The following is a 262,296-nucleotide window of genomic DNA, read 5'->3' as shown; positions in this document are numbered from 1 at the left end:
TGGATGTAGCATCTCTGCACCAGCAACAAAACATCAAACCAAGGTAACAAGTGACATAAACAGCTGGACAAATTCAGCAGCAGGGCAAACCAGACTGCATCTCCCATCAGTGACCTAACAACTCTCAGGTAAACTGACATAATGGGTGTGCAAGTAGAAAACCAGCAAGGCTGGGATTGCATAGAAAGCCACATGTACGGCTATCTGCCTGCTTGGCAGAAGTCATGGGTGCAGTAAGTTTCCGGCCCACAGTAAACGAATGCATTTCCTTGAGGCCAAGGCAGGTGATCTGGAGAGAGGCAGAGAGCTTGTGGAATCTGTCAAAGTTGGCTCAGGGGCAGCAATGGAGATAAAGATCAGGCCAGGAAGGTCCATCACCTTGCCATAGGGCACTGAGGGTGAAAAGCCAGTGTAATATGGGGAATCCATGATTAGATCACCTTAATAAAGAAGAGCATCTGCCTTGAATGCGAAGGTTTTAGGTTCAATTACTGATGTCTCCAGGAAGGGCTAGGAAAAGCTTGTCTAAAACCCGGGAGAATTTCTGCCAGTCAAAGTAGACAATACAAAGCCAGATTGTCCAATGGTCTGACTCGGTATAAGGCAAGTTCCTATTTTCCGGTTATAGCTAACATTTTCTTCCTCCATCGGGGCAGGCTGTTGATCAGAGACACTCTGCGAGGGTTAAACACCCTCCATCACTAGTTCCACTGTTGCAGTAAAAATGGGGCACCATCTTCCTTCTCCGAGTTGTTTGCTTTAAAAAAAACAACCAACCAGTGAATCCACTCTTGGAACATCCACATCACTGAGAAGGAAGGGTGAGAGTTACACTGGAGATCTGAAATAGAGGGAAAGAGGTGTTCGAATTAAGGAAATATGTCCAATTAGAGAACGGCTGTGAGGAGAAGCAACAGTAAAGGCAGGCCTGTAGACGCGGCACAGTTGTAGAGCACATGCTTTTCATGTAGAAGGGTGCCAGGTTTAATCCCCGGCATTTTCACATTGGGCTGGGACAGATCCCTGCTTGAAACCATGGAGAGCCAGTGACAATCGGTGTGGGCCTTACTGAGCTTGAGGGACCAATGGTCTGAATCAAGGAATGGCAGCTTTCTGTGAACCAGAGTGTGGACTATAAGATACTGCCCAGTCTACAAATCCCCGGCATCATTGCCCAGGGATGATGTGAGTTGTGGTCCAGCAATAAGTGGAGGGCCACAGATTCCCCATTCCTGCTACAACGCACCATCCATGGCCTATTCTTTCTTGCTCATCCTTCCTATAACCTGTTTGCACCTTACCAAGAATCCTGACACTGCAATCGGGGCATTCAATTTTGTTTTATCAGGAAGGGTTCAATTTCCATGGAGGAGCAATGCATTTGTTACTTCAATAGATACCTTAATGTTGTTGGCCAAGTGCCTCAGCCTTTTTTTTTTTAAAGGCCCCATCCTATAAAATCTTTTATAGGGAACAATCGGTCCATGGGGCTCACTTTCCAATTTGGAGCATGGGTTATTTTCTTCTTGTCCAATTCACAAGCTATCCAATTCTCAACTAAACACAGCTTTGCACTAGTGTACTTTCCTGAAGGGAGTTTGCTTTGATGGATGTTCAAGTTAAATATAATTAATTTTTTTAAAGAAACACTCACTGTCCGGTAAAAGCAGTTGTGTAGGTTTTGTTCCCGTGGAAGTAAATTTTCATGACAATTTTGCTCAGCTATTTTCACAGGTATTGGCATAAACCACAAATCCGTCATTCCCCAAGGTCTCTCTCTCTTCGAAGCCTGTTTAAAAATGTGTAATAATAAAAGGTTGTAAGGGATTTCTTTCCTTGTAGAAATGCTTCCAAACCTTTTCAGTGATTGAATGACTCACAAGTTGCTTAGGGGATTTCCAGGCAGATAGATACTGGATATGCTTGAAGGCCTGGGACTGTGGCTCAAATTACTCACAACAAAAATGATATATTATGATTACCAAGGAGGTTAGGTAGGCTGCAAGATGACAGCCATCTCATTTTGCTGTAAGGGTGGTCTAAAATCTTGACATCCTTCCAGGGAATGGATTAAAAATTTAAGTGCCATTTTTAGCACTAACAAAATACTGAACATGTGTAAAAATATTGAACTTTTAACTCAAGAAAGGAAAATAATGATTCAGTGGCTGGGCTTGTATATTCCATGCAAACAGAATATGATTTTCCCCTACAGCATATCAGGTGCTGTAGGAAAACTACATAAAGGAATTATCTAATCCTAGTATTCAACCCATCCAGTTGTATTCAAGCCAAGAACCTCCATTCAGGATTGCAGATGGCAATGCACAACCTAGGTCTGCTACATATTACATCCAAATACATGAAACTCTTGTATTAGGGCCCAGCTACATGTTGCACTGATTGCATGGATTGCGGCCACATCAGGGGATCTATCTATCAATCATCTATCATTCTCCCAGGTCTTGCAGTCCCCAATTTCCATTGAGTCCACAGCACACAGGGAGGTAAGGTTTAACCCAGGCACCCCCAAACTGCGGCCCTCCAGATGTTTTGGCCTACAACTCCCATGATCCCTAGCTAACAGGACCAGTGGTCGTGGAAGATGGGAATTGTAGTCTAAAACATCTGGAGGGCTGAAGTTTGGGGAATGCCTGGTTTAACCCTTCCCTTTCCAGCCCTGCTGCAATTAATGATTGGGGAAAATGGAGATATAGGCTAATTGTGGCATGGGGGCACTTTCCATTGTGATTACCATTGGGGAGGGAATGATTAAACTTCACTTCACCATCAGCTGTGGTTTGAAATGCTTCTCTGTTGCTAGAGAACAGCAGCAAGGGAGTATGGTATTGTGTTCATTCATGTTCTGCTCTTGAGCTTCCTAGAAACATCTCTTTGACCACTGTGGGGAAAACAACATTTTGGGCTCTATAAGCCTTTGGTTTGATCCAGTAAGGGCTCTTCTTATCTTCCTATGGCTTCAAGGAGACTATCTGGTATTGAGTAAAGGGAATTAAAAATCACACAGAAGCTGAATAATAAAGAGAGGCAAATAAGTGTTGAAATAGTGCTGTAAAAACGGCTGTGTGTATTTTTGCTCTGTTCAAGAGGAGCAAATGGGAAAAGAACACAGTTTCATTCTAGTGGGATTCAAATGGTTCAGTGCCTAGCCTAGGGCTGTTTCCAAAGCAGAATCTTTGTGACAATGGTGTGTGACAGTTTCTTTGCATATGATAAAAACAGAAGATGAGCCTGTTGGATCGGGCTAATGGCATCTTGCTCTCACAGTGGCCAGCCAGATGCCTGTGGGAAGCCTGCAAGCTGGGCATGAGGGCAATAACACTCTGCCCACCTGTGATTCCCAGCAACTGGTTTTCTGGCAGCAGAGGTAGAACACATCCATCATGGCTAGTAGCCGTGGATAGCTTTGTTCTCCATGAATTTGTCTAATCCTCTTTTAAAGATAGCCAAGTTGATGGCTGTCTCCAGTGGGAGCAAGTTCCATACTTTAACTGTCCACTGCATTCAGGTAGGTAGCTGTGTTGGTCTGACACAGTCGAAATAAATAATAAAAAATAAAAAAATTGTCCAGTAGCACATTAAAGGTAAAGGGACCCCTGACCTTTAGGTCCAGTCGTGACCGACTCAGGGGTTTCAGCGCTCATCTCGCATTATTGGCCGAGGGAGCCGGCGTACAGCTTCCAGGTCATGTGGCCAGCATGACAAAGCCGCTTCTGGCGAACCAGAGCAGCACACAGAAACGCCGTTTACCTTCCCGCTGTAGCGGTACCTATTTATCTACTTGCACTTTGACGTGCTTTCAAACTGCTAGGTTGGCACCTTAGGGACCAATTAAGTTTGTTCTGGGTATAAGCTTTTGTGTGCATGCATACTTCTTGAAGAAGTACTTTTTTAAAAAATCCACCCTGAATCTTCCAAAATCCAGCTTCATTGCAATGAACCATACTGGTTGCTGTCGGTGCTTCTTTCATTGGAAAGCACCGAAAGCACTTCTTTACAAAATTGTAAAGAACTTTCAGGAATAAATGTTTGCCAAGACCCACTTTTGCAGCCATACCATATACCTTTGTCCAAACAAGTACAACCAACGTTAACCACTTTCATATCATGAGGCTATTATATAGTTTCAAACCTAAATGGTGTCATTGAAACTTAGGTGGAAGCAGCTGTGAGCAAGGTTTGTGCTCTGGCCCAGTCAAAGGTCTGAAGACATCTGATATAGCTTTGCTACAGAAGCCATGTGGGCTTCTTTCTTAAAAGCTGCTTAGCTAGAAGACCTCCTAAGAGCCATACATAATCTGCTTGATGCTTGCTGGAGAAAGGATATGTTGTTGATCTGGCTGTTACTGGTTTTTCCCTCAAATCTGTCTCCCATAAAGTAGCAGCAACATGAACAGAATTTAAGAGCAATTTAAAGTCCTCAATACATGGAGGGGGACAATCCCATGCAAAATGTTTAACATGATCATATAAAGCTGCCTTAGAGTAAGTCTGATCAATTGTAAAGATAAGGAGTTGACAGGGCCGGCTCAAGACACTATTATACACTTGGGCAAAAAAAATGAAAGGCACAAATACAGGATCGGAGACACCTGGCTTGAGAGCAGTACATGTGAAAAGGGTCTAGGAGTCCTGGTAGACCACAAACTTGACATGAGTCAACAGTGTGATGCAGCAGCTAAAAAGCCAATGCAATTCTGGGCTGCATCAATAGGAGTATAGCGTCTAGATCAAGGGAAGTAATAGTACCACTGTATTCTGCTCTGGTCAGACCTCACCTGGAGTACTGTGTCCAGTTCTGGGCACCACAGTTCAAGAAGGATACTGACAAGCTGGAACGTGTCCAGAGGAGGGCAACCAAAATGGTCAAAGGCCTGGAAACAATGCCTTATGAGGAACGGCTTAGGGAGCTGGGTATGTTTAGCCTGGAGAAGAGAAGGTTAAGGGGTGATATGATAGCCATGTTCAAATATATAAAAGGATGTCATATAGAGGAGGGAGAAAGGTTGTTTTCTGCTGCTCCAGAGAAGCGGACACAGAGCAATGGATTCAAACTACAAGAAAGAAGATTCCACCTAAACATTAGGAAGAACTTCCTGACAGTAAGAGCTGTTCGACAGTGAAATTTGCTGCCAAGAAGTGTGGTGGAGTCTCCTCCTTTGGAGGTCTTTAAGCAGAGGGTTGACAGCCATATGTCAAGAATGCTTTGATGGTGTTTCCTGCTTGGCAGGGGATTGGACTGGATGGCCCTTGTGGTCTCTCCCAACTCTATGATTCTATGCCAGAGGATTAGCAAATGACTTGCCTGTCAGGGTAGATACTGCTAGTACCCAAGGCCAGTTGAGTTATTCTGGTACCCGAGTCAGAAAATCCCATTGAAAGCTTTCTCCCACACTGGCAATAAAACACAACAATAATTAATAGCAACTTGCTGCCCTACTAGGACACCCCAAGTCAGTTGCCTGAGGCAGCCACCACCTCACTCTGCCTAATGATATCCAGCACTGAGAAACAGACTTGCCTGAAGCCTCCCAGAAATGTCCTGGCTGCCAACCGCTGTGTATGGCAGGTGTAGTTTTCAGTCAATCTACACTGCTTCCAGCTATCCTGTCACAGGTAAATGCCAGGTATGCTGTCACAGGTAAATGCCAGTCATATTCAGGCAAATGGCACATGCTGAAGTAAGTCCAGAATATATATTATTGTGATAAGCTTTTTAAGGTCTCAGTGAAGCATGCCAAGAGCCAATCCAGGTCGATTTCAGTGCATTTCATTGGATGTGTGCCATCTATTTCCAATCAGTGGCCTCCAGAACATTTTGGCTCTGTAGTAAGGAATTACACAAACTACAGTATTTTGCTGCAATCCCTGCTCCATTAAATCAATGGGAGCTTTGCCATTGATTTCAAGGGGGCTACACTGCCTGTTAATTTACGTGCTATCCAAAAAGATTCACATTTTTCTGCTTCAATAAATTGCCTTGCAGTTGACTTACTTCAGAATTAACTTGTCATATACTAATGTAAGTTATGCCACTGAAATGGATCGATCACCTGATCTCTTTTGCATTTTGATGTCGTGATGGAAACAAATGGTCTGCTCATCGTTGCTAAAAATGAAGAAATAAAAGTAAGTGAGTATATTTTTGCACAACTGAGAATGGCTAGAGAAAGTGAAATATCCCCCCCCCAATATTCCTTGGCCACAATTACTCTTCGCTGTGCCCACTGAAAATATAGCATACTTAGGAGAAAGATAAGTGAAGAAAGGAATGTGCATTTTTAAAGTTATTTTGTTGTTGTAGTAGTTGTTGTTGTTTTCAAAAATCAGTGCATATTTTCTTTCTTTTTCCTGCTCCCTGCTACCTTAGCTCATCGTGGAGTGAATGATGCAAATTCTACCTCTGGCGAAATTGTGACATGGTTGAAGCACAAAAATAATCCTCTCATTGGGAAAGTGCATCTATTCTATATAAAAAGAAACAGACTTTTATGTAATACCATTAAAAATGGTTTCTACCCTGATGCTTAACATTTCTCAGCAGAATAAGTGTGGGGAAGAGGCCAAAAGGCCACATTTCATGGCTCTTTACATAGCTACATTTTCTTCTGTGCTTCCTCATGGATGTGTCAGGTCGTTCAGTCGGTAGTAGAATAACTGAAGTAAAAATGCCAGCTTAGCTAAGTCTAAAATAAAATGTACCAACCATTCATTGAAGTTATTTCTCATCTTTTGTGAAAGATGTTTTTCAAGTCAGGTGAACTGGAACAAAGGGGTCATCCAGTGAAATGCAGACAGTGTAAGACACAGGTACAAGCCTCAAGCTTCAGTCCCATACACCCTTTCCTAGGGATGAGTCCCAATGTGCAAAATGGCGTAGACAGACATAGGAGGAGTGTCCACAGAGTTGTGAGTGATTTGGGAGTTTTGTTTTGGATTGTGCGGGATCTCAGACTGCACTGGTACCTCGGTTTAAGTACACAATTGGATCCGGCAGTCTGTACTTAACCCGAAGCGTAGTTAACCTGAAGTGAACTTTCCCACTGAAAGGAATGGAAAGTGGATTAAACCGTTCCAGACGGGTCTGCGGAGTACTTAAACTGAAGCGTACTTAACCTGAAGCGAACTTTTCCATTGAAAGTAATGGAAAGTGGATTAAACCGTTCCAGACGGGTTTGCGGAGTACTTAAACTGAAAGTACTGTACTCAAACTGAAGTGTACTTAAACTGAGGTATGACTGTACTTGCAAGGAGGCACAGTTATGGCAATAGCACCCTGTGACTTCTGGATATAGGCAGTATATAGATGATGATGATGGTGATGATAATACTGTAATAATAATAATAATAATAATAATAATAATAATAATAATAATAATAATGGCAGTTGTCCACAATATGTTTGTGACAGTAGTAGGCTGATGAAAGTTAGTTCAGACCTGGAGTCCAGATCTGCCATGCTTTTAATTTTAATTTTAATTTTAGAGGACTTCAGTGCTAATGCCGTGAACAGGATAACTATTTCCCAGATACTCCTCAGTGGATTTTTAAAAATTGGCTCTCTTCTAATCCAAAATAGATGTCTACAGTATGTGTTGATGTACAGATATCTCCCCACTTACGCAGGGGCTACGTTCCAGGGTACGTGAAATCACCTATAGTGGGGGACATCATCTAAAAAGCCTGTAAACTCCCTCTAAACGTCTGGAAATCCTTGAAAAACCCTTGAAAAACCCAGCAGCACTGGCATGAATGATGGCAATTGTGGCTCTCAGTCTTTCTCACCACTGGAAGACAATGTGGAAACAATGACAAGCGGGGTGTGTGTGTGTTCTACCGGTAGTTATTTCCCCATTTTTTGCACTCTTTTTGCAGTTTTCTCACTCTTTTCTGGCTGTTTGTGATCTTTTTGAGCCCTTTTGCAGTTTAATTCGATTTATTTAATTATTTACCAATGCCAGGCATATACAGTACATAGTTGCATGTGAATTGAACACATGTAGGTGGGGAAGGCGCCTTGACAGCAATTCCAAGGTAGCATTTTAAAACACCACAAATGCCTCACCAAACCTGTTTCAGGAAGCGAAGCAGAAGTCATTTGGACTCTATTTTGTTTTCTCAGTTGAGCTTATTTATTTATTTTGCTTTTGAGTTGATAGGAGAAGACTCTTCATAAATGTATAACAAAAATTATGGCTGAATTATGTGCCATTCAGAATTTGCATAGTAATAATGATGGCATCTCTTTGGGTGTTGCTTGCAGAATTGCAATGAATTATTTGAAAACAATCTGAATAATCAGCCAACTATTTTATCTGATAGTTATCAAATAGCACAGATGGCTAAGCTGTTGTGCACCCATAGCAATTAACTCAGATTGTCTCTGCTGTACATCTCATCAAATTTTCTGGCTGCTTTGAATGGCATGCAGACTTCTTCAAAAGCTTCGCTTAAAAAGGGGGGGAGGGGGTTATTTGGTTTTGTGTTTGTTAAACAGGGACCACAATGCAATTAAACTCTAAACATATTATCCACTTTCAGTTTGAGCAGATTCCAGTCGCGATTCTCACTTCCGAGAATACCTGGCTCGGCAACATCCCCCTGTCTATATGATGCAAAAGCACATATACTTATACATATACACACGCTATTGTTAAGTATTGTTGACTCGTTTCCTCTTCATGTGAGATCACAGTAGAAATACAATTATGTATTTGAGGTGGCCAGGCAGGAAGTCCAGTCCAATGCTGGGGTAGAACAGCCATTTGTCCTTAGTAAATTGATGCATTAAAACAAATCCAAGGAGAAGCCTTGTGGAGAATCAGTAAGGTTTCAGCAAAGCAAAGTCTTTTCTCGGAAACCTTGAAGGAGTCTTTGAAAGTGTTAGGGAACAGGCTTCCGGGTTCAGCGCCAGCGCCGATCGGCGGGGTTTCGTCTCGTCTCCGAGACGGCCCGTCCCTGCTAGGAGTGGGGAGGGCAGCGAGAGCGACGCTGCGCCCCTTAGAACCTCGGGAAGGGCGTCCCGGGGGCAAATTTGCTCGGCACAGCCCCAATCCGGACTCCCCAACCCTTCGGCTAGCTCTAATAAGAGCTCCGGAGCGAGGAGGGTAGAAGTCGCGGGGGCCATTTTGAGCGGCAACGTTATTCTAGCAGGGAGAAGCTTCAAGCCGAAGGCGGAGAGCGCTGGATTCTTCCGAAAATAAAACGATTGGAAACAAGACTGTAAGTAACCTCACGATTTGGATTATAAAACAATTTGGATCTGGGAGAGAGGGGAGAAAAGAGGAAGCCACCCCCCCCCCACGGCAACAAAAGAGACAGTAAATAGAAACCCGAAGCCGTAAACAGAAGATTTGCAATTCAAAAGGATCCCTCAAAGGCATCAAAGAGAATCTCCCCTTTGATGCAGGGTGAAAGGGGAGAGAGACTGTGGTTGTGAGTGCCCTGCAGCAAGAGGTAAAGACTAAGAAAAACCTTTCTTTTCCTCGGGAGCCGGCAGCCCAGACAACCCAGTGAGTTGATCAGGATTTATAAGTCAATTTTTATTTCACTTTGTATTTCTGGACTTTGTGGAATTTCTTTTTTGGTTTAAATGTTTGTGAAATGTGAGTTCGAACTTTATTGTTAATAAGACTTGAAGAATGCAGCCAGTTTGTTAAAATGGAGTCGAGAAAATAAACTGTGATCATATTCCACCCCACGTGACAAGTTTTGACCTTGGCAGGATTGAACTATGTCAACAAAAAAGTGTTCCACTGAGTTCCAGCGGTCTGTTTTGACCTTAATGTGGGAAACAAGAATAGAACTATGTCAAGAGGAGACACGACGGCAAGAGTTACAGCAACAATTTCAGATGGTGATGGCAGAATATGATTTTTTAGAAGATGAAGCTTTTGACACTGAAAAAGATGAATGTGAGAATGACAATGATGGTGACTGTGATTTGGAAGGAAAAGATGAAGATGAGGACTGTGATGATTCAACACAAAATGAAGCACACCACGAAAAAAATGATGATTTTACTCTACAAAAAGTTGGATGGAGTGCCCTGCCTTTGAGGGGGGCACGATTGGTATTACTGGAACTCCAGAACGCCCACAGGGAAGAAGGAAAAAATATGCAGAGAAGAGAAGAAATTCAGGGGTCCTGTATGGTGGCCTGGATGGCAAAAGACTGTAAACAGGGGGTGGGGTGAAGGGAAAGTGATGTTGTGATTATAAGGATGGATTAACAGGTTTATAACTGGTCTGCTGATTATGGAATTTGCTGGATTGGGGGGGTGGAGCCGGTAATCGGGGATGTAAGGTTAAATTGAGAATAGTTATAGTTTTAAAAGTGAATGGATTTTGGAAAAATGTGAAAATATGGAGGCTTATAGAGGGAGTAAAAATTAGGCACGGGAAGATAAAATGGGAGTTTGATTTTTCAGTGATTTGAATATTAGATGAAAATGTTAACAATTGATTTATAAGTTGTATAAGATACAAAGGTGTATTTTTATAAAGTAAGAAACTGTTGCAGATGATAAAAAAGGGATGAAAACCGGGGAAGGGGGGGGGAGGGGAAGCCCACAAAATATGGTTTTACAATTATGAATGTAAGAAAAAATTTTCTGTTTTGTATTGTTTTTTTCTCTTTTTTGCCCTTTCTTTTTTCTCTTTTTTCCTATTTCTATTTTTCTCTTTTTTTGGTATGACAATAGATGGTTGGATGGATGGCCTCCTGCGTACTGCCCTGGTTTGCTGGAGCTCCCTGGTGGCAGGGGGGGGGGGGGCTTTGGGGTCAGGGGAGGGGGAGGAGGACAGAAATCCAAGCATAAAATGGACCATCTCTGACTGTTCACATACATGGGATACTTCTGTGGCAGGGGAGGACCCATGTGGGTGGGTAGGAAGGAGGTGGAAAAGGTGTTTATGTATGTACCGTTGTTGTTTTTTTTGTATTTTGTAAAATTAATAAAAAGTATGTTTAAAAACGAAAGTGTTAGGGAACATGTGCATTTGTGGAATCCACTAGCCGCCATGTACTGCCAAGAATCTAGACCCTCACTAAGGGCTACTGAGCAAACATAGCCGTTATGGAATGATAGCCTTCTTATGAGTTGGTCACTGCCTTAAGAATGGGAAGCAGAGGGTAGGGCTGAATGTTGTCACAATGGATAGAGCACACTTGTAGTGGTTAGTGTATTGGACTTGGCCACGAAGCACATTTCATATCCTTGGGCCAACCACCACCTCTCAGCATAACCTACTTCATAGGATTGGTTCCTTGAGGAGGAAATGAAGATGGGAAGAACTATGTACTTCACCTTGGGGGAAAGATAGGATATTTAAGCATGCAAGTAAATAAAGAAGCAAGCTATTGATGAGTTTTCCTTTTACAAGTCATAGCCTTTTATTATGTAACACAAATTCTCTGCAGCTAAAAAAAACATAGATCTTAGTTTTCATACCTCTCTGTGCAATATGATGCTGTGCTCTAATGTGGTCATAAGTTTAACCTTCAAGTCCACTAAGGAATTTAATAGTTCAATTAACTTGTACAAATGTGAGAGTTGTGATTGGTAGTCTGCTGTCTCTGAAGACCAGCACCCAACACTGTGTATATATAACAAATGTCCGGCCAGTGGGTCATCATATGCTGTAGTTAGAAATTAGTTTACACTTTTCAGAAATATGTCTTTCAAAGTTCAAGGAAGGCATAGATGTGTGTGGGTCCCACTCAGATGACATTCCGATGCTAAGAGGTATCTCATGAAAGCCACTTCAGGACATCCCTGGGGCCATACGATGCTTTGGGTCTCCCTCCATGCAGGTGGAGAAAGATTGAAATATTCTCTAGGATAGGGGAATCCAACTTTGTGAGGTCTTTTGTCCACCACTGCTCCAACTTCTGAAGCTTCTGAGCACCAACATTATAGAGGCAACGTGAGGATGATCTAGTGAAAGGCATGGATCTGAAGGATCCATAGCTATTCTAATCTTCAGACATGTCCCTCAAATGGAGAAAACATATGTCAGCCCTTGACTGCTGATAGATAGTAGAGAGACAGACACTTATCACCACCACCACCACCATCACAACCCACCCTAAGGTCCCCAGGTGGGTTGTGGTGTAGTGGTCAGAGTGTCAGACTAGGACTTGGGCAACCAGGGTTCTACTCCCACTTGGCCTTTAAGTTCATTGCATGTCCTTGTGCCAGTTACAGTCTCTCAGCCTAACCTACCTCACTGGGGTGCTGCAAGGATCAAATGGGGGGGGGGAGAGAATTATGTGAGCTCTTCGGAGGAAAGCTGGAATAGAAATGTAATAAACATACCAACAAAACACAGCATTAATATTAAAATGCAATATTACAAAATATTAGAAACTGTTTATGATATGATATGATCTGGTGACTGGGAGCGGCCGCCGAGACCACGTATCACCGGTCTTGAAAGATCTACATTGGCTCCCAGTACGTTTCCAAGCACAGTTCAAAGTGTTGGTGCTGACTTTTAAAGTCCTAAACGGCCTCGGTCCATGAAGGAGCGTCTCCACCCCCACCGTTCTGCCCGGACACTGAAGTCCAGTACCGAGGGCCTTCAAGCGGTTCCCTCGTTGCGAGAAGCCAAGTTGCAGGGAACCAGGCAGAGGGCCTTCTTGGTAGTGGCGCCCGCCCTGTGGAACGCCCTCCCATCAGATGTCAAAGAGAAAAACAGCTACCAGATTTTTAGAAGACATCTGAAGGCAGCCCTGTTTAGGGAGGCTTTTAATGTTTAATAGATTATTTTATTTCATTTTTTCTGTTGGAAGCCACCCACAGTGGCTGGGGAAACCCAGCCAGGTGGGTGGGGTATAAATAATAAATTATATTATTATTATTATTATTATTATATGATATGATATGATATATAGACCAGAAAGTATGACTCAGTAGGGGCACTGAGAAAGGCAGTTCATCTGTTCACCTTCCTACCCCTTTCCTTTTGGGTTTCTCTGCCCATTTATTAAAGTAGTTATATATTACCGGTATTTGACCTTTATGGAAGGAAAGTCACGCTTTTGACTGCAAGCTTCTCTGGCCCCATTATTTGCTGCTGTGAATTGTATCACCAACAACCACAAAAACCTTTTAAAAGCACTATTGGCTTTTGTAGACATTGGGATGAAGATATATTGACTCCGGACTTGATACTGATGGAAAAGCACCATTTTGTAGGGGGGAAAATAAGTCATCTTCAACTAGAGATTCTGGCAAGCTGATGGGTTTCTGCCAAAAGTTTGTTTGCTTTTTGAGAAGATTCATATTGTTTGCTGTTATTTGAAACAATTTAGACATCAAATGGATATAAATTTATAGTGTGAGCCAATGAGATATCTATAAAAGCTACCATTTGGCTATCCTTTCTGTTTGCAGTAGAGATTTCAATCTATTTTTATCCAACGTAGTCAGACTTGTGCCTGTTCCACAACTCATGAGCCTCTTTCAAATTGGAAAATAGGAGGCAGCCATTTGTCAAATTATATTTTAAAGTCTCAGATGTGCTCTTTTGTTCTCAAACACTTATGTAAGATATGAAGAAAGCTTTGAGGAAACAGACACCAAAGATACAAACCCTTAATCAAATCCCCCCTTGATGCTTGCCTTGTTCATGTCTCTGATGAGTTCTTTGGAGTCTTTTCTTGTTACTTGGATAGCTCAGTTGGTTAGAGTGGGCTGCTGATAATGCCAAGGTTGCACCTTAGATACCCGTATGATAAGATGGCGCCCCAGATTTTTGCTTCAAAATGTTGGAGGGTGTGCATTTAATACCGTGTCAACTATCCAGTCTAGCACCCTGTTCCTCACAGTGCCCAACTAATTACATACAGAAAGACTTCAAACATGACATGAGTACAATAGCCCATTCCTACTTCCCAGCTACTGGCAGTTTGAACCCAAACATAGTATACATTTAGCATGTCTAGTAGCCACTAATAGCTTTCTCCTCCATGAATCTGTCTAGTCTCCTATTAGAACCAGTTTCAAGTCATCACTTTGCCTTGTGTGAAGATGCGCTTCCTCTTGTCCGTGTGAGTGTCTGGAGGTGGTTGGAGGATGGATGGCAGCTGACGGATTGAGGTTGAATCCTGACAAAACAGAAGTACTGTTTCTCAGGGACAGGGGGAGGGCAGGTGCGGAAGACTCCCTGGTCCTGAATGGAATAGCTGTGCCCCAGGTGTGCATCTCCTCCCTTCTTTGTCTCAGTTTTGTCCTTGAAGAATGCAGGAGGATGGAGACAAAATCTGCCTACCCTTGAGTCTGACTCCACCATTTCCAACACATAATAATTTGGGGTCATCAGTAAAGATTACACCTCGTCACCCTTAAGTCCAAAGTCTTTATGAACATGTTTAAAAGCACTTGTCCAATGCAAATCTGGTGGACACAGGAGGGTGTCATGGTTTCTTGGGTGGTTGTCAGCAGGAGGTGAAGAGATTGTGTGTTGGAAGTGTCCCTATGTCAAAATACACTCAGTTTCACATCAAAATGCATCTCATTACAGTTATCTACCATATGACTCACTTGAAGCTGCCATTATTTTAACATCCAGATCAGTTGAGCTCTCACACACTAGCAACATAGGAAACTGCCTTATACTGAATCAGACCTATCTGTGTGAGAAACCTCCTCTAGCATGTGGGACAGGGGGGAAACCAGTAGCAATGTGGAAGTATCAGCCAGCAATAAAACATTAAGTGGCTTTAATAATTATTTTGCTTATTTCTCTAGCTGAAATCGTTAAGGATTATCCTCCAATGGGACAAATCATTTACTGTTGGGCATAGCGGTTATTTTATAAAATAAAATAAGTTTATGGAGAATTTTCCTTGATTACCAAAGTTCAGTTTCATTATTCTTCTGGGGTGGGAAAACCCTGTGAAATCTAAAGCGATTCATTTACATTTTAAAGTATCTCATTATTGTCTGCTCTTATTTCTTTAGACATGTTTTACGAGCCAATTTTCATATTCTTATTATCGCTGAGATTCCAATTGAGCACATGGCTTTAAAAGTACTTGAATGCACCACTGACTTCAATCCAACCTTCTAGTAATAGCCACCTCATTTTCTAACTTAGAGTGTCAGCAGAAAACATTCTCAGTCTAGACGTAAGGGAGAAATGTTCGCCACATACTTTGGCAAACAGGAACTGTTGTTGTTTTACTGCCATTGGCACCCTGCCTGTAGCCATTCGGTTGGTACAAAACTAGATATTCTCTTGGGATCTCACATATTTGATCATGCGGTCCCAGCCATCATAAACTGTGTGCACAATCTCATTTGCCTCCAGTGCGATCCCACCATTGGTTTGGGAAGCGGTTCACACAAGACATTGGCCACAATTCAGATCTAGTCTGTCATTTCTTATGAAATGCTGCATTTTGATGGAAAAAGAATAGCCTAGTTGTAAGCCAGTAATTTGTACACAGACCGTGTGTGGTGACCTAATGTCACACTGTAGGCACAAGTTGTCATGGGTTTCTCAAAAATAGGTCATGTCAGACTAATCTGATCTCATTTTTTGACAGAATTACAAGCCTGGTAGATGAAGGGAATGCTGTGGATATAGCCTATCTTGATTTCAGCAAGGCTTTTGACAAGGTGCCCCATGATATTCTTGTAAAGAAGCTGGTAAAATGCGGGCTAGACAATGCTACCATTCAGTGGATTTGTAACTGGCTGACTGACCAAACCCAAAGGGTGCTCTTCAATGGCTCCTCTTCATCCTGGAGAGAAGTGACTAGTGGGGTGCCACAGGGTTCTGTCTTGGGCCCAGTCTTATTCAACATCTTTATCAATGACTTGGATGATGGGCTTGAGGGCATCCTGAGCATGTTTGCAGATGACACCAAATTGGGAGGGGTGGCTAATACCCCAGAGGACAGGATCAGACTTCAAAATTACCTTAACAAAAGCAAACAAGATGAATTTTAACAGGTAGAAATGTAAAGTACTACACTTGGGCAAAAAAATTGAAAGGCACAAATACAGGATGGGTGACACCTGGCTTGAGAGCAGTACATGTGAAAAGGATCTAGGAGTCTTGGTAGACCACAAACTTGGCATGAGTCAACAGTGTAATGCAGCAGTTTAAAAAGCCAATGCAATTCTGGGCTGCATCAATAGGAGCATAGCATCTAGAGCAAGGGGAGTAATAGTACCACTGTATTCTGCTCTGGTCAGACCTTAGCTGGGCTGGAATACTGTGTCCAGTTCTGGGCACCACAGTTCTTGAAGGATACTGACAAGCTGGAATGTGTCCAGAGGAGGGCAACCAAAATGGTCAAAGGCCTGGGAAAAATGCCTTATGAGGAATGGCTTAGGGAGCTGGGTATGTTTAGCCTGGAGAAGAGAAGGTTAAGGGGTGATATGATAGCCATGTTCAACTATATAAAAGGATGTCATATAGAAGAGGGTGAAAGGTTGTTTTCTGCTGCTCCAGAGAAGCGGACACGGAGCAATGGATTCAAGCTACAAGAAAGAAGATTCCACCTAAACATTAGGAAGAACTTCCTGACAGTAAGAGCTGTTCAACAGTGGAACTTGCTGCCAAGGAGTGTGGTGGAGGTCTTTAAGCGGAGGCTTGACAGCCATCTGTCAGGAATGCTTTGATAGTGTTTCCTGCTTGGCAGGGGGTTGGACTGGATGGCCCTTGTGGTCTCTTCCAACTCTATGATTCTATGCCATTGTTGGCTGTGTGGGTCACTGTTTGTGGTTGCCAAGGTAGTTAGGGCCACAACTCCCATCAATCCCAGGCCAAAACAGCTAATGGTCAGAGACTATGAAAGTTGTAGTCCAAAACATCTAGAGGGAATCGTGTTGGCTACTCCGGTCCTAGCCATTTAAAAGGCCAGGAACTGAGACTGCCATCAGCCAAGCTTCCTCAACAAAGGAAGGTGCTTGGCAACCTAGCTATACCAAGGCGCTGTCCAACTCCATCAACTCTCTCTCCTGTCCAACCCACTCTACAATATGTGAAGAAATGGATGGTTATGGGACATAGCAGGGATTGGATTTACTTATGTAGCGTTTCTAAAGAGATTTGAGCCGTGATGGAGCTCGCCTCCTCCTTCCTCAATGGTATAATAGTTATGAGATGAAGAGCAGGAGATTGAGGGGGAGAACTATTATAGGCTAGTGAGACATCTCCATCATGGGAAACTTTGACCCAATTAAAGCATTTGGTGGGGAGGGGGGGGGATGAAGAGAAGGGAAATTATGCCCAGAAATTGACTGCAAATACTTCCATGATTCATTCCCATGATTATTATAACAGCAGCAAATGCAGATGATATCAGAGCCACCCAGCCAGCTGCAGGAGTCTGAATCCTACAATACAATGCTATGTAAGCCTGCCATGTCTGCCCACCCTTTCTTCCTAATTCCCTTCACCTGCTCAGTCGGGGATATGCATTATTATCAGAGGAAGGCGAGCTCGATAGCCTGGAATTGATAAGCCTGCGACTCTCCTCACCGAGACATAAAATGATATCAACTACTCGTGTAGGCAGGCTTCAGTGCCACCACACGCATTTCCATATATATATTTCTGACATTGGCTGGGACTAATTCTATTGAAATGTCAGTTTCCACTCTGCATTCCTGCAGTTCCTTGAATGTCATGTGGCTTTCTTTGGGCAGCATGAGCTCATCATAGGAAGCTCTTTAAAGTGGCTGCTAGCAGGCTAGTCCTCAAGACTGGCTCCTCTACCCTCATTGTCTGTTGTGTGTCCTAGATCTGCTCGCCTGTCCTGGATTTGACTGAGGTTTTCAGTTAATATGCAAGTGTTTAGGGGTTGTTGTATGAAAAGAAAATAACATCTGTTGGGTCGGGGTGATAATAATCAGGATTACAAGCTGGGAGTCAGTATGTGTCCGGGAGCCAGCCAGCAATAAATCACACAGCGTGTGAAACAAGGCCTGCTCAGCAGCTCTTCTCGGTAGGTCCTACCCCTATAAGTCAACTGTGGAGGCTAAAGGTCCCAGCCTTCCCACAGCTACCTAAATCTTCTCTTCTCCTAGGTCCTTCCCAAGCAATCTGAGGATATGCCAATGTGCCTATCTTTGCTTCTCCCTCTTCATACCTGTTCAGGTCCTGGGAGACCAGGGGCAGAGGAGCTTGTCACACCAGGAGGGGGAGACACCCTGGCTTCTTCACTAGCCTGACTCATCCTTGCCTTTTAGCCTCCCTCTTCTCTTGCTTCAGATTCTGGACTTCTCTCTGCTACAGACTCTCTCTGCTCACTAAACCCTGCTACCTCTTCAGCTTCAGACAGCTCTTCCTACCAATCTTCTCCCCCTAACCACTCATCATCATCCCACTACCAATCCCTGACCTCTGATCCTTTACCCTTTGGGGGTTCTCCAGCTGACACCTCCCACTATTCCTCTGCATCCAGCCAGTCCATAACACCATGCCACTTAGCAGAGGGTTTCCTGGAAGCATATGATATGAAAACAGAATGTTAGACTTGATGGAACCTTGGTCCTATCCAACAGGGCCTGAGCACATGGAAGAAAAAAGTTAGATACTGTACGTCATTTTTCTCAAATTACATTCTAGGCTTGTTTATTTCAGTCTTAAAACCATCCTATTTAGCTTATTGCCAAGCCTATTTATACTTCCTAATAACCTCCTGAATAATAAAAGCTGATTGAAACTATAATAAGCACAGTAAAAATGAAAACCTATAAAAGCTTCCCCCAACCAAACGTGTTAGATCTTTTGTGCCCTTTGGAGCAGCGCTCCTTCATCTGATTTATGTTTACAATTACTCTTACCCAATTTTTTAAAAAATAATCTAGCGTTTTGATCATGTTTATTGAAAAATTCTAGGTAACAGGAGAGCAACACAACCAATTATTTAGTAGGCAGGGACAGCTTCTCGGTTACATAGATTTCCGAGTGAGTGCTATGATTTGTTTTACTATATCGTGCTTTCATTAACTAAGCTCCCCCTGAGATTTAAATAAAATGTTTGGCTTCTCTTTACTGTCCTTTTCGTGCTATAAAGTACGTTATGAGATATTTGCCCACTACTGTGTAGGTAGCATCCATAATACAAAGAGAGAAAAGGAAGGTGCTTCGCAATAACTATTCCCTTAATCCGTAGCAACAATTTATACACTTTAGTCTTTTGTGCCAGTTTATTAACACATTTTGTTCCTTATTAAGCACATTGCATCTTTGAGAAGCAAATAAAAATAAAATCTGTTTATAGTTACTGTAGTTGTGTACAGTTACCACTGCTTGGGTTATCCGCTATCACAATCCTGAAGCCATGCATATAAAAACACCACAAAATGCAATTTAGATGCATACTTATCTAGAAGTAAGCTCTATTTGAAACACTTTGAGGAGGGGTGAGGGATGCCCTAGCCTTATACATGTATCATGGGTGGTTAACATTTAAGGGGGGGGCATAATCATATGGCAAGATCTGCTAAACAGAACAGCTCAGGATGCAGCAGATCTTGGGCTCAGCCCCCAACCCTGGCTTAACTGAAAATATGTTGGGATAACTTGGCTCATCCTGGCTCAGTCAGTTAAGTCAAAGCTGACTAAGCCAAGGCTGGTGCAAGTCCTCCCCAAAGGGTGTTCCTGGGGTGTGGCAGAGGTGTGACCAGAAAGGGGAGATTTAGGCTAGAACCTAAACTCATTCAGGTTGCCATGTAATCTGGCAATTCAGCATAGAACACTATATTAAAGACTCATTTCCCCTCTGACAGGGTTAGGTTGAGCAGCAGCTGCAGTCCTGTGGCTGAATAAGATTTGGAACTTAACTTACATCAGCAAGCTTTTTGCCAGCTTCTTGTGCATAGGATTGCTCCCTAGATCTATGTATGAGCTGAAGCCTCATGAGGCCATCACCTTGTTGAGTTAAGCAGGTATGGGACTGATCTGTGCTTTGAGAATGACATGTATGCCACCTTGTGTTCCATGTGTTGTAGAAAAGCAAATGTATTTCGTTTGCTTGAGTTCATAGTTAATTCATGTGTTAGTTTAAACCACTAGGGGGAACAGTTAGTCTAGCAATCCAGCCAGCACTTGGTTGTAAGCCTCTTTGTCTAAGTTAACTTCACCCTTAAAACTGAACCATTTTGTTTATTCTTCTCTCTATATGACAAGATGTCTGTGACTTTCTCTGTCTCATCTCTACTTAGTCTGTAAATTTATTCCTGCATGAATAAAGCCCTTTAACTCCAGAAACTGTAAGTGGTTATTCCACTCAATTCACTCAAGCTGCATAGTCTGCCAACACCACGAGGGGAGAAAGGCAGGAGATAACTATAAATAAGTAAATAACCTCATGGCAGTATTATACTTCCAGCAAATATGAGGCTCAAGACAACATTTTATTCCAGAACAATGGAGTACTTGTTTTTTTCTACATAGTCCACAAACAATCTAGATTCATTACATATTTTTAGTCCCCCAAAAGGGTTTCTTCACAAACTGGTTTCATTCTAAAAATAAAAGCTCCTTGCAGATTGATTTTAAATGGACGCTGAGTCCATTTAAAAACAGGTGTAGGTGGCTCCAGCAATGGGGCGCGTATTCACCCTTGCCCAGTGACATTATGTGTGGGCATGTACCTAGATCACAATCACCACTTCCTCCTTCATTCTCCTGGGTATGTGCAGGGGAGGAAAGGTGTGGATAATGGAACCAAGGGAAGGGTTTTCAAATGTGTTTCAAGTAACCACAACCACTCTTGTGTATGGCAGGATCCAGAGTGAAAGCAGCATGTTCAGGACAAACACAAATGATTTCGGAGTGAGAAGAAAGACACTTTTGTGCTGCAAACGGATTAGCTTGTACACAGCTATCATCTATTGATTTATACCAGGGGTGGCCAACTCCCAATTGACTGCGATCTACTTACAGAATTAAAAACTGGCAGTGATCTATCCCCTTTTGTGGGGGTTCAGGTCAAAGTTGTTGAGCTTTTTTTTAGGGAGGAGGAAAGTCTGGTTTTTATGGGTTTTGGAAGAGAAAGAGGAACAGCCACTCACCAACAGGTGGCTGGGGAAACAGACAGCCTCACCGAGTAAACTCTGTCTTCCGTTCTGCAGATTGTGCAACAATGGAGGCCGGGGCTAGGGGGCGGGGCCAGATTCTAATTTACCAACGCTAAGGGAAGGGAGCCAGTGATTGACCGCGATCCACCAAAACCTCCTCGGTATCTACCAGTAGATCGCGATAGACTTGTTGGACACCCCTGATTTATACTATTGATTTATACTATTGTTTGGAAGGAAGTATATTCATTGCTTGGCAGCCTTAAGCTGGCCCTGGGTCATTACATCCTATGCCAGAGCAAAATAGACAAAATACCATGTCAGATTCGTAAAAATACAATTTATCCTAAGACCAAATGTCAATTTGCTTGACTTCTGCTTTTAAAAAAGACATGGTTGAACGGAAATAGGCAGATTGAAGATAAAACTACATATGGCAGTTCAAAGGGCCCCTGATAGCTGGTGTTGATTTTAGATGTTATACAACTCTCTTTTTTTAGCCATTTCTTTGGACTGCTGATTTGCCACAACCCCTTCATGCAAACACATAACAAATTGATTTGATTTGTTTTGACAATCTGAAGCTCGATGACTTACATTCAAGAGAACACAGTTATGCTATTTTTATTAGTGCTATTAAAAAGAAATATAGCCTAAAATAGATGTGAGCCAAGTTTAGAGCTGTAAGATAATTTTAGTGGTCGAATCAAGAGCAAGAAAATGTAGGGCTCTAATAATGGCTGATGGAGGACTTCCTTCTCCATGCAATGGGAAACATACGCTTTGGATTCCCAAAACTACTCTACAGTATTGTCTTAAAAGTCACACTTAATGAAGAACCATTTGACACCAGATTCTATTGGATCTGTGATTCTAGCTGTGGACATCACTATCATCCCAGAAGTGCATGCTGGAGAAAGATTCATGGGTGATATCCAATGTCATGTGAATGGACCCAATTGTCAGCAGCTCCCTGTGTGACATCAAAATTTGGCGCTCCCCACCTCTCAGCCTTCCATTCTATCTCATAGTTGTGGCACCTCCAGCCTCTGAGGCTCCATGTCCAGTGCAACCGAACCAGTTGAACTCTCCTAAATCCAGCTCTGCTTCAATAGAATACCAGCTCAATTCAGGTCTTATTAGAACCAGAATTAAATAACTCACATGGGGGCTATTTGCCACCCGTAACATCGTCATCAGTTCCAGTTTTGACTGCTATGCATTCAGTGTGAAGATCTGAGTGGGACCAACTCTGTTGAGCTGAATAGGCCTATTGGGAGTGCTGACCAATCACCAGAGAAGCTTCTAAGTACACTCAAATGGACACTGTTGGAAGCCCCCTTGGGACCTTCATGCTGAACATATGAAGGTCAGAAGTGGAGCCAGCTGGGGAACGATCACTGGGAACGGTCCAATCTGAACAGGGCTGGTGTTAGCTTGAAAAATATTAGCACCTTTTTCTGTGAACACCATGAACAGATGTGTTATCAAAGGGGCAATGGTTCTTTTTTAATTTGGAACACAATGAACAAGCAAATGGGTGATTAAATAGTCCAAAGAAATCTACAAAGCATTGCCATCACCTTACCGCCCTGGCACTGTCAGAGAACCCCTCAAATGACAAAGGGTATGACTTCCACATCTGGAGCTTGCCGGTATGCAGAGCTTTCAGGATAGCCTGACACAGAGGTTCCAGCTCACAACGGTGTACTTAGGGCTTACATACCCTTGGGATCTGTTCCCACCAAAGTGATGGTGGGTTTACATAAGTCACAGCTTGCATTTGAGTTTCCCAACAGAGTGAAAGACTGGTAGGACGTCAACATAGATAACTTCCAAAGCTATCCTGTACTCCTTATTCCAGGTGCCGGCTGAAGCCTTATCCTAAATAGATGCATTCTCACACAGTGCCATCTCAACATAACTAAGCTTGATAAACTAATTTAGATACCAAATAGGATTTTTTTTAAAAATTCACTTAGGAGGCTTGTTGAAAGAGAATTGTCTTCAACAATAGAGGACAATAGAGATGGTGCCTGGCTGCTGCAGTATATAACAAGAGGGAGTTCCAAGGCCCAATTCTGACATCAAGACTTCTCCTGGATAAAGCAGTAACCAGTTGGGTGTGTCGGAGATGAGATGATCTTCTGATATCCTGGCTCCAAGATGCATAAGACTTTGTACGCCAAGAACAACCCCTTGAACACAGACCAGTAGCTAACTGGCAGCAATTATTTCAGTAGTGGTGCAATATGACGGCAAAATTCCACCCCAATGAGCTTACCAGCACATTGGCAACAGTGGTCAAGATATTGTCAGGAGTATGGGCAGGAGTCAGGCTCTGGGGCCTGTAGTGCTTTGCAGGACTGGGGCCTGCCTCAGCTTGCGCTGGTGAGGCAAGGAGTGGTCACTCAGGTGAGGCCACTTGATACCTCACTGCACCTGGTGGCAGGAGCTGGGAGGGATAAAAGCTCAGCATTTCCCTTCAGCTCTTTGCCACAGCAATGCTATCCCTGCCTGGTTGCCTCTGGCCTCTCGTTCCTTGGACCCTTGCCTTGCTGACGCCTTGATCCTCGACCCTTGGACCCTTGCCTTGCCGACGCCTTGATCCTCGACCCTTGGACCCTTGCCTTGCCGACGCCTTGATCCTTAACCCTTGGACCTTTGCCTTGCTGACGCCTTGCTCCTTGACTCCCAGACCTTCGCCTCTGCCTTGCTCCTTGACCCTGCAACTGCCTGCTGCTGGACCCTCAGCCCTGCACCTGTTCCTGCTTCTACATCACCATCTTGCCTCTGGTCCTGACGTCCTCAGTCAGGGCTTCAACCGCCCGCCAACCGGACCGTGACAGATATCCCAGTCCAGAAATGGCCATAGCTGTCTTACCAAACAGAGCTGGTAAAAGACACTTGTAGCCACTGAGAATAACATTGAAAACAACTCAGTAGTGAAATTTCTGTGCAATGTGAATATATTAAAGGGACAGAAACCCTACACACTCCACCCTACATCACCCAAAAAAGGACAAAAGACAAAGGTGGAATTATTTAACACAATTTCCACTGAAAAACAAGGTGGGTTTCAGATAAGAACAGAGGATGCTACATGCACACCCATCCTGTATTCCAGAGAGCGTGCACTTTGTTCTCCTTATTGTGAAACTGACAGGTGATCCCCTACAACATGATAAGCACACTTGTCTCCTTATCTGAGAAGCTGCAGATTGCGGTCATGCTGTTACTCTTCCGTCAACAGCGCTGAGCGTATCAGCATTTCTATGTGATAAGCCCTTCCAGATAGTGACAGGTGACAGCATTGAATCAGCCACAAGATCAGGCAAATTATGATGTATCATCCAGAGTGAGGTTTTGCTTCCTGCAGAGCTCTCTGGCATTATTTTCATGTAGCCTGAAAGCTGTTAAAATTCAGTTTGCCTCAAACCACTTAGTCTTGGTCTAGTTTGGGGCAGAATACATCAAGGTCGGGATGGGGGGGAAATTCAATTCAGTCACATTTAAATCTTTAAAATTCTCACTTTCCAAAACAATATGAGAACCATAACACAGCTGTCTGTCAAAATGTACACTTGTCTAAATTTTGTCATGCAGTTCACTAAGCATTGTTTTTTAAAAATGCATATATTAGGTAAAAGTGTGTCTAAAAATGATAATATTAATGAAAATAGCACATCAAATCGCTATTACAAAAATCGCTTGGAAATATGAGTGTATTAGTCAAAATCGCATAGAAATGTGTTTATTATAAGAAATTTGCACTAAAAGGCTGATAAATTTTCAATAGGATCTTCCTTTCAAAATCGAAAACTGCTGCAGAAATGTGGATAACTGAATTTAAGATTGGAAAAAGGAGAAACAGAGAGACCCAAAATGGACAGAATCTTCCATCTCTACTCCAGAGTAAGCATTTTACGATGCCTTTGCTTTTCCATTTGCACCAGAGGAGTTCAGACACATTACCCATGATCAAAATTCAGTATTTATGTTTCAGTTATAAGGAATTTGAAAGTGTAAGTTGGATGTGCTATGGATAGACACAAATAGAAACTTAGGTGGTAATATTATACATAAGTAAGCATGAGGGGTTTTACATCTGCCAAAACATTAAATCAAGTGGGTTTTTTCCTGAGATGTTGTTTTTCTGGTTTTCTTTCTACCCTGAGCTCTTCAAAAAGTAACCATAGCAAAGTATTGGTTGGTACCCTCAACTAATGGAACACATCCACCAGTGAAAAATCAGACCACAGGGCCACCCAGTCATAACAACAATAGCAACAATGCCCCAGCAGGAAACATCTCTCTTTCCTAGTCAGATTCATCATCCATTTGTGGGAAATTGCCACTTTGCACACTCCCCTGTTAGCTGTTCCATACAAGGTTCATGTGAATTGAAATCAGCATCTCACCATGAATATGCAAACAACCAATGTGATGCTGCCAATGTGTCTATCATGGTTATTGTTCTGTCTCGGAACAGATTATTCTGTGCACACTTTGCATCCAGTACATACTCATTGACATTTCAGCAATATGATTAGAATAAATATGTGGATTTTATATGATCAGAAGTGGAGTCTGTAATCTGGCTCCATATCCCCAGGTTGCAATTTCAGGACAACTGCGTCCTAAATATATCGCTTTGTATTCAAGATCCTTCTAGGTTAGGCACTCAGTAGCAGGTAAGCATCTCAGCATATGGTTTTACAGATATACAAATACTGCTGTGTCTGTAAAATGAAAGGCTGTCATTTAAAGAGAGCAAGTTGCTAACTTCTCAGGGAGTATCTGTGAATATTTATGACGTGTGCCCCAGAATAAGACCCATTTTCTCCGGCCATAGCGTGAACGCATTCTCATTCCCATGATCTAAGCTTCGGTTAGTTTAACCACCCGCTAATCCAAAATTCTCTGAGTGTTCCAATGTCACCCTGTGACCCTGGTTTAATTGCATTTCAGCATATTCAGAAATTTTGGCTATGTCAAGATACCTGGAAGTTATGCTGTAGACTAGCGAGACTATCTTCAGAGATATCGCAGAAACTTCAGATCACCAAGATAATGAATCTTGTGTCTGCTATATGAGAAAATATATTCTGCATCTCACTGAACTTGCACTATGCCAGGTGGCTCCATGCATAATTCAGAATGCCTGGACAGCAGCTGTCTATACTGTACATTCAATATGGACAAATGTTCTGTAGTTAGAGAAGTATAAACAGGGTGTTTTCTCTTAAAGGGAGCTGAGCTAGATAGATTTTAACCCTTCTAAATTAGAAAGCACATAGCCTCATGAATCCCTATGAGATATAGATGATATAGATTAGATATAGATATAGATATAGATGATATAGATATAGATATAGATATAGATATTATAGATCCTATCCATGCTGGCTGGATGTAGGCCATATTGAACCCACTGAAGCGAAGTATGCAGTCTTAGGATTGCACCCTAAAGTGTTGATGTGTCTTTAAGACATCAAAATGCAGTAGCATAGCGATGTGTCTTGGGCTGATGGAAATGGAGATTGACAGAAAGCAAAACCCTGTGATACGTAGTTTGAAAGCCAATTTCTGCTTGAGTCTCCACAATTGCATGCCATGTCTGCATTCCGTCCCAGAAGTGTCAGAGACATGTGGTATTGACGTGCAGATAAGCTACATGCAAATTGATTGGGGAAATCAGATTTTAAGCATGTTTACTATACCAAGTGCAGCTCGCGGGGAAGTGGTTTTCTGCTATCTCCATACAGAGTCATCATGCTTAACAGTTCTAGCCATGCCGACGCAGTAGAGATGCTGAGCTCACAGAGCTACAATTCCCAGCACCCCATAGCTGCCAAGTTTTCCCTTTTCTCGCGAGGAAGCCTATTCAGCATAAGGGAAAATCCCTTTAAAAAAGGGATAACTTGGCAGCTATGCAGCACCCTTAACAAACTTCAGTTCCCGGGATTCTCCTTGACTGTTAAAGTGACGTAATAATGCTTTAAATGTATGGTGCAGATGTCACTGTAGTGAGGGCTCCTTGCAATTTGGTGATACAGTGGCATCTCAGTTCTTGAACGAAATCCGTTCCAGAAGCCCATTCAGCTTCAAAAACTGAGGCGCAGTTTCCCATTGGCTGCAAGAGCTTCTTGCAATCAGTGGAAGCCGCATCGCACGTTCGGGTTCCAAAAAATGTTCAAAAATGGAAGCATTTACTTCCAGGTTTTTAGCATTCGAGAACCGATATGTCCGGAAATGGAGGCGTTCGGGAACATGTTTATTCTGACAGGCCTTCCCAATTGGATAAATGGGTCTTTACCACAAGTGTCTACTTTTAGTATTTTAAATGTAGCTGTAGTTTTTGTGTTTTTAGCTTTTGTGTTTTTAGCTGCTTTTGGTTATCTTATTGTGTACCGTATATTGCCTTGAGACGGGGGTTTAGGAGGGCAATTAATAAGTCAGTGGTGATGAAGCAAAGAAGGAAGGGGACGCTGTGCCACTTTAGTGACTGGATGTATGTATGCATGTTTTCGGACAAAAACTCTGAAGAGAAACAGGCGTTTCTGAGGATGCTGGGAAGCTCTACTTTAATGCTCAGCTGTGATTGTTCTTAAAAGGGATGGGGATAGCTCTTGGCACATTATGCTGCCACAAGCACGTGTACGATTGCTCCGGGAGAAGCTTCATTTCCCAGGTGATTGCATGTTCCCCTATGATTATTTCCCTATCACTCAGAGTTCTTCTTGCCCACTAGCCTGTTGACAGTTTCTCTGCCACAGGGTAATCAAAATGGAATTATAATAAAGTTCCCTGCATAGCAATTTAATGCTGCGTAACTTTTTCCAAAGTCACCTTGAAGAATTGCTTCTTTCATTCATGCCTTTTTTTTTTAAAAAAAAATTAGCAATCTGTTTCAGATTAGCTGAATTGGGATTTACAACTTTCACTTTTACAAAACACTGGTTTTATAAATAAGTCTTTTGGAGCAGGTCACATTTCAGCTGCATTTCAGGGCCAAATTAGGCGAGACATTAAATATCTTTGAATTAAAAGGAAAAAAAGTAAGAAAAATAACAACTGAGGGACTGATAAATATCGGGATCATAGTAGGCAAGTGGGGGGGACGACGACTCATTCTTTCCTTGGTCCTGATGAAAACTGCATTTCTGAAACTACTAGGCTGCAAGCACACCATACATTGAAAACACATCCCCCGAAGAATATTGGGAATTGTAGTTTGCTAATGGTGCTGTGAGTTGCCAGCATTCAAATGTATAGTGTGTACACATCATTGGGGAAAACATTCCCATTGGTTATTTGCATATAATTCCACCTTTGACCCTCAGTCTCCTAGGAAGTAGCTGTGGGGGCTTCATCAAACAAGAACATGAGCCATTAAGAGTTAGAGGTGCTCCATTTATTGTAAGAGAGCAAATACAACTATAAAAGCACAAGAAGAGCCTGCTGAATCAGCCTAATGGCCCACCTAGCACAACATCCTGTTCTCACAGTGCATGTCGTTTCTAGTAACTGGTATTCAGAAGCCTAACTGCTTCCATCTGTGGTAGTAGCCATTGGTATTCCTCTCCACCATGAATTTGTCTTTTTAAAGCCATCAAGGTTGATAGCCAACACCAGGGGTCAGCAAACGTTTTCAGACCTTGTGGTGGGCCGGACTATTTTTTTTCAGGGGGGGGGGAATAAACGAATTCCTAGGCCCCACAAATAACCTAGAGATGCATTTTAAATAAAAGGACACATTCTACTCATGTAAAAACACGCTGATTGCTGGACCGTCCATGGGCCGGATTTAGAAGGTGATTGGGCTGGATCAGGCATCCCCAAACTTCGGCCCTCCAGATGTTTTGGACTACAATTCCCATCATCCCTGACCACTGGTCCTGTTACCCAGGGATCATGGGAGTTGTAGGCCAAAACATCTGGAGGGCCGCAGTTTGAGGATGCCTGGGCTGGATCCAGCCCCCGGACCTTAGTTTGCCTACCCATGGCCAACACTGCCTCCTGTGCACTATGTGAGGAAATATTTTATTTTATCTGTCCTGAATCTTCAAGAATTCAACTTCAGTGGATATCTATGAGTTCTAGTGTTATGGGATGATGCACGGTTTTATACATTTCTGTGATGTAACATCATACCATTTTCTCTAAACGAGAAAGCCCCAAATGCTACAACATTTCCTCAGTGTGGTGTAGTGGTTAAGAGCGGTAGGCTCGTAATCTGGTGAACCGGGTTCGCTTCCCCACTCCTCCACATGCAGCTGCTGGGTAACCTTGGGCTAGTCACACTTCTTTGAAGTCTCTCAGCCTCACTCACCTCACAGAGTATTCAGGGCCGGCTATAGGTAGACCCCTGGTGGCGCGGTGTGCCAGGGCGCCAGGCCGGTAGGCAGGGCGCCGCGTGGCAAAGCCACACAGAAACTATGCTGCACCCTGCGAGGGCGGGGGCGCCGGAGCGATCTCCGCCCCTCAGCACCAGGGCGCGCAACCTGCTCGAGACCGCCCTGAGAGTATTTGTTGTGGGGGAGGAAGGGAAAGGAGATTGTTAGCCGCTTTGAGACTCCTTCGGGGAGTGATAAAGCAGGATATCAAATCCCAACTCCTCCTCCTCCTCCTCCTCCTCCTCCTCCTCCTCCTCCTCCTCCTCCTCCTCCTCCTCCTCCTCCTCTTCTTCTTCCTTGTTGGGGTGACATGACCAGAACTGTACACTGTATTCCAAATGATGTTGCGCCGTAGAATTGTATAGTGGCATTATGATATTGGCAGTTTCGCTTTCAATTCCTTTCCTAATGATCCCTTACACGGAACTGTCATTTTTTTAAAGAATCAATGCTCTTTTGGACTGTAGCCATTCTCATAAAACAAAAACTATGTGACATCTTTTAAGAATGGGGATTTGTCATATCAGCTTGCATGTATAAATTTCTCATTGCTATTCTCTCAGCCTGTCCGTTGATGGATGCCTCTGTTTACCCTTGCAGCTAAGCTGCATTTCAGTGGCGTTCAATGAATAGAGTTTTGAATCACTGTCTCGTGAATGCAATCTTTATGATAGAAGGTGCTTGTATAATCATAAAAATGTTGTGATAGAAGGCAGCTCAGTTATTCTTCCACATTAGCAAAAAGGCAAACTCTATGTATAAGATTTTGCAGTTAATCCTCTATCCACCTCTTAAATCTACCAGAAATGTTGTTTCTGGCCTGGTCTGTCTAAAATGCCACAGTATGATTTCTTCACCAAGGTTTTCCTGATAATGTTATATAGAGAATTAAGTTAATGAAGGCTCCAGGGAAGAGCTTCTACTGCATTTAAAGGTAACGGAGATAAGCTTTGCATGGAGTTGATCACCGGCTTGTTGAGAGCTGGACATGCAAAGAAAGCAAAACAAAATATTTTGGGTGGTAGTCAACTAAAGTTTACTCAGGGTAGAACCATTGAAATTAATGCACACAGCTAAGTTAGAGCCATTAATTTCAGTGGGTCTACTCTCAGTAAAACTTAGTTGAATACCACCCATTAAGTCTAGTTTAGTGTGTAAAACGGTAGTAAGAAATGAGTTACAATCCCAAGAACTACTTTAGACACACCTCTAAAGACACACTTTCGATCTCCCCTGATTATTTTTTGGAAACAGCAGCTTTCCAAAATGCTTTGAAATTCCTTATTTCAAAAGTGATTTTTCGAACAGTGGCAGAGGTTGGGCAGTAGAACTTGTTCTGTGGTTCAGCAGACTTAGTAGTTCCCCCCTTTTTTCTTGTTATTTTGTTTTAGCAAGCTTCTTGAAATGTGATGCAGATGGACTGAAATGTTAGAACACTTGATTTACCAACCGATAATGGCATTAGACTAAAAGTGCAGGGAGAAAGCAATGACTTCCACTACTATCACTGAAGTGGTGTTGGAAAAGGAGGGCAGATGGTGGTCGTCTTATTGCTGCTGTAACAGGGAATTCAAAGCAATATTATCTATCTATCTATCATCTATCTATCTATCTATCTATCTATCTATCTATCTATCTATCTATCTATCTATCTATCTATCCACAGAGCCAGAGACAATAATTCCCTTTACATTTTTACAATGCTTATACCAAAGTGTTTAACATTTAATTACTTACTGTAATATGTTTGATTGGATTTACTGACATCTCAGCAAGCACATTTCTTAACACTTTCCAAAGTGCAATCCACTTTTCAAATGAACTCTGGTAGATAATTTATAAAGGTTGTATAAATCAGTAATTAGCCATGCCATATAGCTAACAGTTACATTTAGCTCATACTTCTAAAAAACATTTCTGTCACTCAATCACACATTTATAACAAACAATATATACCCTTTTCACAGGAGGAAATACATTTTTTTTTGCATTTAAGAAATATTGCAACAAGCTCATTAATAGCACACATTAGCTGTTAATGTATAGGACCTTATGGAAAATGCAGTGAAGGCAGTGAGAAATGTTTGTGGGCTTTAAACCAGGCCTCCCATGAATTAACGATTGTATTAACAGTTATATTTTGGCCAACAATAACCCCTTTTCATCATATAGCTCATATAGCGGCTTGCTAGCAAGTATTAATCCTTTAACGGCGGGTTGCCCAGTTGTGGAGTTCATGGGGGAGTTCAATAAAGGGGGAAGGGATGTAGCTCCACGGTGGATCAGCTGCTTTGCATGCAGAAGTTCCCAGGATCAATCATGGTATCTCCAGGTAGGGCTGGGAAAAACTCCCCATCTGAAACTTTGGAGAGCCACAGTCAGTGTAGGCGATTTTTTTTTGTGTGGAAATTATTTATTTATTTACTTTACTTTACTAGGCTTACATAACAAAAGCATAAATTCATTCCACGTATCTTTACAATTTGCCTTTCCCCCCTTTCCCCCCAGTCCTCCCCCCTCCCTTCCCATCCTCCCCCCTGATCGGGACTTCCTTCTTCATATTTTTAACCATGTACACAGTCTGTTCATTCGTCCTTGTATATTCGGGTTGGCTTCTCCCCTTTCTACCCAATTCCTATAAAATGCCCACTTGTTTGTGATTTTTTGGCATTTATTTTCCCATCTATCCTCTGCCGCTACCTGTACAAATATTTCTGATTGTTCATATTCAAAAACGTAATCGTTCCATTTTTCCATATTCCATTTAGCTTTTTCTTTCCCTCCTAGAGCAATAACTGCCATTCCAGCTAAAATCATGATCTTATACAACTCTTGATTACTTTTTACTTTATTATTTCCCAATATTCCCGAAAATTAGCAAGTCTCTATTAATTTCTATGTTTATTTGGAATAGTCCAGAAATTACCCTTATGATCCTCTGCCAGTGTAGGCGATCCTGACCAAGATGGACCATTGTTCAATCCTCTTTTCAAACTGCCTAGGTTAGTGGCCATCACTGCCTCCTGTGGGAGTGAATTCCATGGATTAACCATGCACTATATGAAGAAGTACTTTCTTTTATCTTATCCTGAATCTTCCAAAATTCAGCTTCATTGGATGTCCATGAGTTCTAGAGTTCTGAGAAAAGCTTTTCTCCATCCACCATAAAGCTGCATCACTCAGCCTGACATAATTAAATGTAGGTTGTTGTTGGGGCTTCTCTTCCAGCAAGCCTACTTGGCATCTGCGGGGGTGGGGGGTGGGGTGGGAGTTTGGCATGTACCTGCGCATGCACACACATGAAAGAGATAGGCAGAATGTGTGTTGCTACTGTGAGCTGAAGTCGTTTTGCTTTGTTGACATTACTCAAGCCAATTTGCTTTTAAAGTTCAAGCAAACTCCTCTCACACACTGTTATGTTCATGTAAGAATTTATTGGGTTTAGGTCATTTCCTTCAATAGCTTATTGCTGGTGCACACCATAAAGTTAACGCTGGCTATTTACATTGGGAGAAAGGACTAAAATAAATACATTTGATCTGGCAGCTTTGCACTACGTCATTTAATGCCACAAGTCTCAGATTGTGAGTGAGAAACCACGGAAAGTACATTTCCCCACTCTATGGGGTCTGTAGAATGATGGCTGTGATGGTCACTAACATTTAGAGGTTTATTTAAATTATGAGATGTTGTCCTGGAGGGGCTGCAGAAGGAATAGATAATAATCCCACACTGCCCTCTGTGGATTTTATCTACCATGAACTCCAGCAACCAAATAACCTCTGGACCTCACAGATCTTACCATAAGAGGGAATCACAAGTCCTCATATCTTTTGTTTGAGTTTCTCCAGTTTATGGGTAATGTCTGACCTGGCCATGAACAATCTTTTAACAATTGTCTGATATGCACCAACATGATAGGCCTAATTTTCCCCTCCCCCTTTCTTCATCACCACCACAGGAAAATGTACCAGTTGAATTTTTGCCTGTGTGGTGGCACCAGCTGTAGCCTGCCCTGTGAGAGGAGACTATTCTGGAGAGAAGGACCCAAACCAATGGATTCCAGTGACAAGAAAGGTGACTCCAACTAAACACCAGCAAGAACTTTCTGACAGTAAGAGCTGATCAACAGTGGAACGGTCTCCTTCAGAAGGTGGTGGACTCTCCTTCACTGGAGGTTTTTGAGCAGAGATTGGATGATCATCTGTCGTGTATGTTTTATTTGCGATTCCTGTATTGCAGGGTGTTGGTCTAGGGTGATCCTTGGGGTCCCTTCCAACTCTACAATTCTATGATTCTAGGAAGGAGAGGCATAAAGTTGGATATCTGATTGTGTGAGGCATTCTGCTTGTGTTTAAATGAACATAGGTAGAAGCCCCTTGCAGACCTTCCTCACTCTAACTGAAGATAGTTGGAGTCTGAGGGATGTGTGTGTCCCTCCTCCAATCCACAGTTTGTGGGTTCAGGCAAATGTGTTTACAGCTCGGCATCCTTTTTCTAGTTGAGAGGGAGGCTTTGCTTTTCAGCCCCTTACTTAATAATGCTTGCTCCATCCCTAAAGATAAAGGTACCCCTGACTATTAGGTCGAGTCGCGGACAACTCTGGGGTTGTGGCATTCATCTTGCTTTACTGGCCGAGGGAGCCGGCGTACAGCTTCTGGGTCATGTGGCCAGCATGACTAAGCCGTTTCTGGCGAACCAGAGCAGCCGTTTACCTTCCCACCGGAGCAGTACCTATTTATCTACTTGCACTTCATGCTTTCGAACTGCTAGGTTGGCAGGAGCTGGGACCGGACAACAGGAGCTCACCCTGTCACAGGGATTTGAACCGCTGACCTTCTGATCAGCAAGTCCTAGGCTCTGTGGTTTAACCCACAGTGCCACCCGCGTCCATCCCTACTTGTTTCCAAATGCTCAAGCCAAATGGTATGTTGGGGCAGGCAAGTTGAGTAGAAGTCAAGCTAAGAGCTGATAGACTAGTGATAGACTGACTGGGAGCCAGAAGTCTGAAGGCACAGGAAGAGATCCGTAGGCTCACCAGCGGCTTTTGACCAAGTCTGTGCATCTTTGTATCCTCTGTAGACCAGACTGACCCACTGGCTGCTACATCAAGCTGCTGTCTATTTTCTCCTCCAACCAGCAGCCATGGTGGTTCAGGGGGAGTCAATGGCTGGTCTGCAGGGTTCCTGCTTTGAACCTGGTGGCACCTGACAAATGTCATTCCCTATCTGACTTGGCTTTACAGGAATGGCTTTGCAGGAATGTTGCTGTCACAGGAGTGCCAAATGTGGTTGAGATTATTATCAGACTAAGTTCCTTCCCATGGAGATGATTCATGGGAGACACACAGGTTGTCTCCTCATATTCCTATTAGCACAAATGCAAATGCTACAGAAGAGGAAAGAAAAGCAATCAGCCCTTAATAGAAAAGCTGCATTTACTGACAATCACCGAGCTGATGACGTTCTTATTCCGCGGAGAAACTCATTCTGCATAATCCGTAGCATTAGGTTTGGCGCCTTCCGTGAGCCTTGCTTTCAGTTCCGTTTAATTTAGTAATTTGAAAAAATTAAAACCTTTCAAATAAAATAGCCATTAAGACAAATTATATCTTTTCTCTTGTCCGGGAAAAAAAAAATGCACTCACAATCTAGCATTTGTTCAATTTCATATTGAAACCGACGGGGACACATGAATAATGACAGTTTAATTTTTCATTCATAATAATTATAGGTTGCCCTTTTGTCGCTTTCTACTGTGGTGTTTGAAAATCTTCATAAACATAAATTGAAGGAGGTGGAAAACATAAGGCTACGGGAGCAGCAGTAATTCATTTTGCGAAAAGAAAACTGCTGGGATTCAAGCGCAGCTCAAACCATAGTCTTTCTTCCCAAAAGGCTTGTTTCATGAGGCTTGTTCACACATGGCACTGAGTGTGTGTGTTCCTTTGTGAGGGCATGGCCCTGAAATGCAGCTTATACATACTTTGAATATATGAAGAAAAATAATTAATAAGAAAAGTTACTTGGAAAAGTTATAATCTACCCTTCCATTACAGTTCCAGGCTATGGATCTCAAGTGGGATTGTCTATATTGCTGTGTAGCTTTATTGACCCACATGGGAGCCTCTCATTGAAGGAGTGGTGGCTAGGTAGACTTCAGGAACTGTAAAGAGATATTCATCCAACCATAGATCACCTTGATTTTTCATAGTTTCATCCTGTTAGTTCCTTTCTATGTTCCTAATGCACCTCTCACAGTGAATATATGGTTCTGAGCTAGACACACAGCCTCATTTTTCTCAATTATCTTTATTGCCATATAAAACCAGGACGGCCATCTTCAGCTTTCTCACAAGTGTGCTTAGGAGATTAAATTAGAATGCTGAAAAGAAATAGGTGTTTAGGGGGCAAATAAAGGAACTGTTGTTTTAGGTATCTAAAATGCATTATTGGCGCTCCAGCACCAAGTACAAAATGAGTTTCTTTAAAATCAGAGGGCAAAGAAATGTGGGGAACAGGAACAATTTTTAAACGTATAACAATAAAAACAACAACTTATCTGATGAAAGATGAGGATTCTCACCAAATGTTTAGGAACTGTTATGGTGCAAGGAGTTAAATTAGCATCTGGACACGAACATTTTTTTAAAAAAAAATTAATGCAATTTTTATCCTATTTTCTTCAAAATTACTAGCAAGGGAGATCTAAAATTACATGATCTCACAGAGCAAGGTAGTATGAAAGCAACTGTGCTCCCTTCTAATTAACCAATCTCTCTCCAAGGAGTCATTGTTAAATTGCACTCCTTAGCCTGTCAGGATAATGTGTGTGTTCTAATTTAGCATTTTAGAAACCAAAGCAGAGAGTTTCCTACACAATTTTATCATTTATTTTAAGGAACAGAAAAGGAAAGGTTGGGGGGGGGATACTCGGAATCTAATTTTGAAATTAATAGCAGGTTTGGGCAGTGAATCTTCTCAGACCAAAGCTCCATTGTCTAGTATTATCATCTGTTACGGTCAGATGCCCAAGATCTCTCAAGTATAGTTCCTATATTCACATGCAACACCTCATTGGGAACATGTGTGCATCTGAAGGGCAAAGTACTCTCTGGGAACATCTCTCATGTCACTCTCACAGGCTTACCTGGCAGTAGTAACAGATGCCCATGAGCTGCCATTTTATATTCTGCACAATAGCTCTACGGACATAACATAATACATTCCCACAATGCATTGTGGGAAACTTTAAGGGCAATTCGTAACACCCACCAACACCCACTGTGGAAGTCGAAGGTCAATGATGGTGGGTCCTGCTAGGTACTAGAGCCCCAGCAGGTTCCCTGACACACAAGACCATGCAATTAATTAATTCTCGGTATGCACAATTAGTATTTGATAGTCTCGATTATCAGCGATGGAGCTATCGCTATACTTTTTGCCTGACTCACCCACCAATGGGTAGCTGGGATTGAACAACACAGGTTGTATTTCCTTGATGGCTAGAAATGTCTCTACTTGCCTTAAGAGTGTGGTGGGTATCCGCATTTGGAGAAAAGACACAAAGACAACTAGAACCTGGCCTTTTTTTCATGGGCACACAACAACGTGGAGTTTTTAATGGAAGGTGGCTAAAACACCCATGGAAAGGAAACTCAACTTTGTACTGGTGTCTCTGGACTTTCCATCATTTGGGGAAATGGAGACAGCATAACAATTTCAATGCTTCAGAGTTTTATTGTTTTGTTTTTAAAAAATATTAATGGACACTTGGATTCGAAATACATTTTCTTGCCGAAGATTAACACTGACACTTGAAGCAAATTGTGTGTGTTTTTGTGTGTGTGAAGAGGAATGAATGCAAGTTGAGCGATTAATGTGCATAATGATTGTGCACATTCACTAGGCCTTATGGGGAATGTGTACATAATCCTTCCATGGAGGGGACTGTGCAGGTTTCCCAGTCAATATACATATCCCCAGTAAGCCTTGGGGATGTGCATTCATTCCTCTGTTGACTTTTGTCTAATCTCCAGCCATTAAGTACAGTCTCCTATAGGCCTTGGGGAATATGTATACCTCAACTTCATTTTGCACATTATCTGGTCAATATGCATAGTCTACAAGAAACATGCCATTTTATTCTGTCAACCGTCCTGAGATCTTGTGGTGAATGGTGGTATATAAAATAAATAAATAAATTAAATTAATGAATATTTTTTTTAAAAAAAAAATCTGTTTCTTGTTCAGAAGTGTGCAATCCACTCTCCATGCGCTGTTTCTGGCCCACTGCCCTCACACTGGTCAGCAAAGGAAAAGGAAGATGTGGGGCTCTAGATAAAGATGATGATGATTTGAATTTATCCTGTTCTTCATCCAGAGGAGCCCCTTTTTCTGCAGTCAGCGCTCAGCTGTTTCCTAGTCAGCTGAGCAGCACAAGGGGAATTGCAGGAAGGGGAAAATGTTGCAGTTTCCCACCCTTTCCTTCAGTTTTGATTGAAAAAGTTTCATAGCAGTGTTGGGGCAGTCCTCATGGGAATCGCAGGAGGGGGAAGATTTAAGCTGCTGAGGGGGAGTTGCCCAGCAGGGAAAAGAAGGCTGGGAGGGAAGAAGAAGAGTTTGGATTTGATATCCCACTTTATCACTATCCGAAGGAGTCTCAAAGTGACTAACTCCTTTCCCTTCCTCCCCCACAACAAACACTCTGTGAGGTGAGTGAGGCTCAGAGACTTCAGAGAAGTGTAACTAGCCCAAGGTCACCCAGCAGCTGCAGGTGGAGGAGCGGGGAAGTGAACCCGGTTCACCAGATTACGAGTCCACCACTCTTAACCACTACACCACACTGGCGCTCTCTCTCTCTCTCTCTCTCTCTCTCTCTCTCTCTCTCTCTCTCTCTCTCTCTCTCTCTCTCTCTCACACACACACACACACACACACAAACCAACTCAAAAAGTCCATTTAATATATAACATAACAGAATATTAAACTGATAAGAACAGATAATGCACTTGATCTTAGCCAAAAGGCCGAGAAAGAGTATCAAGCCCCCCCTCTTGCCTTAGTATTTCAAAAAGTCCATGGAAAATTGCACAGTATGACATAGCATCTAATTACTGCCAATCTATTATTAATGTACGTGCTTACGACAGCTTTATTAAGGCCCCCTTTATGAGAAAAAATAATTTAAAAATGCAAAAGCACATAAGGCAGAATTCTAAGATCTTTGAATCCTTCTAATATAATATAATATAATTTCCAATGTGCCAGGGAACATGCTGAGGCACTGAGGAGGAATGGTGGGAGTGTCCCCCATCCCCCTGCTCCTGATCAGGTTCCTGAATCTTCCCAGGAGCAGGAGGACAGTATAGATTTGGAACAGTGGTTTGTAGAGGGACATAGTTCAAAAGGCAGAAGCTGGGAAATGCTGGATGGGGAACAGCTAGGAGAAGAAACACTAGATTAACAGATTCACAGTCTCTGGAAAGCATCCATCTGCTCAGCCCAAGGTCAAGAAGAGCTGATAAGGTGTCAGGACAGAAAGCGCGGTGATTAAGAGATCAGGTTACAAGATGTGGTAGTGACATGGGTGACTAGGGAAGAAGTAGGTGGAACCCTTAATTGGGAGCACTTCCATTCCTAGGAAGGGATTCTTTGTTTTCTTGCTGTGATCATAACAGTTTCTGTAATGGTAGGAAGACTCCTTTTCCTTTGCTCTGCTTATCTACTTGCCAAAGAGGGGAGGAAGCTGATCCCCTGAAGCCTGACACAATGTGAATCTAGTTTCTATTGTGATATTCCAGGTCAGAATTCATTGCAAAGCTTGATTTGTTGTTTTAAGAAATCATAAAGATTAAATATTGATAGAATTGTTACATGCAGAAGGAGGTGGCCTAGGTGGTGAATTGTGCCTCTTATTGGGCACATATCACACCAGTGCTGAGAACAACCAGCATTGCCTACCTATTAGCCACTGAGCCAGTGTTAAAGCCTTAAACACCTCTGGATTAGGTTATCTGAAAGACTGACTTCCCATTCAATGCCTAGTAAAGGCATTAGGAGCAATCAACAAAGGGAGCCTGGTTAGCCTTGTCGTGGCCAGTTTATTTTGGCATAAAGTGGTGTGGGAATGAATGAATGAATGAATGAATGAATGAATAGCAACAGCTTCCCTATTAATAGTCTTGAGTTGCTTTACAGTGCTTTATTTAAGATACACTATTTCTCCTACCTGCTTCATTCCTCACTGCTACCCTTTAAAACACCCACATGTGTGCCCAAAAACCTCCCAAATAAAATGTTCTAATTCCCTTCCGAGAAAACAGACCTGAGGTGCTCCCATCAGAATAAAGTTTATTGTGTTAAATTGCAGATTGCATCGTTGTCATCTGCGAAGGCGGTGTTCTCCAGAGCAACAATCGCAGCATCTTAGGAATATGACATAGCAGACAGAATCCCATCTGTTCTTCCTTTCAGATTTCCATTATATTCCCAAGAAATTGCTTCAGTAAAGGTGAGAACAGAGGCAACCGTCTGGGTTTGGTGAAAGTGGTATAGACATTTGATGCATTCTGAACTGCTTATTTTTAGGGCACATTCAAATGAAACGTGTCCATGCAGACTTATATTCTAAACCAGGATGAGAGACCAAATGTGCTCCTCCAAGCCCTCTCTGCCCGGCCCTCTGAACTCTGCTCAGGCTACAGCCCCTCCTCAAGCCACCCCCTTCACTGGCCCTTCTCTGCACCCTCCTTGCATGCTTTTCCCTGACTGGAAAGTGTTATTGAACTGTGAGAATCAATGTTGCTTCCTTGCCTGGGTGGAGACTGGAGGGATGTGTGTGGGGAGGGGTGTGTAGAATCCGCCTCTGGTTTTGGTGTGGCTGGAATGTAGCCTATTGCACAGAAGTAAAGCCACATTCACACCACACCATACCCCACAACTGTGCTGGAAAATCTGAGGCATCTTATTTTTTCTTCTGAGAGAACACTGGCCAGTTTGGGCACCAAGATCATAGCTGCCAAGTTATCCCTTTTTTTAAGGGATTTCCCCTTATGCTGAATAGGCTTCCTCGTGAGAAAAGGGAAAACTTGGCAGCTATGCAAGATATACAATTTCACACCACAATTCCCCCAAAAGAACACTTTTTTGGGGGGGGGTCTGCCATCTTGCATGGCATTCCAAAACACATGTTTTGGGGTACTATGTCCCCAAAAGTGTTTGTTTGTTTTTCATGAGAAACACTGCAAGATCATGGCACCCAAAAGGGCCACCATTCTCTTACAAGAAAAAAATGGGAAGGTGGTTATCTGGGAAGATCCCAGTTTTTGCCTTCAAGGGGTTGGAGGGTAGGGCATACATTTAAAGCACCATGGCGCCCATTTAAACAGCCATGAGTTCTCCCAAAGTATTCTGGGAGCTATAGTTTGTTAAGGGTTCCGAAAGCTGTTAGGAGCTCCCTATTCCTCTCAGAGAGCTATAATTCGAGAATTCCTGGTAAAGACAAATGGGTGGTTAAACCACTCTGGAAACTGTAGCCCTGGGAGTGATTTGATCCACAAATTATCCAAGCATCATACAATGATGTAGAAGCTAATCATGAAAGTCCCCATATCTATGCCTGCTTTTAATGTATAGTGCATATGGGCCCTAAAATGATTGCTTCATCTGCTTATAGTTCTGCCTCCAGATTTTATTTTGGCTTTTAAATTGGCTTCATCTTGGGAATGAGGTCAAAATGTTACTAAAAAATCTCTGCAGGAGTTTTCTCCTACAGAGATTTCTCTTCAATATTAAGAAAGATGTTAAGAAGTTGGGAATGATTTAGATGACAGCTATAGTTATTATAAGGTGTCTAGAAAGTAAATCCTAGTGGGGAAAGCATTAGCAGATGGGTATTTTAAACAGGAGAATGTCCTTGTGTGGTGTAGTGGTTCAGACTAGAACCTGGGAGATCAGGGTTCAATTCCCCACTCAGCCATGGAGCTCACTGGGTGACCTTTGGCCAGTCCCTACCTCTCAGCCGAACCTACATCCCAGGGCTATTGTGGGGATTAAATGAGCTGTGAGAGAATTATGCTACCTTGAGCTCTATGAAGAAAGAGGTGGGATATAATTGCAACAAATAATAAATAAATATTTAAAGGTCCGCAGGAAAGATGGGTGCACAATCCACTGATAATAGAAGACAGAATGGTGTTTAAACCACAAAATGGGAGATTAAAATAAAAAGCTCTGCAATAGAACAAGCAGTTTAGGAATATGAGGAATCTTTGCTAGATATAATGTGCACTTTTTTGGCCAAATTGTGTCGCTAAAATTAGGGTGTGCATTAGATTTGATGGCACATTAGATTCAATTGCAAACTTGAAAAACACATTCATCAGCAAATACTTTTTTGGTTTCAAGGTTTTGAAAATTGAGGTGCACATTAGATTCGAAGGTGCATTAGATTCACATACATACAGTATTTTTGAAGGGTAGATTGCAGGGATAGTGAACATGTGGCTTTCCACATATTGTTGAATTCTTAGCTCCCCTCAGCCCTAGAGAGCGTGATCAGCGATGGAATATGTAGTCCAACAATTGATTGATGGCCAAGGGTCATCCCTGATGAACTGGCTTTTAAGGATAGATGCCTACTCTGTACCAGGGCACATGATGACCTCTTGCTCCTGAGGAAATGGTGTTATTGGCTCAAGCAGTATATACTGGCCTCACTTGCACCCAGCACTAAAAGTTTATAAAAACAACAACAACAAACCATGGCTTATGAGTTTCTTTGTGGTTACTCAACCTTGGTTAATAAGCTGGGCTGGGTTCAAATGATCAAATTAAACCTTGGTTATAAACCATGGGTTAGAATTTTGTGGAAACCAGGACATGGTCAGCATGGACAACTGCCTGGTTTGCATGACATGGTTAGCCAAACTCTTCTTTCTTTCTTTCTTTCTTTCTTTCTTTCTTTCTTTCTTTCTTTCTTTCTTTCTTTCTTTCTTTCTTTCGCGATCACTCGTAGTCGAGTAAGATTGTCTTTCATAAACACAGTTTTAACAATGAGTCCGTAAGTGACTGTGGAGGTCAATTCTGGATCCACACGTCCTTCCACAGTGGAGACATTGGTTTCTGGGCGGGAGTTGATCACGGTGTGGATTTGCCAAGCATGCCTTCCTCTTAGCACGTTTCTCCCTTGCGTCCTGAGATCGAGTTTCTTCAAAGCCTATGACACCTTTGGTAAAGGCTGTTCTCCAACTGGAGCGTTCGCAGGCCAGTGTTTCCCAGTTATCAGTGTTTATACTGCATTTTTAAAAGATTTGCCTTGAGATAGTCTTTAAACCTCTTTTGTTGACCACCAGCAACAAAAGAGGTTTAAAGCCAAACTATGACTTGTGGGACTGTGCGAATGTGAGAACTTGCAACCGCTTGGCTCCTTCCTGTTCACTCCTTTGCCACCCTGAGCTAAGCCAAGGTTTGGCTTAGCATGTCATCTGAGCCTGAACTTGTAGTTAAGTATCCTCCTCACTAACCACAAGCTGCAGCCTAGTTTGACTTACTGTGTCAAACTACAGGCCAGTGTGGAACTGGACTCTGACAAGAGATCAAGAGAATTCCTTTTCTTTCTATATGGATTTATAGATGACTGACTTCACCTCCTCTGTTCAATAATTTATTTTTTCGCATTACACTGTGAGTATAGAAACATGATTTAATCTTCATGACTGATCATAGAATCATAGAATCATAGAATCATAGAGTTGGAAGAGACCACAAGGGCCATCCAGTCCAACCCCCTGCCAAGCAGGAAACACCATCAAAGCATTCCTGACAGATGGCTGTCAAGCCTCTGCTTAAAGACCTCCAAAGAAGGAGACTCCACCACACTCCTTGGCAGCAAATTCCACTGCCGAACAGCTCTTACTGTCAGGAAGTTCTTCCTAATGTTTAGGTGGAATCTTCTTTCTTGAAGTTTGAATCCATTGCTCCGTGTCCGCTTCTCTGGAGCAGCAGAAAACAACCTTTCTCCCTCCTCTATATGACATCCTTTTATATATTTGAACATGGTTATCATATCACCCCTTAACCTTCTCTTCTCCAGGCTAAACATACCCAGCTCCCTAAGCCGTTCCTCATAAGGCATCATTTCCAGGCCTTTGACCATTTTGGTTGCCCTCTTCTGGACACGTTCCAGCTTATCAGTATCCTTCTTGAACTGTGGTGCCCAGAACTGGACACAGTACTCCAGGTGAGGTCTGACCAGAGCAGAATACAGTGGTACTATTACTTCCCTTGATCTAGATGCTATACTCCTATTGATGCAGCCCAGAATTGCATTGGCTTTTTTAGCTGCTGCATCACACTGCTGACTCATGTCAAGTTTGTGGTCTACCAAGACTCCTAGATCCTTTTCACATGTACTGCTCTCAAGCCAGGTGTCTCCCATCCTGTATTTGTGCCTTTCATTTTTTTTGCCCAAGTGTAGTACTTTACATTTCTCCTTGTTAAAATTCATCTTGTTTGCTTTGGCCCAGTTGTCTAATCTGTTAAGGTCATTCTGAAGTGTGATCCTGTCCTCTGGGGTGTTAGCCACCCCTCCCAATTTGGTGTCATCTGCAAACTTGCTCAGGATGCCCTCAAGCCCATCATCCAAGTCATTGATAAAGATGTTGAACAAGACTGGGCCCAAGACAGAACCCTGTGGCACCCCACTAGTCACTACTCTCCAGGATGAGGAGGAGCCATTGATGAGCACCCTTTGGGTTCGGTCAGTAAGCCAGTTACAAATCCACTGAATGGTAGCATTGTCTAGCCCACATTTTACCAGCTTCTTTACAAGAATATCATGGGGCACCTTGTCAAAGGCCTTGCTGAAATCAAGATAGGCTACATCCACAGCGTTCCCTTCATCTACCAGGCTTGTAATTCTGTCAAAAAATGAGATCAGATTAGTCTGACATGACTTATTTTTCAGGAACCCATGCTGACTTTTAGTGATCACAGAGTTTCTTTCTAGGTGCTCACAGACTGTTTGCTTAATGATCTGCTCTAGAATCTTTCCTGGTATTGATGTCAGGCTGACTGGGCGGTAATTGTTTGGGTCCTCTGTTTTCCCCTTTTTGAAAATAGGGACAACATTTGCCCTCCTCCAGTCTGCTGGAACTTCGCCTGTTCTCCAGGAATTTTCAAAGATTATTGCCAGTGGTTCTGAAATCACCTCTGCCAGTTCTTTTAATACTCTTGGATGTAGTTCATCTGGCCCTGGAGACTTGAATACATCTAAACTAGCCAAGTATTCTTGTACTACCTCCTTACTTATTCTGGGCTGTGTTTCCCCTGCTGAATCATCTGCTCCATATTCTTCAGGTTGGGCGTTGTTTTCTTTCTTGGAGAAGACTGAGGCAAAGAAGGCATTGAGGAGTTCTGCCCTTTCTCTGTCCCCTGTTTGCATTTCACCATCTTCTCCTCTGAGTGACCCCACTGTTTCCTTGTTTTTCCTTTTGCTACGGACATACCCATAAAAGCCCTTTTTGTTGCTTTTAACCTCTCTAGCGAGCCTGAGTTCATTCTGTGCTTTAGCTTTTCTGACTTTGTCTCTACACGTGCTGGCTATATGTTTGAATTCCTCTCTGGAGATTTCCCCCCTTTTCCATTTTTTGTACATATCCCTTTTAAATCTTAACTCAGTCAAAAGTTCTTTAGATAGCCAGCCTGGCTTCTTTAGGCACCTTCCATGTTTCCGTCTCATTGGTATTGCCTGAAGTTGTGCTTTTAATATCTCCCTTTTAACAAACTCCCAACCATCATGAACTCCCTTCCCTTTTAGTATTACTGTCCATGGGATTTCACCCAGCGTTTCCCTAAGTTTTCTGAAGTTGGCTTTCTTAAAGTCTAGAATTTGGACCTTAGTATGCTTGGTTGCTCCTTTCCGCTGGATAATAAACTCCAGAAGAGCATGGTCACTCCCACCTAATGATCCTGCCACTTCTACCCCACTAACCAAGTCATCACTATTGGTTAGGACCAGATCTAAAATGGCTGATCCTCTTGTTGCTTCTCCCACTTTCTGGACAATGAAGTTGTCTGCAAGGCCAGTGAGGAATCTGTTCGACCTTATGCTCTTGGCTGAGTTTGACATCCAACAAATATCAGGATAGTTGAAATCCCCCATTACTACTATCTCACTTCCTTTGGAATGCTTGGCCATCTGTTCCAGGAAGGCATCATCTGTGTCCTCAGTTTGGCTTGGGGATCTATAGTAAACTCCCACAATGAGATCACTGTTGTTTTTCTCTCCCTTAATTTTGACCCAGATACTCTCAATTTGGCTTTGAAGTTTTAAATCCTGGATCTCTTCACAGGTATACATATCCCTAACATATAAAGCTACTCCTCCTCCTTTCCTGTTTGGTCTATTTCTCTTAAATAGATTGTATCCCTCTATTACTACATTCCAGTCATGAGACTCATCCCACCAGGTTTCAGTGATGCCTATTATGTCATATTTAGTTTGCTGTACCAAGAGCTCAAGTTCATCTTGTTTATTTCCCATGCTCTGTGCATTAGTATACAGACATTGAAGACCGTTGATCATTCCCCCATGTCTCTTATTTAAGGATATTTTCGTCCCACCACTAGGTCTGCATGCTGCTTGCTCCATTTGGTCCTTGACATTTGGATGATCATCTTCAGCATTTGATAGACTCCTACCTTCAGGACCACTGTCTCCCTCCCCCACATAAGTCAGTTTAAAGCCCTCCTGATGAGGTTTTTGAGTTTTGTGGCAAAAACATTCCTCCCAACTTTTGTGAGGTGCAGTCCATCACTTGCCAGAAGTCCATCTTCAAGAAACTGCAGACCGTGATCTAGGAATCCAAACCGTTCCTGTTTGCACCATTTGCGAAGCCAGTTGTTCACTTCCCCTATTTTCCCCTCTCTCCCTGGGCCATGTCGTTCAACTGGGAGGACAGAAGAGATGACAATTTGTGCATCTAATTGCTTCAACTTCCTGCCCAGAGCCTCATAATCATTTTTGATCTTCTGTAAGCTATGGCTTGCAGTGTCATTGGTTCCCACATGCACCAAAAGGAAGGGGTATTTGTCGGTGGGTTTTATGATTCCTTGCAGCCGTTCTGTTACATCTTTGATCTTGGCCCCAGGTAGACAGCACACCTCTCGAGACATCTTGTCAGGCCCACAGATCACTGCTTCTGTACCCCTCAGTAGGGAATCCCCTATCACCACTACACGCCTCTTCATAGGCTTGGTTGGGATTCTTCCATGTGCTGTCCCTTCCAAGGTTACCTGCATATTCCCGGAGGACTGACTTTGCTGCTCGTCTTCATATTCCTCATCAACTGTGATGAGGGAGAGATCCTCAGGTGGAGTCTGTTCCTCGTCTTCCATGAGCACTTCAAAACGGTTGTGTAATTCTAAGCACTCAGAGCGATCCCTGGGCCTTCTACTTCTATGAGTCACGTTCCTCCATACATCTGGCTGCTGTGTTGGGGAACTGACCTCCTCCTCAGGGAGATCCCCTGTCTCCTCCTTGGTGCAGACAGTGTGCTCTGCTGCATCCAAGAAAAGCTCCAGCTCCTTAATTCTCTGGAGCGTAGATACACGCCCCTGAAGCTGCTGCACCTTCTCTTCCAGAAGGGCAACCTTGTTTTCTAGTAGGGCAACCAACTTGCAATTGTTGCACGTGTAGCTACCCACATCCTTTGGCAAGAAAACAAACATTGCACAGGAATTGCAGGTGACAACGGTTGTTCCCTCCACCTCCATCTTGAAAACCTTGAAGTCAAGGGGGAAGAGGAAGAGGCCTAGGTCCCCCCTAACAAATATATGATATTTGCATATTCATTGAACAATTCATTAAAGACATCAGGAAATAATTTAATGATCTCTCTCTGACAATTCTAGTTGAAACTATCATGTTGCAATCTAAATTGACAGGGCAGTGAACAGTGGAAGGCTTCAAAAAGCATAATCCCTCATATCTAGTATAGAAGACATATAACTGAGCAGCTGCAAAGATGGGAAACCAAGGTCTTGATTCATGTTTTAATACTTCGAATTTTCTTGCAGGCCTTTCAAAATGGTTTAAATGTTTGCATCTTAACAAGCGCAAAACTGACCCCATGTAGAGCAGGCAGTAAGAAATGTACAAGTCTTGACATTTGCTATTAATGGGTCTAATATTAGGATTACGTTTATATTTATATTCAAAAGCTGTTGAATAAGGAAGGGTATATTCTAGTCCTTTGAAGCCATTGCATGTGGAAGACTTGTCTTCTTAGCACCGGATTATAATAAGCAATCTTTGAATTGGTTGGTTCTTTTAGTCAGCTATGACAGCTAAAGCACTAATCTGTCGACATAAAAATTCATAATTTTCATTGAATGTGGAGCAAAAGCATAGTAGATTTACCAAATTTAGAGGCAGGTGGGGTTCTTTTAGTTGTTAAAATGTTATAATAGAGAATTACTATGTAGCCAAACAAATGGTGCTTATACCCACATTCCCCCTTTTACAGAGAAATTATACAAATGTCTACCAATAAGTAAGTCCTATTGAGCTCAATGACATTTTCTTCTAGGTGTGTATAATATTGCAGCCTTAATTTCATATTTTCCTTGTTATTAATTGCTTATTATTATGAATATAATTCATTTAATTTATGAATCACTTCCTAACCACCTATTACAATCCATCTCAAGGTGGTGTAGAAGTGAAAAACAATAAGACAAAGATGATAAAAGAGTAAAAGCACAATAATATAAATAAAATGCAAAGGGCACGTTTAATTAATTCCTGGCATTAAATCCCAGAAATGGCTTGAATTACCAGCTATGGTTTTAACAAGCACCAAATAATTTTTTGGTGGAGTTTTTCTTAAATCTTTTAAAAATCTTATGTTAGAGTATGGTGTTTCTCTGCATGTTATAAAAAAACTTGAAGACTTGAAGTTTACTGCATGTTATACCTTGAAAGAGAACTTCATGGAAATGCTTTGCCGTTGGTATCTAACACCATCAAAATTGGCAAAAATGTATAGACCTGGGTCAAGCATTTGTTGGAGATGTAGAGAGGCAGAGGGTACAATGATTCACATGTGGTGGAATTGTAGAAAAATAGGGGGATTTGGGGATATAATATACAATGAGCTCAAAAAGATGTTTAAAATCTCTTTTGCAACCCCCCCAAGCCTTTCTACTGGGTATAATAGGTATAGACATTCCAAAAAATGTGAGGAAGATCTTCTTATACACAAAAATGGCAGCAAATAGCCAAAAAATGGAAAGGTGATTCCATCCCGACCCAAGTGGATTGGCAGACGAAATTAGTAGAATACACAGAATTAGCAAGGATGACAGGAAGAATGAGAGATAATACAGAACAAACATTTATTAGAGGGTGGGACATTTACAGAAAATATCTTACAGGGCATTGTAAAAATGTGAATCCTCTGGCAGGTTTAGAATGATCCCTGTATGAAAATAGAAAACCTTATTAAAATAAAAAATTGGGAGAAGTTTGGAGTGATAATGAAAAGTGTGCTACTCAAAAGAAACCTGGGATTCTCAATGGGGTGACTGGAAGTCATAATAGAAGTTGTGTTGCCAGAAATGATTTTTTGGGGTGTGTGATTTATATTATCCTTTGATGTTTTCCTTTGTTGGCTGTTTTTTTTTCTTTTTACAATCAATAAAGCCATAATAAGAAAAAAGAGAAAAACTTAGGATAATCATTAACTCAATGTACTGTCACTAGATGCACAGCCTACCCGTCATGACTTGAAGCTGGGGATTCCTATACTTCCTAGAATCATAGAATCATAGAGATGGAAGAGACCACAAGGGCCATCCAGTCCAACCCCCTGCCAAGCAGGAAACACCATCAAAGCATTCTTGACATATGCCTGTCAAGCCTCTGCTTAAAGACCTCCAAAGAAGGAGACTCCACCACACTCCTTGGCAGCAAATTCCACTGCCGAACAGCTCTTACTGTCAGGAAGTTCTTCCTAATGTTTAGGTGGAATCTTCTTTCTTGAAGTTTGAATCCATTGCTCCGTGTCCGCTTCTCTGGAGCAGCAGAAAACAATCTTTCTCCCTCCTCCATATGACATCCTTTCATATATTTGAACATGGCTATCATATCACCCCTTAACCTTCTCTTCTCCAGGCTAAACATACCCAACTCCCTAAGCCGTTCCTCATAAGGCATCGTTTCCAGGCCTTTGACCATTTTGGTTGCCCTCTTCTGGATCTGCCCTCTTCCTAAATCTGCTGAGTCCCACTGACACATCACTTTGTTGCATGCCACCAATCTCAGAGTGGTGTGAGATTGGGCTGGGCTTCCAGGCTTGTGCTTCCTTTGGATTGAGGGTCATTGGAGACTGTGGTGCCTTTAAGATATATGGTTTATTTACAACCTGAGCATAGGATGGAGGGGTTCATTGCATTAACACCCCTCGGGGGGAATGAAGCTGAAGGGGAAAAATATGGAATCAGATTTTGTTTTCATGATATCACGCAGATGCCCTATAAAAGGTTGGGAGGACAAAACATTGCTATTCCATGGGAAATGCCCACTGCGGAAGCATTGAGTTTGCTGTAATAAAAGCATTCTTCAACATTAATTGCATAACCAATCTGCAAAGTTTTAAAGAAGATCGTTTTAGAAGTGTAAAGTGAAATCATCCTTAAATGTTTCATACCTTGCCAGAAAAATACATCTGAAGCATATGAAATAGCAAATTTAATCGTCCATGATACATGAAAGACTGGAGCTTTCTTAATGAGTCTTTAGCATTAGCTAGATGTGTTGGATATCAAGTGTGAATCATATCTGCAGAGTAGACTTCAGGGAACTCACTGCTGGCTTAGATAACTGGCATTATTCTCAGTTTTAACCCTGAGGTGTATTTAAAAGGTGTGGACATGCTGCCTACTACTCTGTACTGAGGGAGTGGGTGGTGCTGTGGTCTACACCACTGAGCCTCTTGGGCTTGCTAATCAGAAGGTCAGCAGTTCGAATCCCCATGACGGGGTGAGCTCCCGTTGCTTTGTCCCAGCTCCTGCCAATCTAACAGTTCGAAAGCATATCAGTGCAAGTAGAAAAATAGGTACTACTGTGGCAGGAAGGTAAATGACATTTCCGTGCTCTCTGGTTTCTGGCATGGTATCCCATTGCACCAGAAGTGGTTAAGTAATGCTGGCCACATGACCCGGAAAGCTGTCTGTGGACAAACGCCGGCTCCCTTGGCCTGAAACGAGATGAGTGCCACATATCCCATAGTCGCCTTTGACTGGACTAGACCATCCAGGGGTCCTTTAACTTTACCTTTTACCTTAATCTGTACTGAAGAAAGAACCAAGCATCTATCATGCTAATGTAGTGCCCATATAATCTAGCAAAGTGTATATAGTAGACCATCTGTGTCGTGTGTGTGCTTGTGTAGGTACAGACATATATTTCTGGACTATTTCATGGTCAGATCCCTGATCTACAACAAAAATATAATGGGCAGTACCATATGAGACTGTGTTTTACTATAGGAAATGTAATTTCCTGGTTTCAGATCTATTACTAGACAGTGCATGAGTGTGTCATATTAGATTTATTGCCCATAATAACTTAGGCTCATGAAGAAAATGAGTGCCTGTTTTTAGACCAGGTTTATTAACATTCTAAAACTAGGTCATATCAGGGATAAATCAGAACTTCAGGTCACAAAAATATTCTACCCAGAAAAAAGTATTTAAGAATTGGCTTTTTAAAAATCCCATTTAGCTCAATAGGATATTAACATACATCCATGCTCATGTTTAGTCCTTTAATGAACCAGGACCACATTTTCAGTCTTCAGATGCAGCATACCTCTTAAAGGGAGCCTACAGCTTTGATTAGACATTTACTGTGTATTTTTCTGTTCCATTTTCTAGGACTTTGAGCAATTCTTCTGTGGCTTAACAATAGCACAGTAAATGCATTTTCATTAACGCTGTGTGAGAATCAAATGAGAAACAGATTCATTTAAAAACCAGCTCTAAACATTGTCTGTACCATAGCATATTTCTTGCTGTTTCCTGAGACTTTAGGGTAGGTAGTTCAAGGTCTTATTCCTAAATTATATGTGATGTCCTGCAAGCTATGGGTTAACAAAAGACTAAATGGATGAAATCCTTTGACTAGGACACAACAATCATTCCTTCCCCCTCAACCTAGAAAAGAAACAGGGCTGGCTCTGCTACTCAGCGGAGTGGAGTGGTTGTCTTGGGTCACTCACAGGTAGGGTGGAGATGGAGATATTAGGGAACAGTTGAGTTTATCCTGTAGCATCCCCTAAGCTTGTCTGCTGCCTTCAGGTGTGTTTGTTTAAGATAGTTATACAGCACCTTCCTGGAAAATTGCCTTACAACAAAGACAGAAGAAAATAAAAAACACAGCGAAAAACAACCCACAATAAATGCAACAAAATGACAAAAACTCAAATGGTAGGAAAACAAGCAGCATAAAAACCAAACGCTGGAAATAAAACTCAAGATTGCCTGGCAGAATAAAAAGGTCTATTCCTGATGCTGCAATGACATCAAAGTGGTTGCCATGTAAGCTGCCCTGATGTGAGTATTCCCTAATTGGGGTGCCACCAGTTAAGGACAAACAAGAGGAGCCCTGCATCTGTACTAACTGGCATATCATATTGCAATGCACTCAGGCAGAGCTATTGCCAAGGCTTTGCAGAGTGGTGGATCTATGGCCAAATCCTCAGTCTGGCCATTCGTGGTGGTAGTAGCAGAGAGTGGAGGGCAGGTAGATGCTGGCTGGTACCCGATGCTGGTTGTAAAAGCAACACAGGATCCCATAGATCCTGAGTCGGCTCAGCCCCACCCCCACCTTTGGAACATCCTATTTCGGGGCTTTCTGCTGAGCTCTGCTGGTGGGCATCAGAGGTGGCTTTAGGGCAGTGCGACTGGTTCCACCGCACTGGGCACTAAGTCTAGGGGGCACCGCAGGGCATCACAGCTAGGATGCAGCAAATTGAGCAGAATGGAAGGTGAGAGGCAGGGGGCACCAAAGAGGCAGGGGGCAGCCTGAGGAAGTATTATCCACCTTGGGCCTGTCCATAAAAAGCAAGTCTAGAGTGGTAGACCAGAGGGATACCTGCTGTTGTGAGACTTTTGTGGGTGAGCTGGGAGTTTGTTTGGACCCTGGGCAAGAACCCGGAGCCTGAGAGAGAAGGTGTGTCAGAAGGAAAATAACCTGATATGGATTTCTAGATAGTTGTAACTTCGTATTAATGTAACACTTCAAATACAGTATACATAGCTGTGTATTTTTGAAATATTTTATTTAAGTTGTCTGTTGTTGCTTCAGTTTTCTGTACACTGATTAGAATTTTTTAAAAAACATATCAAGTAGTATAGAAATTAAGTAATAAATTAATCACTAGAAACCCACCCTTTCTGATTATGCATGCATACACATAATGTGGTATCAGAGGGGTGTGCCCACTGCTATAAATCTTGTCCTTGTATTTTCCAGGCATTCAGTGGACAGTGGTTTTCTCTTATGATAAAGTGCACTCCTATTTGACATAGCAGTAATCACATCCTGCCATCTCATACATGTCCCCTAGAATACCATATGACACATCATAAGCTGTAGAAAGTTTCCAACAAGAGCCATTACATTGTAATTGCAAAGAAATAAAATTGCCTTCCCTTTTTCCATCTGTGATTTTTCCTCCTAAGGGGTGAGGTTCAGGACAGGAAATACTATGGCTTTGATCAGTGACACATGTAAAGTCTGCTCCATCATGATTCACCCGGACTAGAAATAGCAGGTTTGCACCATCAGGAAAGCACGATCCTCCTACATTCCAAATGTGAAAGGCTTTTTATTTCTAATGCTGTTGTTGCGGATCAAAGGATGTTAGATATTAAAAGGACATATTGTTGCACGCCACACCAATCTCTGATTGCAGGGGTTCCACGCACACTTATCCAGGGTCTGTCTGTCCTTTTGGGAATGGGGCTGTTGTGTCTTTATGATATATGGTTTATTTACACATACTACATTAGCCCAAATATAAGCCGCACCCGAATATAAGCCGCACCTTCAAAATTGGAGGGGGTAAAAGAAAAAAAATCCCCAAATATAAACCGCTCCATTCCTTGCTCCTCCTGGCTACATACTGGGGGAGGGGGGGCAAGCTGCATTGCTGATGGCCTTTCCCCTTCCTCGCTTTCTCCCTTCTTGGCCTTGGGGGAGAGGACAGGGGACTACGCGCAGGGCGGGCGCCTTTTTGCTGCGCTCCTGGCACTGTTTGCCCCACGCTCCTGGCTGCATACTGTAAGGTCACAAATATAAGCCACACGTTACCTTTTCATGGTCAGAATTTGGGAAGAAAGTGAGGCTTGTATTCAGGTCAATACAGTATATACAACCTGAGCCTACAATGGAGGGGCTCACAGCATAATCCCCCCCAAAAGGTTTGTTACTCCCATAGATGCAGCTCTGGATTCAAAACAGACATTAGCTATCATGTTCTGACCCTCTTTCCAGCTTGTTGGCTTTAAGTGCCGGCCACCTTTTTCTCCAGGTCACATCACAAATTTGACTCTAAAAAACTCTACTTCAAACTCTGACTTTGTCTCCTAACTCTGAGTTGAGGGAGGGGCCTCTCCCATTTGCCATCTGGCAAATGCCCCCTCCCCCAGTTGCCTTTCCTAATGACTCATTGTTGTTTAGTCATTTAGTCATGTCCGACTCTTCGTGACCCCATGGACCATAGCACGCCAGGCACTCCTGTCTTGCACTGCCTCCCACAGTTTGGTCAAACTCATGTTGGTAGCTTCGAGAACACTGTCCAACCATCTTGTCCTCTGTCGCCCCCTTCTCCTTGTGCCCTCAGTCTTTCCCAACATCAGGGTCTTTTCCAGGGAGTCTTCTCTTCTCATGAGGTGGCCAAAGTATTGGAGCCTCAGTTTCAGGATCTGTCCTTCCAGTGAGCACTCAGGGCTGATTTCCTTCAGAATAGAAAGGTTTGATCTTATTGCAGTCCATGGGACTCTCAAGAGTCTCCTCCAGCACCATAATTCAAAAGCACCAATCCTTTGGCGATCAGCCTTCTTTATGGTCCAGCTCTCACTTCCATACGTCACTACTGGGAAAACCATAGCTTTAACTATACAGACCTTTGTCAGTAGGGTGATGTCTCTGCTTTTTAAGATGCTGTCTAGGTTTGTCATTGCTTTTCTCCCAAGACTCATTACCTTCCCCTTGTTCTCTAAATGGCTCATCTCCTGATCAGGAAACTGACCTGGCTTATATTTTAACATTTACCTTGATTAAAATCTAAGCCCTACTGGACCTAGGAATTTAGGGGTGTCTGGTACCCACTATCTATTAAACAATGGAACTTTCATTAGCACTCAATTGCAAAACTATTCTTACCAATTACAGGTCACTAGTTACCACTCTTGTGAATACTCACTACATTTATTCTGGATAAATTTTAACTTTAACTTTGTGCTACAAGTGACGTTAACTTAGTGCTACAGTAAATTCAACCATTTCTTGTTTATCCTGGCTTGTAACTAATAGTTTTGTGAAGCTTTTACACTGATGATTTTAACTGCTGTCTTGCTATAAGTTCAAGTGCTGTTTTAAACTGCTTTTATGTAATTTTATTATGGTGCATTGCCCTGGGCTCCCTTTGGGGAAGAAGGGTGGTTATAAATGTGAAATAATAAAAATAAAAACTATACAAAATCCTGATAGGCTATTGTGGACTGGAGTTTAGCTAGTAGTCAACAGCTTTTTGGAGCTTTTATTTTCAGTTGGGTTTGAATAAGATCATTAAAATATACTCATAATAAAATATCCCCCTCAACACCAAAGCTTGTACACATATATGACAGCACAGGTGTAGCCACCCTATGTATCTACAATCTGCCCTCTACAAAAATTAAGGCTAAGGTCCACATGGCTTGTACTTACATGCATTGGCGCTATGTCTGTAGGCCTCTCCAGCCCTTTCATCATGTGTCCCAGAAACATTTGTGTTCACGCGCAAGTTTGGGCATATTTGTGACAATAGGCTCTGCCCCTTGTCTTTGAATAGGGTTTCTGTGGACAGAGTTCAGGCATGTGTGAAGGTTGGACTCAGTGAGTGGGGTAGAACAGCTGCAGCTGGATCCTGACTCCCTTTGCACCTGCGCTGTCCATTTTGCATGTCCATACAGCTCATTTATCCAGCACATATTTTATCATGTTTTCAGGTGTCAAGTTGCTCAGGATGGTGCACAACAACCCTGGGAGGCCCGGCGGGATGGAAGGATACGACTGGCTCAAAGCCACCAGTGTGGCATAGCAGTTAGAGAGACCTGGGTTCAAATACCCACTCAGCCATGAAGCTCTCACTGGGTGACCTTGGGCCAGCTTAACCAACCTCGCAGGTTTGTTGTGGGGACAAAACTGGGATGAAACAAACCATGTAGGCCACCTTAAGCTCCATGGAAGAAAAGTGAGACATAAATGTGATAAACAACAAGCAAACAACAACAAACCTAGAAAGCTTCCTGTTCAGATAGGTTCTGTTCTATTGTGGCAAAGCCTCGGCTTCTGATATGGCATTGTCTTCAAATAAATACAATGTAAATACAGATAAATACAATGGACGCAGGTGGCACTGTGGTGTAAACCACTGAGCCTTCGGCTTGCCAGTTGGAAGGTCAGCGGTTCAAATCCCCGCGACGGGGTGAGCTCCTGTTGTTTGGTCCCAGCTCCTGCCAACCTAGCAGTTTGGAAGCATGTCAAAGTGCAAGTAGATAAATAGGCACCGCTCTGGCGGGAAGGTAAATGGCGTTTCCATGCGCTGCTCTGGTTTCGCCAGAAGCACCTTAGTCATGCTGGCCACATGATCCGGAAAAACCTTATGCGGACAAACGTTGGCTCCCTCGGCCAGTAAAGCGAGATGAGCGCCACAACCCCAGAGTCGTTTGCGACTGGACTTAACTGTCAGGTCCTTTACCTTTTTAAAACTTGGTTCTCGAACTTAATCCATTCCTCGAGTCTGTTTGACTCCTGAAACCATTCAAAAACCAAGGCGTGGCTTCCAATTGGCTGCAGGAGCTTCCTGCACTCAATGGGAAGCTGCAGAAGACGCATTGGACATTCAGCTTCCGAAAATTGTCTGCAAACCAGAACACTCACTTCTCGGTTTGGCGCATTCAGGAGCCAATTAGTTTGGGAGCTAAGCTGTTTGACAACCAAGGTACCCCTGTACACAGCAGGTATGAAACCCCAAAAGTGCTCACTAACGGTTCCTTCAACATCCTTATACATGACTTGGATGAAGGTATCAAGAGAATACTCATCAAATTTGCAGTTGACACCAAACAGGGACGGGTAGTCAACACTGCTGAAGAAAAAATTGGGGTGCAATATTACCTTAACAGATTGGCGAACTGGGAACAAACTAAGAAAATGAATTTCAATAAGGACTAGTGTGAGGTTCTGTCTGCACTTAGGTAGGAAGAACTACCCACACTAATGTAAGATGGGGGACAGCTGGCTTGCCAGCAGTACATGTGAGAAGGATCTAGGGCAGGGGTCAGCAAACTTTTTCAGCAGGGGGCCGGTCCACTGTCCCTCAGACCTGGTGGGGGGCCGGGCTATTATTATTATTTTGGGGGGGGAAACACATTTTAAATAAAAGGACCCCATGTAAAAACACACTGGTTCCCAGACCGTCCGCAGGCCAGATTTAGAAGGTGATTGGGCTGGATCCGGCCCCCGGGCCTTAGTTTGCCTACCCATGATTTAGAGGTCTTAACATGAGTAAACAGTGTGATGCAGCAGTAAAAAAAGGTTAATCTTAGTTTAGGCTGCATCAACAAAAACACAGTGTGCCAATCAAGGGAAGTAATAATCCTGCTTTATTCTGCCTTGGTCATACCATACCTGTGTCCAGTTCTGTGCAGGGGCATAGCCAAGGGGGGGCAGGGGGCTCAGCCATTTTGGCTGCCCCCCCCAACAAAACTCCTGGCTACACCCATGGTTCTGTGTACCACAATTAAAGAAGGATATTGACAAGCTGGAATGTGTGCAGAGAAGGATGCCCAGGATGATCAAGGGTCTGGAAACCAAGCTTTATGAGGGAGTTGGTTATGTTTAGCCAACAGGTGACTGAGAGGAGATATGATAGCAACCTTCAATTATCTAAAGGGCTATCACATGGAGGGTGCAGCAAACTGGTTTTCTCCTGCTCTGGAGGCTAGGATCTGAACCAATGACTTCAAGTTACAAGAAAGGATATTACCAGCAAACATCAGGAAGAACTTTCTGACAGTAAGAACCCACCCCCCCCCACAGTGGAACAGACCCCCTGGGGAGGTGTTGCACTCTCCTTCCTTGGAGGTTTTAAACATCTGTCATGTATGATTTGTTGAGATTGCTGCACTGCCGGGGGTTGGACTAGATGACGCTCGGGCTCACTCTCCAGTTCTATGATTCTCTGACAATGTATGTGCGTGCGACCTTTTCCCTCCACCCCCCACCCACGCACCCATTCGGAGATGTGCCATCCTAGCGCTAGGACCCTGTGGGCGCCCCTGGTGCAGCCGCGCAGCGCCTCCTGCGCCCACCGTGGCTGCTGGGTGACGGTCCCAGCTCAGCTGCCGAGCAGGGTGGAGCAGAGGAGCAGCGGCGGCGGCGGCGGCATCGCCCTGGTACTGCGTGCGTCCTCCTCCCGGGCGGAGGCTGCTGCTGCTGCTGTTTATGACTGGCGGAGCCTACGAGCCAGCGCGGAGAGCGGCGCGCCAAAGGGGAACCGGCGGCGCCGGCAGCAAAAGACTCCCCGGCTCCGGGGAAGGGCAGCTGATGAAGTTCCCCGCCGAGCTCCAGAGGGCTCTCTCGGCTACTCCAAAGGGCGCTGCTCCCGCCGGGTTCAGGGCAAGCGGGCGCGAGGTGAGTGAGTCCCATTCCCAGGCACGGCGTCTCTTCGCTCCCCACCTAGCTTTGCCATCCTCTCTCTCTCTGTGCTAAGATCTTCTTTTCCCCGGGAACCGGGCAGGGAGGCTCGGGATGGGCAGGCAACCACTTCCTCCTTCCTCCTCGACCCCTGGCGTGGCATGGGGGGTGCAGCGAAATCAAGGGGCGCCCGGATGGAAAGGTCGGACCCCCTGGGAAGTGGAGACGGAGGGGAGGCCGGATCCCCACTGCCCGGGAAAGTTTGGAGGGAGGAGGCAAGGACCAGAAGGCTGTTTCCCTCTGCGCTGCTTGGAGGTTTCGCTTTCCCCTTGCGCACCTGCCTATCAAGGGGATGGCGCGGTTGTCTGCTGCTCGACCGCGTCTTGGGTTGAAAATGGCATTTTGCCTGCGTCTATTCTGTCCCCGCTTTACAAAACACTCACAACCTACCTATATAGCTGTGGATTTAGGAAGTTCATTTTTAGGGGGGTGTCCTAATGGTCTCGTGGTTGTCAAAAGAAAGCCAAATCTCAGTCGAAAAGCACATTGCGACTGAAATGCAGCTTTGTTTCCAGTGGGGGTTCCCCCCCCTCGTGTCATAGTATGAACCTGTTGATCTCCAAGGCTTTTTTGGGGGGGGGGTTACCGCGAACTGCTGCTCTTTGAATTTTCTTTCCTTACATCCCTTACTTTGGATTTCCTTGTTTACTTTGGCTCTTGGCTTAGACGCAGGGGGAGGCCATTGTGCTGGGCACATTTAAGACACAGAAAGGAAAAGTTTTGCTGTAGCCAATAGATTTATAGTCAACCGATCAATTTATGATGGCATCAGGTTCCCAAGACCATTCACTGATTTTGCTGCTGCCGACTAACACAGATTGTTGGCTAACCCTCTATCTAGAAATAGTATAATATGAAAGGAATAACTGCTGGCATCTCAGGCTTTTATAGGATAGATGAATGATTGGGTCCTGCTTATTAGCAAAGGGTCTGAATGAATGGAAAGCATGAATGATTTTCCCTTTGAGGTTGAAAATGGAAACTTTGGCACATATTCTTTCATTAGGTTTCAGCTGTTAGTGGAGCTGCTTTGTTGTAAATCAGGGGTGGGGTCCGGGGAACCTGTTTTTGGCACTGCATGCAAATCCTTTTTAGAGCATAGCCCCGTGGGTGAGGCTGCCCACCTGTCCATCACCTGATGTCACAATAATGTCAGGTGACAGGGTGCTTTAAAGTTCTGAAGTTGGGACTTCAAAGCACCGTGCAGGGCTTGCAAATGAGAGCTAATAATTGAAATGCAGCATTAATACCTTTGTTTTGTATTTATAAATACTTGTGACTAGCTGGGAAAGAGTAGCTCTGCATTGACTGCATATGAGGAATTTAGAGTTATTACTGTAAGATACCATGATTTTATTGTTGGCTGCAGGAAGGAAATCTACTTGCTGAACATCATAGGTCAAACCTGTGCCATTCAGGCTGAGTAGGCTAGCCACTCAAGAGATGAGCATTTTCTGATAATCTGTTCATCCTAATTTTACTACATACTTCCATGGACCATTAAGTTCTTCACCATTTGACCACAAATGTCCAAAGTATCTCATACTAGTTGTTTAAATCAATGCAATATTTTTTCTGTAGTATCTGTTGTAATCTCCGTTTATCATCCCTTTCTCCATATTTCTTCCCCCATCTAACTGGAGGCAAAATCTTGGGAGTCAGCAACATTCTAGAGTAAGGTAGCTTGCAGGAATTTGGCCAAAGGTATACCCAGTTGAGGTGCAAGAACTGTGATCATGATGAATGCACCAGGCAATTCAGAATTATACCATGAAATAGTAATATGTTCTCTTTCACAATAATAAAAGCTCAGCTCGAATGTATGCTGCAGATCAGGAAGGATAGTTAATTTAATGTGTCAAAGATGCTATTAGAGGCAAGAAGGCCTCCTTCAGAAAATGGAAGTATTGTCCAAATGGGGAGAACAAAAAAAGAGAACATAAGAAATGCAGGTAGGTAGCCGTGTTGGTTTGACATAGTCGAAACAAAATACTGTAAAAAAATTCCTTCCAGTAGCACCTTAGAGTCCAACTAAGTTTGTCATTGGTATGAGATTTCATGTGCGTGCACACTTCTTCAAGAAATGCTGTGCAAGGAGAAATTCAGGCAGGAATCAGCAGCCTCTTTTGGCCTGTGGGCATATAGGACAGAAACTATAAGGGCCACCACACCCACTGCAACCAAGCACACATTGCAACCTATTCAATTGGCTATAATGGAATATTCCTTTGAAGAGCAATTTTGATGGAGGGAGGGGACTTTGTGAGCATCAAGGAAGACCTCATGTGTGCTCACAGGTGCAAAAACAAACAAACAAACAAACAAAAAGATTCAAGGAACACATTGCTGAAAGCATAAAGACCATTAGCAAAAAAAATCTTTAAATATATTAGAAATAGGAGAATAATCAAGGAGGTTGATGGATGTTGAAAGTGAAAGGTGTGCTAAAGGAAGAAAAGAAGATTGCGGAGAAGCTGAGCTAAATCTTTGCAACTGTCTTCAGATTCAAAGATGAAGGGCAGATTCCAGTGTCTGAAATAACTTTCTCAGGAAGGTAGTCTGAGGCACTTAGGCAGATTGTGGTGAGAAGATGGAGTTCTAGGTCTTATTGACAAATCACAGATCCCAGATGGCATCAACTTGAGGGCTCTCAAATAACTCAAAGGTGAAATTGCTGTTTTTCTAAGAAAAATATGTATCCTGTCCCTAAGATCAGCCACTAAGACTAGCTACTGGTTCAGAAAAGGACAACCCAGATGATCAGGGGGCTAAGTCAACTTTGAGGGAAGGTTATAAGAATGGGTAGAGGTGTCAAGATTGTATGTAGTTTGACAACAGTGTGGAAACTATCCATCCCCACATAGCATCAGAATTTGGGTCATCCAATGAAGCCAAACATTAGATGATTCAGAACAGACAAAAGGAAACACTTCTTCACTCATTGCATAGCTAAACTATGGAGTTAAATCCCTCAATGTGAAGAGATGGGCACCAACTTGGATGGCTTTAAAAGAGGATTAGACAATATTACCTAAGGTTGGTAATAATAATAATAATAATAATAATAATAATAATAATAATAATAATAGCAATAACTACGTGCCACAATGACTATGTACCACCTCTGAATACCGATTGCTGAGATTTGAGTGCTGTTGCACTTAACTACACTTTTAATTAATTTCTATTTATAATTCATTTGGTTTTTGGTGTTGTTTTTTAAAAGATATGATTTATAGTTATTACAACAAAAAATCCTTTCCTATCAAAACAAGTGAGCTTCACTGAAGAGATAGATAGTGCTTTCTGCATGTGAAGGACACAGCTTATCTTTATTACTCCTAGGACATTCAGAGACGGAGACTGCTTTTGAGAAACTATAAAAAGTTGTTCATTTGAAAGGTAATTTCTGCAAGGATAATTTATTCTTTTCTAAAATGAAATGTTGGAGTTCTGGAAAATGTGATAAATACCAGCTTCATCAGTGAGATAAGATGTGTGATTTGCAAGAACAAGGAGAACAAATAGGTAAATGTCTTTTTATATGCCTTTTATAGAGATTGCTATATAAAAGAACTAGAGAAATTCATGTAGTAATGAAAGTTATGGTTGATGTACCAAAATACATCTTTGTATTCTGTTTTCTTACCCTGCTCTGTGGAATGCTTTCCTGGTTGAAATTCACCAAACGTTGACACTTAATATGTTTTAGGTGTTTGACCATAATGTGGTTACAGGTAGGTAGCCGTGTTGGTCTGAGTCGAAGCAAAATAAAAAAATTCCTTCAGTAGCACCTTAAAGACCAACTAAGTTTATATTTTGGTATGAGCTTTCGTGTGCATGCACACTTCTTCAGATACACAGATACACCATAATGTGACGTTTTAGGAAGGCCTTTAGCTGAAGACCTTTTGAGTAGACCCATTGAAATTAATGGACCTAATTTAACAACAGTTTTATTATTTATAACCCCCCCCCCCCAAAAAAAAATCTGGCTGGGTTTTCCCAGTTACTCTGAGCAGCTTCCAGTACATATGAAAACATAATAAAATACCATACATTAAAAACTGCCCAATATAGGGCTGCTTTTACATTTAGTTGTGTTCTAATTTCAATAGGTCTACCACCCATGGATTACCACCCATTATGAATATGTTTAGGCCATTTTCCTTTTACTGTATGCTCACTTGGTTTTTGTAGTTGCTGTTTTTATTGATTTTGGATTTTATTATTTTTTTATTTTTGCTTTTATGGTGTTGGTTGTTTCTTTTGATGGTGCTTTAATGTGTTTTGAGGATTTGGTTTCATTTCAGTGTATACTTTATTGTTGTAAGCAACTTTGGGATATAAGTTAAAACAAAAACAAAAAACCCACCCCAGTTTGGCTGCAATCTTTAACAACTTACAAGGGGGGAAGCCCCATTGAACATAGAGGGGCTTACTTCTGAGTAAAGATGCATAGGACTGCACAGTGTAATTCCTAGAAGACCAGAAGATGAATAGAAATCTGGGTAGAGCTTTGCACAGTTCCTGTGTGGCGTTTACGAATGCCCATCACCAAAGACAAGATAATTGGGTTGACCTGCTGAGGCTACAATCATTTTCGCACCTATTGCTGAATTCCATTGAAGTTGTTCACCTCCATGAGTAAATTGCAATTAAGTTGTAAGGCTCTTCTTACATGGGATAGGTTCTGATGACTGCTATCTTTCCAGCCATCATAATAGTAGTAATCTATTAAAGCATAGGAGGACATGGGTGGCGCTGTGGTCTAAACTACAGAGCCTAGGGCTTGCCGATCAGAAGGTCGGTGGTTCAAATCCCCGCGATGGGGTGAGCTCCCATTGTTCGGTCCCAGCTCCTGCCCACCTAGCAGTTCAAAAGCACGTCAAGAAGGTAAGAAGGTACCGCTCCGGCAGGAAGGTAAACGACGTTTCCGTGCGCTGCTCTGGTTCGCCAGAAGCAGCTTAGTCATGCTGGCCACATGACCCGGAAGCTGTCTGCGGACAAACGCCGGCTCCCTTGGCCTATAGAGCGAGATGAACACACAACCCCAGAGTCGTTCGTGACTGGACCTAATGGTCAGGGGTACCTTTATATCTCATAGGAGCCAATTAAGTGTTGTAAAGGTTTGCCCCAGGCATAGGCAATCTTGGCCCTCCAGATGTTTTGGGCATACAACTCCCATCATCCCTAGCTAACAGGACCAGTGGTCAGGGATGATGGGAGTTGTAGTCCCAAAACATCTGGAGGGCCGAGTTTCCTCAGCCTGGTTTACCCTCACATTAACTGACCCTGCTACAAGATCTTTTGGGATAAGCGGAATTAGGACCTGGATCCAGTGGAGCTGCAACTGGGTCAGCAGGGTCCTGTTAACTCCCTATATTTGCATAGCTGCCAAGTTCCGGCCTGAGAAATAAGGGACTGGACCGGAAGTAGCAGACCGGAAGTAGCGCTGCAACCATTTTGGAACTGGGCGGAGCATGCTGAGAAGCTACTTTTGATGATGCTCTGCCCTGTTCCAAAATGGCCGCCACACCAGAAGTCGCGCTGCGGCCATTTTGAAACTGGGCAAAGCAGCATCAAAAGTCACTTCTCAGCATGCTCCGCCCAGTTCCAAAATGGCCGCCACGCCAGAATAAACTGGGGAAAAACAAAAAAATTCCGTTTTTTCGGCTTGGGGACAGCTGGAAAAACCGGTGTTTCCCGGGGAATCGGGAGACTTGGCAGCTATGTATTTGGCTCAGTTAGAGATACCTGGGTGTGTTTTCCCCATCCCAGCTGCTGAGGTCAGCCTTGTGGATCTTACCCAGTGTAAACCTGAAAAAGAGGCGTGGCAGGGGTGGAGCCATAGAGGGGATCCAAAACCGAGTCAAAACTCAGTCATGTTACCTGGCAAACAGGCAGAAACTAAGCCAGCAAAACAGGTGGTGCTACTCAAACACTCTTTCAAAGGCTTTTTTTTTTAGGTTTAGGCTGCCTCAGCCTTCAACAACCCTGCTCCTGAGTGGAGTTTAGATCTGGTATACTTTATGCTGGCTTAATTTACTCTGGCCTTGCTTTAGTCCACCTTCTTGTAACATTGCTCCCTTACTGTTTTTTAATGTGTTTAGGATTGAAGCTTTAGTTCAGTTTAAGAATTTATTTCCACAATGACTTTTTGGGGCGTTTGGGGTAGTAAACTAATGCTCCAACACACACATTGATCTGTTTCAGATGAATGGAAAAGCATAGACTCATAATACTAAACCATAGTTTAGTGTTATGAGGACAATTTGGTGCATTCTTATAACTTTCACTCGTTATCTCTGCCTTTGCAGCAGAGGAAAGGAAGTTAAGTTTCTGGTATGAACACACTGCAATATCTCATAACCTTTGAATGTTGGAAAATTGGCTTGTTCTGTCCAGCGTTAGTTCAAACCACCAGTATCAAACTGTAGTTTCAGATCCTAGTTTGTTAGTTAACTGTAGGTAGAGCTTACCATGGTGGATTCTCATCATAGAAAGCTATGTTTTGAACTGAGCTATCGAGTTTGTGGCTCACTATGTTCTGAATCAGCCTGCTTTTGGGAGGCTTTCTAAGTTTCAACCTGTTGTACAAACTGGCTTCCATTTAATTATCAAGAATTACTGTGTATTCCATTTCAAGCCCACCTTCCTTCAAGGAGGTCAAAGCAGCATATGTATGCCTCCATTTTATCCATTATCTGGGAGAGACTTGGGAGGTACAAATAAACTGCGAGGGATCTGACTTGTGGGATAGGTTAGTCTGAAAGAGAGAAATTGACTCACAGTCATCATTCAGTAAGTTTCATGGTGATGGACCTTACACTAGCCTGCGAGCGCTCCATTTGGAGAACAGCCTTTACCAAAGGTGTCATGGGCTTTGAAGAAACTCGATCTCAGGACGCAAGAGAGAAACGTACTAAGAGGAAGTCATGCTTGGCAAATCCACACCGTGATAAACTCCTGCCTAGAAACCAATGTCTCCACTGTGGAAGGATGTGTGGATCCAGAATTGGCCTCCACAGTCACTTACGGACCCATTGTTAAAATCGTGTTTATGGAAGACAATCTTACTCGGCTACGAGTGATCACAGAGGAAGAAGAAGAAGAAGAAGAAGAAGAAGAAGAAGAAGAAGAAGAAGAAGAAGAAGAAGAAGAAGAAGAGGTGGAAGAAGAAGAAGAAGGTGGTTGATGGATATATAGCTCAGCTCTTTAAGTCCTTTTCTGCCCACTGTATTACACTGTCTTCATTTGCTTTACTTTTTGTGTCCTCAGAAAAGAAAACATAATGTATCTTATGTTAATATGAGCTTCTAAGGCACTGTTGAACTGAATATATATTCAGCTTCAGAATCTAAGCACCCTTGAAACCATCACAAGCAAATCACACCAATACTATACAAGTACTAGCAATTTCTGAGCAGGAAAAAAAAATCTCATTAACGCAATGTACTCTAATTAATTACTCTGGAGTAACTCCATTGAGTTTTGTGGGATTCTGCTGAAGCAAGAAGAAATGATTTAATGCAAGGTTATTTTTAAGAACATGCCTTGATATGTTGTGATTTTTTATCTATTTTAATATTGGCATAATCCATATCCATATTTTTGTTTTTTAATTTTGTATTTATTGTGTACTTATTTTTATTTTTGGCTCTGTATAGTGCATTCACTAATTATTTCCTGCCTTTTCTTGTTCTCTTTATATACGGTAGTTTTGAATGAATCATTTTTAGCATTTAGAAATGCTTTATAGCTTCTGTAAAATTAGAGTATGGGGTTCATAGATTTTGAGAACATTCCCTTTCAGCATTCTCACTCCCGACTGTTGGTTCCCCCTGGCATTTATTTTTATTTCTAACATTAATTACACTACATGTTGTATAATGATTTGTTCCTTATGAAATGAATGTTACTAATGTTGTGTCACTAATGTTATGCTGTGATGCTAATCGAGTCTGAAAATAGTTGGACCAAAGTGCTATGTAAACTGCCTGCAGTAGGCTCATAATTGCCTAAGGGAATACTTGCTGCTGGAAGTTAGTTATTTAGATGATGTTAATGCCAATGCTGTGTTCTGTTCTTCCATGCCATCATAGGTGAGCTGCTGTGTATTTTGGACGTGATTCAAAGCCTTCCAAACCCTGATTTGCAACCTTCTTCCAGAGCTGGTTTCCAGTGATGGTTTGCAGGCAATTCTTAGCTTAAATCACAGATAGCCTGATCCCGATACATAAACTCACAAAACGTGCAGAGGTGGAAGGTAATTATACATAACAGGGAAGATGACGGAGAAGGAGGGATTGTAAAAACTTCCAGGCTGTTCCTGATTTCCAAATCAAGGGGGAGATTTTGATATCTTTTGCTATCTGAATTGAACTTTTGCTTCAGAGGTAATTTTCAGTGTGTGTGTGTGTATTAGGATCTCACAGAAGAATCAATATTAGTCCACATATTGGCACAGAACCTTGGTTTCACATCCAAGGATTTAATTGCTCCATTTTGGACATTCAGTTCTGCCACTGGACAAGGGGGAGCAGGGATGAGCTTGCTTCCTCGCCCCTTTCTGTTGTATCCCTCTGCCTAGCCCAAGCACCCTTCATGTGCTGGAGGACAAATGTCTGCAGTTATGAGCCAGCTGTAGCTGGGGACGCTCCCTGTACAATTCAAAACCCTGATTGTGCAGTGTTTGGAATTGTGTGGGGAGCCCCCACGAGTACAGCAGCCTCCCCACAAGAGATCTTCTTTGCCTCCAACATATGGAAACTAGCGTGACTAGACACAGGGGAGACACAACAGAGGAAATACTCCCAGCAATCTGGTTACAGGTAGGTAGCCGTGTTGGTCTGGGTCGAAGTAAAATAAAAAAATTCCTTCAGTAGCACCTTAAAGACCAACTAAGTTTTTATTTTGGTATGAGATTTCGTGTGCATGCACACTTCTTCAGATACCTGAAGAATATCTGAAGAAGTATCTGAAGAAGTGTGCATGCACACGAAATCTCATACCAAAATAAAAACTTAGTTGGTCTTTAAGGTGCTACTGAAGGAATTTTTTTATTTTACTCCCAGCAATCTCACACAGTTCTGATCATATGGGAGTATTGGATGCCCAAATACGTAGGCCTAATGCCTGCTGGGAATAAAGTGAAAGTACCCCATGCTGCCATCCAGTGAAATTTATTCTTCTTTAGGGAAACTCATGATGATGGAAATGATATGATCAAGAAGACGCTGGGAGTCTGGCGCAACTTGGAGAAATAAAGACACGAGAGAGAGAGAGAAAAAACACATGGGAAAGTGCTGTGATTATTACTACTACAGTGGAGGAAGTGGGGGGGGGAGTTCTTGGCAGTGCCCCATCTTCTGTGGTGGCCTCCTTTTCACTTATCAATGTCAATGTTGTACATTGTTGTATTAATGGAGCCTGGACTCCATGCCTCTTAGTCCCAAAGCGTCATGATCCCAGGCAAGTCCTAACTGTTATGTATTCAGTGGTCTGTGTTTGCCTGAGCTTGAGTCTGGACTAAGGATTCTTGAGCCCCTGTGTTCTGATTTGATACATGATATCCAATCATAGAACATTTCAGGATTTGGGCCTCTGCCATTGACCCTTAAACTCTGAGTCATGATTGGAAGTTTAGACAGCCAATCACGTTGGGAGTGGGAGTGGCCCAGGCCTTCAGAAATGTATATACAGGTAAGCAGTTGCTTTGCCCCTATTGTACAGTTCTGTTAGTTCAATAAAGGTTCTTGCTGTTATCACTGTGTCTTGCCTCGTGGTAACCTACCTACACTTCACTATGAACTTCACTGCTGACCAAACTTCTTCGTGACAGTTTACAACCATTTTTATACTACTACTACTACTACTACTACTACTACTACTAATTGTTAGGATCTCTTACTCACAAGTAGGACCCTGGCAGAGACACATGCCCAACTGGCATGTTCCCTCCCTCCTGGTCGATTATTCAGGAGCTTCAGAAGCTTTCTTCAGCCTGAACATCACAGCGACTGATGCCAACTGACATCAGCACACTTACGCATCTGCAGAGTTTGCGCAGTTGCGTAACAGAACTCAGTAGCTCAGCATTTGGCTAATCTATGATTATTTACATATAAACAAACACACACAGAACACATGGCTCCCTCCCTCTGTAGCATCAGACAGCAAAGAGAGTGAACAAAGGACAATAGTCCCACTTCAGGAAACACAGTAACACAAACATCCTGTTTCCGTCACGTCCGACTCTGTGGAATGAAAAACATATAGCATCATGTGACAGAGAACAATCCCATGAATGCAAACATGAGGAATGAATCTCTAACACTACTACTACTACTACTACTAATAATAATAATAATAATAATACCCCTCTTCACTTTAGGTGGCTTCCAGTACATATAAAAACATGATGCAGAAATTAAAAACTACCTGATACAGGACTGGCTTCAGATGTCTTCTAAAATTTGTGTAGTTTTTTTATCTCCTTGACATCTGATGGGAGGCCATTCCACACAGGGTTCAAAATTAGCAGGGCGCCAGGTGCATTTTGCACCTAAAGATTCTCCATTTGCGAACACTTCAAAAAGTCTTTTTTTGCGCCTGGCTGACACTCAAGGATTACTGAAATGTATATGCTTTGAGGCTTCAAAGTATATATTAAGGATAGACAATATGTGTAGGAGTTTAACAATAAAGAGTAGAGTGTTTTGAAAATTCTGTGCTTCTTACTTGGTCCCAGTCAGGTGAGTGAAGCTGTTTGAAAGGAGCTTAATTTGCTCCATTGTTTTTGCATTAAATCACCTGATAAAAAAAATCAATACATCACAGGACCACATGGACATAAACAAAGATGCTTTACAAGAACATTCTGGCAAAAGAAAGTGTGTTTTGTCATTTACTCTTAGAACACAAAAAGTCAATGGGGGCCAAAGCTTACAAAGTTAATGAGACTATGTTAGATTAAAACTAAATGCTGCTTTGCCTGAATTGTAGATTTATCCTTGACATGATTGATCCTCAAGAAGTAGACGTGGAGTAGGTATTGATTTGGTCCATTTGATTTAACAAATGCATTTCTCTCTTCCCTTTCTTTTCCTGCCACAATATTTATGCACATTGGATCTAACCCAGTTTCTGATTGCAGCCCAAAGATGTTTGTTTCTCTTTCTCAATTGTTAAATAGAGTTGTTCTGCAGTTCAAGTTATTGTGCAAGAAACACATTTGAATAGAAGCTTATTTTCAAATTCTTCACCACACGTGTAAAGCATGAGAAATGTGAGTGGGCTTTCTTTAGCAGAACATCACAATGGAAAATAATGAAGATTAGTGATTAATGTGATTAAAGATTCAATAGGGCAGGTCCAAAAATGTCTGGTTTCCCCCCTAGCTGTTTTGCTTTAGGGAAACTTCCCCTGGAAAAAAGACATATAATAATTTATTATAATAATTTATTATTTATACCCCGCCCATTTGGCTGAGTTTCACCAGCCACTCTGGACACACACATAGGACAAACAAATAATATATGGCAGTTTTGGATAGCAGAAGAATCTGAGTCAACCAACCTTATTGTACCAAAATACAATGGTACTTCAGTTTACGAACTGTTCCGGAAGTACGTTCTTAAAGCAAAACCGTTCTTAAACCCAGGCGCGCTTTCCCCAATGAGGCCTCCCGCCGCCGGTGCCTTTCCACCGTTTGGATTCTTTTCTCAGACCGAGGTAAAGTTCTCAAACCAAGACACTATTTCTGTTTTATGGAGTTTGTAAACCGAATCGTTCTTAAACCGGACTGTTCTTAAACCGAGGTACCACTGTGGTAATACCATTTCCCCCAAGCTCATTTAGGTATACTTTAGTTGGACTGTGTTCTACAACAGCAGGTTCAGAATGGTTGAATTTCAGCTTCCCTGTGTATAAGAACACACAGCCATACCTGTGAAGAAAAAATAATGTGAACTAATGGATAAAGCTCAGTAGTGTGAATCAGCCATAGGGTAACCCCATAAACAATGTTTCATTGTGTAAGCATATTCCATATTCTATATCTCCAACAGTGCAGATGCCTCTGAATATCACCTGGTGGGAAATGCAGGTGAGCAGAGTGCCGGGAACAGGATGCTCTCAGTGTTCAAAATTAGCCAGGCACATTTTGTACCTGGCTATTGGCCACTTGCAACCAAGTGAAGATACCTGGGTGGCACGATGGTGCCTGACATCTCCACCATCTAGAGATGCATGCCTGGGGAAGACTAATACCACATTCCCCTTTCATGGATCACTGCCTTGTCATGGCGAAGGGGCTTGGACAACTCAGAGAAGCTATGAGCTATGCCGTGCAGGGACACCCAAGATGGAGAGGTCATAGTGAAGAGTTTTGACTAAATGTGATCCACCTGGAGAAAGAACTGGCAAGCCACTCCAGTATCCCTGCCAAGAAAACTCCATGGTCAAAGACAACAGGCATATAAAAGTTATGACGCTGGACGATGAGCCCCTCAGGTCAGAAGGCGTCCAACATGCTACTGAGGAAGAGCGGAGGACAAGTACAAGTAGAATCTGAGCTGATGAAGCAGCTGGGCCAAAGCCAAAAGATCGCTCAGTTGCGGATATGCCTGGAAGTGAAAGGAAAGTCCAATGCTGTAAAGAAAAATATTGCTTGGGAACCTGGAATGTAAGAACCATGAACCTTGGTAAGCTGGATGTGGTCAAAAATGAGATGGCAATAATAAATATTGACATCCTGGGCATTAGTGAACTAAAATGGACGGGGATGGGCGAATTCAGTTCGGGTGACCATCATATCTACAACTGTGGGCAAGAATTCTGTAGAAGAAATGGAGTGGCCCTCTGTACTGGGATGCAATCTCAAAAATGATAGAATGACCTCGATATGAATCCAAGGCAGACCTTTTAACATCACAGTAATCCAGGTTTATGCACCAACTACCGGTGCTGAAGAAAGTGAAATTGACCAGTTCTATGAAGACTTACAACAACTTCTAGAAATGACACCAAAGAAGGATACTAAAGTAGGGAATCAAGAGATAAAATGAACAACTAGCAAGTTTAGCCTTGGAGTTCAAAACGAAGCAGGGCAAAGGCTAATAGAGTTCTGTCAAGAGAACAAGCTGGTCATCACAAACACTCTTTTCCAACAACACAAGAGATGACTCTACACATGGACATCACCAGATGGGCAACATCGAAATCAGATTGATTATATTCTCTGCAGCCAAAGATGGAGAAGCTCTATACAGTCAGCAAAAACAAGACCTGGAGCTGACTGTGGCTCAGATCATCAGCTTCTTATAGCCAGATCATCAGATGCTTATAGCCAAATTCCAGCTTAAACTGAAGAAAGTAGGAAAAACCACTGGGCCAGTAAGACAAAACAACAACAACAACAACAACAACAACAACAACAACAACAACAACAACAACAACAACAATTTATTATTTATACCCCGCCCATCTGGCCAGGTTCCCCCATCCACTCTGGGCGGCTTCCAACAAAATATTAAAATACAGAAATCCATCAAACATTAAAAGCTTCCCTAAACAGGGCTGCCTTAAGATGCCTTCTAAAGGTCTGGTAATTGTTGTTCTCTTTGACCTCTGGTGGGAGGGTATTCCACAGGGTGGGTGCCAATCTAAATCAGATCCCTTATGAATACACAGTGGAAGTGAGGAACAGGTTAAGGATTTAGATTTGGTGGACGGAGTGCCTGAAGAACTATGGATGGAGGTTCGTAAAGTTATACAGGAGGCAGCAACGAAAACCATCCCAATGAAAAGGAAATGCAAGAAAGCAAAGTGGCTGTCCAATGAGGCCTTACAATATAGCGGGGGAGAGAAGGCAAGCAAAATGCAAGGGAGATAGTGAAAGATATAGGAAATTGAATGCAGACTTCCAAAAAATAGCAAGGAGAGACAAGAGCAATGCAAAGAAATAGAGGAAAAGAACAGAATGGGGAAAAACAGAGATCTGTTCAAGAAAATTAGAGATATGAAAGGAACATTTCGTACAAAGATTACCATAATAAAGGACAAAAGTGGAAAGGACCTAACAGAAGCAGAAGACATCAAGAAGAGGTGGCAAGAATACAGAGAGGAATTATACCAGAAAGATATGGAGGTCTCGTACACCCCAGGTAGTGTGGTTGCTGACCTTGAGCCAGACATCCTGGAGAGTGAAGTCAAATGGGCCTTAGAAACCACTGTTAATAACAAGGCCAGTGGAAGTTATGGTATTCCAGCTGAACTATTTAAAATTTTAAAAGATGATGCTGTTAAGGTGCTACACTCAATATGCCAGCAAGTTTAGAAAACTCAGCAGTGGCCAGAGGATTGGACAAGATCAGTCTACATCCCAATCCCAAAGAAGGGCAGTGCCAAAGAATGCTCCAACTACCGCACAATTGCGCTTATTTCACATGCTAGCAAGGTTATGCTTAAAATTCTACAAGGTAGGCTTAAGCAGTATGTGGACTCCCAGAAGTGCAAGCTGGATTTCAAAGGGGCAGAGGAACCAGAGACCAAATTGCAAACATGCGCTGGATTATGGAGAAAGCTAGAGAGTTCCAGAAAAACATCTACTTCTGCTTCATTGACTACGCAGAAGCATTTGACTGTGTCGACCATAGCAAACTATGGCAAGTTCTTAAAGAAATGGGAGTGCCTAATCACCTCATCTGTCTCCTGAGAAATCTCTATGTGGGACAAGAAGCTACAGTTAGAACTGGATATGGAACAACTGATTAGTTAAAAATTGGGAAAGGAGTACAACAAGGCTGTATATTGTCTCCCTGCTTATTTGACTTATATGCATAATTCATCATGCGAAAGGCTGGACTGGATGAATCCCAATCCGGAATTAAGATTGTCAGAAGAAATATCAACAACCTCAGATATGCTGATGACACAACCTTGATGGCAGAAAGTGAGGAGGAATTAAAGAACCTTTTAATGAGGGTGAAAGAGGAGAGCGCAAAACATCAAAAAAGCTCAACATCAAAAAAACTAAGATCATGGCCACTGGTCTGGCAAATAGAAGGGGAAGAAATGAAGACAGTGAGAGATTTTACTTTCTTGGGTTCCATGATCACTGCAGATGGTGACAGCAGTCACGAAATTAAAATACACCTGCTTCTTAGGAGAAAAGCAATGGCAAACCTAGACAGCATCTTAAAAAGCAGAGACATCACCTTGCCAACAAAAGTCTGTATAGTTAAAGCTATGGTTTTCCCAGTAGTGATGTATGGAAGTGAGAGCTGGACCATAAAGAAGGCTGATCGCCGAAGAATTGATGCTTTTGAATTATGGTGCTGGAGGAGACTCTTGAGCAGGCATCTCCAAAATGTGGCCCTCCAGATGTTTTGGCCTACAACTCCCATGATCCCTAGCTAACAGGACCAGTGGTAAGGGAAGATGGGAATTGTAGTCCAAAACATCTGGAGGGCCAAAGTTTGGGGATGCCTGCTCTTGAGAGTCCCATGGACTGCAATAAGATAAAACCTATCCATTCTTAAGGAAATCATCCCTGAGTGCTCACTGGAAGGACAGATCCTGAAGCTGAGGCTACAATACTTTAGCCACCTCATGAGAAAAGAAGACTCCCTGGAAAAGACCCTGGTGTTGGGAAAGATGGAGGGCACAAGGAGAAGGGGACGACAGAGGACGAGATGGTTGGACAGTGTTCTCGAAGCTACGAACATGAGTCTGACCAAACTGCGGGAGGCAGTGGAAGACAGGAGTGCCTGGCGAGCTATGGTCCATGGGGTCACGAAGAGTCGGACACGACTAAACGACAAAAACAACACCACATCCTGTAGTGTTCTATCAGTTTTATTTTATCTGCACAATCAGAATGAATTTCAGGAGCCAAAATGCTTTTTCTGTGCAGCCTGAGCAGGAGCAGTCACCATTAAGAAAAAGAGGTGGTAACAGGCCAATATCCAGGGACTGTCCCTGGATCAAATGACTTTTCTTCTTTAAGTTCTTAAAGTTCTTAACCTAGCTCAAGGTTGTCATTTGAACTAGCCAGATGTTTAAGTGAAAATCAATCACAGTCTGTCCATCATTTGAAAAAATAAGACTTTCCAGCTGTCTTACCCCAAAATGGTAACGACATTCTATTTTGGCATCTGTAATCTTGGTTTAAAGAGCCTAGCTTATATATCTGGTGCCTAGTTTATATATCTGAGTTTCTAACAATGGATGGTATACTAGATTTTCTGATCTAGCATACAGTACTCATTTTATGTTCTTACATTCTTCTGTAATGAATGGTAGCCAGGAAAGAGCATTGCGCCCCCCCACCTTTCTACTCATCCTGGATGCAACTTTAGTAGCCAATATCTCATTAACTGCATGAGAGAGAAATTAATATTGCAAACCAATAAAAATTGCAGGCTATCTGCTTTCAGTTGTTATGCTAATGCTTTTGTGCTTTAGAACTTCGTGAGTTATCCAACCTTAAAATGTCACTGATCCATCTGTCTCTCAGCCCTTTGGCATAACGAGTTCAAAACCTTGGACGTTGGCATTGCTTAAATTCCTGTGAGAAAGTTTCAGGCGTGATTTTTTTGGTGCCTGTCCCAGCTATTGAAGCAGAAGAGACACTTTCATTGCCTCTATCCTCATGTAATCCAGATGTCAAATATACTCTTCAACACAGAACGCTTTCACGCTTGTGTGTCATCTAGCCGCAAAGGAGAATTTAGCTCCAGTAGCTGAATTTTTATAGTCAGTGTTACAGATATACCTTCTGCCGACTTATTTTGCCAGTAACAGGTATAGGGAGCTGTGAAGACTCTTATATTCCACCCCTCCTCCCCAACAACACGGTGTTAGCTTTTCAGCTTTCTGAGATGGAAAAAAAAATCTATATTTAATTACTTCATTTTGACTCCTTTTTTTTATGCCTCAGGTAAACAAGGGACTTCTGAAAGGAGTTCACATTAGAAGATACTGCTGCATTGGGGATTTTCTGAGAAATCAAACGAACCATCCAATTCCTCTCAATATACTTGTTAATTTTGAATTTACCCAAGCTGCCTATGTACCATGAATGGACCCAGTTGGGAAAATTATATACTGCTCATTCCCCCAAAGACACAGGCTACCACAGCACCAAATTCTGCATTATTCTTGCTTGTTTCTTTGGAAATGTTGAGGGTGAGATTTATTTTGAGCACTTATAACACCAAAGCAGAAGCAAAAAACGAAAACAATAGAAACCCCTTCTATGTATGCATGCATTCTGTGTTGGTAGGTCATTCCCTGTGGAGAAGGGGGCTCAGGAAAGCCTCTTACATCCCTTCCTTGTTTTCCTACTATTCAGTAGTTGCTACCACCATGACTCCTTGGTAACACAGGCCCCAGAAAAGGGAAGAAACTGGGCACTGTCAACCAACTCACTTATGCAGAGACTTGGGCAAGGCACCATGCCCTTCTCAGCCAACATCTTGCCATTTTCTGGGGAAGAAAGGGCGGGCTTCTAGCTGTTTATCCCGCCCCGGAGGTCAAAGCAGCTTGCTCATTTCCACGTCAGATCCCTTGCCTCCCATGTCTATCCCAGAGAATGGATAAATGTGCTGGTTTTTATAACCCTAATCATAGACCTACAATAGCACGAAACCCAAGTGGTCTGTTCGGCTTCCCCAAAGCTAGAAAGATAATGAGGCTGGGCAGTACTTTCATTTTTATTCCTTGTCCTCAAGCCATTATTGGCTGGTTTGGCTACTAGCCTTAGAACAGAAGCTCTTGAGTAGGCGTTTCTCTCTAGTAATCTAAGCACCTGTTCTGGTCTATTCTGTTTGCCTCTTTTTCGTATTACTGGTAATTGCAAGTTTCTGATGTGTATTTTTAACCCAAAGGCACAATTTCCTGCTCCCAGTCTTTTGGTTTATGTTATAAAGCGGACTTTTAATTCCTAACTATGGAATCTCTGGTCATAGATTACTTGGGGTAAAGTCAGCTTTGTTGTTGTATATATGGCGGGTGTCAAAAGAATATTTAGCATATGCCAAAGGCAGTTCTTTATTAAATCCAGCGGGGCTTTGCTAGTTGTAGCAGTGTACTTTCATGCTTGAGACAAAGGGGTCTCATGATGTTTTATTGCCTTGAAGTTTTGATTTCTATCCAATAACTTTAGTTTTCTGAAAGGCCAGTAGTCCTTGAAATAACTCAGCAGTGCTTAATGCTTCCTTACTATGTGATGTATCTGTCTGTCTGTCTGTCAGTCAATCTATCTATGAAGGGAGCTGGTCTGTTTCAGTGGTGTCTGATTACAACTCACATCATCTCTGACTCTTGGCCATTCTGGATGGGACTGATGAGAATTATAGTTCAACAACACCTGGATGGAACTGTCTTGGCCACCCCTCATCTAATCACAACATGTTTGCTTGATGAAGCTCAACAGGACTGTGGAGGACAAGGAAAGAATTGCCTCTTTCCCAACTCTGTCACTTGAAGCTGGAATTGTCCTTGGAATTGTCCTTGAGATAGGGTGGGCTGCTCTCTCCCTCCCACTTGTTTCTATCACAGCAGCTCTCTGTACTTTTGCCACATGTCCCCAGTTGTTTGACGAGAATAAAAGGAATAAAATATTGGGAATGGAGAAAGGTGACTCAAAAGGTGACTGTTTGCTCTAGAGTGGTACCATCATGCTGTTCAAGTGGGAAGAAAGCCCCCACAGTTCTCTCTTTCCCTGGCACTGAAAGGAAGATGCAATACAGGAAAGGGAAGTGTCAGAGGTAGAGAAGAGGGTGGAGGCAGGCGGTGGAAGTCTCTTTTTACTTCTCTGAAAAAGAACTGCCTCTACTAAGAAATTATCTCTGTGGTTTCAGGTTGACATGACTGAATGCCAGCAAATGGAGTTTGGGCTAATACCATGATTGCAAGAAAAGGCGGCGGAAGAAAAATGCGACAGCACACCCAACTTGTGGGGTGCATTTATTTATAGAAATCTATTACTAGTTCATAGCTGGGTTGGTGGGTTGGAGGAATCAGTTGTAGAACTATGTCTCTGGTTTTAATCTAGTCGATGTAGCTTCTCAATAAGTTAGTTTCATAATCCCCAGTACTTACTTGAGTCTTCTGAGTTTTATTCATGTCTCTTTATATTTGGTTTGTGTCAGGAAGAGAGAAACTGGTTGACAGTGCTTCTTAAAGCTTCAACAAAAGGAAGTTTAAATGCAGTACAAATTGCAGTTGTAAGGCAACCTCCCTGCTGATTAGAGTATGGTACTGAAATTGAATTAATGAGGATTTTTTTCATCAGTGCTTTGACCTGACTATTTAACAACTTTCTTTCTTGTCATCCCTGATCTAGCAGTGTTGTCCAAATTCTAGCTCTAACATGACAATGGGGCAATTCCTTTGCACCCCAAATCAAATAAAGCTCTCTTTATATGTCGAAAGTGAGGTCTGAGCAAAAAAATACGGGTCTGCTTGCATTGCTCACCAACCCTATTTCCTGGCTGCCAATAAATAGATTGTGATTTACATTTGGCCCTGGAAAGAAAGGGTTAATGGAGTAATATTTTGAGAATACTCGGGGCAGGGCATGTTGTGCAACATTACTCCAGACAGATGTGAGCGGTGGGCACCTGGGTGTAAGGCCATGGTTTGTGGGAGGGTTTGTTTTACAACTCTCGTTGATGGGGTGATTTTTGATGGTGTTTTTTTGTGCGTAATTAGATTTTAGTACAGTGGTACCTCGGGTTACGAACTTAATTCATTCCGGAGGTCTGTTCTTAACCTGAAACCATTATTAACCTGAGGTACCACTTTAGCTAATGGGGCCTCCCGCTGCCGCCGGTGTGTGATTTCTGTTCTCATCCTGAGGTAAAGTTCTTAACCCAAGGTACTACTTCTGGATTAGCGGAGTCTGTAACCCCAAGTACTGTATTTGTAACCCGAGGTACCACTATATATATCTATGCAGAGATTCTGGTTTTGTTTAAAACACACACACACACACAAATTGAAATGTATTGAAATGTATATATTATGTCTGAAATGTATTGATACTGAAATGTACCCACACCAATCAATTATTATTGCTGTTTTGTTTGCTGGCCCGCCTTGAACCCAAGTCCCTTTGTGGAAGTATGGCATAAATTAATGTCTATTCTACTCTTTCCTCTGAAATGCTTAGCCATCCAAAGCTCAGGATGTGATTTTGCCACATTCTGAGCTTCCCTCTTCACCCATACCATATTTCATTGGATGCTGCTAGTGGAGGCATGGAATGTGATGTCATATCTTTTTGATTACTTGGCATTATCAGGGGAGAGAGTGAGTTTTCAAGGCAGCTGATTTTGGCAGCATCTTTGTAATTTGTAGCATCTAGTATTTGATTTGCACATTGAAAGGGAAAGTCCCATCACGTGAAAGGACACATCCAGGAAGACTGCTTCCTGCAGAAGTTTATATATGCAATAAATATATTTATACTAGTATTAGTCAAGCTTCTGATTACCTCAGATGAAATTCACAGCCCTTTTTAAGAGACAGGTGTCAAATCAAGAGCTTAATGAAAATAAGCTCTTCAGATTTTGAAGCTATGCTACATGAAATATTCATTAGGTTTCCATTGCAGATGATAATATTTGACTGCACTGTGTGGCATGAAAGTAGTTTTATTGCTGACTTTGCAGCCTTGTTGCTGCTGTTGATTAATATTCAGTTCTTTTATGATCTGACATGATTGGATAGTGTTGCACTTGAAGGAAAGATATAGGGGCTCCTTCTTCCTGAAAGGACCTGTGGTTAAAAATAAAAATTATAGGGAGAGTCACTGCGGCGTGTTTTGCAAACACACTCATTGTTGGCGTCAATATGCATGAGCCATCTACAAGCATGGAGTTCAGGATAAAATAATACCTTGATGGACAGAGCGAAAGAGGAGAGCGCAAAATATGGTCTGAAGCTCAACATCAAAAAAACCAAGATCATGGCCACTGGTCCCATCACCTCCTGGCAAATAGAAGGGGAAGAAATGGAGGCAGTGAGAGATTTTACTTTCTTGGGCTCCTTGATCACTGCAGATGGTGACAGCAGTCCCGAAATTAAAAGACGTCTGCTTCTTGGGAGAAAAGCAATGACAAACCTATACAGCATCTTAAAAAGCAGAGACATTACCTTGCCGACAAAGGTCCGTATAGTTAAAGCTATGGTTTTCCCAGTAGTGATGTATGGAAGTGAGAGCTGGACCATCAAGAAGGCTGATCGCCGAAGAATTGATGCTTTTGAATTATGGTGCTGGAGGAGACTCTTGAGAGTCCCATGGACTGCAAGAAGATCAAACCTATCCATTCTGACCCTGATGTTTGGAAAGATTGAGGGCACAAGGAGAAGGGGACAACAGAGGACGAGATGTTCTTGAAGCTACCAACATGAGTCTGACCAAACTGCGGGAGGCAGTGGAAGACAGGAGTGCCTGGTGTGCTATGGTCCATGGGGTCACGAAGAGTCAGACACGACTAAACGACTGAAGAACAACGGACAGAGCAATCCAGAGGCCAAGGTAAGGGCTGTTGGACGTGACCATCATAGAGGGAGTTGCGCTGGCAGGATGGCTCTCATGCTGCTGTACACCACGTGGTATCTTTTGGAAAGCTGAATGGTGGTCCAGAAAATGTATGATTTGGGGGACATGTTGTTGATCCTAGGTGTAAGGAACTGAAGGCTTCTTGTTCTTCAGGTACATCCCACCCATGAGGAGCCTTCACCAATCACTGGAACTAGTATAGTTAAAAGCTTCTGAAGAGAAAAAAAGGCAAAACTTCCCCCACCTCCCACTCTGGCTTCAGTGAGCTGACAGAGCTTTGCATAGGACACTTGTTCCATCTTGGAATCTTTCCCCTCTACCAGGGGACGAGTGGCTTTATTTTGGATCATGAAAAGAGCTCAGATGATAATCCAAGGAAAGTTGGGTGGTTTTTCAGTGTCTTGTACATGTGTTCAGTCTCCTTTAAATTACACCTATTAATTTTGATTTGTCATAAACCGGCTTCTTGTTTGTGAAATTACCCGTATGATTTTCCTACTGCCAATGAAATAACTATCAGTGAGGGCAATGAAACATGAAGGGTTGGAGGAAATCTGAAGCAAACACAAATGATGGAATTTTTCATTTGCTTCTTTTGTTTTCTTCATTGTAATAATAATAATAATAATAATAATAATAATAATAATAATAATAATAATAATTAATTTCTATCCCACCCATCTGGGTGGTTCCCAACAGAATAATAATAATAATAATAATAATAATAATAATAATAATAATAATGCAACCAAACATTTAAAACTTCCCTAAATAGGGAATAATGGATAATGATCTAATTCCTCATTTTCATTTGGAATATAGCCTATTATAATAATTATATAGGTTCTCTCAAACTCCACCAAAGCAGGCTCAAGCTTCTAAAGTTTAGAGACATTTTATTCAGGTGGGCTTCCAACTTGTATTCCCTGTTCCCAAACACATCTGAAGCATAGCTGTCAAGTTTTCCCTTTTCTCGTGAGGAAGCCTATTCAGCATAAGGGAATTTCCCTTTAAAAAAGGGAGAACTTGACAGCTGTGATCTGAAGTGTCAGATCAGGTGACGGTGGGTGGGAGAGAGTCCTGTGCCAATTTTATCTGGAGAAGGTTAAGTGCACTAGAGTTCCATTGAAATCAGCTTTTTGCTTAGAGCTGATTCTAAGTGGGAATCCAGGGTACTTAAATCTGTCAAGACTGTACCTATAATTTTTATTTCTCTGAGGCGCTGCTACTTGCTATTATATTCTTTTTTAAATGGCAGTAAAATCAGGCTAAATGAATGGTTTTCAGGGGGACGGGGAGATGTCCTGTAGGCTTGCAACTATCATAGTACTAGAAGCCAGAAGGGAGCATTTCAGCCCCAGGTTTACATCCCCAGCTACTGGCCTTGCTGGCTGGAGCTGATAGGAGTTGTAGTGCAACAATACTTGGTTCCCCATCTCTGGTCTACACTTTGTGAAGACATGTTGTCTGTACCATTTGAGCCATTGGGACCCTGGAGAATAGGCAATAGTTTGTAGCATGTACAGTAGGGACTGATAGTCAGAGTCTGTATTCACCTGAAGGTCCAGAATAAGAAAGCAGGAACAGTCGGACTCATGAATGAGTTTCAGGTGGGAACTGAGTCCTTCTATTGTCTCTCAACAGAATTGTTCAGATTTCTCAGTGGAGGAAGTTAGACTGCTAGAATCTTGGCTCCATACCAGTTCTCCGAATCTGTCATTTTAATCAGTGTTAGTATAAAAGCTGAATTACTCCTTTCCTGTTGAGTTGTGATATAATTATTTTTAAATGTAGTAAAATAAGGAAGAATTGTGTTTTTGATAACAAGCTCCTTCCTTTCTTGTTACAAAGTAACTACTTATTTTTTTAGCTACTATAAAAATTAAAGTTTTATTACTTCTTTTCTTGATTTTTACAATGACCTATTTATTATTCCTTATTCACCTGGCATATGCATTTCATCTCTATGAAATTGCTGTGCACTCCTGGCTAGTCGCAGCTTTCTTCATCTCAGCAATATAATTTTATGTGCGGAAGCACACTGTTGGAGGGTCAGAAGTCCAGGTTAATCTACATCAGATCACCCAAATATCTAGCAGTAGGTAGTAAACACCTTTCGCCCTGCTCTAGAGTATCTCTAGATGGTGGGATCTGTGGTAATTATTAATTACATCGGTGTCCATTGCCATTCATACTGTATTTACTGTGGTACAGTATATGTATATGCATGAAGTTAGTCCTCCAGGCTAAAGAGTTACAGGGGTAGAGTGCCTTGCTGATACTCCTTGCTGCTGCTGGATTGCCACTTGTTGGTATTCATTACAGCTGTGAACTGGCTAATGTCCATATTCCTGCTTAACTTAAATGTGTACAAAGACAGCAAAGAGCAGTGGTGATAGTAAGAGAGCTCCCCCCCCTTCCCCTGTTGTCAGTCTTAACTCCATTCACTATGAAAGTTACTGAAACCTTCACCCTCTAGATCAGGCATCCCCAAACTGCGGCCCTCCAGATGTTTTGGCCTACAACTCCCATGATCCCTAGCTAACAGGACCAGTGGTCGGGGAAGATGGGAATTGTAGTCCAAAACATCTGGAGGGCCGAAGTTTGGGGATGCCTGCTCTAGATTGAAGAGGCTTCCACTGCAGAGTGGTGAGAGGCAAGTCCTCAATCTTAGCACTGGTTTTTGTTGGCTTTGTGATAATGCACAACATCTTGCTTAAATTCCAAGAGGTGTACAAAAGACTGCAAGAGCAAGGCTTTCCCTTCACCTCTTTGAGTCAGTCTGAAGCCACTTCACCGAAGAAGTGAAATTGCTAAGAGATGGGGCTCTCCAGATTGAGTTGCGGAGATAATTTCAGTTTCATCCTCTCGCTTGCGGTCTTTGTGCCCAGTTCTCAAAAGATTTAGCAAGATGGTGTTGTGCATACAAGTATTGCTATTGTCTCTCTCAGCCTCGCACACCAGTTTCCACAACCATCCACTAATTTCCTTTTTGGAGAATGGGGACGTGCTGTCAGTCCCTGGTGAAATAGGTCAAATGAAGGTTTTTAAATGGGGGAGGAAATGAATACTAATTTATGTGTTGAATAGCATTAACTTTCAAGTAAGGTTTCTGTGAAAACTCAACACATAGCACTGCCACAATTGTACCTGCAAAAACATTATAGACACAGGCTGGCAGAAAGAAAATAGGAGCCAGCAGGAGTGATGATTAACAAGAAAATAGTGGGGGGGGGGGGGGAAATGACACACAATCCACGGGGAAATCTGATCAGAGTGAAACTGTATAAATGTTCAAGTATGTCAAATGGATACATGCAGAATTTATGTATGTGTAGAGACCCAGTGTGGTGTAGTGGTTAAGAGCGGTAGACTCATAATCTGGGGAACCGGGTTCTCGTCTCCACTCCTCCACATGCAGCTGCTGGGTGACCTTGGGCTAGTCACACTTCTTTGAAGTCTCTCAGCCTCACTCACCTCACAGAGTGTTTGTTGTGGGGGAGGAAGGGAAAGGAGATTGTTAGCCGCTTTGAGACACCTTAGGGTAGTGATAAAGCGTGATATCAAATACAAACTCTTCTATGTGAACCTGTAACTGCGAAGAAGGTGAACACATGTTAGACCTCACAGAAAAATGAGGTCTCAGACATGTTGAGGAGTTATGAAATCAGTGGATTCATGTTTTTTTGAATTCCTAAACTAAACCAAATTCCCCCAAAGGGAATTAACTTACTGCTCATTTGCAAGTGTTAAGATTATTCCTGTGGTTCTGTCATTTATTATTGCACATTTTACAAACATATGCACAAAAATCAAATTATCTCAAACATTAAGACCTCTGAAGATATTCAGAATGTTGTACATTTTCAAAATAGCAGGCACAAAGACACCCACACAGAGAAATATGTTTCTCAGAATGCATGATTAGAGGGAGATTTGTACTTTGTCTATTTTGAAGATGGAAAATGACAACCTGACGAAGCTGAGAGGTATTTCAAATCTAGCATAGAGTCCTCTGTGGTGTATGAACAGTGGCAAGCACCAAATTATGTTCTGTATCAAAAATGGTGTTGCCACATACAGTATGCAATGGGAAGCACCTCAGTTGTATGTCAACAGCCGTGTTTTCTTTTCTGGACTGCGAAAATTGCATGAAATTGCTGAAATGGTCCTCTCTTCTCCTGGTATTCAGGTTTAAGTTCTGAGGAAAACAAAAAATGTACTATGAATCAGTAAACTATTTCACACGCTAAACAATACTTAAAATGTGTTTTAAGTTGTGGATGGGTGATGTGTGAGAGAAGGAGTGGGATTGGAGAAATGAAGAGTGTTGTGCTTTGGGGGGGAAATCATTTCTGATTAATTCCTTCATTTTTTGTGAACCCATTTACTCAACTGTGAATATTTTAAAACTTTCATAACAAAGGGAAGGTGACAAGATGCTGGCAAAGCTGAGAAATTCGCTGATTTAGGAGGCTTATATTTTTCAGACTAAGAATCTTTCTCTCCTGAAACTGGACCTGAGCAAAGCTTGGATAGACTGCCATGTGTATACCTGACACCTACCATAGCTGCAGTCATGTCATGTATATTCCCTGCATAGCTGCCAAGTTTCCCCTTTTCTCGCGAGGAAGCCTATTCAGCATAAGGGAAAATCCCTTAAAAAAGAGATAACTTGGCAGCTATGATTCCCTGGACAGCACATGTTAAAGACTGCAATCCTATGCAGATTTACCCTAGTAGTGAGCCCCCTTCAATATAGTGAAACTTTCTTCTGAGTAATAGGCACAGCATGATGAGTGCCCACAGAATGTGTGTGTGGATGTTTTGGTAGGGTCAGGGAATAAAACATTGCAAGCAGGAGCAGGGTAGTTTATCACAAAAAACGAGAATAGTGTCTTCACATTTTTCTTCACTTCTTAGGTTCTGCAAATGCCTGAAACTCACTCTTTGTTTTAAAATGAAATCTGGAAAACTTGGGTTTGTGGTTTATCTGGGGAGGGGGCAACTGCTGCCCTTGCAGCCCCCTCCTCTAGATGCCCGTGCATAGCATTGTGCTGCATATCTTCAATTCTCTATCTTAATTTAGTAATTCAAGACTTTGCGTACTTTGAACAATAATGGCTGCAGTCCCCCCACATTTTGGAACTACTGTACACATTTTTTTAACTACACCCATCGCTGTGATCAAGGAAAAATGTTATCAAGGACACCCTATAAAAGTACTAGCTCTTCACCATGGCAGTAGCTGATCTACAAAATCTTGGAAGGATTCCCCCCCCCCCCCCGAACATATGGTTAGCACCTTTGAGGCCTTACTGTATCCTATCAGGGAGACTTGCGTTTCACACAAACAATTTCAATTCTCATCCATCTTCAGTTGCATTTTTACATTTCCCATTTTGGCATGTTTATTTTATCCTTGTGAGACTTGGCTCCGATGCGCACCCCCCCCCCAAATTCCTTCAAATATTATTATGTTAGTAAGCACGCCATTGCAAAAGTTGTACAGCAATTAAACAAAATGGATTTTATTGATGAGTCTCATTGTAAGAAAGAAAAGAAAGCAAAGGAAAGAAAAAGAAAGAAAGAAAGAAAGAAAGAAAGGTTTACTTTCTATATATGCAGCCATTTTTTCATAAGATTCCCCTTTAGTAAGACATTTAGTAAGACATTCCACAAGCAGCTACTTAGAAGAAGGGAGATCCATTGGGGGAAAATATGATCTGGGAATGCCATCTATTAACAAAGCTAGATTGTTCTGGTTGCTCACAGAAAAGCTAAGCAATTCTTGCACATGCTGAGGCCTATTGCCTAGCTGCCTTTATAGCACACATTGAAGCAATCTGGAAAATGAACATGAGAGCATCCATTCCCACCTCTCCAATCTTTGGAGTGAAAATTGCTAGTTTTCACACATGTACTGAGTTCCTCTGTGGGCGTCCCATCAGGCAGTTGTTTCTCATTTCTGTTACATATTTTAGAAATCATTTACTCAATACAATGCAAGTATTTCACCATTGTTTATTATACAGAAGGTGCCCAGTGATGCCTGGGAATTATAAGAAACCAAAACAATTGTGGATAATGGATAATGCAATTTGTGAGTTTTAGGGCTCATCGTGCGAAATTGGCTTCCAAAGCCATGTTTTTGTCCACCATCTTGATTTAAATAGCACCTGATGGCCAAACATAGAGGAGGACCATGACCTCAGCCTTGGGAATCCTCATGCTGAGTTGAGCAACACCATCTCAAAAGGTATCCAAATTGAACCAGGTGACAGTATCTTCAGATCCATCCAAATTGGTGTGGATTTGATCCATTGCATCATAAATTGGGTGAACTCACATTTTGGTCTGGCACCTTGATTCAAAATGGTGCCCAGCACTCACATGTTGACAAAGACCATCACCTTTCCCTCATGCTGGGTTTGGTGACAATATTTCAAGAGGCATCCAAATCCATAAACATACAGAAATACATAGTAGATGGCTTTATTTGGACAACATGATAAGTCACTTTGCTGCTCCCCAGGCTTTTTTAATGCTACAATGTGCTGAGGTAAGTTAGAGTGGTGTACCAGAAATCAAGGCATGGGTGTGGTGAAAGAGGGAAGGGCAAAAAGAGGGAGACACACACAGATGAATTAACTGAAGTGGGCTGAAAATTGTGTGCTTTAATAAAGTATGGGACGCAGGTGGTGCTGTGGGTTAAACCACAGAGCCTAGGGCTTGCCAATCAGAAGGTCGGCGGTTCGAATCCCTGCAATGGGGTGAGCTCCCGTTGCTCGGTCCCAGCTCCTGCCCACCTAGCAGTTCGAAAGCACCTCAAAGTGCAAGTAGATAAATAGGTATCGCTACAGCGGGAAGGTAAACAGCGTTTCCGTGTGCTGCTCTGGTTCGCCAGAAGCGGTTTTGTCATGCTGACCACATTACCTGGAAGCTGTACGCCAGCTCATTCGGCCAATAACGCGAGATGAGCGCTGCAATCCCAGAGTCAGTCACGACTGGACCTAATGGTCAGGGGTCCCTTTACCTCTACCCAGGGCCGGCTCTAGGTAGACCCCCGGTGGTGTGGTGTGCTAGGGCGCCGGGCCGGTAGGCAGGGCACCGCGCGGCAAAGCCGCGTGGAAACCATGCTGCGCCTTGCGAGGGCGGGGGCACTGGAGCGATCTCCGCCCCTCAGCGCCAGGGCGGCCGACCTGCTCAAGACTGCCCTGCCTCCACCTAATAAAGTATGATAACTGCTTACAAAACTGTTCAAAAGCTCTTGATACAAATACATGCTTTCTTCAGTGTTTTAGTTTACCTGCTTTGAAGTTAGGTGCTACAACTGTGGGATATTATTGAAAGTCGTATATTGTGCACAATTCCACAAGTAGCTACATTTCCTTAATTAAACTGCTTTTAGTAACATCTGCTACCGTAGAAACTCAGTGAATCACAAAATGTTTCCAAACCAACTGTAGTCTCAAGGTACTTATTGAGGGAAGACTTTCACTCTCTTCCTTTTCCCCGTCTGGAACAGAAACACCCCATAAGAATGATCTGCTATATATATTGTTTATGTTGCCATCTGTGGACAGCCAGAATTGTTATGGACAACCAAGAAACAGGGAGAATTGGAGAGCACTTGAGCATGAAATTTCTTTCCAAGGAAGGAAGTGGGTGAAGTGTGCTGTGAGCGCTGAAAAGAATTGGAACTGGTTTTGTCCAGTTTCTGCAAATAATAACACTCACGTCTACATTAGTGAATTTTTAGAGGAAACCAATAAAACTAGTGTAGGGAATCCAATAAAAGCAGCTGAGTATATTGACCAGCAATAAGATGGTGAACAAATGGTCACATAGCTTGTGTTAAGTTCTTTTTAATTATGCTGGTTGGTTAACAGTTGTCAGTAACTAGTTAAGTAGATTATTCAGCAACAGAGTGGATGAGATCAAAATAACAGAGAAGATGAAGAATTGTTTATTTAGGACAGGGCTGGAACCTCAGGGCAGGGGGCCAAATGTGGCCCTCCAGGCATCTCTATCTGGCCCACAGAACTTTACCCAAGACACACCACTCACTAGATGCAACATCAAGCTAATGCACATTTTTGTAATGTAAATAGTAATGGGTTGAAGGATCAGGACCTCAGAGGGTGTGGAGGGGAAGTTTAACCCCCGGTCCCCAGTACTGCCCTGATAAAAAGGATGTTTGCATTAAGAGGAAAGGAAAGGTGAGCTCCCGTTGCTCTGTCCCAGCTCCTGCCAACCTAGCAGTTTGAAAGCATGCCAGTGCAAGTAGATAAATAGGTACTGCTGTGGCAGGACGGGAAACGGCGTTTCCATGCAGTCTGGTTTCTGTCACGGTGTTTCATTGCTCCAGAAGCGGTTTAGTCATGCTGGCCACATGACCCGGAAAACTGTCTACGGACAAACGCTGGCTCCCTCGGCCTGAAGCGAGATGAGCGCTGCTCTCCATAGTCACCTTTGACTGGACCTGACCGTCCAGGGTCCTTTACCTTTACCTTTAACCTCTCCACTGTAGGAGGTGATATGGCTCTGAATATCAGTTACTGAAAACCTCAGGAGGAGAGAGTGCTGTTGTGATCAGGTCCGACTTACGGTCTTCCCATAGGCATCTGGTCAGCCACTGTGACAATAGAAAGCGGGACCAGATGGGCCACTGGTTTGATCTGGGCAGAAGGGAGGCCAGTTGGTGGTATGGGGTCTTTTTGCTGTTCTGTGGTATTGTGAGGGGAATACTGTTTGTATGGGGTACATTTTTTCTTCACATTGCAATGAAGTCGAAGCAAAATTCCAAGTATGGTTGATACTTGGCCAATAAATTATTCTATTCTATTATTCTATTCTATTCTATTCATGTCTGCAGAGCTGAAATATATGCATTGGTTTCTAGAGGAGCTAGAAGAGTCTCTTTCCCCCACTGCCCCATGCATGTCCTGTCTTATTTGCATATAGCTGGGAGCTGAATAGAAAGTTAACTCCATGCTAGTGCAGATGGAGCCATTGATTCTTAAGGATACACTTTATGTTGGATGTGTTGTGGTTCTGCTGTTCAGTTTATTGAAATATTACGTCAAAGCATCTGACTGGCTAAAAAACCTCAGGGAACTCTTATCATTTCCTGCCCTGATTTAAAGGTCATTTCGCCCTCTATGACTTCTGGCCTCAAAAGTCAAGATGTTTTCTTAACAATATTGATTTGCTGCCTCTAGCATTTGCTGGAGGTTCTTAAAAATGTGGCCATTAAGGCAAAGAGGTGACAGTTGCAAACTGAATTTTGGAGAGCGTAAAACTACTTCTCCTGTTGATGAATCCATTCTGCTTGCAGAATTCCATGAAGATAAAGGGCCAGTTCTCACTTTGCTTGTGTGTGTGTGTGTGTATTCTTAATACCCTTCTGTTTTTATATATGCATTGTTTTTATTGATGTTATATATGTAACAATTTGTATGTTCTTTATTGCAATGTACGTCACTATGGAAAGTGATTAATAAATTAAATAAATAACTATTAACTGTGCAGATAGTTGAAAATGATGATCATCCCAAGTTTCCTTTAGCATCTTGAATATATGTATGTTAATGTGTCTCTTTGTAAACCAAGGACTGCTTTACAAATTAAGCAACAAGTTCTCTCCATGACATTTGGAAGTATGATAAAGTACTGTAGGAGCTCCACCTCTTCAGTTCTTGCCTTTAGTCCTTCAGTTACCCTTCCAGAACTTACCTGCCAGGTGTTTCCTAGTATTAACTACTCCATCTAGAACACATTACCTTAGTGTATATCTGTCTCCTTTGTTCCCTGCAGTTTCTGATAACTCTTGCTTGATATCATTGGTGATTCCTCCACCCCACACAGGTCAAAGCAGGCAATTTTTCCGATGTGCATCATAAAATAATATTTTATACCAGGCAATAGAAAACATGCTCATTCTAGGTCAACAGTTTCAGAATCATTGTAAGGGTGAATTGCTTTTATCATTGTGACCTAGATAAAGAGTAATGTGTTCATTAATTTTTTAAATTGTACATTGGTTGATTGAGCAGGAGACGCTGGTGTTATAACAGGATTGATTCAGGCTCTGAAAGGAAGGTATGCAGAAGTGAAGAAGACTTTTGAGTAAACTGAATTTTTAGTTTATCTTAGACCCTGTTACAAATGGAGATGGTATTTGAACTGGGTGCTTTGTCAATACTTAAAAATAAACACCCACAAACTAAAGTTATAGGTTGATTCTTTTCTTTCACCTTGAAGCCTTATTGAACTTCCTTGCAGTGCTCCTAAATTAGCTTTGCTCAGTCCTGTGTGTAGTCCAGCTCCCCAGGAATCATCGTTCATACTCTATGGATCTTACTGGATTGGGTGCTGAGGTGCCTGTCCTGAATGGAATGATTACTTTAATTTACACAAGCGACTACAATACAATGGAGGCTTCCACCCTAGCAAGGTGAGAGGCAGCAGGTTTGCAGATAGGTAAAGGTTGAAGGAGCAATCTGCAGCAATTGCCTGCTCACCCTTCCTTCAGTGAAAGTGTCCCACAAAAGGAGTTCTGCTCAAGCCTCTGTGTTTTGCCTCTCATCTTGATAACTCTGCCTCTGCTGCAGTATATGTTAATTTGTTTCCCTAGTAGTGCTTTAATTTAATAATCTGTTGGCCTGGAACCCAGACAGACATTTCAGAAGTTGTGGAACAGGGTCATTCAACCAACATTTGCCATTAATTTGGTTCTCCTATAAATGTTTGATCTGAAAATTGCAGTTGGTAATAGCTGCATGTAATCAAATGTATTCTATGCTTTTTGCAACACTGACCAGTTGTTAAAAACAAGCCTTTGTAAAAGAACGGGTGTTTGGGATTTTAAATGCTGCACTCGCAATAGTTCTGGGACTTCAGGGAGATTTAGCAGAAGATTTGTCAGTGCAGACTGCTGTGTAAAGGTTGTCTTTGGTTACATCTTCACTAGACTTAGTTTTATAAATAGCTATAAAACTGTCCTTGACGGTAAATACTAGAAGGTTGTTTGTAGAATCTCATTCGCGCATATGTTCTGCCACAGATGGATTCTACATTAAAACTGTGCTGTGACTTATCTGCAATCAAGTTTGTCATAACTTTGAATTAGAAAGAGTTCCTGGGGAAACAGGTGCTTTCCTTGTTGAAATAATCTCATCTAATACATTGCTGTAAAATTGCCGCAGTTTAAACAGTTGACAGGTTGGAGTGAACTGTAGATTATATTAGAACAAGCTCTTGAAGCTGGTGCATTAAGATTGCTCAGTGCGCACAACTGCCTTCAGCCAAGTATATCATCGGTGGGGTTTGTTTGTTTTTTAGATGTATTTTGGGACGACACAGAACTTAGAATATGATTTAAATAAATGCACGTCACTTTGCATAATGGGGATGCATTGGGAGTTAGGGTGAGGGATATGGGCTATGCTGAAAAGGCCTTGCAGAAGTTCTGACATTAAAGAGTTGAAAGTTAGCAAAGGCCATTTGATTGGGTGAAATAAATCCTGGCCCTTCCGGTCATACCTAGTCAAGAAAGAAGTACCTTTAGCCATATATATTTGGAGATGATAGACACACACACAGACACACACATCCTGTGCTCTTGATTGCAAACTGTTTCAACCACTTTTAATTTTGTATTTTCAAATGGTTGTAACCTGCCCTGGGAGCCCATAGTGAAGGCTGGGAAATACATCTTACAGCTGGCCCCTCCCCACCCCATTTCAGGGTAAATGTTGGCTTCACTGGTGAGGATACCACCAGAAGGAACTTCCATCTGCCTGGAGTTTTCAGCAAGTAGAGTGAGGAGCTGCACAGAAGCCAAGCCCCTCACAGCCTCTGGACCCAGCACACGAGGCCCCCTTGACAAGCCCCACAACACCAGAATGAGGATGTTGCCCCTGTAAACATGCATTGGCATGTGCTGAGAATTGCAGGTGGTTTTAAGCTCTGCTCATGCATCCACCTCCAGGCCTTGTGTGATCAGAGACATATATCTTCACTGATTCCTGTGGTCACTGTGTGAACGCATTAAAACCTCACCGTCTGTGGAAAGTGCGAGCAGGCATTGCTAGCAGATGCAGGGACACAAATTCTGGTCACTGATCGCTTTATCCGACTGAAAAGCCTAAAAAGAAAAATCCAATTTGGAATTTGGAATTGGTTCAAGGAAAGCCTTACAACCAACAATTACATTTTTTTTATGATGGGTACCACAGGATGGCTTCCTGATGCAGAACTAATCCAATAACTAATGAGCTGAGCAGATGTTTCAGCCTTTTAGGACAGGTGTAATCTTATGAACCATTTTGCCCTCCTCTTTCCCCAGGAGAATAGGATGGCTGGGCTGATGGCCAGAAATCTATATTGCTTCCTCCAGATGCGCGTCGTCCTGCCACTTTACATCGTGGATTCTCCCTTTATTGTTAGCAGTGGAGAGGGAGCTCATTTTCAGAAGGAAGCAACCCCCATTCCAAATTCCAGTTTATTTAGGATCGCTCATAGGGAACAGAGATTAATATGCCCAGTTCAGCCTCTCTATAATGGGTTCTTTCACAGCCACAATTTTCAGCTGAACAGACATTTTGTAAACGGACAGGATTTATGGAACGTCAATGTGGTGGGGAGAGATTAGCCCTTGATCTTATTTAGGTATGTAGAAAGGGCATACTCGACTAACTTACTCATTTGACAAACATCTAACCCCACCAAAAGCATTGACTTGACCTTATAAACATAATACTTTTGTCTTTATAAAGTTGAGTATTTACTGGATGTGATAATGGATGCTCACTTATATACCGGTAGCTTTAGGAGGGGATTAGGGAAGAATAATGGAGAACAGGTCTGTCACTGGCTATTAGGCGCAATGAACTGTTTTTACAGAAGTGGTTTGTCACTGAATAGAGTAGCTGGGCAGCAATAGCAGGAAATGGATAGTGCCCGCCATCCTTACTTGTGGGCTTCCTTGGGACATTTGTTCAGTCAGTAAAAGTTACACTAAGGTTGTTGTTGTTTTAAATCAGATCCACGTGGTAGGTAGTTTGGCAGCAGCAGTGCAGTACAGTCAAACCTTGGCTCCTGAACGCCTCTGTTTTGGAATGTTTCGGGTCCCAGATGCCAAAAACCGGGAAGTAAATGCTCTGGTTTTCAAACGTTTTTCGGAAGCTGAACATCTGACACGGCTTCCGCTTGAGCGCAGGAGGCTCTTGCAACCAATTGGAAGCCACGCCTCGGTGGTCGGACATTTCGGAAGGTGAATGGGCTTCCGGAATGGATTACGTTTGACAACTGAGGTTTGACTGTACATGGCAGGGGAGGGGAGATTTAAGCCTTTGCTCCCCAGCTACAGTCTTGGTAAAGATCAACTCCATGTGGCAATCAGCATTAGGAGGAAAAGCAGCCCTCCCCTTTCGTTTTTCTACATGCTAATGACAATCAGACCCCACATAACTGATATCATTTTTTTTTAAAAAAAACCCATTATTGAATAGACAGACCTTCAATCTGCTCCAGTAGGGCTCTTCTGATTATGATATTAAAAGTATGCATGATGTAGAGCAGGGATCCCCAAACTGTGGCCCTCCAGATGTTTTGGCCTACAACTCCCATGATCCCTAGCTAAGAGGACTAGTGGTCCGGGATGATGGGAATTGTAGTCCAAAACATCTGGAGGGCCGAGGTTTGGGGGTGCCTGATGTAGAGAATGTGACTAGAAAGAGGCTTCTTGCTAATCATGCTAAGATCGCTTTTTAGACTATTGTAATGCGCTCTGTGTGGGACTTCAATTATGGCTGGTCTGGAGACTGAGATGGGTTCAGAATGTTGTGGCTCGGATTGTGAATGGTGCCTCATACCAGGGATATGTTGTCCCAGTGCTGAGAGACCTGCACAGGCTGCCTGTTAGCCATTGAACCAAATTTAAGGTCTTATTCGTGACATATATAGCTGTAAAGAACTTTGGACCAGGTTACCTGGAAGACCCTTTCCACTGCCTGGTAAGGGCATTAAGATCAGCAAATGGAGCCTGGTTAGCCTTGTCGCTATCTGATGGTTATAAGCTTATGGTAATGCAGATGTGGTTTGCCTCAGTGGTAGCGCTGTTGTTATGGAATATACTCCCTACCTGCTGAAATTAAAGTAGCCTCTTCTGCATTGGCATTCGACTGGCTTTTAAAGATGCACACAGGGATTCCTAAGATTTCTTCACTTGTCCCCTGTTTTTAATTGCTGTATCGTTTTAGTGGTACTGTTTTATTGATCATTTTAATAATGGATATTTATACTTTAATGGTTTGTGTAACTCGGTTGCACAAAGGAACAATTCACCTGGTACCAAGTATGTAATGAGGACAACCCCTAGAAACCTATTTTGGCATTAAGTGGCATATAAATTTAATAATAATCCTAATCCTAATGGTCTTGTTCTGCTGCTCGTCTTAAGGGTGACACACATAAAAAGCCTTCTAAGTGGGACAGAAATGGAAATGAATATTTTAAAAGATCCCCCCCCCTGTAAATGAGATCAAAACATTCAATCCTCCTCCCACGACAATTTCTGATTTCTTTTTATTCATCTGTGACTAAGACTGGCTATGTGCAAAATGTAGAGTGGAAAGCTGATCTAAATGATACAGATAATAATTTTCCCACTTTGGGATTTGTACTTTTATAATGTCACATATGATTAAATAAAAGCTTCTGATATTAGTACATATTTTTTCAGCTTTTATTGCTGTACAGTAAGCTTTTTATAGACTGCATAATACTAGTTTCAAAGTAGCTCTAGTTATTTTTACAAGGTAGGTGAAAATGCCATTTGGGAAACAGATTGCTTAAAACTCTTCAAGTCCCCAGCAGAGTCTCCCTCAGGGTAAGTCAGGACAGAGTTTATCATCCCTAGTTTATAATAAATACATTTTTATCTATTCAAACCAGTTTGTTTGTTTTTAAGGATTCCCACCTTTAAGATATTTTTCTCCAGTCCTCCCTGGATATTTACACTTATCTGGTAACGGGTTGTTTTTTCCCCCATTTTTACCATCAAAATCGGCGAAATGGGTGCAGACATACTACAGACTGATACTCTAAAACAAATGCTAGTAGTGTGATCTTCCAATGCAGCTGTGCAAACAGTGGCATGAGTTGCTAGGCTTTGATGAGGGCAAGTAGAGTACGTGCCTTGCAGGCAAGAGGTTCAGTTGCTAGGATGTGCAGATAGACCAGGGCAGGAGCCCCTATCTGAAACCCTTCTAGCTAGGCTGAACACTGCTGTGCTCAACAGGTCAATACGTTAATGGCATAAGGTAGCTTCCTTGGACATGGGTAGCGCTGTTGTCTAAACCACAGAGCCTAGGACTTGCCGATTGGAACGCCAGCGGTTCGAATCCCCGCAACAGGGTGAGCTCCCGTTGCTCGGTCCCTGCTTCTGCCAACCTAGCAGTTCAAAAGCATGTCAGTGTGCAAGTAGATAAATAGGTACTGCTCCAGCGGGAATAGGTACTGCTCCAGTGGGAAGGTAAACGGCATTTTTGTGTGCAGCTCTGGTTCGCCAGAAGCGGTTTAGTCATGCTGGCCACATGCCCTGGAAGCTGTACGCCTGCTCCCTCGGCCAGTAAAGCGAGATGAGCACTGCAACCCCAGAGTCGTACGTGACTGGACCTAATGGTCAGGGTTCCCTTTACCTTTACCTAGCTTCCTTGGGCTGATGTGCCCTCCTTTGCTTGGAAAATGTTACTGAACCATCTTGCCACCTTACCAGGTTCTCTTTCTCCCTTGCAAGCAAGGTGTATAGGGTGGTAGCTACCTATTGAGCTCTATGAAACCCAGCAGAACCATGTACCAGACCCAGCATGTAGTCTTTGTTCTGACCCATCTCTCTGTCTGTCCTCTGGTGTTGACTTTCAAATCTCTCAGAGTGGCATTCCTAGTTCCTTCCCATCTCCATACACCCACCCACTTTCTTCTTCTTCTTTGGTTATCACTCGTAGCCGTGTAAGATTGTCTTCCAGAAACATGGTTTTAACAATGAGTCCATAAGTGACTGTGGATGCCAATTCTGGATCCACACGTCCTTCCACAGTGGGGACATTGGTTTCCGGGTGGGAGTTAATCACGGTGTGGATTTGCCAAGTATGCCTTCCTCTTAGCACGTTTCTCAGTTGCGTCCTGAGTTTGAGTGTCTTCAAAGCCCATGACATCTTTGGTAAAGGCTGTTCTCAAATTGGAGCACTCTCAGGCAAGTGTTTCCCAATTGTTGGTGTTTATACTACAATTTTAAAATTTTGCCTTAAGACAGTCTTTAAACCTCTTTTGTTGACCACCAGCATTACGCTTTCCATTTTTAAGTTCGGAATAGAGTACAGTTGTTGCTTTGGAAGCCTCGGTCAGGCATCCACACAACATGACCAGTTCAACAAAGCTGATGTTGAAGAATCATTCAACACTTCAACACTGGTGAGCTTCTTTCAGTACACTGGTATTAGTTTGTCTGTCTTCCCAAGTGATGTGTAAAATTTTTTGGAGACACCGTTGATGGAATCTTTCGAGCAGTTGGAGATGGCATTTATAAGTGGTCCATGTTTCACAAGCATACAGTAAGGTAGTACAATAGCTCTGTAAACAAGCATTTTGGTTTCCCTGTGAATGTCCCGGTCCTCAAACACTCTGCACTTCAATCGGGAGAAAGCCACACTCACAGACTTCAGGTTATGCTGGATTTCGGCATCAATGTTGGCCCTTGTGGAAATACAACCACCATGCAGCAGCGGTTTTATTTAAGGTGGCTTTCCCTGAAACATATAACAGTAGAAGGGGTTTTATGGCCTTCTGTGCACTGAGTTCACAATCTTTTTGTATTTTATATTCTCTCTTTTTGTTTTATGTACACCACTTTGATAGCTTTTGCTGTTGTCGTGAAGCACTTTCGACAATCGTGAATAGACAAACAAAGCGAAGTGAGGCTGAGGGACAGCAACTACCCCAAAGTTGCCCTCGTCAGCTTTCCCCCCCCTTTTAAGTGCAGTCGCTTTGGTGACTAGGGCTTGAATATTGCTTGAGGGTCTTGGGTGCTTTCCAGATGCTATGCAAGTGGTTTCAAAACATTAGTAAGCATAAAGGGAGACTGGTGCCCATCACCTGGGTGTAGCCTAACAGTGCCAGGGAGTTAACCTGTGATATCATGTCTAGCCAGGACTTTGGAACTGTGCACAAACACCATGCTGAACAGCATCATCCAACAGTATACATCTATTCATACCCATTGGCAAGCCTCCAGGTTTACATCAGCTCAATGAGATCACACGTGTCAATTAGATGGCATTTGTGTTTAAGGTATGCCAGGTTCTCAGTCCAATACCAGTTAAGGAATAATGTCAGTCAGAACTCTCTTTTTTTTAAGAAGATGAAAGATCACATCATCAATTTGAGCAATGTATTTTACTGCACAATGGATGGACTGTGGGGCAGTGGTGGGGTGAATATACTAACATGGTTGGTAGAGAAACCACTACTCCATTTGCTGCCCTCCCCTCCCCACCACACTGCAGTGAATCATCTGTTGGAAGGTCAGGTGAGCACCACTGCCCCAACATGCGATCACCTGCTACTGTCTTTATATACCTGTCCATTGGCCCAGGTCAGGAAGCTTGGAACTTGGAGAAGGAGAAGAAGAAGAGTTTGGATTTGATATCCCGCTTTATCACTACCCGAAGGAGTCTCAAAGCGGCTAACATTCTCCTTTCCCTTCCTCCCCCACAACAAACACCCTGTGAGGTGAGTGGGGCTGAGAGACTTCAAAGAAGTGTGACTAGCCCAAGGTCACCCAGCAGCTGTGTGTGGAGGAGCGGAGATGGGAACCCGGTTCCCCAGATTACGAGTCTACCGCTCTTAACCACTACACCACACTGGCTCTCACTGGAGCTGGGATGAGAGCTGTTGTTTCAGCTAGTAGCTCCTCAGTCCCCCAGTCATTATCCATCAATTAACAAGAAAAGAAGTTGCATTTGAAAATGATCATAGGGAAGAGAAAAATTCAGTGAAATTCTCATGGGAATCACTTCCCTTAAAAACAAAATCAATGAGTATATCGATCTGAAGCATTTGGTAGCCATCTTCCTTGGCTTCCCTGGACTCTAAGGCACTGGGTGCCAGTGCCATGGGGGGGGGCAGCAACAATGTCAAATGAATCATGAGAGGCTGTTGGGGGCACAGCATTTCAGCATTGCACAGGTCTCTGATAAAATGTGAGAGCCCCAAGTCAGCCACTGGTGACAGCACCACTATAATGGGCTCACCTATTGATCACAGGGTTTCTTACGGTTGGTATGGGTCCAAGAAACAAGACTATATTGTTGACTCAGATTATAGAAGCATATTTATTTTCTTTTTGGATTTTTGTTGAGAGCTAAGTGCTGACATAAGTCAGTCTATACATACATGTGAGCACTTAGCTCTCAGCAAAAATCCAAAAAGAAAATAAAGTACCACGTTACCTGAACCCTCATGAACTATAGGCTTTGAAAAACAAAAATGTTCTGGTCAATGGCAAAGAAAATAGGCTCCATTATGAAATTAAAGTTGTGATCCTTAAAGCTGTAAAGTTCTGTGGTATTAACATTATTTTAACTGGAGGAAACTATACATTCAATTCTGAGTAATCTCACTGGTGATTTCCATGACAGAACGTTGCCCAATTTTGAGGGTTTACGGCTGTTCCTTTCTTTATGGTTGAACATAAAAATTCTGACAGGAGTTAAAAACTCCTGAGCAACTTTATCCGAAAGCAAAATAATAAGGTTAAAATGGGGCTATCCTATTACTATTCTGAAGGAACAGTATTACTGTTTGGAAACACAGACAGCAAAGACTGAAAATTATTTTAAAGAAGAAACACCTGTGATTTAGCCTGGATTTAGCCTGGACAAACTAGCCTTTGTTGCTGCAAGAAGAGAGTGTCAAAAAATGAAGGAAAGCCAACACAGTTATATTATAATATTAAGAAATGTCCCAATGTCGGCATTAGAAATTTTGACTCCCTACTTTACAAAAAAGCTGGGTCCAGTTTGAACTTTCCACGTGTATTCTCTCTCTCTCTCTCTCTCTCTCTCTCTCTCTCTCTCTCTCTCTCTCTCTCTCTCTCTCTCATAAACACACAGAGAGAGAGCTGGCAAAGGTGGTTTAAGACCCAAAGGACCACAGACCCTCAGGAGTTCAGTTTCTTTCTTTCATTTTCTATAGTTCTTATTAAATTTTCTGTTTTACATTTTAGAATATTCATTTAAACAACCTTAATCAATGACTTCCCTTCTTCTTTTTCCATGGTTCATTTTGCATAACATAAATCCCTGCACATTTTGCATAAACTAAACCATTCAGCATTCCATTATTACATCCATCAAAACTTATTTACACTGTTTAATTTATCTTAAGGCTGTCAACATTTTCAAATGTACACCATTTCCCCCCCATATAGTCAATACACATTTTCATAAACAGTCATTCTATGAAGCTCAACTAATCTCCATTAGTACCCATATATTGCCCAGTCTTTCCTCCTCTCCTTTGTAATATTAATTGTGCTGGATGTACCACTTTGAGGGTTTCTTTGTTTTTTACAATCAAGCAGGGTATAAAGTTTATTAAATTTAATAGATAAATGGCTGTGATAGCTTTGAACAGAAGCTGCTACATAGAAACTTGACATTCAAGATGTAATCTTATAGATTCCTACCTGGAAGTGAATCCCATTGAACTCGATGAGACTTATTTCCAAGTAAACATCCATAGGATTGCATTGAAAAAGAGTTTTTACATCTGTCACTTCTAAAAGGTTCGGAATAGGGAGGCGGGAGAAGGGGACTTACCTATTTTCCTGACCTAAATCAAGAGTATAAATAAAATATCTCATCTATTTTTCATTCTCATCTCAAAGGAACTGGAAGTGTGTCTATGGATGCTTTTAATGTTATGTATGTATATTTGCAATGCACATGTGCATTGTTGCATTTTATATTTATGTATAAAATGTATGTATATTTTTTGCTATTAATTTATAAATGTAAAAATGATGTAATTCTCCAGCATTCCTTTCTTCCTTAAAGATTTCTATAATCAGAGCACTGTGAGTATGAGCATCTCACTAGCTCCCATTTGCAATATGCTTTTAGCAGCTGCTGCCTTAGTGGGAGAGACTAGAAATTAGTGAGGTGGTTATAAGCTCCCTGAATGCCTACAATGCTGTTTCAAGAGACATAATTCATTCATCTCATAAGCCGAGCAATCTAGGACATGGAGTCTTCAAAATCAGAGTTGTAGTGGACATCTGTGGGATTTGATTTTTATTTTTTTAAAAGAAAGACGAATGTGGTGGTCTTAACATCCAGACAACTTATCACAGCTGGCAGTAGATTGATGACCCAGTGCAAATGTTTTCAGGCCTGGTAATTGCCTCTTAAGCACTGGTGATTAGCCAATCACTTCCTCTGTTGCCCTCAGCTACTCTTATGTCTGTTCCAGGCTCAGCACAGGTAGAAATTGCTGCTTCTGCAACCAATTTTAGCCAAACATCAAGTGTTGAATATCTTCCAGGGGGCAGAATTAGATTTTTTTTAAAAAAACCTTTAAAAACCACAACATAATGTCAAAGGAATCAAATGAACGAATATGCACTGGAATAGTGAAGGGAAATCCCAGAAGTTTTTCAAAGAGATACAGTGGTACCTCTACTTACGAATAACTCTACTTACGAATGTTTCTACTTACGAATGGAGCTCCGTCCGCCATCTTGGATGTGGTTTAGATAGAATTTTTTCTTGTTGTTGTTTAGTCGTGTCTAACTCTTCATGGATCAATGCCTTGTCGTGGCGAAGGGGCTTGAATAACTCAGAGAAGCTATGAGCTATGCCATGCAGGGCCATCCAAGATGGACAGGTCATAGTGGAGAGTTTTGACTAAACGTGATCCACCTGGAGAAGGAACTGGCAAGCCACTCCAGTATCCCTGCCAAGAAAACTCCATGGACAAAGACAACAGGGTTTTTTCTACTTACGAATTTTTAGATAGGATTTTTTCTACTTACAATTTTTTTCTCCCAATGCATTCCTATGGGATTCGACTTACAATTTTTTTCTACTTACAAATGTGTGTTTGGAACGCATTAAATTCATAAGTAGAGGTACCACTGTACATGGAACTATTCCTTTTAAACATTGCTCAGAGAAACATTTCCCCATAGACTTCTAACAACAAAAAATGTTGTGCAGGGGAAATGTCATATTCTACCAGTGGTGGCTGGTGTTTCGCAACAGAGGGTTTGTTGCAAGTTCATTCACCTGCCAAATTAAGTCCCCAGCACAGTTTGGAAGGTCAGGGGTCAGGAGGTGGAGCTGCCAGAAAGCGCTCTATTCTTCTGAGGCTATTTCCTGCTTTCTGATTGTCACACAGTTGTGTTCTGGTTTGTGTTGACCTGTCGGTGTCTAATATCATGTTTAGATGCTTTGTGGCAAGAGATTTGTACAGCTATTGTATCTCCTGACATCAAGCAATGTCTTCAGCTGATGTCAAACCCCTACAGATCAACACAGTTCAGACCACAGCTGTGGGATAATCAAAAGTAACCTCTTTTTGCAGAGTAGACACCTCACAAAACTAAGGCAAGTGAGCAGAAAAGGGCAAGTAAAATAATGTGGTTGTGCAGAGCATGATATGGGTGGTTTGGAAAAGTGGACAAAGAGGTTTTCTCCCACCCTCATAACTGGGGTTATCCAGTGATGTTGAACAGTGAGAGATTCAGGAGGGACAAAAGGCAGAACACAAAATTCATAGTTAAACTATGGTATTTCCTTCCAGAATATGCAGTGATGGCCACCACTGCAGAGGGAAGACCTTTTCCACATTCTCATCTACTTTAGATGGTGAACCCAACGCAATGTTAACATGGAGGTCTACCAAGAGGCATCCCTTTTTAGGCAGTAGTACAATATATGAGTTTGTCTGCATACATGCACAGTAGCTGATAGTCATGTTGCTGCTTACTGGAAGGATGACTAAGAAGGGCAAGGTGGAAAGAAGGTTATGCTGTGCACTTGCACCACCTGAACACCCTATTGACTCCACTGGTGCATGTGCAGAGTGCTGACCTCCACTCTGCCTTCCCTCCTCTACTTACTTTTCCAATAGTCAGCAGCTACTCGGCTGCCAGGAGGTCAGGCTCTGTCCACTGCTGGATATGCAAAATGTTCTTCCTGCTGATCCCAGTGGATGGGCAGGATCATAGAGAAGGGGGTGATCTTTTAAGCATACCAGTCCTAACTGTTGAAAGCTTTAGAGGTAGTAAGCGGCTCTTTGAATTGCATACAGAAATGAAGTGGAAACTAGCATGAAAGAGGAATAATGTACTCCATAAAAATTGGCTCCAGTTAAGAGTTATGACACTGCTTTTTGAACTCTCTGAAGATTCCAGGTGCTTTTCAAAGGCAGGGTCACAGAACGTGTTGCACTAATCCAGTCTCAATGCAAGTAAGGCATGAAGAACTGTGATCAGGTCTGTCTTTCTCTGGAAATGGGTGCAGCTGGTGTGTCTGTTCACCGCTTCCACTTGGGACTATAGAAGCAGCTCCAGATTCATTCTGCAAAACTGTTATGAGGTCACTACTAGGTCAATGTGAGCAGCAAGTGGGACAGGATTCTGCAAATGTTGCCTGAATAACTCTTTAATTTCGAGCTCTTTATTATGGGACAATGTTTTTGTCATGTCCCCCCCCCCCTGAAAGCAATTCATATTTTTTTTTTTATTCCAAACTGCACAAGAAATTGTCTGTGGCCTCCATGCAACATTTATTAAGTTTTTTCAGGTTCATGGCTGAAATCAGTGTTTGGGTTTATTAAGTAAATCATTTTGAAACTTCAGCCTTTCATCTCTTCTCAGGCTGATATGGTTCAGTGCTTTTATTTCAGCTTCTTGTCTTTTCAGCCTGCATTTGTCAGTTTTGCAGAGCTGACAGCTTCTACAATTGAAATGCGGAGTTGTCTTGGCGAGAGTGTACTCTGCATGTAAAGAGGCTGCAAATAGCAGGGGTAAGTTGTGGGCATAATTCAGCCACTCATTGTGCAAGAGGGAGCAAAGGGGTTTTTCAAAAAGGGGAATCTGCAAAAGAAAATAGCAACGGTAAACACCTGTCAACATTGTTCATCATCCTCAGATATATAGACAGCTGTAGATCTTCATATTTTTGGCTAGTGTAAGTCGACCGGTTAAGACTATGAACTTAGATGCCCTTAGTTCCTATCTTACCTCAGCCATGGACTCAGTAGTTGGTGAACCTCTAATGCATCTGTTGGATGTGGCCTGTAAGACATCCTTATATAGCCCACCTGTGTCTCCTTAAACCTGACCCCTTCTTCTCCAAGCCTACTTTCCTCACTTACAATGATGTCCCCCTCTACTGCTCAGCTGATTGTCATTTCTTACCTGCCTGAGGTCCCAAGAGTCATGAGAATCCCAGGTGACCTTTTGTCTTCAGAGAACCGCCTGGTAGGGACCTTACTTCAAGACTCTCTTAATTACAGACCCAGGTGGCGCTGTGGTTAAATCACTGAGCCTAGGGCTTGCTGATCAGAAGGTCGGCGGTTCGAATCCCTGTGACGGGGTGAGCTCCCGTTGCTTGGTCCCAGCTCCTGCCAACCTAGCAGTTCGAAAGCATGTCAAAATGCAAGTAGATAAATAGGAACCGCTACAGCGGGAAGGTAAACAGTGTTTCCATGTGCTGCTCTGGTTTGCCAGAAGCAGCTTTGTCATGCTGGCCACATGACCGGAAGCTATACGCCGGCTCCCTCGGCCAATAATGCGAGATGAGCGCGCAACCCCAGAGTCGGTCACGACTGGACCTAATGGTCAGGGGTCCCTTTACCTTTTACCTATTATGCTATTATTTGGAAATCTGGACAGCCCCATGTTTTACTCCCCTTTCTCCATACACTGTGTCTGCTTCTATCAGTCCTTTCTCCCTTTCCCACTGACTTGTTACTGAAGGTTGGGCCCTTAGACCACTTAGTTCTTCTTTTTTTCCTTTTCCTCCTTCCAATAAACCCTTTCTGGCAGCCCTACTTAATGGTATAGCCTGCCCTGTTAGATCTCTGCCTCCGCTTCCGTCTTCCCTAGTGTCCCTCTTTTTTTGCTTTTGCTTTTTACTTCTTGTACCTGTGTTCCTTTTCCTTTGGTTCTGTCCATCTCCTCCCGCTGCTTCCAGGTGGGACCAAGAGGAGATGCTCTCAGACACAGCCCTTCTATCTTTCACAGCATCCTTATCTACTGCGCCTTCCAGCTCCTACATCTCAGCTCTGTGTCAACTCATCAGCAGACTAACGCCAGTATCCCTCCAATACTTTTCACCCTGATGAATCAGGTTTCATTGTATCATGGTTTCAGATTCTTTTAGAACTACTTTGGGTAACCTGCTTAATGAAATTCAGCTAGTGCACCTGCAGAGGATTGTGCAACATTTAATCCATTAAAGAACATAAAACAAATACCAAAAAACCAAGTAGTGAATTCCTGCTTAATTAATTTATAATGGATAGTTAGATGAAATCTGAACAAGATGTTTGGAGCTGTAATGAGGGATTCTTCCATTTTTTGAAGGGGCAATTGACTAGAATTCAGTGTGGTCATATCTATCTATCTTGCAAAGATCATCACTATGGTTGGATATCTTATCTGGGGGTTGATGGAATAGCAGGCACTCAGGAAGTCTGAAGAGTACAGATCATTGGTGAGAAGATTTGCAAAGTTAAGCAAAGGACACTCACACATGCCCATCAACATGCAATCTGCATCCCCCACACCACACATGAGAATTTCATGGAATTTTTATCTCACCTTTGATGATTTTTGAATGCCATTTCTTTTCTCATTAATTGTTGGAGAAATGGTGGTGGTTGTGAAACACAGGAGAAATTTTCAGCACAGCAACAGCCCCCCCCCCCAGCCATTTGAGGCTATATTCTAGACTGGCACAGTTCATATATAAGAAGGAGGTATGTTTTATTCGGTGGCATTCAGCTAACACATCCTGGCAGGGTAAGGATTTCTGCTTGCATAATGGGACTTTTCCCTCCTCCCCATACACACGCCCTGTGTCCTCCCCAAAACTGCTCCGAAGATTGCACAGATTTAGGAGGGCTGGAAGGAAAGAGAGTGCTTTCCATTGCACAAGCAGAACATCTGGAGCTGATAGCCCTCACTTGCCAACCCATAGTTCTCACTTGCCAACAATAAGTTGCTAGTCTTTGCTACTGGGTGAGTGAATAAACTAAATTGTGCTACTGAGAGTTCTTGGGAACAACAGTCAACTTGAATGTTCCTAAATTCATTGAGGTAAAGGTAAAGGTAAAGGGACCCCTGACGATTAGGTCCAGTCGTGACCGACTCTGGGGTTGCGCGCTCATCTCGCATTATTGGCTGAGGGAGCCGGCGTATAGCTTCCAGGTCATGTGGCCAGCATGACAAAGCCACTTCTGGCGAAATAGAGCAGCACATGGAAACGCTGTTTACCTTCCCGCTGTAACGGTTCCTATTTATCTACTTGCATTTTGACGTGCTTTCGAACTGCTAGGTTGGCAGGAGCTGGGACCAAGCAACGGGAGCTCACCGCATCACAGGGATTCAAACCGCCGACCTTCTGATCAGCAAGCCCTAGGCTCAGTGGTTTAACCCACAGCGCCACCTGGGTCCCCTAAATTCATTGAGACTCTTGTGCAAATAAATATGGTGACAAGACTGTTTAGCTCTAACTTATTCTACTTTGTGAGAAGATTCTTCAGTCTCTAATGCATGATGATATGGATTCAATTGGTTGCAAATGAGATAGGACAAGGATCCAACTCTTGAGGAACCTTTTGGATTCACCTCCAAGGCAAGATCAGTCTCCTCGCTATTAGTACAGGATTCCCTTAGATAGTTGTGCCTAAATTTGACATTCCTCTCCTTGTTTTGGATGATAATGAATATTTCATTGCCCACAGCATATGGTGGTGCCCTCAGTCATACTTAAATGGGAAGTTTTTTAAAAATTAAAGGGGTAGAAAAGAATTCATACTTGCAGAAGGAGATAGATGCACTGCAATTAGTCATGCCAACTATTCAAATACTACGGGAGGATTTGAAAAATGCATGATACACTGGAAGCCTGGCATTAATTCTTGCATTTTTGTACAAAATGTGGATTGCAGACTATGCTAAGAAACGTGCAGAGAATAGGAAAGTTTGCTGAGTAATTAGAGGGTTTTCAAAGCAGTATATTACATATTAATATGATCAGAAGTCAGTTTGAGTCCATCAGGATAGGCAAGGTAAAAACTGAAATTAGGGCACCTCATGCCAATTTGCCCTTATCAAAACATATTTATTACAGATTTTGTCTTTGCCTTAGTAAGATTCCAATTGCCCAAAATGTTTGCATACTTATGGTATCATGCCATTTATCTAGAACAGGGTGGTCCAATGTATGGTCTAGTTTGACCTCCCTCAGCAATATATGATGCATTGCCCCCTGCCCAGCCCACTTGCTGCCTTCCCAAATCCAGGTAAGTGAGGCTCTGGGCTTTGGGAAAGAGGAGTTTGACAGGGTCCTACAGTCCCCTCGCCTCCTTCCCAAATCTTAGTTACTGCTTTCCCAGCTTTGGGAAGGAGGTGGGAGGGCTCTAGAACCCTGCCAGAGCCTTGTGCCTCAATCTCAAAGCACAGCACCTCACTTAGCTGGCTTTGGGAAGACAGTGTGAAGGCTGGTGGTGGGGGAGCATCAAATTTTGGTCTCACTCCCCTCCCCCACTGCTGTGATAAGGCAGTGTGCAGCCCATGGCTTCCATGCCCAAGTACCGTTACTTGGCATGAAAAGTTGGACCACCCTGATCTAGAAGGATCGTGCAATATATGGCTGACCATCACAATGATTGCTAGAGCTGACAATTATAGATCTCTACCAAGAAACTAGAGATATGAGGGCAATTGTACACACTTAGTGATATATGAAGTTGTGTAATACAGAGCTATGGTTTTCCCAGTAGTGATGTATGGAAGTGAGAGCTGGACCATAAAGAAGGCTGATCGCCGAAGAATTGATGCTTTTGAATTATGGTGCTGGAGGAGACACTTGAGAGTCCCATGGACTGCAAGAACAGTGTTTCTCAACCAGTGTGCCTCCAGATGTTTTGGGACTACAACTCCCATCATCCCTAGCTAGCAAGACCAGTGGTCAGGAATGATGGGAGTTGTAGTCCCAAAACATCTGGAGGCACACTGGTTGAGAAACACTGTGCAAGAAGATCAAACATAATAATAATAATAATAATAATAATAATATTTATTATTTATACCCCGCCCATCTGATGCTGGGAAAGATTGAGGGCACAAGGAGAAGGGGATGACAGTATTCTCGAAGCTACCAACATGAGTCTGACCAAACTGCGGGAGGCAGTGGAAGACAGGAGTGCCTGGCATGTTCTGGTCCATGGGGTCATGAAGAGTCGGACACAACCAAACAACTAAACAACAACAAATACAGGGTCAGACCATTAGTTAATCTAGCCCAGTGAGTGACAATGGTTGGTGAACCCAACACCTAGAGGCTACTGGACAGCCTTTTACTGCTGCTCTGATGGACAACTTGAGTGGAGATTTATGGGCATGCTGGAATCCTGTAGATCATTGGATTGAGTCAATTCTCTTTCAACCACATCTAAGAAAATACTCAGTTAAGGTCCTTACAAAAATTCACTGTGTTTGATTACTGAAAACTGGGTCACTGAAAAATACTGGTTTGTCTCAGGATACTACTTCCTTAAAAACATCTTAACTTCATAGAACATAATACAGTTTAGGAATATATAAAATATATATTTTATAAATGTAACAAAAAGTGCTCCTTATTTACATTTTCTACAGTCTTTTTAAAATAAATATCATTCTCATATACTGTAGTAACCTTTCCCTTTGTGTGTGTGTGTGTGTGTGTGAGAGAGAGAGAGAGAGAGAGAGAGAGATGCCTGTACTGCATACCCTTGAGTACTCCCAGAAAAAAGCACTGATTTCCCATCCAGTTATAAAAGCTGAATTATGTATAGAATTTTATAAATGATTAGCTGGCCCAGCCACATGTTGCCGTGGCTCAGTCTGTTAAACAGACCCTCAGAGTCCCCCTTCATTTTGTTTGAGATATTTTGCCCCCTCCTCTCCCCATTCCCTGGCACATCCCTGTGAGCGGCCCCACCCCCTCCCTGCACTCCCCCTCCTCACCCTACACCTCAGCTCATCCCTGTGACATCCCCCACCCCCCTCCGCAGTCCCCCCCCCCCCGGCTCATCCCTGTGAGTCCTCCGGTGCTGGTGTCGGCGTATCCCAGCATGACATTGCTCAGAGCATAAGAAAGGAGAAATCAATACTGGTATCAATTTCCTTGGGAATCATTATATACAGTTTTGACTGTAGAAATGTAAGAAATACATAGATAGAAGATAGATAGATAGATAGATAGATAGATAGATAGATAGATAGATGATTGATAGATAGATAGATAGATAGATAGATGATAGATAGATAGATATTCCCCTCCCCCAGTGCACTTCTGACACAAATATTTTGTGGAGTCCACTGTCAGTTGAAACTGATAATTTATCACTTTACTTTAACGGACAGCTTAATGTGAGCAAGAAGCTGAACCCGAAAGACTTCCTTTCAGAAAAATTAATGATTTGATTCCACAAGATATAATGTACATGAAATTACATGTCTTTTTGTACTGAGCTATCAAATCTCAGTATGATATCTTTGGGGACTCAGATTGGTAAAGAAAAAGCTATTTACATGCATTGCATATGTGATATAACATTGTGCCACCAGAAGGCGCTGTGGAGTCCCGTTTTTCTCTACCTGTTTCCCCTGTTTAAATTTACAACGCGTTTAACTGAAACGCTTCTTTGATGTGTCTAGATCCAGCCTTGGTAAGGAAAAAATTAGGTATTGAAATAGAGTCTCAGATATCAAACGGAAAGAAGAGGCACAGATGCCTGGCTAGAATGTCATTTTCTGATTTACTGCCTTGATAGGAGCTAAACACTTTCTCTATTTCCTACAAGCTCGCTTTTTGAAATATCTGCTTGATTGTGAATGCTGATCAGCAGAAGATAATGCAAAGGGTGAATTTGACAGCAGCTCAGCTTCTGCACCATACATTTTAATTCATCCTTCTCTTTCCTATTTGGAGTGTGGCGCACAGACCATACAAAACTGCTGAACCCAACTATTTTTCTTCTTCTTTTTCTTTATTAGATTTATAGCCTGCCCTTCATCAAAAGATCTCAAGGCAGCTCACAAGATTAAAAAAATGAGATAAACATACAAATAAACAGTGAAAACAGAAGCAACCAAATAATAACCCCTTGTCACACAAACACATTTAAAAGGCTGGAGAATATTAATTAATCAGCCAAAGGCCTGGTTGAAGAGGAATGCTTTCGCCTGGGCCTAAAGATATATACAGTGGTACCTTGGTTCTCAAACTTAATCCGTTCTGGAAGTCAGTTTCAAAACCAAAGCGTTCCAAAACCAAGGTGCTCTTTCCCATAGAAAGTAATGCAGAATGGATTAATCCATTCCAGACTTTTAAAACAACCTCTAAAACAGTAATTTAACATGAATTTTACTATCTAACGAGACCATTGATCCATAAAATGAAAGCAATAATCAATGTTCTGTACTATAAAATAAATAAGACAGTATTGCAGATGATCAAAATTAAAATTATTTTTTTTCTTACCTGCACTGATGATAGTCATTGTTTGGGGGGGGGGGCTTTTTATCCATTTCTGCAGTCACACAATCAATCAAAAAACGAAAAACAAGCCACAGACACAAAAATGAAAAAGCCACACAAACAAAAATGCAAAAAAGCAAAAACAAAAGCACCAAATATCATATCAGAAGACTGCAATCAGAAATGGTAGGCTTTAAGTACAAGGGGGGGCTTTAATTTGCTGCTTAAGGGTAAAAATGGGACAAAAAAGCCTTATTTACAAGGGGGGACTTAAATTTGCTGCTTAAGGGTAAAAATGGGACCAAAAAAAGCCTTATTTACGATAGGGGGGACTTAAATTTGCTGCTTAAGGGTAAAAAATGGGACAAAAAAACCCTTATTTACGATAGGGGGGACTTAAATTTGCTGCTTAAGGGTAAAACTGAAGGAAGGAAGCCTTAATTACTATGTGGGGGACTCAAATAAGCTGTGCAACAGTAAAAACAGAAGCTCAGGAGCACGTTTGGCTTCTGAGGCAAAGTTCAATAACTCGGGTTCTGAGTTGTTTGGGAACTAAGCTGTTCAAAAACCGAGGTACCACTGTAATGAAGGTGCCAGCCAAACCTCCCTGGGAAGAGCATTCTACAAATGGCGAGCCACCACAGAAAAGCCCCATTCTTGTGGAAGAGGCACATGAAGAAGGACCTCAGGTGATGAGCACAGTTGTTGTTGTTTAGTCGTTTAGTCGTGTCCGACTCTCCGTGACCCCATGGACCAGAGCACGCCAGGCACTCCTGTCTTGCACTGCCTCCCGCAGTTTGGTCAAACTCATGTTCGTAGCTTCGAGAACACTGTCCAACCATCTCGTCCTCTGTCGTCCCCTTCTCCTAGTGCCCTCAATCTTTCCCAACATCAGGGTCTTTTCCAAGGATTCTTCTCTGTCTGGGTCAATTTATATGCGGTCTTTGAGTTACTGTCCTGAGCCGCTTAGTATTAGGTTTGTCTCAAACCAGTGTCAATGAAATATAAGAACTTAAGAACCATGCTGGATCAGGCCAATGGCCCATCTAGTCCAGCATCCTGTTCTCACAGTGGCCAACCAGATACCCATAGGAATTAGAACTTGAACACAAGAGCAGTCTCCCCACTTACTATTCAGAGACATACTGCTTCTGACAGCAGAGGTATGGGGTAGCCATTGTGTACAGTATGTCTATACAGGGGCTTCTCTTCCCGTTTTGTGCAGATCCACTGAAGAAACTGACAGAATTGGGGGTGAGGCCCAGAAATGATCATGTAAACTGGACTACACCAAGCAATAGAATTCACCATTTCAAAGTGTGGGAGCTATTTCTGGCATCAAGAAATTCCTGTGCCGTTCCTGTACTTTGGTTTTATTAAGATCTGGCTCCAATCTATTATTTTTATCCAGCAAAGTGCTTTCAAATTACTCTTGTAGAGAACTGCTTATGAAAAATGCTACGTTACAAGGAGAAATCCACACGGCATTACTGAAAAAGATCCATGGGTAGTAACTGTAGGGCAGGAATGGGCAACCTGTGACCTTCAAGGGTTATTTTTGGACAGCCCCAGCTAGCATGGCCTGTAATCAAAGGTGATAGGGAGTTAGTGGCCAGCAACATCTGGAAGTCCACAGGTTCTCCACCCCTGTTGTAAAGAAATCCAGTATCCTTTCCCACAAAGTCTATGGTAGCCAATGTGGTGCCAGCCAGATGTTGGACTACAATTCCTACCAGCCCCGACTGATGTGGTCAGTGACAGGGCTGATAGGAGTTGTAGTCCAGCTACATCTGCATGGCACCTTGTTGGCTACATCTGGTCTGTGGATTTTGCATTCTGGTGTAACATTTTCCACGTTTTTTGTCCATAATTATATTCTGTGCAGTTCAAACCTGAAAGGCGCTCCCTCCTAAGAAATTATACACAGGACTGCAGTCTAAACCGTTTTCAGCTGTGTGGCATTATCATTTTATGTAAATATCATTTGATAACCAGAAATGTATATAAGAAGTGCAGTATGTATATGTGATAGGAATACTGAACCACATTTTTGACAATGTGTGCATTACTCATAGTGTGGCCATGTAATAATAGACTGAGTTGTCAATTCCCATTTGCATGACTAGGTATTGTGAAATGGTGGGTATTACTCAGAAGGTGGTGGGAATGGGTGATTGGCTGATAGGTGTGGTAAACCTGTTGATGACTGTTAACAACTGCAATTGGTCTTACAGGAAAAAGCAATGGGTGAGATGGCTTAAAAAAAGCTTAATCATGTATAATGGGATAAGAATCCAATGTCTCTATTCAGACCAGGTCTCTCCATGGTTTTAAGTTTGGCTGTTGTTGTTTAGTCGTTTAGTTCTGTCCAACTCTTCGTGACCCCATGAACCAGAGCATGCCAGGCACTCCTGTCCTCCACTGCCTCCTGCAGTTTGGTAATAAGTTGCAATTCAGCAACTTCTCTTTCCAGTCTATTTTTGAAATTCTTTTGTAATAAGATAGCTACTTTGAGATCTCGTATAGAATGTCCTGGGAGATTGAAGTGTTCTCCTACTGGTTTCTCTGTCTTGTGATTCCTGATGTCAGATTTATGTCCATTTATCCTTTGGCGTAGGGTTTGGCCTGTTTGTCCAATATAGAGAGCTGAAGGGCACTGTTGGCATTTGATGGCATACACAATGTTAGAAGATGAGCAATTAAATAGTCCTGAGATGGTATGTTTGATGTTGTTGGGGCCAGTAATGGTGTTGTCTGGATGTATGTGGCAGCAAAGTTGGCACCTGGGTTTATTGCAGGCTCTGGTACCAGTGACAAGGCCACCTCAAACTTACAGAAACTTTCGAAGAGACCTACTGGGTTACTTTTCTATCTGCTTTTCACACTTCTAAACAGATGCTGGGTTGCCTATTGTAATTTTCTCAACAGAATGAACAGTTTGCCACTTTTGCACAGGCTTATGGCTCATGTTTATTGGCTGATACAACAGTTTGTTACATGCTATGATAAATAAATACAAATTTTTAAAAGGAGAGAGAAAAGAGGCAGAACTGACTAAAGTACCTTTTTGACATTACTTCTTGTTGACTCCTCTAACCAACTCCTGAGTCAAAAAGTGTGCATATTCTTTCTTCAGCTGACAAGGTGTGTATGGTGAAGTAAGGTTTCTTCAGGGCAGAGAATACCGGTAGATTTAGCACAAATAAACAGGCATCAGCATAAGCTAGCCTTTGGCCACTAATCAGGCTCCCAGCCACAGAAGCATGAAGAACAAAGAGTGCCTGAGGGGATTCCCTGCATGAAGAAAACACAGAGAATAACAAGCCCCTTCATTTCTTCTCCTCTCTAGGATATTAATATTGAATAAGGATGACACTTTCTCAATCTTCAGAGCTTATCTTGTGTAGTTTTATAGCTATGCCAAAGCAAAGCTTTTCCTTGGAAGCAAGGGTGTCCTAAAACAGCAATGGTACTCTAGAATGTGTATGAAGTGCTTTGCCCAGAATAAAGCACCCTATATGAATTGTAAAATAAAGAGATTATTTCTTTGGATGTGAAATCATCGAAACTGGATGATCAGACTGTATGGGGTTTGTCTTAGGGTGTCAAAGCCAATTTTGTAGTTGCAAGATCATATGCGATTGTCATGTGGTTCAGATGTGTTAACTTCTAATGCAGGAACAATGAAAATTGCTTGGTGGAACTACAGCTAGAGATAATGATCTGAAGTAGGGACCAGAACTTCTGCTGGGGTAGCTGGCCAGTGAATGTTTTTGAATTCCACCCCACCCACTTCAGTACAGTCAAACCTCGGTTGACGCCTACCTCGACGAGCGACCGCCGTGGACCCGGAAGTGTTTACATCCGGGTTCCACAGTATCGGATGCGCAGACGCGATCTGTGCAGCTCATGCATGCGCAGAAGCCTCTGCGGAACAGATTGCAGTCGCAAACCAAGGTACCACTGTATTTCTTTAATCTGAACGGCTGGTGACATCATAGTATCAAATGCATACCATCTTCTTTTAAGTGTGTTTAGTTGAGTTGCTTTTCAGCTATTAACTTTAGCAATTTACATAAGCTAGACATATAATGATGTTCATATAAACCCCTTCACATGCAGTCATACCTTGGTTTAAGAACGCCTCGGTTTGAGTATTTTCAGTTTAAGTACTCCGCGGACCTGTCTGGAATGGATTAATCCACTTCCCATTACTTTCAATGGGAAAGTTTGCTTCAGGTTAAGTACGTTTCAGGTTAAGTACGGACTTCCGGAACCAATTACACTCATACCTCGGGTTAAGTACACTTCAGGTTGAGTACTCCGAGGACCTGTCTGGAACAGATTAATCCACTTTCCATTACTTTCAATGGGAAAGTTCGCTTCAGGGTAAGTACACTTCAGGTTAAGTACACACAAAAGAGGTCGTAGGAATGCACCTTATCGCTTACAGGATCGGCCACATTTGACTTGCTGATGAAAATGCCCAGGATGTCCCACTTCTCAGTTGTGCTGTAGTTGACCCCTGTGACCCTCCAGATGTTGTTGAACTTCAATTCCCTTCAGCCTCAATCAACATGGCTGATGATCAGGGATTGTGGGAGTTGTAGTTCAGCTTCTAGGGATGAAGGTCACAGGTTCCCAGTTTAGAACATCAGTGGCCTTCTAATCATGCCATTTATAGCCATCCGGAGCTAAAGATGTTTTGCTGGATTCAGGCTCTCAGTAGTACCTGAATATAACATATAACAAGAGAATGATTTAACTATCTTTTTGGTTATCTTATCCTTTCCTCTCCTTGCTTTAGCCCTGCAATGAAGCATATAAAGAGTGGTTTCAATAAATCTGGAGCACCAGCCTTTCCCTCAAGAATATGTTTCAGGAACTGGAAATCAGCATCTGTCAACACATTTAATGTATCCTTGCTCAGAGCAAAAGCTGCATCCGGGGCTAGAATGTTTGCGGCCTTCTGTTAAGCGAATGCTTCTTTCACAACTGAGCTTTACCTTATAAGAAGATTTCTGTAATGAGACTCCTGCAGAATGGCGCTTCTATAAACACATTTTCACCAACAATTTCTTCGATAATATAGGGGTGCTCAAGGAATTCAGGCTTCACAGAAATAGATGTATCCATTTCACTAGATAACCATTTGTTGTTGTTTAGTTGTTTAGTCATGTCCAGCTCTTCGTGACCCCATGGACCAGAGCACGCCAGGCACTCCTGTCTTCCACTGCCTCCCACAGCTTGGTCAAACTCATGTTAGTACCGGTAGCTTCGAGAACACTGTCCAACCATCTCATCCTCTGTCGTCCCCTTCTCCTTGTGCCCTCAGTCTTTCCCAACATCAGGGTCTTTTCCAGGGAATCTTCTCTTCTCATGAGGTGGCCAAAGTATTCGAGCCTCAGCTTCACGATCTGTCCTTCCAGTGAGCACTCAGGGCTGATTTCCTGAAGCATGGATAGGTTTGATCTTCTTGCAGCCCATGGGACTCTCAAGAGTCTCCTCCAGCACCATAATTCAAAAACATCAATTCTTCGGCGATGAGCCTTCTTTATGGTCCAGCTCTCACTTCCATACATCACTACTGGGAAAACCATAGCTTTAACTATACAGACCTTTGTAGGCAAGGTGATGTCTCTGATTTTTAAGATGCTGTCTAGGTTTGTCATTGCTTTTCTCCCAAGAAGCAGGTGTCTCTTAATTTCGTGACGGCTGTCACATGATCTGCAGTGATCATGGAGCCCAAGAAAGTAAAATCTCTCACTGCCTCCATTTCTTCCCCTTCTATTTGCCAGGAGGTGATGGGACCAGTGGCCACGATCTTAGTTTTTTTGATGTTGAGCTTCAGACCATATTTTGCGCTCTCCTCTTTCACCCTCATGAAGAGGTTCTTTAATTCCTCCTCACTTTCTGCCATCAAGGTTGTGTCATCAGCATATCTGAGTTTGTTGATATTTCTTCCGGCAATCTTAATTGGGATTCATCTAGTCCAGCCTTTCGCATGATGAATTCTGCATGTAAGTTAAATAAGCAGGGAGACAATATACAGCCTTGCTTCACATGACTTGGAAAGCCAAACTACAGTTTACTGAGATTGCAGACCACAGAGCAGCCAGCACCCACTTAGTTCCTCCCCAGTTCTTTTAGGTCAGTATTTTTGGCATTTTGTCTGTCTCAGGAGACAATGGAGGAGTGCGCCTTTGGGGGTTAGCTCAAGCTGTTGGAAGGTTGCAGTGCTTGCTGTGGTTGCAGAGACTAAATCAGGAGATGCATGTTTCATTGCAGCTGGGGCAGATGAAGGCGTTCAGTGTTGCTGCTGCAGATGCACCATGGCGTTTCTTGTTGCTGTGCTCCTCCCAGCGGTCATTTCTCCTCTGGTCACTGCTGTGGATACCCAACTTGGCTTGGCAATTAAGCCAAATTTTGGCTCATTTGTCATCTGACCCCAGGCTTGTGGTTAAGCTCTTTTCTCTTTAACTACAAGCTTTAGTCAATAATAAGCCTTGGATTAACTTAGTGTTACGTGTGAATTTGGCCTATGTCAATATGCCTTCTTTATCTACATTTCCAGGCTTTCCATTTTTTATTACAGAGGACATGTACTGGATAAGAATATAAATATTTTTTAGCAGATAAATTCTTCCTTCTAGATAGTTTTTCTCATCAATAAAAATACAAACATTCTGTGGAATGTACCACCTTACTGTCATGCAAAGAGACACTATTTTTTGCCTTTCATGCTGTTTGTTCTTGGGCTGAGGTTTTTTGGCTCCCTTCTGGTATGCAAGACGAGATGAGTGATGGTGAACCTGCTTTGCAGTAAATTCAGTGCCATTAGTTCTAGGGACGATGGCTTCACCCTTCATAAGCTTTGCATAAATAATCCTTCATGTTATTGCCAGCATTCTTTGTTTCACATGGAATGAGAGCCAGTGTGGTGCAGTGGTTAGAGTTTTAGGCTAGGACCCAGGTGAACAGATTTGTAGTCCAGCAATACCTGGGTGGGGGCACAGATTCCCCACCCCTGATCTAAAGAGGGCTAGGATACAGTTAAGGAATTATAATTATAACATAAGTGATAATAATGTTAATCAGGCTTTCTGTTTTAGATAGTGTAGTTCTTAATATTGTGGATATTGAGCCAGTACTGTAGTTTGTTCTGGTGTGTTTTGTGTACAGTATTTCCTCCTAATAAATATGACTTAGAGATTCATGTATTTTACTTTATTTTATGAAGAAAATTTCCATGTCTGTCTGGTTCCCAATTTAGCGGGGTTAATTAGTGTTGTACACCATTTGTGTTCCTCCAGATTAGTTAATCAAACTGTTTATATGCAAATTGACTTTTGAGTGATCTTCATGCAACTTCTTTTTTTAAAAAAATATGTTGATTATAAAACTTATCTTGAAGAGGAAGAAAAACTCGATAACTCTGTAGCCTTTTTTCATTTCGGTGCTCACTGAATGGAAATAATTGAACCATTATGATATTGACATTGTAATCAAAATATTATTTTTCTTAAGGCTAGGTATATACTGACAAAATGACCCTTTGAAATGGAACTAGTAGCAGCCCACCCAATTTCACAAGCAACAGATTTTATGGTTTGACGTTCTTCCACCCAAGATTGATAGACTGCAAGAACAGCCAATCAGCTTGTAACTTACGGACACTAACAATATGATTCTTTTAATTGCTTCTTGTAACACTTCCTTTCTTACTATTATATGTACCGGAATTATAATGTACCAGCTTTCTTATGAGTGGTGCTCAATAGGATTTTAGAGTGAAAATTGTGGACTGTTGACAATTTTCACTAGACTAGCAAGTGAACAGACTGCCTGACAGCCACCACACTTGCTGGGTATAAAATTGCTCTATAGCAGAAAACTACACACCCACCTGGTATGCATGGAAACTGCTTTCAAAGGTTGCAGTTGGGGGGGGGGGTATTGGGAATGTTTATTGGCTTGCACCTAACCAAGTGATCTTGATATTTTTATCTGTGTGGGGGCAGGGACAGAGCCAGCCCACCCATGAGCCAGGGTGAGACGAACCCCTCAGGAGGCACCCCACAAGGGGCAGCACACCCATTCCATTGTCCAATGTTTTCACCAGTCTCCCTGGCAGAGAGGGACTGGTGGCAAAGCACTGCAGAAGGCCTTCTCTTCTGCTGACTTGGCAAGAGGGGAGGCGCTCCGCCACCCAGCTTTGCTGCTGGGCAGGTGTAAACATATTATTTCAAGGGGACATGGGTGGCGCTGTGGTCTAAACCACTGAGCCCCTTAGGCTTGCCAATCAGAAGGTCAGCAGTTCAAATCTGTGCGATGGGGTGAGCTCCCATTGCCCTGTCCCAGCTTCTGCCAACCTAACAGTTCGAAAGCATACCAGTGGAAGTAGATAAATAGGTACTGTTGCGGCAGGAAGGTAAACAGTGTTTACTTGCACTCTGGCTTCAGTCACGGTGTCCTGTTGCACCAGAAGTGGTTTAGTCATCCTGGCTACATGACCCAGAAAGCTGTCTGTGGACAAACGCCAGCTCCCTCAGCCTGAAAAGCGAGATGAGTGCTGCACCTCATAGTAGTCTTTGACTGGACTTAACTGTCCAGGCGTCCTTTCCCTTTCCCTTTTTACCATACTATATTATTTCAACTAAGTCACTTAACAAAGTATAAAATTTGATCCTGATGAATAGCACATTAATTGAAATGTATTGGTGTTTCTCTTTTGCATAATATGTTACTCATTCTTTCCATAACATATTTGTCATGGTACCTGGACTTTTGGTTTTAATTCTTGCTATCCCACTAGTTAAGTTAAATAATGCAGGGAATTAAATATATTTTCAGTTTCAAAAAAGTAAACTCTGAGGGTGAATCTGAAATGGCAATATCCATGTCATCACATGCCCTGTTGTCAGGATGTGTCAGCGGCTCCTAGCTGGTTGCCCAGGAAAGTATAAAGACAAGGAAAAGTTTCTTACAGTCCTTTTTTTATTGCAAACTTTACAGAGAGAGGCTATAGAACCCAGCCTCCTGGATAATACCATTGTCCCGAGTGAATCTCCCCCCCTTTTTTCTTCCACTTCCTCATTTGTCATCATCATCATCATCACCACTTCTACGGGTGCTGCTAAGCGCCCTTTGTCTTCAAGCTCTTTGCTCTCCTACTTTTAAGGCTCGCTGGGTTCTGGGAGATGGTGGGTCTGGAATGCTTTCTAGTGACAACGTGTCAGCCAGCTGCTGCTCCAGCTCTGCCTGCAAGGTCCCATTATTTCCCAACTTTTCCCCTCATGTGCCTCCGAGTTGTGACCTCCCACAAACCACAGTTGTAAATCTATACTGTCTTCCTCAGGATGGGGAGGCGGTCTCCACAATTCCTCCTCCTCTGCCCAGTCCCTGACACCTGTTTAGGAATTTGTGACTCTCAAACAATCACGAGTGACATGGAGTTTTCTATAAAACAGAGCTAGAGAAAACAAGGTAAACATCTGTTCTCTTGGGTCACAAACAAACATCCCAGCAGGTAGAAAAGTTTGAAACGAGAACCCCAAATTACTTTGCCCTGTGTTCCAGATTCTCTGTATCCTTTGACAAATTGCACAAGCTAATTTGTCTGCCTTTGCATTGTTCTTTAAAAGATGAATGCAGAGTTGCCATAAATAGCTTGTCTGAATTAGTTGTTGAACATTTCCTTTGTAATGAGCTGTGCGCCTGCCATTTTATCTACTGGGGGAGCACTTCTAGGATTATGCTGGGACTTGATTTTCATGCATGATTTTGTTTGACATTAGCATAGAAAGCTGTGTGTTCACACCGTGTGCATTTGTGAAGCTAAAAATAGTTCATTTTTCATGAATGAAGCTTCTGAGAAAATGCATAGTCTTTGGAGACAGACCACTAGTCAAGCTTCTTGTACAAAACCCATTAAGAAGCATCCCTTACACCAAGCCATGCCATGGGTCCATCTAGCTCAGCAGTGCCTGTATCACACATGGGGGACTTGTGGCCCTCCAAGTGTTGCTGTACTTCAGCTCTAGCCAGCATGACCAATGGTTAGGAATGATGGGAGCTGTAGTTCAGCATCATTTGGAGGTCCACAGGTTTTCTAAGCTACATAACAGTGGCTCTCTAAGGTTTCAGACAGATGTTCTCATAGTCCAACCTGGAGATGCTGGGGTTTGAACCCACAACTTTCTGCATACAAACCATATGCTCTACCCCTAAGCTATGGTCACTTCAAGGGAGCTGTGGAACAGCATGGTAGCTTTGTTTCCAATACTGCAACTTCTACATCCTGGTGCCCTTCATATGTTTTGGACTACATCAGCCCCTCCCAGTATGACCAATAGCCTCACAAAATAGACAAATATTTTGTATCAGATTGCAAAATAAAATATTGCATCACTAAGGAATACTAAAAGCTGCAGTTTGAACTTGGAAAACACCAAATGTTTGTTTGTTTAGTTTTTTAAAAAAAAAGAATGTTTCTTGTGAAGCAGCGGACCATTGTGTTGGAATGATTAACCTAATAAAGGCTAATTAAGAGAAGCTTCCTTTAAATCTCTGATGGCCAAGAATAAGAAAAATACCTATTGGTCACAAATATTTATTGGTCACATTGATACACAAGCATCAATGTGTTGTGTTCAAATGGAACATTAAAGCCACAGTTTATTTCAACCAAGGTTTGCTGAAGAAATTCAGAATCCTTTGCAGGTGATGGCTTGTATTGCCTAATGTCATTTTGTCTCACCCCTTTTATGTGAATTCCCAGGTGAAATACTGAAGCCATGTGCACCATTCTCTTGCCTTTGACAAGTTGCATAAATGGGTTGGGACACACAAACACTTTCCACCTGAGTCATAACAGAGTCTGTGTTAACTCTTTCCTTTAAAACCTCCTGAACCTAAGTCCTTCCGGCTGTGACTGCTATTTTATTAAAGGCAGATAGATGTGCTTTTTTCGGGGCCAAAATTTTACTAGACAGTAAGCAGAAGAACAGGTGTTAGCGATAACCTGGGTCTTGTAAGATAGAAAGGGCAAATTGTTGCAGAAACAATTTAGTGATCAAACTGTGTACAATTCCAGTGGCGAACAGTGCCGCTTGGCTGCCTGGAGCGGCACCCCTTGGACGCACGACACCCGCGCCAGGATGAGCCAGGACGGACTGCGCATGAGCAGTCCATCGGGGGTGGCGCTGCTGCTCTGCTCAGCCAGCGCGCTCTGCTTCTTCCTCCTTGGGTGGAGGAGGCGAGGGGTGGGCCACGGGCCAGGGGCACTGCCCCCACCAGAGTGGAGCTAGGGGCGGCCCGCCCCTTCGTCCCTCCCTTGCTATGTGCCTGTGTAATTCACTGGTTGAACTGTTGATGTAGCTTGCTAAAAGCGAAAGTGTATCTAACCTAGTCATTGTTATAGGTAAAAGCACCCATGATCCCTTATTTTTTTTTTTTTTTTTGCTTTTTGTCACAAGGCTACTCTTGCAGAGCTAAGTAACTGGGCTGGAGGCCAGTGTAGATCTAGAAAAGATGCTGTTGCCAGGCAGCACAAGGAGGGATAGAGAAGACTATGGAAGTACCAGTGAGAACTTCTTAGGTGACTGGATCATTTCATTTTCCAGCCTCTCTTCCCTTGTGTCTCTGTGGCTGGGTAAGTGGTAAGGACAGAGTGACACGTCAACCAGGAGTGAGCCAGGATACTGAGCCAGGATACTGATACAAACCAAGCAGAGTTTTTCAAGCCAACTTCAATCCATGGTTTCAGAAAAGTGGTTTGTTGGTGCAAAAAAACCAAAACAAAAACAATTAGCTGGTTTTTGTGTGTGGTAGTATGGCTATAAAACCAAACTTGAGTTAAGCTAAACAAACTATAGTTTAGTTATGTCTGAACCCAACCATTGTCTGAAGCAGCTCTGACAAAAGCACATAGTAAATTTACATATTTCCAGAGCCTAAACACCCCCTTTCATCTTGTTTTCACCAAATGTTGCTGTACATAGAACTCTGATAATGACTTCCAGTTGACCAGCAACTGTTGCTATATTTAGAATTCTCAGAATGACCTGAAAAACACTTTGGCCTCTTGTTGAAACTCTTTATACTAATTTGGAAGAAAGTCTTCAAATTCTAGCACTTTTTAAAAGGCAATGTATTCTTTGGCTCGAGTTCCATTCATAGCTGCCAAGTTTTCCCTTTTCTCGCGAGGAAGCCTATTCAGCATGAGGGAATTTCCCTTTAAAAAAGGGAGGACTTGGCAGCTATGGTTCCATTTTGTCCACTGTTGTCAAAGAATATATTGCCTATGAAAAAATGCTAGAGGGGAGGACAAAAATATGGGCTTTCTGGCCTATTTGGACCCATTGAGGGAAATACTTTAAACGTTAAGACCAGATAAAGGAGCATAGACTAATTTAATTTTAGTGTCTTCTATTTTTATCTTGGATCAAGTGATGGAAAAATGAAGACCTTGGTTTTTTCCCCTCTTATGCTGCCTGTATCTCTTGTTAAATCTTGCATGTTACAATAGCCTCTGCTTTTTAGTCAGTCCAAACAGAAATGAAGTGTGTGATATTTTTAGATAAAGTATGAGAGATTCTATAAATCTTTAGCTATTCCTAGATACTACTGCAATATTCTTTTTAAGTACAAGATTTCAGCAAGAGGTTAAGATATTTATTACCTTTGCCTTTAAAATGATTATCGAAAGGATGACCTCTGTTTGGAAACAGTTTTTTTAAGACAATAAAATGAGTCCATAAGACTACTGTTGGAATATGTGTAGCTATAAATAGTAGATCAGACATTTAAGTCTTAATAAAAGTTCAGAACCAGTTGTAATGTATATTGTTTTAATCTTCCAGCTGCTACTAATGAAATGCCTCAAGGAAAGGGCTATTTTTAGAAGACTCCATTAGATTTTAATAGGTGAACTGGAATGTGTTTGACTCTTTCCAGCAGATGAATGGATAGATGTGTGAACCAAGGGAGGGGTTCTTTTGTGTGTGTTTTCTAGAAGACACAAATATGGAGTAAACTCTTTCTATATAAAAAAATAAATGCAAATTATTTCCAGCTGCAATGATATTATACCTTAAAGTAACAGGGAATAAATTTGCACTGCCCATCTCACTGTAGTTATAATGCCTACTCACCAGGACATTAGGAGAGCCTTCTGGATCAGGCCAGTGGTCCATCTATTCCAGCATCCTGTTCTCACATTGGTTGACCAAATGTCCCTGGGAAACCAGGCATCTTCAAAGCCTTGCAAACCCCAAAAGTGTGTCTCTTCTATATAGCTCCTGTCCTCAAGATCTGTCTTACATTTGGCTAAATGAGTTCCTAATATATGACCATCCCCTCACTCACTTTTGCTGTGTTTATATTGTTGATGATTGACCGGTCTAGCTTTAATATTTGATGGACCAAATTGGTGCCCCCATCTAACTGGGGTGAGAACTCTTTGGCTGGTAGTTGACACTTTGTCTATGCTGTCACAGTTGCAGAAAGCTGCTTGACTCCTGCGAAGCTGAGAGATGGAAAAAGGACGCTATTGGGGTAGCAGTAGATGCTAGCATCTTGCCGTGGAAAGGAGAGAGGTCTAACAGTGTGGTGGAGGGGGGAAACTCAGAAAAGTCAAAATGGGTAGTCAAAATGGGTACATTCGTGGGAAATACAGGTCTTTTGGGAAACATGAAGGAGCTGTAAGTGAAAACTGTGAAGATGGAACAACTTCAACTGTAGCTTTTCAGACAAGCTCAGTGTCTCATACTGAAAGTGCAGTTTGTTCAAGTGGTACTTAACCATACACTCAGGATTAATAACTTTTCAGCTGAAATGGTCCTAAAACCTAAATAAAAAACATTTTTTCCAGAAATTAAATATATGTTTGCATTGCATAAAAAATGTGAACAGATTGGTTTTCTCTAAATGAATATTACTCTTGGACAGGGGTTGAGGCATGGAAAACTTTTAGATGTAAAGGATTTTAGGAATGTGCAAGTAAGATATTAGACATAATGTGGTAGCATCAAGTGAGGAATGGGCAACACTCACCAGTCTTTTCCAAGGAAAGCTTTACTCTCACCCAAAACAGCCAGTGGCTAAGATTCAGGGAAATAGCGTATCTGTGCTCTCTTAGTCTTTATCAGCACATGAGTAGAACCCATAAATACTGACAGACAGTTAGACTTGTAATACAAGTAGACTTATGTGCAGCCTTCACAGCTGATGTGACTTGCATGCATTATTTAGTTCTGAATAGTATACAAGTATCAAAGCTTATTGTATGAAACAGCCTTATAATAAGATCTCTAAATAATTATTTTGTCTGCACCATGGCACAAGGACTCAAGTGCACACATGGACTTTTGCAAAAGAGTGGCTCCCCTCTTGGTGCTGAAGAATGCTCTCTGCACACAACATATTCCTTGGTAATGCAGAAAATAAGTTCATGGATTTATGAAGGACTGGGGTGTATAGTTTCATATAGCACCATACTGGTGCTATTCATGACTTTGAGGGCACACTTACATCAATTCATTCCTTGAATTCTGCCCTCCATTGTTCTTATTCATGATATATATCACTTAACTGATCTCAAGTAATTTTCTTAAGACATTAGTTTAAGGCCAATTTTGCCACATGTCACATTGAAAAGTGTGTTTTTGCATTGCCAGTTTATTCAGGTTGTCAACAGCTTGAAGATTGTCTACTTGGTTAGTCTTCTGGTATAAAGAAAGGGCTATGGCCCCACCACTGCCCCCAGTCTCTGCTCTTCTAGGGCTTGTGTTACTAAGATCATGCTTGACAAAAAGTGGTATGCAAGAATAGAAAATAAATTTTAAAAAATTGCTCTGCTAAATCAGGTCAGCTGCCCCAAAGCTTTGAAATGACCTGCCAGATGAATTGTCCCTTTCTTTTCTAGAACGCTTTTGATTACTGATCTTAGATACTGTTGATTTTCCGTTGTTTTCCATTGTTCTGTGTTCTTGATGGTTGGTCTGTTGATGTAGCTATTTTTATCGAAGTATTTGCTTTAATTTTATGTGAGCCATCTGAAACTGAGTAAAGACAAGGTAATGCTTTAAAAGTAATTTTGGGAGAATGGGACTTCCCTTTCTCCAGTGCTGTTCAACATATATATGAAAGCAGTTGGGAGAGAGCATTGATAGTTTTGAAGTGTCACCAGTACACTGATGATGCCAACTCTCATTCTCCATTACATCTGAGTCAGGAGAGGTTGTGCAAGCCTGAATGAGGACAAAGAAACTGAGCTTGAATCCTGGTAAGACAGAGTGGATGATTGCCATTCCTGGGAGATAGATTAATTGCCTGTAGTGGAAAGAGCGGCACTCCCTCTGAAAGAGTAAGTCTGCTGTTTTGGGGTACTCCTTGATCCACTCTGGCTCTAGAGCCCAAGCGACCTCTGTGGCTCGAACTGCTTTTTACCAGATGTGGCTGGTGCAGCAGCTGTTATCATTCCTGGAGCACAGCAGCCTGACCATAGTGGTCCATGCACTGGTAGACTGAAACTGTGATTGCTGTAAAACAGCTTATGAGCGACTGTCCTTGTATCTGGGTCCAGAAGATGCAGCTAGCACAGAATGCAGCAACCACTCACAGCAGCAGGCCACTTGCGACATGTTACACTTCTGCTGAGGGATCTGCATGGATAGATCCATCTGTCGGTAGGGCATGAGACTCTTAATTTTGGGGTTGTGGGTTCAAGTCCCATGTTGGACGAAAATATTCCTGCATTGCAGTGGGTGTGACCCTTGTGTTCCTGTCCATCTCTACAATTCCGTGATTTTATGATTGCCAATTTGCTGCTGCTGGGCAGGGTTCAAGGTTTTTCAGTAAACCACAAGGCCCTAAATAACTCGGGGCCCAAAGTACCTTAAAGATCACCTGACACCTTATGCTCCACCTCAGTCACCGAGATCCTCAGACAGGCCATTTCTTGTGTTTCCACATACCCCTGAGTTTTGAACAGCCTCTACTAAGGACTAAACTTTTAGTGCAGCAGACCCTGCCCTGTGGAAATCTCTGCCAGTAGGGATTTGGCAGGAACCGTCCCTGTCTTCTTTTAGACATCACCTAAAAATGTTGTTTGGACAGGCTTTTGAAATGTGTGGATTGTTTTTTTTTTTAACCAACCAGTATTTATAATGTTTTAAACTGATATTTTATTGATGTTTTTATTGTTGCTGTAACTTTTGTATGGTATACATGGCCCTGTTGTATTTTTACAAAAATGTGGTTTATAAATATTTAAATAATACATGGATAAATAAAATTAATGCTGTTTAAATGCGACTGCATCAAATCTTCCACATAAGGCACATTTTTGAGGCTAGTGAAGGAGTGGTTTCATTTCTCTTAAATATAAAATTTCTTACCCTTTAATAAACTAAACCTTTTGCATCTTTGTGGAAGGAAAGGCAGCCCCAAATAGCTTTTCGAGTACTCTGGGAATGTAAACTGAACAGTGCTCATATTATTTCTGGCCTATAATATTCAGAGGGCATCAAAAATTTAAAAAGTTCAAATCCCACCACTACTGTGTAAGATCCAGATTAAGACACATTGACACTGATTTTTAGTGAGTGCTTTCATCTTTCATTTGTCTGCGGTTCATATTGCTAGAAGGAAAGCCTGTTAGCAGTTTCTCTATGAAATGCAAGGAGGAGAAAAACTTGTCAATTTTGTATACGTGCAGGAAGGAGGGAGAAAACCTACATTACTTCTTAAGAAAATCTGGTAAAGAAAAGGGGAAGGTTGTGCATGTATGTTGGCTGAATAGGGACGTCCCCTCAGCCTTAATGTCCCCTAGCTGGGTTTGTGTTTGTGTGTATGAATTTTAAGAAGTGATTAACACTGTACTGGATAAATCAATGATTGTGGGCAGCTGTACAATACACTGTAATGGGCTACTACCACATAAAGTGTTGCTACTGGTCTAGGTTTTCCCCTCGTCAATGCTTCTTGTAGATACTATGGCTGAAAAATCCAGTAACACTCAGAACATTCCAAGGAGGTGATAGGAAAAAGGAACACTGCAGATTGATTGGGGTTTTGGAGTAATTATTATTCCTCCCCCTCCTGGACAGAAATAGTGAAGGGATATCTCCTCTAACATAGTCTCCTCTGCATTCCATTATTTGCTGCAAAGGAGTGCAGGGTTACCTTTTTTATTCATGTAATAAGGGCAGAAATGGTGCTGCAGAGAATAAGAGGAAGGACAATGAGAAGACAAGAGAGGATGACTATCAAGCAGTCTGAGTGACTAGGAGAACCAGTGTGGTGTAGTGGCTGGAGTGTCAGACTAGGACCTGGGAGACCAGGGTTCAAATCCCCAGTTGACCATGAAGCTCACTGGGTCACCTTGGGCCAGTAGCTGCCTCTCGGCCAAACCTACCTCACAGGGTTATGGTGGGGATTAACTGAGGAGAGGGAGAACCACGTCCATCAGCCTGAGCTCCTTGGAGAAGAAGGTGGGGTACAAATACAATTAAATAGAATTAATAAAAATAGTACCATAGTTACTACAGATTTGGATATAATTACTCAAGGAAACTAGTACGAGGGAAAGTATCCAATGGCTTGTTTAATGAAATTCAGTGCAGCAACTCTTATCATATGTGAAGGAGGTGAAGCAGGTAATGTTTTGAAACTGTAAGTGTCACATGAGTCATAATAAACAGGGGTTGTGTTTTTTTTACTTGGACAATAAGTATGGTAGGCTGGCTTGTCTTCTGCATAGAGTGCACAGGGCAGAGGAAAGGAAATGGACCCAGCCCTCTGGATCCTTATCTCCCCAAGCCCCACTGTTTGCCCACCTGTCCAATCTCTCAACATCACAATGATACCCCATGTTTTGCCCATGGGATTTGAAATCAAACCTTGAGAGCAAAGCTTAGCTAGTTTTGACAAACTGCTGAACCTCAGGGCTTGCAAAGCGCAGTGCGTGGCTCTGTGCAAACCCTCAGCAATCATCTGATGGTGAGCCTGATGGAATTGGACCCTGCTTGGAGGATAAAGCCTATGTTTGCAGTTCTTTTCTATGGTAAGAGAAGCTGCAACACCAAACTGGTTGATTTCGTGGCATTTGTTTGCAGCACAGATTCGCCACAAGGTGTTTTGCATTAAAAGGTGTTTTGTCTGAGCACCTACTTTCTGTAAAGGAGGAAAGGATTGATGAAAGCGGACATGAATAATGGATGCAGCTTTGATTTTAAATGTTGTATTTTCCACCATATATATATTTGGGGGGGTGGGGAGGGGAGGGAGGGGAAGGGACATACGTTAATTTTTCCAATTTTGTTTCAGTGTTGGTTCCTGGGGCCTGATGAAGCTGACCAAAGGTTTTATAAAAGCTAACAGCCTCTGACACGAGGTTGAGGTCAGTGTGAAATGGGCTGAGCAAAAGGATAAACACCACGGAAATGATCCTTCTAGTCCAGCAGCCCTGCTTCCAGGGCTATTGGAGAGATTTCGTTCCGGGGTTTTCATTAATAACACTTCATTTGTCTGTTTGAAATTTGCAGCATGTCTAGTGAGGTATCAATAGAATGTCAGAATAGGAGTGAGGGCGAGGGCTACAGTTTTACATGCTAAAATATCTAAAAGAAACAGGTAGAGTCCATCCGCTCACAAAATCAGCTGCAGCTTGATTTATTTTCATCTTACCAAGTTCCTTATCTTCTTCAAAAGTGGAAAAAAATAAGGAAAGGAAAGGGGAGAAAAGCTTGGTCAATTTATTCCAAAGGCCAACCTCACTTCTTTGCAACATTAGACATCTTAAGAATTAATAGAAAGGATAAAGGTTTTTAATGATTTTTTTTTAAAGAAAACCAACCCCCCCCCCAAGTACTCTGATTGCTGGCTTCCCTGTAATACATAACAATCATGCATGCATTTGTAGCTACAGGAGAGTAACTCTGTGGTTTTCAATCAATAACTGGAATTTGTGGGCATGTCATTACCTTCTGTTTTAGCTAAGAAGAGAGGCCAAGAGAACAGAGAGGAGCTGCTTTTGCAGGTGAAAGAAAGAGCATTTAGCTGTTAATCCACTTTTTCTCCATTTGAATTAGACTGGGGGCATGCACCCCACACATATTTTAATTTGTATATAAGGACAAACTACAGTCTTTGCCATTCATAGCAGTAGGCATTCCCTTTTGTGTTTGTCTCCGCCTTATAATTTGTTTATTCTATCATGCTGATTTAAGTACTGACAAGGCATGCATGCAGATAGCTGCTTGCACATCTTTTTAAAAAAAATGCTCTCAGGAAGTATGTAAAAGCACACTGTTGGGCAATTGCAAATTTGCTTGTGCAGTTTTTGTGCAAATTTGAGGGAAAGAAAGAAAGAAAGAAAGAAAGAAAGAAAGAAAGAAAGAAAGAAAGAAAGAAAGAAAGTATTGAGCAGGGCTTGAAAACGAAAGCATTTGTAACCTCTAAGCACACACTTTTCAGATCACTGTACAGTGGTACCTCGGTTTATGAACACAATTGGTTCCGGAAGTCTGAAGCGTTCATAAACTGAAGCGAACTTTCCCATTGAAAGTAATGGAAAGTGGATTAATCTGTTCCAGACGGTCCGCAGAGTACTTAAACTGAAGCGTTCATAAACTGAAGCAAAGATTCCCATTGAAAGAAATGGAAAGTGGATTCATCCGTTCCAGACGGGTCCACGGAGTACTCAACCTGAAGTGTACTTAACCCGAAGCATGGGTGTAATTGGTTCCAGAAGTCTGTTCATAAACTGAAGTGAACTTTCCCATTGAAAGTAATGGAAAATGAATTAATTCGTTCCAGATGGGTCTGCGGCATTCATAAACCGAAAGTTCGTAAACCGAGGTGTTCATAAACCGAGGTTCCACTGTACAATATTTGCTGTAGACATTTTTGAAGTTCTTTGCTTGTGTCGATTTCCACTTCTGACAAATCTAATGAATGAAAAGAATAAAATTAGGCTACATTCCTCTCTTCAAGAATGTGCTGGACATAGTTAGGAGCACAGGCAGAAATGAAATGAAAGCAAATGTAAATTCTCAGCACACTTTTTTCAGATCGCTGCAGAATATATCTGCTTTGTGTCTCTGTGTGGTTTGATTGCGCAGTTGTGTGGTTTGGGCAAATTTGAGGAATCAAAAGCAAAAAATAAAAATATTCTGTTCAGGAGCATACTGGAAAAGAAATGAAAGCTTTGAGGAAGTAGTGGGAATGGAAATTAGGGTAACAGAAAGTGACAATTGAGGCACCCACTCAAAAACACTGAAACAAGTTATCTGCAACCCTGAGTGGGGCAGTTTGGAGCAGAATCCCCCCTCCAATTTATCAGATTATCCCTGTACAGCATAAACCCCCAAATCAGGGGCGGACGAAGGGTGTGTGGTGGGGGCGGGCCTCCCCAGGTATCACCACTGAGGGGGGGGTGACAAAATGCTGGGCGGCATTCACCACAGGGCCTGCAGCATGGCTGAGCCACGCGTCTCTCCTGGGAGTGACACGGTGGCTTGGGCACCCACAGGCTCTGCACTGCCCCAAACTGTCTGCCCACCACCTCCCCCTTAGCTGTAGGGCAGCTGAGTGGGAGGAGGCAGGCAGACTCCTCGGAGGCCCCAAGGAACATCTTGCCCTGGTTCGCCCTGCCCCTGGGAGCAGGGCATGCACGCTGCCCCAAGCGCCCGATCGGCTTGCTCCACCGCTGCTCCAAATACAGTACAGGGGGAAAGAATCAAGTCTGGTGTTGTTTGAGGATGACATCATGTGGAGTATGCCTATTAAATGGGAGTGCAGTTGTTTACCTGTAGACACACAGTAAACTCTGGTGTGGAAAAGCCCTATGTTGTACACAATGGACTTAAAGGTCCATCTTTACAGTGTACTGCCAGGCATTTCTACTCAGAAGCAAGTCCCACTGACTTCAATGGGAGTCATCCCTAGGTAAGTGTCAGATACCATCATCTTAATGGTCTAATTTCATTTAAAAGGAATGTCTCCTTTTCAGCTTTGAGAGGCCCCTACAGCTGAATTAGCAGTCATCCTTCCTCAGTATGCAAGGTGAGAATTTTCAAAGGTCTAGGCAGCTTTCCTTTGGGAGACAAATAGATGGCAATCAGCAGTAAATAAGAATTCTTGACAATCAAATATTGAATGGGTTTCTAACCTGCAGGGTCAATTACCATTATTGATGTTTTTGGTTCAGTCAAAGGTCAGCGGAAAGACTCTGATTAATTTCAGAAACTATCAGGGTGCAATGAAACATCATGTATGAAGAGCAACATAATGTCAAGCAAATGCTAAGAGAATTTTATCCGAGTCAGAGGTGAAAAAATGTAAAGCATGAAGTTGTTCTCTTAAAAAGAGATTTTTGTTGCCCTCTGAATCTTATAAGCCAAAAATGACCAAATTTCAACAGTGGTTAAGATCTGCTGAGTCAGAACTTCAGGCCAGGTAAAAACCATGCTGAAGGAAATTGAAGAAATTTTCATAAAGTGTTTGAAGAATATGCCATGTAGAAGATAGCAAGCACCCCAAATGTGGTTGCAGGGTTAAAATTTGATCCAGAATATTGAGTTCCTACACATAACCAAGCGTTTCCTGATGTTGGTGACAAATCCTTTAACATCCTTTAATGCATCCACTGGAGTTAGTGTGCAAGAATAATTCATTTTGGACATTCAGCAAGGTCTTACTCACAGTTCCATTCTGGATACCATTTACACAGAATGGACTCAAATTAAACATCTCTATCATTAAAAATAAAAATTACAGGACAATCCTATACATAAGGTTTCAAACATGGGAGTTTTTAAGCAGAGGTTGGATGACCATCTGTCATGGATGCTTCATTTGAGATCCCTGCATTGCAGGGGGTTGGACTAAATGACCCTTGGGGTCCCTTCCAACTACAATTTTATGATTCTGTGATAAGTTTTACTGTGCTCCGTGGGACTTAATCCCAGGTAATTGCATATAGAGTTGGAACCTTTAGTGTGTCACTGGAAGATATCAGCATATCAGCACCTGAAAGAATCAACAGTTGTTTGATTTAAGATCTGGGAGGTATTGAAAAATCAATTTCCTTCAATCATATCTTTAAGAACTGCAAAATGGGCGAAATAAAAGCATACGCTGGAAAAATACAGAGATTTTAGAAATGACTGTGCTTTTGAGAAGAACCCATTGGCTTTCAAAGGGAGTTTGATTACAAAGGATGGCAAGGATTTCAATTATCTGTGCAATTGCTACCAGAAAGGCACTTTTGTATGATGCTGACATTATTACAAAATAGCACCATACAAAAGAATTGAGAAGGGAATCAAAATGACCATGTAATGGAGAGCCATTACAGAACACAACCTTTGGTAACGCACTGTAGTGGCAGTGTCTTCTCCAAACGTCTGGTCTGCTTCCAGTATTCACTTTCTTCAGGTGGAGAGAACTGTCTGAGACAATGTTTATTTGTGTCATTGCCGCAAGCTTTCTTGGGAAAGGTTCTCAGCTGATCTTTGATTGACAACCCCGCCACAGAGCCGCAATGAAAAATTCATAAGTGCCATCCCCAAGTGACTTGGAGAGAGCTTTCATGAGATTAGAGGGTTCCAGTTTAATTTCCTGTGCCTCCACTGGCTTCTGAAGAAAAAAAAGAGAGAGAGATATGAATGCATAAATCCCCTGACATTCACGACTGACTAGTCTATCTATATAGCATGTAACAAAGTGTGGAGTGCTGCAGAAATATTTCCACAACTGTTTGATCAGTACAAACAGGATTTGTGTTCAAGACACTAGCTTTCCTCCCCATTCATCCCAATGAGGATTACGTTGTTCTTGCATTGCATCCATGACAACATCTGTTGCTTGTCGAGGAGCGTATTCAGTTTGTGTACATCAGGGGGAACTTGGACTAAGAATGTGAATAACAAAGCCTCACTCTTTACGAAAGCGTGGGCAATCTTCCTCAATGGGAACGTAATAACATGTGTCTTTTTGCTAAAAACAGCAACCCAGGAAGTTTGGGTTGTATCCATTCTTGATCCTACTTAGAGGGAGGCCCATTGGAAATAATGGCTGTAACTAGCATGACTAATCATTTAGATGGTTTTATGATTAAGTCGGATACATACTGTAATTCATTAAATAAACTGAGGTCAATTAACTTCAGTGGGTCTACTCTCAAGTGTGACTTCACTTGCCGACAATCCCTTAGCCTTTGCCCTTCTTTTAGTTATTGAGAAGATAACAGCCATCTTCAGACATTTGCTTGAATAGGCATTTAAAGTGTGTTGATGGTTGGTATGTACAGTGGTACCTCTACTTGCGAATAACTCTACTTTCGAATGTTTCTACTTACGAACGGAGCTCCGTCCGCCATCTTGGATGTGGTTTAGATAGGATTTTTTCTACTTACGAATTTTTAGATAGGGTTGCTTTGACTTACAATTTTTTTCTCCCAATGCATTCCTATGGGATTCGACTTACAATTTTTTCCGACTTACAAATGTGCATTCGGGAAGGCATTAAATTCATAAGTAGAGGTACCACTGTACGTGCAAGAACAACCTGCATGGCTCTTTTCAGGCCTCTCTGTGTTGACTTACTTCTTTTTTAACCAACACAGAATTTCTTCCACTGCCATGCCAAAGCGTAATGTTGGCGTCCATCTGTCTTGGGAGACAACGGAGGAGTGTGCCTTTGGAGCTGATGTCAAACCATTGGAGAGTTATGGTGCCTGCTGTGGCTGTAGAGACCAGACAGGAGAGGCATGTTTTGTTGCAGCTCAGACAGATGAAGGCATCCGGTTGGGCTGCATATCTTAGTACAGAAAGTATTGAACTGATGTGTAGAGATTTTTCCTATTCTAATCAGTTCAAGAGGGTTCTAGAAGATTTCTTGTCTTTTGTGAAAAGTTTTCTTCCTGTATGAAAGAAACAGGGAGGTTTTTTGTTTGGGTTATATTTCTGCTGGGAAGCTGAGTACAGCTGGTTTAAGCTGGTTTTGTTGTTCTTTCTGTCAAGGTCATACAGTGGTACCTCTACTTACGAATGTTTCTACTTACAAATGGAGCTCCAGCCGCCATCTTGGATGCAGTTTAGATAGGATTTTTTCTACTTACGGATTTTTAGATGCTTCGACTTACGATTTTTTCTCCCAATGCATTCCTATGGGATTCGACTTACAATTTTTTCCGACTTACAAATGTGCATTCGGGACGCATTAAATTCGTAAGTAGAGGTACCACTGTACTGACTATAATAGTAAGACCAGGTGGAGCCTGGGTCTCACTCACTTTCTCTTCTGTCTCTCTTTGTTCTAGGGTTATGTTTTTGTGTGCTTAGTGTTAAGGTTAAGTCTTATTATAAGTCTGTAAGTTTTATTGTAAGTGCTGCAACTGGATTTTGATGGACTGTGCCAATCCTGATTGTACTGGATTTGTGACCATTTATGCTCATTTGCCTTCAGTACCAGTAAAGCTCTGCTGGGTGTAGTACAATGGCCTCTGGTCTATTTTTTGGAAACTCTGCTACGTCTTTAAGTTTTTTCCTCCTCTGGTGCTGGCACGACAAGATGCACCATGTTGTTTCTTCTCTCTGCACTCCTCCCAGCAGTCATTGCTCCTCTTATCACTGCTATGGATATATGACCTGACTACTTGTCTCCAAGGCACTGTGGTCATCTGCACAGGATTCCCACATGGCAGGGTTAATGTTGCCAGCGTTCATGTCATGTTTGCAGACATCTTTGTAACACTGAGTTGGTCTGCCAACAGGCCTAGTGGCTGAAGCCAGCTCCAGGTAGAGAATGTCCCTGGAGATCTTCCATTCACATGACCAAGCCAACATAGATGTTGGTGAGACAGGAGTGCGAACATGCTGGGAATGTGGGCTTGGGAGAGCACATCTTTGTCTGAACGTCTGTCCTGCCATGTGATAACCAAAGTCCTCCTGATGCAGCACATGCGGAAGGCATTGAGTTGCCACTCTTGGTGGTTGTAAGTTGCCCATGACTCACTTCTGTAAAGCAGTGTGCTCAGCACGCAAGCCTTGTAGACCTTCATCTTGGTATTGGCCATTAGTATCACATTCTCCCATACTCTTTTGGAGAGGTGAACCATTGCCATATCTGCCTTGCCAATACACTTGTCCAGCTCAGCATTAATGGAGAGGTTGCTGTTTATGGTAGAACTGAGGTAGACAAAATTGTCTACCACCTCAAGCGTGTGGTCACCTATGCTGATGCGTGGAGTGCTGGTGACATCCTGGCCCAGGATGTTGGTCTTTATCAGGCTGATAGTAAGGCTGAACTCCATGCAGGCTTGGGCAAAACAGCTGATGAATCTCTGTAGAGTGACGTACAATGGGTGACCAATAGTGGATGACCTACCCAGAAGGAGCATGAAGTGTCCCCCACCAGAGATAGTGCCCCTCTCCAAACACTCCATGCCAAAGCCTAATGCACTTTTGCATACTGTCTGCTTCTGCATAGTGGAATGTATTTACAAAAGGCATACAGAAAACATTGGTCACGAAAGGGTTAGACATTGTAATATATTGCATAGAAGCCAAGCACATTTTGTGCCAATGATGAATAGTTAGCAAAATGCTAATCTCATTTTTTAAAAATGTGCATTGGCTGAATATATATCCACCTCTTCTCATCAGAACCTGAAGCAATTGCAAAGTACACTGGTAGATGTGATAAAAACCCACCTTCTTTGTGGAAACCTTTCACAGTATCTTTCCTTTCTGCAAGGAAAGATGCAGTGCTGAGATTCTTATCAGCAAGTTACATCATGTGCACCCAGGATGAGGGCATTGTGGAGACAGCCTCGTGTTAAGTCAATGGTTTTAAAGCAAAGAATAAATTACCTCACCTTAATTTGGATTTTTTAATTATACCAATAGAGAGTTATCTTGTGGTTATCTTGGACAGAAATGTGTTTTGAGGAACTGAAAGCAATTTCGCACCTTTGAGCCGTTTCTCGCAAACAGCAGATGAAGTGATGGGCAGAGCAATCTGAAGTGAGTGTGATTTGCACCAGGGTAAGTCATGCAGGTATAGTTTACCCCTGTTCCAAACTCCTTTCAGGAGTGGGGCTGCTGCCAGCTGCTGGCTCAGGAATGGGCTCAAAGCCTAAAGCCATCAGCTCCTCCGGGAGGAAGGGCAGGATATAAATTCAACAAACATAGAAATAAAATAAAAAGTGGCACCAGCTGTATTCAGCTCAGTATTATTTGGCTGTGAGTTTAGTTGTGAAAGACTGTTATGAAAACTCCCATAACGGGAATCTAACACATCTCTGTAGAATTATTGCAACAGCCCCAAGTTCTTACAGGCAAGAAATATAAAATAACTCACTTTGTTAGTCTCTTAAAATACACTACATTCTTTAAAAGGAGGGCTGCATGTTCACTGTCACATATGGATCAGGGGTGGGGAAGCTTGTTCAGACTGAGAGGTGCCCTCCAATATTGGCAGCCTTTCCAGGGGTCACTTGCCACTAATGGGCTGGACCAGAGGCAAAAGTGGTCAGATTAAAAAAATGTCATGTCAATTTTCCTTCCAGATAAGCAGTAGCCCTTATTGGAGTTCAGCAACACCTTCCAGCGAGGCAAAAACACTTGAGGTTGTGTGTGAAACATGGCTGGTAAAGGCCATCACCTTCGAAGGCCCAGAAAACAAAGGGTGGTGGGCTGCATTTTGCTCCTAACCCACCTGGGGACTGAGGTTCCCCACCCACTGCTATAGAGACTTGTTTGCAACAACGATTTCCTGTTTACTTGAAGGGTTTCGTCAGTGGTTTAATCTGCAAGCTCTTTCAGCCTACGTTGAGTTTGCATGGTTTGTTTTTGCAGTCATAGTAACAGTTAGGGTTATTGAGACAAAACGTAGAGAGGAAATGTTTGAAGGTAAAACAACATTTTACACAAATGTTGGCATATACTCTCTTTTTTTTCTGTGTGACTGGAACGCTCCAAATTTATCTGCAATTGTGCAATTTACATGAGAACATCAAATGAGTCTTGCCGGTACGTAAATTGCTTGAAATGTTTTGAGACGACTAGGGCATGAGTAATGGAAGACATCCTGGCATGAGATTAGTGAATAAACACTCAGATGTCTGTTGGGAAATGTGGTGTGTAGATGCATGTGTAGGATGAGGTCATAGGAACAGAAAGGGAAAGCTGGTGTCGAGGAAAGTTTGAGTTCTCTAGCCATACACTGGTGAAAACCGGGCAGGTGCAGTGGACGAAAAGTTCAGCTGTACTAGTTGCTAGAGTGATACATATAATGGACTCTTTGTCCACCAAGCCTAACATTGTCTACTGGGATAAGGGGTGATATGCCGGCAGTGGGTTGGGGCCAAAAGCCAGGTGGGTAGCCCAGCGCTGGCAATGAGCATGGTCAACCGCACCCTCACTCTTTCTCTCATGCGCAACACATGCAACTTCCGCAGATCCGGAAGAGATCCCAAAGGTCATCTACTGCAGCCTCCTGCAATGCAGAGGGAAGAGGAGGGGCTGCAGAGCCCCTGATCAGTAAGAAGAGGACGGCTGTCTCTCACACAAATACACAGATGTACTGCCATATGCACCTGCAGCATTCAAAATCCACCAGGTGCGTTTTGCCTCTGGGTATCAGCCACTTGTGACCAAGGGAAGATGCCCAGGGAGGTGCATGGCTGGGGAATCCTTGGATCTTGACTGTTTTCACACACTAGCAACACATCGTGTAGAATTCTATCTGCACAGTCAGAATGAATTTCAGGAACCAAAATTCATATCATATTGAAAAATATGTCTTTCAAGCTGCCTGGCCCCTAAACTGGCAACTAGGCATTCCATTTTGGTGACTGTGACCCTGGTTTAAGGAACCATTTGATGCCTAGCTTATGTATCGGAGTGTCTAACACTGTGTCGCTGCCAATCCTGGTGATTATCTTCTCGCTGCTCAGCTAATTGGGAAACAACTGATCTTCAGAGAAGAGGGGAGTGCAGAATCCCATGCGTGCAGTACAGGAGGGGGTGGGGTTTGCAGTATGTATAGGAGCTGATCAGGCTTGTGAAGCAGTGACAGAGTGCTCCCCACCCCAATGGGTTATTGGGCAGGCACAGCAGAGCACTTGCTCTGTGCTTCATTAGCCTCATCAGTTTCCATATTGGCTGCAGAGGAAGTGCCTTGTCTTCATCAGTGGCTAGCACAAAACCAGTTGGGATGGTGAAGCACTGTCAGAGGACTCTTATCCCCTAGGTTGTTTGGCTGCGAGGGGAGAAGGAACAGCAAGGAGCATGCCCTGGGAAAGTAGGTCTGTTTATATTCTGAAGCCCTGTCAACTAGATCTGGTTATTTGGGGAAATAGCCTGCAATTCTCTTTGGAACAATTAGTTAACTTCATTTGTAGTCCAGGCTGAGCCTGCATTTTCATAGAACTTAGGTCTTTTTGATTTCTGTTTGAATTTCATTTTTCCACATTTGCCATGCATCTTGATGGAGCTTTGTGACTCATTTTATTTTCATGAAACTATTTCTGATACTTATGGGAATTGTGGCACACATAAGTCAGCTGATTTCCCCCCCCCCTCCAGCAGCAGAGATGACCAACAACACTGGTCATCTCAAAGTATTTTACCAATCCATACCTCTTCCCAGGGATCTCTGGGAATTGTAGCTCTCGGAGGGGAATAGGGGTCTCCGAACAACTCTCAGCACTCTTTAACAAACTGTAGTGCACAAGATTCTTTGGCGGAAGCTGTAACTGTTTAAAGTAGTACAATATCACTTTAAATGTATTGTTACACACCACCCCAATCCTCCAGCGGTGCAAGATTCCAGGGGATCCAGGAGCTTACCCAGAACTTCGTATCTTTGGAATGAAGCTCTGCAGAGACTGGCATCCTTAGAATATATGGTTTATTTACATACATATACAACTTCAGCCTAAGATGGAGGGGCGCACAGCATTAACACCCCAACAGATCTTGCTTCTCCCAGCTTTGGATCCAGCCAAATCAATTGTGAGTCTGTCTCAGCTTTTCTGCCTGTAGTCTGCTGTTGGCCCATATCACAGACAAACTACTATTCTCCCCCTAACTCTGTTTCTCCTAAAATAAGACATACCCATAAAATAAGCTGTAGCAGGATTTCTAAGCATTTGCGCAATATAAGCCATACCCCCAAAATAAGACATAGTGATAGGCGCAGTTCTGGAGGGTGCCAAGGAAGAGGCTAGGCTGGACATGTAATTAAAAAATAAGACATCCCCTGAAAATAAGCCACCGTGGTTTTTTTTGGTTTTTTAAAGGAAAAATAAATATAAGTCGGTGTCTTATTTTCGGAGAAACACGGTACCTGTACCAGCCAGGTGAGATGAGAAGGAACACCCACCTAGCACAGATCAACTTCTTTGGTTATACTAATGAAAGTACTTAGGTGGCAAGCTAAGGCCATTATCTTACAGTTGCTTAGTTACCCTGTTTCTCATATTTTAAGGCATCCCCATAAAATAAGCCATAGCAGGATTTTTAAGCATTCAAGGAATATAAGCCATACCCCGAAAATAAGACATAGTGATAGGAGCAGCAGCAATGCCGGCCGCGGCAGGAGGAGGAGGAAAAAAATAAGACATCCCTTGAAAATAAGCCATAGTGTGTTTTTTTGAGGAAAAAATAAATATAAGACGTGTCTTATAATATGAGAAACACGGTAGCATTAGAATCCGCCAGCTTTTAACCCTTACTAGGTACAGGAACCCCAAATTGGAAGGCACACCATGCAGACTTGACCCCCCCACCCCCAGCCCAAACCTGCAACACTATAGTGCAGATGAGGCCTTTCCTACGACAGTGATGCAGTTTTCACATCCACAGCAAAGAACACAAGGCATTTGCAGTATCCCCTCATTTTTGTGGCGTATTTGCAGCAAGCAACAAGAACCTAGAGCCTTTCCTTTGAAAAGCATGACTAATTCTGAATGGTTTAAAATATGTAAGCCAATAATGCAATCTCTGTGATGAGCTAAATTAGTTTCTTGGGGTTCATTTAAAAGCTTTTGCGATTAGCATGACAGCAAGGAGCAATTAAATATGTTTTTTTTAAAACAAAAACCTCAACCCTCCTTTTGTTTCTGAATTATTTTCTTTTCTTCTGCAGAAAGCTTAATTTGCCCAATTCTTTTATCCTTTTTATTCACAAAACAGGCCATTCCTCGACTGACCCCACTGCACTAAGCCTTATAGGACCTTTACAAAAGAAAAAGTGTAGCTGTTGTATCTGTGACAGGCTTGTGATTTCAAGTACAGTAATATGTTAGAATGGGGACTGACCAAATGAGATATTATGTTGCTTGTTTGAATTAGGGAAATGTTCCATATGCAAGGTAGCTAGCTACTTGTACATGTTCGCTGACTTCAGCATGTGTGAAGCTCCATCTGCATGTGTGAAGCTCATAGCTGTCAAGTTTTCCCTTTTCTCGCGAGGAAGCCTCGCATCAGGGAATTTCCCTTTAAAAAAGGGAGAATTTCCCTTTAAAAAGGGGAGAACGTGACAGCTATGGTGAAGCTCCATCTGTATATCTGAATCTCTCAGCGTTTTGAACTCTTCTTGAGTCCTCCAGTGTTGCTGCAAGCTGGATGTAATCCTCTGATTCCTGTGCACCTCAGTTTACCTGTACCATGCATGGATTCCAGATTGGGTAGGTATTCAATCCTGAGCAAGCCCCAGGTTACTCCGGAAATCCAGCTTGCATAGTTTATCAAGAAAATGTGAGAAAAGCAATCAAAGAAATGTGAAAAGCTGCCACTAACTAGGTGAAGGTGGGTGAATGAGCTATTTGTAAATTATGCTTTATGCTGATATGTGTTTTGTAGATCCTTCTTTGGAGGTCTTTAAGCAGAGGCTTGACAGGCATATGTCAAGAATGCTTTGATGGTGTTTCCTGCTTGGCAGAGGGTTGGACTGGATGGCCCTTGTGGTCTCTTCCAACTCTATGATTCTATGATAAACACCTGCTCTCTAATAACTGGTTGGCTGGGGGTTACTTATGCTCCTTGCAATCCAGCCTTCATGACCACAAATCTTCTAGTAATGTTCTATCACATAGTATACTCATGATTTCCCAAAGCAGAGGAAACAGGTGTGACATCTTCCATACAATTTCCATTTCTTCACCTACTCCAGTCCTTTAACTTCTATCAACCTTCTATTGCCACAACAAGCAGGAGAGGTTATTAGGAGAAACGATAAATGGAAGAACTGGTTGGGTAGCACAGCAACTTCATCTGCTTTCTCATTGACGGAGCAGACTGGAGCTCCATGTCAAAAGTGTTTAGTGTACTAGACGGGGACTGAGGACATCTGGGTCCAAATTTCCACTCAATCCTGAAGCTCATAGGATGACCACTATCTCACCCTGAAGTATAAAATGGGCGTGGAGCATGTACACCAGCCTGAACCTCTTGGAAGAAAATCCAGATATAAATGTATTGATTTCCCCTTGAAGGAAAATCCAGATACTGTATAAACAAACAAGCACTATTCATTCCTTAGACTAGTTATTTCCTAGTGATTTCCTTGGCTAGCTTTTTAGAGTAATTAAAAGATAACCCAGTTGTTTAATTTGTTCTGTCATTAAGATGGCTGTGTCCCGTCCCCCCCCCCCCCGCCCATCCGCCCATGGAACTATCTAATTGAATGCCTAAAATGTTACTAGTCGGGAGTTATCAGGCAGAAGAATTGGCTCCGTTCATGGAGAGGGTATAAAAAGGAGAGCACAGTTATTTTTCTCTTCACCGCCTCCCTTAACAGCAGAAAATTTTCATCCTCAAAAATAACAAATTATCAGGGGAATAAGCTGGAAGAACCAGCAGATTTTTAAACCGCAAGGCCTGTTTGACAGGTCTTAGGCAGGTGTGGAGAAATAAACAGAATCTGCCTTGAAAGTTACAGCTGTGTTTAATTGGTAGGATTAAACACATCAACTTCATGTTGAGCATCCTAGTTGTAAGTGGCTGCATGTGATATATATGACTCACTTCTCATTTTTGTTGCTCTTGTTGCAAGACTCAAGTTTCCTTCTGCAACATATGTTTTCATAGCAAATGGAGTTGTGAGAACTCTCCTCAGCTCATTATTTTTTGGCTCCGTTTAGATATTTGCAGAAAATAGGGAAAATGTCAGGTTAAAACCATTACATGTAAAACATTGAAGCTGATTGATATACTTATCAGAGCTTTTGGAAACAAAGTACGAGCCTCTTTGAAGTCAGTTGGCTTAGATTCAGAGAATCCTAAGTGGAATTACTATTTGTGAGAAAAAAATGAACACAGCTACCTATCATTGGGTGGGTGACCTGAGGTGCTTAGTTATTTAAACTAACTGGCATTCCACTTGGAAATTTGTTTGTAATACCTGCTGAATGCTGAAATATTGGAATGGGATTTTATGCATACAATTCTGCACCTCCAGATAACTGAAGCTTGACACCCATTTTCATGGAAGGAGGGAGGGAAATGTGAAATGCAACACACACACACACACACACACACACACACAGAGAGAGAGAGAGAGAGAGAGAGAGAGAGAGAGAGAGGAGAGAGAAGGGGGGGGCTCTGTGCCCAAGACCAAATGGGTTAGCTCACTCCCTCACCTGGCTGGTAGGTAAAAGACAAAAGTGAGGGCTGGTGTTATGTGTGGGAGCTGAGAGCAGAAACTGCAGACAGAAGCTAGGAGTCAGAGTCATGCATGCCTTCTGCTGGAATCCAAGGTTGTAACTATGGGAGAAGCAAGACCTTTTGGAGTATGAATGTGGGATAAATTCAGCCTCATATAACCAACATGCTTAACTCTAATTAATGAATGAAAGGGTTAAGACCATAGAGTAAACTGTCCTGCCAGGCTTATCTAGGTCACACCCCTTCACCTTGGGAGGAAGGGTTGTCCAACTCTTTTTTCTCTCCTTTATTTCCCAGCATGTAACCCTACCAGGAAGGATGTCTGGCTGGCTGCTCCAAGCCCAGACTGCATGGCTTTAGAAAGCCATCTATGTGTTTCTATACAATACTTTTTTACCACTTTTTGAAACTAAGTTGCATTGCCTGTCTTTCTCAATGCTGTATGGAAAAACACACAAATCGGACCTGTGAAGAGTTAGTAAGTAAACCATTTTTAACTTACCACATGTGTGATACCACATGCTAAGGGAAGTGGGAAACTTTAAAAGGGTATATTTTAAAGGTCTAGTAGCCTATATTTCCATACTTTATTTTGCTGAATGTTTTGTGATTTTAAATCTCTGACAGGGCTCTCTCACCAAAGAGTACTTGCCTCAAATCTGGATCTAGGCAGCCAAGGAATTCCCCTTTTATTCTTTAATCAAAATACTAAAAAAACAACAGTTCAAGCTGTGAGCCCCTCCTTTTTAGGCTCATGATGTATATATGTGTAAGTAAACCATAAATCATAAAGACACCACAGTCTCCGCTGTCCCTCATTCCAGGGAAACCAAATCCTGGAACCTCTGGAATTTTACACCTCTCACAAATCAGGGTGTGTAACAATACAATATTTCTAAGACTATGCAAATAGTAATATTCAGGGAAGCATAATGCAGGTGGGTATGACGTTTATCTGATACGTGAAATGTGAAAGCAATTTGTGTCTTGTCAAAGCAGGCTAAGTAACAACATTCTGGTTTTCTAGTTCTTCTGATTAGGAGAGACCTTTTCTTGATTTTTGTTGTCTACTATGGTACTTTAAATAATGATCAGAACAATGTATCTCAGTCAAAACTTGGAGGTTTTCTCCCACAGCAGCTGGGGTTGATAGTCCCATCTCCCTGGCAAGTACTAAAGTAATGCACTTTAGGAACAGGATTAAAGGTAAAGGGGCCCCAGACCATCAGGTCCAGTCGTGTCCGACTCTGGGGTTGCGGCACTCATCTCGCTCTATAGGCCGAGTGAGCCGGCGTTTGTCCGGGTCATGTGGCCAGCATGACAAAGCTGCTTCTGGCGAACCAGAGCAGTGCACAGAAACGCCGTTTACCTTCCCACCGGAGCGGTCCCTATTTATCTACTTGCACTTTGATGTGCTTTCGAAGTGCTAGGTGGGCAGGAGCTGGGACCAAGCAAACCCTGCATTATTGTTAGTGCATTTCCCCTGGCCTTCAACTTTGAGGAAATGAATTTATTTATTTTTTAAACTAAATTGGAGTTTTGCTGAAATAATGGAAGTTGTCTATGGTTCACAATTATACATGCAGAAACTGTGGTTTTTAGAAATGAATAATGAATAATGCTTTAAAAACTATTTGGTGATGTTTTCCCAAATCAATAAAACCCAATGTCTCTTCTGAAGTGAGTGAAATATAAAGATCATCTTATTCAACCTTGTGAAATGTAAAGAATTGCCATAAGTTGGGTACTTCAGTGGTAGCATTGCACCCTGTTGATATATGTCCTGTACACATGACTTACAACTGTATCCCCCTTGAGTTGGCCAATTGAACCCTTCAGACACCATTTCCATTAGGCTTCTAGCAGCCCTGATTTTCCTGCACAAGAGATGAATCAGCCCATATTAAAATAGCATAAGCAATCCTGGGGGGGGGGTGTCTTTCCAATGGCCAGATTTCCAGCAACATGTGGAGAGCAATTGGTTGCCCATGCATGCTTTAGAACACGAATGCAACCTGAACATGGAGACAAGTTAACAGTGCCTTGAAAACCCCCTTGTTCAAAGGTATGGCAGACAGAAACCTTTGTGCCAATCTAAATGACTATTATTATGAACTATTTTCACACAAAGATCACCAACCCTCAGACATGTAGCTATTCATAGATGTGAGCAGTTTGTATCAGTTTAATAAACCACCTTGTTGTCAGTGCAGTTCAGATCAGTCTTTCCTGACTTCTTATTAGCAGTTTCTACAATATAGCAACCATGTAGGTTTGCATCATGAAGCATGCCTTGTGGTAGCCAAGAGAGCATCTTTGCTAGAAATGTTAACAGAGCAATCCAAACCCAAGATCTGCCAGGATGGGATAATTCGATTTGGCAGATCTTTGACTTTTCCTGCCGGTGTTAAGTTCTTCACCCTGGCTCAGTCTACAGAATTTAACGTCTGCTTCCTATAGTTAGGATTGCTCTGTTAGAAACAATTTGGTACCATTAACTTGCCCTTTATTTCCCTCTGCATGGATTCCCAATTATAAAGATGACTATGAATTATTTCCGTCTTAACTTCTGTCATGTGTATTCTGCCAATTACAAAATGTGTGAGCTATTTAAGCCACCTTGCATAAAGCTTTTTGACCCATGCCTCAAATGTTCATACAGTATTAATTTAGCTGGACAGACCCGTGTTCTGCCAATGTCAAAATCTTGTTGTGAGGAAGAAATACAGTCTTGGAATGAGATAATGACTAGGTCAAGGAGGCCCAATTGACGAGGATGGTTTAAGGAACGTGGAATCACCAGTCAAGGGCTGGTTGCCATGGAGACAATATGCAATGCATGGATCAATTAGTAGGAAAATGGGAGAAACTAATAGGAAGGTCAATCAAGGTTAGATGTATACTGTACAGAGCACATGTCCAAAATGTATATACCGGTAGGGCAGGCATGGGGAACCTCTGACCCACAGGTAGTTGGTCAATGAAGCTGAAGACAAAGCAGGCTGAGAAAGCTCATCTTCCAAATGTCTGAAAATTCTGTGGCATGGTTGGTCTCCTGGAGCAATCACTGAGCAAAATCTTCTGTTTAGAATAGTCACAAATGGTTGTCTAGTCTATAGGACCACTAAGAATTCAAGCCCACGTTCTATTTTAACCTTCTAATATGCTTGGCAGCCAGGTTGATCTTGACATATTCTATGTCCGGGGTGTTTGCCATATTCATAAGAACTCATGTGTGATTATGTTTTCCTGAGGAGAGGGTTAGATGAAGATTAGTGAGAACATCAAAGCTGGAGTTAAACTGAAGGGAGATGAGTTTGAGCCAAGTCATTAGAAAGGTCTTTGAAGTGATTACAGATTAAGCACTGTCTCTTTTAAGTGGGATACTTATCTGCCTTTCAATATTTCGAGTAATAAAATGTGACAGGCTATACTTTTCTGGGGGAATTATCATGTGCCTCCTGTATGTGCGAAGCAAGCGGACTGAAGGCTGTGTGTCTTTGAACCACTGAATTCTGAAGCAAGCACTCAACTACAAATCCAGCAGTTTGTATTTATTAGGATTGGATATTTTATAAAAGGAGAAAACTGCAGCCACACGTATTTGACTTTGTCTAAATAATGTGCCCCAAAGATAGCCTTTTAGAAAATATAATTTAGTAAGAAATTGCAATAACCTCCAACAGATAGGTTTCCTGAATTTAGAACACTAAATTTGGTGTAACAATAATTCATTTCATACTGGCCAATCTCACATTCTGCTCCTTTTTCTAGACCTGATAACACAATCGTTATCTTGAAACAGCAAGCCCTGAATTTACACAAACTCCTCACAGTGGCGCTCGCCCTGTGGAACGCCCTCCCATCAGATGTCAAAGAGAAAAACAGCTACCAGATTTTTAGAAGACATCTGAAGGCAGCCCTGTTTAGGGAGGCTTTTAATGTTTAATAGATTATTTTATTTCATTTTTCTGTTGGAAGCCACCCAGAGTGGCTGGGGAAACCCAGCCAGATGGGTAGGGTATAAATAATAAATTGTTGTTGTTGTTGTTGTTTTATTTGTTTAAACATTGCAAGAGTGAATTGAAGATTTAAGTGATCTGCAAAATCGAACAAAACATGGCAGAATGAAGACCTATTGACTACACTAAAAACTTTCAATGCCCGTACCTCAATACGATTGTTGCATCTTCCCAAAAGGCACCTGAGAACAGCTGGTTTGTATGGAAGGCCAGAGGTTGTCACTGGGTGTCTTTAGCCTGGGCACAAAACAGCAAATTGTGCTGCTCCTTTAAGGAAGCTGTGATATTTAACTAGTTTGTATTTGTGGTGATGAAATTCCCTTCTGAGACGTACATCCACACTTAAGTTTTGCCCTGTGCTTCAAAGCTCTGTGTCTGACCGCTCCCCCCCCCCCCCGCTTTCCCCAGGAAAACCCTCTCTTTAACAACAAAAGGCAATTGGAGTTTTCTGCAGATTGCTGTTTGTTCCGATTCAGCGGTAAAGAGTGGGTTTTCACAAGGGAAGCGCCTGGGGGAAAGGGAAAAAGCAATTGGACACTTTGATATCTGTGCCTAGAAATACAGGCCGGAAGAGTTGGATGAGCACAGAGCCACACAAGATCAATCTAAACTAATTAAAATACTTGAATCAGTTTCAAATGCTAAAAAAAATTCACTTACTGGTCCAAGTGTTTTAATAGTAAAATGACCTCATTCTGTGAATAAGAGCAAAGGGTTGCTGATGAACCTGAGAAAGCAATAGCATAAATTAATTGGCATTATATTATCATCATCTATTTATTCTACTATTAGCTGTTATCTTATGGTCTAAAACAGGGGTGGGAACCTATGGCCCTCCAGATGTTGGCAGACTAAAACTGCCATTATTTCTGTACATGGGCCGTGCAAGCTAGGCTAGTGGGATTTGGAGTCCAACAACCTCTGGAGGGCCACAGAGTTCCCCAGACCTTGTTTGACATTTGCTAAGTTTGGTCCTTGTTAAAATGCCTCCCTCTTCCGGACCACAGGACTGGGGGTGGGGCAAGCATTGTTGTCAAGTATATGGTCAACGTGAGGCATGCAGAATAGGATCCAAAGGCAAGTGGTCTCTTGTCTGAATTAATTCCAGGCAAAACTTCCTAAGTGATGGAGGAGTTCATACAGATGAAATCTGGACTAAAAAAACACAAAACACTCATATTCTCAAGAGCGATAGACCAGAGTACCTGAATAAATTCAATGATAGAAAATTTTATACTGTCTTTGTTTTCACATTTTGGCAGACATTGGGGGAAATTGTATTATTTACAGTACAGCAGAATTGTTTGCCTTTTGCCATTTCAAATTTAACAAGAGATAACTGCGACAGTAAATAATTCCAAAACTACTACTCTTGACAGTGTACCTTTCCCCTTGCTTGTGACATGTTAAATTGTCCAGGCTAATCTATTTGAGGAAGTAGAAAATATTGTGTGAATAGTTCTAATAGACTAGAGTACTTGCCTAGAAGACTTTTCACCTGGGTAGACTTTTGGGTCCTACCAGCTGCCTGGTGTTCAGTCATGATAAAAGATATGGGGGGGGGGAACTATTACAAACCATTGCAAACAAGCCTCCCAACATTCCATGTTTACCAAATTGAAAACCGGGTCAACATCAATCTCCCTTAAGATGCCCTCTGCTTGTGGCAGTAAAATGGTAACACAGGAAGAAGCAGAATATAGACACCTGCCTATGGGACAGTGTGTTTTCCAGAATCTGCGTGTCATTGTCATTTTGGATGGAGAAGATTCAGCCACTAGACAAAAATAGATTAAGAACAACAACAGAATTTTCTGTTGTTGCAGGAAAAAAAGTTGGAAACAGAGTAGCAGATATGTTTTCTTTAAACCTTAGGATTTCCATTTTGTTCTGTGAAGATGGCTTCCCTATCATTTGGAAGGAAAAGGGATCATAAGATTACATTGGGGTCTGGATAGAGCTCAGTCATAGATCACATGTTCTGTATGCAAAAGGTCCCAGGTTCAGTCTCCAGGTAGGGCTGTGAAAAGACTCCTTTCTGAACATAAAAAAATAAAATAAAATACAGAGTTGGGGGCAAAGGATAATTTTACATAACCCAAATTTGTTGCCTTGATTTATTTACTTAGATGTAAATCTACAGTCATAAACACGCTTATTAAGGGTTAATTATGGGTTTTTTGCCTTTTTGATTATTTATTTATACTTTTCAAGTTTATACATGTCACTAATTTTACAATCATTTTGATATTTCAAAATTTCCTTCCCCCTCTTCCTGCAGTTCCTTAAATTTGTTTTTAATATCTTCTGCATATCCAAATTAACTTAATTTACTCATTTATTCATCTTCTTTAAATATATACTCTCATAAAACTGCGGGTTATTACAATAATCCTGCCAATGTTTTTATCTGTTTATAATTCATCTGTAAATATTCAATAAACCATCAGAATTAACCCTTAATACAAAATAACCTTTGTATTAAGAGTTAATTTTAAGTAAACAGGTTGAGGATTGTGCTGTAAATCCCATTGGACACAATGGGGTCGATCCAGACTTAGTCATGTCAAGAGCAAACCCAGTGTAATCAATGGAACTTTACTTCCATTGATCTCAATAGGTCTACTTTAAGTTCCATTTCAATAGGTCTACTTTAAGCACGACTAACTTTGGATCCAGCTCAGTGGACCATTTCCCCCCCCCCCCAAGCAAACATTATCAAAGTCTGGGTTATGGGTAATTTGTATTTGCCTGTTCCTGCCTTTGAAATTTAGATGAACATACAAATAGTCAAGGGACATGGGTGGCACTGTGGTCTAAACCACAGAGCCTAGGCTTGCCAATCAGAAGGTCAGTGGTTCGAATCCCTGTGACGGGGTGAGCTCCCGCTGCTCGGTCCCAGCTCCTGCCCACCTAGCAGTTCGAAAGCACATCAAGTGCAAGTAGATAAATAGCGGGAAGGTAAACGGCATTTCCGTGCGCTGCTCTGGTTCACCAGAAGCGGCTTTGTCATGCTGGCCACATGACCCGGAAGCTGTCTGCAGACAAACGCTGGCTCCCTCAGCCAGTAAAGTGAGATGAGCGCTGCAACCCCAGAGTCGTCCACAACTGGACCTAACGGTCAGGGGTCCCTTTACCTTTACCTTTACAAATACCGTAGTTGCTGTAGTTTCCCACTATCTCGGATGGCAGATTTGTTCTAGTGGTATGACTTAAAAGCTATAAATTGATACAGTAGGTGATTTCTCTTAAAGCTGTTGATGCGTGGTTATGGTTTAATGCAGGCATCCCCAAACTTCGGCCCTCCAGATGTTTTGGACTACAATTCCCATCTTCCCCGACCACTGGTCCTGTTAGCTAGGGATCATGGGAGTTGTAGGCCAAAACATCTGGAGGGCCATAGTTTGGGGATGCCTGGTTTAATTCATGGAATATGATTCATTGGGTAGACCAGGATGGATTGTTTTTTCCAACCTCATCACAACAACCCTGTAAGGTAGGTTAGCCTAAGAGATTTTGACTGGCTGAGATCCCAGTCATCTTCGTGGCTGATTGGAATTTGAACCTGAATCTCCCTGGTCCTAGTCCAACACTAACTGCCACACCACACAAATCTCCCATGTCATATTTATACAATTCTAATAAACTTTGAATAGCTGCCACATTTCTGTAGATGCCTGATTGCTGTTTTATATATCCATTCTCAGATGTGATATTTCAGTAATTTTATATGTAAACATGACATTCCAAACTCTTAAAGAATTCTTCCCAAGAGGGTTTATTTCAATTTCCCCACCCCAGTGTTTAGTAATAAGAATTTTTGCTGCCCATAGCATATTTTCCCCCACTATGCTCCTATTTTACTTTCTGACAGAGCCTGCAGTATCATTTAAAATAACCACTTGAATAAAATTGCAAACCTATCATCCTCTGTTTCTTGTATGGTTCTCATAACTTCTGCCCAATAGTTACTTATAATTTTACATTTTCACAATATGCACAAGATTTGCTTTACCTTCTTAGGATTTCCAGCACTTTTAGTATAATAACTGCATCAAGTATTTTCTTAACTGCAAGTCCTGTGCACACTTTCCTCCATTAGACACAACGGCACTGACTCCTGAGTAAAACATACATAGGATTGTGTGATTATTGTGCTATGCACAACTCCAAACCTTCTTTGATAAGTTAATCTGGGGAAAAAGTTTTGCCCGTTTTGTTTTTTATTTCTATTTTTGGATACCATTTCCATCAGAAGACCATAATTCTTAGATTGAAATACTTTACATATTTTTAGATTAATCAACAAATGGGAAAATTCTGTTAATTTATAGAATCGTAGAATTGTAGAGTTGGAAGGAATCCTGAGGGTCATCTAGTCCAACCCCCTGCAATGCAGGAATCTCAAATAAAGCATCCATGAGAGATGGCCATCCAACCTCTGCTTAAAAACCTTCAATGAGGGTGACAGCCCATCACCTCCAGAGGGAGTCTGTTTCACTGTTGAACAGAATCTCCTTTTTTTGTAACTTGAATCAAATTGTCTCTTGAGGGGAGGAGGGGTTTTCTGGAGATTTCAGGCTTAAACCTCCCTTCCCTGTGCCCCTTCCCCATGTGCCTATATTCATTTAATGCAGCCAAATAACATCATTAATGTCTTTATACCCTGAGAGACACACTGGAAGGAAGTTAGTGCCTTGTTAATGAAGGGCTGGTTAACTGGGACAAAACCTTGAGATCCTTGGAAGATATAGGTGGTATATAAATGTAATAAATAAAATAAATAAAACCCAGTTTAGAATATGATATGATGCAGGCAGGGCAAGGTTCAACCCGTACCAGCTGTTCTCGTATGAGCTTGAACAAACCCAGGAAAAACAGCTGGTGCAGACACACATTTAGGATATGGCTGCAACATATTCCTTGCACGGATAGAAATGTCTTAGCAGCTACTCCCATGTGGCTAGGGAATTATTGCAAAAGAGCAGATTCGTCAGGGGCACAGCCCTTTCTGTTCTCTTTCCATTCTACTAGAGAATGGAGCTGGAGGAAATACAGCAGCAAGTTAATTAAACTAAGGTTACCGGATTTTTTTCAATGAATCCAGGGACACTTTTCAACTTCCTATTAAATAGGAAGTTGGATTTTGTCAGGGGACATCCGGTAACCTTAAATGAGACTAGAGAGAGCATAATTTCCAGTGAAACCAGCATGTACAGAGAACAAAGTAAGGTCAGGGTTGTTTCACGTGCCCATAAGAGGCAGCTGACTGTCTGAACCTAAGAACACTTTTTGCAAGAGTTCAGTAAAGTGGTCCCATTATATTCTAAGGCGCTATCTGTGAAATTTCAGCTTTTCCAGCTTCCCAGAAGTTGCTTGCTTACTGTATCGCCCCCTTTTCGCATGGCATTTGAGTCTTCCGTCATTTAACCCAGCATGCAACCCCCTTCCACAAAAAAGGGCTTTTAGCACAATTATAAAATGAGCCAGAACCAAACTAAATACCAAAGTATTACAAAATACCTTTGTCAGCTTTTCCACAGGCTTCCCTAACTAATAGCTGAGCCTGGAATAAAACAGTTCTTTTAAAAGCAAGTGTTGCAATTCATGCCAGTTGCATTCAAAAAGTGTGTGCGTGTTTTCCTTAAAGTTAAAAGCAAAACTTCCCATTCTTTTTACACTTCCCAGTTATTTTTTTTCATTTGGAACTTTTTATACTGCTCCTGATACAATGAAAACCTCTAAGTGTTTATCTAAAAGCAATAAGAACATGGCAACAAAAAACAAAATGTAGCTGCAAAAAGAAAACGGAACGGTGTATAAAGCGAACTGAAATGAAAAATAAAAATCAGGGTCCAAGAAAGTTTGGGTAAACAGGTAAGGTTTTAGAGGTTTTTATTGTATCCAGCTCACAGATTACCTGAAAAGCAACCTAGCACCCATAAGCATTTTAGCAGCTGCATTTTGCACTCGCTGCAACTTCCAAATAATGTACAAATGTAGCCCTACATACAGCACAGACCTGCTTTTCAAAACAAAGCCACAATATCCAACGTACCATTGCACAGGGTACTATTGCACTTCAACACAGCAGACGTGGGTGTCCATGAGAAATGGGGCTTCTCTTTCCTCTTTTCCTCTTGCATGCCCCAAAATCTGATCCAGAGATGAGATTTGCACAGCACCCAGTCTGTATGCCCCCGCATCATCGCCTTCCTGTTTGTGGCATCTCTTATCACATCTATGCCACCATCCCAGTATGCACCTTCTTCAACATCAACTTCGTTGCAGATGCCTGATTATCGACTTCCAAAGCAACTACTCTATTCCGAACTTAAAAATGGAAAGCGTAATGCTGGTTGGCAACAAAAGAGGTTTAAAGACTCTCTCAAGGCAAATCTTTAAAAAATGCAGTATAAACACCGACAACTGGGAAACACTGGGCTGTGAGCGCTGCAATTGGAGAGCAGCCTTTACCAAAGGTGTCATGGACTCTGAAGACGCTCGAAGTACTCAGGATGAAAGGGAGAAACATGCTAAGAGGAAGGCACGCTTGGCAAACCCTCACCATGATCAACTCCCACTCCCCCAAAAACCTATGTCCCCACTGTGGAAGGACATGTGGATGCAGGACTGGCCTCTACAGTCACTTACAGACCCACTGCTAAAATCATGTTTATGGAAGACAATCTTACTCGGCTACGAGTGATCGCCAAAGAAGAAGATGCACATACTTCTTTCTGCTTCTCAATGTGCTGACAACAGGAGGAGGGAGGTTTAGATTTACACCACCGCCTATCAATGAAATCCTCTAGGCGGCTTACAAAACAAAAGTATCATAAAGAAGAAGAAGAAGAAGAAGAAGAAGAAGAAGAAGAAGAAGAAGAAGAAGAAGAAGAAGAAGAAGAGAATCTTGTTTTTAAAAAATGTTCCCTAGTGATATATAGACAGGCTATATGATCCTCATCTGGTGCTCACTGTCTTGGGGGGGGGGGTCCTGCCCTCTTCACTCTCCTTTGCCCCGTGTAAGCAGCTGCAATGGCTGTGCTACCTCTTTTCTCATTTCAGAAGGCAGATGGGCTAATCCACAAAGAGCCAATATATATTCATACACCAGCTTCCTTCTACAGTGGATGGAATCAGACAATAGACTCCATTACCCACCCCCCAAAAGCTCTGAATCTGAGCATATGTATGTTTCAAAGGCACACATCGTTTTTTGTTGCTCTGAGCCCATTGTTGCCATTGCATAACTTTTGGCTTGGGGCTGGGATAGGGGGCATTTAAAGGACAACTGGAGAGGGCAGGGCTCAAAAGGTTTGAAGGTTTACCAAAGGTGGCAATGGTAGTGCAGCAGTCTACTTATATATAACTATTTTTTAATCACGGCTTTTTTCAGAATGCCCAAACTTGAGGTAGCACCAGAGGTGGGAGAGGGGGGGATTCCTCATGTGTAATGTTTTGAGCTCTTGAAATTAGTGATGATGGGCGAATCTCAATTCAGAATTGGGCTGAGGAAACTGAGCTATTTCCATGCCCTGCCAGGATGGAAACTACTACAGCTATTGCAGCACTGAGAAAGGAAATTAGTGTGGAGAGAACTTTTTACATACGGTAGCTCAGCTTACAATCCATGCTCAAGAACAATAACCAGAGTATGGCAACTGGTTTGGAACACAGATCTGTGCTATTTCTGTGCCAAACCCCTATTGCAAACTGAGTAATTACAGGTTTGGGCAACACCACGAATTTGCCTTTTCAACTCATGAGCAGAAGTTAGATATACACTGGCAAAAAGAAAAGGAACACAGTAATCTTCAAACAGGGCCATCTTCTGAAAAACACTGCTTTAATAATACACTGGCTTTCCAGTTTTAAGGGGATTTTGACATGGGAGTGACATTAAACTTTGACCCCACAGGCATGCTGCGATTGGACAGCTCCATAAGGACTTGACATGTGCTCTTTCCGAATGTTTGAATAGAATCTGAGTGTATTTATTTGTCTGTCAGCACACATAGTCAATGTAATTAAACTGAAAGAAAACTGCAAGTTAGCTATAGACTTACAGTACTGTATAACTTTGAGCTATACGCTTTCAAGCTCTGGTGCTTAACTGGCTTAGAAGCAGATTCCATTAAATGTCAGTATGACTGAATTTCCAGTAAATGTGTTCAAATCTGGGGTACGTGCAAAATAAGTCCCATATGTCAAGGGGAATATTACAGGTTTGTTGTGATCATGAATGATTTAGGGATTAAAAAACACTTTCAAAATATAGATTATTTATTGTTTTAGTGCTCTGAATGATAAATTAGTCCACTGTCCATATTTCCTCTGCCAAATTCCATTTCCAGAATCATGTTATCAGATAAGCAGATAAATTCCAATGAGAAGATAGCAAAACTCTCTGTTCCCACTGCACACCCCCACCAAACAAAACACAACCCAGAAGAGGGTCAAAACAGTCCCATCACAAATTTCTATGAAAGGTCCTTTATGGGTTTGCTGTTGTTTTTTTACTTGAATTGCCTCATCCTTCAAAATAAATTCAAATGTTTGATAGTAGAAAATTCCAAATGATCACTAAGAAACTTTGATGAAAGGAAAGCCAAACAATGGGAGCAGATAACATGTTCTAGCATTCAGAAATACAGTACAGGAGAAAGGAAATTCTGGGGTGCAGGGATCGTTCCTTGAGTAGTTCAGAGCTTTAGCTTTTGGGGGCCAATAAATCGTGTCCTCCCTCAAAGAGACCTGGCAACCGAACCCTTGTGTTGTGGGTGGGTACAATTGGATAGCCACAACACCCAATTGGTAGGTCCCTTAATGCTGGGTTTAATCTGACCAATGGGATGCTAGCCAATTGGATCAAGAGACCTATATATGCCAATGCACATGACCCTGAGCTTTCTCTCTTGGTCAGTGCATTGGAACACCCACCCACCTCTCCCTATATTTAGGGTTTGCGTGCTTCACCTTGCTATGCCATTGTGTGTCATCTGTCGTTGGGACAGGGGCACGGCAGGAATTTTCCCCACTTGGCTCATTGGCTGGTGCCACTTGGGTTTCACCTGCCGCGTAGCAAATCATCACCTCTTGTAAGGTTGCAGATAGGCTCTGGGGGATAGGGATGGGGGAACACTCTCACCATCCCTATGTGAAGGGGTATTCCGTTAAAGGAATCCAGGGACTCAATGGTTTGGTCATCCCTGCGAGGGGTTGTGCCCATGCCTGAGTCCAGGGGGACATCTGGGTGGTGGACATAGCATGTTCTTGGCTTTCTGTCATTCCAGGTGTTCACTCTAGGCTGACCTATGGTAGTGCCCTGGTTCAGCGTTACCTGCAATGGTGCAGGGAGCTAGTCGAACCAGAGCCTATGCAACCACTCACTGTAATCAATAAAGTTGTGGCCTGAATTCTGCCAAAACCCCAACCAAAATTTGAGTCTTGTGGGAATTTATTTAAGGGGGAGGTTTAAAGGTCTGAACATGCAAAACATTCTGATCATTTGCCTCAAGTTTCTGGATGGATAAATCACTTCAAAGATTTAAAAACAGTAAGATTGCCATATTTCAAAAAGCAAAAACCAGTTGTTGTTGTTGTTGTTGTTTGTTTGTTTGTTTTTACAAAAAACGTGATTTTTGGACCAACTTGCCTAAGATCCAGAACAAAGTGCCACCTTTCAGAAATTCCCCCCAGACGCTTTGTTTTGTTAACAGCCTTTCCCAGCCTGGTGCCCTCCAGATGTTTTGGACCACAACTCCCATCAGCCCCAGCTGGCTAATTTAATAGTGCACAGACTCCATTTACAGGAGGGTCCCACCCACTTCAATATACCCTCCAACATTTCTCTGATGAAAATAGGGACGTCCCATTCCATAATGATAATTTTACTATTTATACCCCACACATCTTACTAGGTTTCCCCAACCACTCTGGGCAACTTCCTACATATATAAAAACATAATAAAACATTAAACATTTTTTTAAAAAAACCTTCCCTATACAGGATTGCCTTCAGACAATTTGGGAGGTGGATAACTCCATACCCTCCAACATTTCTCCCTTGAAAATAGGGACATCGTAAAGAAAAGTGGGACATTCCGGGATCAAATCAGAAATAGGGACACTTGGAGGATCTGCTTCAAAACTTTTGGGACGCACTGCTTTAATGCCAGAGGAGCAGCTATATGGAAGTGATTGCAGTCCTGTAAAGAACTGGCAACTTGGTTTGCCAATTCTGTATCTGCAAAAGCTACATTTTACTTGTCAAATCTTCAGAAACAAATGTTTAACTCAAGGGTAGAAAGGCTTGCTTAGTTGGCCCGCGCGTAGTGTGTGTGTGTTTCACCTTTGTTCACCATCTGTCCCAGCTAAAACTGATGGCTGCCATCTGAGGAGAACTTCCTGATGTTCAGCTCTCTGTTTAGATGATCCCCCACCCTCTTTTGCTAGGGGGGGCGGAATACCACACACAACAAAAGACAGCGGGCAGCCTTTGTGTGGTGCACACGTCCATTTCCCCAAGGATCCTTTGTATTTGCACCCTTACTAGCTGCCTTTTGTGTTCTTAGCCCCCAGATGGTTTTCAGCAGCCATACAGCCCTTGCATATTCAAATTGAGTAATAGGTGATACAATGTTTTCCAGGCTTTAAAACTAAATGGGTACTTTCAAGTTTTAAAAAGCAAGTGGGCACGGCACATTGGCCAAAACATCCATATTTGTGCAAAACTCAGTAAAGCAACTAATTTAAACTAAAGACTCAAGGATATTATTAAGCATAATTGAAATCCTTTTTGTTGAAGTAAGCTCTCTCTCTCTCTCTCACACACACACACACACACTTGTAATAATGCAATAATCCGTGGTTCAGGAAATGCAATTCAGTAGGATAGGAGTTGAAATAAAATACGGTAACTCTGTAGGCCTTATTTGCTATTCCAGATATATTGTATTTTGATTGTTTGTTTTACTGGCAGTACATTTGCAGGAATCAATCTTCAAGACTATTTATGTAAATGTATTCCCTGATATTTTAAATCAGCTATCATGGTCGCTCAAAGTCTTTGTGTATCATTTGGTTTAGGCGAGCAAAAACAGTGCCAGAGAAGATTGATCTGCTAATCATAAAACTTTGTTCTCTTAATTTTTGACTCTATCCCAGTATACATCATGATAATTATGAGAGAGAAAAAACCAACCAAACCATATTAATCAAACTCAGATATAACAGCACTTTTGTTTGCATGATATTTTGGCAGAAAGATAATTAAATAAATAAACCAAGGTCAGTGGACGGACTTGTGGGAAGCTGAGTAATCTTGGATCTGGGCCACAGTGAACAAAGCTCTCAAGGGGATTATTTGCAGAGTCTTGCAATGTGTGTGCACGCACGCACAGACACACACACACACGATATATATACAGTCATACCTCAGGTCTGTATAGTTAAAGCTATGGTTTTCCCAGTAGTGATGTATGGAACTGAGAGCTGGACCATAAAGAAGGCTGATCGCCGAAGAATTGATGCTTTTGAATTATGGTGCTGGAGGAGACTCTTGAGAGTCCCATGGACTGCAAGAAGATCAAACCAATCCATTCTTAAGGAAATCAGCCCTGAGTGCTTCTTGGAAGGACAGATCGTGAAGCTGAGGCTCCAATACTTTGGCCACCTCATGAGAAGAGAAGACTCCCTGGAAAAGACCCTGATGTTGGGAAAGATTGAGGGCACTACCGTGTTTCCCCTTTTTTAATACGTACTCATAAAGTAAGCCATGGCAGGATTTTTAAGTATCTGCGAAATACAAGACATACCCCGAAAATAAGACATACCTTGTTGCTTTCCTTTAGAGCCTCAGAGAGGCTTGAGACCAGGTGGGAGGGGGTGCATGAATTGAGCGCGTTGCCAGGCGAGCCGCGCTAGGAGGACTCCCCCCCCCCGCTCTTCCCAGGACTTTTTTCCACTCCGGCCGAGCGCCTGAACGGGGAAACCCCTTGGCGTCGGGAGGCCTGCCGGCCTCTTCTGTGCCGCCAGAGCGTCATGGGCTGCATGGCCCAAGGCTGAGCGGCGGCGGGAGGCCCGTGGGCCCTTCCGCGCTGCCGGGGCGGCGGATGGCGGCGGGAGCGCTGCTGGCCCCTTCCGCGCCGCTGGAGTGTCGTGGGCTGCATGGCCCAAGGCTGAGCGGCGGCGGGAGGCCCACGAGCCCTTCCGTGCTGCCGGGGCGACAGGAGCGCTGCTGGCCCCTTCCGAGCCGCTGGAGCGTCGTAGGCTGCATGGCCTGAGGCAGAGCGGCGGCGGAAGGCCTGCAGGCCCTTCCATGCTACCGGGGCGACAGATGGTGGCGGGAGCGCTTCTGGCCCCTTCTGCACCACCAGAACATCGTGGGCTGCATGGCCGCCGGGGCGATGAACGGCAGCGGGAGCGCTGCTGGCCCCTTCCGCGCCGGGGGCGAGTTGGCAGCTGATTGACAGGCGGCCTCGCCAATGCCTGGAGGGAGAGGGGCGGCGAGGAGCACGTGAGGGAGACCCCACCCCACCCCCTAATGGAAACGGCTCGGGGTGGGGAGGCAGGAGCACTTCAGGGAGCGCTGCCGTGGCGCTGCCGCCGCCGCTTTGCCCAAGAAACCCGGGGGGGTGCTTGTCGGGCGGGCCATGACGAACTCTCCCCGTTCCCTCTGGAGACAGGGTGCCACCGCCACCGCCTCCTCCTGGGGCAATTCTGCGGGACTTCAGCATAAAAGCACATTTCCTCAGAGATGTCGCGTGTGTGGCTGGCTGGCTGGCTGGCTACTTGAGTTTAAAGGCGCAGAGGATTCCCGAAGGGGTTCCCCTCGCGTACCCTCGCCCGCCTCCGCACGCGTTCAAGCGGGAAAGGAAGTTTGGCTCCTTGAGCTGCCGCCCCTTATGAATGCGTGTTTCGGTGTTGTGGACAAGGGTCTCGTTTCCCCCTCATGGGACCGGGATTACGCAGGCATCTTTCCGACGACCTACTTGCCATTCACCCCGGAGCCTTTCGCGTCTCTCTCATCTCCCCCCCCCGCTCTCCCGCCTCCATTTCGCGCCCGTCGGCTCCCATGTTAGCGATGGGATGGATGGCAGCACCCCGAGCCAGTAAGGTACCGTACCGTAATAAAAACCTAATAAAAAATTAAGACATCCCCTGAAAATAAGACACCTTGTGTTTTTTTGAGGAAAAAAAGTTATAAGACGGTGTCTTAAAAAGGGGGAAACACGGTAGGAGAAGGGGACGACAGAGGACGAGATGGTTGGACAGTGTTCTCGAAGCTACGAACAGGAGTTTGACCAAACTGCGGGAGGCAGTGGAAGACAGGAGTGCCTGGCGTGCTATGGTCCATGGGGTCACGAAGAGTCGGACACGACTAAACGACTAAACAACAACAATACCTCAGTTTAAGTACGCTTCAGTTTGAGTACTTTCAGTTTAAGTACTCCGCAGACCCTACTGGAATGGATTAATCCACTTTCCATTACTTTCAGTGGGAAAGTTCGCTTCAGGTTAAGTACACTTCAGGTTAAGTACGGACTTCCAGAACCAATTACACTCATACTTCAGGTTAAGTATGCTTCAGGTTCAGTACTCCGTGGACCCGTCTGGAACGGATTAATCCACTTTCCATTACTTTCAATGGGAAAGTTCGCTTCAGGTTAAGTACACTTCAGTTTAAGTACTCCGTGAACCGTCTGGAACGGATTAATCCACTTTCCATTACTTTCAATGGGAAAGTTTGCTTCAGGTTAAGTACGCTTCAGGTGAAGTACAGACTTTTGGAACCAATTGTGTACTTAAACTGAGGTACCACTGTATATGACAAAATACTAACTGAATGTTTTAAGATGAAGCGGCTGAAATATGTAACCTGACTCCAGTAATATGCCTCTTCTACAATGAAAACATCCATGGAACTAAAGCTGGTGCTTATTCTTGAATCCCTAAATGGCTTAGACACAGAATACTTAGGGACTGCCTCTTTCCATATCATCCTGCCCCCTTCCAAAGAAGCTTGCCCCATGAAGTACAATTGGACCACTCTCATCATTTTCAGTCTGTTATATAAGACTCTGTTCAGGTTTGTGGGGGATTAGAGGAGGGTTACTACCTCTGGTAGGGACATGGGTGGTGCAGTAGTCTAAACCACTGAGCCTCTTGGGCTTGCCGATCAGAAGGTTGGCAGTTCAAATCCCCGAGATGAGGCGAGCTCCCATTGCTCTCCCCCAGGTCCTGCCAACCTAGCAGTTCGAAAGCACATCAGTACAAGTAGGTACATAGGTACCGCTACAGCGGGAAGGTAAACCGCATTTCCGTGCGCTCTGGCTTCTTTCATGGTGTCTCATTGTGCCAGAAGCCGTTTAGTCATGCAGTCCACATGAACTGGAAAGCTGTCTGTGGACAAACACGGCTCCCTCGCATGAAAGTGAGATGAGCGCTACAACCCCATAGTCACCTTTGACTGGTCATAATCATCCAGGGGTCCTTTACCTTTACCTTACTACCTCCGGTGAGAGACATGTTGTGGCCATCTGGGGTAGTTTGCCCACCTTTGGTCCTCACTCAACTCTCACTGGTGGCTCCTAGAAGCTCTCAGCCTGCTCAGGTATTTCAACGTGTTGGATCTTCCTTTGCTGGGTTCCATTCTTGTTTAGTGGCTTTTGCTGATTTTATTGAGTTCACAGGCTTTATGGAGGCTGCTTCTAAGATTTTGTATTTATTATTTTAAATGGTATGCTGTCTTGGGAGTTTTGTACTAAACAACAGCCTATAATCTTATCAAGCAAATAAATAAATAAATAAATAAATCAAAGTGATGCATAAGCTGTTCTGAGCTCCTTGCAGGAAGCATAAGAAATATGAGTAAGCAAAGGAGAATGCAGTCGTTTGTTTTTTTTAACTTGCTCATAGTTAGGTGCTATACAGAGCTGTGAGTGGCTGGGGGGGATATAATGATGAATTGTTGCAGGCATTTGTGTTTCTGTTTATGTAGCACAGGAGACGGTGCTTAATGAAGGAAATAAAATTTTAGTGAAGTGATGTGAACTGTGGTTTATTCAATATGCTAATTAAAGAGTTCACTTTTACATGACCCAGCATAGTGGAAAAATGTCTACTGAATCTGGAAGCTTGGGTGGAAGTGTTTTAATGTGAGTTCTGCTATCCAAATGCACATGGCTGGTTAGCTCCCCATTTTTCTGGATCAGATATCATGAGTGAAATTGTCACCCAGCCAATTTTCTTGGAGTGACACTGATTCAGATCTTAGGAAATGGGTCTCGCAAATCTTGACTAACTTAAACCAGAGCACCTTAGACTGCTTTTACCACTACTGTATATGGTTGCAGAGTAGTACTAAGTCTCCTGGTTACTGACATTCTCCATGTAGGACTGAGAAAATGTTAGCTGTGGGATTTGAGGGAACTATTTTATCTTGGTATTTCTGAATAAACAACTCAGTTCCTTCTGCAATATAATACTTAAAGATTCAAGGATCTTTTGGGCAAGGGTTTTCACGATCCTACTGGCCATGGAAGAGAACAACAGATATTTATAAGGACACAACCACTGCCATTTCTCCACAGATTTCATCAGTGTGAAAGAATCATAGAACCATAGAGTTGGAAGGGATCCCAAAGGGTCATCTAGTCCAACCCCCTGCAATGCAGGAATCTCAATTAAAGCAGCTATGACAGATGGCCACCCAACCTCTGCTTAAAACCAGCCAGGCTGCCCCTCTGTACTCTCCTCTTCACTGCAATCCTGTTGGTTGGTTGTATGTGTGCATGTCTTTGGTTAGGAATGGCAAACCATTTGGTCATGCTGGCTGACGGTGATGGAATTTGGGAATCCAACAACATCTGGAGGGCCACATACTTTCCATCTCTGCTACGGGTGCCTTCACAGGCCTCTCTGTTTCCTGTGGTGTTGTGCATATACCGTAGGCTCATTCTGGACTACACGTCAAGGTTTTTGCAGAGCACCGGTACATTCCATCACTTTTTGGACTCTTGAGCCACTCTTGAATAGTTTTTTTAAAAAAGAAAAGAAAAGAAAAGAAAAATACAGAATGTATGGATCCATTCGACACTGATTCAATCTACTTTTGTGGGAGCTCTTCATTTGCCCAAACTCAGTGATATTATACTTCCAGTGTGTTGGGGGAGAGGGAGCCCATCTTTTCTGCGCTAAGCTGTGTACCAAATGGATGAAACAGGAGTTGCAAGAATGCTTACTCCACTTTACATGGAGAAATAGTTTTATATTAGCATCCTGGATCCACAGAGAAATCAATTTACGTTAGCTGAACCTGACATAACCTTAAGGACGGCAACTTTGATGAGAGTGAGGCATGAGCAAAACGTAAAAGGAATTGTGAAGGCATTTCTCTTTTACTTTGGAATGTTTGGTGTAAACAGTCAGGAAAACAAATATTTGGTTTGTGTTTGCTTCGTTGCTGGGGCTCAAAGGAGTTTATTTTGTGCCAAGGCTTGCAGGCCTGTTGATATCATAGTCTGATTTTTCACACAATGACAAGCACTGTTTATAAGGCAACTGGGTTTTTAAAAATAATAATAATCACAAATCATTTCTTGAAAGATTACACATTATGAACTTGGCTACAGACCTGAAAGCAAGACAGCTCTTCCTAGAAAACGAGAATGAATCTGGCCGACATTAATTAAGTTATCATGGCCTGTACTGCTTTTATGATACCTATATTTGCAATGTATTCAGAGAAGCAATGAACCATAAAAGCAAGAAATTACCTACCATTCTTTTCTCAGTTTCTTCAAAAGACTAAGACAAAAATCTGAAGCTGCCTTTACTTAGCCATATTCATGCCCTATGATTAAAGCACATGACTCCCCCCCAAAAGGATCCTGGGAACTGTAGTTTAAGGGTGCTAGGAATTGTAGCTCTGTGTAGGGTAAATCATGTTTCCCAGGATTCTGTGGAATGTTAGTCACTGTGATATATGGGAGAAATACGGTTTCAGGAACACAAATGGAGAACTGGCTTTTCCTGAAGGGTGCATACACATTCATGCTCATGTACACACAATGTTTTTAGGTACATCCACGTGCATGAAGTGCATATGGGATGTTTGTGTACTCATGTTTCTGCGGCCCGTTCCATGCATCACACAGCAATAAAACCAAGTTTGCTAGGGATGCGGGTGGATTAAACCACAGAGCCAAGGGCTTGCCGATCAGAAGGTTGGCGGTTTGAATCCCCGCAACGGGGTGAGCTCCCGTTGCTCGGTCCCAGCTCTTGCCAACCTAGTAGTTCGAAAGCATGTCAAAGTGCAAGTAGATAAATAGGTACCGCTACAGCGGGAAGGTAAACGGCGTTTCCGTGTGCTGCTCTGGTTCGCCAGAAGTGGCTTTGTCATGCTGGCCATATGACCTGGAAGCTGTATGCCGGCTCTCTCGGCCAATAAGGCGAGATGAGCGCCGCAACCCCAGAGTCGGTCATGACTGGACCTAATGGTCAGGGGTTCCTTACCTTTACCTTTATCCACTTGGCAGGAGGTGGTCAGCCAACCCTGGCTCTCTTGTGAATGTATCTTGCATGAATGTCCATATTGGTATGCATTTCCTATCAGAATTCTGTGAGCAGAGCTATCAATGTCAGTTTCCTTGAGGCAATGCCTCTTAAGGCTTGACAAAGCAGTGTTGATAACCCACATTGTTCTGAATATCCATCTCAATGGGAGCTAAGATGACCCAAACAAGATGTGATAGGTGGAGGTGATTCATGCTTATTCTGATGGCGAGGACAAGCCAAAAGCCTGTGCAAAAAAATACATCAGAATAAGAAAAGGATAAAGTTGTGCTTTTTGGAGCTCTGAAGGAGCTAGCTGTTCCCCTAGAGAAGACCTGGTGTGGGTGCAATGAACTTTTGTGGACTACAGTTCCCTTCATCAGGTGTGTGAAGCCTTATCCTGACCATGGATGGAGGGAGTTATGAACGACGAGATCAGAGGGAAATGCAATGCAGTAAGGTAATTTACATTATTAACAGCAGTCACTCCTGAAACAGTTGTTGTTGACAGTTACAGATACCTTGGCATTTGTAAACTAATTTATACATGTATTGTGATCAAAACCAAAACTCTGACAGCAGGTTCAAGCTACAAGTGATAGCACTGGGCATTTGGATGAACTGACATTCTGTGATTTCATGGTGCAATCTCCCTTGAGGTTTTTAGAATCAATAAAAAGCTTGCTGGAATGAAAAATCCTTTAGGGACCATTTAAAAGCCACCAAAAAGGGAGCCAAGTTAAATTATTGGCCAGGAACTCCACAGCATAGCTGCCAAGTTATCCCTTTTTTAAAGGGATTTTCCCTTATGCTGAATAGGCTTCCTCGCGAGAAAAGGGAAAACTTGGCAGCTATGCTCCACAAGTATAGAGCCACCACTGAAAAGTCCCTATTTCTGGTACCTACCTACTTGACAAACTTTAGTGGTCTGTCCAAGAACAGAGCCTCTGAGGACAATCTTGGGTGGTGGCAATGATGCTTCTTTTGCCTACTTGTCCTGCCAATGATTTTTTCTTTTGGACATATACTCTCACAAAAATCCCTTAGCAACACACACACAGAGAAACACACACACAGAGAAACACACACACAGAGAAACACACACAGAGAGAAACACACACACACACACACAAACCACACTTCTTTCTTCCCTTTATACACATATACATCTCTTTCAAAACCAGCTGTTTTGGCAATGTTTCTGTGTATTTGAGAAAGGTCAGGTTCTGAAGAAGTTGAAAACGGATAATGCTACCTAGAGTATCGCTGATCCTCTTTGAAGGAGAGTTATGTAAGTTGTCAGAGGAAGTGTTTGGATTTTATATACTCTGTCATAGCAGCTTTCCACTTTAAGTGAAGCATATACCATCTTCAGTAATGCAATAATGGTTGTAGCGCAGACAGTTGCTATTTTTAACATGCTGGGGATAAACCTTGACAGAAAGTATGTGCTCTTTTTGGCAGATGATAATATGCTGGTTGGGGGCCTGCACGAAAGCTTTCTATTTTAACCTGTATTTTAACTAATTGTTTTTCTTTCTTTATGTCTTATTGTAATTTTACTGGGGTTAGCAGCCCTGTGCCCGGTTTGACTGGGGAGGACAGGGAGGGTATGAATAAATTTTTATTATTATTATTATTTACCACATTATGTTATAGGATTATAATGTAGAAGTTAAACTGTGTTTCATTAGGGCTCACTTTTAAATTTTAAAAAACTCATGTAACTTTTACTAGCAGTTCACTTATTTTTGAGAGTCCCATGGACTGCAAGAAGACCAAACCTATCCATTCTTAAGGAAATCAGCCCTGACTGCTCATTGGAAGGACAGATCGTGAAGCTGAGGCTCCAATACTTTGGCCACCTCATGAGAAGAGAAGACTCCCTGGAAAAGACCCTGATGTTGGAAGAGATGGAGGGCACAAGGAGAAGGGGAAGACAGAGGACGAGATGGTTGGACAGTGTTCTCGAAGCTACGAACATCAGTTTGACCAAAGTGCGGGAGGCAGCGGAAGACAGGAGTTGCTGGCATGCTATGGTCCATGGGGTCACAAAGAGTCGGACATGACTAAACGACTAAGCAACAACAACACTTATTTTTCATTGGCACATCAATATAGCATAAGAAGATCCCAGTTGGGTCAGGCCAATGGCCCATCTAGTTCAGCATTCTGTCCTCACATGGCCAATGAAGCAGATTCCTATGGAAAGCTAACAAGCAGGACTTGAACCCAATAGCACTCTTCCTCACTTGTGAGTAGTCCCAGCACCTGGTATTCAGAAACAAAAGACAGTCATACCTTGGATCCTGAACGCCTTGGTACTCGGACATTTTGGCTCCTGAACGCCGCAAACCCGGAAGTGAGTGTTCCGGTTTGCGAACGTTCTTTGGAACCCGAACGTCTAACAGGGCTTCTGTGGCTTCCGATTGGCTGCAGCCAATCGGAAGCTACACTTTGGTTTCCAAACATTTTGGAAGTCGAACGGACTTCCGGAAGGGATTCCATTCAACTTCCAGGGTACGACTATGTAAGTTTCTGATGTACTAGTCTGTAACACTGAAGGGAATGTATACTTTTTTTCTCTGTTTATCAATAAATAAGTACAATACTGACTTTTAAAAGTAGGTTTTCATTAAAAGATTTTCCATAAGTAACAAAAGCACATTCAGTGTCTCTTGTTTTCAAATCGTAGAATCCTTCATACAGGTCAATTGCAGTCAGTTTGAGACTTTTTTGTTATATGCAATGTGGGGTTGAGGAGGAAAGAGAAATGGGGAATTGGGGGAGACAATAAACTTTCATTCTTTACATAGTACATGAGTGGAGCTTTTTCAGCATCACATGGATAGGCATCTTGCTTTTGTTGGTGTAAGAGATTAGAGGGCCCAAGGCGTAGTTTGTTGCAGCGTGTTTTGATTGTGTGTGAGTAGGGGGGTCGGGTGTTGCTGGGTTAAGTTAACCATATTGATTCATATAATTGTAGAATTGGAAGAGACCCCAAGGGTCATCTAGTCCTGTATTTCTCAACCTTGGGTCTCCAGCTGTTTTTGGATTACAACTCCCATCATCCCTAGCTAGCAAGACCAGTGGTTAGAGATGATGGGAGTTGTAGTCAGAAAACAGCTGTAGAGTCAAGGCTGGGAAACACTGATAGTCCAACCCGCTGTAATACAGGAATTCTTACAGTACTTATTTCAATATATAACATGCTATACACAAGGAAAGCTGATCTAGCCAAATTCCAGTGGCCCCAATGAAGTCATCCAGACACTATATATTATAATGGCCATGTACTGTAGTCAGTTGTGTCAGGGTTATAATCCAAAGGCACGTGATGCAGCAATCTTGCTTAGGCTAAGGTTCTGGTCTGTGCCTGGATGGGAGACTGCCTGGGAAATCTATGAACATTACACTGAGTTCAATAAAAGAAAGGTGGGATAAAGGTAGAGTGAGTAAATAACTCATTTGTCTTGATTGCATGGGGTTAGACTTCCATTTCTGTAACAAGACTTCTTCCGCCTCTGTTGTCCCCTGGAACAGATTTGCATGGGAAGAGGAAAGGAAGGGGAAATCCTATTGTGCAAGGGGAACACCGCTGTGCACAGCACTGGAAACAACACATGGTATTTTAGGTTTAACAGTATGCTGAACTATATGTTGATCTGAAATGGAGATACTGAAGTAAATGAAAACTGAACTTTAGCAGAGTACCTATTGATTTATGGAAGCTTTTGAGAGCATTGAGCATGTCAATACTGCGAGGGTATGAGTCCTCTTGTCAATGAGCGGCTCCACACAATCACTATAGTAGAAAAACAATTGCCTAGAAAATGTATATTATGGCATAGCTAATATGTACAAATAGTAAATAAATTAAGAAATAGCACTGCTATTTCAAACCAAACTGCCTTAAAGATAGATTGGATTTGAGAGACTCTTCAAAGGAAAGAACAACACAACTTTTAGAAGATATATGAAGGCAGCCCTGTACAGTATTGGGAAGTTTTTAATCTTTGATGTTTTATTGTTTTTATATTTTCTTGGAAGCAGCCCAGAGTGCTTAGGGAAACCCAGCCAGATGGGCAGGGTATAAATAATAAAATTTTACTATTATTAATAATAATAATCCAAATGGCTTTGTAGCAGGAGGAATAATCCACCCTATAATAAAAAATCAGAAAGTTTCTCTTTTTCAAAATATTCTATTTCATGCATGTTTAAATCACACTTGAACGCCTCCCAACTGAGTACTGGATCAGTTAAATGTGTGCTTTTGTGTCAACAAAACAGGTCCACCCTGGAAAAAGGTGGTGGTGAAAGACAAATAAAATTAAAATCACATTTTTTTGGGGGGGGAATATCACTGCTGATTAATTGTAATATCTATTTGAAAGGGAAGCACACTCTTGGAAAGAGGTGTTTTGAACCCCTGAAACTTAAAAATTGCAAGAGGGACCCAATTTAAATGAGAGCAAATTAAGAAAGAACAGCTGTTGCACTTGTTGAGCTCCCATTATGTCCAGCAAGAGTGAAAAATAGCATCTAAACTTTTCCATAAAGCACAGACAAAAAAGGAGTACTCTTGGTCAGCTCAAGCCAGAGCAGCAAATGTCAAAAGGGTGCGTAGTACCCTTGGTTCTTTTGGCACAGGAGGCAGAAAACCCCACATGCAGCTCTTCCCCGCCCTGGCAGTAAAAAAAGACAACGGCAATACATGCATCTGCTGCCTCTTCACCACACATCAGTGTCCACTAAAGAATAAATAATTCTGTCCCCAGAGAATAAATAACTCTGCTAAACACCCCATTCAGAAAACAAAACAAAACTAGATGTTCTAAAAACAAAGAAATCTTGAATGGCTAGTGACATATAAACAAGCCACACCCTTGTAAGAACTCTCCCATGCACCTAAAATTGCAAAAACCACCCCACCTTTCCAGAGGTTGACTCGCACCGATTATGCACAAGGGGTTAAATAATGCAGCTTCCTCGCCTGGTGTAAAACGCTGGCTAGGGAACTCTGGTGTGGCGCGCAGGCAGGAAATGAAGCCTTGCCACCGCTGGCGAGGAGATCCGCTACCCTTTTGCAGCCTGTTGGTGTGGACTCGGGTGTCTGGGGCGCAAGCGCGCTTGCTTCGCTGCCTGTAGGCTAAAAGGTCGTGTTTTTTTTTTGCGGGTGGGGGGGGGGTTAGAAAAAAAAAGGCGAGAGAGAGAAGGGGCGTCACCATCTGTTCTTAATTCCCTGGCCATTGGATTAGTAGCCTTCGGTGATGAGATCAGCAGGATCAGCTTTCAGGATGGGGCACCGGCCTGGCTTCAGCGGCAGGCTCTTCCCATCTGGGCTGTCTGTGTCATGAAGGAGGGAGGAGGAGAGGGGGGAGGAGGAGGAGGGCAGAGGAGAAAGCGGAGGCACAAAAGCGACGGCAGCTTTTGAAGGAACAGCCGCGAGGCGGGCGGGCCGGAGAAGCACCAGGGCCGGCTCGCTCCCAGGCCACTCTTCCTTCTGGGGAAGAGTTTCCAGCGGGGAGTTTCCTGTCTGCGCCTCGGTCGTCTCCGGCGGGCGCGTGGAGCGCGGGAAGCGGGGCCTTGGCGCGAGTCGCCTCCAACTTCTCTCCAAAGTCTCCGCAGCCTCCCCCCCCCCTTTTTAGGCGGGTGGTGCGCGGAAGATTAACCTGCCTGGATCCGTCTGGTGCCTCCGCCACTTTTCAGGGAAATGCTCTCGGGAAGTCCCAAGAAGATCTCGTGCTGTTGTCTGTTGCCTTCCTAAAGGCTGGCTCGCGCGCTCTCCTCTCCTCTCCACCAGCTTTCCTGGATTTTGTCTCGAACATCCGAAAAGACGAGAGAGAGAGAGAGAGAGAGAGAGAGAGAGAGAGAGAGAGAGAGAGAGAGAGAAGTAATAACCCGGGATCCAGCCAGAGATGCTTTTCTGGTCCCTTGGAGGTAAGTTTTCGGAAGAGGGGCCGCTCCCCGAGGCTGTTTTACGCACAGCCGGACTCCAAAATAGCCACGGCTCCGTTCAGTTCTACAGTAGTTAGTTACAAAGGGTGATGCTGGAGCAAGAAAAGGCTCGTTTTTGCGACTCAGGAGCGAAGGGCTAAGGGAGCCGTTCTGAACTTTTCCAGTCCTTGCTTTGGCGTAGGCTATATGTGATAATAGCCAGCGCTGGCCATGCTCTAAACTCATTGAAATCAATGGATTTAAACGTGCCCATTGATTTCAGTGCGTCTGCTTTGGGAATGACGAGCGTATGCTCATTTTTTCCCTTTTAAAAAAATCTTTGGTCTGTCCAGGCTTGTAGCAGCGAGCTAAGCAAACGGTTTTTCGGATAAATAAGCGCCTTATTGTCCCCGGCCAAGTGGTTTGTGACAGGCAGCCGCTGAAGGTTTTGTTAGCAACTTCTCAAACGAGCGATTGTGAAAGAGTCCTGAGCGTGATCTGTGCAGTTGTCCTTAGCAAAAGTGAGGCAGGAATTTTTTGCACGAATCAAAGCTAAGCTTGCTCTTTTTTTTCTGGCGGGAGAGGGGGGAGAGGAAGGGTGACTTTTTAGATTTGTAGGAACTGGAGGGTTCTGAAAGGCATCAGTTCTGCTCATGCCTTTCCCAGAGATGTTCTGCAGAACTGCTGAAATTCCATTCAGAACGCCCCACATCTCACGCTATATTGTGTGGGGTTTCGCATAAGACCCCTATTGAATTTCTCAGACACCAAATCTCATTCATTCTAGAAGAAGGAAGAGGGTGGTGGGGAAACAGAACAATATTCTGATTTTAATACCTGTACCTTTAGGATAGCAAATAATGTTTTGTGTATGGGGCTGTGTGTGTGAGAGAAATATCCCACCTGAAAAGTTCTTTGTCCACAGATGAGCAACTGTTTTAATCTCCCATTTGATTACAAGCTGCGATCCTTAGCGCCAATCAGCCTAGGCTCCCCCCTCCCTCCCTTTAAACAGTGCTTGCCTGCCCTTGGTGACAGAATCCATTCATAACAAGATAACACTGCATTGTGAAATGACTTATCCGGAGACAAGAGACTGGCTGCTCCCAGAGGACTATTTTTCAGCCTTGCAACTGTTTTCATCTTTGTGTGTGTGTGTGTGGGGGGGGAATAGATCTTTGTAGCTCAGACAGCCTGTAGCTTGTGATGCAATTTCGTTTATTTACTTTTTACTAATGGCAGCAGGAAGTTGTGTGAGTATACACTGAGGGGGAGAAGATCGCTGCTGGTCAACGTAATTGTCATGGCGTTCATGAGCAATAGGCTTGTGGGGTTTAAAATGCAAGAATGGAAGCCATTCTTCCATTTGTGCCTGCCAGTGTCTCGCTGTTTGACCTAGGGCAACCTCTCTTTGCTCTGTTTCACCACTTGCACTTAGGGGAAAAATAATACTCCTCCCCTCCTCTCGCAAGAGCACTGAGGCTTAATTTATTAATGCATGTGAGGCACTCTGACTTTCTCAGACACTGCTGAGGAGGGAGCACAGTGGATGGACCAGGAGCTGTGAAACGAAAAACCACAGCCCTGCATTAACTGTTTATGGGAAACAATGGACTCGGGAGTGGTTGCCTTTGCTCTCCCTGGACAATTGCTCCCAATGAATCTCATTATTTAATAGTTTCTTGCTACTTGGGGTAATAATAGGTCTCCTACACGAATCCTGGTGAAATTGTTTGCATAGCAATGTAAAGTTGAAGATAATTACAGAACTCCGTTGCTTGGGGCGCATGCATAATTTCCAGATAAGCAGCAGCCATAATATCTTACAAGTAAGTGGATACCAAATTACATGCAAAGGGGCACAGGATCTGGATAATTGCAGTGTAGATAATGGCTATTTGGGAGGATGAGGAGGTGAGTAGTTTAGACTTCAGAGGAAAGTGTTCAAATGCAGGTTTTGGTTTACCTTAAAAAGAAATAGCATCTTGTAGCATAATGCTTGCTGAGTGAAAGCTGTACCTTGTTAACTCTGCAGACTTCTTGTGGCACAGGGACAGTGTGAGCTTGGTGTAATGGATTTTCCATGTTCCAAGAGCAGGTGACTATTTCTGTCTCCTTTTCTTCCCTAGATACTGTTTTGTCCCACTTTGTGTAGGTCAGTGTCTATGTCTTTGTGTCCTGTTTTTGCTGGTATTCCATCTGCTGGATTTGTCATTCTTTGGAGGAGCAAGAGTTAATTCTCCTGTTCCAGGCTCTCTTGAAGAATATTAAAGCACTTTTACCCCACTTACATCCCTGACCTGTAGGGTTGCAATTGACAGCCGCAATAGGTTCACCACCTGTCCAAGCTGATCTGGGATTTATCTTTGATGTTCATGGGCAGTGATGTAGGTTTTCCAGAAACTTCTGAATTGGGATTCTTTTCTGAAAGGAATGTTTGGAAAATGTTCCCATGCATATTAGGGTCATTTGCACTGGGAATTTTCCAGATTGCACTGGAAAAATTTCTGATATCATAGACGTTGGGGGAGAGAAATCTATGACCCTAGATCAGGGTTCCCCAAACTTACCTCGCCGAGGCCTGGTGCCACCAGCGCTGATCAAGCTGTGGGCTGGAGCACACAGGAGTGCGCCCCCATACATGTGTGCACACGCAATTTCCGGTGCACTTCCGGAACACCGGAAAACGCTTGTCCGCATGTGTGGGCCTCCTCCGGTCCGGAAGTGCGCCAGAAATGACGCTTGCACATGCGCACAAGCTATTTCCGATGCTCCCGGTGACCTGGGAGTGGGCAGCCACGCCAGTAAGAGCAGGCAGTGGCAGTGGGTGGCGGGGGTCGCTCAACTCCCATCATCTCTAGCTAGGAGTGCTAATGCTCAGGAATGTTGGGAGTTGTAGTCCAGCAACATCTGGAGGGCTATGCCCTAAAGCAGGCAGCCCAAATTTGGCCCTTCAGTTGGCCCTCCCTTTGGGACTACAACTCCCATCATCCCTAGCTAACAGGACCAGTAGTCAGGGATGATGCGAATTGTAGTCCCAAAGCATCTGGAGGGCCGAGTTTGGGGGTGCCTGCCCTAAAGAGTGGTCTAATTTAGCAACTTTATTTTACTTGTCTTTTGTAAAGAAACCTAAAAACGTGCAAACTGTTGAGCTTGCCTAATAAGCTGTTTGCAGTTGGTACCTATTAAATGTTACTGTCCTTTCTTTTGGCTTTGAAAAAGTAGGGGTGCTTGCATATTACATTCAACAAGTGTACAGCCTGTGTACCTGTTCACACAGATAGTTGAACTGTATGTTTGTACAGTAATTCACATGTAATATTCAATGAATGTATAGTCTGTGTACCTGTATCATTCACACCTTATTTGCAATCTTCGTCCATGACAGACACATCACTTTAGCACAGCTCCTAAGCTGTACATTTTATTATGAATGATGATGGTAAGATTCCCAGCTTCCACTCAACTTCTGAGGATAAAATGCTTTTCATGTGTTTGAAGTGAGGAGGGAGTATAGCTGGTGTTGCATCGGCTTAAGTTGGAATTCTCTGATACTGTGGAACTTGCAAATCCAGGCCTTAGGCCAGCAGAGCATAGAATTAGCAGTGGCTGCTGTTCCACAGGGATCTATGGCCTCATTTTGTAATCAAGAAGCAAACCTTATTTCATTATGATTATTGGACAGGAACAAGGCCACAATGTATTTAATACGAGGGCTGCAAAAATTAAGGATGTCAGTATATAGCAAGCAATAGATTATCAGAATCAGCCTTCCCCAACCTGGTACTCTGAAGATGCTATCTGGGGTTGATGGCTGTTGTTGTCAAAAACACCTACCGGTAGAGGACTCCAGGTTGGAAGCTGAAGATGACATGGCTTATTGGCATTTAAAGCAGGTGAGATGCTGAGTTTGCACATTCTCCATGCCAGCTTTGGCGAATTTAACATTAAAGGTGCCCCCTTGGATACATCTCTGCAGCAGGATTTGCCAGCTACCGATAGGTCTCTCCCCCACTGCTCCCTCTGCCCTGCAGTCCTGGCTTAACCAGTCCAGACAACTGCTTGTCATCTCTTGTTTCTTGGGCACACATGCTTTTCTCATTGTTTGCTGGCATGGGATTATTCCAGCACAAACCATCTGCTCCAAGGATGTGTGGCCAATACTTTGCTTGTTGTCTGCCACCCTCTTTGTGTCTATGACTTGCATTTTCAATTACTCTTATGTGCCTGCAGAAGTCAATCACCACCTGCTTGTCCTTTCATGAATCTCCATTTTCCTCAAATATTGATGTGTGTCCTAACTACTATGTTTTGTTTCCCTCTTTGTTGCAACAATTGTGCATTTTCAGCTTTTGCTATACTATTAGTGTAGAGCAGGGGTAGAGTTTAGAGTTCAGCATGTCCGACTTGTTTTTTCTTCATTGAATTTACATTCAATATATTCTGCCCCTTGCCCTCTGATCTTCCATGTTTTATTGTTCTTAGCACCATGCCATGCTAGGTAACCTTTTAAAGAAGTTTCCTCTTTTTCTGTATTACCTGGGAGAAATTCTAACTGAACACAATGGGATTTACTTCTGAGTAGACATGCATAGTGTTACAATGACCAGGATCACACTGTCCTTTCCCCCTGAGACATAATGCCTCTTTTCTTGAAGAAAGGCATTGTACTTATACTTGTTTAAAATGTTGGTTGGTGGGGCTGTTGATGGTAGGGAAGATGGCCTGAAAGGTCACCTTCCGTAACCAGAAGGGTAGCTTGCCATAAAGACATTTGATGTTTTTTCCCCAAAAAATGTAAGTGTAAGTTAAAAGTCTACGACAATATCTCATGGTGGGTACAAGCTAGCCAAGAATTATATGGCTGGGCCCAAGGAATGGTTAATGCCTTGTGGGAGAACATTGTGTCAAAGGCTTTGAAAGAGGTGATGGCATGACCCCTTCTGGAGAGGCCCTCCATGGACCTCAAGATATTGGACAGCCTCCATCTTGTGGAATATTTTTCTGGGCAAAGTACAGTAATCCAGAGTGTGGTGGCCAGGTAACTGCAGGCGCATCTGTATGAAGTGAATTATCTTGACCCATTTCAATCTAGCCTCTGGCCCAGTTTCAGCTTTGGTTGCCCTCTGTGATGACCTTTATCAGACAGGGGAAAAAAATACTGTACTAGCCCTTTGGTTCTCCTTGACCACTTGGCAGCTTTTGATACCATGGGCCATGACACTCGAAGGATTGGTGGCTATAGAGAATTCCTAGCAGAGAGTAGCATTAAAGGATTTGAAGTGTGAAGCCAATGATACTCAGCTAGCCATTCTTTCTGACTCAGGAGAATCTGTAGATGTGCTGGACTGATGTCTGGGGTTGTTGACAGGCTAGATGAGGGTCTGTAAACTATGACTGAATCCTGATAAAACACACTGTATAAGCAGTTCTCATGTCTGGAGATTGGGGAGACATCCTCCTCTGGGATAGAGTGGGATAGAGACTTTCACCCAAAGGGGTTTGTGTTTTGGTTCTGTATGTTATCAGTGTTTTGTGCCTTAGCAACTTCAGAGAAACAGGTTCCTGACTTAGGTACTGGGTTGCTGATACCGTGTTTCCCCTTTTTTAATACGTACTCATAAAGTAAGCCATGGCAGGATTTTTAAGTATCTGCGAAATACAAGACATACCCCGAAAATAAGACATACCTTGTTGCTTTCCTTTAGAGCCTCAGAGAGGCTTGAGACCAGGTGGGAGGGGGTGCATGAATTGAGCGCATTGCCAGGCGAGCCGCGCTAGGAGGACTCCCCCCCCCGCTCTTCCCAGGACTTTTTTCCACTCCGGCCGAGCGCCTGAACGGGGAAACCCCTTGGCGTCGGGAGGCCTGCCGGCCTCTTCTGTGCCGCCAGAGCGTCATGGGCTGCATGGCCCAAGGCTGAGCGGCGGCGGGAGGCCCGTGGGCCCTTCCGCGCTGCCGGGGCGGCGGATGGCGGCGGGAGCGCTGCTGGCCCCTTCCGCGCCGCTGGAGTGTCGTGGGCTGCATGGCCCAAGGCTGAGCGGCGGCGGGAGGCCCACGAGCCCTTCCGTGCTGCCGGGGCGACAGGAGCGCTGCTGGCCCCTTCCGAGCCGCTGGAGCGTCGTAGGCTGCATGGCCTGAGGCAGAGCGGCGGCGGAAGGCCTGCAGGCCCTTCCATGCTACCGGGGCGACAGATGGTGGCGGGAGCGCTTCTGGCCCCTTCTGCACCACCAGAACATCGTGGGCTGCATGGCCGCCGGGGCGATGAACGGCAGCGGGAGCGCTGCTGGCCCCTTCCGCGCCGGGGGCGAGTTGGCAGCTGATTGACAGGCGGCCTCGCCAATGCCTGGAGGGAGAGGGGCGGCGAGGAGCACGTGAGGGAGACCCCACCCCACCCCCTAATGGAAACGGCTCGGGGTGGGGAGGCAGGAGCACTTCAGGGAGCGCTGCCGTGGCGCTGCCGCCGCCGCTTTGCCCAAGAAACCCGGGGGGGTGCTTGTCGGGCGGGCCATGACGAACTCTCCCCGTTCCCTCTGGAGACAGGGTGCCACCGCCACCGCCTCCTCCTGGGGCAATTCTGCGGGACTTCAGCATAAAAGCACATTTCCTCAGAGATGTCGCGTGTGTGGCTGGCTGGCTGGCTGGCTACTTGAGTTTAAAGGCGCAGAGGATTCCCGAAGGGGTTCCCCTCGCGTACCCTCGCCCGCCTCCGCACGCGTTCAAGCGGGAAAGGAAGTTTGGCTCCTTGAGCTGCCGCCCCTTATGAATGCGTGTTTCGGTGTTGTGGACAAGGGTCTCGTTTCCCCCTCATGGGACCGGGATTACGCAGGCATCTTTCCGACGACCTACTTGCCATTCACCCCGGAGCCTTTCGCGTCTCTCTCATCTCCCCCCCCCGCTCTCCCGCCTCCATTTCGCGCCCGTCGGCTCCCATGTTAGCGATGGGATGGATGGCAGCACCCCGAGCCAGTAAGGTACCGTACCGTAATAAAAACCTAATAAAAAATTAAGACATCCCCTGAAAATAAGACACCTTGTGTTTTTTTGAGGAAAAAAAGTTATAAGACGGTGTCTTAAAAAGGGGGAAACACGGTAGTAGTAAGCAGTGAAGCCTGCCAGGCAGCGTTTTCCTTTGCCTATCTTAAATAGATAGCAGAATGATATACAACACATAATTCCTTTTTTTTAAGTGGAACAATAAGACTGGAGAGCAATATGAAGGTTGTTTTCCCCAGTATTGTAAAAGCTGACTTCAGATGACACATTGTGCAAAGAGGATTGCCTGCCAGCTGAACAGACTCTGGAACACTGCTTGGCAGGAAACCAAAGAATGACACTGCATTTGCAGCAATCCTCTTTTATAACCAGTTCAAATAGGGGCTTCATTCAGAATGAGGCGCTGGATTGAATTCTGGGTACATTGGGCAATCAAGAGGCAAGGGCAATTTAGTGTGCGGCGGGTCACACACTTACTATGATTTCAATTTGGAAAACAGGACTCTTGGCTCTTTCTTTACTGTATTTTCCCATTCCATCCCAACCACAGTTGAAAAGGCATCTCTTAGTAGATGAGAGGCATAATATAGCCTTCAACTTGGCAGTTCAGTCTGACAGCAATCTCTTTGTTGTGGGTTTTTAAAAAGACTAAATTGCAGTATGCTTAGACTGGACACCCAGAGTTATTTAGTTTTCAATTTGATGTTGTTGTGAATTCATTCAAAGTATTATTTATCACTAAAAACCTGGCACTATCCACTGTCCAGGAGTGGCTAACCTCTATAGGATAGCAGCCAAGTATTTTGGGTGTAAGGTGACAGTGTTTTATGCCGCTGCAAGGTATCTCGGTGATGCAGCTGAACTGTGCAAAAGAATGAAATTTAAAAATTGTCCAGTAGCACCTTGGAGACCAAACTAAGTTTGTTCTGGGTATAAGCTTTCGTGTGCATGCACACTTCTTCAGATAGGTAGACCAACACAGTTACCTACCTGAATGTGCAAAAGATTAGTAAGATCCCTAGCTCTGTGAATGGAGAAGTAGAAAGGACAGTGCTGACAAGCACTGTATGCACAAAGCCAGCATTGCAACTCCATATGCAAAAGCAGGCACAGGCAAACTCGGCCCTCCAGATGTTTTGGGACTACAACTCCCATCATCCCTAGCTAACAGGACCAAGTGGTCAGGGATTATGGGAATTGCAGTCTCAAAACGTCTGGAGCGCCGAGTTTGCCTATCACTGCAAAACATGATTTTTTACTGAAACCACGTCCACACAATAGACACCTTCTCTTTGTCTCTTTCACTCTTTTTTCAGGAATACCCTCCTCCCCTTAGAAAACTCAAACAAACTATCATGACCCTCAGTGTACACATCCCTCCTTTGTCAAAGCATGGAATAAAGTTCTCAAAGCACGAGGGATTGAAAATACAAATGGGAAGCACCTAGAGGATTGGTAAACAAACTGAACCAAGTCCAGTACCAGTGGAAAAGGATGGTTCAGAGACTCAGGAGTACTATGGTGCTCATCTTAAGCCAATCGTAGGAGAGGGCTGCTGGCTACACCTCTTTACAATCCACTTCAAAGTTGCACTCAGGCTGGTGACTTGACTTGGAACTTCCAGACTAGGACCAGTTCAGAGGGTACTCCCACAAGGCTGCAGTTATCTCAGAAGCTTATGTAGGGGGTGACTGGAGATAATGATTGTAATTAGGTTTATTGGATCATCTATCTGAATCATATGGAATGTGAATGCATACAAGGTCCTGCCAGGTGGTGTGTCTGTGAGATAAACTCCCCATTGTTGCTCTGGTTTATATGATAAGCTCATTAGAAATGTTACTCCTTTTGCACAGATTGCTGCTTTGTGGAAACAATTCCCTCCCCTTTTAGTAGTCTACATAAGGGCTGAGTTATGTTTTAAATTGGCCTTAAGAACCTTTGGCTGAAAACACCTGCACAGAAGCCAGTATTTGTGCCTGTGGTTTCTGCCACTAACAGTGCAATTCTATGTGTGTCTACTCAGGTGTAAGTCCTATTGAGTTTAATGGGATTTACTTTCAGGTAAGTTTGTGTAGGATTTCAGCCTAAGATTGTAGTCTTGTACACTCAGTCCTATGCATGTCTCAATTTAGTTCACCACAAGAAGACCACCAACGAGTCTTTCCAGGGAACTAACCCTGCAGTGAGATTCCTTAGGCAAAATGTGATACCATTCTCCCCACATCTGTTCTCTGAGCTAGATTCTGGGCACCAACAATTTCTTTTACATGTCTTTTACTCCCTCCCTAGAAAGTTGTGGTTGGTTCCCTCTCTTTTAAGCTTCATGTGTGTGCTTTTAGACTTTTCACCAACATTCTAGTGTAGTTTAGTATTGGTATATATTGTTATTATTATTATTCTGTTTGTTGTGTTGGTCATTTTCTCAAGTTGCTTTGAATTTATAAAGGAACATTGGGGTAGAAATTTTGCAACAAAACTTTTCAGTAATTACCTGCCCTGGATGCTAGTACAAAGTGAAAGACCCTTTCCTTGCAGTTAGAGGAGTTGGAGGGACTGGGTCTTTCATGCCCAACTAGAGAGACAGACTTTGTCCCCCTCTTAGCTTTTCTGGAATCCATAGAGAGCTTGTGAGACACAGTCACTTTCTGACATCATTGAACTTTAGACCATTAGAAGGAATAAGAACTAACTTCACTGCTTCTGGGGTTTTTCAAAGCCTAACATGAAGTGAAAGACCAACTCAGAACTCCCACGGCATCCTCCGTCAGGGATGCAGGATTTGTGGCCTTCCAGATGTTGCTGGACTGAAACTCCCATTATCACTGAACATTTGCTGGGGATGCTGTCCAATGACATCTGAAGAGACACAGGCTCCCCATCTCTTTTCTGTGTACCAGGACCCTGGGATAAATTTGCATGTGTGTGTGAAGTTGGGGGTGACCACAAATTAAAGATAGCTGCTAAGGCTGCCAAAATTTGGGCCCTGTCTACAATATACTGGTGTTTTCCAAGTATTTGTCAATAGATAATTATTGTGGGTATTAAATTTACTATAGTGGCTACTCTCGGTAAACTATGTGCAAATACAAATCCAGTCCTGCTTCACTGACATGTATTTTGAAAAATTATGGAGCTGCATATGCCCTTCAGAGTTCTCATAATATGCCTGAATTTTGCACTCTAGGTCCAACATAATGGAAAAGGCCTTGACAGTCAAAACCTTTCTTCTCCTAGCAAAAGCGGTGAAGGAGGAAGCCATATCAGAGAAGTAGAATGTGATAGCTGCAGTGACCTATCACAAAACAGTAGTGGATGTCCCAGGTCCCTTCTGGTGTACCAAAAATCTCATTTTGTGTAGGCTTCAGAAAAATCTCATGTCCTCCTATAATGCTCCATATACTCAGATATCCTCCACTTGTACTGTTCTTTCTAAGAAACATAACATAACTAGAGACAAAATACTCTTGATTATAATAGAAGGGCTAAGTGCTTTGTCACAATTTCACTTTTTTCCTGGAAGTTCTAGTAATAGCAGAGTTTATAAATACGGGCATGATTTATTTGCTGATAAATTGAACAACTTACATCTATTTAATTTGTTGTGTTTTCTGTTTGCTTAAATATTTTGTTGTGGCCTGTGGCTAAATCAATTAACTTTCTAATGCTAATAGATATCCCCTATGCTTAAACTTTCCACATTTCCACACAGACACTTGCACCTTTTTAATGAAATAAAGCTGCTCTGTATGAAATAGAAAGTTTTATGTGCATCACTTCCAAATGTTCTGTTTTAAATTACAGAGATTTAAATATGTGGTGGCACTTCATATTACAAGACACGCTTGGCTTCTCCAGCAGCTATTTAAAAATGTTCATGTCTTATTCAATGTATTATTAGCGTACTCTGTTATCTATCAAACCTTGTCTAGGCACTTTTTTAAAAACATTGGGCTAAGCCTACTCTTAAGTAGGCGTTCTATAGAAGCAAGTAAAATTTTGGCCACATAAATTGCGTATGAACTTTTGCAGATGAATAGAATATTAATATTTGTATTGCATGCTTCCCCAAATAATGCAAGGCAGATTGCCTGGTCTCTGCCTTCCTCTTCACAACAACTCTTCAAATGGTCTTTGATAACAGACTGAAATGGTGGAATGGTCCAGTCATACTTCATGGGGCAAGTTGTTCCATAACCAGTGCTCAAAATTACCCAGGTGCCAGGCACATTTTGCACCTGGCTATTGGCCACTTGCAACCAAGTGAAGATGCCTGGGGACCTAAATGGTGCCTGACATATCCACCATCTGGAGGTGCATGCCTGTGGATCACTGGATCTTGACTGTTTCACACACATCCTGTGGAATTCTATCCACTCCACTCAGTTGTGAGGAGTGGATTCTCACGCTATGAATGGCCTGGGTCACCATTAAAAAAGAGAGAGAGGTAGAAATAGGCCAATATATATATTTGGATCAACCTGGTGGTATTATTAGCGCTGCATTTGAACCAACCTAAGGACGCAGGTGGTGCTGTGGTCTAAACCACAGAGCCTAGGGCTTGCCAATCGGAAGGTCAGCGGTTCGAATCACTGGGACGGGGTGAGCTCCCATTGTTTGGTCCCAGCTCCTGCCCACCTAGTAGTTCGAAAGCACGTCAAAGTGCAAGTAGATACCGTATATTCCAGCGTATAAGACGACTGGGTGTATAAGACGACCCCCAACTTTTCCAGTTAAAATATAGAGTTTGGGATATACTCGCCGTATAAGAATTACGACCCGGCGTATAAAACGACCCCCGACTTTTGAGAAGATTTTCCTGGGTTAAAAGGTAGTCTTATACGCAGGAATATACAGTAAATAGGTACCACTCCGGTGGGAAGGTAAACAGCGTTTCTGTGCGCTGCTTTGATTTGTCAGAAGCGGCTTAGTCATGCTGGCCACATGACCCAAAAGCTGTCTGTGGACAAACGCCGGTTCCCTTGGCCTATAGAGTGAGATAAGCGCCACAACCCCAGAGTTGTCCGCGACTGGACCTAATAGTCAGGGGTACCCTGTTACCTGTCTGCTAGGGGCCTTCCGAAATAGGCAGCTGCTGAATAATTGTTAACAACTTTCAATGGTTCATATTAATTTACTCATATAAATTTGTAGTCAAACCCAAATATTTGATGTCTGCTCTTATGCTTGGCTACTCAGAAGTAAGTCCCACTAAATTCATTGAGGATAACTCTATATTGTGGGATTATTGTGGTCGTAAATGATTTTGTCTTGCCGTTCAGTTTAGTGAGAGGCCAAGTGGGAGATGATAGATAGATAGATAGATAGATAGATAGATAGATAGATAGATAGATGATAGATAGATAATGCCTTATCTTGTGACCTTCAGAAGCCTTAATTTGTCTTCAGTGGTACAGTTTGTTCTTCTGAAAAAATAGTTTTCCAAAGAAAATTCTGTTAGATTGTGTTAAGGCACTACTGTGGCTTTTAGTTGTGCTCTTTAATGCTTGTGGTTTTGGAATCTTTTTGCAGGGCTGCAGTAGAAACAAATCAAGAGCATGAATCTTCAGAGAAACATGATACTAAGCTGTAAATCCTCAGCAGCAACTAATGTGCAGAATCCATTCAGACCCCATTCACATTCCTATAATTGAAATTCTCTTAAGAGTGTTGCCCCATAGCATAAAGAGATCTCTACTCCGCCAGCCCCCTTTTACCACCAAAGTCTTTTTTAGCCATTGTGGTGCTGAAAGCTATTGTCACATAATCAACAGATGATGGTGGAACTTGGAAAGTTAAGAATGCCAGGTCTCAGTGGGTTGTATTCTTGCCTTTTGTCATTGGCAAACTAATCAACCTCATTTTGAGTGCTTTGCTGAATTGTAATACTTCCTCCAAATTATACGAGCAGGCCCCTTCCCCAGGGAACAATGTGCAATCCCTTAATCTCTCTCATACAATTGGCAGCTCTCTTCAAAGTTAAGAGTATCACTCTTTAATGAAAGTATATTATTCACCAGTTTCTGCTTTCCATTTTTTTGCTGAGGGTATTGCCTTTACTAAAGGGTAAAATCTACCAGAATCTGCATGCTCCTGTTGGTGAGACTTGGAAGTTGAGGTGCAAAAGTGTTTTAAAAAGCCAAAGACATAATAGTAATTAAACAACAACCAACCTAGTCTGCTGCCAAATTTGGATATGGAACATTGAGGCTTAATTTATGAAATCACAAAAGAATCATTAGTTTGTTGAGAGGTCATACGGGTTGAGGTGATAATTTTGCAATGCTCATAATTATACTTTCATTTGTCATTATTACATATTTATATATACGATCCCTTCATGCCATCTCCATATGTCTGATGGTTCAATTGAGTGTTTGGATGCTATGGCATTTGCTTTCTAAGAAAAACTTATTTGCTTTACAAGGCGAGGTTGTGACCTTTTTCCTGGGCCTGTTCTCAGAGCAGATTAGTTACACCTGACTTAAATTAACATTCCAGATGTCTCAGTAATAATGTCAGTTCCTGAAATATTTTTGGTAGTTTATATTCCTGGTGCGCTGTGTCTGTGTATCCCCCACCCCCTTGAGGTTCCTTTTTCCACTATTTTGAGTTGTACAGATTTTTGGTTTCGCTTTAGCATTGCACATAATTTCGAAATGGTGTGAGGTGCAATAGTATTAGTTCTGTTTTGGGGGTGGGTGGGTGGGGTATCTGCTTCTGAGGAGAGAGTGAAGAGAAAGGTTTCACACACACCCCTTATAACACTTGGTCATCTACATGAAGCTGACTGGCAGCGATTCAGGACAAACAAAAGGAAGCAGTTCTTCATACAGCACATAGTTAACTTATGGAATTTGCTGGCACAAGCAAATGATCCTCATCTTGGATGGCTTGAAAGAGAGCTTTAGACAAATTTATGGAAGGTAAAGCTATCAGTGGCTACTAATTGCCTTTGAATGTCGGTCATTGGGGAAGCAACAACAAGAGAGAACTGTGGCCCTCATATTCTCCTTGTGTCTTCCCAAAGGCATTTAAAAGAGGCATGCCTTCCCAGAAGCATACCTGAAGGAATGCCTCGCTCGTACCAGCCTGTTGCTGCTTCAAAGTCATCATCAGAGGCAGTCGCCAGTGCAGTTTGACCAGACCGAAGGCTTGTTTTCTTTTAAAGAGAAGGGCCCCTTGCATTTTCACTCTTAACATTCAGAAGTGACTCATTCCAGACTAAAAGCAGCCACAGTCCTGCAACCTGACAGTTTTGTGTCCGAGAGGGATAAAGTGTGTTGGCAGAGATGAATTGTGCTCTGGTGGCTTCGCTAGTATGGCCCTGCTGAATTCCCTGCATGGCGTATCCGTTCTTGTTTGAACTCTTCCCCGCCTCCCCCCCCCTTTGACTGCCTTTAATTCATTGCCTTTCTTCTCTATCCGAACGTGCAGAATGGGAAGGATACCATGCCCGCTACTGCCTTTAAGAAGACCTGAAAGATAGAAATGGTGTGAAAATTGGTTTGCACAAATAGGTCGCTCGTATGAACGAGAGCTGCCCTTGAACTGGCATATGTATGTAGCCTACAGAAGGTGTGCCAGCTTGGGGGGTGGGACTTTTCTACAGAAGTATCAAGTTGATAGGTTTTGGGAGGGATGGTGGTTAGAGGATGCAGGGTTGAGTAAGGAATGATAAAAGGGGTCCTTCTTGGGTCAAGGAAGAATTTCCCTTTGCCGTGTTAGATAGCTGGGATAGCTCAGTCAGTAGGGCATAAGACTCTTTAATCTCAGGGTCATGGCTCCGAGTGCCACATTGGGCAAAAGGGACATGGGTGGCGCTGTGGTCTAAACCACTGAGCCTCTTGGGCTTGCCAATCAGAAGGTTGGCAGTTCAAATCCTCACGACGGGGTGAGCTCCTGTTGCTCTGTCACTGCTCCTGGCAACCTAGCAGTTCAAAAGAATAACAGTGCAAGTACATAAATAGGTGGTGGGAAGGTAAACAGCGTTTCCATGCACTCTGGTTTCTGCCACGGTGTCCCATTGTGCCAGAAGCGGTTTAGTCATGCTGGCCACATGACCCAGAAAGCTGTCTGTAGACAAATGCCAGCTCCCTCAGCCTGAAAGCGAGATGAGCGTCGCAGCGCCATAGTCGCCTTTGACTGGACGTAACCATCCAGGAGTCCTTTACCTCCTTTACCTGCCACATTGGGCAAAAGGTTCCTGGATTGCAGGGGGTTGAACTTGATGGCCCTCGTGGTCCCAACTCCTACAGTTCCATGATTCTGTGTATGCTTAGGTCCACCCTGAGCAAGAGATTCCACTGTGAGGTTCTCTTTTCGTAGGGAGGCTTTTATGCAAAGAGTCCTCCAGAAGTTAGACTTACAGCTCCCATCATTTGTGACCGTTAGGTGCTCTGGTTGTGGCTGGTGGGATTATACTCCAAAACATCTGGAGAGCATTGTGGGACCAGGCTGGGTAATCATTGTGGGCATATCGGGCGAGTGGGTGGAAACACCAGCTCTTCTCTAAAACAGTTACAGTACTTACAATACTGTAGTAGTGAGGGATTCGTGTGTGTAAACAGGGAGGGTGTTGTTTGTTTCATTGAAAAAGGAAAACAGGGTGACTGGGCAAGTTAATATAGTAAGAAAAACATAACACGTCCAAAGCCCTGGTATCTCTATATGGAATCATTCTGCTATCCATTCAATATCTCTGTATGGTTTTATTTGCTGCAATTCAAAGAGTGTATCTAATTCGATGTTTAGAAATGATCATAACTAGATCTGCAAATGTTTTCCGGATGTTTTCAGTAGCGTTGTGTGTTGCAGGAAGTCTGACATGCTTATCTTGTCCCAGTATCAGGCTGCATTTTTTTTAACGGTGAAATAGCATCTCCCCAACTTAACTTTTTCGGGTAAGATTTCAATTTAACTGTTAGTGCTGAGAATAACATTCTTTAATGTCTTGGCAGCTCCACTGAGAGTGCTGGAAAGTGAAACTGACACTCTTTTTCCGGCTTGGATTTGGCTTGCTCACTGCTGGGTGCATGCCCTGCTTTTAATCTGACCATTTCCCAGCTATGTGGGGGATGCTTGTGAAACAATTACAGAAATATTTCTGCCTCCTACAGGAGTTAATGGGGGTTTTTTTCCTCAAAAGAGTAAGGCTGCAATCTTATTTGTGATTACCCAGCAGTTTGTCTCGTTGATCACAGAGAGGCTGACTTCTGAGTAAACATGCCCAGGCTTCTGTAATGAATCAGTTTCTTTCAGCAGAGCTAACCAGAGTATTAGTGCCCTGTTCATTTGCCACTGTGTTCTGTTTGTGAGAGGTGGCCAGTAGCACACAGCTTCTGTAAATGCCAAAAGTTAACAGAAACATAAAATGTTTTGGCAGAGAAATGGGAATTTGGGTGTGTCTTGAGCAAATTACCATGGATTAAAAACAACAACCAGTAAAGGCTTGAACTTGGCATGTTATATAGGATATAGTGTGCTTTTGCAATTTGCAAGTGAATCAGGAGGAGATTGTTTAACATGCACCATGTGTAAATATTCCTTATTGTGTACATTGATTTTTTTTTTGCATTCTGTATTGCAAAAGGTCAGGAAGGGAGCTAATCACAATGCTGTTAGGCAGGCAGGCTTGCCCTTTGGCTTACCTTTGGTGCTATGAATTGCATCCCACAATGGAGGAAAACTGAATATTGATTTCTGGGCATACTCTCTTCCATTCCTGCTTCAGTTTATTGGGAAGAATTTGTATTTGTTTGAGGTCATGCCATTGAAACTAACTTGGAGGAATCACATAGCCTCTTTCCCTCTCTCCCATAATAGAAGGAGAATCATAAATGTGCAAGGCTTGTGTGTGTGGCAGGGTGTTGGTTAACTGCTTGTATCCTTCCGTCAACCTCACATATTGGCAATCTTGTTAAGAAGCTATAATCTGCTATTCCAGTTGTTCTCCTCCAGAGCCTATAGGTGGCATGAAGGTTTGCAAGGAATTCTGTATCTACTAACCTCTTTGTGTGTTCGTTCATGTGTGAAGGTGTTTCTAGGTGCAAGCATTTTCTAGCCTTACCTTCACTTTCATTGTCTAGAGTCCAGGAGCAGATTGTTTTTGCAGTGTGAGCGCTAGAGAATGGGTTAGGAAACTTGCTGAGATCGCTGCCGCTTTCTGTGGCCCAAGGATGTGTTTTCTCCACCATGAAAAGTTTTGAAGAAAAGAACTGCTTTAGAAAAGATCGGTCATGCGTAGACATACAGTGGCTGATAGGAGAAAGAAGAGGCACAAGAGCAGTTGAGATTTCTCTAACTTGAGAGGTGTGTACCACCAATATCTAATGATGCTTGCTATTTGGTTCAAAGCCAATGGCTACATACTGTAAAGTCTGGTCCCAAAATATTTTGTTCTAACTTTTTGGCAATCCCCAATCATTTCCATACATGGATCTATCTAAAAGGCCTATGTATGCATGAAGTGGTTCCGTATGTGCACTGGGAGATTGTTTTCACTCCTTGCAGCAGCTCCTTACATCTTATGGAATTCTACTCTGAAGGATGCTGCCTTTTTGAAGATGCTTATGAGGGTATTCTGTCAGGTGATGCTCGGCCCTCCTTTGCCTCACAGATGCAGATTGAAAATTTCTTGAATTCCTGAAAGACTGCCACTTTTCAATATACTTTGAGGTGCTCTGAAACCATATTTAGAAGTACAGTGGTACCTCGGATTACAGACGCTTCAGGGGTTACAGACTCTTCAGGTTATAGACTCCGCTAACCCAGAAATAGTACCTCGGGTTAAACTTTGCTTCAGGGTGAGAACAGAAATTGCATGGTAGTGGCACAGCGGCAGCAGGAGGCCCCATTAGCTAAAGTAGTACCTCAGCTTAAGAACAGTTTCAGGTTAAGAACGGACCTCCGGAATGAATTAAGTTCTTAACCCAAGGTACCACTGTAGTTATTGAAGACATTCAACTCGGTCCATTCAAGGTCACCAAAGATAATGATTTTTTCAAAATTAGATGGCCATCTCCCTTAACTCACTTAACTCACTTAACTGTAAGCCCCAAATATCAAATGTGCATCTATCTAACACAATTTAATATATTCGATGCATATTTAACATGTCTCTTTGCATGGCTCTCCTCTTAACACTAAACCATGTTTCTTGAACACTAAACCAGTTTCTTGAACAAGATACAACATCATATTGTGATGAGATACTGAATGTAATGTATGTGTGTGTGAACACTTACATTTAATGACTTTACTGCTTGCTTTAATAAAAATGGTCTGTTTAAGTTGCTATGAAGACTTCATACATGGGTACTTTGCATGCATACATATTATTATTCAGCAGCCTTCCAATAACCTAGCCAAGAATTTGCCTAGCTACAATTAAGTACACAGTCTTTTTGACACATGACATTATACAGTTTGTAAACCAGTCTTCTGTGTTGGGAGTATTCCTTCCTGTCTAGATGGGATTTTGACATTGTTTCCATGCAACCTTGGCAAAATGGACTTCTGATGTTTTGCTATTGGGCATTCAGAATTGCTGTTGTGTGAATATACATCACTTGAAGTCTGGAAACTTAAGACACGTAGCTTTCTTTTGAGCTGTGTGGACTTTGCAACCTTTTGAGAGTGTGTCCTTAAACACACATGCAGAGCTGTCTTAGCACACAACTTGTGGCTCATTGTGGCTCCCTAGCACAGATACAAGTGAATATTCAGTGTCTCTTTTTCAACAAGACAGTTAATGTAATGCACCGTCAAAAAGCATGTTGGATGGGAAATACCTCATGTCAAAGACCCATGGATTTTTGGCATGGTATGTAGCATAAATAAATACATTTGCAGGCAGTATCCTGCTCAGGCTTTTCAACATAGTAGCAGCACCACTTAACACCTCCACTTGTATTTTCAAACCAAACAATCCACAGGATGGGCTGGTCAAAAGACTTTCAGAACCATAAGCATTTGTTAAATCTCTCCAGCTTCCTTTTCAGAAGCCCACCACAAATCGTAAAACAAGTTTTGCCTATATATTTATTTAAGGGGCATGACTTTTTTTTTAAAGGTGAAGTATTAAGTTTCACAGCTGTTTGCTATCATCCAGGGATACCTTCCAGCTATGCTAGTCTGGGTTCCTTTACAAGGTACACCGATTGGAAAGGCAGATTTAGAAAAGAGAAATACTAGAGGTAAACAGCTTGCCGAAAGAATTTCTTTTTGAAGCAATACGTATAAAGAAGCACAAGTGAAAATGGATGGTCTCATGCATACCTGATAATGAAGAGAAAAGCTCTTGTACAATGTGACAGTGCTGACTAGACTATATGGGTGGAAGGGCAAAAGGTGTGGAATGTCTGTGTCTATTATGAAAAGACGGAAATTGCTGTCTGTATTTGGAACACTGCAGGCTCAATATATCCTGCTGACAGTCTGGCTAGTGACCGCTGTTGTACAAAGCCCATGAAACCGAGAATTGTCAGTTCTTCATTTTAAAATAACTTGGCACCAATCGTAGAAATTCCGTTTTTTTTTAAGAATACATATGTGGGTTATAAGTTGACTGCTTTTTAACTGGAGACTCTCTCTACTTTTTCTCCCCCCTAGGAGTGTATTCTCAGAAAACATTGGCTCTAGACAGGTCCAGAAGGCAAGAGTGAATCCAGTCTACATGCACAGAGTCCACTGGCTCAGCTTGAAAGTGTTTTCATGAGTTAACACTGGGACCAGATCCACCCTTCGTTCCCTGCAGCCAAGCAATCTGCAGCCAAGCAATGGGCCAAAAAATCTCAGGGAGCATAAAGTCTGTCGATGTTCGGGAGCCCCCTTACAGACCTGTCAAAAGAGAACTGAGGGGTCCAGATTTCTGCAAGCCTGCGAGATTGGATATGTTGCTGGATATGCCCCCGGCCCATTTGGAGGTCCAGTACAAGCACGCTTGGAACAACGAAGACCGATCCTTAAATATATTTGTGAAGGAAGATGACAAACTGACGTTTCACAGACACCCGGTAGCCCAAAGCACAGACTGCATCCGAGGCAAAGTTGGGTATACAAGGGGCCTACATGTTTGGCAGATCCACTGGCCCGCCAGGCAGCGAGGAACACACGCTGTGGTTGGAGTGTCAACGGCAGAAGCGCCTTTGCATTCTGTAGGATATACGTCGTTGGTTGGTAGCAATAATGAGTCATGGGGCTGGGACCTTGGGCGCAACAAACTTTATCACAACTGCAAAAATCAGCCTGGGGTGACATATCCTGTATTTTTGGAACCAGATGAGTCTTTTGTACTCCCAGACTCCTTACTGGTGGTTTTGGATATGGATGAAGGGACACTTAGCTTCATTGTGGATGGACAGTACCTTGGAGTGGCCTTCAGGGGACTTAAAGGGAAAAAACTCTATCCTATAGTCAGTGCGGTATGGGGGCACTGTGAAATCACAATGAGATACATCAACGGACTTGATCGTAAGTGTTCCACCACACTTCTAATTTCTTTTTCCCAAAGACCCAAACATGTTTCTAGCTTTGCCAGCTTAACAGTTTCTTCCATACTAAATGTACAGTAGGGGAGAAGTTGCACCTGCCTGTCCTGTAACCTTCTGGTGAAATAAGGTCATCTGGGTGATAGTGCTGCTGATATCTGTAATTTGCAGCTGTAGTAAGATGAGTGTGCTAACATCTAAAAGGAATGTGGCACCTACCTCATCTTGCAGCAGTTCTGTCCTCCCTCCCCAACAATTTTTTTCAGGCTAAAAACTCTGTGGAATTAATGTGTGAGTATTATTTTATGCTTTTGTGGTTTTAAGCTTCTTTTTTTAGAAGTATGCAAAAATGTACATTAGCAGTGGAAGGTTTTTTCATGTTTGCAAACTGGGTTCTTGTTGAATTGATGATGGAATGCCTTGCAAAATTATATTCTTCAAAGTCAGGCTTGAAAACTGGGTTCTGATCTCTCCAGTTTGTGTGTTTATATATAATTTAGAAGCAGCTTTCCTATTCACTAGGCAGGAGCAAAGATTGTGCACTTATAGCTCTGGGGTATAGTTGAAGATAGATGGGTTGTGACCCTCCTCTTGGACAGGATTGCATCTGTGTTTGTACAGTGTTACGCTTACATTAAATCAGGGATGGCCAATGTGGTGCCCTCCAGATGCTGCTTGACTACAACTCCTATCATCCCTGTCTACTGGCCACCACTGACCATTGGGGATGATGGGAGTTGCAGTTGGGAGAGACAATTTCAGTACTGCTGCAGTCTCACAAGATTCATCTTACGTTTGCTAAAAACAGCACCTTTAGTGTAACAAGACCTGCCCTTGGAATGCACTCTCAGTAAATATCTACAGTCCTGGTGATTCAGAGCCTGCTTAATGCTCATTTGTTCACTCAGGTTATCCCTGAGGGGTAGTCTGCTTAAGTTCATGATTAATTTGAATTCCAAGTTATACTGCTCTTTTCGTTGGTGATTTTATGTTGGTGATCACATTGAGGGTTTTTTAAATACTTTTTTCTGTTTGGTGGTATAGAAACTAATAAAACTTTTTGCCTGATACAGCTATCACTGGGATGCCAAAATAGCGGAGGAGAACTCAGGCTGATCTAGATTTCTCAATCTGCTGTTTCCTAGTCTGGATTTGAAGCATCAATGGCCTTCAACTTTATTCTGTTCTGTCAAAGTGAGGTCTAACTCCTGCTGTAAGGATCAGCAGGCAGCGACTTGCAAAAAATGGATTGCCACATGGAGTTTTGCCAGTGTTGTATGGTGAGACCTTTTCCATGTGTGTATTTCTATATATAAAGAGGGTTCGAGTTCTATTACACCATAAAGGTTGACTAAACCCATATCTTAAAAAACAAAACAAAACACCTTGCAAGGCTAAGCTTTTAGGTTCATTTTAAATTTATCCTATGAGTTTGCAAATAGGGTGATCTGGCTCACTAAATAAAAGCAGTGAGCAAAAACGAAAAGGTACAAATACTGCTGGCTGCATTTTTCTTAGCTCCACTTTCTTTCCTTTTAGCCTCAAAAAGGATGTCTAAATTATCCTCCTTATGAACTTTCTCTGTTTTTGTGTGCTAGCTCTTTAAAAAAATCACAAAGGCCTTTTAACTTTTACCTTTAAAATAGCCCCTTCCCATTAGGAGTTTTTATCAACTGAACTCTTGCCAGCACACTGTAGCTGTATTTTAAATGAAACTTCTAACATCTTAAAAGGAAGATAAAAGGACCTCAAAGTTTTATAGCAATTGGGGTTAACCTGGAAAATATTCTCTGCACAGAAAATGCTTTGTAATTCTTTTGGAAGTTGACAGAAGTTGGCTGAATAGAAAACGAACCGTAAGCAAATAGAAATGGCCCTGAGCAAGGCTGTGTTCAGATAGCTAAAAATATGAACAACTTCACAGACAAAACAGGATTTTACTCCTCTCCCGGCAAAGGGCTTATCTACTGAAACTTCCATGAGTATATTATGTAACAGCACGATTATAGTACTGTTTCTCTATACAGTGTTGCCTCGGAACTCAAACAGCTCAGTTCTCGAACGTTTCGGCTCCCAAACACCGAAAACCCGGAAGTAAGTGTTCCGGTTTTTGAACGTTCCTTGAAACACGAACATCCAACATGGCTTCTGCTGTGCAAAAACCTAGCTGACGGCCAGTTGGAAGCCGCGCCTCAAAACTCGAACGTTTTGGAAGTCAAACGGTCTTCCAGAACTGATTACATTTGAGTTCTGAGGTACCACTGTATGAAACCATTGGCCAAAATCTTGACTAGGGATGGGAAAGTTGTGCCCCTTCAGATGCTGTAGTTTGTGAAGTTCATAGCGGGCTGTCTGGACCACATGGGCCTCTAATGACAAGGAGCACCTCCAGACCACTCACCTGTGGTTTCATAGGATAACCACCCAAAATCTGGTACACATCCAGTTCCCAGGCGCACCCAATTCCCATCCATCTTGTCAGGATTCAGCCATGGTTTACTAGCTGTCATCAAGCTCATAAGTGCATTTGGACACCAGTTTAGGACATGCATTGCATGGCCTCTCCTGATTCAGATACTACAAAATAGAGCTGGGTATCAACAGCATCAGTAACACCATGCCCCAGTAACATTTTGCTGAGTATTCTTTTTAAATGTTTTATTGTTCTTATGAAAAACCATGTAGATATTCTTATGTTTAAAAAAACCCCTTTCTTTCCACAATATATCTGCTACTCCCAGAAGTCTCCTCAACTTGTTACAGCATCTAATCTGCTTCTCTGGGCAAATCTTAATGTTCTGCAGTATTGCAGTATTGCTGCAATATTTGCATAACAATCCAGCATACTAGAGCCACCCATTCACTCTCTGGGCGGGGAGATTCCTAGAAAAAGTAATTAAGGACACTTGTCTAAGTGCCTTGACTGTGTGAGCTTCAAAGACCAGTGGGGAACTAAACTATGAAGCCTACCGACAGATCACTCAAATACATTTTAAAAGATCTCGATCACAGTTTGCCCCCATCGCTAGATGTAAGCCACTAGTGATCTTCACATCTCACATAAGTCCTATGATATAACTCCCGCTGGTTTTAATATACCCAAGCTATAGAATGAAGGATGTTGCACTTTAAGAAAAAGGTACTTTCTGAATTGCCTGCAGCGACTTCTGTTAGGTGAAGCAAAGAGCAGAAAGGAGTTAGGACTCAAAAATCATAGTGCTATTACTGCCCCACCCTCTCCTTCTTGGCTGGCTGGCACAAGTAGCTCAAGCGCTTGATCCCCACTGCTCCCAAGCAGGAGTTTGGATAGTGCCCTCACCAAAGAGTAGCTCAGGGATGTGCTTGATGAATGAGCGATGGGACACATTTCTATTGGGAAGAAAAAGTACACATTAGCCGATTATGAAAAATTGTGCAGATTTTCCCCCTTGAATGAGAATTTCATGATTAGTATATCTACTTATACCCTGCCTTTTCCCCCTGACAGAGAATCATGGTGACTTACAGCTGAAATAGAAACAGCTTAAAAACATAGGTGAGGGAAAGCAATCATTAAAAACAAATGAGCATTAATAGAATTATGATATACTGTATGTGTATTAAAACACACAGATCATTACAACAAAAAACATCGTAGCACTAGCCCAGGCTTCCTCAACCTCGGCCCTCCAGATGTTTTTGGGCTGCAACTCCCATGATCCCTAGCTAGCAGGACCAGTGGTCAGTGATGATGGGAATTGTAGTCTCAAAACATCTGGAGGGCCAAGGTTGAGGAAGCCTGCACTAGCCCTTCCCTTAAAAGCAGTCAGTTCCCAAAATCCTGTTGGATCAAGAAAGTCTTCACCTGCCAACAGGACAACATGAAAGCAAGCCAGTTTAATTTCTCTAGTTCCAAAGTTTAGGAGCAGCCACCGAGAAGGCCCTCTTCTGCAGACAGAGAAGCAGCCATACCGAGACCATGGCATAGCTCTACTGACAGTGGTGTTGCTGCCACTTACTGAGGCAAAGCAGAGACAGGGCAAAGAGGTTTCTCTTAGGGTGCCTGCACAATCCCAACCTTATCACCTTCCTGCCTCGCCTCTCCCTGTCGCATCCCAGCTTTCCAGTTTGCGGCAAAATGTAAATGGCCATTGTGCTCACCGCTTTCGTCTATATTTGTTAGGCTTTATATGAAATAAGTGAATGGATGGGGATGCTTCAGTGGGAAGCAAACAATTAGATAATACTTTCACATATATGCAGCGGCTTATTGGGGCAGCCTTTGCAAAGTCTTTATTGAAGGTCAGTTCCTCTGTTATGCTGCTGCTTGCAACCTATGTTTTTTCACCATGCCAGATTACAAAAGCTCTCTTGGTTTTCACTGCTTTGCATAATTCTCAAAACGTGCTTCTTTTTCTTGGCCGCTTCAGTATTATTCTAAAGGGGGAAAGTGTGTTATAAGGGATTTTTCTGACCCGAGGGATGTTCTTGTTCTTTATTATTTATTTGTAATAACTGCAGTAATGATGTAGAGAACTTCCCTACATCCATCTTTCTCCTCGCTCAAACTTTTTAATGGACAAGGGTTTCATTTTGAGGGGAGGGTGCAATTTATTTCCTTGTTTGTGTCAAAGAGATTTCGTCTGTCATTTGAACAAGCTTGTGTTTGTATGCCCTCTAAAATATGACATCCAGTTTTATGCTGTTTCTTGGCTCCGAGTACTCTTGTATGTTTGTGAAAGTTGAAGGGTTCTGACTCCTGCTGCTAGCATATTTGTAAAGTAACAATAAATGTCTAATAACACCATCTCTACACATTTTGCTGGTTCAGTTCATTCTAAATTCTTCACATTCTTGGCTAAGCTTCTTGGAAAAAGAAAATAAATTGGCCTCTTCCTCTGTGTAGATTCAGCAGACTTGCAAGTTGATGTAGACTATGTACTGCTCAATATCTTTCTAACTTTTATGGTCTTCTGTTTTTGTTTTTGTTTGAGTGGCCTTGATTGGTATCTCTCTGTAAAAGAGCCAGTAATCAACTTGGAAAAATGCGCTCTTGGGCCCATCAAATACAAAAACTACAAAATGCAAAATTAATACCAGTGGAGTCCTTGTAAACTTCACAAATATTTGTAATTATGGATTCTATTCACTTGTGGATTGGAATGTCATCCAGAGTTTTCCCTAAACACCTAGGCTTTTTATAAGGGAATGGCTAATGAATATTGTAGTCTCCTTTGTCAAGTGGCAAACCACTCTTTAAATTGGGTAGGTTGATGGAGAGTTTTTCAAAAGCATTTTTCATATGGCTTGTGGGTTTGAAAGGCAAAATATATCATGTGCCAAACCCTTGGGCTTGCCTAAAGTAGATATTTGGATTCCATTCATTGTGTGTTTAGGAAATATTTTCTTGGCTGGGTTTCAGAAGAACCTATGTGTGTGTTTTGCCCACTGTTTGCATTGCCTAGAGCAGCTCCCACTTTGAAATGACAAGCTGTTGTGTTGTGGCTGCATGCAAAAATATATCTTAGAATCCTGGCCTTTTTTAAACCTTGTTTTGTCTAGCACACAATGCTTTAGCCAGGCGGCAGCATTTATCGCCCAATGACAGACCTATCTCCATCTTTACTAAAAGGTAAAAGAAGGGAAGGGAGCGGATGGCGTGGCATTGTGGTCTAAACCACTGAGCCTCATGGGCTTGTTGATCAGAAGGTCGGCGCCAGGCACTCCTGTCTAGCACTGCCTCCCGCAGTTTGGTCAAACTCATGTTCGTAGCTTCGAGAACAGTGTCCAACCATCTCGTCCTCTGTCGTCCCCTTCTCCTAGTGCCCTCAATCTTTCCCAACATCAGGGTCTTTTCCACGGAGTCTTCTCTTCTCATGAGGTGGCCAAAGTATTGGAGCCTCAGCTTCAGGATCGGTCCTTCCAGTGAGCACTCAGGGCTGATTTCCTTCAGAATGGATAGGTTAGCATAATTCAAATAACACCATAATTCAAAAGCATCAATTCTTTGGCGATCAGGCTTTTTTATGGCCCAGCTCTCACTTCCATACATTACTACTGGGAAAACCATAGCTTTAACTATATGGACCTTTGTCGGCAAGGTGATGTCTCTGCTTTTTAAGATGCTGTCTAGGTTTGTCATTGCTTTTCTCCCAAGAAGCAGGTGTCTTTTAATTTCATGACTGCTGTCACCATTTGCAGTGATCATGGAACCCAAGAAAGTAAAATCTCTCACTGCCTCCATTTCTTCCCCTTCTATTTGCCAGGAGGTGATGGGACCAGTGACCATGATCTTAGTTTTTTTGATGTTGATCTTCAGACCATATTTTGTGCTTTCCTCTTTCACCCTCATTAAAATTCCTCCTCACTTTCTGCCATCAAGGTTGTGTCATCTGCATATCTGAGGTTGTTGATATTTCTTCCGGCAATCTTAATTTCGGCTTGGTATTCATCCAGTCCAGCCTTTCGCATGATGAATTCTGCATGTAAGTTAAATAAGCAGGGAGACAATATACAGCCTGGTCGTACGCCTTTCCCAATCAGTTATTCCATATCCAGTTCTAACTGAAGCTTCTTGTCCCACATAGAGATTTCTCAGGATAAGTAGTCATGTAGATAAGTTGTCGTTCACTTAATTGAGCTTTAGGAATGCATGTCAGTATTTTATTTAGGCAGCCTTGGTGCTTTTATTTCCCTGAATCTGAACTCAATCTTGTTATATTTAAGTGAATTGGTTTAAGAACATGTTAATTTATATAGGACATGGGGGTTTTTGGGGTTGTTTTTTAAAAAGTACTGGAGTTCTGTTCCCCAAAGCCACTGTAAAGTGAAATTGCTTATTCAGATGTCTGATTGTGGTATAACCCATATGGCTGCTGGTAGTGCTCCAATTTCAGCGATATGTTTCAGTGCTTCAGAGAGAAATCAAGGTTGACTCAATGAATTTTAGAGGAGCACAGAGAACTGATGCAGATATAATGCTGCCTTCTAAGGATTATATAGCAGAATGGGCAGAGGGTTCCTGTTTATGAAATCTACTCCCCCCCCTTTTTTGTAAATTACAACCCCAAACTTCACCAGCTGTGGAGCAAGGTTAAAAACAGTACCCTGGGACAAGGGGATATGCAAAGAGTGTGGAATCAGTGCATGGGGATAACCTGCTGTACTTCTTGAGAGTTTGTACATAGCAACATAGGAAGCTGTCTTCTATTACATCAGACCATTGGACTATCAAGCCTAGTCTTGTCAGCAGTGACTGGCAGTGGTTCTCCAACATTTCAGGCAGGAAATTCTCCCATCCCTACCTGGAGAGGCGGGGGGGGGGGGGATTGAACCACAGCTGTTCTGCATGTGAAGAAGATGCTCTACAGCTGAGCAATGGCCCTTCCCTAATGGCTACAGACAAGGAGTTCTAATGCACGACTCAGGAAAGGCACCCAGTCGATGCCTTACATTTTGTAGATGAGAAATACTTAGAGACAGGAATAATTATCCCAAGATTTATAAACAGGGCAGGTACCATAACAGCCATGGGTGTGTTGCTTTCACGTTTTCTAATTGTGGGTAATGTTACAGCTGAACTGTTGTTGTATACTGCTTCAAATCATGGTGTTTTTCACAAGCGACACTTGGATCTGTGTGCTGTGTTGCATTTCTCATTACTGAAATGTAAATGTGCACTCAAAACCGGCCACAATGGGCAACTGATTTTTAAAGTTGGCAATCTTCCACTTTTCTGTCCCTTGTCAACAATAATAACAAAGCCCCCATTCTGGACAAACCCCCTTCCCTCCTCGTATCTCTTGTGAAAAGGCCTCATAATTGATAGCTGTATGTAAGAACAAGCAAGTTAATGCTCTCTCCAACCATTTTGTTCCCTCATAAACATCATACTTGTGATAGCAGATGTTTCCAGGACAAAACGCCAGTTCCAATCACTTACCTTTATCATCTTTGACGTGCCCCATCATTGCCATACTTAACGTCTGAAAGGGATTGATACTTTAAATGGGGAGGTTTGCATATATCAGTGCCAAATGCAGATGGATATAAAGTGAGGATATTCAGTAAGAAGCAAACTATTGTTTTAGTATAATGTGACAGTTCAGATTGGCTCTTTAATACTAAGAATGTGTGTGTGCTTCGTTGTGAGGTTATGTCTGTTGCTCCTGGCAGTTTCTCTGATTTTGCAAATGTGCCCACAGGCCCACCCCCTAAAGGTTGGGGATGCTACTAAGACAATAGATTTTTACAAAGGTGGCTATTCTCTCTCTCCCCCCCCCACCCCGGTTTAGGTAAAGGTAAAGGGACCCCTGACCATTAGGTCCAGTCGTGACCGACTCTGGGGTTGCGCGCTCATCTCGCATTATTGGCCGAGGGAGCCGGCGTATAGCTTCCAGGTCATGTGGCCAGCATGACAAAGCCGCTTCTGGCAAACCAGAGCAGCACATGGAAACGCCGTTTACCTTCCCGCTGTAGCGGTTCCTATTTATCTACTTGCATTTTGACGTGCTTTCGAACTGCTAGGTTGGCAGGAGCTGGGACCAAGCAACGGGAGCTCACCCCGTCACAGGGATTCGAACCGCCGACCTTCTGATCAGCAAGCCCTAGGCTCAGTGATTTAACCACAGCGCCACCTGGGTCCTGGGTTTACTAGTCCCCTTTTTTTTTCTTGCCTGAAAGGCAGGTGGTAAATCTTCTTTACAAATGCTAACTTGAACATAATATCTTGATTCTCGGGGAAGTAGGAGAGCATAAGTACTTCTCTGGACTGTCACAGTTTGTCATTAAAAGTAATTGCATACAGGAGCGTTCTGTATAGAATATTGAATAATGTTTTCGGGCAGTGGCAGGCTAATGTTCTAGCTGGGGAGAAGAGTGGGATGGAGAACACACTTTGCATCTTTGCTCTTGGATGTTGTTTTGCAAGGCTGAGTGTGCCATGAGGGATGGGAGGAAATGCTGTGTTGTCCTTGTTCAAGGGTCCATAAAACATCTTTATTATTTGTGTTTTGTTTTCAAAGAGTGTAAACAGTATCCCTTTGGGGGAAGAAAAACGGAGTCTCTGCTTTGACTTGCTCTTACAGGAGCTTATTTTGCAGTAATTTGGAGCCAGTATAAGCAAGTCACATGATTCACAAAAGGTGTATCTTTGCAACCTCTGCTAGAAAGTTGAGAAGGGTAACCTTGCTGGTTTGCAGCAGCAAGTATACAAAACAATGTTCTTGGCTTCTTGCAGCATGAGCATTTTACAGGCAACACCTACACTGGATGTGGAGACTGAATATTCTGACGCTGCCTTTCAATACATGTGATCATTGGTCCATTTTGTAACGGCTGGCAGCGGATCTCCAAAGTCTCTTGCCCAAACGACTTTCCCAGGGTTATTATCAACAAATGAAAACAATACAGGCACTAAAAAGAGTACTAATCCAACTCTGGGGTCACTAGCATGGCACCTTATGGGGGCAGTGGTACCCTTGAGGACTTACCCTGTTGCCTGAGAAACCCTCTCCCAACCTACTTCCTCCATCATGAGGTAAGGGTGGTTTCCTCCCTTCCTCCTTTAATACATAGAGCTGAAAGAGCAGTTTAGTACTATGTACTGTATGTGCTAGGGACGCGGGTGGCGCTGTGGGTTAAACCACAGAGCCTAGGGCTTGCCTATCAGAAGGTCGGCGGTTCGAATCCCCACGAGGGGGCGAGCTCCCATTGCTTGGTCCCAACTCCTGTCAACCTAGCAGTTCAAAAGCACGTCAAAGTGCAAGTAGATAAATAGTTACTGCTACAGCGGGAAGGTAAACGGCGTTTCCGTGTGCTGCTCTGGTTTGCCATAAAGCGGCTTTGTCATGCGGGCCATATGACCTGGAAGCTATATGCCGGCTCCCTCGGCCAATAATGCAAGATAAGCGCGCAACCCCAGAGTCGGTCCCTTTACCTTTACCTTTACAGGGCTTAATTAGGTCCCACACCAGATCTTATTCTGTAACTTGTGCCTGGAGCCTGTGTAACATTGAACACACAGGCTACTTACTGGGGACGGACACACACACACACACACACACACACACACACACACACACCTGTTTTCTGTAGCTATATATTGGGGTTTACCTTGAGTTTGTGTGCAACACATTCAAAAAATGCTTTCAGAAGAAAAGAAAAAAATTGTGATCCTGATTTATTTCTTGTCCTGCATTTTTAGTTCCTAGCTAAGGACTTTGACCACCGATCCATTATTATAGTGCATTAGCACTGACCACATAGACTGCAAAACCAAAGGAAGTTTTGCTATCGGTAATGCTCATCTTTGCTGATGGGAATCCAAAAGGCTGGCAAAAAGTTCATTGTTTATTCTTTTCTAAGTTGTGCAGAGTCTGTTCATGTGGGATTTGCTCATTAGGAAACAGAAGACATGTCCATTGAAACTTCACCTAGTAGCAAAGAGCTTGTGGAAATGGAAATTTTATTCTAATTCGTACATACTCAGCAGCTGGCATGTGAGTTTTTAGCTCCCTGGATTACTCAATTGTATATATTCCAATCCCCATTGGTTTGATTTCTCCCCCACCCTTTTCTTATGTGCGTGTTTATGTGAAAAACCTTTTTGTGCGAATGTTTTTCAGACTTGTTTATTCTAGTTTGGCAGAGCTGCTCATAAAATTAAGTAGCCCAGTATTCTTTAAAAAAAACATCAACTGTGGGGGGTTGAAGGGGCAGGGAAATTGTATAGCTCCCCCCTTGCTTAAAGCCCAAACGTTTAGGTTGGGATATGGCCAAGCTAAACAAAATTGACTTTGGTTTTATAGCATGCATGCCTCCTGTTTTTAGTTGTTGAAAAACGAAATACCTTCCATTTCTTTCCTTTTTTTAAAAAAAAAAAGTTCTCAGATGAAATTCATGCTGTGAACATTTTAGCACCCACCTCTATATAGAACATTGTTATATGGAATCATAGAAACATAGAAATTGTAGAGTTGGAAGGGGCATTTTGATAACTTCATCTAAGATTCTCGCAAAGCAGCTTTGAACAATGAAAATGCATCTGAAAGATTCAGTGCCTGAGGAATTCTTGGGTCATCTTCTGGCCACTGGCGTTGCCCTATTGGGAAATGATCTCTCTTTAACAACAACAACAACAACAACAACAGCCTGCCCATCTGCCTGGGTTTCCCCAGCCACTCTAGGCGGCTTGCAGTGTGTATAAAAACATGATCAAATGTCAGACATTAAAAACTACCTGATATAGGGCTGTCTTCAAATGTCTAAGTTGTGTAGTTCTTTATCTCCTTGACATCTGATGGGAGGACATTCCACAGGGAGCGTGCCACTGTCGAGAAGGCCCTCTGCCTTTTCCCCTGTACCTTCACTTCTTGCAGTGAGGGAACTGCCAGAAGACCTTCGGATTAGGACCTCAGTGTCCGGGCTGAACGAGGGGGGTGGAGATGCTCCTTCAGGTATATTGTACACACCTGAAAATTATTGATGGAGGTAGGAGTTTTGTGCTGCCCAGGGGCATGCAAACAGTTGTGACTGGGGCATCATCCAGGCATCTTCAGAGTTCTGGAAGTCATTGTTAGCAACATGCTAACGATAACGAGCAGACATGGCAATCTTAAGAATGCACGTGCGGTTGAGAGATTTATTTTGCACAGGACACTAAATATTCTGAAAGGTGAATGAAAATCCTAGGTCAGCTAGTATGCCTGTTGAGACTCCTTTCCTTCATTAGCAACATTCATAGACAGAATATTGAAGCCAGTGGGAGTGGGGGGTCACAGGTGTCAGATCAGTGGAAGCTGGGCAACCACAGATTGGCAGTTGCCCAGAAAGGGGAAACAGCTGAAAATGAATATCTGAGTATCAAATGGGACACTTCTCACAGACATGTGCCCCCAAATGGTAGCTGGGCTAAGATGATTTAAACTTGTACAACAACCATGCATCCTTAAACTAGAAGAAGGGCGTTTTTATTCTTTTTATTTCTTGTAACTCATGTTGCGTAGTAACCTGAATGCCTTACATGGTTGACTAGATAATGCTCACAACAAGAGACAAGAGAGTTTTGGGCCCACAAAGCCCATGGAGTTCCTGAATAATACATGAGCACCTGACTGACAGCTGTTTTTATAGGCCATGTGCCAGAATAAGCCTTGAGCTGTCCAACTAGGCATGAGTTTAGGGAAGGGCTTCACAGTCTCTCTCCACCCCACCCCACCCCCCGCCTTTAAATATCACATACTTGCTAACATTTCTTTTAGAGGTCAGCTAATGGGATTATGGATATTGTTTGCCATATCTACATCAATAATGCAGTGTGAGGCTCTTGAAGAATTGATTTCTGCTGCTCAAGGAGAGCAGCAAAAAGCAAGAGTTTAAGGCTCGGGTCGCGAGAGATTTGCAATAATTCAGGTTTAACATCAGTCCTAATTAAATCCCTTTGATGATGACTCTGTTTTATAAGCATTTGGAGTTAGTTCCTTGGAAATATTTTTGGAATTTGGAAGTACATGTAAACAACAACAACAACAACAACAACAACTCATAAACATATATTAAGCATTCAGGCTGACATACTTTGTTACATCAAAATGTGGCTAGGTTCACACAAGTAGGATTTTCCTGGTGATAAGCTCTTCCTTGGGGACATTGGAAGATGCATTAGACCAGGGGTCAGCAACCTTTTTTGGGGGGGGGGAATGAACGTATTCCTATGCCCCACAAATAACCCAAAGATGCATTTTAGACCAATGTTTAATAGACTATTGTATTTTCATATTTTGTTGGAAGCCACCCAGAGTGCCTGGGGAAAGCCAGCCAGAAGGGTGGGGTATTATTATTATTATTTATTATATATATATATATATATATATATATATATATATATATATATATATATATATATATATATATAAGCACACATTCTATTCATGTAAAAACACCAGGCAGGTCCCACAAATAACCCAGAGATACATTTTAAATAAAAGGACACATTCTACTCATGCTGATTCCTGGACTGTTCGCAGGGCAGACTAACAAGGCAATTGGGCCGCATCCGGCCCACGGGCCTTAGGTTGCCCACCCCTGCTTTAGACAGAGGCAGACCCCCTGGCTCAGTACTGGCTGAAAGTGGGTTTCATGCAGATATTTCTCAGTCCTTCCTGCAAATGTCAGGGACTGAACCTGGGGCAATGCAAGGCCTTCCTTGGTCTGTGTTGTGCGGATTCCTTCTGACTAGTAATTGGAACACAAATAATGGTTCGGTTTTTATATGCTAAAGATGTATGCTCTGGATTGTTGCTAGTGTTCACAGTTGGAGCACATCTAGCACTCCCTCTACTCCACAGCAAGCTATTAACACATTAAAATAGTCATACAGAATCTAATTAATTGTAGGCTGTTGCCGGCAATTAAATGGTACTGTCTCTGATTGTATCCTGGATCAGTAGGAGAAATATTTATTTGTTCATATAAAGAAAGGCACACATCTGTTCTCCACATGAAGTTGGCGCTTCTTGCAGGATTGTCATTTGAAATCTCAAGAAACTTACCTACCAAAAGAAGCTGCAATGAAATACTTTGCCGTTTGTATTCTGATCTTTACCATCAGCAAAACATTTTTTTTAAAAAAATCAAAACAAATTATATTTTGAATCCTTAGTCCCATGTAAAGTGGCAGACCATGCAGAATTACATCTAGTTATGCTGTCACTGTGGCTCCAGATTACTTCTGATGACTTCAACATAGAAAAATAGCATGACTCATCCTTCAGTTTATTGTAAGGCACTATAGACACTGTTGTAAATATATCCTGTCTGGAAAGATCCCACTCCAGTAATTGGTCTGAAATAACTGCTGATATCACAAATGATAACTCGAAGTACTACCCTGAAAGAAAACAACAAACTTGGGGAGTACTCCAGCTGTGTGAAGGTATACAAAGATTTTGCATCAAACTCATAAAGAGGAGGTTGGATGGCTATCAGTCATGGATGCTTCAGCTGTTTCCTATATTGCAGGGGGTTGCATTACAAAGATGACCCTTGGAATACCTAGAATCATAGAGTTGGAAGAGACCACAAGGGCCACCCAGTCCAACCCCCTGCCAAGCAGGAAACACCATCAAAGTTTAAGGCTTGCTATATGGCTGTCATATGTCATACCTTCCAGCTCCACGCTTCTATGTTTTTCTGTTTCAATAAAATGTCATTATGTATCATTTTATGGAATTGTATTTTGTATAGTTAACAAAAAAAATTGATAAAACATGTTCCATTTACAAACAAAACGTTTAAATAGCTACCTTTCTACTGATAGGACTGAGATCGGGGCATGTGCATAGCCAGGATTTTTGTTAGGGGGTGGGGCAGAACCTCAGATTATTGCTGATTTTTACTTATTGGGGGGCAGCTATCTCCTGCCCTCCCCCATTGGCTACACCCATGGGGGAGGCACAGGAAGAAAACAAGGTCGGAAGGGGACCATGGTCGAAAAAAGGTTGGGAAACACTGGTCTAAAGTAACAGTTTGCTTTTTCTGGGAACAAGTTGGAATTTAGTGAAGGTGATACGGGCTTTGACTGGCCCGCCCCTGTGAATGTTTATTTATTCAAACTGTTTTGATCCCTCTATTCATTACACAATACAGGTTGCAATGGATCATCATTAAAATACATTGCCAACAATAAAACACCAAGTAAGACATCTGCAGCCTGTAAAAATATAAAACAACACCACAGTAAAATAAACTTAGGAGCAGCATACAGTAGAGGCAAATGAATCACCCCAGGGCTTGGATAAATAAATAACGCTTTAATTGGTGCTGAAAGTGGAAAAGAATTGGCCACCAATCTGATTTGGGAGGAGAGGGCTTTCCAGAGCCAGGAGATCTCGCCCTTTTCTGTGCCACACAGCATGTTTCATTTCAGGATGGTGCAGGACCATCAAATGCCCCCCCCCCCGATAGTCACATCATAGACCTATTTTAATCCAGGAATTCATCATCCAGCCCAGTGTGAACATGTTGCTGTAGTCTAGAAGAGTGTGGTGGACTCTAAACAGTGAACACCTCTTTTTAAATTATGTGACTAACCCAAGCTCTGGCTTCCATTTTTTTGCCTTCACAATCACCATGGTAGGTGCATTGCCACTGACTGACAGGGACGTGGGGAGGAAGACTATCAATCTTTTCTGCAGAGGAATGAAGTCAGGGGCTTTTTGAAGCAGAGGTGCCCAGAGCTCTATGGTTGTATCAGGCCAAACCAGGTTCCGGAGGCTGCAGTTTCGACGTTGCCATACATAGTGCTGCTTCTGCACTAGATTATTTTCTCTTGTCTTTTGACCTAACTTCAATTCACTGAGTTACTAGAATAAAATGGAACAGTTTTTTGTGTTTGTCTCTTTGAGATACAGGAAAGGGCAGGATTTAAATGCCATAAATAATGTTTCTTCAGCAAGTAACAATTTATATAACAGTGTAGAATTGCAATGCTTTTACACTCCCTGAGGTCAGATAATGAAACCTTTTATCTTCAGTCTCCTTCCCGCTTTACTCTCTTCTCTTCATTTATTTTTTTCTTGGCATTTAGTAGAACATGCCTTTGCTTAGCAAGTAACCAATGCTATATGACTGTTTCCTTACTTTCAAGGTTTTGTCTCTCTCTGTGTGTGTTTTGGGATTTTTGTTAAAAAACAAAACAAAAAACTTGTGCGGGAATTCCATGCAGCAAATTCATACTTTTTAATCTTTTTTGGCCTGGCAGTTCTTTTGATTATGTTCTGTGTCCTTGTGGCTCTAACAAAACTATTTGAGAATATTTAGCTCAGGGGTCAGCAAGCTTTTTCAGCAGGGGGCCGGTCCATTGGCCCTCAGACCTTGTGGGGGGCTGGACTATATTAAAAAACATATATGAACGAATTCCTATGGCCCACAAATAACCCAGAGATGCATTTTAAATAAAAGGACACATTCTACTCATAAAAACACCAGGTAGGCCCCACAAATAACCCAGAGATGCATTTTAAATAAAAGAACACATTCTACTCATGTAAAAACATGCTGATTGCCGGACCATCCGTGGGCCGGATTGAGAAGGCGATTGGGCCGCATCCGGCCCCCGGGCCTTAGTTTGAGCACCCCTGATCTAGCTACTGTTGGGGCTTTAACTCTTCCTATAAAACTATTGGCAAATCTTCTATCAGTAAGTAGGAAGCTGAGCACAATTCTAGGGTTTTCTTTTTTGTTTACATTCCTTCTCTTTCCTGCTCCCTATACCACACATTCCTCACATAGGTGTTCTAGAGATTTAGTACTGCTCCTAAGCAAAGTGTTTTCTGATGAAGTCAGGGGTTAGAGAACTCGTAAAGTTAAGGAGGAAAATAGTCTGCTAGAGCCTGCCATTTCAAGATCATTATTTAATCTTGAATTTATCAGTAAGACATATTTTATTTTTGCATTGGGTTTTGCCCGGTATAATTGGTTTCTGTGATATGTGTGAGGTTTTTTTGTGGAGGTGATTTGAAAGTTCACAGAAGATGCAAGGGGAGATGTTGGGAACTTATTTTCAAAAATTGACATTGATCATGTCAAAGTGTTGTTTAAAGCTGTAGTGGGGATCCGTTTCCCCTATGCGAATGCAACATTTCCTTCAGGAACAATCTTTCGGGGCCAAACGGGCCAGTTGTGGGTCAGAACAAAGGCAAACAGCAGGCAGAGCAATAAACATGGTTCTTCTGCATTCCCGCCATGCAAAATTCAGGTGTTCCTATCCGTATATCTCTACATACAGGAAAGCAGTAGACACCATCCTGGTTCAAGGACACATCCATCCAGGTAAAGGTGTTTGAAAGGAATGCAGAGCAGGGCCAGAGAAGAACCAGAGCCTGGAGAGAATCCAGGGGTTGAACAGAGAAACCAGGAGGCTACATTCAGCCCCAAGACCTGATCTCTTGTATTAAATTCCTCCAATACAAGAGGCGCTCACATACACTTTCTCTTTGAAATTGTATTATGGGGCATGTTTTCTCCATGGTATGCTAGGAAGTAAGGACCAGCAACATGTGAGGTTGGGACAGTTGTGTATCTGGAGGGTGCCGTGTCAGAGTGCACATTTTAACTGGGCCTCTGGTTATGTAGTTTGTGATTCTTCTGTCATGGAGAAGGACTGTAGCTCACGGCAGGTCATTGGCACCGCAGGCAAAAGGTCACACGTTCAACTCCTGGCACCTCCAGGTAGGGAAGCGAATTGTCCCCTGCCTGAAACCCTGGCAGCCGCCTCTCCAGTCAGCATAAACAATATTGAGCTAGATGGACTCTGCATAAGGCAGTGTCATGTGTTCCTATGATTGGGGACATTCCTGTCCCTCTTCCTGTTCTCTCAAGTCGGAGCTGGAGGCTGGCCAGAGGTAAAGCTCTGGCAATGTGGTGAGAAGAGGTTCCGTTTTCTTTCTATGTGCTGCTTTTGCTTCTAATGTGCTGCTTGGGCAGGGATAATGTAGTCTTTTAGCCCAGACCCGGCCGGCTGCCACAGACTTCATCCATTGAGCTCTTCAGGCCAAGGTGTCTAGTGCCTAATCTTTTTTATATATATAAATCCTTCTTTTAACTACAGATAAGCAGTAAAAGTAATAAAGCCCTCCTTTCCAATTTTGTGAAAGAACCAGCCATGAAATGTGTCTAATACACTGACATGTGTGGAATGATTAAAATCCTGAGCAGACAGGAAAAGTATATTGTAAACCTGCATCACTTGTGGTTATGCAATTGAACTGACAGTTGTTGTGTTTGAAGTGCTGTCCCTGTAATGGAGTGTCCTTGAGCTGTCGGAGCAATGAGTGGGTGCTGTCTTGTCAGAAGCAAACATCCAGCTTTCTGAAGGAGTTGCCTGTTTTGCTTGACGCTCTCAAGACTCTGGTTACAGACCCAGTGCCAATTAGCTACTTAAGCTCAGCCTGAGAGCAAAATTTAATGGTCCAGGTGAAAAGATACTGAATATTGATGGAGATGGTACCCTTCTTATTTATTCCTGCATGAATGACACTCAAGACACTCAAGCAGCTTTCCTTTTCCTTTCAAGCCAAAGCAAACAAATTGCCAGGCCATGCAGGCTTCCTGGGGCAGGGGCCTGTTTCTTGTTCTTTCTGCTTACGTACATTTTAATGTATTTAAATATTTGTTGGAAGCCACCCAGAGTGGCAGGGGAAACCCAGCCGGATGGGCGGGGCACTTATTATTATTATTATTATTATTATTATTATTATTATTATTATTATGCCAGTCTGTAAACTAGTGGTAGCCAACATGGTCCAAACTCCTGACAATATGACAGCTACACCTGCTAAGTGAGATGGCCCAATGGTCTGACCTAATATAAAGTAATGTGTTGAAGCTTTTTCTGAAGGTATGCTGAGAGCAAAGGAGGTGGAATGCTTAGAGCAGGCTTCCTCAACCTCGGCCCTCCAGATGTTTTTGACCTACAACTCCCATGATCCCTAGCTAGCAGGACCCAGTGGCCAGAGATGATGGCCACTGGGTGACCTCTGGCCAGTCACCCAATTTAAACTTAACCTGCTTAAAGCTGGGGTGGGGACGACCATGTACACCATCCATGAGCTCCTTTGAGGAAAGATAGCTAATTTTATTACATGTATATTCTATCTGATGCATTGTTACTATATACATTTTCCCCTTAGTATGAGTGGTAGACAAGACTTTATTAGTAGCTCTGGGTTTGGATCCAAAAACACGTAACTAAGAGTTATCTATACCTTTGAGCTGTAATAGAAACCTCTCTAAAATGTGCTGAAACTCTTCAGTAGTGTCTTTTTGGAGCAGTGTGGGGAAGGAGTCAGTGCCCATTCTACTCCCAATTTGGGGTTCAATCCGGATTTTTGCAAAGAAAACTATAAAGGACACCCAACAGTGCCCGTGAGTCTTTTGTATGCTTGGAGCTCTTTAGCCCATGTTATGGGGAGGAGGTGTGGCTCAGTGGTGAAGCCCACGCTTGGCAAGCAGAAGGCTGCAGATTCAGTCCTTGGCATCATCTCCAGATAAGGCTTGGAGACCTGGCTAGCCACTGCTAGTCAGGGTAGAAATGCTGAGCTAGGAAGGATCAGTGGTCTGACTTTGAATAAAGCAGCTTCCTCTTGTGGAATTTTGGCCTTTTTCGGTCATATGCTTAATCCTCTTTGGCTCAGCATTCTCCAAGATTTATTGCACCACCATTCACAGTCTCCCTTTGATGAAACATCAAATAGACTAGGCACCTTCAGCGCACTGGGGCATTGGATGATCCATCTGGGAAAGCAGAAGGTGTGTGTGTGTGTGTGTATGTATACTGCTCATACTCATCTCAGGAATATTTTCCCATCTCTAAAAATGGAAACTAATTACAGCCATTCGAATGATCCCAAAATCCAATTGCATTTGCTTGAACAGATGCAATTGTGTTTTTACTACAGAAGTAGCAGATGCAACAAAACATGTCTCTCCTGTACTGATCTCTATAGCCACAGCGAACTGTAACCTTCCAACAGTTTGAGTTCACCCCCAAAGGCATAATCTTCCACTACTATGTGAAACTGTATACTTATCATCAGTATTTGCAATTTTGTTGAGTGCCTTAAAATGTCCACCCATTTTTTTTATAGCCTAGCACAAAGAAGGTTTATGTTCTGTATGTGGAGGGACACACACTTGTAAAATTTCACCTCACCGCTAGCACTAGATTTTTGACTTTGTAGGGCTGGATATGATGTCAAAAGGGGCTTGTATGTGTGTTTATGTATTTAATGACCATCTTGGACTTTTAATATTCAGGTATTTGAAAGTTACTGAAATTTATCTAACATAGTGGTGACTGAAAAATAATAATAAACATGGTTTAAGAAGCCTGGAAGGATCCACTTACCAGAAAATATTAGAAAAACTAGTATGTTAATTTAGAAAAATTACCAAAGAAAGCATGAATGGAAAGTATAAAACCTTGATTTCTTATTTGATGACCTGGTCACCCCATAACATAATTTCTTTGGGTGGCTCACAAAAACAAATGTTATTGAAATAAAATACAAAATGTTAATTAAAACACAGCTATTTAAAACTAAATGTAAGTCCATAAGTTATTTAAAAGGTAGTCAGCTTGTGCTATAAAGACCCAAAAGATGGCTCCAGGTGAAGCACTCTGTTGTAAGAATTTTGAGGTCATAGCTGCCAAGTTATCCCTTTTTTTAAGGGATTTTCCATTATGCTGAATAGGCTTCCTCACGAGAAAAGGGAAAACTTGGCAGCTATGTTTGAGGTCATATATATATATATATATATATATATATATATATATATATATATATATAATAAATGCCCAAAAACCATTTTGATTCTCCCAAAATGACCAAATGTTTCTCTGCAAGGAGAGAAGGGGGGTGGGGGAAACCTCCTCATTGACTTAGGAATTAAAGTGATAATCCCTGGCATCCTGATACCTGAGTGCCAGACAAAAGGGTGTGATTAATTTGGCTGGCAAACAGGGAAATGTAAATCTCTCTCTCTCTTTTTTTTTCTTGATTAGGTTTGGGGGGCAGGGGGCAGGGTCCAGAATGCTCAGATTACTGCCAGTAGACCTCCCCTTTCATGATGAATTTAGGGAGGGCGGTCTTGGGCTACACCCCTTCTGTGACGTATGGGTGATGCTTCTGGGGGTGGGCTGAAACCAATTTCAAATTTCTATTTAAAGGCAGGACACCTTTGTTTGGGGTTCCTTCCTTGTTCTCCTGCAACAGCAAAAATAAAGGCGTTGCTTCTCAAAATTCTCTGGTTGGCCTCTGTTATATTCTCCGACCGATGGAGAATCCAATAAGGGCTCTTGTGTACCCCAAGGGAATAAGGGCAGATTTTTGCTTATAACAACTCTAAGAAGGCTCTTCTATAACTGGGGTGTCATTACGAAAAGGCCCTCTTCTTTCCTACCTCACTTCATTTAGCAAGTATACTTAGAGCAGGACCTCTGAAGAGAATCTTGAAAATAGCCCCAAACAAGTGTGTTAATAACAGGCATTAAGAGAAACAGAGAAGAGTGTTCAAGCTCTGTGAAAGTCGAATAGAGTGGGAAATTCAAAGGTGAATTGTAGTGCTTGGCAAATGGAACATTGGCTGAAAAATATACCAAATAGGGTTATTTTTGTTCCTTGGCCATTAGTAATCACCGTTGAGAAAATATACTATACCTTAGTCAAATACAGTAAAATATAAATATTATGTGGCACCTTCTAGATGCAAGAAGACATATGGAAAACTAAAGCACTGCAGATGTGGTCAGTTAAGTGAAAATGCCATCATCTCCAGTTTTAAAAACAGGATTTCTGGTGAGTAATGTTGATGTGGCATAATAGACAGCTTAAATCCTATCCTAACCAGAGATTGACCTAGCTAGCCTCTGTTCCATCTTGCAGCATCAACATCCAGAGCAAACTTGAGATTGTAAAACATTAGAAATGTTCTATAGATAACTGTCGGAGAGTATCAGGTAACCGAGAAGCTACTTGGTTTTATCTTAACCTCATTACATCTCCTAGGAGATAGCAAAATAGATCACAGCTGTACTTCTTGATAGAAGTTGCAGGGGACAATTGTGTTTTTACTGCAGAAGACTGACACAATTACTCTGTGTAGCTTGTTTCAGAGACTGAAACCCATTGTCTTAATGGCCCTGTTCTGAAAGCTAATGCTACTACTTTATACAATAACCTGTTTAACTAACATCATTAATTTGACACAGTAGCCCTATACAAGTTTTCTATTTAATGAGCATGTGGGGGGGCGGGGGGCCATGCTGAGTAGCACCACCACCAGCCATGCTGTGCATGCTCAGTAGTGCTTCTCGCTGGCATGTACACACAGCACAAATGTCTGCTGGAAGGGGGGCTTTTACAAGTACAGCTATTCTCAAAGGCCAGCAACTATTTCTGCTGCGTGCACAGATGCAAAGGCAAGAGCTACACAGCACAGCCCTGTTTTTTCCCCCACCCCCAATCTGTTGGTTTAACTTGTAGGTAGAACTTCAAGGTAGGCCTTTTCTAGTCCTGGATTTTAGGTATTCAGACACCCAGGTGCACAGAGTGAGTTGAGATAGTAGGCTGGCCAAATAGCTTGCCACATTCTAATTGCTGTTGATTGACAAAATATGCCTCCAATTTTTGTGGTCAATTTCCCTCCCGTGCATTAGAATTGTTGATGTTGCAATGTTTCTTTTTTCGTATATGCAAAATTCAACTATTTCCATGGGTGACAATCAGTTCCTCTCAGATCTGTCTTCCCTCGTGACCCCACCACCGCCCCACTGCCTTTCTTCAAGGATGTTGGAAGGATAAAGAACAGTTCGAATGCTTAACGATGGCTAAGAAAAATGATTGATTGTCTTATTCTACTACCCTTCTAAATGGAATTATTTAATAATGGAAAAGTATGGACTTGACAAGTTCCTCATAGGAAGTTTATGACCTTCCCCTCCCTCCCTCCCTCCCTCCCTTTCTGTCTTCACTTGTTCTACCACGACTGTTCATCATCATTTTTTGAAATTTATTTAGATTTATAACCTGGTACATACGGTAATACCAAAGGGAACTATCCAGAACCTATCTTTAAGCCCTAAAGGCCCATTCCTAAATGGGAGTGTAAGAACAGGCATGTCCTAGCCGCTGAAATATCAGTGCAACAATAATCTCCTATTCATTATCTCTGCAGATTCAGGGACCTTCCCAGTTGCACGAAATATAAAAATTTGGGGAAGTCAGCCTCTATATTTTCTCAAGGCTTGCCATGGTGCATTCAAGTACTGTAAAGTAATCACAGTTCTGTAGTGGGCAGTATGTAACCCAGCTGAAAAGAAGGGCTAATGTAATGTACTAGGGGGACTCCTTGCCCCTGTCCCTGCGTGAATCTTGCACTGTTCCCAAATCTGCTCTGGAGAGTTGGGTGGACCCCCAGAAGAGATGTTGGGGGCATGTGGCAGGGCGAGAGGTAGGGACTGTTCCATTGTGCAAGGAGATCTCCTGCTGGTGACAAAACGATCTGCAAAGCACTGTGTTGAATGCAACCCTAAATGTTTGACGATGTGTAAAGTATCGAAGAGATGTATTATTTATTATTTCAAATCATTTTCTTAACATTCCAAGGAGGTTGACTATCTAAATAAACCAAGTTAGAAAAGCATTAATAAACGACAAGAACATGACAGGAAGCAGAACAAAGTAGAAACAGCAATAAGGAAATTGCCAGTTAAAACACAGGCGGCACTCAAACAGCAACAGGTTTTTTAAAACATAGTTAAGAATGTGCCCAACTGTCCTTTACCTTTCCCCCTAGTGTGCAAAGCTTACTATCCTTTCCCCACCAGAACAGGGTGGATTTGATTTTGATCAAGGGAAGTAATAATACCACTGTATTCTGCTCTGGTCAGACCTCACCTGGAGTACTGTGTCCAGTTCTGGGCACCACAGTTCAAGAAGGATACTGACAAGCTGGAACGTGTCCAGAGGAGGGCAACCAAAATGGTCAAAGGCCTGGAAACAATCCCTTATGAGGAACCTCTTGGAACTTAGCATTTAAGAGGCAAGAGGTTGATTCTGTGTCTATAAATTTGCAAAGGAACAATGGGATTAAGGTTTCCCCCCTCAGCTCTGTATGTTTATTTTTTAACATTCTTCCTGTGAAGAAAAGGCATGTTATCTCTGTAGACACAAGTCCACACTTTTTTGAGAACTGCAAAAACAAGCATCTGTGATGATATCTACTCGTTAGAAAAACTGCCCCAAATAATCTTACAAAAACCTCTGGAATAGCAGGACATTGTGAATGGATTAATGGAATTCATTTACCAAAATTTTTAAAATATTGCATATGAAGCCTCATGCTACATAATTAAAAACAAATACTCATTTCCTAATGAATAGCCTTTGGACTATAATGTAACTTAAGTAGAAAATCTTTTTCCTCCAAAAGCATTTTATTTTTTTAAAAAAATCTGATTTAAAATAAAATAATTGATTTAAAATTAAAAAAATCTTTTACACACACACACACACACACACACACACAAGTTTTTATCAATGACTCTGCTTTTAAAGGTATGCTGGTAGTGATGAACTTCATGGTGTGTGGGTTTGCACTTTGCAAATGGACAGAGCAATCCAATGCATGTTTGCACACATGCATGCACACTTTTCATTGGGTGGAGGTGTCCCTCTGCCCAGCTCTCCTGGAGTTTCCCCTTCCACCTACAGGATCCACACTGTTGGCAGCCAGTGAAAGCCCTTAAAATGAGACCATTCAATAGGCAGGTTTGGGAGGAGCTAAGCTTCCCTGGAATTAGCTGGACTCTGAGCCAGCCCCACTACTGCCCATGCCCCCCCTCCACCTTGAACCCCCAGCTGCCATGCATGACAGGGCTGCAGATGCTGTGGTAGCTCTGCTGCCCCATAAAGTGCTGCCACTCAGTGGCCAGAGTCTGGATCATTCACTAAATTCTCTGCCATGCCAATTCTGAAATTCAGATCCTGATGGCAGGTCTCAGCAGATGCTAGAACAGGGGATGCTAGAACAGGGGCTGGCAAGGTTTACCTCGCCTGAGCTGGTTCACTCCCGCAGAGATCACTCCATGGGCCGGACCACGCCTGCACAGACGCGATTCCCGGTGTCTGCATCTGCGCAGATGCGGTTTCCGGTGCTGTGGAAGCAAGCCACGCTGCACTGGTTTAGCGCAGCGCGTGGGGACTCACTGAGCAGGTGCCTTGGTTCGGGGGTGGCTCGTGGGCCATTTAAACGACCCCCTTGGGCTGCAGGTTACCGACCCCTGTGCTAGAAACTCCTTTTGAAAGCCTACATGAAGATTTAGATCAAATTGGAGGGTAAAGCACTCTGCTTAATAGCCTTTTGTGAAGCCCTGCAGTATTCTTTTTAAACAGCCTCATCCTATTTCGTGACAAAATATACCATCTTTTTCCATGTATAAGACGCCGTGATGTATAAGACGACCCCAATTTTTTTTAACCCCAATATTATGAAATTAAGTTGCTTAGCTTTGGGGTGGGGTGGGGTGGGGGAGGTCACTTCCGCCAATTGTTCACCCGCCTGCCCACCACTGCCGATTGCACACCTCACCGCAGTCACCGCAGCGGCCAATTGTCTCACCGTCACCAACAGCCCACCCACTTGCCATAGCTGCCAGTCGCCTGCCCGCCTCGCCACAGCCACCAATCGCCTGTCCAATTGCCACAGTGAATCGCCAGCAGGCCCTGCCGTAGCCACCAATCACCCGCTCAATCACCGCTGCCATTTTCCTGCTTGCTGCTGCCATTAATCGCATGTCCCGCCTCTGCATTCACTATCCATGTATAAGACTACACCCAATTTTTGCCCCCCCCCCCTTTTATAGAAAAAAGCACAGTCTTACACACACAAAAAATACAGTATCTGCTTTCACTTTTTTCACTTCCAGTTCAAAAATCGTGTGGGTGGAAAGAGAAGAGTTGTGTTGCAAAGTGAAGAGACTGGGGCTTGTTTATTTGTATAGTGCAGATCTTTTCTTAGCTCTGTGCGTGTTGTTGAAATGAAGTGCTTGGATTTCCTGTGGATTTCTGCTGCTGACACATTGCTTTAAACGAACAAATTTTCTTTCAATCAAAACTCTGAACGTTCATCCGGTAGCAACTTAAAGGTTTCCCTCGTCTTGTGAAAACAGCTTTAATGGAATCCACTCTAGCATAAAGGTCACCTTCTTTTTAAAGACTTGCTTTTTACTTTCATACCCTTGGCAATTGATAGAGATTGCGCAGTATGAGACACGGAATGTCTTCAGGTATTGGATTTTTAAACATATGTGCTTTTGAAAGGGAATGTATATTTTTCCCTGGGTGAGGCAGACAGTGGCCATAAATTACTCTGCCTGTTGACCATTCAGGGATGATGATCTGTAAGTGCATTGCTACGTGTTTCATCATGGATAAGTTTTTTGTTTGTTGCAGTATAAGTGTGTGATGAAATGATGGCATTCAACAGCGCAGAAATTATACAGCCTGCTGTGATGTTCAGTCTTATGTCCTTATCTTTCCTGGTCCATAACAGGAGAGAACTCAGGGAGTGCAGTGAGAGTCTTGGCAGGATTGTGACAGGAGTTGGTTGGGCAAGGCCTTCAGGAGGGATACCGTAATTAAAATACAGAAGCAGGAAGGATTTGTAGATAAAGGCATCTGTCACTCAGCCCAACATGGGTGAGAGTCCTTAAAAATGGACTGTGATATACAACCTTTGTCCTTCCCATCAGGGATTCATCAGGTCCATTACTGACCACCAGCCCTGCAACTTTACTCTTGAGGAGACCAGAATGTCCTGCTGTAAGTAGTAAGTTAAGGTTCAGACAGGTTTCGGCCACAGAGCTCCATTTATTTTCAACTTCTTTTTCCGTTTGCCTTCTTCCTTTCCTTATATCCTTAATAAAACCATTCATTCATTCTCTTTATTGAGTTTACATTAATCTTTACATTTATCAAAAGAGAAAGAAACACAATTTGCTCTCAATTTATTTCAAAACCAGTTTTCTCTGCCCGCCCCCTCCAACCCTAAGAGTCAGCAGGACTCATCCAACTTTCTGTGATACTTTACTTCATTAAGGAACAACTCTTAATTTGTAATGGTAATACTGCTGATCAAGGGCAGAGAAAGACAAACATAGGAGACAGCAGCCTTGAGAGGCAGAAGGAGCAGGTAAATTGCTTGGAGCAGGTGACTTATGTCCCCTCCAAGAAACAAAAATGATGAAGATAAGATCCCAGATCACATTGCAGCAATAACTTAATTATAAAAACAGTTGTAGCCATGAAGCAAAAATGTGCAAAACATTCCATGTCTAAAAACAGTTAAATTTGGTCCCAATGCAGTATTTCCACAGCCTTCATTAAAAGCCAAAAGATAAGCGAATCTCAGCAATTTATGGGAATAGTAAAGATCCAACTATCATTACTGGTAATTGTATTAAGATCTTCAGATATGCAATATTTCTGTATTTTTTAAGAAGCATCAGAAATCTCAAAAGAATCTACAGTTTGTGATAGAAAAGCTTTTACTAGGAGACACAGCTTCCATGAGGAACCTGAAATCCAGTTTACATTGGCTCAACATTCCATCATAAAGACTGTGAGAAGGCCAATGCCAATGTGAACAGACTTGTGAGGAGTTGCAATAATTCTCCTTATCTCAGTAGGGTGTCTGAGGTAGGTCTGGAGTGAAAGTCCTACCAGCTACAAGGGACAAGGAAGGGAATGTACTTCTGCCTAAAGTTTTGCTCAGTTGGATCGGGGAACTTTGCTGGTATGAACCTAGATGAGCTTGGGAAATGCAGAGATTTCTTGCCCCTGAGAGTCAGCTGTTTCCCTGGACTGTGATTTGTGCGCTTGTAAAAATCAGCCTTCGGAGGCTTTTTATACAAATGGTAATTAGGATTCAAAACTTGTACGTGCAGCAGGGAACACTTTTTTGGGGAGGGAGGGAATTGTTTATTATCTGTAGGTTCTGCATTGTACATGCAGATATTGGCTTGAAAGTTAACAATTTTGGCTCTGCTCTAGTAAATATGTTGTAAATATACCCTCCTGTGTTAAAGGATCTGCCATAAACCGTGAACATCAAATGTGGCACTGTATTTTGCTTAGAAACCGCACCTTTTTGTCTAGAGTGGTATTCTTCCTTGTGTTTTCCTGTAATCTTTTAGGCTTACCCCAAATCTCTGCCTTCTTTTATGGCAGAACAAACATTCCTCTCTCTGTGTCACCTTTATTGTTTATACTAGTTTTAGAAGTTTTGGCACAAAGAATAAGATGCAATCCAGAAATTAAAGGAATAAGGGTGGGACAGAGACAATGCAAATTAAAAGCATTTGAAGATGACTTGGTGATCTCTGTAGAAGCACCAATAGAGTCAATTCTGAAAGTAGTAGATGAGATAAAAATTTGTTTGGAGAAATAGCAGGTCTTAAAATTAATAAAGATAAAACCAAGCTCCTGGTAAAAAACATGAATGATGAGAGTAAAAATAAATTACAAAATATATCAGGTCTAAAGACTGAAAAGAAGGTTAAGTATTTAGGTGTATGGTTAATAGCAAAGAATATAAATTTATATAAAGATAATTATTTGAAAACCTGGAATTATTAAAAGAAATTTGCAAATATGGCGTAGAATGAAACTTTCGTTGCTGGGCAGAGTGTCGACCATAAAGATGAATAGCAAAGAATATAAATTTATATAAAGATAATTATTTGAAAACTTGGAAATATTAAAAGAAATTTGCAAATATGGCGTAGAATGAAACTTTCGTTGCTGGGCAGAGTGTCGACCATAAAGATGAATGTATTAGCAAGAATGTTATTTTTGTTTCAAGCAATACCGGTGATCGGCAAGACAGATTGCTTCAACAAATGGCAAAAAGATATTTCTAAATATATATGTCAAGGGGGGGGGACCGAGAATAAAATAGAAAATACTGATAGACATGAAAGAGAGAGGAGGTGCCAAATATGAGGTTATACAATGAAGCATCTTGTCTGTGCTGGCTGAAGGAATGGTTAATAAGCATAGGGCTTATTAATTGGCATGCTAAGGTTTCAGAGTGCTGATCCTAAGCAACTTGTGATGAAGCATTAACACCAGCTGACTATCTTCCTTGCTTGGAAGTAGGGTTGCCAGACTCAATAGTGGACAGGACTTCTGTGCATTTAATTGCCCTGCTCTCTTTTGAGTCTGGAAACCTTAAAGAGAAACCAGCAGACCCTTTGCTTGGAAATTAAACAAAGGGTCTGCTGGTTTCTCTTTAAGGTTTCCAGACTCAAAAGAGAGCAGCGCAATTAAAGGCACAGAAGTCCTGTCTGGAAACCCTACGTGGTCTGGAAACCCTACGTGGTCTGAGTCTGGAAACCCTACGTGGAAGAGGGAACTGCATATCTCCTGTTCAGGCCAAATATGTTATACAGTGCTGAGAAATCAAGAAGAATGAACACAAGCTACAGGGAAGTTGGGGGGGGCAGCGCTAGCCTAAGTAATAAAGAAGAGAGAATCAAACTAAATAAATTAATAAATTACCCATAGCTTGTGTTTATTCCTCTTGAGTTCTAATAAAGGAAGAAGAAGGAAGTTGTCTGCAGATTAATGCTCTTGTGTGCCCTTTCATTATGAATAAAGAGCCTTGGTACAAGTGAAGCAGTTAACATTCTGTGAAGTGTGTCTGAAGACACTCCAGAAAAGTTTCAAGGGACCACTCCTACATTTCTCTAAACTTTAATAGCAGGTACGTGCAAACTGAATAGTGGGGGAAAGGGTAGCACACTGGTTATTTTACATCTTTGGCACTGATGTGTGATTGATTTTATCATGTTTTCATTCCTTGACACTAGAGCCCAGAGTCAATCCTAAACCAATTAGTGCTTGTAGATTTACTAGTTCAGCAACCATCTGTTGGTGTGCATTGATCGCAAGACATTTCTGCCCATCTATGGAATCAGCTGGCAAATTTTAACATTGCTTTTCCCTTTGTGTATCTGATGGTGTGTTTTGAAAACAACTTTGTTGTGTGTCCAAAGGACCACCTGGTTATTTATGCTGCACATTGATCACAGAGATCTTCTGAGGGGGCACTTTTGGTGGTTCCCCCCGAGCCCTAAGGTTGGGTTGGACTTCACTAGGCCCTAAGGGACTCCCTACCAAATAGTAGTTCAGTAGGAACTATGTCTCCCTTCTTTCAGATGTCTTTTGAAAACTATAATGTTTAGGCAAGCCTCTGCAATACTAATTTTCTCTTCTTAAACCATCAGCATATATCAATGCTTTATTGATGTTTCTAACAATGCTTTTATGGGTGCTTTTTAGTGATCTTATTTCTGTACGTTGTATACTGCTTTGATGTATTTTTTTAATGGAAGTTCGGATTATAAATCTGTAAAATAAATAAATCTGTTAGGGATGAAAACAGGATTGGTTGTGTGAGTATGCCTTAAGCATTGGGAGTTGTAGCTCAATAACACCTGGAGACCCAAGGTTGGGAGACGCTGGTCTAGATTATAAAGATGTCTACAACTTGTCCTTTAAGTGGTTGTGTCAATTTATTGCCATGGATCAGCTTTTATTGTTTAGAGCCTCATGAAAGGGAGGGACAAGGAAACCCACATTTAATTGATGTTATCAGGCATATGAAGGGCAGTGATTAATAATGCATGGTCCTGCTTTTGTACGTAGAAAGTACATCAATAAAGTAAATTGTATGAAAAAGTGTGACCTTTTTCAGGATCAAGGGGAGAGCCCGATGAATAATTCAAAGTGCATCTCAACCTGAAAGGTGTAAACCTGATAGTTCTGATAATGCGGTAGTGAATTAGCTGTATAGGTTTGCACTTAACCGCTGTTGTCAGGCTGTTCTCGAAACCAAGAGATAATTTGAACATTATGGAAAATCAAGTTGGCGTTAAATAAGTCTGAAAATAAACTGTGTTGGCTTTTTATAAATGTATTTAGCCAACTGGCCCGTCATTTTTTTAAAGCCTGGAATCTCATTACCTTTTATAATTTAGGGGTGATCAATGTGTACATTAAAGCGTCCGGTGCATTTTGTACTGGCATAGCTAGTAAAAAAAAAATCTATACTGCAGATGTAATGGGGGAAAGTCACTATGTAAGTCACAAAGGTGAATGGAAATTGTGACAGGGCAAGTTGCAGAACTTCACCTCTAACTTTCCTGCACATCTTGTAGGAGCCGACCCAGGTCAAAAATCTGGCGCCCTCCAAGTGTTTTAGAATATAACTCCAGTCAACCCCAGCCAACATTACCAATAGTCAGGGATGGTGGATGTTGCAGCCAAAAGCATCTAGAGGGCACCAGATTCTGTAAGTTGTTTAGCGCTGCCTGTATGAGTTGGAATATCCTGAGACATGAGCTTGCAAACATCCCTCTCCCTTTTCCTCCTGTACTGTAGTAGTATGAGAGGAGGACTTAGGCACACAATCCAGAGTTGTTCCATGCAAACCAAAGATCAGGGTTTAGCACAAGCCATCTTTATCATCTTTGTCTTGAAGATTTGAAATTATCCAGAGTTAGCTATAAGCCACAAAATCTGGTTTGTACGAAACAAGCCATGATTTGGTGAAAGCAACACTAAAAACTGCTTGGAGGGAAAGGGCACAGACTCAAGTTTTTCTGTAGCTTTTCCCAGTTCATTCACACAACACTAAGCCATGGTTTAGTGCTACAGTATGTGTCAACTAGGCTGCTGTTTAGCTGCCAGCACCATTTTGGTGTGTGTGTTTTTTAGGTTGCAGGACTCTCCTGAAAAATCAGCAGTTGTAGTAGACAGTAGAGAATCTTTCTCTCTTCTCTGCTGCACTGAGCAGGCACTCAGCCAGCCAGCCAGTCTGCAGACCTGCTTCCCACAGAGAGAAAAAATGTCTCATCAAGAAAGAAGAGCGTGCTTAATCTGGTAAGGTCAGGAAGAGAATGGAAGAGACAGGATGAGAAAAGAGGGAGGAGGAAAGTTTTAAAAAATGTTTGGTGAACATAGAGAGGACATCTGTCATGGATGCTTTAGTTGAGATTCATACACCGCACGGGGTTGCAAATAGATGACCCTCTACAATTCTATGATTATGTGAAAGTAGAAATTTATTTCGAAGTTCACAGAATGCATTCATGCTGGCTGTTGTTAACACCACATGAAGTGATTGTAGCATTTAACCTGAACATGTTTGCTACCATGTGTTGATATTAACGGCTGAAAGCTGTGTCAAACATCCCTTTCACAAAGGAGCAATAAAACCCTTAAAAAAATAAGTAATTATGTAACACCTAAGCAGCCTTCATTGTTACGTTTTGCCACTGTAACTCAACTAACTTGATTATTTAAAATCCTTGTGTTCCTTTGTAAGCCTTCAACAATATGTGAAAAATTAAGTGTTTTTTGAACACAAAGGCCATTGTTGGTTTCATCACTCCAACCAGCCATATGTGTGCATTGATCGTCTTTAACTGAAAGGATTAAGGAAAGGTTATGCAGTGCAATGTTCAACAATCAAATATTTTTAAAATTTGTTAATCCTGCTTCTTTAATTTGTTAATCCTATCTGAGAATTTAATGAAGCCCGTTCTCCATGGCTATGACATGGATATATGTGCACATAACCAGAAGGCAGGAATTCTCTTAAGTCAAATGTCACATGTGATGTTCAGTGCATCATGAGGATTTGCTTTGGTGGGTGTGCAGGAGGGATGACATGTAAACCTTTGTAGCACCCAAAGCAGATCTTTCTATTATCCTACCAGTGGGGCAGTTTTTCTACAGAGTAATGGAAAGTTTTGTGGGATGCTTAAACCGCAATCCTTGGGAACAAAATACGTGAACACCAAGGGACTGACTCTTCATTAAGGAAGCATAGAACTTGTAAGTTTTAAAAGCAGCTATAACCTTGCACATTTTATGGCTGTGACAAAGAATGATTTGGTCACAATAATAAAACTTTAATTTTGGTTTTGAAGAGAGTTTCTGCTACAGTAAATATGAGAGGCAGTTTTAAGATTCTGAACTTGGGGCATGTCTGCATTGGATTTTTGTTCAGAATTGCTACCAGGATGCTATTTTTTAAGAGCAGCCTTTACCATTCTGGCACTTCCACCATTCCTGTAGTCCTACAACATCTGGAGGTTCCAGATGAAGCCCTGGTGAAGGCTGTCTAAGAGGATATGTTTCAGACAAGAGATTATTTATTTTCTCAAGTCCATCTTATCTGTGCTGCTTATGGGGTTTTCGACACACAAGTTAGTGTGAACATCCCTTTTGAAGAAGGATATTGTCATGTGAAAAATGTGTACAACTCTTTGTGGGTCTTGGTTCTAGTGCACTATGCATAAGTTTATAAATCTCTATTGTGTCAGCCCTTGCCATGTTGTAAACATGGAAAAGTCCCAAATGTGACCTTTTCTCCATGGGAGGGTTGTTCAATCCTTTCTCCAGGTGGACAATTTCCAGAACTATATATTGTTTCAAGTGTAGTTGCGCCATAGATTATACAAAATGGTGCACCGTGTTATTGACAAATTTATTTCTGAACCCTTTCGCAATGATCCCTAGCATGGATCCTGGTTTGCCACCACCAGCTCAGGCCCTTCAATGTATAGTGAAGTTAGGGATTTAACTAGTAGATATGCCAAGGAATCACTATTTCTGTAGACATCCGTTTTGCTCCAAAGTCAAGGATTTTGTTTATTTGTTCTAACCCCAGCTTGCAACACTTAATGACTTTATAGATTTCATGGAATAAGAACTGGAAGACACCACAAAGGTCATCTAGTCCAACCCCCTGCAATGCATATTTTGAAGAAATCTTTGGGGTGGGAGGGAGTTGGCTTGTTTTTCTTTACAGGCAAGGTGTTCAAAGGTAGGACTTTCACCCAGTTTTTTCTTTAAAAATGCAACCACAATCAGAGTTGCCAGTGAACCTCTCCACATCTTTCTGCACTCAGCTCCTTCTGGACTCATTCCTCTTTCTGTGCCAGGTCACCCTGGAAACAGCACTAGTGCTGATCTGGCACAGGAAGAGCAATGCGACTGGAAGAAAGTCAGAGGGCTGCAGTGATTGAGAGACTTGCCAGCCACTGATCACAACTATTGAGACTTTATTCTTTTGGGGGGGGGGGCGGAATTACCCTTAGTGTTCTCATCTGTAAACCCAACTCAATCCCAAAATTCTCGGATTTCTCACATGCCTCCTAACCCTTTGGAGATGCTGTCTTTTTGTCACTGCTCACAAATACTGTACTACAATTCAGTGAGACTAAAAATACCTGCCCGGCACTACAGTTGATTGTCCTTTAACACAGTTTGGAGAGATTCTTTGGGAGCACCTCATAATGTCCATTTTGTTTGGGGTGTCACCCACAGACTTGACCACCTTATTGCTCAGCCTTTGTTGTTCAATGGCCTGTTCATCTCCCTAGCTGGTTTTCTGCTTTTGGTTTATAATTTTATTGCTGTTGTGTCTGTTTCTAACGATGTTCCCCATACTCTACTCCTACTCCACTCCGTGTGTGTGTGTGCGCGTGTGCATGCGTGCGTGCACGGGGAGAGAGAGAGAGAGAGTTTACATTTGAGCAACACTTCATTCTGCCGAACAAAGCTTTCTTGCCTCCAATAGCTTCTTTGTGCTTTATAACCACACTGGCATTGGTTTTGGCTAGGCGCTACCTTTCCTGATCTGTGGTATATATTTTAGCTGATGTTCTATTGTGGTTTTAAATAACCCCCAGTCTTTCCATAGAGATTTGCCTCCCCTGACTTTCTCTTTAAACTTGTTTTTTTGTACTATTCCCATCCATCTTTTTTAGAAACTTCGTTTTGAAATCAAATGTGCTACTTTGGGGCTACTTTCGGAATTGCACTGAAGAATAAATAGAACAATTAATTTTGCTTCTCTGGCTGGACTCTTTTATCTGTAAGCCTCCTTCAAGTGGACTCTGCTCTGCTCAGATACCAGAAAGGAGCAACACTCTTCTGTGAAATGGAGAATCAATCTGACACTGCAGGAAGAACTTGCTCTGCTCTGTAACACACTTAGCATAATTGTTATTCCAGTGTTGCTTTTCATCATTGCACTTCTGAAAAAAAGAGAAAATCTCCAGAAATGCATGCATCTGTTCTGTGCATAGAATTTTATTTGACTGGAAGGCTAATCAATAAAGTTCTATAATTCATTCTTTGTTCCATGCATTCAAAGTCACACTTCACAGACTTCCAAAGCTATGGATAGAGATGGGGAGATGGCAGAGAAAAAAGCCACTTCTAGATTGCCCATATCTTGGAGGTGGGATTCAGTCACATACAGTAGTACCTCGGTTTAAGAAGAATCATGTTTATGAATGATTCGGTTTACGAACTCCACAAAACCGGAAGTAGTGTTTGCGAACTTTACCTCGGTCTACAAACAGAACAGTGGAAGGGCACCAGCGGTGGGAGGCCTCATTAGGGATAGCATGCCTCGGTTTAAGAATGAATTTGGTTTAAGAACGGACTTCAGGAATGGATTAAGTTTGTAAACCGAGTTACCACTGTATTGGCAAATTCAGGCTGCATGCTTAAAGCTGATTTGGAGATCGTGCACAAACTCGCTTCACCAAACAACAGGACTTCATGCAATAAGGAAATTGACAGGAAAAGGCAGTGGGAAGTGTGAGATAACACTTGCTTTGGTGCAAATTCATCTCTCCCTGCTGCCCGCTCACCCCCCCCCCAAATCAGCATGAATGCTCAGTAAGCAAGTTGTCTGGAAGCTCCCCATAAGGGAAACTTGTAATTTAACTGGTGTGTGTGTGTGTGTGTGTGTGTGTGTGTGTGTGTGTGTGTGAAACCAGCTTGAAAACAGTTCTGTTGCTAATTCCCATTACGTTACTGGATGGTCCTGAACCCTTCTTGAGTTCCATCCTTTACTGTATGCCTGTTGACACGTGCCCATACTGTACAATGTCAGTCTCACTTCATCCAAGGTAATCTCCTGCACTGATCTCTTGAATTAATTCTCACATTGATGTATCATCTCTCTTTACAGTTGAGTAAAGACCATATTATACAGAATTAAGATGGTATTTTTGGCAGGAACGTTAATGAACCTAATTAGATGGGCCGTGGGCCAATTCTGCTTCTAAAATAAATGAGGTATTCTAATGCACTGGACTTATCATCTTTTCTTTTCTGACCACTCCTATGCCTTGTACATGAAAGGGCATGAACCCTTTTCCTGTGGTGGCAAGAAATTTCTGACTGACTATACTATTTTCAGAGTTTAGGGTATATTCCAGCAAGTTAGAATGCAAAGCTGAGTCAGTGAGGGGTGTGATCTGGTCAGGATATTGACTGCAAGAAAAGTCCCATGGGCAACATGTCAAGCAAAAATCTTAAAAGGAAGATATCCATGCAATGGTTCTTGTACTTATTTCCATGACAATTTATGGCAAAATGTGCAGTAAATGTTAAACTGAAATAAATCATCCTGTGGATTTGGGACCCCCAAATCTGCCTTGCCTCCTTGACCCATGGGCTCCTTCATGAGATGAGAATCAGGCACAACTGTTTATTTAGATATATTTGCCAGACATTCAGAGATGTCCTAATAGTAAATGGCAACATGTGATCTCTACGGGACCGCCTCTCCCGGTATGCCCCACAGAGGACATTAAGGTCCACAAATAATAACATACTGGAGATCCCAAGTCAAAAGGTAATTAGACTGGCCTCGACCAGGACCAGGGCCTTCTCAGTACTAGCCCCGACCTGGTGGAACGCTCTTTCTCTCAGGAGACTAGGGCCCAGTGGGAGTTGTCATCTTTTCGTACGGTGTGCAAGACAGAGCTGTTCCGCTTGGCCTTTGGACTGACTCCCCTAAGGCTTTATCCCAGTGTTTCCCAACCTTGTGCCTCCAGCTGTTTTCAGACTACAATTCCCATCATTCCTGACCACTGGTCTTGCTAGCTAGGGATGATGGGAGTTGTAGTCCAAAAACAGCTGGAGGCACAAGGTTGGGAAACACTGCTTTATCCTACGGATATTTAAATGAGGTTGCACTTGTAGATTCCTAATTTTAAAATTGAATTTTAACACTGTATTTAATCTGCATTTTAATTGAATTGTTTCTTTTATACTTGCTTTGATATTCTTGTTGTTAGCCGCCCTGAGCCCGGTCTTGACTGGGAAGGGCGGGGTATAAATAAAATTATTACTATTGTTATTATTATTATTATTATTATTATTATTATTGCTGAATGGTTTCACTTGCAGGCTTATTTTACTGTAGGATAAATTTGTTCCCTGGATGATACTGCTGATCGAGATGATATTGGTGCATGAAATGGTGCTTCCTGACCTAGACAGGCTCCTGTTCGCTTGTGCAATCATGAGACAGCTTCTTGGTCAAAGTACGTCACTTGGGCACTCTCTCTTTCGTGCTATTTGAGTGCGCATGGTGTGAATCAGGGGAATCTGGGTGTCAAGATATGGCTGAAGGAATACCGTGGTACCTTCCTGTACTTTCTGGCGTTCTTGCGACATGAAGTTTCATAGGCAGAATCCTATTTCTTCAGGTGCTTTGTTGGAATGCCAGCCATTTTTTCTTTACTTTAATTAAATTGAATAAGGGAAGGTGAGAAAAAGTAAAAAAAATAATCTCTCCTAAAAAAAAATTTCTGAAGTCGCTAAAATGTGGTGTTTTTTTTATCGTTCTTGGCTGATAACAGATAATTGTGCCATCTGTTGCCCATAGGTTTGGGGATTATTATTTTTTTTAAAAAAGAAGACAACATAATGGCTTCCAGCTGCTCATATGTTGATAAATTGGAGGGGAAAGTATGTACCAGGTGAAGAGGGGTGTGTGTGTGTGTGTGTGTGTGTGTGTGTGTGTGAGAGAGAGAGAGAGAGAGAGAGAGAGAGAAGCAGCAGAAGCTCATGTTTCACTGTTTGATGGGTTACATCTAGGCCAGGCATCCCCAAACTTCGGCCCTGCAGATGTTTTGGACTATAATTCCCATCATCCCTGACCACTGGTCCTGTTAGCTAGGGATCATGGGAATTGTAGGACAAAACATCTGGAGGGCCGCAGTTTAGGGATGCCTGATCTAGGCTCTCCTTATTAAAAAAAACAGAATGCAAGGACACATGATTCTGTTTTACAATGGATATTATCACTGTGTATGAAAACACTCAACTTTAAAAATTTTAAAAAGAAAATATTTTCAATCCTGCATTTTCCTTTTTTAAATTGTGCAATGTGTGTAATTAGTACAATTGCATAAATTATGTGTTCAGTCTTCTTTAAAAACCCCCCACATACTTTGAAACCAAGAATGGCACAAGTTTGCATTTATATTGTCTATATTCTTTATTTTTCACCGCACACAAAATCTGCCCCATCATTCTGAGTATTATCTGGTTGTGTTTTCCTAACAGTAAACAGAGAGTATCTTTGGAGTACCCTTACCTTATTAAATGGCAAACATGCTGACAATGCTATTTATCATTTCCATAAGACCAATTGGTACAGAATTTATGTTAGAATTTTTGGTACACCAGAGATTTGGATCAAGTCATGAGTCTCCTCCTCCTCTAGTTTTTGGGGTTGTAATAACAGCCTTCAGCAATTTGGTACCCTCCAGATGTTTTGGACTAAAACAGGGGAGAGAGAGAGATGGGAGTTGTAGTCTAAAACACCTGGAAGGCACTGGCTGCTTTAGTTGAGATTGAGTGGTATGCAATTGTACAGCAAGCATTTTCTGAAGACTCCTGTTTGACTCATGCTAAGACAAGTGATAGAAATGGAAGACCAACTTTGAGCTTTGAGATTACCAGATATTCAGCTCTTTTAGTAACTAAAGTCTAACTAAGGAAGAGACCAGTGCCGGGTGGTGGTGGTTTAAAAAGGGGGGATTAAAAAGGGAGAGCAATCTAGATGGAGGGTGATCATTCATGAGTTCGGGTCATGACCAGTAATTAATTTGATATGGCTGAAAACTGAAAGCTGATGGAGGGATTACAAAGGAATGTGGCTAGCGAGCTAGTGGCATTTCAATTTGATACAGAAGGGGGGTGGATAGGGAAAGTAAACATAGCAAATGCATGAATGAAAGGTCTTTCTCCCTTTTTTAAATGGAGAAACAGCTAGTGTAGATTTACCTATACTTAAAGAATAGAAAAATCAGAATTTTTCTATTCAAGAAAAGTGGAATTCAAAATTACGAAATAAAATATTCATGTAACAATAAGCTGAAAAGCAGCTATCCACTATATTCAGTTCCCCACCCCTCCGGAAAAAAACAACAACATGAAAGAGGGTATCTCTGTGAGAAATGTACAATTCTGTGTACATCTGCCCAAAACAATTAAATAACTCACAGCCATTACATGGCTATAGAACTGCTTTCATCTTGTCCATTCCCCCCCCCCCCAGCCCCAGCCTCCCATGTTTTTAACTGCCAACAATATCAATCATCTCATTAAGACTGTGAACCTAATTATTGCCAATACGGTAACGTGTGTGTGTGTGTGTGTGTGTGTGTGTGTTTTAAGAATGAAGCAAGGGTGAGGTGAGGAAGAAAACATTTTAAAATATCTGCTTAGAAAACAATGTTTGAAGGTTGAAAGCTAGCTGCTGCTGCAAGAATTCACTGATTCCCCCACTCTCCCATTTTTAGCATTTGCTTATATTTTTGTTTCTGGAAGGCCTTCGTTGAACATCAAATTGCTTTTGCTTACATGCATTTGCTAGTCTTTGAGAAACGATGGTTTCTTAGCATTCTGAGACCATCAGGAATTTTGACCACTCTTTAATCTTTAATCATGGTTTCAGCGTTGCCATTGAGTCCAAGGTTTCTGGGGCAGCAATCAGCAAAGTGTTGTTACAGATGTAAGTTCTGATTTAGTAGCTCCAGGAAAGGGAAAGACCTTTGTATGGACATTTTAAGTGTATAGTTGTCCCAGTGTGCTTGGACTTGTACAGTGTCTGACAGAGCTATGGTCATAGTTACCCCCTGTTGCCCCAGATAGTGAAATTATTATCCTAAAGCTTTCCGACACATTATCTCTCCTTTTAAGTGTAGTTGAATCTGTTTTCTTTAATGTCCCATTGCATGCCCATGAAAGTACCACGTTGTGAGTGTGAATATTATATTGTATGTATTTGCATTCTTCTTTTTCTTCTTCTGCAATCACTCATAGCCGAGTAAGATTGTCTTCCATAAACACAGTTTCAACAATGAGTCCGTAAGTGACTGTGGAGGTCAATTCTGGATCCACACATCCTTCCACAGTGGGGACATTGGTTTCCAGGTGGGAGTTGATCACGGTGTGGATTTGCCAAGAGTGCCTTCCTCTTAGCATGTTTCTCCCTTGCGTCTTGAGTTTGAGTGTCTTCAAAGCCCATGACACCTTTGGTAAAGGCTGTTCTCCAACTGGAGCGCTCGCAGGCCAGTGTTTCCCAGTTGTCAGTGTTTATATAGTACAATGTCTCAGATTTGTTTATCCCCAACAACTGAAGGGCACTGAGTTCATGAAGGCTGTGCTAAAGTATAGCTTTGCATTAAATTCAAGTGTTCCATGCATGTTTTGAAGATCTGCACTGAATATTCCACTGAAATGTTAGTTGATTAACTTCTTCATTTTCAGTCGGGAAAGCTATTATACATGAGTGCAATTAATGAAGGAAAAGGAGAAGGGGGAAATGCACTGATACTATATCTTCTGTTTCATTTTTCAGCGGAACCCCTGCCTCTCATGGACCTGTGCCGAAGATCAATCCGCTTTGCCCTGGGCAGAGAACGCCTGCATGATATAGAAACTCTACCTTTGCCTCAGTCTTTGAAAAATTATTTACAATACCAGTAATATGAATTCTAGACCTCTAAATGGTAGAAATTGTTTACATCAGAATATAAATCTTCGTGGTGGATATTTTGAGTGTTATTTAATTATTATTTTTAAATGTTTCTTTTTCTTTCTTTTTTAAATCAACCGTGGCAGAACATTTTGGAGACTACTAAGGAATGTGAAAACTCTTTGAGTTGGTTTGGATCTTTCAGTGAAATTATTGTTGCCTACACTGTTAGCAGCCTTGTTATTGCAGAATCCAAAGCTTGCTTGTCTTCACAGGTCACATCCAAAGATGAGCTGTATGCTGACTTAGGTCTGGCGCTGGATATGCAGCCCATGAAGATCTAATCCCCAAAAGCAGCCCTAGAGCAAAGGGGGCTAGGAACTCCCTTTGTACAGGTTAAACGTATGCTACCAAAAAACCCCACCAATAAGCTGTTTGGAGGTTTCTGAAAACCAGAATAACAACGTCACAGAGATTTAACTAGTAAGACATGCCAAGGAACCGCGTTTTCTGTAGAAATCTGTTTTGATCCAAAGTACGGTAAGTTCCTTACACATAGAGGTTGCCTGTTGTCATTTGTGAAGGAAAGTGCTCCGGATTGCGCTCTAGATTCCCACAAGCTCTGTAGAAGGGAATTGGGAATCTTTGTGCGCACGGAGCATATGAGCTGCATTGGAACTGCTAGATTGTGGCCTTTACTTTTAGGTGCTCTGCCTTTTCAGAATAACATGCTCTTGGTACCCAACCCACCATATTTTAAATTATGTCATAAAAGAGCTGTGTCTTGGTTTCAAAGGTAGTTGATCTTTTCTGAAGAAAATTGGCTCAATCTGAAAATCAGTTAAGCTAGCACATTTCAGCTGGTTTTTGTTCTGTTGCTTCAGTAGGGTGGAATTTCCTCAAATCAGTGTTTTCTAGCTTAACTTGGTTGCCGATTGGGCTGACAATTCAGTGTTTTCAACAACAAAACACACACACCCTGGCTTTCAAAATATGTCACTTTTTAAGTTGGATTTAAAAAAATCATTTGTACTTCATGAATTCCAAATGCTGGGTTTCTTTTAATATGTATGTGACACAGTATTTTGCATATCTGTTCAAAGCTCTGTACAGAGTGTCCAATTTTAAGTTGTCTCCCCAGGGGGTGGCTTTTTTGTCATCTTCTCCACTGCTTGCAATATGTATCCATTTGTCGGGATCAACTTTTTTTTTTTTAAAGACACTGCTTTCTTTTTTGCATTTCCTACTTTGTTCAAAGTTCTCTGCCTGATCAGTTATCTAGTTTATAACTGGAAGTTGTTGTAAAGGCAGGTTGGCGAATGTGCAGACTGAGCTGCCTTCAGCATATTTTAATGTGAATTTACCGAAGAATGAAGAAAAAGTTTCTAATAAAGTCTACTGTCCAAATTGCGGCTCGTGCGAGTCTCTTTTCCTTCCCCACTCTCAAGTAACTTGTACAGAGTAGAAGCAATACAACTGAGTTGTGCTCACAAACCACCAAGCCAGTACTTTACCTTCCCTACCATTTGTTATTTCTGCAACAATATTTTTCAAACCAATGGAAAAGTCAGAAACAGAATGGTATGCATTATGGATTACCTTGTTTTATAGAAACTGAACCACATCAAAGTTGTCATAGTATACTGGGGCTGTACTGTTTCTACCATACCTACAGTCGTTCCTCCCATCACTTCTGTCCTTCTCAGTTCGATACCTTAGTATTTTATTTCACCCTTTAGCCTGTTTCCCCATGTCAGCCGACACTCTTCACAATGCAGCTCCTACTCCATAGGGTAGGATGGCAGGTGACATACAACAAAGGATGCTGGTTATCTCCCAGATGTCCAGATAGCATTGTTTCCAATTCATATGGCACCACCATCAGGCCAGGAGACAGGATCAGTCTCCTCATCATGCCAAACTGGTCTTGTCACTGAGACAGGAACCAGCTTTTCTGTAGCGTTTCCTCGGAACGCTATATTAAGCCAATCACTTTCCCCATAGTGAGACCTTCTGCCAGCCTTTTCCCACAGGAAGGCCTTCCTTTGATTCCAGTTCCAGTTTGGAGACCTCATCTTCATAAGTTCAGAAAAGTTACCTGCCCTTCAGATTGCTCTTTGGGCAATTTGCTTGCTGAACGTCACACATACTGCATTAATACAGTATTTACCTCCTGAAAGTATGTCATTAGATGCTCACAACATTTCTGAGTGGGTTTTTTATTTTATTTAAGAATGCTCCTGTTTTTATATAGTTACAATGTTTAATTATGGATGGTTGTTATGTGTTCTCCCCCCCCCCAACTTGATTGTAAGACGCCTAGACACTGCCCTGCACAAGGCAATTAGAAAACTGGATATATAATGAATCACCAAATACTTATCTGTGTATGTTAGCCACCTTAGAGTATCGGAGGTAAGCTATAGTCATTGCTTTAACTTGTGTTAATATTTACATGCTGTGAATGATTTGGAGAGCATAAAAATGAAGACACCAGTCAACTTCTTTTAAAAACGAAGGTAAGTGGTTAATTTGTGGGGCAAGCAGCAATAAAATGTTTTTTTCCTGCTTTGAAGGAAAACTACCTAATACTATTTTTGGACTTAAAAGATTTATGCTTTGTCATTATTGTCTTTTGTTTACTGTGTTTCCTATCTATCCATTTTTGTTTAGGTATTCTGTTTTGTACTTTTTCCTCCACAGATGTACTGCTATATGCTTAATGGGCAAGTTAATGGCATTTTTGTGGTATAAATTAATGTACATTATCATTGGATGAAACAAGCCAAATCAATAGCCATCTCTCCTTAAATACTGTCCATTAATTTAATAAGTGCACTGCTGAGATTTGACATTTCCATGGGGTTCGGCTGCCATCCTGCCGTTTGCAAGGAAAGGCAGAGGCCAAGGTAAGAAAGTATGAGCAAACATAGCCGAGATTTGTTTCAGTCTGAGATGAAGTTGAAGAAGTGAAGCCAGAAGTGAAGAACCTGAGGGCCACTCAACCTTCCAGGGGCCAAATGCCAGTGGTGAGGAAGGTACAAAGCAGGGCTGGTGAGGGGTGTGGCTCAGAAGGATGTGTGGCCTTAGGGGAGCCCCAAGAGCAGGCACCCCCAAACTTCAGTCCTCCAGATGTTTTGGACTACAATTCCCATCATCCCTAACCACTGGTCCTGTTAGCTAGGGATCATGGGAGTTGTAGGCCAAAACATCTGGAGGGCTGCAGTTTGGGGGTGCCTGCCTAAGAGCATAGAGAAGCCTAGAGGACCACATTTGGCCCAAGATTCCCCATCTCTGGGTCAAGCTACATCATTACAACAAAGAAGGTAGGTTTGATGGAGGGATTTGATGAAAGAGAAGTAGTGCCATGTGCATATTCTGGAAGGCAGTTTCCAAAGAGACCAGATAGCTAAGGGTAGAGCTGGAAAAACAAGAGATTGTGGCAAAGCCCAGAACAGCTTTACATGTTTGTTCTGAGTATGGAAAGGGAGAAGAAGTCCATGCAAGATCTTATCTTAGAATTGTAGAGTTGGAAAGGACCTTGAGAGTCATCTAGTCCAGTCCCTGCAATGCAGGAATCTCAACTAAAGCATCCATGACAGATGACCATCCAACCTCTGCCTAAAACATCCAGGGAAGGAGGGTCCCCCACCTTCCAAGAGAGTCTGCTCAGTGTAGTTAGTTCAGCTAATTCATATAATCCAAGCAGCAGATTTTAGAAAAAAACAACAATATCATGAGAAGAAACAGCAGCAGTAGTGTGCCTCACATAAGCTGCACCCTGTTTCTGTTTAAATGTAATATGCAGATTATTGGTAGCCAATAGGGAACCCATCAGATGTTGGGGTTGTTTGACTATAATTCCCATCAGCCCTAGCCAGGAACAATGGCTCTTGTAGTTCCACAGAATCTGGAAAGCATCACATTGGCCATCCCTGCTATAGATGGATGCAGGTTCAAAATGGAGCCCCAAAGCTATAAAGTTAATATATTAAGTGGTACTTTTAGAAAAGAGTGCAGATGGCATTTATATTTTGAAATTGCTTTTTACTAAGCCTAAATTTCCTAACCTACTCTATCACTGAAACTATTGTTTAGACACATAATTTTCCAGATAGTACAATCTTGTAAACATTAGCATTGACATTTTGCTGTTTATGATGCAGAAGCAAACCACAGATATGTCCTTTCAGCTCATTTGCCTGGATTTCTCAACACAAAAAAACTATTGCTGATGTAAAACCAGCAACAGCGATCGTAGAAGTTGCTAATTATAAGAGTTCCAGTGAATTTTAGATATGGAATTAGATGGTCATAAGCTTTTATGCATACAGTGCTATAAATGCAGTTGAGTAAAATATTAATGGCTGTGCAGACATACCAAGTTGTAGGGAAATTTTAATGTCAGATTAATGAATTTACTTGGGACTCCAGATTGGCTGCACTGCAAAATTGTATAATATTAATAAAAACACTTTAAAAACCGAGCCTTTAAAAGGAATTGGCAGCTAGAATAGATGTTCAGCCTTCTGTTTGTGGCCCTTTGCTTCCCATTCCCAACACCATTTACTTTATTTTTGTACCTATTCATGCAAGGGCACGGCAATCCCCTGAGGAAGATCAACCTTCTACTCCCTTCACTTTAACATATAAAATATATGCATTTTGATCTCTCTTTCCTCTCTCACTCTCATAAGAGTTATCAACCATGCCAGCTTGACTTTTTTTTACATTTTGGCTCCTCTTACCTGATTTGGTTCCCCTCATGTCTGGAGTTAGTTTTCCCCTCCTAAGCTTCTCAATATTACTCACACTCTGTTTCGTCTTCCTCAGTTATCATCTTCTATGTCAAGGGTGGAGAACTGTAGCCATCCAGATGTTGATGGACTACAGCTCCCATCAATCCTGACAATTGGCCATGCTGGCTGAGGCTGATGGGAGTTGGAGTCCAACAGCATATGGAGGGCTACAAGTTCTCCACCATTGCCCTGTGCCCTCTATAGATTTAACCAAATAATTGCAGATCAAATGTGGGTCAGGGACTACCGGCCCCACTCCCCTTTTCACTACCCGCTTTTAGGATTCTCCCCTCCCAAAAAGACTATTTTGGGGTGCTGCAGTCAAATATTGTTTTCAGGATGAGTTGTAGCCCCTCTATGTCTTGTTGCTCCTGGCTGTATGGAAGCAGTTTCAAGTCCCTATGACCTGTCATGTTGCCCCAGAACGTTGGTGGGCCCAATGACAAAAGATTGTTTTGAGATACCATGTGTCCTGGTGGCAAATCAGTATGTCAAGTCCCCAGTCCAGGCAAAGTCCCATGGAGATCCTAGAGCAGCAAAGCTGATGTTCCATCAACATGGGCAATTGAGAATTGAGCAGACACAGCACCTGAGCTCTGCTGCCCTTTTATACTTTGCATGCTGATTGCAGCACCTGGGCTTGACGAGGCAAGTGACCTTCACCTGCTCCAAGCCTACTCCAGTTGAGGAATCACACCCCTTCTCCCAGAGCTAGCAAGCCTCACTTGGCCAGCTAGTGATCTGGACTATGGGCTCTTGCCTGCCACAGCCTCCCTACATCTCAGAGCCCACTGTGTTTGTGGAGACAGGGGCTCCTCTGGCTCGGATTATGGGTCCTGCTGCTCTGGTTCCTGTGCCCTGGCCTCTTCCTGTTGCTATCCTCCATCACCCTGTGAGTATTTCCTTCATTGACCTCTCATTCCCTATTCCTTGCTTGCCCTGGTGTGTTCCAGTCCCGGCTACACCCCTAGCCAGGATCCTCTTCTCCCTGTTGTCCTACTAGTTCATGACACTCTGCAACGTCTGTATGTGACCTCATCATTGTTCCCAAACAGAAGGAGCAGGTTTCAAAGCGCTCCTGACTTCCTATTTCCCTAAGAGTCATTGGGCCCCAAATATTGTTTTGGAGTGTAAGCCCTCTATATTCCTGTCCTTTTATCCCTGATCCTAAGGAATGGGCTTTTGAGTTCATGCCATGCATATGGTCCTTGGGGTGCAGTCCCCACAAACTATAGTCTCTCATTAAAAATTCCCCAGTGTTTTGAGCTACCCTAGAAGTAGCCCTCTCATACCCCAACCAGTAGGAATATGGGACATGAATGTGCCCAGCCCTCTCCCTATAGAAGCAGGCCCTATCATGGTGCTGAGAGAACCATTTTGGTCACATGTCAATGATGGACCTTCTTTGCCTACCAGTACTACTAATCATATACAGTATATGACTGACTGCTTTCCCCAGCCAATAGGAATACATTTCAAAGCCCCATCATTCTGAGGCCTACATTTTTATTGTATCTGTAGGAAATGTACATGTATGGGACAACATTATTCATGTTTGTTGATGCCCACACCTGTGATCACAGTTAAGAACTCAGCATCTGGAACATTACAAGATAGGCCTCTGAATGACAGAGCTTTGAAATGTGCTACATTTGTAATGGTTTCTCAAAAGTAATTGTTGTTGTTGTTGTTTTATATGCCATCCATCTGACTGGGTTGCCCCAACAATATATATATATATATATATATATATATATATATATATATATACCCATTAAAACCAATGTTTTATGCCATGGGTTAAATATTCCAACACATGTTGTTTGGGTGTAATATACAGTACATATGTAGTAGCATGTATGAAGAATAATAAAGGCCCTTTAAAGAAGAACAAGGAAGACTTATGACAGGAAACTGGCACATTTTTTTTTTACTTTATCTGGGTATTGGCAGTGAAGCAACTGTATTAATTGCTGTGTTTCAGCTGTGGAGACTTGATACACGCTGAAGTAAATTACATGGCATTATATACCTACTCCCCACCTATTTAGAGATTAAGGGTTTTCCTATGTAGGCTCAATTTGATCAGTTGGGTTGTTCCTTTTTTTTACTGACGTTAAAAGTGTGTCACATTTACAAGAAGTAGCTGCCCAAAGCGGAAAATTTTCTCTAGACAAAAAAAGACTGACAAGCCTATTGTGTTACTATGTCTACGCTGCTAAAAAGAAAAGGGAAGAGTGATCTAATGTGTTTGATGTTTTTATTAAGTACAATGAATTCTAGTGTCTGTTTCAAATAGCTGTTGTGAGCCTTTGTCATAGAAGCCGTCACTGGGGTTAACATCTGTTCCATGATCTGCCTGGATCAAATGCTTTCTTCATCAAAAGGGTGGCATGGGGGCTTGAGGGGAATGAAATGGCAATACATAAAGGTAGAAATATTGCTCCCATGTCAGGTTTCATCTGAAATCCACATTCTTCCAGAGTAAATAAAATCTGCTCTATGACACACACACTTGGAAAACACACACATTGCCATTTAAACACCTGGCAGAAATGAATGTGTGTTTTAATAGGAAAGGGCTTTAATCTTCCCCGGGAAATCCAGCTGGCAAGTGAAAACACTACTGAGATAAATTATGAATTGCCTAAAGGGGCATGGCCTGGGTTTCATTATAAATCCCATAGAGAAATCTCAAAGACACAAGGATGTTGCGGCAGGGCGTAAGGGGCGCTTGTTGAGTGCATTTCAGGATTGTGTCACACAAGTGTAAAAGGGAGGGTCAGGTGAAGAATTCAGAATCTTAGCTTTCCTCCGTATTGGCCTTTTCTTCAGAATTGCCATCTATACTATATCTGAGGGAGAGGGACAGACCACTCAAGTTCTCTCTGTAGCTGCATATACACAATACATTTAAAGCACTCACCTGCCCCTTGAACCTTGGGAAGTGTAGTTTATCCTTCACAAACAACTTCCTAGCACTCTTAACAAACTACTGTTCACAGGATTATTGGTGCTTTAAATGTAGGGGTATAGTGGGGATTATGTTGTTGTTGTTAACTCATTTAGTTGCGTCAGACTCTTCGTGACCCCATGGACCAGAGCACGCCAGGCACTCTTGTCTTCCACTGCCTCCCGCAGTTTGGTCAAACTCATGTTCGTAGCTTCAAGAACACTGTCCAACCATCTCGTCCTCTGTCGTCCCCTTCTCCTAGTGCCCTCAATCTTTCCCAACATCAGGGTCTTTTCCAGGGAGTCTTATCTTCTCTTCTCATGAGGTGGCCAAAGTATTGGAGCCTCGGCTTCAGGATCGGTCCTTCCAGTGAGCACTCAGGACTGATTTCCTTCAGAATGGATAGGTTTGATCTTCTTGCAGTCCATGGGACTCTTCAAGAGTCTCCTCCAACACCATAATTCAAAAGCATCAATTATTTGGCAATCAGCCTTCTTTATGGTCCAGCTCTCACTTCCATACACCACTACTGGGGAAACCATAGCTTTAACTATACGGACCTTTTTGAGTGGGGATTGTAGACACCCTGAAAAGTGGCCTAATGATAAAGGAGTGCATTTCTCTCACACCAAGGCCTGTAACCAAAATAACAAACACTTGAAAAACAGAAGCCACAGAAGCACTGAGGTAAGGCCCACAGCTAAATTCCCACCACCCTTTCCTGTTGGCCTGCACCTTGCATTACAACGAGCCTTGAATTGGTACTGATGCATTCTGTTGCCTAGCACTGTGACAAGAGGGCAAGGAGGTGACTGCCTAAATACTCTCTGATTTTCCTTTCAATTGGCTCAGCAGCAGAAGTAAGGAAATCCATTGTTGCCATACCCAGCCCCTGTCTTCCCCTCCTAAAGCTGCACACAACCCCCCCCCCCACACACCTGTCCACGCAGGAAAAGGGAATTATCTCGCCATCAGTTAACCTTCAGCTGGGTTCAGTCAGTTTTTATTTTATTTTCTACTGTGTTCCTTACAATGCGGTCCAGTTAATATCTCAACACTCCAGATTCATGATAAGTTCAAATGCAAATAAAATATTAGGTTTTCAAATGCAACCATTAACATGATGTAACTGTCATTACCGAGGGATGTTCAGTAATAAGAAGTGCTTGTTGAATCAGAGGAATTATGCCTCTGCCTTCCTGCTCTTCCTTGCCCTTGTGAACTTTTAAGCTCCTTTGCCATCACGCCAAGACATGCTTTTGCTTCAGCGAGTTCTACTGTAAAGGTCATCAGCAACAGCACCCACGAGTGTACATGCACACCCAGAGGCCTTCCATGGCACCCACAAGGTCCCAGCCCTCAGCTGAAATTAGGTTTAAAGAATCATCCTGTTGTAGCCAGTAAAATAGGTTGTGGTATGTGCTTTGTCACAGTTTGTGTGCTGCCCATGACAGTTTCTCCAGTATGCAAATGTGCCCATAGGCCCTCAACATAAGGGTGACCTCTGTTCTGCTACAATAATATATGGGTCTATGATCATGGTTTCTGATTGGTCCGGAAACCAATGTCCCCACTGTGGAAGGACGTGCGGATCCCGAATTGGCCTCCACAGTCACTTACGGACTCATTGTTAAAGCCGTGTTTATGAAGACAATCTTACTCGGCTACGAGTGATAGAAGAAGAAGAAGAAGAAGAAGAAGAAGAAGAAGAAGAAGAAGAAGAAGAAGAAGAAGAAGACAATAATATATGGGTCTATTGTCATGTTTTCTGGTTGGCTGCTGATTAGAATCAGAAACCATGGATTGAAGCTAATTTGCAAACCACAGTTTGGGCAAACTGTGGCTTGGCATTGCATCACAACTGACAAACTGTGAGTCTTAAGTGCCACATAAAACTTAATTTCTTAAACAACAGATGCTGGGGCTGAAGCCTGCATGCAAGGTGGGCCTTCCCCCCCCCCCAAGAGCCTTTCTCCTAGTTCCAGATGTGAAGGAGCAGTTGTGGTCCCTCAGTGGTCACAAAAAAGCATTCTGTACAATTAGCATGGCACTGAAACCAGAGTAGAGGGCTTAGTTCTGATGAATGCTGCCTCAAATTGAACCCTGATGTCAAAACACTTTTTGTCATCTTGCCACTTTCTACTAAATATGCTCTTGACTGACTGATTCCAGGCCTTTGCTCTCATTCTGACAAAACAAGCAAAGAAATCTCACTGTGCTCGCTTCTCAGTGCCTAAATATGAGCTTACATGACCTCTTTGTCTCTAAATATCCCAGGGAAAGCAAAAAGAGTGCTGTATGTCACTTGGCAATACAGACTCCCCAGTTTTCACCCACAAGTTGGGGGAAACCATTTTTTTTGTTCTCAGCTAGCTATCAATTGATACTAGAGAGAAGAATCTTTCCAAATATATGTTTTGGAAGTCTTGAAGATCGATTTTAGAACGGCACATAGGAAGCTGCCATATACCAGATCAGATCAATCGTCCATCTAGCACAATATTGTCGCACTGACTGGCAGCAGCTCTTCAGGGGATATTCCCAGTCCTACCTGGAAATGGCTCTTTCAGAAATGAAAGCCCAGGATCTTTTTGGGGTGCAGGCATAAGTCACTGTTCAATTATGATTATGGCCACAGTATTCCCCTCAGAGGTGGAGAGACAGTGGAAAGAGATACATAAGCAGCAAAATTAGCAGCCAGGAATAGGAGCTACCCTTTCTAGCCACAAAGGCAGGCAAGAGGTATAGGAACCGCTTTATCTCTCAGCAAAAGAAGGTGCAGCATTATGTATTGACTCAATGAGATGATTAATGTGTAAGCACAGTGGTCCTCTCAAAATATTCAATAATGGAGCCTCTCTGGCACTTAAAAGCCTCAAAGCACTGTGCTACATGTGCCACAATGAGATTTTGTAAAGTTATGTTTTCTGTTTTCACTATCTCTTGGATCAGCCTTTGCTAACAATGTTTATTTGTATTGATTCATTCTGGCCATGGGTGTTTTCTTTTGCAACTTAAGAGAGCCTCATCCACCTCTTGCTTTATGCAGCTGCACTGGGAGAACTTTATGGGCAGTTTTTCTTTGGTATATCGGCAACCATTTAAAAAACAAGCATCGGCAACCATTTAAAAAACAAGTGGCTGTGACAGAGATTTGCTTCATTCTTAACATCAGAGCTATAGGAAGGGAATGGTAGGTTTCTTAGCTCTTTGTGCACTATTGATATTTCTGCTGTTGCAATGGCTTTCTCATTATACTGAAAGGTAGGAGAAAGGAAGCTCTCAGAGATACTTAAACCTAAGGATGAGACAGAAAGAGGTGTTTGGCTTCTATTCCTAGACTCATCATAGCACTTTGGCAAGTCTACTTACCTACCAGAAGTGCTGGTTTTTGAGGGTAGTTCAAGTTAAGGTTTCTTACAATGACTATCACTAAAAGGGAAAGGACCCCTGGATAGTTAAGTCCAGTCAAAGGTGACTATGGCGTGCGGCGCTCTTTTTGCTTTCAGGCCAAGGGAACTGGCATTTGTACACAGACAGCTTTCCAGGTCATGTGGCCAGCATGACTGAACCGCTTCTGGTGCAACGGAACACCGTGACGGAAACCAGAGCACATGGGAACGTCGCTTACCTTCCTGCCACAGTGGTACCTATTTATCTACTTGCACTGGCATGCTTTCGAACTGCTAGGTTGGCAGGAGCTGGGACTGAGCAACAGGAGCTCACCCCGTCACGGGGATTCGAACCGCCGACCTTCTGATCGGCAAGCCCAAGAGGCTCAGTGGTTTACACCACAGCGCCACCTGTGTCCCTTTACCAGCACTACTGATTGTGAGAAGTGACATGCTAGAGGTGTATAAGGTTATGGACGGTGTGGAGATTGTAGATACGGAAGTTTTTGTTCCTCATGATGCTAGAACTTGGGGAGATCCAATGAAGCAAAAGATTCGAAGCAGTGCATTGGGTGAAGTGTGAAATTTGCTCCCACAAAATGTAACAATGACCACCAACATGGTTGACTTTAAACGAGTATTAGGCAAAGGCAGAGACTATAGCTACCAGCTACTGTCAGAGGCAGTATGCCTCTTTTCCCCCCAGTTGTTACAAATAGGTGGGGTGAATGTTGTTGAACATAAGCCTGCTTGTGGCTGGCCACTGTGAGAACAGAGTGTTGGACTAGATGGTCCCTTGGCCTGAACCAGTAGGAGTGTTATTCTTACCCTTTGATGTAAATATTTGCCCCTCCTCAGGAGAACTACATTGACCTCTGGTCAATGCAATACCAGACCGAACAATTCAGGATGTATCAAGCTTTAGAGCCTGATAGAACAAATGCTGAAGCTCTCTGAGAATAAATGCCATAATAATAACAATTCTGATCTTAAATTTATTGGAAGTAGAATGCTCATCCTAGTATACCAAATAAACTCACTTCCAAGTTCTGGAGCTGTTTCTGGGAAAACTATGAGCTTTTCTCTTCTATTAGGATTTCCCCCTCTGTGTGGTACAGGAACAGGTTGTTCTGCTGTTTGCACACAGACATGAAAATAATAGATTGTGACTCACATCCTTCCACATTTGCAACATACATTTTAAAGCCTGAGAAAAGTTTTGTTTACAGACACCAGTAAAGTAACTGGCATTCAGATGATTTTCATAATAAGATACTTCTCAGTGTTGTACAGTCCTTGGAAACTAGAGGCAAATGACCTAGCAACTTTGATTTCCTTGTAGAAACTGTACAGTGGTTCCCAACAGGTGGTCCGCGGACCCCCAGGGGTCCGCAAGCTATGCCAGAGGGGTCCGCAAGATGCTATTAGAATAAAAAATATATTAAATATATTTCGTATGATAACAGATTTTTTGTTTTGGCCACTTCTTGCATGAGCAGAGTCTAGCGCAAAACTAGAATTAGATGAGGCAGTAGTTCTGCTGTATGCCGTTAGGTGGCGCTTTACAAACACTACTGTTTTGCAAAGGCAGCGCCACATTCTACTAATGCTCACCTCCCCAAGATGCTTTGCGCGCATCGGCTTCATTTGTGCGCAACTGCGCAGGTACCCTGTCTTCTCCATTCCCCTCCCTCCTCCCTGGACTCTTATAAAAAGACTCTTAATTTGGCTCTCACTTTTTAATTTTAGGATTAGGAATGAATGGGGGTCCTTGTCACAATAGCGGCTCAATGAGGGGTCCTCGAAAAAATTTTGTTGGGAACCCCTGCTGTAAGCTATCATAACCCCAAGCTATTATTTACCAGACAAGGAAACTACAGAGGGAAAAGAAAACCCCACTCTACCATCAAGGTGCTTCTCATACTTTGTAGGAACTCTTTGGGGCAGATTCCAAGTTGGGTGTGAATTGTTTAGCTTGGGTTGTGTGTGACTATTGATGGTGGAGCTTTTAGTCTTAGTCTGTAGGGAGTGATATAATCAACTACTCTGCAGAAAAAGACTTCCACTGACACAAGGGAAGTCCTAGATTTCCATAGACTCCTTTACTCACCCACAACCCCTGTCCTCAACATCTTCAAGTAAGGTGGGAATATCCCAAATCTGAAACCCGGGAGAGTTTAGTCAGTGCTCCACTAGATAGACCATTGTTCTTGACTTCATATAAGGAAGCTTCCTATGCTCCATCCCTTCTGTACCAAACATTATTGCGAATGGATCTCCACTACTCAGGGCTGGGTTTTCAAGGTGCACAGGGAACCATAGAGAAGAAAATCCTGTTCTGTAAGCTGAAGTCTGCTAAAGGCTCATTATATCTGAGGCAATGAGGGAAACAGATAAGAATGGAGTAAAATGTGTGCAGAACGGGCTGGCACCTGTGGGTTTAAATTTTCTCTTCATTTGGATATGTGCTACATAGCCTTTCAATTTTGTAGCATTAACTTTTATCCTCAATTTATTCTGTAATGTATCCTGAGCTTTGGGGACATCAAAGGACAGTGTTGCTGCTGCTCTTGCTGTCATGTTTGATCCATATTTCTGCTTTGATCACTAACAGAAGGAGGGTGGGATTTTATTTTATTTTTTTGCCTTTTAATCTTTGTGTGCAGACTCCCATGTTGCTTGACAATCTGCTCTGAAGGGCTGTGGAGCCCTTCAGGAGAGCATGAAGTTGACATAGGAGCTGCAGAAGGGGAGGGGAGTTGATGAGGGAACCTCCTTTGGATTGAGGAACTTTGTCAGAATCCAACTTGTTTGTAACAGTAGTAGTTGCTATTATTCAAGAGTTATATTGTGGGGCAAACACAATTTATTGGGAGTGGGGGTTATTGGTTTGTGGGGGAGTTCTTGGTTTTAATATGTATTTTGTGTATTCTGTATGTTGTGAAGAGCCCTGAGATCTACAGATGAAGGGCAGTATATAAATTTAATAAAAAAATAAAATAAAAAATTGCATCCTGCAAATTTTTAGTTGGCCGGTTTCTGAGGTTTTGTGGTCTACTCCTCCCAGGTTCACTGAAAACATTATTTTGAGGTTCTGGATGTTCTTCAATGTGACTTTTTGTATGTGTGCAGGAAGAACTGACAACAGTGCATCCCACATCCCCATTATTTTTTTTGTCCCTTCAACACCTCCTTAAGAACAGTGTTGCTTCTAGATAGGCAAAAGCCAGCCTGGACCAATGCCCAGATGTTTGTTTTGACTGAGTGGATTTGCGTCTCTTGACCCAATGTGCTTACCCTGCTTCCATTAGAGCAACAGGAGTAGGGCAGACAGAAGGGCAGACAGCCAGTTCCCCTGATTTGAAGAGGTCACTGAGTATTATTTTGGGTTGCTGGTGATCAGGTGATGCTAGGTATGAAAAACCTCCATATCCTGCCAAAACAGAGAAATGCCACAGACATTCAGACTCCCTAAATGTGAATCCCAAAAGAAACTCCATTGTAATTAAATACTTTTGTCTGGCTGGTATTGCCACTATCTGAATCCAGTCTGGAGAATATAAAAACATTTACTGTATGTGCAATCAGAGAAAGTCTGTAGCTTTCAAAAATGCAGCCTGCTCTATCATGAAATATGTATGGAATGTAACCCCCAAAATATTTTTGCGCCCCAATTACCAGCAGCTCCTGAGGAGACATTAGAAACCCAAACTGAGATGAGTTGCACTTTAATGTACATCATGCACAGACAGTAAAAATTTTTTGAAAGCAATTAAAAATACAGAACACATTCAGTATGAACAGTTAAACTTATCCCTGGAATGTTAATAGTCGTATCATGAGGCCTGGCTGGTAGAAATGAGAAACTCTGCATCCATTTGTGTTTGTGACTTTTTTTCCTGGTAGAGACTTTTATCCTGGTAGAGATATCTGTGTGAAAACCTGTACATAAGGATCCTGCACCTATGGAACTGAGTCAGTTCCCTTTAAAAAGAAGAAGAAGAAGAAAAAGAATATGCATAATTGGGAGCACTGAGGGGGAATCAAATTATACAGATATCAATCAACACCTTTGCAAGTAATATTGAGTTTAGAGAATATGCTTGAATCCCCTCCCCCCCCATGATAAATGTCAATTGTAATATGTTAGAAGCAGCTGTATAAAAAATGCATAGGGTGCAGACTTTTCTAAAGTAAAAGTATTGATCTTCTAAAGCCTTGACATCCTATCCGAGATACTACCTCTGTTCAATTTATAATACAGTCATCCTTCATAATTCTGACTGCATTGCATAGTGGCTTCCTCAGCTGCACTTTGTACGTAAGATGAGTTAGTCTTAAATAATTTGAGGTGCATCTGAATTGATCTCACTTAGCTTATTGTGATTACAGCCTGGGACATTCTGGCAACAACTCCATTCCATAGGAGAATGGATGAAAAACTTGTCACCTGCTTGTCATTTGTAACATAGCCCACCTCATCCCCATAAAGTCTGTTGTAAGTGGAACTGTTTTATTTGGCCCTTTGGCCTTTTGTTTAACAACACTCTGAATTAATTAAGAAAGGGTATTAATTCATTCCTGTCGTGATTATATAGATATTCAACTATATACTGTATATATCAGCAATTCTTATGGTATGCTACTGAAGAGATAAGACAGTCTTCCCCAACCTAGTACTCTCTGGCTGTTTTGGACTACAATTCCCAGTAGTCCCAGTCATAGGGTAGTGCTGGCTGATTGGTGAAAGTTGAGATGAGGTAAACCAAAGAACAGAGGGCATTGTATTCTATACTTCAAGATAGGCTGATAAGGAATTTCTAAAGTCTTTAATTTGCAACAGTATAAAAAAACTGGCAGCCATTGACGTTGGGGGGAAGCAGATCGCTGAGGGGCCAGAGATCAAGCAGGATCTACCGGGAACACACCAGTGGACCACGATCTGCCTGTTGGACATGCCTGCTATAAAACAAATGAACATAAAATGAGCATGCTGGATCAGGCCAATGGCCCTTCTAGTCTAGCATCCTGCTCTCACAATAGCCCGTCAGATGCTTATGGGAAGCTTGCAGGTTGGACATTAGCTGGACAACAGCACAATAAAGCAAACTGAAGAAAGAGACAAAGGCTACAGTTTTGCCTGTGATTTGGCTGCTGAAATCTCCTTGGGATTTAAACACCCTAACTGCATGCAGCAGGATTGCAGCCAATAACTACGAGGGCAGGATAATAAAGGTGATAAATGTGCTAAATGCAGCAGCCACCACATGCACTAAAAAATACGGTGGAGGTTATTATAGAAAAATCATTGAACCCATTAGGACTTACACCTGGCAGTATTGGGAGAAAATGACACCATAAGCTAGAATAGACCACATGAACAGTACAATACTTCAGTGTTTGAAGTGCTCCCTTGCTGTATGCTGGTTACTCATTCCAGCATTTAATGGTGACTGAGTGGGAGTACAATGTGCAATAATGTGAAAGCTCAAGATCATTTAGAGAAACAGAAGGACTGATCTTATATTGATCCAACAAGTGATCAACTTTAGGATGACCCCATTTTTCTGAATAATTTCAGAAAGCAGAATCTATTTTGATTTTGGTGCGATTGGGGACAAAGACGGCATTAAAAATTGGAGCTCTTTTCCATGGCTTTCCATGGTTGTGCTATATGCTACCATTTTAAAGTTTGAGAATTCCAAGGGGCACCGTGAAATGAAGCAGATGAAAGCTGCTGGGGCCTTTCTGTGCTATAATGTCAGATCCTGCAAGGTTAGATGCCCCTTTTGCTTTGCTTTCCTTCAAACATCTCAGCATGAAATAGGTGCATGTTGAGAGCTTTCACATGCTTGGATCCACATTATGCCCTCACCCCAAAGGCATGAGGGTCACTGACCCTGATGACTTTGAGCTAATGTTTCAGCAACCTGAAAATGTTTGTGGCTAACATGTGTATTTATTTAGTGAAAACAATAAAATAAAATACCGGTAAGTAATAAACAACACACACCCACACCCCAGAAAGTATACCTAAAGGAGCATCTCCACCCCCATCTTTCAGGCCGGACACTGAGATCCAACTCTGAGGACTTTCTCGTGGTTTCCTGACTGCTAGAAGTAAAGTTATAGAGAACCAGGCAGAAGGCCTTCTTCGCAGTGACACCCTCCCTGTGGAATGTTTTCCCATCAGATGTCAAGGAGATTTTTTAAAAAAACCAAAAACCCTATGTAACTTTTAGAAGACATCTGAAAGCAGCCCTGTATCAGGAAACTTTTAATGTTTGATACCAGAAATGCAAGGTTGCACAATTAAGGTGGATTAAAATGCTCTGTTGTTCTAGTGCAATGAATTTATTTTTTGAAAAACAGAAATAGAAACTTTTTGCAGTTAGAAAATAGTGAGGAAATGCACAGTGAAGTGTGGGATGAATGTACAAACATTATGCAAGCACTATGAATGCTTATTGTCATATAACTTCACCGCAAACAAATCAGAATGAATGCTCAACTACCGTCTAACCTCCATGTAAGTTTTGTGCAAGCAAATTAGGAAAAATGCCTAATAAACAAGCCATCTAGTGGAGCACTTTGTGGTTGCCACCGTTAAACAAGTGGGTTTCAGAAATCCTTGCTGATTTCTTTCACATCACCCAGAGATCCATCGGTAGGAACCAGCCTATGTTTTGTCCATGTATTCTTCCAATCTGGAACGAATCTTTTTTTTCCAATCATCCAATGTATTAAATGGTGTTCTTCACATCTTGATTTCTCTTGGTACTAAGAAGAATGCTTTTACTAACATTCCCAAAGGCTGAAACCTGGTGTAATGGAATGATCACATGTGGCATCTCTTGAGAGAGAAAAGAAGCTTCTTACTTGTGATAATACAAATTAACTTTTTAAATTGTAATATCACAGATTGCCCTCTTTATTTTTACAAGGTGGATGGCAGCCACTTTCAGGGGGGAAATGTATGGGATTTGTACAGATCATTGAGATAATATATAAGCTATGTCTGAAGCACAGATACCTTTGACAGAGGAATAACTAATGGAAAAGAACAAATAAGAGTTGTGTTGGTCATGGCCTTAAGAAATATGGGTAAAACGAAAACCTGATCTGAAATAAATGTCCAGCCTGGTTTTGGGCTTTTCATCAATCATTCAGAGAACTTTGTGGAATTTAAGCCTTTGATAGTACTGGAGCAGGAACTCGGTTAGGGAAACCATCTCTCTGTCCTCATTCTAACAAATCTTCCAGGCTTAATGAACAACTGAAACAAATTTGAAAATGATCCAGGAAAACAGGTGCAAAGGATTAGCCTGTCTTAAGGCAGAAATTGTGATTTCCAGCTCTCCTCACATATACCATCCCTTTCAAATTATGACCTTATTTCCAATAAACTATTGAACTAAAAAAATGTGAAAGAAGTGGACAGCTGTTTTATCAAATTTTAACAATGCAAGTATTGGAACACATGTACTTCTCAATCACTAGTGGTATGTCTGCAGCAGGGACTCTTTCTGTTCTTGGTTCAGTGTGTTAACATCAGACCAGAAACAAGAAGTTCCATGAAGATGCATTTACAAAACCAGGGGACAAGGAAAAGCGCCACACAGTGGCACTGAGGGCCTTTCCGCACTTAGAAATTATAGTGGAAGAGTTGCTGTTTGATTTGACGTTTGTAAGAATGAATTTGCAGTTGATTGCACATTTCCTCAGATGGCACTATTATTAGAGAGTGAGTGTGGGGTTTTCCTTTTCACACTAATTGCAGGTTGTGCTTGAACTGATTGTTTCTGGTGGTTTATAAATATGTATTTATTTGGATTCGTGCTGGTGCATAGCCTTCTCACAAAACTTTTGTCTCCTGCTCCTTCCTACAGTTCTGAGAAGTTGCTGTCAAGTGCTTCCCACAAATGTAGCAATGTTTTCTAGTAGGCTATGATACTGGGAACATCTTGGCCTCAATGATCTTACTGCCTTATCAGAGCTGTTCCACAGTGTGACCAACAGCAGTTTCTTGCACTTTCCCCTTTCTGCTTCAACTGTGAATACCAGGACTGCTGTGTTTTAGTTTTATAGTGATGCAGGGTTGGGGTGTATTGGGTGTTTCCAGAGTGGTAGTACCTCTGGAGAGCAACACATCATGCTCCTTCTGCAGTAGTTTGTCCGCCTTTGGACAGTTCTCACATGTGGCTCCTAGAAGATGTCATCATGTGACAGCCGCACCCTGGGAACAGCTTCAACTGGCCAGCTAACAAGGTGAGGGTAGCCAATGGTCTCAAACCCTCAATGAGTTAGGGACTTCCCCTGCATGCAAAGCTAGGCTCTGGCAGATTGAGCAGACAAGACCAATAGTGGGGCCAACTGTCAAGAAGGCTGTTTCTGCACATGCTGTAGAGGGAAGAGAGTGGTAGATGGGACTCGTCAATCTGGGAAAGGAAAACTCTCATTGTAAAGATGTCTTGTGGGACATCTTTGGAAGAAGAAAAGGCTATAAACCCTACACAAATCTGGAGTGAAGTCCCTAAGACAGTTGGATGATGCCTTGTGTGTCTCCTTCCAGCAACTCCTGCAGCTAAGTTGGTGCCAACTGTATTGCTCTGCTTTTCTTTGGGCCACATCAGTGAGGCCAAGAGGAGGGTCTGTTTGTCTGGGCAGCTGAGAACCTTCAGACACACTGCCTAGGCTTATGCCCCAGGGAGGTCACTTCAGTGCTGCTAATGCAACAGTTTTACTTCCCCCTGGAGGTGCACTCCATTGCCTCTCGAGACAGATGGATGGCAACAACAACAAAGATACAAGGTTAACTGGGGAAATGGTGCTACTTATTAGTGCATATTAGAATAATGCCAGACAGCACTAAAGAAATGATCTATATACACTGTTTGGAATTCCTGCCATTCTCTTTGTCAATGTCAAATTCTGGAAGGATTGGAAGGGATTGAAATGCTCAGGACATCCTACTTCTGTGAATACTAAGTAAAGAAAGGATATCCCCACCCCCACCCCCTCTTGGTAAGTCCATGATTCATTCAAATGAAGGAGACTGTGAGTTGCACATCTAAGGTTTATCACATTCACTGAATGAACTTTGTGTGCTAGAAGAAATTTAAAACTCATCTCATTGAAGCATCTCACTTTGGAAATATGTCAAGGTTTCTAAATTAAGGCTATATACGTTTGCAGTATGCTGTTTCTGCTAACTGAAATGGCATGGTATTGATTAGTACAACCTTCAAGCACTGAAGTTAGTTACACAAATTTTCTTGTAAAGATTTTTAGATGGACATGCACATTCACAAACAGGAATGGTGCTCAAGCAGGGGTTGGGAAGTATAAAGAAGTATACACCAAACAGAAGTACAGTGTTCAGATCAAGGGAAGTAATAGTACCACTCTGTTCTGTCTTGGTCAGAACACACCTGGAATACTGTGTCCAGTTTGGGGCACCACAATTTAAGGAGGATATTGACAAGCTGAAATGTGCGCAAAGGAGAGGGCCCAATATGTTCAAGGATCTGGAAACCAAGCCTTATGAGGAATGGTTGATGGAGATGGGTATGTTTGGCCTGGTAAAGAGGAGGCTGGGAGAAGATATTATAGCCATCTTCAGATATCTAAATGGCTGTCATATGGAAGATGGAGCAAGTTTATTTTCTTTGCTCTGGAAGGTAGGACTTGAACCAATGGATTCAAATTACAAGAAAGGCGATTCCGACTAAACATCAAGAAGAACTTTCTGACAGTAAGAGCTGTTCAACAGTGGAATGGACTCCCTCAGAAGGTGGCGGCCAACTCTCCTTCCTTGGAGGTTTTAAAGCAGAGGTTGGGTTGTCATCTGTCATGGATTCATTAGTTGAGATTCCTGCATTGCAGGGGGTTGGACCAGATGACCTTCGGCATCCCTTTCCGCTCTACAATTCTTCAGTTCTATGATTCTTTGAGTCCCACCATGCCATATCTAAAGTTCTTGTTGGTAAACTCCGTTCTGCTACTTCTGATATTTCTTTTCCTTGCCTCAGATCCATCAGGCTTCTTTTTCGTAGTGATTATACAATATCTGCCTCTTTTTCTCTCTTCACATTCACACTTGTCTTATTCCTCCTCACTCCCCATTCCCCAAATACCCTGCCCCACCGACTGATCAGGATATAAGTCAACTCCTAGCTCATAATTCAATTCATGTTTAAGTCAGCTACCACAAAGTTGTCAACCCCATACGGTAAATATGGGCTTAATTAAAAAATGGGCATATGGTGAAGGTGACATCTGACTGCTTCACTAAGTAGAGAAGTCTGCCTACATTCACCCATCCCACACTCTTGAGTTTAGATGGCTTATTGCTCTCGCTGTGGGAAGTGTTCTCCTTACTTACATAAACCCTATTACTAAAACAATTGTTTCTTCTTCTTCACTTCTTCACTTCTTCTTCACTTTGTCCGATACTTAGACAAGGAAGATACAAAAGGCTAGAGCTGTTGGGTGCAAAAATGATGCAATGCCAAGCTGATCCCTGAGGGGTGTAGATTACAATGTAGTTTTGTTCTTACAAAGTTTGACTACAGAATTAAGGTTCTGTCTATACTGTGCCTTAAGAGGACATTCAAAGTACATTCTTCCCCTCAAATAATTCTGGGTTTGTTGCTGGGGGTTGTAATAAACTACAGTGCCCAGAATTCTTTGTGGGAATGAATGTGCTTTGAATATGCTTTAAAAGTAGAATGTGTGTGCTTCCTAATAGTCAAATCACACTATTCTCAGATAAAAATATTGTTAAAGTGTGCTATCTCAAGGCTTCAATAATGATTTCATATTCAAAAAACACAAGGTTGGTATTACATCCTTCTTGTACACCATATGTTTTTCATTTTTTTCCACACTGTGGGGTATCCCTCTTCCTTTCTGCAGATAAGGCATAGGATCTATGTTGAGATTTACACATTTGCCTTTATAGCCCAATGGACAATAGTATATTTGAGTGCCGTTGTGAAAATTCCCATTGCATATTTGGTTTGAAGCCTTTGTTACTAAAAGCAACATCATGTCACCTTCTAGGCCATAATGAAGACACTTTGAACAGTCCGTGTTCTAGTAAGAAAGTCATGTGTTGAAATATTTGCTGCAAGTATGGAAATCTTTTCCAGACTGAACTCCAAGATCAGTCAAAACACTGTCAAGCCCGATGGGGTGAGAATATATGAAGTATTACATTTCCCACACTATAGCCTATCCGCTGTAACCACAACAGAACACACTCCATACAGACGCTGTTCTTGAATAATGTTTCTCCAGCTGTCAGAGAGAGAAGTAAGAGAATGTAAAGATGGGTTTGCTGTACAGATGGGCTAAATTCTCTCCTTTCAGAGACTTTGGGAGATGCAGTAGGACAATTGAAAAGAAACTTTGCCTAAACCAGATGTACACAGGATACAAATGCACTGAGTCAGTTATGCTCTTTGCCTTAAAATACGTTGTGCTAACATGTATTTTCAAAGGGAACATGTTCATTGGCACACATGCTTGGTTTTCACACCAAATGCAAGTTGTGCACACTTTGTTCTCCAGAATTTGCACCCAAGTCCAGCATGCCTCAAAAGAAGACACTCTCCATTTGTCTTCATTATCCCTTTGTGCTGTGAGGTTGTAGACAGTACTTTGATCCTTAGAGGTTCTGAGGGTAGAATTTGTACCAGAATTGATTTTGCCTTGAGGGAAGACTCTTGTCCTGCTCCTGGTCACTGCACATCATCCCTTGCAATGACACATTTCCTTGCTCACATTTTGAAAAATATGTGGATGAAAGAGAAATAGGAAATACAGGCACATCTCTGTAACCTAGGGAAGTTAAGACATAATTCTGAGAAGTGTGCTTAGTAGTATTCCATTATTCATGCATCCCCAAAGGCTTGTCTATATATAGGCTTGGGTGGAATCCAGTTGTGCCCTTGTGCTCACTGAAGGACTTCTGATCCTGCAGAGGCCTCTACAAATGGAAGAGGGCAGGTGACTTCTGCCAATTTCCTCTCTCCTTTGCAGTCTCCAACATCCAGAGAGAGCTGAATAGGCTCCAGAGGTTGGAAGACCCTCCAAAACAGGATGAGAGGTGGCATGGTGGAGATAGGGAGGCATGTGTAAGGAGAAAAATAAGTTTCTTTCTCCCCACCCACCACTGCTTGCATTCTCAAATGATGACTCTCTTACATTTTTATTATATAGTAAGATTGGTGGCTATGTCTGATACAGTCACATGCAGCAAAACACAACTGCAAGTGGCTGCATCTGTGATTATATTCAGCCAGAATGAAAGAAACTAAAGCTAAATACATACAGTTAACAGACCCAGCAAGAGTGTTTCCAGAGCTAATACCTTCAAGTTCATGACTACCTTCAAGTAGTTCATGACTACTGTCAGTTTTATCCAAGGAACTACCAGACACAGAATCCCAAAATTTATTTAAACATCAGTAGAGTTGGGCTGTAGAATGCAAGCTTCCAATTAATCTTTTATATGCTAATATATATTTCTGAACCATTTTAATAAGTTAACAGACTCTCTGCGATACCCCTTTACATAATTTAGTGCATTGTTCATTGGCAGCTGCATACTGGAAAAACAAACAAAAACAAAATATAGGCCAGGTAGAACATACTTTTATACAAGCCTTTAACTAGATATCAGGCTATTTAAATGCTAATAATATGTGAGTTATAGTTTCCATAGTATGTGCACTGGATATACAGTATAATAAATAAGAACATACCAGTGCATGGAAAGAAATAGTGCTATGATTTAGACTAGCATATTAACATGCTTAACTTTTACAAATGAATTAGTGGAACAATGCCCCTTTTATTCATCAGTAAAGACTTGTGTTCGCTGAGATGCTGCATTAATGATAGAAATGTGTTTACAATTTACTGTTAGGGATCAGTAGGGCTCTGTAGCACATTGTGTCTGCAAAAAGCTTCATGTGTTCATTTGGCATGAGGGTTTGCACACTATTCTGACAAAAGTTGCAATCCTGAGCACCCTTGCTAGAGAGTGAGAACTTTGGGACACAAAAAGAGCCTTGCTGGGTCAGGCCAATGGCCCATCTAGTCCAGCATCCTGTTCTCACAGTGGCTAACCAGATGCCTATGAGAAGCCCCCAAGTATGACATGAACACAACAGCACTCTCCCCATTTGGGCTCCTTGACAATTGGCATTCAGTTTCATAAGCAACTGTTCTAGGGCACAGTTGGTTTCTGGAAATCTTAATTGTTTGCCATGTCTGGAACACTAATTTAGCCAGCCCATGTGATTTAATCTCATTGGATTCGGTACTCCTGAGTATACACGCGTAGCACCATGTTGCACAAACATATATTTTTAGCCTCCATGAATTCTTGGGCCTCGGCCTAGTATACCTGAAGGAGCGTCTCCGCCCCCATCATTCAGCCTGGACACTGAGGTCCAGCTCTGAGGGCCTTCTGGCGGTTCCCTCACTGTGAGAAGTGAAGTTACAGGGAGCCAGGCAGAGGGCCTTCTTGGTAGTGGCGCCTGCCCTGTGGAATGCCCTCCCATCAGATGTCAAGGAAATAAGCAGATATCTGATTTTTAGAAGACATCTGGAGGCAACCCTGTTTAGGGAAGCTTTTAATGTCTGATGTTTTATTGTGTTTTTAATGTTCTGTTGGAAGCCACCCAGAGTGGCTGGGGAGGCCTGGCCAGATGGGCGGGGTATAAGTAATAAATTATCACTAGTCTTCTGTGGGTCCTGGTTGATGGACCCCCATCTCCAGCACCTCTACATTCAGCCAAAGAATCTAACAGCCTACATAACTAAAAGTTATATGCATGTATCTATGTGAGCAGCAACCCACAAAAGGTAGGGAGCCCAATCACATGTGCAGTTGTTCATGAGTAGGCTCTGTTCAGACCTGTGGACTACTCCCTGTCCATACGTTCTTATATATGAATATGTCTCATGAACAGGGCTTTCACTATGCTGTTAGCCACCATATCATTTTCTGGTGACAGGGGTGTCAACTTGAATAAAATATTGGGGGCAGGTAAGCTCCGCCACACATAATTGATCACATGATGTGCACACACACCATTTGAATGGCAATGCCCATCAGCTTTCGGGGGGCCTGGCCCCTTCAAATATTTTATTTGGGGGGCAAAGGCTCCTCAGCCGCTAGGAGTTGGCTCCTGTCTTGTGTATTCATTTGTGTGTGTGTGTGTGTTAAAATCATACAAACTTTTCTGTCTGTTGATTTCTCTAGTTCAGTGGTTCCCAACAGGTGGTCCGGGGACCCCCAGGGGTCCGCGAGCTATGCCAGAGGGGTCCTCAATATCCTATTAGAATAAAAAATATATTAAATATATTTCGTATGATAACAGATTTTTTTGTTTTGGCCGCTTCCTGCATGAGCAGAGTCTAGTGCAAAACTAGAATTGGATAGAGGCAGTAGTTCTGCTGTATGCCGCAAGGACTACAAGAACCTTGGAGATAAGGCAATGAAAAAGATCCTTCCATTTGCAACCACATATCGGTGTGAGCAAGCATTTTCTTCCATGTGTTTCATGAAAAACAAATATAGGAATCGGCTCGACATGCGGTCGGATTTCAGAGTGAAAGTTTCAAGTTTGGAACCTAATATTTCAGAAATAATGGACTCAAAGGACAGATTTAACTCATCTCATTAAGAACTGAAAATTAAAACTAACTGTATACTGATGGAGTACTCTGTTGTAACTGTAAAAAAACGTATAAATATAAAATATAAAAAGACTCTTAATTTGGCTCTCACTTTTTAATTTTAGGATTAGGAATTAATGGGGGTCCTTGTCACAATAGCGGCTTGATGAGGGGTCCTCGAGAAAATTTTGTTGGGAACCCCTGCTCTAGTTATCCTCTTTCCCTAGAATAAGAAATTGCTTCCTGTTTCAAATTACAATACTGCAGGAGTAGACAACATGGTCCATTCCTGATGTTGTTGAACTGCAACTCCCATCAGTCCCATCCATTCTGACCAATTGTCAGGGATGATGGGCCTTACAGTCAAATCTGGAGGGCATCATGGTAGCTAAAGCTGCAATACCGCTTGAAGAGATCATAAGGATTTGCAAAACAAAACTCTTGAGCTCTCTTCTTAATATTACTAATTAGACAATTAAAAATTATTCTCCTAAAGGCAAATCCTTGCTCAGAATTAACTTAAGATAGGAAAATAACAATGGGGAAGGGGCTGGAGCTGAAACTAGCTGGGATGGTACACATCCTACAAAGTTGTAGAACTTTGTTAAAGAGAAAGATATGGAGTGGTCCAAATATTGAAGGAAGACAATTCTACAGAAAGGAACCAGACCAAATGAGAGAAGCTGGTGAAGCTGACGAAGTTGGAGGTGGGATTCAGTACAAGGGAAACCTGTGCTTTGTAAAAAGAAAAGAGAGAGAAAAGATCCTCTGGAGCAACAGAATGTAAACATTTAGTGAGAAAACGGAAGAGTGGAGAGAAAGAAAAAAAGAAAAGAAGAGTGATATAATCACACAAGAAGCAGAATGAACACGCTGAGCAGCAGAGTGAGGCAGACAGCAGAGGGAGGAGATGAAATGAAAACTTGCAAAAGCAGAAAGAGGGTTGTTACAGTAGTCATTATAGGAATTTTCATAGCAGGAGATGGATGGAAAGAAGGGAGCTTAGAGAGATCAAGATGTTCAAAGCAACAAGAGCTGGCAGCTTCCTGGATAAAAGAACAAAAAGACAAAGTGAATTAATAATGACTAGGGATAAGTGGAGGCACTCAGTTCTGCGTCAAAAAGGGGTTTTGTGTGTGTCAAGAATGGAATAGATATGTACAGCTTTGCCAGGATTCCATCATGGAAGGTGGGAGAGCTTCCAGCTAGTGGCTCTGTCAGATTCTGGAGCAAACTCTGGTAATGTGTAACTGAATAAATATGGACATATCCAGCTGAAAATAAGATTATAGAGATTATAGACAAGTAGTAAAATAAGGAGGCAAACCTGTAAGCCCTGCTGAAAGTAGCTGAACTTATTTTTGGGCAGAAATATATTGCGTTTCCATGTAAACCTTATGCAACCTCAAGAATGTACACAACCCTTTAACACCAAACATTTCTACATGTCCAAAATCTGTGTTTTCCATTAGCAATATTGCCTGTCTGTCAATGAATGAAGCAAAGCCCAATAAAGCAAATGCATAAATGGCTATGAGCTATGATGGCCATGCTCTACCCTCCATGGTTGAAGTCAGCATGCCTCTGTATATCAGCTGCTGGGGATCAAAAGTGAGGAGAGTTCTGTTGCGCTCATGTCCTGATTGTAGGCATCTGGCTGATCACTGTGAGATGTACTTCTGAGATGGCAACAGGGAAAGGGATATGGCTTACCTAAACTGTCAAGCACTGGAAAGGTTTTGTGTATCTGAATGAGAGGTGACAGACCTATTTTTGAACTGTTTTCTTGCGTAAACTCTGAATGAATTTAACATGATGGTCCTTCTAAGGCCTGCCGGGAGGCTTTCCCCTTGTGTCAAGAAATGTTTCAAATCATGCTAAGTGCAAACAGTCAAGAGCTCTTCAGAGTTCTTTATAGTGTACATAGATACAGTAACAATGGAGTACAGAGGGACAAGTCAGAGAATTCCTTACCCCAAGGAATACAACGTTTACTTTGCAAAGTTTGTTTAAGTTTAAAAAATAGAAAAAACCTGCTTTATCTGCTACAGGGAGGAAAGAATTTAATCTGCTAAAGGGAAAAAAGAGGTCATAGTTCTTTATTCTTAAAATTATTGAAGGACTAGTCTAACTTTTACTTGGGTTTGTCCAACAGCACTTAGCTGAAGTGTAAGGTGAGGATAATTTAAAAGCCAAAAGTAAAGAAATGTAAATTTGAGCAATTCTCTTGTCTACAATTAGGCAGCATGCAGCATTAGCTCCATGCAACAAGAGGTAATAAAATCAGACTAGGCTCTTATAAAATATAAAGGAAACCTCCCCAAGAACTGTGAAAAAGAAAGAAATGTAAAAAAATAATGCATGCATATTTAGCGCTATTAAATCCATGCAGTTAGTGTAAAGTTACAAGGAACATGTTTTTTGGTTAAGCAGTCAGTTGAATACAGTGGTACCTCAGGTTACAAACACCTCGGGTTACAAACACTTTGGGTTACAGACTCCACTAACCCAGAAGTAGTACCTCAGGTTAAGAACTTTACCTCAGGATGAGAACAGAAATTGTGTGCCTGCGGAGCAGCAGCAGCAGGAGGCCCCATTAGCTAAGGTGTTAAGAACAGGTTAAGAACAGTTTCAGGTTCAGAATGGCCCTCCAGAATGAATTAGGTTCATAACCAGAGGTACCACTGTAGTTGCGAACCCATATATTCTGGCACCAAAACTTAGGTTGGAACAGAGGTTTTATGTTCTGTTGATACATTGTGTCCTCTCTCAAAGAGAGGTGAGGTGTTGCAGTGAGACCTGGCAACCAAACCCTTGTGTTGTGGGTGGGTACGATTGCATAGCCACAACACCCGATTGGTAGGTCCCTTGTTGCTGGGTTTAATCTGACCAATGGGATGATAGCCAAATGGATCAAGGGACCTATATATGCCAATGCACATGACCCTGAGCTTTCTCTCTTGGTCAGTGCATCGGAACACCCACCCACCTCTCCCTATATTTAGGGCTTGCGTGCTTGACCTTGCTATGCTGTCATGTGTCGTCTGTCATTGGGACATGGGCACGGCAGGAATTTTCCCCACTTGGCTGATTGGCTGGTGCCATTTGGGTTTGCCTGCTGCATAACAAATCATCACAACTTGTAAGGTTGCGGATAGGCTCTGGTTCAGGTGATAGGAATGGGGGATCGCTCTCGCCATCCCTATGTAAAGGGTATTCCGTTAAAGGAATCCAGGGACTCAATGGTTTGGTCAACCCTGCGAGGGGTTGTGCCCGTGCCTAAGTCCAGGGGGACATCTGAGTGGTGGACATAGCATGCCCCTGGCTTTCTGCCATTCCAGGTGTTCACCCTAGGCCGACCTATGGTAGAGCCCTGGGTCAGCGCTACCTGCAACGGTGCAGGGAGCTAGTCGAACCAGAGCCTATGCAACCACTCACTTGCTGTAATCAATAAAGTTGTGGCCTAAATTCTGCCAAAAACCAAGCCAAAAATTTGAGTCTTGTGTGAATTTATTTAAGGGGGAGGTTTAAGGGTCTGATTTCCCAACATGGAGAGAGAAAGAGAGTTCTTTTGCATTAAGAGAAACAGAAAGCCCCAATACGCATGGAAGCTTTGAAATCACAGCTATTCACAAATATATCTGAAAGAATAAAGGGAGTACAAAGAGAAACCCTACCTCCTCAAATCAAGTTATAGCACACTCACTAGCTGCTGGGCTTAGGAGGCCTTGCCAAATGGGAGGTCTGATCCATAATTGCATCTTCTTTTGAAGTGCCTAGTACAAATCAATGGCTAAGATTAGGTAGATGCTGATATGATCTGCCGCAACAGTAACTCTTATGTCCCTATCTATCCCCCGCTGAAGGCAGGTTTCTGGCTCCTTTGCACTCATAATATATTGATGCATAAAAGCTACTTTATTCCTCATGCCAATTTTTCTTTCTTTCTTCAAAGTCATTAATCTGCCCCATCATGCTTAAAAATCAAAGCATTAGCTTGGATATATAGAGATGTTTACACCTTGTCAGGAAAAACAAAATCAATGTAATAGGAAGCAGCTTCATAGGGAGGCATAGTCCTATAAGTCATTGGCTTCCTCAGTATGAGGGGTGTGTTACATACTTAGATACTGTGATGCATGGTGCCATGAAGTGTTACTGGAGTGTAGGTGGGTTTCCACAAAGCAAGACACAGTCATAACAGCAAGAACCGTTATTGAACTAACAGAACTGGACAACAGGGGCAAAGCAACTGCTTACAGTGGTCCCTTGACTTACGAATTACTCGACATCTGTAGGTTTCGACTTACGAACGGGACAAATGGCCGCATGCTTACGAATTTTTCTACATCCGAACAGAAACCGTTGGCGGCTTTAAATGTGGTTTCTCAACTTACGAATTTTTCCGACTATTTTTTTTTCCTATGGGAAACTGTGTTTCGACTTCTGAACTTTTCGACCTACGGTACGAATGTGCGGATTAAGTTCGTAAGTCGAGAGACCACTGTATATACATTTCTGAGCCACTCCCACTCTCAACATGATTGGCTGTCTAAAATCCCAAGCTATGAATCATAACTCGGAGTTTAAGGGCCAGTGGCAGTGGCCCAAATCTTGAAATGTTCTGTGATTGAATATCATGTATCCAATCATAACACAGGGGCTCAGAATCCTTAGTCCAGACTCAAGCTTAGGCAAACACAGACCACTGAATGCATAACAGTTACCTGTTGGGTGATCACCGAGCGGGGGAGTCAAAGGTGGCAGAGAATCCAGTAGGTATGATTCCTGAAGAGCTATAAAAGGTGTAACTATGATCTTAAAAAAAATCTGAGTCAGTTTGTGGTCATTTTAACAGGCTACTAAGACAATTTTAGTTTCAGCTTGATAAAATTTACGGAAATGATTATTAAGATTCAGAGTATAGCAGGTGCATAGATTTGGAACAATGCAAAAAATAGAAATGGAACCAATATAGCTAAACCTAAGCTCTGATTTGGATTAGCTGATTCTTCTAGGCATTCGTACAACATAAAAATGTTTCAGAGGAATGGATCCTGGCAGTTCCTGTATTGCTTGTTTGAGTCAGGGTCTTGCCACAAGAAGTTCATCAGTTGCTACATGGCCTTGCCCAGTTTGGTTAGCGATGACCTAGCATGAACTTGTTCTACACGCCTGGTGGGTCTTACCAACCCAGAGGAGGCCTCATGGCTTAGCCACTACAGTGCTGTTTCAGGGTCTGAACTTTATAGTTTTGTTGTGTGGAATGGATAAAGTAGTAAGGAGTCAAGTGTTACTTCAACATTAGTGGGCTGCTGGTGGAACTAGTAGACTTTTCACCATACCTGTTTGTTATACGGTGCTGTTCCTGGGTTGTGCTGATTGATGGCTGCTACACAGGGCAGAGCAAGGGCAGATCAACAGGTGGCCTTGGGAAGGGGGAGAATTTTGGTTCAA

The 262,296-nt window shown here is 42.4% G+C and overlaps 1 protein-coding gene and 1 pseudogene across 3 annotated transcripts; one reads left to right on the top strand and one right to left on the bottom strand.

Moving 5' to 3' along the window:
- Positions 1-38,410: 38,410 nt before the first annotated feature.
- Positions 38,411-38,509, bottom strand: LOC118094104 (U2 spliceosomal RNA; annotated as a pseudogene).
- A 19,628-nt stretch (positions 38,510-58,137) lies between these two features.
- SPSB4 (splA/ryanodine receptor domain and SOCS box containing 4) lies at positions 58,138-232,408 on the top strand. 3 transcript variants are annotated; one of them, XM_088670820.1, is made up of 3 exons: positions 58,138-58,440; positions 189,717-190,577; positions 230,885-232,408. In XM_088670820.1, exons 2-3 carry the CDS (start codon positions 189,884-189,886, stop codon positions 231,010-231,012), a joined length of 822 nt encoding a protein of 273 aa, XP_088526946.1. In that variant the 5' UTR covers positions 58,138-58,440; positions 189,717-189,883; the 3' UTR covers positions 231,013-232,408. The 3 variants fall into 3 exon arrangements, with proteins under 3 accessions (XP_088526946.1, XP_034989353.1, XP_088526947.1); XM_035133462.3 differs by lacking the exon at positions 58,138-58,440 and adding an exon at positions 170,060-170,113; XM_088670821.1 differs by lacking the exons at positions 58,138-58,440; positions 230,885-232,408 and adding exons at positions 170,060-170,113; positions 224,976-225,341.
- Positions 232,409-262,296: the final 29,888 nt, after the last annotated feature.

This window comes from Zootoca vivipara, chromosome 5 (genome assembly GCF_965207765.1).
Source record: "Zootoca vivipara chromosome 5, rZooViv2.hap1.1, whole genome shotgun sequence".
NCBI lineage: Eukaryota > Metazoa > Chordata > Lepidosauria > Squamata > Lacertidae > Zootoca > Zootoca vivipara.
The sequence above is the reverse complement of the archived record's forward strand: the minus strand, read 5'-3'. Positions and strand labels throughout refer to the sequence as shown.

Excerpts from the sequence above, each read along its gene's own strand:
- SPSB4 (XM_088670820.1), top strand. The coding sequence starts at position 189,884 with ATGGGCCAAAAAATCTCAGGGAGCATAAAGTCTGTCGATGTTCGGGAG. Across the intron at positions 190,578-230,884 it reads ATACATCAACGGACTTGATC|CGGAACCCCTGCCTCTCATG; the intron begins GTAAGTGTTCCA and ends TTCATTTTTCAG.